Source organism: Eptesicus fuscus, chromosome 7 (genome assembly GCF_027574615.1).
Source record: "Eptesicus fuscus isolate TK198812 chromosome 7, DD_ASM_mEF_20220401, whole genome shotgun sequence".
NCBI lineage: Eukaryota > Metazoa > Chordata > Mammalia > Chiroptera > Vespertilionidae > Eptesicus > Eptesicus fuscus.
In genome coordinates this window covers 83,659,846-83,881,112 of record NC_072479.1, presented here as the reverse complement: position 1 = coordinate 83,881,112, position 221,267 = coordinate 83,659,846, and the positions used below count along the sequence as shown (strand labels likewise).

At 43.0% G+C, this 221,267-nt stretch overlaps 5 protein-coding genes and 1 long non-coding RNA gene across 10 annotated transcripts; 4 read left to right on the top strand and 2 right to left on the bottom strand.

Moving 5' to 3' along the window:
- Positions 1–4,840: 4,840 nt before the first annotated feature.
- On the bottom strand, positions 4,841–98,072 carry DUSP16 (dual specificity phosphatase 16). 2 transcript variants are annotated; one of them, XM_028143946.2, is made up of 8 exons: positions 97,832–98,072; positions 74,131–74,231; positions 39,498–40,090; positions 38,412–38,550; positions 21,304–21,467; positions 16,540–16,699; positions 11,539–11,662; positions 4,841–9,013 (listed from the first exon to the last, which is right to left on the bottom strand). In XM_028143946.2, the coding sequence occupies exons 3-8, from the start codon at positions 39,723–39,725 to the stop codon at positions 7,837–7,839; spliced, it is 1,992 nt and encodes a 663-aa protein (XP_027999747.1). In that variant the 5' UTR covers positions 39,726–40,090; positions 74,131–74,231; positions 97,832–98,072; the 3' UTR covers positions 4,841–7,836. The 2 variants fall into 2 exon arrangements, with proteins under 2 accessions (XP_027999747.1, XP_054575240.1); XM_054719265.1 differs by lacking the exon at positions 97,832–98,072 and adding an exon at positions 81,953–82,211.
- LOC103285096 (calcium and integrin-binding family member 2-like) lies at positions 40,701–41,238 on the top strand. 2 transcript variants are annotated; one of them, XM_054719267.1, is made up of 2 exons: positions 40,701–40,768; positions 40,868–41,238. In XM_054719267.1, the coding sequence occupies exons 1-2, from the start codon at positions 40,702–40,704 to the stop codon at positions 41,236–41,238; spliced, it is 438 nt and encodes a 145-aa protein (XP_054575242.1). In that variant the 5' UTR covers position 40,701. The 2 variants fall into 2 exon arrangements, with proteins under 2 accessions (XP_054575242.1, XP_054575241.1); XM_054719266.1 differs by having other exon boundaries at positions 40,701–41,238.
- A 16,892-nt stretch (positions 98,073–114,964) lies between the features above and the next one.
- CREBL2 (cAMP responsive element binding protein like 2) lies at positions 114,965–132,545 on the top strand. Its single transcript, XM_008140422.3, has 4 exons — positions 114,965–115,238; positions 124,486–124,683; positions 126,128–126,272; positions 129,252–132,545. The coding sequence occupies exons 1-4, from the start codon at positions 115,224–115,226 to the stop codon at positions 129,254–129,256; spliced, it is 363 nt and encodes a 120-aa protein (XP_008138644.1). The 5' UTR covers positions 114,965–115,223; the 3' UTR covers positions 129,257–132,545.
- Positions 132,546–137,513: 4,968 nt separating this feature from the next.
- GPR19 (G protein-coupled receptor 19) lies at positions 137,514–156,092 on the bottom strand. Of its 2 annotated transcripts, none has more exons than XM_054718506.1 (3): positions 156,053–156,092; positions 155,023–155,179; positions 137,514–138,810 (listed from the first exon to the last, which is right to left on the bottom strand). In XM_054718506.1, exon 3 carries the CDS (start codon positions 138,792–138,794, stop codon positions 137,541–137,543), a length of 1,254 nt encoding a protein of 417 aa, XP_054574481.1. In that variant the 5' UTR covers positions 138,795–138,810; positions 155,023–155,179; positions 156,053–156,092; the 3' UTR covers positions 137,514–137,540. The 2 variants fall into 2 exon arrangements, with proteins under 2 accessions (XP_054574481.1, XP_054574482.1); XM_054718507.1 differs by lacking the exon at positions 156,053–156,092 and adding an exon at positions 156,014–156,043.
- A 31,369-nt stretch (positions 156,093–187,461) lies between these two features.
- On the top strand, positions 187,462–192,700 carry CDKN1B (cyclin dependent kinase inhibitor 1B). Of its 2 annotated transcripts, none has more exons than XM_054719263.1 (3): positions 187,462–188,471; positions 189,039–189,156; positions 191,337–192,700. In XM_054719263.1, exons 1-3 carry the CDS (start codon positions 187,997–187,999, stop codon positions 191,398–191,400), a joined length of 657 nt encoding a protein of 218 aa, XP_054575238.1. In that variant the 5' UTR covers positions 187,462–187,996; the 3' UTR covers positions 191,401–192,700. The 2 variants fall into 2 exon arrangements, with proteins under 2 accessions (XP_054575238.1, XP_054575239.1); XM_054719264.1 differs by having other exon boundaries at positions 189,039–189,169; positions 191,337–191,402.
- Positions 192,701–196,185: 3,485 nt separating this feature from the next.
- LOC114231129 (uncharacterized) lies at positions 196,186–197,969 on the top strand. The gene is made up of 2 exons (XR_008556640.1): positions 196,186–196,285; positions 197,704–197,969. It is a non-coding gene; the product is annotated as an uncharacterized LOC114231129 (long non-coding RNA).
- Positions 197,970–221,267: the final 23,298 nt, after the last annotated feature.

The window sequence follows — 221,267 nt, the reverse complement described above, 5'->3', positions numbered from 1 at the left end:
CTTGGGCCGCACTGGTGAAAGAGGCTTGCCATCACAATGCCTCTGGGAGGTCAGGATCTTGAAGAAAGAATAACGTATCTTCCCTTCATTGATGGGCAGCTCTCCCTTCTTTCACGTGTTAAACTTATTCTACTCATCTCAAAGCTCCAGCATGTCCTTGTGCTTGGAGCTGGGTTCTGTAGTCAACAGGAACTAAGAAAAAAGACAATGCTGGTGATGGCTTTAAAATGCCACTTACTGTCAGCTGGTTAAGACTCGGCCTACCTGGCCTATTGGTCTTTCTCTGCGTACTCTTCCATGCTGTTTGTTTTTTATGTTAATACTAGTAGCCCCTTGCAGGAAGATTCCTGCAATAGGGCTTCCTGCTGTACTGTCCCGTGCCCTGCCTGCTTCCCTTCCTTCTCCACCACCCCACCTGCTTGCTTCTCTGCAGCTTCGCTCCCTTCTGCAGCGCTTGGCTTCTTCCTATGCTGTCTTGATATGCAAATTAACCGCCATCTTGGTTGGGTTAATTTGCATATTCACCCTGATTGGCTGGTGGGCGTGGCTTGGGTGTAGCGAAGGTGTGGTCAATTTGCATATTACTCTTTTATTAGGTAGGATTATAATTTCACAATACATTTTAATATGGCTGGAATAGGCCCCACCTACTCTCATTACTATTTTTTTTCTAACTTTTTTAAATCTCTAAACTGGCAGAAAAGTGGAAAAATATAATACAAGGAATACTCCTATTCCCTTCACCTGGACCGACAGTAAGTGGCATTTTAAAGCCATCACCGTCACTGTCCTTCTTTGAGTTCCTATTGAAGACAGAACCCAGCTCCAAACACCAGGACATGCTGTAGCTTCCAGAGAAGGAAGGGCTTGCTGTCTCCAGGGCTGGAAAAGAGCCCAGGTGCCCTCACCCTCACCACTTACTTCGTAGTAAAATGAATTAGACAAAACAATGGCGTTGACTTAGATTGCTGTCCTGGGTAGATACTTATTGGAGAGCAGCAGAGGAGAACAATGTATTTTTTAAAGAATACTAGTTAATTAGATGTTCATGGTGTGTGGTAGTTTCACAATATTGTGCACTTGGCTAACTTATACTGTGCTTCCCAGAATTCCCTTCCCTGTTTATTTCCGGCTAGGTCTGGCCACAGAAGTGTCTGGCCACTTGTTAGGCAAGTAACACCATGCCCAGGCTTAGTGCTGGCCGTTGCCGTGGGTTGGGCCATGTGGCATCTCATGCACATGCCATGGGTCTGGTGGACAGCCGCTGGGCCCAGAGCTTCTCCCGCTCCCCAGCTCCCCGGAACTCGGCCTGCTGCTCTGCCAAACCCCGGGCCGGTGTGACACTGGCTTCTTCAGGCCATCTGCAGCGGGAGGACGCAGGCTCAGAGGAGAGGCCAGCTGGTGAGATGGGTGTTGGGTCCACCGTGTTGCTTGCAGGCTTCAGTTGTCCTGGCTCTCCCCACTGCACATCCAGCTTCTTGCCCAGCCACCTGCCCGGTGACTTCAGGCCAAGGAAAAACAGCTGAACTGAGACTTGTACCAGCGGCTGGAACTAACTGCTTAAGGTCAGTTCCTTTAACAGCCCTCCCTATTCTGCATCATTCCTAGTGGTTCTTTGATAATTTGGTGTGACCTGTCCTTTCTCGACTCAATATTTTACTTTTTCCACTGGATTCCGGGAATCCGGGGGATTTGTTATTTCAAGTAACAGGTATGCTTGATGTCTGCTGGTTAATACGCGACGACCTACCTGGCCTTTGGGGGTTTCGGGAGTGAGGAGGCAGCGGAGTTGTGGAAGAGGCCTGGCTGGAAGTGTCTTGATCTCCAGTAAGTCACTGAAATCTCCCTGAGCCCCAGTTTCCACCTCCCTACCACATCAGCTGGTCTGGGCGGGCTCCCAAGCCCCTCCACCTCTAAGGTTTCCAAGTCTGCAACTCTGACACGTGACTCTTTAGCAACGATGAGGGCCATCTTGACCTGTCGTCTCTGAGCAGTGGCCTTGGGCCTTGGGGTAGTGACTTTACATTCTGAGTTCCCGAGGGAACAAAGCTTCTTTCCTTCTTTTTGTTAATTACAAATTAGGTGTCCAGTGGCTCCCTTCCCGTAAGAATGTTCTGCTTATCAGTTGATTCATCTGTGTTTATGATCACCATCAAACAGGCCCCTCACATGCAGTCCCCTTGTTTGACTAGTTGAAGCAGGTGGCCTTCACCCCTTGTGTCATGTGAATAAAAACTTACAACAATTGAGTTGTGGGGTTAAGATCAAGTGATAATGTAGGTTTCACGAGAGCCTTCATGTAGATCTCGTGTCTGTTTCCCTCAGTTTTCTCATTCTTAGTAACTAATTGTATTCTCTGCCAGGATAAATATTTGATGAAATGAGTTTTGAGGACTTCATACCTACCCTGAGATATAGTAGTGCACTCAGGAAATGAGGTTGGGGCGGCGGGGGGGGGAGGGGGGGGATTGTTTTTTGTTTTGTTTTGTTTTTGTAAAGTATTCTCTAGGTATTTGTTTTCCCTCTGACATATGAAAAAGGTACTAGTATATTATAGGTATTACAACCATGCCGTTTCCAAGGTTACATAAACCAGCGGCCCTGGGGGACTGACATATGCCACTGGTTCTGTGACTTGTGGAATTTATTTAGCTTTGGTACCTCCCTTAGTCCCAAAGCAAAACTGGAATCTTCAGAAATTGAGGGCTGTGAGGACACACTGTATTCTAGATAGGAAATACCCTCTTCCCAATTTGTTTACACCTCAGCTAAGCCGAGACAGACAGTGTTCAGTAGGAAACTATTTAAAATGTTGATACTAAAGATTGTGAAGTAAAAACTTCCTTCTTGTGGACTTTTTAGGTGTAAGGTTTTTTTAATCATGAGAAAAGTAACTTTACTTTTCTTTCCCCCACACTTTCATTACACAGTGCCCCGAAGGAGAGGTCATCGTTCACTCATTGATAACATTTAACGTCTCGCACACAGACAAGGATTCAAATGCCTTGGCTATGGAAGGGGCGGGGGTAACCAGATAAATGGTTCACATTTCAAATGGAAAAAAAAAGCAAAATGTAAAAGCAACCAAATCCAGCTGGCTGCTAGTATAACCAGTGTCTCCCTGGGATGCAGGTGTGTCTGCATCCATCGCTCTCAGGGATTTGTTCGGGGGCATCGTGCCACTGTAAGCCGTGATGGCACTTACTGATGACTCAGTTCTCTTCACCCGTTAAGGCATATTCCTACTGCTACCTTTTATTCCGTAGTGAGTCATGACTTATGCTGAGTGCTTTTGTGGACCAAGCACTTCTAATTCAGTCTTTGAAACGGTCACAATTCCCCTGACCGGAGAGGACCCAGACCACAGGGACACGAACCCTAAGCTGCCCTTTGCCAGTGACACTGCTCCTGCAAGGTTCCAGGCTGCATCTCCTGTGGGACAGCATTTAAAACCGACCCAGGTGTTTCAGCTAGAACCAGAGGAATGAAACCTCTGTTTTTACATAAACCCAACTTGATGTCTGTGCACAGAAGCTGCAACAACATGATTGACTTGTAAACATCTTCCAAGAAGGTGCTGTAATTTTCCAGTTGATGTCGCGACCCGCAGGTTGAGAACCGCTAGCAGGGTCGCCTAAGACCGTTGGGAAAACAAAGGTATTTACATTACAATCCGTAACAGTAGCAAAATTACAGTTATGAAGTAGCAACGAAAATAATTTTATGGTTGGGGGTCACCACAACATGAGGAACTGTATTAAAGGGTCGTGGCATTAGGAAGGTTGAGAACCACTGCTTTAAAGAGATAACCAGCATAATTATGCTGTACAGGATGAATGGGCCCCACAGAATGCGGGAAACAACTTACTTCCCTCTTCCATTTATAGACGCAAGAGAGTAATAGAGAAAAGCACCTAGACAAGTTTTGTTTACTAGACCTGAAACATTCCTCCTTAGTGTCGGAAAAACAACAGCGGACAACAATCACATGGCAGTGAAGGTTTTCAGGGTAAAAAGGTTGTCAACTAGTCCCACTATGCACACCCTACTCCACATCTACACCCGATTTCCCCTTAGGTTAAGGCCTGGTCACATTTTAGTTGTCAGACCCTAACTAGTCCTCCAGCACCAGCCTACTCAGCCCCCCAAACCTGTCTGCATTTAAACTAGTAACTGGCTGACCTTCTGGCCTTCCCAACATCTTTACCTTCTCATCCGAGCCTCTCCCTGAAACACCTGCTCCCCTGCCACCTTCCATCTTGAGGCAGATTTATTCCATACTCCCTTTATGCTTGTCACACACCCACCTCCATTTTTCTGCGAGGTCCTAGCCAGCACAGCTCTTCTAGTCTTCGCTGACCCAATCCAATCCTCCTTTCTTTTACATTTTCTTAAATCGAACTTTAACACAGAAAGCTTTCTCAACCAACTTAAGTGACATCACCTGTAATTCTTAGTCTCATCATTACTCCATCAGCTTGCACTGAAGGTAAATCCAGCGTCATTTACAGGCAGAGGACATTAAGATGTATGTAGCATGTGGCTGGTGTGGCTCAGTGGTTGAGCATCAACCTACGCACCAAGAGGTCTCTGGTTTAATACTCAGTCAGGGCACTTGCCCAGCTTGCGGGCTTGATCCCTCCGTCGATGTTGATGTTTCAGTCTCATTGATGTTTCTATCTCTCTCTCTCTCCCTTCCTCTCTCTAAAATCAAATTTAAATATATATATATATATATCTATATATATATATATATACACACACACACACACACATAGATAGATAGATATAGATATATAGATATAGATATAGATGTACATGGCAAGAATGGAGAACAGATCTTTAATAACTATTCCTCCTCGGTTTTTCCTACAAGTACAGCACCATGTATACACATTAACGTGTACCACAGATGTGTATCTGGCCTTTTTAATCTCTACCCTGGACTTGTTCTGGATGCGATCAGTCAGCAAATACTTACCACGTGCCTTAGGTTTCCATGCTGTAGTGTGCAGCTGGCATAAACGTGAAAGAAGGGAGGCTGGCTGAAAATGCTAATGATCCAGTGTTTCATGTGAATGATAGAGCACCTAATATGTCTGATGACCTCATCACTTTATGTTGAGCTAAATCCTCTTTGACATAAGAGCAGGATAGGTTCTACCACTGCTCCTTTCACAATTTTGACATTGCTGTTCCCACCAAATTTATAGCTGCAAAGAGAGGTCCTTTCTCATATTTATGTATAAACAGGTACCAGTTTTGATTTTATTTCATCGTATTAACACACATGACACATCAACATGAGAAATGCACAATTTAACCATTCAACAGCTTGCCTTACTCCAAAAGAACACTATATTCATATTAAACATTTATACAGTCTTTCCACCTCACTTTACAAATGTCCTGAACCATTTCCCAGCATTTCTCATACAAAGTCTAGTTTTGCTCTTTAAAATCACTGTTCTGTATCATCCTAGTAGATTCCAGGCTTCCCTAGGATCACATGCTGAGGAGAGCCAGCCACCACGTCTTCTGCAGACGCCCATGTAGCTCCAGGACCTGCCTCCCAGGCTGCCCCCTCAGCATGGTAGTCTTGATTCCAAGAACTGATGATTTGACATTAATGATCAAGGACTAAAGGTTGTAGTGTATGACTACATCACAGTCACAGGAAGGAAGGGGGACCATGGTCAAGAGAAATCTCAAATGACAGACAGCAAATTTCTGCCCAGATATCTAAACCAAGTGCCCCAACTCTCCTGAAACATACTTAACATTGGAACTATTGCTTTCATTTTTTAAAAAATGTTCAACAGATGTGACCAAACTCTGAAAGCAGTGAGCTGTTACACATTTGTATGTGTATACATAACACATAAAAAATTACTGTGTAAAACCTTGAGAATGTCTGATTACACCCAAAATGTAAAAGTATAAGAAAAACTAACTCAAGATGATTTAACAGAACTTTTTCAATATGGTAATGCACCCACTCCCTATGCAATTTACTTTCCTGCCTTCATTTTAAACCCATATCATAGCACATTATCTGTGCACAAACAGTCATGTTAATTGTTACGATCAAGTCAGTTTTAAATTGTCCTTCTATGCTGGTTTTAGCAGTCACCATAGGAAACATTAAGTCACATCCTAGTCAAAAGACTGTCCATTTCTCAAACACAGAAAAACCTGAGATATGAGTCAGCAACTAGCTACACTTACAGTAAAGAACAATGATAACACACACACCCTTCCCAAAAAAGCTGCTGACGTGAATTAAGGCTTCAAAGGAGGACCATATTGTAGTTGACAAAAACCTAAGCCAGGACGTTTAAAAGCAGGGATATACTATCACTCGTGTACTTGTCCTAAGCACCTCCTATTTTCAGCTGCCAGGATTGATTCCAGAGTGATTGTAGGTCAAGGACTGCGAAACCACCTTGGTCCCACCCCATTTCTATAGGTCCCTTCTACTAAAGAAATGTTGGGGATATTTTCTGAGAATAGCTTGACTGTGGCTTTCCACTCAGCTCACAAAATTCAACCCCTTCTCACCTCCCTATACGGTTTTATTCTGAACATTCCTTGCTTACTAAAGCCGCTCTCAGCCCGATTAGTAAATCTGAAAGTCTAAGGAAATTATAGAAATACCACCCTTCTCAGGCTGAGAGGGAAAATACCACTGAGAAGCAAGTTTCCTGCTTCTCAGCAACTGTACAAACGTCTTCAGTCTGTCTATAGTTTGTCTCCCTCTTGGCAGTTCCCCTTAAAAGGCCACACGTTCACAGAATGTACCTGTGAAATGGAACGAGTGGAAAACACCTGCTCTGGCTGAGAATCGGAAGGTGCCGCTGCTCTGCTACCAACCCAAGTAAATCCACATCTGGCTTTAGACCAAGTTACTCTTTCCTTCAAGGATTACCAACCCCATTCTGAACGATTCTTAGATTTATAAAGAGGGAGGTAGACTTGGTTAGCCTCCCAACTTAGCTTAAATCATTATGCTGCCAGGTTCCTGGCTGTTGCACTGAATCCTAGGTGGGTACCCTTCTCTTTCTTCATAAAGCTGAGAAGAAGGGAAGAAAATATTAACTACCTCCATCCAGGCCCAACTGGAAATCTGTGCAGTTTGAATTGGTCTGGAAAGTGTGACTAGCTACCTACCTATTCACAATGCCGAGAAGACGGGCTCCCAGACGCGGTAGTGGTGAAAGCCCCGACTTTCTGTCTGAGGTACTGGGTTTGCTCTAAAGGAGATCTTGGCAAGGCCCCTAATGGTCTGAACCGGAGAATGATGCGCGAGTCACTCGGCTGTGCGGTGAGCTTGGATCTGTGGATCAGCTTTGGATGTGATCATTTCTCTTGGATTTACCATTAGGGTCTGTCCCTAGGAGGGTCTACCCACCCGACCCACAAGCTGGCTCAGTCTCAGCGCTAAGGTGCACTACGGAAGGACGGGACAAGGACTAGAACTTGACATCTCTGTAGCACAACATGAAAACGGAAGGGGACTCTGTCCTCCCACACCAAATAGAACGTGACTCGGTAAGAACGAGAGGATGTGCAATTCACTGCATATAACTAACTGCTTTATCTGTCTACGGGGAACGCTAGCGTCTGCCCTTCCACTTTTGTGGAGAGAAATATTAGCTGGTCTCTCAGATGCAGATGTTGAGAACAATTGTGTTGACCCATCTTTTGCTTTTACACCATAGCTCCATTTTCCAAAAATATATATGTATGTACATATATATATTTCAGATTTACAGGGAATATTTTTGCGAACGAGAAAAAAAAAAACTGTCAACAGAGTCACGAGTGTCTTTCTTCTCAGGAGACCTCAATGATTTCCATGCTGCCTGAGAAGCTAGACTGGCTGCCCACTTTCCCCAGTTCCTCCCGCGACCTGTTCTCCGACATGATGCTCTCTCCGAATTCCATCTGGCAGCTTCTGCGCTTAAACTGCTTTTCAAAGGGACTCTCTTCGTGCCAGCTCCGCCGGGAGTCGGCTCTGTCACTCGGCTTCTGCCGCCTGCGCACGGAGCAGACCTGGTCACTGCAGGTGGGCAGCTGGCTGCAGCTGTAGGCAGAGTAACTGGCACTGCCTCCGTAGATGGCTGAGGCTGAGTAGAAGTGAGAGGACTCCGTGGCAAAATACCAGCTATTGGTCAAGGAAGGGGTGGAGGTCTGGGGAGCCAAGATATCGGAGTGCCAGCCCTTGAGGCCCAGCCCAGTGGCAGACTTTGCAAGGTGTTGCTGGCTGGTAGAAAGGCCAAAGAGGAAGTTGGTGTGGTAGTTGTCCTCCATGCTCCCACTTCGATGCAGTGGAGATAAGAAGGACCTTTGGGTGGCACCGCTGTTGCTGGTTCTTACTGAATGCAATCGCTTGCTCTGGCTGTCTGCAGGCCTGGCAGTCTGCGGCTTCTTGGGGATGTTGGCCTCCTCCTTATCTGGGCTGGCTTCTGGAGTCTGCTCCGATACTTCCTCAACTGGAGAGAACTGGCAGAGCTTGCTGGGCCCATCCAGAGTGGCGGAAGGTTTGTAGTAGTCCAGAGTATCTTCTGATGCAGGGAACCCATGCAAGGATGCTGCCACACTGGCTGAGTACGAAACTGACTTGATATCCAGAGAGAAGGAACGCTTGAGCTTATTGCTGTCTTCCAGCTTGTCCGAGGTCAGGTGGAGCCCATTGAGCGCCTGTACCAGGGGGCTGTCCTCCAACAGGGATGGCTGTACACTGGGCACACTGGCAGGAAGCACAGGCTTTTGTCCTGCTGCCTCTGAGGTAGCAGAGCCGGCACAGGGTGGACTGCGGGACGCCTCGCTCCTCTGTGCAGCCTCTGAGGCTACAGGGACAGGCTCACCTGGCTTCTCCCAGTGCAGCAGCTTGAGTTTGCTCTTTGGCCCTGATGCTCCAGTCTGGTTCTTAATCTTCTCCTCATAGTCCAGGAGTTGGCCCAGAAAATTGAAGTTTGGAGATATAGTAGGTCTTTTTTCTTTCACAAATCTATGAAGAGAGGAGAAGAAAAAACACCTTGAATTTTATAACTATACTTTATCTTAAAGAATAGTGAGTAAATGAGGTAGGGAATTATTACACTCACCCTCCCAAATATCTTTGGAAGATGACTGTTTTAATCAGGCAGACACCTCAAGTAGAGAACAGAAGGGCCTCTGCATTGGGGGAACTTTATTTTACAACATGTCCCTGGAGCATGCTAGAAAGGGGGTTTCCAGGTCCCCCAAAGCACTAGTGTTAGCCTCCTTATTTTCAAGGACCCAAGGCTTCCAATTGCAATTGATGAGATGGTTCTTTCCTCACCACTAGGACCCCACGCCCTTGGTGCCACCATCAGAAAGAAGTGCAGTGGAACAGCTACAGTCAAACCTCGGTTCTCAAATGTCTCCAATCTCGAACATTTCGGTTCTCGACCAAGTTGTTCACAGAGAAAATGTCCTGGTTGTCTTAACAAAACTTCAGTTCAGTTCTCAAACTGGCAACCCTTTCATGTTGATACCACCGCATAGCAAAAAGCATCTCAGGTCACAAAGGAGACAATGCCCAAAGATGCTAAACCTTGGATAACATCTAAGCAAATTGTGCTGTGAATATTTTCTTGCTTTGTTTTTGTTGTTTGCTTTCGTTGCTGGCAAATCATTGATTAGCACAATTTTAAAACCTAAAGAGGCCATCAAGAAGGCTGATGTTGCTAAGGGTATGCAAGTGGTCACAAAACAACAATCACAGGCAATTGAAGAGATAGAAAAATTTTGATTTGGATAAACAAAAAGCAGTTAGCTGGTGGGGACGAAGAGGCAATGATCTGTGAAAAAGCCAACATGCTGCATACTGACCTAAAAGACACCCCTGGAACGAGTGCTGAAAGTGATTCGTTTAAGGCCAGTAAGGGTACTTTGATAAACTTAAGAAAAGAAGTGTTTATTTATAGATTAAACAGTACATTAGACATGTACTGTAATAAGAAGGGTTTGTAGGTCTGGAATGGATTAATTCAATTTTTGAACAAATTGCCTTCCGGAACTAATTTAGTTTGAGAACCAAGTTTCCACTGTACTTTCCATCTTCCATTTCCCAATATCATGTCTTCTCAAAATCCCCAAAGTCACTTCCTCAAGACAGTTCACATTATAAATTAATGACCAAAAAACAAGGCATCAGATGGCCAGAGCACCAAAGCACACATTTCTGAGTTCCATTTCTTTGTTCTCGACATGACAGCTACAGTGAGCACTATGCTAATGCATTGAATCAAGTTAACCGAGCACTATCTCATTCGGTCCTCGAAACCATCCTATGTCAGGTGGGTATAATTATCCCCATCATATAGGTACCTAAAGTCCTTAGGTGACTTGCCTAAATTACAGAGCTATTAAGTAATGGCACTGGCATTCAAAACCAGGTCTAAGGTCACCACCATGTTAAAGAAGAGTCATCGAGGGATCAAAACTAGTAATAACTCTTATGTTTCATTGTGGAAATAAATACTCTTAAAAGACAGTAGATAAACTCTTTAGTGGCCCCTGGCCCTCATGGACATTCCTCAGAACACGCGGCAGTGAAATTACACTGAAATTTTATATTTGAATAAGGAAAGAGAAAAAACAAACTCCTTGGAAATCAAGTAACCTACACCAAATTAACAAAGCCAGAAATAACTGACTCAACTGTAACAAGTATAAATGTAGAGACGTCATAATAACACTTTGTACATGATGTAAGGGTGCCTTTTCTTCTGGCGTCTGCATGGCGCAGGAGGAACTGAGGGAGGAAAGCCTGAATGAAGGGTGAGGAGCTACTGCAGACAAATGGAGGACCCAGTTCCTCCATCTCCTTCCTCAAATGGAAGCTGTTCTCTCTTTTTTCCCAATTTGGGAAGAAAAAAAAAAAGGTCCCCAATAAGACATGTAGAGAACTCAGTCTCCAGTTACTGAAGAAAACCCCAGTCCTCAGTGTGCTAGGGTCACTGCCACCCTCCTTTTGAGAAAAGGGGGAGGGGAAGCCAGGTCAGAATCACACACTGCAAAACCTGGGCGGCTCTAGAATGTGGTGGTGTTACTCAGTGCATGGAGCTGGACAATTCTTAGTCTGACAGTACTGCAGGTATCAGGCTTTTTCCTCACAATGAAGGAGACACAAAGGTTGAAGCAGAGCAGAAATTCTATGAGTAGTCTCCTAGAGCTTCCCTCATATTTAAATGAGAATAAATGATACTTTCCCAATTAGGAAAAGATATAATAAAATTCACATAACAGGACAGAGATCTGTTTGAATTTGTTATAAACATAAAAAGTAGTTGAGGATACATTTGACATATGTTTGGGTAGAATTCATGCTATATTATAAAATTCGTTCTTCTCCAACCTTTGAAAAGATCATTTAAAAATCCAGTCACCAGTAAAGAGTGTAACTAAAATAATCATGATCGGCTTTAGTATGGTTACCCACCCTCAGACCTCTCCATGTTTCAGGGCATATGAAAAGTCAATCACACAGACATGGTCTGTCCTTACCTGTAAGCTTCATCTAAGGACATGTCCATCCTCTTCATGATGTAGGCAATAGCAATGGTGGCAGAGCGAGAGATGCCGGCCAAACAGTGCACCAGGACACAGCCATTAGAGGCTTTTGCTTTCTCTGTAGGAGTCAAATCCAAGAAGGGTTAGTGCTTGTCATCTGACAACTCAAAGTACATCTCATCTATTCATAGATATTTCCTTTCCATAGTCTTTTAAGGAGACAGGGGAAGATAATTTCCCCACCATTACAATGAAGGTCCAACCGTGTTGTTAAATAAGCAATTTGTCCCTAACTCAGGTTGACTGACTTACTCAGTACTTTTCACCATGTATTTTTTACATTTTTTTATTTTAATAACTTTCCAAAGTATAAATACTACATGATGGTTACCTGATTCTACTTGTTTACTGTAGAAAATTTCAGAAATACAGAAAAGCATAAAAAATAACATCCAAAATCTTAAGATTTAGCTAATATATTGTTTTCCTATCTTGTCTGTCACTTCAACCGTTTTTCCAGTTAAGAGATAATAAATTTTTTCCAGTTTTGAGATATAATAAGCATATAACATTATGTTACTTTTAGGTGTATAACATAATTGTTTTATATATGAGATACTAAATTTTTTAGAATAGCTTCATTTCAACCATGTACCATATGTTACTATTTATATAGCAGGGAGGCAGAGACAGACTTAATCATAACAGTATCACATCACAACATAAAAAGAAGCCAAATCAAGCTACTTTTAAAATGCTGACTCATGCCCTACCTGGTTTGGCTCAGTGGATAGAGCATAGGCCCATGGACTGAAGGGTCCGGGGTTCATTTCTGGTCCAGGGCATGTACCTTTGGTTGCAGGCTTAGCATGTGCAGGAGGCAACCAATCAATGTCTCTCTCTCACATCGATGTTTCTCTCTCTGTGTCTCTCCATCTCCCCTTCACTCTCTAAAAATCAATGGAAAAATTTCCTCGGGTGAGGATTAAAATGAATGAATGAATGAATGAATAAAATGCTGACTCGTGGAACCTATAGTATCCCTATTTTTTGTTAGGAGACTTTTCTATATGTCATGAAGTCACTCAACTTTATTTCCTGAATTTAAGAGGAAAGAAAATCAAAATATACTATAAATTAGGTTTGGTAAGTCACTTTAGTAAGGACCAAGATAACTGTTATCCCTTCCTTGATATTCAGGAGTTACTGTATGATTACATCATCTTAACTCCCCATGCCATGGTAGAAGGATGTAAGGGTGCCTTTTCTTCTGGAGTCTGCATGGCGCAGGAAGAACTTAGGGAGGAAAGCCTGAATGAAGGGTGAGGAGGACCAAGAACCAAGTCAATTCACCAAACAGTGCTGCCATCTCTCACTGTTGAGGAGATTTAACAGCTTTCTTGTGGGAGTGGATGAAGTAATTCCACACAGCCTGGAGGCAACTAATATTGTAACTAGTATGGTGACTGCCTCAATTCTTAACAATTACCTGTGTGTTACCATGAGCTGCTGCCATGCAGCTAAGTACTTCCCTTTTCATTTTTGTTTTAGTTGATACTACTACCAAACCTTATATTAAAATTCTTGTAATTAACAGATATCCAAGGAATCTGCTCTGGCAGCTGAATAATTAAAGGCTATTCCAATCTTATTACCTCTGTTATATTACAAATTTCTATTGTATAATTAATTATTCATTATGTACAAAACACCACAGGGCTTTTGAATAGTATATGAACAATCAAGCAGCTTCCCTTTAGATAGGGAAATCAAATATAATAAACTAACACAAAGCAACACTGCAACAAATACATACTATCTACAATAATAAAAGCATAATATGCTAATTAGACCGACGATCTTCCAGAAGAAGCTGGGGCTGTGAGGGAAGCCCGGGTCCCAGTGCCAGAGGAAAGTCGGTGCTGGCAGCCAGGGGAAGGAAGGCCTACTCTTGCACGAATTTCGTGCATTGGGCCTCTAGTGTAACATAATATTATACAAAACCAGGTACACAGAGTCCCATGCCTTACTGGACCAACACAGCTCTCCCTTCTCTCAGCTGTACAGTATTTAGCCTATACTGCTCTTAGTGCTTCCCCTTTGCCTTGGCTGCTAAGAAGCTCAAAGCTAAGGTTTTCACTTTATTTCAATAGGTAACTGTGATTCAGGTTTTATTGTGCCTTTCCTAGTTTCCCCTTTTGTCCCATTTTAATGTGTGTGAATATGTGTCTTTTGATCTCAAACTCTTACTGTAAGCTGCTTCAAATTCTTTTTAGAGTCCTGGCCAGTGTGGCTCAGGTGGTTGGAGCATCATCCCATACACCAAAAGGTGGCGGATTCAATTCCCAGTCAGGGCATATACCCAGGTTGAGGGTTCGATCCCCAGTTGGGGCGTGTGTGGGAGGCAACTGATGTTTCCTTCTCACATCGGTGTCTGTTTGTCTCTTTCCCTCCTCCCTTGCTCTAAAATCAATTTTTAAAAACTACTTTAAAAAATTCTTATAGGAAGTAGGCTAGGTTTAAATTTTTTATGTGGTCAGTATTCTCTAATTATTTTAAATAATTATCTCAAAACTACATTATAAGAACCTAGAAGAGTCTTGCTTCTCAAATTACCCTCAGAGGATTTAACACTGGTCACATGGTAAATACTGTCTGGCTGGCTGACTGATACATATTTAAAAAAGCAATCTTCAGAAAAAAATTGAACAAGGTTAGAAAAAAACAATCATGATAACAGATGTGTAAAAGAGGTTATAGGTTTCCTTTTCTCTGTATTACAAATATTCTGCATTTCCCTTACACTGTTTTTACAATTGTAACTTTTTTGATGATGTACTTTAAAAATCTAATTAAAAAGTGATTATACTGGAGTGGGGTTCATTAGAACATATTTTTTGGCAGAAGTGAGTCTTAAAGCAAAGGAAGTAACATGCACAGAGCTGGCAGAGAGAAGGGAAATGTATGTAAGAAAGCTCTGTGGGGGCAGACTGCTCAGAAGACAGTCTGTCGTGGCTGATGCTGGTGAGCGGTGCAGGAAGTAAGGGGGTTTCAGAGGTGGGGAGCAGGTGCTGGACGGTCTGGGGATATCTGGCTAAGGACTCGTGGGCAATTAAGGAGCCTCTGTGGTTTCCTGAATGAGGAACAAGTAGGCATGATGGTGCAAACTGGGAATTTAAAAAGTAGGTTACCACCACAGCACTTCAGGGGTAAAATCTAGGTTAAAAAGGGCGAGAAAGTAACAGCTGTAAAGGGTGAGGGGGAACCTGGGAGGACATCAAGTTCCAAAGGTTAACACGAAGGCAGTAATTACTGATTACAGAGTACAGATCTAAGGGGGGGGGGGGAACTCATAACTTTAAAAACAGCTAATTCCAGAACGGGGCTGGAGAGTTTGCCCTGAATGACTGGGTGCTACAAATAAATCACATTATGTGTGTGTGTATTTAACCAACTTGGAACATGCTGAAGTTCCTTTTATATGAATTAAAAGTGGCAGGATGACACCAATATCTCCCATGAAAGAAAATAAGTTGAGGACAAAGTTCTTCATATTCTCTTTTCCATTAACCCTCCTAAAGCTTAGACATTGTCACGATTTAACAGATTAAGGCTCTCTCACATAGGTTCTGAAATTTTATTTTTAGCTGAAATCAGAGCTAAACGTCTCTGGACCAGTGTGATAGGCAATGAGCACGTTAACCATAATTGTTATCTTTTAAAAAGGCAAAAATTACATGATATGCTGAATATTTCCTAGAAGTACAATAGGAGGGATTAATTTGGGAGTTTTGTGATTATTTTAAGGTGAAATAGCTAAGCCATTTATCTTAAGATGTTTCACAGATTTATCCTAACTAAAGATGAAAAACTCTTGGCAATCTAAAATCTTGAAAAAAAGAGGACTCTTTCAGAATTACCCAAAGTTCTTAAAATTTTCTCTTACAGAGAAAGCATATAGAGTGAGAGGCTTAATTTACATAATTTCACTTTTTAAAAGTTCTTTTTTTAAAAATTACAATAACCAATTCCGAGTATTTAATTGTGGATTAGAGTACTCAAATGTAAGGGGCCTTGAGTGGGGGGTGAGGGTGGGGGGACAACAGAAGTTCCTCATCGGGAACATCAAGAGTCAGCCCTGTCGTGCTGTTCAAGAGCTAGCAGCGCTTCTCCTCTGTTCGCCGCTCCTCGAGGACCACACTGCGGACAATCACCAGCAGACTTGATCCTGCAGCACAAAATGACACAACAGCACCTCAAGCTACAAGTCGGGTTGGGGGGAAGGGTGGCTCCAGGACTAACCATGTGGGACAGATGAGATCCTGTCACTGTTAACACCAAAGAAATGAGCAGCAGCAGTGTGTGCGTGTGTGTGTGTGTGCGTGTGTGTGTGTATGTGTGTGTGTGTGTGTGTGCGTGCGCGCGCGCGTGTGTGTGTGTGTGCGTGCGTGCGTGTGTGTGTGTGTGTGTGTGTGTGTGTGTGTGCTGGAATTTTATTAGATCCAATACTATTGAAATTATTGGCACACGGACTGAGGCATAGAAATCTTGTGACATAAAGACTTTAAATATAATGGATTTGTTTTCACAGGATTATACTTTTCTCCGGGAAAAATACAGCAGCAAGGCAAAACCAGTTTAAGGAAAGTCACCAGTTTCCAACAGTATTTTATAGTTTTGGAAAAAGTGGTAAGAAATGTAGCCCCGAAAGTTTAACTGATTTTAAAACTCTTGCATACACAATCACAGTCCTATCCAGCTAAACCGTGGTAGTGCTGTTAGCTAGAATGTCAGAAGGCCAGACCCTTGGGGAGAGATGGCACACACGTCACCTTGGCCACTGAATGAGACAAGCAGCGTCGTGTTGTTTTCAGACCTTTGAAATCTCTGAAATAGGCTTCTTTTCTCTAAAGGAACAAAGGGGGTAGGCGGAGGGGGTACACCTATACATGAGACGATAATCCAAAAGACTGTAATATGACTTGAGCTACTTACCAATGAAATCTACAGATCTGTCCAACCAGGGCAAAATTTTCTCACAAAAGCTATCATTCACAGGCACACGCAGGAAGTGAGAGTCGGGGATGAAGTCAGGCTTTGGGCAGGTATTGCTGGCGTTTAACACATAACTAATCCCATTCTGTTGCATCAGCTCCTACGGAGGGAAAGAGCAATTAAAACGACTAATAACATACTAACACACTCCTTTTGAAAGAGTAAAGTTTAACCAAGGATAAAAATTACTAGTTTCCTTGAAATAATCAAAGTTCATTCAATACTAGTTTCCTAGAAACTGGTCAGAGTTCATTCAATAGGTAAAATCCAAAAACCCGGTGACATTTATAAAAAAGACTTAAGTTAAAACCCGAATTTTTTTAAGGGCAAAAATGGCTGTTTAAAATAGTATGCTTGAAAGTCATACATCATTAACACAGTCAACTCTCAATTACTTTGTTACTAGAGAGACAACTAGAACAAAGAATATAAAACCACAAGTTTACTATGACTTTAGAATGCATGTACATACAAGAAGAGTATTTTCTTCCCAAACTGAACATGCTTGTTGTTCTAGATCTAGGACAGTTCTAGGCGGTCTTCTCACTCTAAATATTCATTTTAAAGGCTGAATCTATTTCCAAAAATTTAATTATCAACTCTACATCCTGATGATTCTTAAATTTCTCTTCAATTTCTAATCCATATTTCCAACTCTCTACTTGATATCTCTATTTGATATTCCTCAGGCCCTTCAAACTCAAAATGTCACAAGCTCAACACATTATCTTTCTCCCTTCTCTGCCAACCAGGCGGTCCCCTGCTGAGGGCATCAGGTGGAGATGTCAGTGCTTCTCTAAAGTCAGCTCAAGTTTTGCTGAAGTTTCACATAACTATTCACTAACCTGCTTGCTCCCCTGATCATTCTTATATGCATACTAGAGGCCTGGTGCATGAATCATGCACTGGAGTGGGGGGTCCCTCAGCCCAGCCTGCCCCCTCTCACAGTCCGGGAGCCCTCAGGGGTGGGAGGCAACCCAGTGATAAGGGGAAGGTGACGCCCCCATCACACCTCTGTTGCTGCCACTGCTGGCAGCGCAAGCCTCCGCCGGCCCAGGTTACCTGAGCCTGGGGGCTGAGAGCGGGTCCGGCCGGCCGCACCGTGTGCCTGCTGCCCCCTGGCTGGGCTGAAAGGACTGTGGGACTCCGGCGCCTGCCACACAGGTCTTATCTAACCAATTTTCACACTGTGGTGTTCTACACATAGTAGACACTGAATAAATGCTGTGTATTTACCGAAAATTTTAATGACCTTTGTCTTCCTAGGTCATACGGAAACCTGAAAGCAGCATCTGGCTATACTGTGTCTGGGGTATTGCCTAACCCAGTGGTCGGCAAACTGCGGCTCGCGAGCCACATGCGGCTCGCGAGCCGCGGTTTGCCCCTCTGTTGAATAATGAGTTTGCTGACCACTGGCCTAACCCTTATACTAGTAAGAGAACAAGAGAGAAAGCAGCAGGAGTCCTTGTGGCAGGCAGAACAGTAAGGTAGCATAGCAACCCCCGTTTTGCTTGGTGAAGGACTGAAAGCAGAAGCTGCACAAAGAATGCTGGCAGCACACTGCTTAGAACTCAAAATAGGCAATTCCGTCACACATTATGTAGTTAAGTGAGAAGCAAATTTCTCTATTTGAAATTTTCAGTGATAAGGGAGAGACGTGAACAAGAACTTCTGTCCTTTACATAGTAACTAGAGATTCTTGCTCAAATCCCACTCAGTTCTGAGTGGGCATCAGCAAACTACTTTCAATACAATAAGCTATTCCTGGTCCAACTCTAGTACAAAGACTAGAGGATAAAGAACATACTGTAAGAAACAAAAGTACAGTTGTGAGGGAAAAAGGAAAATAAAAGTATTCTTTTTGCTACCAATGACTTCTTATGGCCTTCTACACAAGAGCCATGTCTTTGAGACTTAAGTAAAAATTAATACACGCTGAGAGCACTGGCCTGCACAGGCCAGCAGGACAGCCACAAACCCCATGTTTGTGGCTCGTCCACACTGAGATGTGCAGTAACTAACTACAAAATACGCACTTGATTTTATAGACTTAGTACAAAATATATAAAGCATTTCAGTAACTCCTATATTGATTACATGTTAAAATAATATTCTAAATATGTTGTGATAAATAAAATGTTTAAAATTAACTTCACCTGCTTCCTTTTACTTTTTTAATAAAGCTATTGGAAATTCTTAAGTTATGTATGTGTCTTGCATCACACTTCTCTTGGGCAATGCTGGTATAAAATATATGGAAAACGCAGAGAAAGAGAATCTCAGTTGTGATTCAATAGACTGTTAAGATTTGTCAGTCCTTCGTAGCAGCCTATTATAGAAAGTTCCATTTTCCAGAAGATGGGTACTTCTGATGTTCTATAAACACAGGACTTAAAGCCAGAGTAGCTTGGGTTTGAATTTGATCTCTGCCACTGACCAGCTTTAAAGCCAATGACTCCCTAGCCACAAAATCTTGGGTACAAGGCCTACCTACCTCCTAATGCTATTAGGGGGATTAAGCACAATCATATAAAGAGCCTAGCATTTTAAATGGTAAATAACCCTCCCAACAAAATTTCTATGACATGGTTTTTTAAAAACCATGTCACTTTAAAAAAAAAAAAAAAAAGACTGATAAAATTAGTGGCCTTACGGGTGCTGATTTTAAAGACTTCGGTTTCTAAATTTTAATCAAAAGGAATGTACTATTAGTAAAGATTATAAAATCTTTATCTTTGAAGAACTTCAAGAAGCATATTATTTCTCCTGGAAAGTTTAAGTCAGAGAGTTGAGAAGGAAGATCAGAGGCCAATCTGGTTCTAAAACTCATCATAGGGAATTCATTTGACATTTGTGGAATATCAACTTCCTCATTTATCGAATGGAGGAGGATGACTAGATGATCTCTGAAATCCCCTTCAGCACCAAGACTCTTCTCAACAATGAACCTGGAAGTTAGATACAAACCTCTATGCACCACTTTCAAAGCGGGCCAGCCTACCAGTGCATTCTTCCTTCTCACCACTCCCTAGTCACGTGTTTTAATAAAGCAGCTTTCTGACGGTATTCCATGCTCCCTGCCCCAACTGTTTCACCCAGGAACTTCCTATGACCACTTCCTCTCAATGGATCTAAACACATGTAGAAGCCAGTGAAAATGAGGAAACTGTTGCCCTGTCCTCTACTACAGTTTAACTGTTCTCACGTTGGGGGCACTCACGTAGTTGTTAACTAACTCATTTGTTAAACCCAGAAAAGGTATGTAGAAAAACAATGTGACATTCAATCTAGGGTCAAAGATAACGAAAATTATCTGTAACACAATGATTTGTGAAATTACCTGCTAGTTGATTGGTTGCATTTCACCGGGGTAATTGTGGACAGGGTCCCTAACTAGAAATTTCATATTCATTTATTTTCTGATCTGAGACTTTAAATAAAGCATCTCCTATTTTGCCCTAGGGAGGCATGTGACTTTAGGAAATTAATTTTGCTTTCTGTGACATAGTTTGCTTATCTCTAAAAGAGAATTAATAAGCATCACATGCTCAAAGGCACTGTGACCTCACCAGAAAGGCTCAGTATAAGCATCAACTATCAAATTTCAAACAGGCAGATCTCACAGTCAGAGCTGACAGAGTAACAACAGTGTCGAGGTAAAATTTTAAAGAGGCAGGAGTTTTGAGAATAAGAAAAGGAAAAAACAAAAACGGAACGCCTCCTGGCTGCCCAATGACGGTACTTTTCCTCCTGGAAAGCCTGGCTTTCCCCTGGTTAATGTAAGCCAATGTGGACGCTGCTTTTACAGGCGGCCCGATTCTTTCAGTTCCTCAAGGAGGAAACGTTAAGGTTCCGCCTTCATATAGCAAAGCAGCACTTGAAAATCGCCAACAGCTGAATGAATATCTTTGCTTTTTCACCTAGAGGTGATGTAAATTAGAGGTTTTAGAGAAAAACCACTTTTCTGGGCACTCAGAGCAGTGTGTTCTACCACTGCCAGTTCAGAGGACATAAGCTGTGGGGCAGACCCATTTTCTACTACAGTTATGCTTGTAGCATTATATACAACAGCCTCAACAACGTGGTTCCTCGGTTGGGCACACCTTGTTCAGTACAGCCCACGTCCTTTCCAGCAAGAAACCATGCGGTTCCCTCTGCTTTCTCAACCAAACTGCTCCAATGAGCATCAGACAGTGCAGCCTGCAGTGCCCCCTTCTCCCTGTCCTTGCCATCGCTTTACCACATCCCCTGCCCCTCCAGCCAGGGATCACCATGATGTCCTTCCCTAACCCAAGCCCACCCCGAGTCCCTTTCTAGTGTGCTGCACAGTAAGTACACACATTTCTGAATGTGACTTTAGGAAGTACTAGCCTTCCTGAGTGTGTCCAATTGTTAAAAAAGAAAAATGAATACACTAAGAAAATAAGGCTAAACTTCTGAAAAATCCTGTCCTATTCCAGGTCTCTTTGACCTATGAGGAAGAAACAAATAAGACAACAGTTTGGGTTTGCTATGGCAATCGTTAACATCGAACAAAACAGCACTCCAAAAGATGATGTGAGCACTCGCCAGGCGTCACCCTGAGAAGGGTGTACTTCCTTCCTGGAAGCCAGGTGTGTCTGACACCGCAGCGAATGGGCAATCGCTGTTTCTCCAGCTGCTAACAATAAACTCTGCAATGAAGGGCATTTTCAAAGCACCCACCTTGTTGAGGACATCTCGCTGGCAGCCAAGATAAAGATTGGGAAGAATTCTGGTTGGCCCAATGTTGGCAACCGGTAAGCATGGCTGAGAAATGCAGGTAGGAACTAGAGTGGATTTTCCTTCACAGAGGCCAGGGAAACAACGGGAGAACTCAGCAAACCCACCTAAGGATAAACAGTATAAAATTATGCCATGCACAAAATCAAATGTGTACAAATGAAACTAATACAAAGTAATACTAAATGTAAACTGTAATTAAAAAATAAAAAAGGAGAAAATATTAGGAAAAATGTGTCTATTTTTATCTTGTCATTTCTGACTTCAAATCTTATGTTTTATAACTTTCATAATATGTAAGTAAAATAGTCAATGTATGTAATTTATAAACAAGTAAATTTTTAAAAAAGAAAGAAAAATTAAATCCCATCGATGCAAATGGAAACACTCGCACCTATTCCAGTCTGCATGCTGACTGCTGGGTCTGACACACAATCCAGCACCACGTCTCAGCTTGTGGGGCCACAGCAGGGATACGCAAGCCTCGAAGGCACTCAGGATGCCTCTTCTCTTCCTCACGCTCTCCACTTGCACATATCTGGCAACATTTGCTCCCTGCTCCCCATCCCCGTGCAAATGCTTTTTGTGCAATGTAAAGAGTATTTAAGGAAAGTAGCAAGTAACCAAGGCAAGACCATTATTCACAGAAACAAAAAGGGGATATAAAAAATGTGAACTGGGGCCATATGACATTTCTTCAAAATTTAACTAATCAAGTTAAAAATTCTTTCTGAAATTAAGTTTAAATCTTTCTACTGTACAGGTTTTTTATTGCAAAGGTATCAGAAACATACTCAGCTCTACCCTTACAAATACAGTCTATGTCAAGCCCTTGGGATTCCCTGCGTACTCAGTCAAGGTTCCCATGGTTACCACTGATTCCTGAGGGCTCCTGTTCATTTCGCTGAGCACGATAACGAAGTGCTGACAGACCCTAACTGGTTAGGGTACAGGGGGGTCTCGTGACAAGATTCCCGGACTCAAATGAATTCCTTTTTTCCCTAGTCCTGTTCTTATAATGATCTGCTCCATGACCTTCGTGAAGTCACAATCTTGCCACTTCTTAATGAAGAGAAATGTAGCCATAGGAGGCGCTCTCGCCTCCTCTGGGGAAAGAATGTACAAGGTCTTCACGTATTCTTTGCTATCCAAATCCGAATCCAGGAACCACGTAGATTCTGATAAATTTTCAGATAAGTTTCTTGCTATCCAAACTGTCACTATTAAGTTCAAACTCAGGAACTAAAGATATTTGGATCATAGAAAAGACTTGTATATTTTAACACTTTTTCATTAGAAAACAAATACCATGTTAAGTCTTATTAGGAGACAGGGAAGCCCCACTTTTACCTCTTTGATCAAGCCTTAAGACCTTAAAATCCCATTAAATATTTATGAGATGCATAAATCCATTTTCTTGAGTCACATTCTATTAGCATTTAGTCCACTTCCAAAAGGCATACAAAATATGCCCTCAAAAACTGCAGAAGTACAGGGAGAGGGAGAGAGTGCCATCCCTCATTATCCCCTGGAGTATGTGCAACTCAAGCATAATTGTGTCTATTGTCTGCGCTGGGTATATGTTCCACAAGGCAGCCAGCTAGGATGGCGGAAATCAGTGACAACTAGCCCCCCTGCAAAATGTAAGAGTGGGTGTGCATTCCTAGCCTCCCTCCCGACTGTCTGGACTATTTTACTCATAGCAGTTTGGTTACCAAAGTTGTTAAGGTAACCTGATGGAAAGAATAAGTGGCTCCACTACAGAAATCCCTAATTTCTTTGTGTGACAGATGAGGCCCTCGGGATCTGAACCTGTACAGTTTCATTTCTTACCATTTGCACCATGACCTCCAGCTACACGAAAGTCATTATTTCACACATTCATGCTCTTCTCTCATCCAGGAATACCACCACCACCGTGCCCCATGCACGCACACAGCATACAAACCACACATACAAGCCCACAATCGTGCAGCAGAAAAAGTAAGAACACAGGCTCTTGTACCCAAGTTCACATTCTAGCTTCACCCCTTTCTAGTTGCCTGATTTGGGCAAGTTATTTAAGCCCCCTGGCTATTAGTCTCCTCATCTGTAAGCAGGGATGATGATGTTACCTACCTTATAGAGTTGTTGAAAGCATTAACTTAGTTAATACATCTAAGTAGCTTTGTGCTTGGCACATAGTAAGCACTCCACAGGTATCAGTAATGGTTGTTTCTATACTAGAGGCCCGGTGCATGAAATTCATGCACGAAGGGGGGGGTCCCTCGGCCTGGCCTGCACCTTCTCCAATCCGGGATCCCTCTCGCAATCTGTAACCACTAGCTCCTAACCGCTCACCTACCTGCCTGCCTGATGCCCCTAACTGCTCCCCTGCCAGCCTGATGGCCCTAACTGCTCTCCCCTCCTGGCCTGATCCCCCTAACTGCTTTTCCCTCCTGGTCTGATGCCCCTAACTGCCTAGCTGCACTCCCCTCCTGGCCTGATCCACCTAACTGCTCTCCCCTCCTGGCCTGATCCACCTAACTGCTCTCCCCTCCTGGCCTGATCCACCTAACTGCCTAACTGCTCCCCACTGCCAGCCTGATCCCCCTAACTGCCTATCTGCTTTCCCTTCCTCTCCATGCCCTTTGGACCCCCGGCGCAGGCATGCTGAGAGCTCTCTGCAGCGGCCCCACCCCCGTCCTGATTGGTCGTTACGTGATGGTGTCCCGGTCAATTTGCATATTCCTCTATTGTTAGTATGGATAGTGATCATTCATTTAGGATCTAGCCTCGTATCCAGGAGGCCTTCCTCCAACCTTTGTCTACAGCTTATTGTTTAGCTTCATCTTGTTAGGATTCACCAGAGACGAAAGGTGAAAAAAGAAAGCAGTGCTTCTAAGGTTACATTTCCCAAAGTGTGCTCCAGAGCACTGGTGTCCTGCAGGAAGTTGACAGACGAGATACTGGTCCAAAAAGTAAGAGAAATACAGCATATCACATGTCCCTGGGAGTGTCACAGCACACATTAGCATATCAAAGGCTCCAAAAAGTAACTCCAAAGAAACTAGTTTAATTTCATTGAACTCAAATAGTTTCCCAAACTTTTTTGATCATGGAATTCCCCCACTCATTTCCCCTCCTAAAATATATAGAATATTAATGGAACTCACACTTAAGGAAACACTATACTGGGGCCACTGCAACTATGAAATAAAGTCAATTAGAATTCCTACACCTACAAGTACAACCTGCATACAATCTCAAAAATAGGGGCCAGCCAATGTTGGCATGTATATGAGTGTCACTGTTTAGGATTTATAATTTTGTTCCTTTTCAACGTAATTGCATAATACATGAGGTTCTCCACCCCAAAGTAGTTCTTATAACAAATATTAGAGTGTCATCATTCTTTACCTAGCTTACCCAGCAAAATAAGTGACACGCACTATCTATATATATAAAAGCCTAAGAGACTGAACAACTGGTCAACCAGTCGCTATCACGCACAATGACCACCAGGAGGCAGACACTCAATGCAGGAGCTGCCCCCTAGTGGTCAGTGTACTCTCACAGCCAACCTCCCACGGCCTCTCCCCCAGGCCAGCCGGCCCCCATCAGCCCCCATCGGGGCTAGCCAGCCAACCTCCCATGGTCCCTCCCCCCAGTGAGATGGTCCTGATCAGCCCGATCGCCGGCCAAGCCGAGTGACCCCCACCCATGCACGAATTCATGCACCAGGCCTCTAGTTTTGATTATAACTTAACTGTAGGAGTTTAAATTTTAACTTCTATTAACTTCTGTGGTTCTAGTGTTTCTCTAAAGAACAGTTTTCTTTCTTTTTTTTTTTTTCTATTCTGGATCCAAACAGTTCAGGGGATGATCTCTCATTTAAATCCAACAAGATAATATTCTAATAAATGGTCTCAGAGAAAAGAGAAAACAGACAATCTAAGGAAACTTGGCTTGAATTCCATTTTAAATGTGTAAGTAATCATACTTATAACTAATGTAAGTAACCAGAGAATTACCGGACATTTACTATGTGACAAGCATTGCTCTAAGCACTTTACAAGTATTTATTCAATCTTTACACCCTATGAGGTAGGTGCTATTATTATGCCCCTTTCACAGATTTTTAAAAAGGTTCAGAAAGACAGCAGATACTAGCTGGCAGAGCTAGGACACGAGCCCCAGCAGTCTGGCTCAAGACTGTACCCTTGATCACTATGCTATATCATTCTCTAAATACTATGGATCAGCCCTCTCTTGGGTGTGGGACAGTCTTGCTGACATCCACAGAGTCCTCCCCTCACACGCCGTGCCCTGTCAGGTCTCCATACCAGGCTAAAAATGGCCTGGGCCTCTCTCAAACAGATGGAAGAGCTTGTTTCCCCAAAGCTGTGTGGTTCAAAAGCTCCAATGACAGAGGAAAGGAGAAGGAGGTCTGACATGACCAGAAACACCAGAGACGCTTTCAGTGCACTTCACAAGAGAGAGCTGAAACATACACTGAGTCTCTGGTTGGTTTAAGAGCACGGTGTGAAGCTGTAGCTACATCTCGATGGCTTTGGGCCACCCTAAGGACAACTTTCAGAGGGGACACACTTCTGAAACATTCATGAACTGAGAGTCCAGGCCCAGCTCCACCATTGGTGAGTACAGTGACCCTAATCACTTTAACTTCACTGAACCTCAAAAGTGAGTGTGGCTTTAGAAAATTCTAAGAGAACAGAAATAAATGAGAGAAAGAAACCCGTAGTCGGACCCCAAACAAAACCCTAAAGGCAAACAAAACAGCAATAACACATTGTTAAACACACTATAAAACAAAAGGAATCCTCTTTTTTACAAATCTTTTCAACTAATCTCCAGCACAAATTGCAACAGCCTTAAAATATTTAACAGAGCATTCACTTAGTGTTCAGTCCGTCTTGAAATGTCCCAAACCACAGCTCCAAGTCACTTGCAGAAAACTCGACCTCAGCCAAAGGGCACATTTTCCCTGATCTTTATCTAGGACAAGGTTCCACTCTGCTGACATCCTCCTTCATTGACAGCTTTTTCCATTCACTGACCTTTCATTCATCGTTGTACTCTAGTGACCCCAGTTTCATTTCATTAATTAACAGCAGATGAGACACTGCCTGGTTTCCCCAAACCCTTGAAAAACTATCTGTGGCCTCATCAGCAACTCAGTTTAGAAATATGTCTAAAATGTCCCACTTCCTCTTACAAACTAAATCTAATAAGAAGAAAAGTCCAACTCGTTTATATAAACTTTTTGTTACAAATGGCTGACACAATAAGGAGTCACCTTATCCACCCCTGTCATAGCTCCAGGCTGTCCCACACACTCCACATGAGTTACATTACAGGAAGACATAACATCAGTTCATTATCCTTCTTTGTTTACTGTGAAAAGCAGTACTGAAACACTGATAAGCTTCTTGAACAAGTTTTAGAAGTTTTTAAAGTTATTTAAGGACTTGATTTGCCATCCAATCTTACCAAATTGTTCCTATCCCTAGATTTTACGATGTTTATCATCTGGGAATGTAGAAAATAAAAAGTCATATGACCCATACATGTGTCCTAAGATAGACCTGAACCTAGGAATGGCTGCAGCTGCTATTCTCCATTATTTTTCCCTGACCTGTGGAGAAACAGGGATGGGGCCTGACAGAGATGTGCACACATGTTCAACTCTACAGATCTGGATGAACAGGCAGACAAACTGCAATGTTTAAATCCATATTTCTTTAGTATAAATATGTGTGTGTGTGTGTGTGTGTGTGTGTGTGTGTGTGTGTGTGTGTGTGTGTGTGTGTACTAGAGGCCCGGTGCACGAAATTCGTGCACGGGGGGGGGGGGGGGGTTGTCCCTCAGCCCAGCCTGCACCATCTCCAATCTGGGACCCCTTGAGGGATGTCCAACTGCCTGTTTAGGCCCGATTCCAGTAGGATTGGTCCTAAACGGGCAGTCGGACATCCCTCTCACAATCCAGGACTGCTGGCTCCCAACTGCTCGCCTGCCTGCCTGCCTTCCTGATTGCCCCTAACCGCTTCTGCCTGCCAGCCTGATCACCCCCTAACCACTCCGCTGCCAGCCTGATTGATGTCTAACTGCTCCCCTGCCAGCCTATTTGCCCCCAACTTCCCTCCTCTGCCGGCCCGGTCACCCCTAACTGCCCACCCCTGCAGGGTTGATCGCCTCCAACTGCCCTCCCTTGCAGGCCAGGTGCCTCCCAACTGCCCTCCCCTGCTGGCCATCTTATGATGGCCATCTTGTGTCCACATGGGGGCAGGATCTTTGACCACATGGGGGAAGCCATATTGTGTGTTGGAGTGATGGTCAATCTGCATATTACTCTTTTATTAGATAGGATAGAGGCCTGGTGCAGGAGTGGGGGCCAGCTGGTTTGCCCTGAAGGGTGCCCCAGATCAGGGTGGGGGTTCCCTTGGGGCATGGGGCAGCCTGAGCAAGGGGCCTGTGGTGGTTTGCAGGCTGGCCATGCCCCCTGGCGACCCAAGCAGAGGCCCTGGTATCTGGAATTTATTTACCTTCTACAATTGAAACTTTGTAGCCTGTAGTGGAGCCAAGCCTCCTGCATGCTCCATGGCCGGCAGCCATTTCTGTTTGGGTTAATTCACCTTCTATAACTGAAACTTTGTAGTCTTAAGTGGAGGCCTGGGCCCGGCCAGGGTGTGCAGAAAGCTTTGCTTCCTCCGTTGCCGCTGGCAACCCTGGCCTGGTCTCTCCAGCTCCGTGGCTGCCGCCATTTCTGTTTGAATTTGTTTACTTTCTATAATTGAAACTTTGTAGCTTGAGTGGAGGCTTAGGCCTGGCAAGGGCATGTGGAAAGCTTGGCTTCCTCTGTTGCCTGGGAAACCTTGCTCTCTGTGGCTGTAACCATCTTGGTTGGGTTTATTTACATACTCGCCCTGATTGGCTGGTGGGCGTGGCTTGGGCTGGTGGGCGTGGCTTGGCGTAGCAAAGGTGCGGTCAATTTGCATATTACCCTTTTATTAGGTAGGACATATACCCTACCTAATAAAAGGGTAATATGCAAATTAACTGTCACTCTGTCACAAAGATGGCGATGCCCATAGCCACAAGATGGCGGCACCCAGTCCCCTCAGCCTTGCCAGAGTCCCCCAGTCCTGGGGGGGCTGCCACTGAGAGCAGGCAGCGTGAGCGGCCTGGCGGAATGCTTGTTTCGTTGCTACAGCAACGGAGGGCCTCTGGGCAGCGGGCAGGGAGCAGCCGGGGTGGGACGCTTGCTTTGTCACCACAGCAACACCCGGCCGCAGAAGGCCTCTGGGGGACAGGAGGGCCGGCCCGCAGCCTCCATGGCTGAGCACAGGCCCGGAGAGGAGACGGCGGGCCTGTCTCCCAAGGAAGCAGCGTGGGTCCCTCCCACCTCCCGCGGAACTGGCGCAGATCCCTCCTGGCTCCTGTGTGGCTTACTGCATGCGATATCGCGAGATGGGCTACTTGTGTGCGTGCGTGTGTGCGTGTGTGTGTATGTGTGTGTGTGTATGTGTGTGTATCCCCCCCCAGGGGAAGGGAGGTGGAGAGAGTGATAGAAACATCAATGATGTTGAATCATTGATTGGCTGCCTCCTGCATGCCCCCTACTGGGGATTGAGACTGCAACCTGGGCAAGTAACCTATGACCTCCTGGTTCATAGATGGACACTCAACCACTGACCCACCGTGGCTGGGCCCATATTTCTGTTTGTTAGTCTTCCACAAATCCAACCAATATCATGCAAGTTTATAAATAAAAACATGTATTACTTTGGACAGAGGAAGTATTTCATATAGTTTTAAGGCATTCATAATTTATCTATCACTCTAATTTAACAACAACAAAAAAAAACCTCCTTCCTTTAAGTGCACCACCTTCACAATTCCAATCATAAATACCATTTTTTTTTTTTGTAAAAGCCAATGTGAGCAACATTCAATTTTCAGAGGAAAAAAACCTGCCAAGTAAAATAAAATACATATCACAACTCTACTAAACAATTCCAATTAGTCATTATTTTCTCTTCCCTCTGACCCTTGCAATCAGCTATAAATCACAATGTTCTTCTTAAAATGAAAGAATATTTAGATAATAAACAAAAGTAGTACTTTACTACAACTTAGTGATGGACCTCTATCCTTTATAGATAAAAGTTAATTCCATTGCTTTAGAGTTGGTTCCCTGCAGGGAGAAACAACTTCTCCACTTAAGCAAATAGGTATCAGAGCTGCCCAAAGTGGGAAGGAAGAATAAAGGCAACTCCCTCCCATTTTGTGAATGGATTCCATGGCTCTATACAAAAATAGTATTTACAACAAAGCTCTACATTATGAAAAACATTTATCTAAAAAGTCACATGCAAATTTATCTCTGTATATTAAATAATGTTCACATAATTTATATAGTTTCATAATTTTTAAATACAGCTCTCCAGTCATTTAACCCTTTAAAAAACAAAGACCCCCTTTTTGTGACATAAATATAACCCACTTATTTACTGATTCTAGAATGTATGGAGGAATTAAGTGGAGTATACACTGCACCTGTAGAGAAAAATATAGTTCTCTCCATACCGAAAATAAAAATCTGCTACTTTGCTACTGTACAAAGGAGACAACCCCAATATTAAAAAATGAAATGCTGAAATGCATATTTCACAATAAAGTGTTGTAATTGTTATTAAGAGTAATTATTTTCTGCTTTAGTTTGAAGTGAATGATTCAGGCAACTTTGTCCTCTAGCTACTTAAAAACAGACTAAAGTATGATTATAATTCTTCCAGGGCCCACAGACTGTATACATGGAGAGTTGAAACTAGTTAAATAAATTGAAAACAAAAATAAAGGCAACATAATTTTATACCCCCAAAGAAATCAAACAAAAATATCTAACTGTAATATTTCAATGCATATAGACTGGTCTGAGTAAGCCAGGCAACATGGGTTTGAGCAACAATTTCAAAAAGGGTAGAGAGATGGCTTGCTTTTCTCAATAACATCAGCAGCACTCCATCTGTGTTCTATCTACTCAACTCTCCACTGAGCAGCCCTGAAGCAATAAACAGCTCTGAAGAGAAAAATCCCAAATGATATAAACCATTAGTCTTAAACTCATCCCAACCATTCTATCTACTCGAGAGGAAAGTGAACAGATATGCATTTCTGTAAAGACCCTCCAGAAAGTCTAATAAGTAGCCTCTACCTCCTAAAATGTGTCCCATAAATAATTATACAACTCTCCCCTGGGGAATGAGAAATTCTATCTAATCTAATTTTGAATTAACACAATTATCACATATAATAAAAAGTAAAAAAATAAAAATATCTTCCCTGACCAGTGAGTGTATCTAGATATGGCCTTGCCAACTTAGAACTTGTATAAAATGAATAACAATCATCTGGCAATGAGTATTACTACTGACCTAGTCTTTTGAATTATCTACGTGTGTGTCCTATGACCTCTTATTTCTCCAGCTATAATACATTGTGAATTTCATGGGGATAAGAATTACATCTCACACTCCTTTGTTTGTAATCACCTCAGCATTTAAGCACAGTGCTTGGCACATAATTAGAATTCAATAAGTGTTTATTGAATCCTTCCTTGTTACAATGAATAGCTGTTGATGGATATAAGTCTTGTATATTTTTGGTGTTCAAAAGGATTTCCTGATTCCATTCAAAGCCGAAAGCTATGTGGGTAAGGGTGGGGGCCCAGAAACTGCTTCCTATTCCTAGACCACAATGCCCTAGGAGACTCTCAGAGTGAGAGGCAGCACAGGGCAAGAAAAACATTTTCCGCACACACCCTTAATGTGCTTCTGCCTCACTCAGGGAACTGTACATGAGAGGTGGAGAGAGAAGGTTTTTCTTTGATGCCCCTAAGTCTAGAGAGTCCAGTAACACCTCCATGGTCACCCCAGATGAGGATGAAGTGGCTGCTGGGTATGTCCACAGTGACCAGCTCAGGGCACAACCCAATGAGACTGTCAATCAGGAGATAATGCTATGAGTCAAGAGGAAAAAGAAATATGAGTCTGGTCTCTGGAGAATGACTCTTAAGAATCAAATTGACTAACTAGTAAACTGTCCCTGAATCACCATACAACTCACTTCTCAGGCCTTCTATGTGAAACTCAAAGCTTTCTAATCCCCAAAGCCGGCTATCCCATAAGACCACTTCTATCAGCAGTCCTCTTTGTCCAGCTGCACACTTCCCTGGTGACTTCAGAGAGCAGTAAGGAAGTTGACTGTACCTGTCCATAGGGTTCACACTAAGTTTAAAAAACATTTAATGAGCACCTACTATGAGCTGTACATAGTGCTGGGTGAAGGGGACAGTGGTAACCAAGACAGAAGCCCTCTCTGGAATTGTCAGTTTAGTAGGATACACATTAACCAAATAATTAGATGAATAATTAACTAATTATGGTAGGTAGCCAAAGGAGTGTATGTAACAGTGGAAACCAACTTTGCCTGGTAGCTAGGGAAGGCTTGACAACCTCAATGAATCCAGCAGGACACACAGAGGTGGGTGGGGGAGAGGCCCAGGGAGATTGATGCTGCAGGCTTGGAGCACTGAGATAGGCCTGCAGAGCTACAATAAACAAACAAAAAACAAACTGAGGGCTTAAAGTAACATGAGATGAAGTTAGGCAGGAGCCAGTCACTGTAGGGCCTTGTGAGTCAGTTAAGGATTTCAGAATTTATCCTAAGAGCACTGATGTTTATTAAACTAGAGAGTGATATAATCAGAATTAAATTAAAAATATAAAATAATCCCTGGCCTGTGTGGCTCAGTTGGATGGGCATCATCCCATGCATTGAGAGGTCACATGCACTGAGAGATCAGGGCCTATGCCTGGGTTTGGGGGCTGGATCCCCAGTGGGGGGCATGCAATCAATGTTTCTCACTCCCTCCCCTTTCAGCTCTCTCTAAAATCAACTAAAACTTATTTATACATATATAAAATAAAAATAAAATTTTGGCTACAGTATGAGTAATGGATTGAAAGATGGCAAGACAGAAGATGTGAGAAGACCAGTGAAGAGGCTCCTGAATCAATTTGAGGGAGGGATGATATTGGCTTGACTTAGTTGGTAGCAGAAGAGCAGAGGTCAGAAGAAAGATGTGGCGACTGAGTCGTGACAGGAGTTGCAGCCCAATCCCCAAAGGCTCACAATGCCCACCAAAAAAGGTACAAATCTGTCCTTCTGCTTTGAAAGGCTTGCGTAATTTGATTTCATTTCCTCTCAATTCCTATTTCTCCCCTTCACAAAAAATTCCACTCTAGTTCTTGCTGCCCCATAAAATCTATGTTCATTCCTGACTTTTTTAATCGTGTTTCTCCCCTCAGCTAAAATGTCAAGGACCTTGCCCACCCAAATCTCACTCATCTTTCAAGGTTCGATTAAAATTTCACTGCCATAACCAAATCTTCCCCAACTTGCACGGACTACGCGGAGTCATCCCTTATCAATACATCATACAGTTTAGCACATGATCACATGCTTCTCTGTTTCATCCACTTAGGTGTGTTTCCCCAAATTAACCGCTAGGTGCCCAAAACAGAGGCAAGCCTTTTGCTTTTCTGGTATCCCACCCCCCAGAGCCCAGCCCAACCACAAGAGTGTCCATCAAGCACTGAGAGGCTGAATGAAAAAGTCTGGACCTGGCGTGGCTCCAGAGCACACAGATGACACTAACACGACCGGGGCGAGGGAAGACTGATGTCACCGCTGTCATCGAGGGTGCTTTTGTTTGCCTTGTGCAAAATAGCAGGATGAGGAACTGAGGAACTATCTTTAGTCTGGTCTGCAGTCCATTTTTTAAAAAGACACAGCCTCAGGCATTATGTCAGCCACTGGTAGCTGGGAAATGACATAAACTGGCTTACCACACACTGGCAGGTAGCAATTGGGAGAAAAGATGATCCAATTTGGATAACCTCATGCAAACGGAAGCTCAGAGCAGAGCCAGCAAATACGCGGCAACCAGTAGGCAAAACAGCACCTGTTTTTAGTCCGTTTACAGTGGGTCTCAGTCACTGTGGCTTTTTAAACACGAGAACTGCCAATTCCTGAATAACTGCAGTACTTTTACTGAACTCCATTAATATCACTCTCTTTTATCACCAGGATTTGAAATGGGCTGACTGAGGATTTCCCTTCCGTAGACGAAGGGACAGAAGAAATGCCACACCAGACCACAGAGCCGATGGTAACAATAGCAAATACTGCAAAATCTATAACCAGAACCATCGGGCTCTACACTATTTCCATCAGGAAGAATAGTAATTGATTCCATTAAAGCAAAGCTACAACTGCTGACTGACTCCAGATCCCTGTTAAATAGAAAATTTAGAGCTAGGAGTAAATACATTTTTATTCACTCCTAGCTCACATTTAATAAAAATGTATTCACTCCTAGCCCTAACTTCCCTAGCAAATCTAACTCAAAACAAATAAATGTGTATTTGGCCTTTAACCACAGCAAACATTAATCTAAGACTGTAGCTGTGTTCAGAGACGGAATGTTTATAAAAGCCCTTAGCGTTGTACCTAACACTGTACCTAATAGTAAGTGCTTAATAAATGGCATCTTCTGTCATGGTTCAGAGCTATACTTCAGCATAGAACAGAGTACGCAGACTTTCATTTGGTGATCCCCTCTGGCTAAAATAACTTAATGCTTTAAAAATTTCGGTATACAGGATATTTTTATATATTGCTCATTACATAAAATGTGAAGAATATGACTCGGAAATCCACAGAGGCTGAGAGAGAGCCACCACAAAAAGAGCCTTTCAGGATAAGCCTGGTCTGAAATGGGCACACTGGGTCCCCAGTCGGCTCCTGGTGCATTCCAGAAGACCCTGGAATTACTGCGGATATGGGCCTTGGGCTCACAGTGAGGACAGGGAGGGCTGGGGAGAGTCACCCAAGGGCTGTTATTTTCCTCATTTGTAAATGAAAGGGCTGAAGTCTGTGATTCATTTATGGTTTTTTGCTGTAGGGTTATCGTGTGCCTTGTCACAGGATAGAAATAAGTGCTGTAGAATTTTTAAAAACTGTTGTGGGTCCCTTCTGCTTTTACTCAGAGTTATAACAGTAAGAAAAGAGAAAGAAATAATAGAATAGTATTTTTCATCTATAGGTTGATCTTTATTTTTACTAAAATAACCCATTCATTATTCTTTTCTCTGTTAGCAAATTCAGTCATTTTTTCCTTCTATTTTTACTTTCAACTTGGTACCCTTAGAAATAGAACAAAGGCAAGTAGAATAAAGTGATATATGATAAATAAGTAAAGGACAGGAACTAAAATTATTTTTTAAATGGAACTAGTTTTCTGAAGGTTAACAAGACCAAAATAGTTATCAATAAGTCAATGTTGGCAGCTATTTTGTTTTCTAACTCATAATAGGTTTTTTTTTTAAAAAAAGACTATTGATACAGAGATTTCACATGCATTATCTAATATGATCCTCACAATAGGATCCTTAGTTCTAAAGTCATTTTTGTAAAACAAATATTATGTCATACCCATTCTGTCATTTTATTGATTCGAATTCTTAAGTCTTATTTTTAAAGATGGTTGTGAGAGGATGTACATCTTTAACAGTGCTTATTTAATAACTGACTTTGAAATTTTTAAGTGGAAAAGTGGGAGACTTATGGCTAAACAGAAAAATCACTTAGACCATTCTCAATTCAGTGGATTCAAGAACTTGTATTTTCCTATGAGTAGCGAGGTTTCAGAGCTGTTAGCTCTCACCAAAGTTCAGTATTTAAGGATCACCTAAATTAGCACTGTTTAATTGCAAGAATATTTTTATTAAATCTTAAAATCATGTTTAAATCTACTTACACAAATGGAAACATTTTCATATCAGATACTTTTCCCATAGCAGCAATATGCTTGCTCTATCTGAATAAATACACTTTGGAAATTATTTCAATACATTCTCAAGTTTTGCTCCACTTTTAGTTTCATTACTATGTAATATAATCATTTATATTCTAAACTAATAAAATGAATCATATGAAATATAAATGGTATAAACCTATATGCAAGCTGATCCTATATAATAAAAGCTTAATGTGCTAAGTGTCCGGTCGACTGGTTGGCCATTCAACCAATCAAAGCATAATATGCTAATGATATGCTAAGGCCGCCCAACCACTCGCTATGCCATGCACTGACCGACCACCAGGGGGCAGAGAGTCCACCAGTCAACCAGTCGCTATGATGTGCACTGACCACCAGGGGGCAAATGCTCCAACTGGTAGCTTAGCTTGCTGCTGGGGTTTGGCCAATTGGGACTGAGTGAGACAGGCCGGACACATCCTGGAGCCCTCCCATGGTCCCTCCCTGGCTGGGCAACCTCCCACGTCCCTCCCTGGCCCCAATTGTGCACTGGTAGGGTCCCTCGGCCTGGCCTGCACTCTCTCACAATCCAGGACCCCTCAGGGGATGTCAGAGAGCCAGTTTGGGCCCAATCCCACAGGCCAGGCCAAGGAACCCCACTGGTACACGAATTCTTGCACCAGGCCTCTAGTTTATATATCAAATATTTATTAAAAGTTTAAGAAGTGCCCTGACCAGGAAGCTCAGTTGGTTAGAGCGTCATCCCAATGCACCAAAGTTGCAGGTCCGATCCCCAGTCAGGGCACATACAAGAATTAACCAATGAATGCATAAACAAGTAGAGTAACAAATCAATGTTTCTTTCTATTTCTCTCAAATCAATTTTAAAAAATTTTAAAACTTAAGTAGTGCCAGAGCCCTAGCTGGTTTGACTTAGTGGATAGAGTGTCAGCCTACAGACTAAAGAGTCCCTGGTTAGATTCCGATCAAGGGCACATGCTGGGTTGCAGGCTTGATTCCCAGTAGTGGGAGTGCAGAAGGCAGCCTCTCATCATTGATGTTTCTATCTCTCTCTCCCTCTCCCTTTCTCTCTGAAGTCAATCAATCAATATATATACATATATATAAAATAAATACTCAAAACTCTTTTTTTTAAAAGTGCTAGAACTTGTGGGGAGCTCAAGATGAACAAGACATTGTCCTCAACTGAAAGAGAATCCAGTGGGGAGTTAAGCTAACAAATGAAAAAGATACATCTCTCTATATAAAAGCCTAAGCGATCGTTATGACCAGATGACCGATGACAGGCCAGTAGCTATCACATACACTGACCACTAGGGGGCAGTTGCTCAATGCAGGAGCTGCCCCTGGTGGTCAGTGCACTCCCATAGCCAACTTCCTACAGCTGGCCAACCTCCTGCAGTCCCTCCCCCCGGCCAGCCAGCCCCAGTAGGGATTGGGCGAGATGGCCCCGATCGCACCCAATCTCTGGCCAGGTCGAGGGACCCCACCCGTGATGAATTCGTGCACTGGGCCTCTAGTAACAATATAAAGTTAAATAAGATTTAAAGATAAAAATTAAAGATTTATGCAGGATAGTATAATATGACTATCAAATTAATCATTTTGTTTAGCATACTGACTGGGCTCAGAAAAAGGGAGTTGTTCAGGCAGGGGTTAAGGTCCTGGCTGAGGAAAGCCGCAGGTGTGGCCAATACAGGCAGAGTTCATTGCAGAACCGAGTTCTAAGTCTTAGGCTTAGGCTTGGGAATCCAGTCTCACTGGTCCAATTCACAGGATTCCAATGCACAGTCCCTCACAGTGGCCACAAGAACATGAAATGAGTTCCCAGACTCACCAACCTAGTTTGGTGGAACTCTACTAACAGTTGTCATATTTACTCCCAATAAAAGAATGTGCCTATCAACCAGAGCCAAAACCTAATACTATAATTCTCAGTTACAAAATTCTGAAAACTACATTCTAAGAAAAACTGGCTTCACTTAAGAATACTAACTGAGAGATCAGACAGAATCATAGCATAAACAAAAAGTGTGGCAATAGCTGATCTGAAAGAGACAAGAAACTGCCCTGTTCTTTGAGAACTGAAGCAAAGGCCAATAGAGAACTGGAGACACAGAAATCTTATCTAAACCTGCACAGAGTTTAACAGTGTTCACACACCAAAAACTGATTAATCTTACTCTCTTAAAACTGAAATGTTTATACTTCTAACAACAAATTGCCAATAACATCAAGTTCACTTCACCCTCCTTTCAACAAAAGACTAAAGGTGTGAAAAGGATAGTATCAATACCTTGTGTTTTTAGATCACATTTTTAAAAGCACTCCTGCCTATCACTGTGGTAGAATCTGCCAGACACAACAGCTTTGAGTTAAAGGTTACTGTGCATTGTCAAACTGTATTCCCAGCTCTGTGATCCAGTGTGTGAAAGGGCTTTATCAGGGGAAGCAAAGGATGAACATTCTGCTTTGGAATTCAACAAGACAGAACTCCCACACCACCTTCCTTTGGGGCAGATATGAAATATTTAGTCTTCCCATGTACTTTGTAAAAATCATCTGGTTGCCTACCATTTGCAAGACTTCCTTTCAGTTGTAAAAACAAAACAAGTAAATATGTTTTAAAATATTTCCCTTAATTATCAGAAGAAATAGTCTACATATATCCTCTCCCTTCCTCATTGTTCACAATGTCCAAGAATTGTGATCTGATCGCTGGACTCTACTTCAACTATAAATGTTTAATAAGAGTTTGACACTAGAATACTGATCTGGTTCTTGCCACAGGGGGTGGCAACTAACACCAGAGCAGGAGCTGAGATGTAGAGCACCTGGTGTTCCTAGATCATGGGAAGCAGCTGGTGTTGAGCGATCTATGTGCCACACAGAGCTATCTATGTGGCACTTCTAGTTAATAAATACCAAGTGAAGGGGCATTTGAACTAAGTCAAAAATTCACTGGCCACTGTGTAAGGATGACAGTATTTGAGCAATAGAATAGTTACAGCAATTAAACAAATCATTGGCCACCACAACCTCTAAGTGGTGATGAGCCACTGTACTTTGAGCTCACTGTGAAAAACTGCTTACTCACAGAGCTCAACGAGATTCTGAGTCCTTTCATTTCTACCTCAGGCCTTACCTGCAAGCAGGTGGACGGAGCTGAAGCACTTCTCCAGTTTACCCAGAAGTACAGTGAGAAAACAGTCTGAAGATAGAGATGCAACATCCTGGGAGCTCTGATCGTAAACTACAACCTTCTGACTGCAATCAATGTCGACCTAAAATGCAAATGTGAGACTGTTAGGAAGGACATGGAGAAAAACAATCCCAAAAACTGCTGGTGGTGAAGCAAATGAGTACTTCCTGTTTTCAATTAAAAATCTGAGGGGGGGAAATAAAACACGAGATACAGTCAACTTACTGGATAAACCTAGCATACACCAGGTAAATGGTTTAAATGCTTGTAAAAATCAACTTTTACAGGCAACTTGATGCTATTTCTGTGTAGATGTGCTAAAAACTACTTGGCTTTAAATCCTTAACACTCTAAAAGGGTAAAGCATAAAAACAAAATAAACCTAACAGTCCTTGAAATAAAAAAACATTTAAAAATGGTTTCTATATAACAAAGAAATCAGTTGAATAAAATTAAAACATGAACTCACTTTGATTCCTGAAGAAAAGAAATAGCCTTATCTATCACAAAGATGATATTCTGGATACTAGGAATAACTCCTTGAGGATAATATGCTTACGTCCTGACCAATGTTACCTTAGTTTCCCATAAATCAAAAGCACTTTCTAATATAATTTTTCTGTCTTTCCAAGGCAATTGAAAAGAATGATTTCCTTTCAGAAAATTTGTAGGTAATACCCAATAATGGATTAATGCCTTGTCAATACATATACTATTACATGTTAATACATAATTACCAATAAATTATTAATAATAGAATTATTAACTATAACTTTGTATTAGTGTTTAATTTAAAAAAAACAATTTTAACAAGTCATTAATGAAAAAGCAGTCCCTGACCAAATTAAAACAAGTTAACCTCTCTGTTCAGTTTAGAAGTATTCTTAAATGTGACAGTTTGGTTAATAAATTTATTGAGGCATCAAACTTCCTCAAATTATTTTCTCCCCTTAAAATGAGGCTTTGTTTAAAGTTATTCCCCATTCAGTGTGTCCATTTATTCTAAAAAGAAAAAAAGAAAGCATTTACCTTATGTTTTGCTGAATGCTGGATGAGTTCTGTAATTAACACTTTGTCCTGTTGCAACCTTCGCTTCATAAGCTTGGAACAGTTGATATTAATGGCTTCCAAAATGTGGGATGTATTGTATTCCACAAATGGCCGGCTATCAATTAGCAGCACTTTTTCCGTTCCACTTTCCAGCAGAGCCACCAAGCTCTCAGTAACAATTTGAGTCCCAATCATCTCATGGGCCATGGCAACAGTAAGTCCTCTTTCCCCACCTCCTCCCTTAATCTGCCACGATGATGTAATGGTGGTGTGCTCAAAGGCTCAGCCACTCCATTGTACTAACATGTCTGAGGTCAGGCTGGTGGTAACTGGCAAAAGGAGAGTTAAACCCATTTTCAGCAAGAGCCCTCCAAGTGAATGTCTCTTTCTCTTTCCCGTTGATGTGCTCTTGCAAAGGATTCCGTCCACAAAGCAGCCCCTCACATTTGATTCATAAAGAGATGACTGGAATAACCATCCCACAACAAAAGATGCTTTGGGGCAGCCGGTGCATTACGTCATTCTTTACCTTTGCTCCCTCGTTCCAGCAGCTTGGCACTGGGCTGAAAAGCCTACATGAAGGGAGACAGACAGAAAACAAAACAGGGGGTCAAAAAAAGAAAGAGCATCGGATTAGAGAGAGTATATGATTCACAATATTTACTCCATTAATCTAATTCCATACTTGATGCACTGTTTCATTTGAACAAACAAACAAAAAGGACAATTGGGTATGGCTCAGAAAAGCATTCTAATGATAATTCAGTTTCACCTCAAAATATGAAAACACAGAGAAGACAAAACAAGACACATTCTTGAATTATAATCACCAGGGGCCTGGAACGAAATGAGTTATAGCATGAAATTAAGAGCTATATAAAGCTGCTTGAAGTTTTATTATTCCAAATGGTTATCCTCCCTTTTCTTTGCTTATTTCTTAAAAAATAGCACAAAAGAACAATAGCCTAGAACAAGGGTAGCAATCCCCTATTTTTCAGAACAACAACAAAAATATTTTCTAACTCTCTATCCCTCTCTCTTCCTCTCTGTAAAAAATCAATAAAATATATTTTAAAAAAAAAAATATTTTCTGGTAGCCATGCCCCTCCAGGGGACTGCGCGGCGGGATGCGCCAGGAGCGGGGCGGCAGCAGTGGGAGGCGGCGCCCGGGTGGCCGCGCACCATGGGGAACAAGCAGACCATCGTCACGGAGGAGCAGCTGGACAACTACCAGGACTGCACCTTCTTCAGTAAGAAAGACGTCCTCAAGCTGCACGCGCGGTTCTACGAGCTGGCCCCCAACCTGGCCCCCATGGACTGCAGGAAGAGCCCCATCGTCCAGATGCCAGAGCTCCGGGAGAACCCATTCAAGGAGCGGATCACGGAGTCTTTCTCGGAGGACGGTGAGGGCAACCTCACCTTCGACGACTTCGTTGACATGTTGTCTGTGCTCTGCGAGTCGGCGCCCCGCAACCTCAAGGCCAACTACGCCTTCAAGATCTACGACTTCAACACGGACAACTTCATCTGCAAGGAGGGCCTGGAGATGACACTGGCCCTGCTGACCAAGTCGGAGCTGGAGGACGAGATGGTGCTGGTGTGCGACAAGGTCATCGAGGAGGCCGACCTGGACGGAGACGGCAAGCTGGGCTACTCCGACTTCGAGGACATGATCGCCAAGGCACCCAAGTTCCTCAGCACCTTCCAAGTCCGGATCTGAGGACGGCTGAGGTCCCGGGCCGGACGCCCACCATCCGTCCACCTCTGCTGTCTGCACAGTTTTGACCTCCCAGATCCCAATGGGAGCTGCAGCCTCCGGGGCTGACACCCATCTACATTTCCTTGGCCCTTTCAGCAAAAAATCCTTCACCGGGAAAGGAGGGCTTGCCAGGCTCCTGGGGTCCAGCCCAGGCACCACGGCCCCTCACAGGCCCTCCCTCTGCCCCCCAACCACTCCTGTGCCTGCTCCTCTCCTCTCAGAAATGCCCTCCCCCCAAGGGGAAGGCCGGCCACCTGAGGGGAAAAGGGGGGAACCGACCTGTCCATGTGCTAGAAACACAATCGGGCCACCCAGGGCAAAGGGAGGAAAAGACAACGAAATGTTTTTTTAAAATATATTTTTATTGAATTCAGAGAGAAAGGGAGAGGGAGACAAAGAGAGATACATCAATGATGAGAGAGAATTGTTGATTGGCTTCCTCCTGCATGCCCCACACTGGGGATGGAGCTCGAAACCCGGGCATGTGCCCTGACCAGGAATCGAACCGTGATCTCCTGGTTCATAGGTCATTGTTCAACCACTGAGCCACGCCAGCTGGCTGGGCGAGGATGAGATTTTCATGAACTATGCAATATTTTTGTTTTGTTTTGTTTATTTTTGTTTTTTAAATTCTTTATTGTTTAAAGTATTACATGAGTCTTCTTTTCCCCCCATTGACCTCTCCCCCGCCACCCCTTCCCCCAAGCACAAGCCCTCACCCCCCCTACTGTCTATGTCCATTGGTTTTGCTCATATGCATGTATACAGTACAAGTCCTTTGATTGATCTCTTACCCCCACACCCTCTGCCTTCCCTCATAGGTTGGACAGTCTGCTCCATGCTTCTATATCTCTGGTTCTATTTTTGCTCATCAGTTTATGTTATTCATTCCACAAATGAGTGAGATCATGTGATATTTATCTTTCTCTTACTGGCTTATTTCGCTTAGCATAATGCTCTCTAGTTCCATCCATGCTGTTGCAAATGGTAAGAATTCCTTCTTTTTTACAGCAGCGTAGAATTCCATTGTGCAGATGTACCACAGTTTGCTGATGATTCACAGACTTGTGGACAGTGCACACCCAGGAGGATGCCTCGTGGTTGGGAAGGGCGGACACTGGGACAGGGCCCACGGTTCACATAGCTTCACACTGGGAAGGGCAGGGAGGCGGGGCGGGGGGGCGGGGAGATGAGATGGGGGCAGGTGGGGCAGGCAGCAGCCCAACTGTGGGGTTGGAGAAAGATTGCACAGCCTATGCAATCTTTCTATGCAATCTTTCTCCAACCCCATGGCTGGGCTGCCGCCTGCCCCACCTGCCCCCATCTCATCTCCCCGCCTCCCCGCCCTTCCCAGTGTGAAGCTATGTGAGCTGAGGGCCCCAGGGCCCTGTCCCAGTGTCTGCCCTTCCCAACCACAAGGCATCCTCATGGGTGTGCACTGTCACAAGTCTGTGAAATGAGAGTAAAAGGCTTTCCTGTCCCAAAAAAAATTTTTTCTGATGGTTTGAGAATTACTGTAATGGTAATTATAGTACACATACACACACACACTCACACACATATGCACGCACACCAAGGAGCAAATAGCACACACCCCCTTAAATTGCCCTCAGGAAAGAGAGGAGAGGCAGGGAAATGGGAGGTTCTATAAATTCCAGTTGCCTTTTAAGAAAGATTAAAATGGCTGATATCCTTGCCATACCAACCTCTGAGCTAATTGATGGGGACTGTGATATACCCAAGACAGTCTCAGCTATAACCCTGGCCAGTCCCCCAAACTCCCCTGGAGTTCCCTGACCCTTTATAGCCTTGTGTCTCATTCTTAAGAGAATCACTGACTCCCACCTTAGAAAATCTCACACCCTAAACCTGGGACTCAAGGACAGCAACCTACACATAACAAAGCCCTTCACACTAGACCCAGTGCTTCCCTGTCTTGCCAAACTCCTATAATCAACCATTTCCTAATGGACACTAGTTGGAGTTTTGTGTCCACAGCTTGGACCTCACTCTGGCCTTCAATATTCTCAGATTCCTATCTCCCCTGGTCCATCTGTTTATATGAAATTCTCTACTCCATAAAACTAGATGTCTATGGGCATTCAACTTCTAGAGGATAAGCTACTTGATGGCAGAGGTTTTGTATTACATTTCTTACCTCCACAGTGCTTTGTGCTTAAGATAATTTGCAGTATTATAAGTATAATCCTCCTTTTTCCAAAAACAGTGTAAGATACTGAGTAAATATCTGATTAACTGATTTCAGATCAGGATGGTAGGGCCCTCAAACATCACCGGGTCCCACTTCCTAATTTTAGACTTACAAATTAGAAACTGAGGCACAGGGAAGAGGTAGGAGAACACAAAGAGAAGTGGCCTGGCCATGTACATGTTACATAACTTTGGACAAATCATGTCATCTCTCTGAACGACAATTTCCTCATCTAGAACATGTGGATGTAATATTGGCCTTGTCTCCTCACAGTTTGTTTTTAGGACAAAATTATCTAGGTTCTCTAAATCAAGTAAGTGAAAAAGCAACTACACATCATTATACAGGGAAAGGAAGGGAAATGGTGAACAGAGCAGCCCTGCATCTGGAATCTAAAAGACACCACTCAGCAGCTAAAAACAGAAGCGACTCCATCCTGCCACAGTCCAGCTTCAACCAAGCTGTGTCCTTCATATGGAGCCAGACACACAGTGAGAAGGCACCTGAGAAATCATCTCATCACCCCCACATTTTACAAATCAGCTCCACAGACTACATTATTTATCCATTTCTTGTCTTCATTATATTAAGGCATTTATTTTTAGTACAGCTTAATGGCAAGAGGCACAGAAGTCATCTCCATCTTCAAATGAAGAAGCCAGGGCAGAGAATTTGTCCTAGCCAATCAACTAATGCACTTACAAAGCACCTGCCAAGGATACAGCGCTGAACCAAATCAAGTCCTGACTGCTCAGTGACACAGTTCACAGCCATGTAAGGTCCTGTACGCAGATTGTCTGATTCCCAAAGCAGGGCTCCTACTACTGGGTTACCCTGTTTTCCCTAAGTGCCCGTCCCATAATGACACTGAACTGAGAAAGAATGACGCGACTTGTCCGTGAGGGTGCCCGGGTGGCACAGAAAGTGGAAATATGAGAACAGGAGCAAGTGGACTCCAACAATGGCCCCGAGTCTCCGAGTCTGATTGGCTCCTCACAATGATAAAATCCGGAGGGGACAAAGCAGTTATCTGGGTTAGCAGATCAATGGACAAAGGGAGGGAGATGACAGCAAACATGCAAAAGCTGACTTAGAAAGTTCTCATCTTTGCTTCCCTTCAGCCGAATCTCATAAGCCCAAATCACTGAAACCAACAACAGGTTTCGGCAAACCATTTTACCAAGCAGAAAACGGTCATTCTTACCCAGAGAACTGGAGCCAGGAGTTCCACATACAAAAAAAGACACTTTCCTGACCAAGCAAAGGTCTGGTCAAAGTGACCCTAAGAGGAGAATGTGATCGAAGCAAAGGATGGAAGTGACATGAGGACCCCTGTCCTGAGGCCAGCTGGAGCCGTCCTATTATGCCTTTATGCCCAATGTCAGATTTCCCCCAAATCGACTATGGCAGAGGCACGTGTGTGTCGTCTCCCTTCAGAAGACAACTAAGTAACACTTTTCTATACATACAATAAAGCTTCCTGTTTCTCTAAAATAAAAACTAACATTTATCATACTAAAGACCAGTAACCTTAATCAAGGCCACGAAATAAACATTTGCAAACTATTTCACTTTCAGAAGTAAAATTTTTTTAAACTGTATTTACAAAGGTTTAGAGATAAGTAGGGGCTTAATCACAAGGAACAACAACAGCCTGTAATTATTGGAATCGAGAGTCTAGGTCAGTGGTCGGCAAACTCATTAGTCAACAGAGCGGCAAACCGCGGCTCGCGAGCCGCAGTTTGCCGACCACTGGGCTAAGGCAACATTTTAGTATAACAAAATGACTATACAAATCAGGGAATAAAATGGGCAAATTCCCTTAAAAATGCCAATTTGGGTAGAGCTTACATTCCAGCAAACCATTTGTTTTATATTTAGAACATTTAATATTAACATGAGTTGTAGAAGAGCCTTTCCCCTTTAATACACAATTTTTACAGTTTTTCTGTCATTTATGTTTTAGACTCCATTTGGTTACATACATAAATGTATCTTTGATTTTATAATGAAAATCAAGAGTTTTATCTATTGAAATTCACTCTGCATCCAACTTTGCAAGAATATCAATGAAATAAAGTATAGTACTGCCCTGGCCAGTGTGGCTCAGTTGGTTGGTTGTTGTCCTTTGCACCAGAAGGTTGCTGGTTCCATTCCCACTCAGAGCACATGCCTAGGTTGTGGGCTTGATCCCCGGGGAGGGGGAAGGAGAGGGGTGTGCAGGAGGCAAGCCGATTGATGTTCTGCTCTCAGATAGATGTTTCTCTCTCTCTCTCCCTTTCCCTTCCTCTCTCTCTAAAACCAATATAAAAATCTTTTAAAAATAAAAATATTTTAAAATATTTTTTAAAGTATACTACTAAATTAGTTGTGGTCAGAGAACCATAAGTCAAGACTATTTTAATGATAAGGTAAAGTTGTGGAAGGAATAATATAAAGCCCAACTGTTTAAAAAAATTTGCCATTAATTAGCTACAAGGAAAAATGTTTTGTTTTTATTTTCTTCAGTACTTGTAGCCTTTAAAGCTAGTACCCAACAAGAAAATTTTAAAAATATTAAAGTCCTTCTTAAATTGTTCTATTAAGCAGCTCTCTCCTCTTCTGAGATGAGGCACCAGTCTTTTCAACTTACAGATGCAATCCTGGCTTCTAGGTCAGGCATACCGACACTAGGTATATATTTTACACACACACACACACACACACACACACACACACACACACACACACACGGTGAGAACCCTTCTCAGGCACGGTTGCCACATCTACCCATGGGTTATTTTCTGTCAACAGCCAACAGTCCTCTGCTGCCCTAGCATACCCACCCCCACCAAGAGCCACACAAGGCCCACAGCACGAGGGCCCTGAACACCCCACTGGTCTGAAAAGTGGGATCCATGAGAAGGCAGGGTTACCCTCCGAGAGGCATGTTTCCATTTTAAACACTTCTTTTACACAAGTCCTCAGGAGGAGGAAAAGGATCCTATGGCTATGCGGTGCTTACAGGGCCTGTTCAGTGAGGAGAGTGACGGAGCCTTATTTTTTGAGCTTGAGCTCAAAGTTCAAATTCTCAGAGGATTTATGGGAAGGATATAATCAGGTGAGAAGTTTACTTTTATTAAACTACAGGCTAGTCTTAAATTTTTTTCCCTTCAATAAAACTGAAGAAATAGGCAACAAGATACACCAAACAGCTTTCCAGTAGAGCCTTAAGCATAGACTTTCAGTAACAGAAAATATGAACAAATCACAAGGGAAAAAAGCAAGCTACGACGTCTGGAAGCAAGAACACACTGCACACTGACCATCTTCACTCTACACCGACTAAAGCAACTTTGCCTCATATGCTGTGGGTTAACCCTGGCAGGAACTCTGAGGTCTGATATCTGATAAAATATATTCAATTAAAAGCACACACACACCATATTAACCAAAGCCAAGAAGGCTATATGAGCTTCATATGCTTTTTAGTTGCTTATTAGTGTCTTCACTATATTTTCTTACCCCAAAATAGAGGACACATATTCTGACACGTGGTGGCAATATGGAATAGACTGCTTGAAGCACAACTGTCTAGATAGTAACTAGACAAGCCGACAATACTTGTTAGCACCATAAAATCCAGTCACCTCGCACCAACTTAACAGCATTGTTGGAAGAGCCCACTCCTACCAGAGGCTCCGGTGTTCACATATGTCTCAGGGATCCACAGATAAAGGCTGGAAGAGCTGCCATCCTCCACAGACTAAACGTAATGCCTTTGCTGCAGATACAGGCCAGCCCGGACGGAGTCCAGATCTGGGAGAAGTCCTCACCGTTTCCGCTAAGGGAGAGCCCTGCACTCTTGGAACTGGCTCAGGTGGCCCCGTCTTTCTTTCTTAGCACTGCCTCCTGGTAATGTCCACCTGTTTCACCAGCTCCCCCTTCCCTGATCCATCTAAGCTCTCCTCTTCCTTCCACCAAGCCATGTATCTATCCTAGACACAGCCCTCGCCCTCCAAGGCTCCCTCACGTACCCCTCTCCATTTAATGCTTCCTCCTGGCACCCTGTCTGAGAATTGACTTGCCCCTTAGAAGAGGGGCCAGGAGATGAGGTGGCGGGAGTGGGAATGGAGTTGCTGGGCAAGAGAAAATGTGGCCGGGGCCTGGTTCAATCTAGGAGTTGAGGAGAAAATGTTTTGGAAGGATATTCACAATAAAGATGGGCATGAGGTCCAGGAGGAGAGATTCAGAACAAACCGAATGGAGGTCAGATGGTGCATCTTGGTTTTCTTAACTCGTTCAGCCAACTAACAAGTAGTTACTCGGCGGCCTCACAAGGACCACGCACTGCTGTGGGAAATGCAGCAAAACTGAACTGGGCAAAAATTCCTGTCCTCCCAGAGTCCCTCATTTAGTGATGGGAAACACATCATAACCAGCAACAACAAAAGCAGAGCATGTTACATGACAGATGGTGTAAGTGCTATGGATAAAAAATAAAGCCGGGAAGGAAGGAGGAGAGTGGGGTGCGTGGTTAAAATGTTAAACAGAGCAGTCAGAAAAAGCCTTACTCTAATGGTTAAGTCAAGATCGTGAAGGAGGTGGGAGTGTATGTGGATACCTGGGGGACTGCAGCTCTCTGTCTGTGTCAAAGGCTTGAGGCCGGTGAGTATACTGGCCAAGGTAATGCCAAACTGGGCAAATGCTAATAAAAAATGTGGCAGGTGTTCAGTTTTTCTTCAGAACTATGATTACATCTACAAAGCATCTCCAGATCCTTGAACTTTTAAAATACATACACATGAAAATTTAGCACAATTTCTTCCATAAAGCTACACAGGGAGAAACTGTGGTTACTATATTAATGCATTATTTGCCAAAGAAATACTGTAATAAGAAAGATTAAGTTAATGATAACTTAATACAATTCTTCCAACTCCACGAACACTTTGTACCTAATAAAAGAATCTTGGTTTTATAACATAGACTATAGTAAAATATCAAAGACACGTTAAACAAGATGTATACTTGAATAGGTCTATATAACAAGGAAGTAGTTAATTTAAAGAAGCATTCCAGGCAGCCGATGTGGCTCAGTGATTGAGCGTCAGCTCTGCACCAAGAGTTTGCTGGTTCTATTCCTGGTCAGGGCACATGCCGGGTTGTGAGCTCAATCCCCAGCAGGGGAAGTGCAAGCGGCAGCCAATCAATGTTTCTATCTCCCCCGCCCCCCTCTCTAAAAATCAATAAAAGTATTTTTTTTAAAGAAGCATTCCATTAAAATAAAGAAAAATGCTTTCTAGGAGCTCTCCCTGTCAGAAGGTGTATCAAATACCACAAGGATTTTGTAAGCTAGATTACTCAATTCAAGGGGCTGTAAACTAATGTAAGTTTACAATCTTTATCAATGCCCCATCTTTAGCCCGCCCCACCCCCCAAACAACAAAATCCCACTGGATGAAAGATAAAGTGTACTTTCCTGACAAAGAGCTAACTTACTAAAGATACTGCAACCAGGGTCAACACCTAGACATTTTAGTAACATTTAGTAATATTTAATTTTCCAAAGAAGATCAGAAGGCTCTGGGAACAAGCAAGAAAAACAATAAAAAATCATTGACTCTGCCCTAGCCGGTTTGGTTCAGTGGATAGAGCATCAGCCCTTGGACTGAAGGGTTGTGGGTTCGATTACGGTCAAGGGCATGTGCCTCGGTTGCCGGCTGGATCCCCGGCCCTGGTAGGGATGCATGCAGGAGGCAACCAATCAATGCGTCCCTCTCACCTGAGGATTTTTCTCTCTCCGTCTCTCCTCCTCCCTTCCACTCTCACTCTAAAAAAATCAATGGAAAAATATCCTCAGGTGAGGATTAACAACAACAAAAATCATCACCACCAAACCTCCCACCACCTCCCTTGAGCCCAACTTTATAACAATAATACTCCAGAACTAAAATGCCAAACTACATTCTCCTGAAGATAATGTCAAAATAGCTTACAAGAGTATTTTCAAGGTGCCTTACAAGAAGCTGCCTCACCTTTCAGGTAACACACACGTGAAAAACATTAGGAAAGGCCCACAGGGGCAACAGAGGGGATTGGCTGAGTAACTTACAAATTATGAAAAGCCCTGCAGCACAGCATCATGCAACATTCTAAAAGGGTGGTATAAAAGTATAGTGTTTGACATTCAAAGATGGTCATGACATAGGAAGAGAATAAAATCAAGTTACAGAACAGTAGGTAAAACAGGACATCAAATACCCACATAGATACAAATCGTTCTTCTTGGGTAAAGAAAGGTAATATATTATTTTCCATAATCTTGGAAAGTGAAAAAAAATATTAGAAAAAGGGCACGAGGGACTGACATACCCCTAGAGCCAGGTAGTAGTGTCTGCAGCAGTCCTGCCTGCACTCCCCCTCCTCAGTGCTGTTCAGTGTGGGTTCAGGCGAGGTAAGAAGATGCACTAATACAATATAGGATAATTTATGTTTACCCTCAAGGTAAAAGCTGAATTTCTGCTTCACAACCAGACTTAAAAATAATTACTTTCAATAACAATAATGTTTGAAAGGGGAGGCAAACAAGAAAAATTAAATTTTAAATCACACACTCGTAACTATACAGCTGGGCTTTTAAAACAGGTCAGCTGGAGGATGACTCATAATACAAAAGTTTTTTTCTGTATACAAAGAATTTATAGCTAGTTTTCTTTTTAAATCAATATATTCCCTAACACTCTTTTTTTAAAATACATTTTTATTGATTTTTATTGATTTCAGAGAGGAAGGGAGAAGGAAAGACAGAAGATAGAAACATCAATGATGAGAGAGAATCACTGATCGCTGCCTCCTGCACACCCCCTACTGAGGAGCAAGCCCGCAACCCAGGCATGTGCCCTGACCGGGAATCAAACTGTGACCTCCTGGTTCATAGGGCAACCCTCAACCACTGAGCCACACCAGCTGGGCCCCCAACACTCTTAAAATGTATTTTATTTGATAAAGTTTCAAAAACAAACCTGTTTAAAGCACTGCAAGTAAAACATAGTATGACTTTCATTCGTCTCACTGCAAAAGCACAAAATCTTTTGACAAAGTACATGGTGAGCAAAAGGAGGTTTATAGTTGTGAGTATGGGAAACACCAAGTTTATTCTTGTATTATTGTTTATTAATTATTGTATTGTTTTCCATATGAACAACTGTCAACCTACTTTTGCCCAACCCTGCATATAGAGCAGCCTGGTCCCTATTCTCAGCTCCCAGAGAGACATACACAACAAGCCTTGAACACATTCCAGGCATGGCCTTCAAGCCTGGACCACACCTGCTTCCAAGGCCCTGAGGCTAAAAATAACTCTGGGGCCTCAAAAATGGGACAGCAGCCAGGCCCAAGGGTAGCTGCAGAGCCCTGGCTCAGCTCCATTAACAGTAAACGCAGGGGCTACAAAATTCTAGTCACAAAAACTCTACCACTGGCTTATCGCTTTGTACCTCCATCCTGGGCCTACTCAGTTTCTTTGCCCCTTGACACCAAAACTAATCCCAGGAACTTAGATTAGAAACAGTGAGGTTTTATGGTGTATTGTTTTAAAAAAACAAAAAACTGGATCAGGACTCAGGCAACCTAGTTCCTAATTTCAGCTCCTCTACAAAGAGCTAAAATGCCTATCGAGTCACTTGACATCCCTAAGCCTGTTTTTCCCTTACCTGTAGAAGGAGGAATCCTGCAATCACTTAACATCTAAGGATGGCTTCACCAAGAATGTGATATCTGTCAGTGCATTTAGGAAGGGTGCCTAACAGGGTCAGAGTAGCAGGGCAGATCTGATTATGAAGCAGTCAGTTGAGGAGTTAAGAGTTTATACCCTACAACACACAAATTAAAATGGGTGACTCTTGGCACTGGCTCCACAACAGCATGGCACCTGTTTCAGGTCATTTCCTTTGTGGAGCATTCCCAAGGTTTGCCCTGAGCCCACGACTCCCACTTCTCCGCAGGAGCCTCCTCTGGAACTTGCTATTCTGTCAGGTGAGGAAGAAAGCAAGGGAGGGAGGCCAGGGGGCGAAAGCCTCATTGTTCACTCTAGGCTCCTAGGCTGTGCTAATTTAAGTCACCGCATCTGTCCCCCTTCTGGGCCCTGGGGTTAATGATATCCGGAAGCTGCACCACAGGGCAAAGCAGGTGACAGGGCCAGGACCTGGGCAGAAGTCACAGCATCACAGGACAGCAAGGAGACCAAAGTCTGCAGAGCAGCCCACCACGGGCAGTCAGCATGCTGCCGGTCCTCACCCCATACTTTCCCACTTAGTCCTTTTCACCTTCTGTCTTTTCCCTCTAATTTGGCTCCATCACATCTTCTAACTGCAGTTTCTGTGCCCTTATTTGTCCTTAGAGGCTCTGCTGTTTCCCTCTCACCCTCCCCTCTTCATGTTCATCTTCATTTCTCTCTTCATGATTATAACGAAGCCTCTCCACTTTCTGGTGTGTGTGTGTGTGTGTGTGTGTGTGTGTGTGTGTGTGTGTGTGTGTGTGTGTGTTTGGGGAGGGGGGAGCTGGGGCCCTGGATGTGTCACTATTATAATGAGCAATTCTAACTGCTCCAGACTGATCTGAGACAGTCATCCACAGATTCAGGTGTCTTATCAACCTTTAAAATCCTTTACTTGTTAGTATAAAATAAAAATTCTTATTTTGGAAGAGAGAGGTAAACTTTGGTATTTCATCCTTGTTTATACTGAGTAGAGATGATTAATTCAGTACCTTACATTTGCATTAGTCCCCAAATGCCCTGATGACCCAGACACTAGAGTTCAACCCCTATCTAAACTCTCAGAAGAAGACACAAATCCTCCATGTTTTCACACTGGATACTAAGAAAATTAATAAGATCTAGCCGAGACCGGTTTGGCTCAGTGGATAGAGCGTCGGCCTGCGGACTCAAGGGTCCCGGGTTCGATTCCGGTCAAGGGCATGTACCTTGGTTGCGGGCACATCCCCAGTAGGGGGTGTGCAAGAGGCAGCTGATCGATGTTTCTCTCTCATCGATGTTTCTAACTCTCTATCCCTCTCTCTTCCTCTCTGTAAAAAATCAATAAAATATATTAAAAAAATAATAATAAAAAAAAATAAGAAAATTAATAAGATCTAAATTATTGTATAAACTACTGCTCAAGTTCTTAGAACAGAAAGTAACCTCTGCACATACGAGCAAAACTGTCTGTCTACAGTCTGACACCACACCAGCAGCGGCCCAGCCTGCCCGCTCTTCTCCCCCCACCACCAACTGTGGGTCAGCCATCAGTTCTCTTCTCGTTTGAGCACAAACCCCATCCAGAGGACCTTCCATGAGAAATAAGAAAAGGCGGAGTGGAACACTCAATAATCACAGGCCCTTTATCTCAGCTCCCTCCCAGTAACTCTACTGGCTAGTTTTTAAAAAGGATTTCCCACACAATTTGAATAGCAAAATAAATAGTAATGGCTTATAACCCACAGAAGAAAACAAATACTATGAGTCAAAAAAAAAAAAAAAAACCCACAAAAAATTTCCCACAAAACACTTGCTCTGCAATGAAAGTTTATAAGAATGGTGTTTCTATTTGTTATTTGGTGTGTATTTTTTTTCTTTTTAAAGAGGTTATTCTGTCACTTTGGATGGTATTACACTTTGCTCCCTCTATAAAATCTGGTGTGATGTCAGTCAGGTAAGGGCAAGTCACACGCAGTAGTGAGCACCTTCCAACCCAGTCTCAGTTTCCCACCCTGAAAAATACCCATGTTTGTAGTGGTTTCAGTTAAATTAACAAAGGTTCTAAACCAATATAGGGCCCTGTGGGAAAAAGAGAATAGATGCCAGGTCCCTGATATTAATTAGTTGAGTAAAAAATTACATTTGGAAAAATATAAAAAGATGTGCTAGCAGATGTATCCTATACACATCGATAGATAGATAGATAGATAGATAGATAGATAGATAGATAGATTGCTTTCTGGTTTAATAGAAGGCAATGTTCCTTTTCCAAATGTAAACGTCAGTATCAAAAGACCAAATATTCCAAATTAAAAATCAAAGCAAAATCATTAAAAATACAGTAAGTTTGCTACAAGTAAAATTCAGTACAAAGGAGGCCACGGCCTTGTCTATTAAGAAATTCAGTGACTTATATATCAAAATACCCAACTTCACCATCTCATCTAAAATGTAGTCCATGGCACAGAGCCTAAGAATAATGTTCACAAAGCTGTACTGTTTTATCCCACTGCATAGTCTCAAACAGGTTCAAAAGAAACCTATTCACATTTGCTATCAACACACTGAAGCATCACAGCACTAAGTATCAGAAACTACAAGGCCCTCTAGTACAATGCAGTAAATGTTCAGTTTTTTTCTCCTGCAAATAGTGTTTGTTCTTCTGCATTCTAGGGTTGTGAACCTTAATGTGTAAAACCCCAGAAGGGAAAATTAAATGGGTTGGTGAAATAGACGTGTTCATTAATTGAGAACCTACTATATTCAATTTCCTATGAGCAACTTCCCACTTCTGTCTAATCACAAGAATCACTCAGGAACTTGATAAACAAATGTGATAAAATGGAATACTATTCAGCCATAAGAAAAGATGAAATACTGCCATTTGCATGGATCTTGAGTATCATGCCAAGTGAAAGAAATCAGACAGAAAAAGACAAAAACCATATGATTTCACTCATATAAGGGATATATAACAGAAAGCAATAAATGAACAAACAAAACAAACTCATAGACACAGATAACAGTATGGAGGTAAAGGGGATGGGGGGCTGAAGAGGGTAAAGAGTATCAAATATATGGTGACAGGAGACTAGATTTTAGGTGATGAGTACACAATGCAATATACAAATGATATAGAACTGTACACTTGAAACTTATATAATGTAATTAACCAATGTTACCCCAAAATAAATTTTAAAATTTGTCCCATTCTCTATTTTTTTTACCTAGAACTTGACAAGGCATTTAATGTCCCACTTTTATTTTATATCTTAGTATTTTCATTAAACACCTTCTCATTTTAAAAGATTCAAATGAAAGGAACATGTAAAGAATAAAGATAAGGCAGCAGTAGACAGATATATGAAGGAGAGAGGGATTTATAATTTTAAATAGGATAACCAGTGAAAGCCCCATCAAGAAGTGACATTTGAGTAACAAACTCCAACTGGTTAGGCAATAAGGCACTTACTCAAGTCTGGGTTATTTCTGACACAGGGTAACACTCAATGCAAACTTCCTTCTTTTGAAAAAAAAAATTTTAATTAAAAAAATTTTTAAGTGATAAAAATGATCATCTAGGCCCCACCCCTGGAGACTGCTTCTTGGATTCTGGAGTATAGACTGAATCTGCATTTTTAAAACAAATGTCCCAGGAGGGTCTTAGGATCAGGCAAGTCTGAAAAACACATCTTTTCTCTCAGTGTTTACAATCAATCAGTCCTCAAGAGCTACTGATTTGTCATTCTCTCTCACCTGATGGAGAAAAGGTGCAAAAGCTTTATGTCTGAACTGAAAATAATGACAATGGTTATTGCCAATAATGGGGAGAACGGGAGGTCAGCCCAAGAACAATTCAACTCTCATCGCTGAAGCAGGACTTCTAGTGCATGCCTTCTGGTAGGCTAATAATATCCCTTTTACAAAATGTTAGGGATTTGCCCAAAGTTACACAACTCGTCAATGGCAGAACAGAAACTAGAGCTTCTATACTATAGAATAGTGCTTTCCACAACCCTATAGGGCTTAGCAAACATTCTGCAAATGTTAATAGGCTTGTGAAAGGCACAGAAAGCAACAGATATCAAAAAGTGAGAAAAAATGCACTCTTGTAAGCATGTGCTGTGAGTGGCTGTGAAGAGAGGTGGCCTCACCTAAACGCCAGGCTGCCATGAAGTTACAGAGGACAAAATGCTGAGAAAACAAGCCCTCACGGAACACTCATGAGAATAAGGAACCCGGGAAGCAGAGCTTGTTTGCTTCACTGGGTCACGGTGAGAATAGTGTGCAGAAGAATAGTACTTTGTAAACTGTAACACTCACTAAAAAGAAAATAGCTCGAGCCCTGATCGGTATGGCTCAGTTGGCTGGGCATTGTCCCATGCACGGAAAGGTTGCCGGTTCAATTCCCGGGTCCGGGCACATGCCCAGGATTGCAGACTCCATCCCCGTTGGGGGGCATGCAGGAGGTAGCTATCAATGTTTTGCCTTCACATCAATATTTCTCCCTTTCCCTCTTCCTTCCTCTCTAAAAATCAATTTTTTAAAAAAAGAAAGAAAATAATTCCATACAGGATTAATGGAGGAGTATGTTGGCTAATGCAGTGGTTCTGAACCTTGACTGCAAATTAAAATCACCTGGGGAACTCTTACTATCCTGATGTACTTCAGATCAATAAATTGGAATCTCTGGGGAGTGGGGCTCAGGCATCAGCATTTTTTTACAAACAGGTAGAGATGGATTCTTTTTTAAAATATATATATTTTATTGATTTTTTACAGAGAGGAAGGGAGAGGGATAGAGAGTTAGAAACATCGATGAGAGAGAAGCATCGATCAGCTGCCTCCTGCACACCCCCTACTGGGGATGTGCCTGCAACCAAGGTACATGCCCTTGACTGGAATTGAACCTGGGACCCTTCAGTCCCCAGGCTGATGCTCTATCCACTGAGTCAAACCGGCTAGGGCTAAAGATGGATTCTTTACCACCTCCCAAGGAAGGGTCACAAAGGACAGGCCACTTGGAAGGCAAAGTTTAAGTGGAAGGAAAGGAAAAATTTGGCAACACACAATACTGTAATTCACCTGACCTGTATTTTGAGTTGTGTATTTTATAAAAATCTGCTGGAAGTCTGGGGTTCTGAGTACATGGTCAAGTAATAGACAAAATTCTCAGTGTCACAGTTTCTTTAATTCCGATAATAATGAAGGCCCACAACAATCTGCTTATGACACCCAACAAAAGACCACAAGGGTATGTTGGGGGCACAGAACCTCATTCCAGCCCAATAAGGCAGTTTATGGTTGAAGGAATCCAGTTTCTAATCTTCACTATTTTTAAGATGTAAGTATATCCAGAAAAGACCTTTAAAGGTTGGCAGAAGACAAGATGGAGCTCAGTGCTCACCTGAGTATGAGTGCAAGTTAAACATCTCTACCCAGGAATTTCCATTACTAAGGGCAAATCACCAGCACAAGGGCAGACGATCTTTTGTGATCCCTCCTTCTAATCTAATCCTGTAAAAGTTCATTTAATAAACTGCTGATGGAAACCAAGATTTGGGCTCCAGGCCAAACATTCTATATTACATTCAATAAAGGACACCCTCACCCTTCTCAAGGTTGTACCTGCAATTACTTTTTTTTTTTTAAGATGGCACTCAACCAGAGCCAAATTTTATTCGTAGTATACCTTATTAACACACAACAAAAGAAACAATAGACTAGAAAAGGCTCATCTGGAGGTCTCCCCTGAACTGTGGGTCTAACTTGTGACTTATTCACTTATACAACAGTTCTTGAACATCTATTCTGTTGTGCAAGCCTTTTTGCTCAGACACCTTTGGAAATGACATCTGTACCCAAATATCTGCAAGGCTCAGTATCTAACTGCTACAAGAGTGGGAAGAATTTCTAGTGGTGATGTCTGGAAGTCAACAAGGAAGAAGTGAGAAATCTCACCAGCATATATTTACTCTGAATGCTCTGCTACCCTAAATCCTTAGGGTGCAGCTACACAATCTCTTTGTATTCACAAGTAACCTCTGGCAAAGGGACGTTTGGAAGGAGTGGGGACTTCACTAGCCAGCAAGCTCTTCTACAGGTTCTGAAAGCAACTTTGCAGCCGGTCCCTGGAAGCCGGCTGCTTCCTGCAGGAAACAGTACAGATTCATCTTCAGGAGGCAGGTAGGTTGCTGATTCTCTTTGTGGCCCTGATTTCACAGAGGAAAGCACAGACGGGAAAGACAGTTCCTCTTCCTTGAGACCCCATGTACATCCAGTCTCCTCCCCCAAAACAAACACAAACCGAAGGAAGAGAATAAAAGGGAGGCATGCATGGGCTTTACAACTCTGGCAGTTATCTGACAAGACTACACTGACATTATTTCTGCCCAATAGTATGGCCCACAGCGTAAACAGGAAAAATAAAGAGAGGAACCTTTATTAAAATTGTTCCCTTTCATTGCAAGGCCCAGTAAGGTAGGCAAAACATAGGAGCTCTCAGGAGTTAGACAATCTATAATAGTTGTAAACAGAAGTTAGGCGTCTAGACCCATGATCCTCAAGATTTTTAGTCTACAGACCACTTAGAGTGACAAAACTGCCTGGTCCCTATCTTCCTAACAATTGCTTCTTTGACTACTAATGATCCACTACAAATCCAAGAGGAAGCAATGGCCAAGAAAGTTCTGCAGAGTGCTGCAGTGAGATATAGTGAGATCGAATTTAGATACAAGAGTATTGAAATCATGGACACACAAAAACTTGAATAGGAATTTTGTAGCAGCATTATTTATAATGGCCCAAAAGTCCATCAACTGATGAATGGTTATGAAAAATGTGGTATAGATCCATAAAATGGAATACTATTCAGCCATTAAAAGAAATGAATATTGATAATTGCTACAACATCCCTAAACTTTGAAAACTAAGTAAAGAAAGCCATACACAAAAGGCCACATAGTGTGTGAATGAATTCATATATATATGAAATACCCAAAAAAGGCAAATCTATAGAGACAGAAAGTAGATTAGTGGTTGCCAGAGGCTGAGGAGGAGGTGGGGGATGGTTGGGGAGTGACTGCTAATGTTTACAAGGTTTACTTTGGAAATGATAAGAATGTTCTAGAGTTAGTGGGGATAACTGCACAGCTCTATGAATACACTAAAAATCACTTATTAGTATACTTTAAAATAGCTGTGAATTGTATCTCAATTTCTTTAAAAGGGTAAATTTTATGGTATGTGAATTATATCCCATAAAGTTGTCATTAAAAAATACAAAGAGAAAAGCCAATAAAAACAAACAAATAAAAACCTCATAGACACAGACAACAGTATGGTGATTACCAGAGGGAGAAGGGGATGGGGGAGTTAGAAGAGGGTATATGGAGGATAAATGGTGAAGGAAGAAGACTTGACTTAGGATGGTGAACACATAATATAATATACAGATGACATATGATAGAATTGTACACCTGAATCCTATATAATTTTATTAACCAGTGTCATCCCAATAAATTCAATTTTAAAAAAACAACAAAGTACCAATTTTCAATTCCACCATCTACATCCTTGCTAACACTTGATATTTTCAAGGTGTTGTTGTTTTTTTATTGTATTTGTTTGATTTAAAATACTAGTTTTTCTGGTCCATGTGTAGTGGTAATCCTATATAATAAAAGCCTAATATGCAAATTGTCCCCTCGGGTGGTCGTTTGACCGCTCACTATGGCGTGCGCTGACCACCAGGGGGTGGCACGGAACATGGTGGGCATCGGCGACGCGGCACTGGCAGCAGGCAGCAGTGGAGGTGCTGCCGGCCCCGATAGGCCCTGACAAGAGTGGGACCCAGGTGGGATGGTGGAGCAGGTCAGCAGGTGGCACCAGGCCAAGGCAGGTGCAAGCAGGGGCCCAACTGCCCTGCCGATCACCTCACAGATGGCAACCAGTGGTGGCAGCGGGGGGGGGGGCCACCACCCAGCTCCCAGGTGCTAAAGGAGCGGGGTGGGAGGCCCAGCCCCAATCAATCGCCCTGCAGGCAGATGGTGGAGCAGGTGAGGATGTGGCGCCAGGCCATTCAAGGCTGTGGGGCTGTGGGGCTGCGGGGCTGTGAGGCTGGAGGCGCAAGCTGGGGCCCGATCTCCGCAGGCCACCCCGAGGGACTCCACCCGTGCACGAATTTGTGCACTGGGCCGCTAGTTCACTATGATTTTATTTGATGACTAATACATGGGCACCTCTAGAAGCCTTTTTAAACCTTCCACATTTAGATGTGCAATTCACCTGGAATTTTTTATTCACTGAATTTAGAGAGAGGAAGGGGGAAGGAGGTAGGGAGGAAGGTCGGGAAGGATGGAGGGAAGAGAGTGAGAGGTGAGAGAGAAGCACTGGTCGGTTGCCTTCCACACGCACCCCAACTAGTAATCAAATGGAGGACACCTGGGTATGTGGTATGCCCTGACTGGGAATCAAACCTGCCACCCTTTGGTGCATGGGACGACACTCCAACCGATCCACACCAGCCACTGCTCCCCTGGAATTTTTTGTGTGTATGATGTGAGTGAGGTAAGGCCAAAATTAGGGTGTTTTTTAAAATATAGATAGGCAATTGATTTAGGATCATTTATTAAAGATTTTTCTTTCCCCATTGCTGTATAAAGCCATCTTGTGTATGTATGTATTTATATGTTCACATAAATATACATACATTTATTTATTTATTTATTTATTTATTTACTTATATATTTATGTGTCTGTTTCTGGCCTCTATTCTATTCCATTGATCTATTTATTCTACACTGCATATCCAAAAGTGTAAGTCCTGCAATTTTGTTTTTTGTCAATATTATTACCTTGGATATTCTTGTCATTAGTATTTCCATATAAATTTTGGAATCAGTTCCTATCATGGTTTTGGACACCTTTCATTAGATTTAATCGTAGGTGTTAATATTATAGATTTCATTTTCTGCTAATTACTGTTATACAGAAATATAGATTTCTTAAATATTTACCTGGTATCTAGAAATATTACTACACTTACTTTTTAAAAAGTATCATTTTTAATTTACATAAAGTAACATTCATGGTTTTTTAATGTAAAGTGCTCCACCACGCCAAAAAATTCCCTCATGCCACTCCTTTGTAATCAAGACTTCTCCCCACCCTCACACCCTGGCAAGCACTGACCTGTTCTCCATACCCATAGTCTGCCTTTCTAGAAACTGACTTAAATTGAATCATTTAGTGCACAACCTTTTGAGAGTGGCTTTTTTTCACTCAACATAATGCCTTTAGGATTTATCCATGTTGCTGTATGCATCAATAGTTTGTGGAGATGTACCAGAGTTTGCATATTTACCATTGTAGGACATTTGGGTTCTTTCAGGTTTTTGGTGATTATGTATACCGCTGCATAAACATTTGAGTACAGGTTTCTGCGTGAACAAAGGTTTCCACTTTTTTAAGTAAGTACCTAGGAGAAGTAGGACTGATGAGTCACGTGTGAGTGTACATTTATCTTTATGAGAAATTGCCAAACTGTTTTCCAAAGTAATTGTACCATTTTGCACTCCCACCAGCAACATATGAAAGTTCCATCTGCTCTGCATCCTCACCAGATATTGGTATCATATTTGGGAAGTCCCTAGTTTTATTCATTAGGAGCTATTAATCATAAACAGATATTAGATTTTAACAAATACTTAATCTGAATCCACTTTGATAGTCATATGGTTTTTCTACTTTTTTACAATGAATTATATTAAATGTTTTTTTAATATTAGCAAAACATTTTATACATGTATGCTCTATTTAATCAGGAAAACTTATTTACTTATTATTACACAAATTATAATCAAATCTTAAGTTACTCTAATCTATATATATAAAACCCTAACATGCAAATAGACCAAACGGCAGAACAACCAAACAACCGGTCACTATGATGTGCGCTGACCACCAGTGGGCATGCGTGGAACATGGCTGGCGTCGGCTGAGGTGGGATGGTGGAGCAGATGAGTGGGAGCACCAGACCAAGGCATGGTGCCGGTCACTGTCATCGGAGCAAGCCTCTGGTGATTACTGAAAATTCTTTGCTCCCGCACGCCACAGTCCCACCCGGCGCTTGCACCTGCTGCCAGCGCCGGCCCTGCTCTGGCACCCACTGCTGGCACTGGAGCTGCCGCTCACACCCGCTGCTGGCACCCGGCACCGGCCCCAATCACTCAGCACCATCAGCAGGTGCGAGCACCAGCCCCGATAGCTGGCCCCGATCGCCCCCAGGGCTTCTCCACCTCCCCCTGCTCCTGAGGGGTGATTGGAGCCGGCAGCCGCCTCTCGCACCCACTGCTGGCGATGGCCCCAATCTCTCTGTGCAGTCAGCGGGTGCGAGCAGCAGAGGCAGGAGCGGGGCACCTGGCAGACTGGGGACCGGGGCCATGGCGGGAGGGGGTGGGAGGGGGCACAGAGGATGGGCCGAGACCCACCCCTGTGCCCACCGCAGCCTCGCAGCCCACAGTTCCTTTCAAGGTGCACAAATTCGTGCACTGGGTCCCTAGTAATAGATAAGAAGGTACACGGATAAATGAAGCCTAATGACATTCTAAAAGCTACCATCTAGCCAGAATTCTATGACCAGTGCAGTCACATTTCCTAACAGATATTTCTCTACCAAATACAAAGCAGATCAGAGAAATAGTGACCAAATTACAGTCCTAGAGCCATATGTACCATTCTAATGCTTAATATGCGGATTCTGAAACATCCACAAGGAGAAAGAACTTCTATTACAAATGATATTGATGTTGTAATCACAGTAACATTATATATCTTTAGAAACCACAAATGAAATGAGAGGATTGAAATAAGTTATATTTCCCATGCAACATAAATAAATGGATAAATAATGAAAACATGATTTCTTTATATACCATAAATTTCTGAAATGCTACCATTTGAAAGGGAATCTTTATACCTTTTGATAATGATGACATAAATGAATTCTGGTCTGTAGTTATCAACCACATGTAATTTATCTTTCCACTTTACCACGCTCTGGTGGCTGTGTTTTTCCCACAATTAAATTACAAACTACAGGGATGGTGATGAGGAGCCCTCTCAGGGCCTGGATAATCTTTGCATTGAGATCATCATATATCACCAAATGCATTTCAATCCTTGATTTGACTGTAAAATCTAGGTTAAGAATGACCGAGGGTGGCTCTAAACATCATGGCAACATCCCACAATGTAGCTCCCTGAGGTAGCCTTAGTCCCCTGTGTTACCTCCCCTGTTCACACACACAGCTGAATTTAGTATTTTGGCAAAAGTATTTAGTATTTGGTAATGTTCCCTTAAGACCTGGCAACAGACCTGAAAGCAATGCAGATGTCACAGACAGCCAAGCACAAAGACAATACTAGACTAGACATATTGGGTTCTGTTACAAGAACTACCAATAACTCATTTTCTGAGTCACCATGCATATTCCTCACCCACTCCTATTTGGTTTACTGATTTTGCTTTGTTTACCTTATTACCTCATAGAGTTAGCATTAGAGCGTTTTAAGTTACAACACCATGTGATGATAACATAAAACTACATATAAACTAGGACAAGCTCCCTAAAGATTTGTTACCTGTCAAACAGGACCTATAAGATGCAAAAAAATTAAAATATCAAATACATGAAACCTAAAATAATACTAAGCATTATCATAGCAGAGTCCACAGTATCCTTCAACCTCAACCACCATAAGCACATTACTTCTTTCCTTTAATTACTACAATACATATCACTATGAAAACCATGGACAAAGAATAAACAGATTGATTGGGTAGTATTTCTTTTCTTTCATATCAGTTACAATTATTGCTAATTATTATTATTATTTTTAATCCTCATCTGAGGATATCTTATTCTACTGACTTAAGAGAGAGAGAAAGGGAGACAGAGAGAAAAATATAGATGTGAGAGAGAAACATCCACCTGTAGCCTCCCATAAGTGCCCTGATTGTGAACTGAATCCACAAACTGGGTATGTGCCCTGACCAGGAATCAAACTCACCACCTTTTGGTGTACAGGATCACGCTCCTACCAACTGAGCCACCTGGCCAGGGTGACATTCAATATTATTTTAAATTAATGTCAAATATATAGCATAGTGATTAGACATTTATATAAAGTGATTCCCCCCTCTCCCATAAATCTAGTATCCATCTGTCACCACACATACTTATTACAATATTATTTACTATATTCCCTATATTGTGCTTTATATTCTTGGAACTATTTTGTAACTACCAATTTGTATTTCTCAATCCCTTCACCTATTTTACCCAGCCCCCCATCCCACCTCCCTCCTATCTGGCAACCATCAGTTTGTTCTCTGTATCTATGAGTCTGTTTCAGGGTAATATTTATTTAAAGCTGGCATTTAACACAAAAATATAGCTGGTTTTACAGAAATAAAAGTACACTGAATTTGAACTGGTGTTCTATTTGCCCTATGTATTTAAAACAACAAATACACTACCCAATGAACTTTGACTTTTATTCCTCATGACTGTAAGTAGGTTAAAAAAAAAAACTACTATATATCTCCAGGGCAAAGTACAAACTCTATTATTCCAAGACAAACCAGTGAAGGACTTGTGTATAGCATCAGTTAAAGAATTAACCTTTCAGCCCAGGATTTGAAGGTGATACCAAGAAAAAAATGAGTAAGATTAAAAGGTCCATCAGAGCTTTGGTGGAGTGCTTCTTAATAGCCATAAGAAGATTTCTCAGTCTACAGGCCAGATATCACCAAAGTTCTAAAGAAATTTTAGATATTAAAGGTTAGTTGGTGAAAGGTAATACTCTCAAAACTCAACATTTTGAGCTGCAAGATACCTCAGTTATCATCTTGTCCACCCCCAAGTTTTGTAGGTAATGAGGAGGAGGAAAGGAAGAGGACAGTGAATATGAGGCTTCAAATTCTCTTTGGAGTACAAAACCCTCAACTAAGCAAGTTGAACTGGTAAGGATGAGAAGCAAGAGGTTACTCTCTAGTCAGCAGATCCATTTACTCCATTTTTTATCCCTGCACTATATCACACCTGATCCGTGACTACTTCTAAGTTGCTATCCTATCCTATCTAATAAAAGAGTGATATGCAAATTGACCATACCTCCGCTACACTCACAAGCCAAGCCCACCAGCTAATCAGGAGCAAGTATGCAAATTAACCCAACCAAGATGGCTGCGGCCACAGAGAGAGCAGGAGACTTGGGTTTCCCCAGCAATGGAGGAAGCCAAGCTTTCCGCCTGCCCTGGCTGGCCCAGGCCTCCACTCAAGGCTACAAAGTTTCAATTATAGAAGATAAATAAATCCCAACAAAAATGGCGGCAGCCACGGAGCTGGAGAGAGCAGGAGGCTTGAGGTGCCCCCTGCGATGGAGGAAGCCAAGCTCCCTGGCCTGCCTTGGCCTCCGCTCAAGGCTACAAAGTTTCAATTATAGAAGATAAATAAATCCCAGATACCAGGGCCTCTGCTTGGGTCACTGGGGGACGTGGCCGGCCTGCAAACCACCACAGGCCCCTCACCCAGGCCACCCCACGCCCCAAGGGAACCCTCACCCTGATCCAGGACACCCTTCAGGGCAAACTAGCCGGCCCCCACCCGTGCACCAGGCCTCTATCCTATCTAATCCTATTTAATAAAAGAGTAATATGCAAACTGACTGTCACTCAAACACACAAGATGGCTGCCCCCATGTGGTCAAAGATGGATGCCCCCATGTGGACACAAGATGGCCTACCACAAGATGGCCAGCAGGGGAGGGCAGTTAGAAAGGACCAGGCCTGCAAGGGAGGGCAGTTGGGGGCAATCAAGCCTGCAGGGGAGGGCAGTTAGGGGTGACTAGGCCAGCAGAGGAGGGAAGTTGGGGGCAATGGGGCCTGCAGGGAAGGACAGTTGGGGGGAACACAGGCCTGCAGGGGAGAGCCGTTGGGGGGGACCAGGCCTGTAGGGGAGGGCAGTTAGGGCTGACCAGGCCTGCAGGGGAGGGCAGTTAGGAGTGACCAGGCCTGCAGGGGAGGGCAGTTAGGGGCAAACAGGCTGGCAGGGGAGCAGTTAGGCATCAATCAGGCTGTCAGGGGAGTGGTTAGGGGGTGATCAGGCTGGCAGGCAGAAGCGGTTAGGGGCAATCAGGAAGGCAGACAGGCGAGCAGTTGGGAGCCAGCAGTCCTGGATTGTGAGAAGGATGTCCGACGGCCCGTTTAGGACCAATTCTACTGGGATCGGGCCTAAACGGGCAGTCAGACATCCCTCAAGGGGTCCCAGATTGGAGAGGGTGCAGGCTGGGCTGAGGGACACACCACCCCATGCACGAATTTCGTGTACCGGGCCTCTAGTTCATATTATAAAAAGAAAATGGCATCTTACAACTCAATAACAAAAAATCAAATAACCCAATTGAAAAATGGGAAAGGGGCTTAAATAATCACTTCTCCAAAGATGATATACAAATGGACAACAAGTAGTATATGAAAAGATGCTTATCATCACTAATCATCAGAAAAATGCAAATCAAAACCACAATGAGGTATCACCTCATACCTGTTAGAATGGCTATTATTAAAAACACACAAACATCCCTAGCCAGGTGGCTCAATTGGTTGGAGTGTCATCCCATACACCAAAAGGTTGTGGGTTCCATTGCTGGTTAGGGCACATACCTAAGTTGTGGGTTTGATCCCTAGTCAGTGCACGTACGGGAGGCATCCGATAGATGTTTCTCTCTCCCCCCTTTTTTTTTTTTTCTCTCTCTCTCCCCTTCTTCTCTAAAATCAATAAGAGCATATACTTGGGCAAGGATTAAAAAAAAAACAAACAAAACACAGCCTAAAAACTAGCAAATGTTGGCAAGGATGTGGGGAAATTGGAACTTTTGTACACTGTTGGTGAGAATATAAAATGGTACAACTACTATACAAAACAGTACTGCAGTTCATAAAAAAAACTAAAAATAGGACTACCATATGATCCAGCTATTCCACTTCTGGATGTATACCCAAGAGAATTGAAAGCAGGGTCTCCAAGAGGTATCTGTACACCTATGTTCATATATTCACAATAGTCAAATGTCCATCAATAGATGAATAAACAAAATGTGATTATATATACAAAAATACAATATTATTCAGCTCGAAAAGGAAAGAATTCCTGTCACACAAAGCAACATGGATGAACACTGAGGACATTAGAATAAGTAAAATAGATCACAAAAAGACACTTGCAGAATTCCACTTATATAAGGTATCTAAAACAGTCAAATTCATAGAAACAGAATGTAGAATGATGGTTAATGGGCTGGGGGAGGGAGAAAAGGGGATTTGTTGTTTAACGCATACAGAGCTTCAGATATGCAAGAGGAAAAAGTTCAAAAAATCTGTTTAACAACAATGTGAGTACAGTTAACACTAATGAACTGTACACATAAAAATGATTAAAATGGTAAGTTTTACATTATTTGTTTTTACCACAGGACAATTTTTTTTATTAAAGAAAGAAAACGGCAATAGGTCTCTTACTTTTCCTTCCTGTGTCCCTCCTAACCTTTCATACTCTTTAAAGAGCCGAGTGCTCCAGGCCACTGTCTTCCTGCTCCCAAACTACCCTGCAGAAGCAGCCAGCTAGCACACTGCTCTTAGAGTAAGCAACAAAGGCCCGTAATCACAGGAGAGAAGGTGAAATGGCCAGGAGAGGACTTGATCCCTCAACCCAGGAGAGTGGAGACTGGTGCGCTAGACACACAGTTGAAGAACCTCAAGGGTAAAGAAAGAATAAGGAGTCTTTTATGGCAATTTGTTTAAACCAGTAAAGAGATGTTGGCAGCAATAAACTCCTGATGACGAAGGTGGCATGCTTTACTTCTTTACATCCCTTCTAATACCTCACTCTTAGAGAAGTCCCTCAGTAAATACTTGCTCATGCCGATTACAATGACGTGCTGATGACCACCTGCAAAAAGAAGGAATTTTTGGTCCAGGAAAAAAGCTTACTAGACACAGAACCAAAGTGCTTATTTTAGTGACTGAATCAAGGTCATTTCTATAATAAAAATCTCTACTGATTTCACATAACTTATATTTAAAACTTGTGTAAAACTATTTTTTCCTGGCAAATGGATACTATCCTGCCTAACACTTGGTACTTGGAAATCTTCCCCCTTCCCCCCCAAAATACTGTATCTCTTTAAACTCATATTACATTCATTACATTCTATAATGAGACAGCCACTGGCAGCACCTAAGATCCTGCCACACAGGTCATTCATTTGCCAGAAAAAAACACTTGTCTTTTAGTTGGGGCTATAGACAAGAGAAGAAGGGGTTTTCCGCTCTACGTAATTTTTGTTGGTTATAAAACCAAAAGCTATAAAATCAAGCTTCCTGAATATTTACATTAACAAGGCTCTTAGTCATTCACATAATGAAAAATGAAAACAATTGTTTTAGTTACATACTTAAAAGGGTTATAGTAGAAGGGAAGTTTTTAACTGATATTTGGATATTCTTTGGTAATGAAATTAGATACTGCCCTAAGCTGTTTAAAACAGCTGTTAAATCCATATACATACATGCATTTTATTCTTTAAAATGCACCCCAAATTGGGGGCAGATACATTCTGGCCCTTTAAGAAGTGCCACAGTTAGTAATGTTTATCTCCAGGATCTCCCAATACTGTAAACCACAAATAAAATGCAGTGGGATCCTTCCATAAGATTTTTGTTGAATAGAAGGTTAACACTGTTTAGGTTAATGTTTTAACAACCTTCTTTAAAAGCAGTGTAATTGCTTTGTAATTTGTTAAAGTGGGAATATGATTTTCAACTCACTGTATATCTAAATTCGTGTAATCTTGACACAATTCTATATGAGGAACCAGATCATTGTTTTTGTAGCACAAGGAGAATCCCATTTTAAGGTTCTGCCTCATTCAAGTAAAGTTTAGTTGCTACAGTGCATGAAAGGAATCATTTTCCTTTAGTTGTCCTTTAATTTTATCTAGGGCAAATATGCACTGTGAACACTATTAACAAATAAGAGCCAATGCCAAAAGGGGATGTTCTGCCAGGTTTTTAACAATAGTGCTTAAAATGCCTCCTCTGTTGGGACAGGGAGCATTTTCTCAGAACACTGTACTAAGGGTATTTTAATTATACACACATATGTACATGGTCCCCTATCAAAATAAAAATAAAAATAAAAATGCAATTTGTTTTCCACTTCCAGTGAAAATTTGGGCCAGAATATGAATAACTGCCAAAAAGCCAAAACCTAATTCTATTTTAAACCTTCTATACCATCAAGATCTTTATTAAAGACACTACTCAGCTATCAGATGACCAATAAACAAGTCCTTAGTTCACCCTGGCTTGATGCCTGTGTTGGTGGCCAGAGCCATTTCATGCCTGGGGCACTAAAATAAATTAATTAAAAAATTAAAAATAGCTCAGCTGGCGTGGCTCAGTTGCTGAGCATCGACCTATGAACCAGGAGTCTCGATTCCAGGTCAGGGCACATGCCCAGGTTGCAAGCTCGATCCCCAGTGGGGTGTGTGGGAGACAGCCAATCAATGATTCACTCTCATCATTGATGTTTCTTCTCTCTCTCTCCCATTTCCTCTCTGAAATCAATAAAAATATTTTTAAATTAAAAATAAATAAAAAGATAAAAATATGAATGAAAAACACCATACATTTTCATATCCTCTCTCTAATCCTGTCCACTTTTTTAATTTTAAAAAAAGATATAACATAAAATGGACAAAAGACAGGAAAAAAAAAAGAAGAGACAAGAGTTTTAGAACTGGAAGTTACCTCAGAGATGATCTAATACAATATTCTTATTTCACAGTTGAGAAAACTGAGACCTAACTGCCTCTAAATTAGCTCTGCAACTAATTGGGATACAGGTCTGTATAATCTCCTACTGAAATAAGAAAGAAAATGGATATGGCCTTGTTTATGGGGAACACTTAAAACAGTCTCCAGGCTAAAGAAAAGTTACTTAACAGCCTTTGTGCTTCCCTTTCTGCATATTTGTGACACACACTCAGCCAGCACCCATCTAACTTCCTTTCTAACTCCCTAACAGAATCCCAGATTCTCCTGGGCTACAGCGATGTAAGCCCAGGAAATGATCCATGACGCGCGTTACACCAACCAGAATCACCCAGTCCCCTGTAGCCATACACTCACTTCCCTGGTCTTTCCTGTGGGTGGGGGCAGTCTTGTGAAACAGTTCAAGCAAGTGACACTAACGAGAAAATTGAATGGACGCTTCTGAGAAAGATCTTGTTCTCTGTTAGGGAAGCACAGGAGGAAGGATTGCTTGATCTCTCTGTCCCCTTCCTCCTTCTTGCCATGAAAAGGGATGTGATATCTAAGGCTGAGGCAGCCAGTTTGTGAGCTGGTGGCAGTAAGTGGACACACAAAGGATAGCAGAATCAAAGCCTGCAGAGACCGTGGGGACACTGCTGAGCGGCCGGACCAACCATGAGACAACCGACCCCTCAACTTCTCTGAACTGCGTAAACAACTCATGGTTTAAGCCTCTGCTGGTGGCTGTCTGCTAATTACAATTGAAAACAGTCCTGAGTTAAATAAATAAATAAATAAATAAATAAATAAATAAATAAATAAATAAATAAATAAATTCTGTGGCCTGCTATGACTGTCTCCAGTCCTGTTCTGTCCAATCTCATTCCCACTACACACACACAGTTTATACTTACATGCAACTAAAGAGTGACAGGACTGTATTCTCCTGCACAGTTAACAGACCAGTTTAAATAATTAATAGTGAGTACCTCAACTGTATAACCCTAGTAACATAAATGTCATCAGTAGAGAAAACATTAGGGAAAAACATCATTTAGAATCATGTTTGTTTTTGACTACTGGCTTTGATCATTCTTTCCGGCATCTCAAATCCTTTATGGAATTAAGTACCACATAAATAACAAAACTGATAAATATCTTTTTAAACTAAACTCTTTAATCATAACTGTCTGTTAGTAAAAAAATAAGTGTTAAAATTTCATTCTTGAATTTACAGCCACAAACCTGGCCCAGTCAATATTGTCACATATTGATGCTTATAACCAAAGCTTAGAGATTGACCTGCACTACACCAAACTCATGGCACTGCTGTCTTCTCCCTTTGGTTACAATAACAACTTGAATACTGGCAAGACATTAAAAGTCAGGCTATCCAGTACCATTTTTTAATTTATTTTTAATTTAATTTTTTCCATTACCATTTTCCAGTACCATTATTTAAATAGTTATTTGAACCATATTTTGATGGAAATCTTTCAAATAATGTTCATCTCCATGACTCCTGTTACACCCATCTTTGAACTTCCCCAGACCCCGATCTTCCGGTGTCCAGCACATGGGAGAGCCCAGTTCACCCATCTTCCTCTCTGCCCTCAAAGCTTATCTCCACTCTGTCCACAGCCCCGTTCTGCCCATAGCTGTTCCCATGAAGACTGACTGACGTCTACTCCATTTCCCCCTTTCACAATTTCTTCTTTCTAACCTCATGTGTCTTGTCATCCCTCAGCTTCCTCAGAGAAAAAAGGTCAACAGCTTCCCCAGTTGGAACAAACAACTGCCATGAGCATCCATGCTCCTCTCAAGTATGTTAGCATCACTCCCCTGCTGTCACTCAAAGCAAAAATGGCTGTGTAATCCTGATATAAATGAGTATTTTGTACATATATGTGGGCTCAGTGCTTTTATCGTTTAAAAACACAGGGAGAGGAAACACTCATTTTCTGTTAAGTTGTAGTAAAGTGCTTTTACCAACTCTTCCCCTGTATATCCTTTATCCCACCACTCACTCATGCTGTACGACCTTCCACCCAATATGGTCTCTGGGTCACCCACACACTAGCATATTCCCGTCTTCCTTGATAATTAACCAGTTAAAATTGAAACATTACTTTATTGGTATAGATGTCTATATTAGACTGCTCTAAAAATATATTAGGACACTGCAATATTTATATCATCATTTTCAAAGTGTGATCGAGAGACACCTGGTATCTTACCAGGTCCCTGAGGCCATTTCAGGGAAATCCATAAAGTCAAAATTAGTTTTAGTAATACGATGTTACTTGTCTTTTTCATTCTCAGTATCTCATGAGGGTACAACAATAAATCCAGAGGATACATGATGATAATATGTCACTCTGGCAGCTAATGAAACATGCCTGTATATATTCTTGTGTTTCTTAGAATTTTCTAAGGTAGCAAATTTAAGGTATAAATACGCATTTTTAAAAGAAATTAACTCAATGTGTTCTCAGTACTTCTATTTCCTAGGCATAGCAATCTTTGACAATATCTACTATATATAACTTCATTACTCATTATCATCAAATGAATCCATTGAGTTTAAAGAAAAAGAAAAGGATGCAGGTTCAATTCCTGGTGAGGGTGCATAACTAGGATGCGGGTTTGGTCTCCCCCACCCCCCCACCCCCCCGCCCAGGGCACATAAAGGAAGGCAACAGATCAATGTTTCTCTCTCTAAAATCAATAAGCATGTCCTCAGGTGAGGATTTAAAAGAAAATAAAGAAACGAAACTGAATGTTTTAATAATTGACATGATGAGCTCTTTAAAAGCAAAAGACTGTTTTCAAATTAGAAATGAAAAAGCCCCTGAAGCATCATACAAGGTAAATTATCCGACTGCACTGGTGGGAGCCACACAATAGCTGAGAAACTAATAGGCTTTGTATGACTCACATTGCTGAATGTCTGCTGGATGAAAAGTCAGTAAAAGAAATCATGGCAATACCACTTATCAATGATGCAGTATCTCATCAAATTAAATACTTTACTGCTAAGTGCCTTAAGGATAGTACTTTTGCTTTATAAGTGGACAAAGCCATAGATGTGGGTGGACTTACTGTTTTGTTTTTATTATGCCAGTATCCAAGCCAACTAACCATCAAAGAAGGTCTTCCTTTATGTGAATGCTTGGCAACAAGTACCAGTACTGCTGAATTACTCAAAGTATTAAATAACTTTCTGAATCTCATGATTTATCCTGAAACAACATGTTGATATCTGCTCTAATGGTACAAAAGCAATAGTGGACAAAATGCAGGCACTTTCATGAATCAAAGCAGGGATAACAAAACTGTACCAGTAATAATTATATTTCCCACTGTCTATCAACCATTTTTTTAAAAACCAGTTCATCTGAACAATGTTTTTGATAAAGTAAAAATTATAAATTTAATTAAGTCTTAATCTTGAGAACTTGGTCTTTTTAACATCCTGTGTGATGAAATGGGAGGTACACACAAAAATCACTTCTGCTATGTACCTAATACAATAGCTGTCTTAAGGAAAAGCATGTATGCAAACTGAGTTGGGAACTAAACTACACATTTTTTTTCATAGAATGCTATTTTTGCTTAAGAGAGTGATTGGAAGACACATTACAGTTTATTCAGACTCAGGTATTTGGCAAACGTTTTTCTCTAAAATGAATAAAGTGAGCCTGACACTTCAAAGAAAAACTGACAATATCTGTTGCCAATGATAGAATTTGAGCTTTTGAGAAAAAGAATGGAATTTTGGAAAACTTGAACTCAACACAAAACTCTTTGACTGCTTCCCAATTCTTAAAAACTTTGACTAAATTAATGATAATATTAATGAATGTTATTTGTTAAATATTGTATTAGCAAATAAGTCAGCATTTGAAAGATCTGCACAACTCAGTAAACCATTATTTTTTCAAATGACCAATGTCTAATGTTATAGAGCCGCATACACATCAAAGATTCAATACATTTTTAATGTTACAGAGCACAACAATTTCACTGATATAGTTTCAAAGTTAACATTGCAACTAATCTTTATGAATCTATCACAATTACATGAAAAGACACTGAAATACTCCATGCACCCTTTTTCAACTATGTATCTGTGTATAGCTGGGGTTTTCTTTATATACTTCAAACAAACAACATATACAATAGACTGAATATAAAAGCAGTACTGAAAATCCATGTCTCCTATTAAGCAGTGCATTAAAGCTAGTGGCAAAATGTAAAGCAATGTCACACTTCTCATGGTATTTTTTGTTTTGAAATACCTTCTTCATAAAAGTATGTTATTTATGTTAACCTTTAATGAATGTGTTATTTTTAAACTGAACACTTTAAACATTTCTCAGTGTGTTATATATTGATAGACATAGTCCACATAAACAAACATCTTTGGGGTCCTCAATAATTTTTAAAAGCACCAAAATGTTTGAAAACTGCTGGTTAAAGAAGAGCATTTATAAATATCCTATCTAATAAAGAGGGAATACACTAATTGACCCTCACGCCATCGCAAAGATGGCAGGGCCCACAGCCAATAAGGCGGGAATATGCTAATTGACTGTCCCACCTCAAAGACAATGGTGCCCACAGCCAATAAGGAGGGAATATGCTAACTGACTGTCACGCCCTCAAAAATGGCGATGCCCACAGCCACAAGATGGTGGCGCCCAGTCCCCTCAGCCCCGCCAGGGCGGCAGGTGTGCAACAGAGCCAGGCCCGCCTGCCTCCGGAGTCCCCAAGTTCCCTCAGCCCCCCAGCCGCCTAGGGCCACCCAAGGCTCAGGTAACCAGAGCCGGCCGAGGCTTGTGCTGCCAGCAGTGGCAGCAGCAGAGGTGTGATGGGGCGTCACCTTCCCCTAATCACCGGGTTTCCTCCTGCCCTTGAGGGCTCCTGGACTGTGAGAGGGGGCAGGCCGGGCTGAGGGACCCTCCTCCAGTGCATGAATTTTCATGCACCAAGCCTCTAGTGTATATATAAGAAAGCAGGTACCTGAAATGAATCAGACGACCTCGGCTCCAGTTCGAGCAGTTCTTACTTGCTTTGAGATTTGAATAAATCACTTAGTCTCTCTAAGATCTTAGTTTCCTCATCTGTAAATGGATAAAAGACAAAATATGAAAAAGCAATTAATAAGCTACAGGTATATATTACAAGGTCACAAAGTTAAAAGTTTTAAACAGTTTTTCTGACTATAATTTTACAAAATTCTCCCTTAAAAATTATTACTAAAAGCATAACATAGAAAATGCAAAGTGGAGATTTTTGATTAGCCAATAAGCTCAAATGTCCAACTACATAATTTTATTGTATTAAAGTTCTTCCCCTAGTTATAATTGGTAATGTATAGTTTAACTATATAGTTAAACTAATTATAATTATTTCCTAATATACACAAACTACAGAAAATACAACAAACCCCAAGGTACCCATTACGCAGTAATAAAAAAATTTGTCAATATTGTTTTATTTCCCATTTCTGTGTTTGTGCCCATCCTAACGTTTTTTAATACAAACATTAGTCATGATTTCACTTTACCTATAAATACTTCCACATGTATCTTTAAAATATGAGACTTTCTCAATATCACTATAATACCATTAATATGGATAAAACTTTGTCCCCTCAGCCCAGCCTGTACCCTCTCCAATCCGGGACCCCTTGGGGGATGTCCAACTGCCAGTTTTGGCCCGATCCCAGATATTGGGCCAAAACGGGCAGTCGGACATCCCTCTCACAATCCGGGACCGCTGGCTCCTAACTGCTCACCTGCCTGCCTGCCTGCCTGATTGCCCCTAACTGCCCCCCACCCCTGCCAGCCTGATCACCTCTAAACACCTCTGCCTGCCAGCCTGATTGCCCCTAACTGCCCCTCCCCAGCCTGGTCGCCACTTAGTGACCCCCCTGCCGGCCTGGTCACCCCCAACTGCCCCCCTCTGCTGGCCTGGTCATCCCTCACTGCCCCCCCCTGCTGGCCTGGTCGCCCCATACAGCCTGCTGGTCTGTCGTTTGGTCATCCCTCGCTAACCCCCCTGCCAGCCTTGTCGCCCCACACAGCCTGCTGTTCAGTTGTTACTGTGAGGGCGTTGTGACCAATTTGCTATTACCCTTTTATTAGTATAGATTCTTAAATACCACCTAATACACACTCCATGTTATAATTTCCTGATTGTCTCCAAAACAAAAATCTTTGTTAGTTTTTACTTGGTTTGTATCATTAAAATATGATTCTTACCAGTTCATTTTTTAGAAACACAAAATTTTTAGTAAATGCTAAGAAGAAAGAGAAAATAATACCATGATTAATATGCCATGTGCAGTTTACAAAACAAAGTCAAGAACTGTCTTCCTGAAGAATGTGCTTCTCCCTCAACTAAACAACAGACAAAAATAAAAGAAACCCACTACAAAATAGGCCATACTGGTGACACCTCAGTGTTCTGAGAAGTAACAAGAAGAGGACACAGATCAGCTGCTCAGGAAGAGACCGAGTTGATAGGAAACAACCACCTGCATTTTGGAAAAGATGAGGTCAGGTCAGTCACAGGATCAGGCAAGCTGGAGGTCAGGGTCCAGGTTCCAGAATGAGCATATTGCTCCAACAAGTCAGGTAGGTGCCCAGGGCTGTAAGGCAACCAACCCCCTTCAGGTGTCAACTCAAAACTCAAAAACCAGTGCTTTAAGCTAGAGTTGTAACGGAACCAGGATCAAAAGTAACAGTTGTGAGAATTAGTTCAACGTATTTAGCAAACATTCATCAAAAGCCGACCCTACCAGGTTATCCTAGAATGAGTTGTTTTTTTGTTTTTTAATCCTCACCCAAGAATTATTTATTGATTTTAAAGAGAGAGGAAGGGAAATAGAAAAACATCGATGAAAGGTAAACATTGATCCCGTATGCGCCCAGATGGGGGATCGAACCCACAACCTAGGAATATGCCCTGACCAGGAATTGAACCCACAACCTCATGGTGCACGGGATGGCACTCCAACCGAGTCACCAGGCCAGGGCTGGTATTTTTAAATGTATACAGCAAACAATAAATAGCATATACCTCTCTACATATGGCTTTACACATTAATCTTAAGGGGAAGAATGAAGATATTTAATATAAATTACCTTGCTATTTACCATTACAATTTATAGTGCAGCTTTTTTCTAAAAATCACAGTTTGTCCCACTTCTCACCCAGACACTGAAACAAATCTGAATTTTACTGTTCTTCCCAAATATTCCTGAAGAGAACCTGTCATGTTAGCTTTTATCACACACATCATGGACCCCCAGCATTTATATCTACAATCCTTTTCTAAATGGAGTATTTAGTTTAGAAGAAAATCAAGGGAATGCTAAAGAATTTCCTACCTCCTTTGAAAGTTTTCTTTTTCATAGCCTTACCCAAGTGCATCAGAATATACTGGAAATGAAAATTGGTTACGTGCATATAGAAAACTTTTTTGAAAGATTTGGTTCTATAGATACACACAATATAAATTCTTTTTTGAATCCCTTACCTCAATTTCACCTATATAATTTTTTTATGTTTAAAAGTCCAGAAAGAGTGAAGGGGAGAGAACATATTTCTCTAAGAATGCTCGAGAAGCACTTCATGAATGTGTCCAAAAGCAAGAAATAGTTAAGAAATTTTTAATTGACACTGTAAAGGGCATCTTCTAAACAACAAAACCCAGCAGTCAGATCCTGCAGTAAGAACCCAGACTTCCCCATTTCAGAACTGACACTTTGCTTCAGGTTACTACTATTTGTAGAGAGTAAAAATCCCAAGTTTAAGACAGTATTTCCAATGAGACCATTAACTTCCCTACAAATCTTTAAGGAGATATAATTAAGCACATGAAACACAACACAGTCCAAATTTACTTTTCAATTCCTATACCATGTGGACAAGACCCAGAGAGGACTCACCCTTTAACCTATTTTTCCCATCTGGTAATAAAGCTGAATAGCTTACTTATGCTCTCTGTACAACTTTTTGTTTCCTGTGCTGTCATACAAGGTACCATCAAAACAAACTCTCCTTGGAATTTGGCTTCACATTATAACACTACTAGAGGCCCGGTGCACGACCTTTGTGCACTTGGGACGGAGGGGGATGTCCCTCAGCCCGGCCTGCGCCCTCTCACAGTCTGGGACCCCTCAGGGGATGTCCGACTGCTGGCTTAGGCCTGCTCCCCGCGGGGTCCTTAGCGCTGCCATGGAGGTGGGAGAGGCTCCCGCCACACCACTGCACTCGCCAGCCTGGCTTCTGGCTGAGCGGCGCTCCCATTGTGGGAGCGCACTGACCACCACGGGGCAGCTCCTGTGTTGAGCATCTGCCCAAGGTGGTCAATGTGCGTCATAGGGACCAGTCATTCCACAGTTCGGTCGATTTGCATATTAGGGTTTTATTATATAGGATTGTGACACTGATCCTTAATGGAGAATCTAACCTAAATATACAGCCCAGTACATCACAATCCTAAGTAAATTATAAACAATGATATTAACCTCATGCAAAAACTTGAGACTTCTAGCAAATGGCAGCAAAAAAAAAATGTACATAAATTGTTTATGAGGAATTAAAAACTCAGAGCTTATGTGCTTCAATCTAAAAAAAATTATGTAGGTTTCATTTTTAAAAATTGGTTAAAGATGAAGTTAATGTGTAGACTTTTATTCAAATTGGTTTGGATGGCAATAAATATTAAGTTATATCGCTAACATTATTTATCAGGATATGATGGGCAAATAGATTATTCACAGAGTAAGTGGGACTGCAACTAGCCCTCTATAATTTCCTGACCCTGATTATCTTCACAAAACATCACCACTTGACATTAGATTTTCCATGTAATGCTTACTTGTTTGCTGTCCTCCCATCTTCTCCCACTAGAAAGTAAGTTCCATAAGGGCAAAAAAAATTGTCCTTTTTCCACTCTCTGCCCAGTTCCTAGAACAGTGGCTGGCACATAATAGATAAATCTGCTCAATGAAGAAATGAATGAATGGCCTCCTTCTTTGACCTCCCCACTTCCTTTCCTCCATACACATGTTAACGATCCTTTAAAACTGGGGTCAAATTCTATTATCTCTATGAAGATTACCTCCCCTAATCCTCCCATCTCCTCCTTTATACCAAGAATTTGGCACTTCCCTGCTGTCTGATAATTGTTTTATCTTTGCATATTTACATACCTCCATTAAAATTCTTATAATCCTCTCCTTATTAAAGGTATGGACCCATTCCTCCAACTTTTGGTGTCCACCTCAGTACATGTAAATAGTAAACCACTTATAAGTGTTTGCTTGATTGATTTATATCTGTAGTTAATTTAGAAATACTAGTAAATTAATAGTTTCAACTTTTTATAACCTATCCCTCCCTTAACGCAATTAAAACTGCAATGGGTCCCCCTGTATTTTAAATTTGTCTTTGGCAATTTCAAGTTTTACATGCTCATATAATTATAACTTATGCTCATAATTTATTTTTTTCCATCCTTCCTCCCCCCAAATTAAAATGTTTATGAAACAAAAAATCTTGTGACTTTTTGGTGATATCTAACCCCAATCAAGAAAGAGATGAAGTTTCATTACTCTCTTCTTGTTGCTGAGGTACAGGAGGGTATTTTTCCCTTTATGCCTTTTTCCTTTCGTGCCAAGGTATATTCTATTTCCTTCTTTACTGACCATACCCCTTGGAAACCTTTTATATATTTTTTTTACCTGTCTTTGGTAATCTCCTTAGATACTTCTTTTTGAGCCACTCCTGCTCCCTCCAATCATTTATTTGATTAAATTTCAAAGTCCCTCCTAGTCTGCATGATAATGGCCTTTTCTTAAAGCCTGAGCCTGCTTCTTTAAATTCGGCAACCTTTTATGAACCTCATCCCTTCACATGGCCAACCTTTGATTACCAGGGCTAATGAAATGTACAAAAATATCAGATTACCTACAACACACACACACACACACACACACTCACAATCAAGAAAAAAATGACATCTGGCTTTGGAATATGTCATATGTGCCTTTGGGCAAGATTTAATTTATTAATTATGTTTTTACTTAAGCCAACATTATTAACATTTTCTTTTATGATGGTGGATATCTGCTTTGGTTTTAAATCTTGATGTAGTTAATTAAAAAAAAAAAACATCAAGTATCAACTGTGATTTTTTCCTATGAAGCCCTTTCAACTAGTTTTTTCAATCTGTTAAAATCTGTCATAAAATCTGGTTTCTGTTTTCCCTGATTTATCTTCTCCCCTTTCTTGGGATTCTGATCCAAATCAGCTTTCCTATGTTAATTTACTTCTTCAATTTAAAGTGTTATTTGCTTGCAAATGAATGCAAAGCATTTTTAAAATATTAAATGTCCAGGGAAATTTTTAGTCCAAATAACACATGATAGAAAACAACACTTTTTTTTTTTTTTAGATATTCCAGGAAAAGTTGGGTTTCTAAGATAAATTGCACTGGTAATTCCAGCAAATTATATTTAGTAGGATATTATGATTGGTTGAAAAATGAATATTGGACAGCTATGTAAGTCAACTTCATCAATACTTAATCCCATAGACTATGGAATTAAATTCCCAATATAGACATTTGTAGAAAATAACATCAAAACAAACTCACACATCAACCCTGGCCCTCTGTCCCCAGCCTAAACTCTGAACCCACCTCAGACCTCATCTCTGCTTCACTTCTACACATAAGTTTTAAATGTGTAAGAAACAGAACTGAGTTGACAGGATCTTCTCTTTGTGGCCCCTTTTCAGTTACTGACATTAAGCTTTTGGCCAGAGACCCCTCATCCTCAAGTTTACATGACTGTTTTCACTTTACAGGTACTCCTCTAAATGTAGGTTTTATAGTGATAGTGCTTGAACTGACTTTTTCATACACTAGCCACCATATTACCAGCAGAATTAAGAGTAAATTCATTTTTAATTTTCTCCCATGTGGAACTTGGATAAGTACAAATTATTTTACCTAAAAGCCAACTTTTGGGCTGGTGGAATTTAGCCCAAATTCTTACATAAGATGTTAAATATTACCATCACCCCAAATTTTTTAACAGGAATCTCCCACAGTCCTCAAACGCAGTAAATTCTATAACTTTTTTAAAAAATTCTTTTCACAGTGCCTAGTCACATGTTGACTAAAATACCTACATAGACCTGTAAGTTCTCAGTTTTTCAACTTACTTCTCCAGGTTGCTGCCTTCACCAAACACAGAACTCCACAAAAAGTCTCAAAATTATGGTCTCCCAAGCTGGGTGTCCACCAAATACACATGATTCTCAAGGGAAAGTAAATTAAAAGGTAACTCAACTGGTAAGAATTCTTTTCTTCTTTTAAAAATTGACCTTAACTTTTAAAAATCTCTTTTCTTGATGGAGTTCAAAATAGTATCAATCCTTTGAACAAACAGTTGTCACCTATGGGCACTTCCAATCAGCCCCATAAAGAGGCATTTTTCTGACAGCCCAAGTACCCCAAACAGTAGTCATCAGGTCTTCCGTGGGTGGTAAATTTCACGCACACACAGAGAGAGAGAGAGAGAGAGAGAGAGAGAGAGAGAGAGAGAGAGAGAGAGAAACATACCTGGTCATTTCCTAAACAGGTTTGATAGGTTTGGTTCACTTGTAAGAGCAGAGTGTTTACTTACAGTCTTTTAAAGCACAAGTGGCAGCCAGAACACTGGGTAAATAAAAACTTGAGTTTTTAAAACCCTGCATCTCAACTCACTTCCCCTTGGTTCCAGGGGGCCGGCACGCAGCACAGCCCACGGCGGATGAGATTATGCAACAGGTTTTCCCTCTCCACTGGATTCATCCCCGGCTGGTCTGGTCGGAGGTGTGCTTTCTCCCAACAATGTGACACCGTGACTTGGGGGCCTTTGCAGCTCACGTTTCATCATCTGTGAGAGCACTCTGCACTCCCCATGCACCTTTAAGATCTACCCGTGTTTCCTCCAGTTAGCTACGTGTGTGTGTGTGTGTGTGTGTGTGTGTGTGTGTGTGTGTGTGTGTTTTAGAAAATAAACCCCCGTGTTGCCTAAATATTTTCCTCCCTGGTGTTTTATTACATGAAACCACACATGATAAACAGATCTTCGGTTGTCTCCCCGGGTTTTTGTGGGTGTTTTTTTTTTTTTCCTTTTCTCGTGTTTTAGCACTAGTGTGAATAAAGAAGTCACTGGCCCACGGGGTCCCCCAACGTCATGACTCGGGCCCTCGTAGGAGAAACGGGGTTGTTGGCGGGTCGGTTCGGCTGAAGAAAGCAACGCCGTCACCACCCAGGTGGCCTCGCTGCTCACCCCGAAGGCGAACCGGGGATAATGGGAACAGGCCGGCCGGGCCCCCCCACCCGGGCCCCCCCACCCCCACCCCCCGGGCAGGCGTGTTGTGCAACAGGCGCGCCTGGAAGTGAGCAGCTTCGCCCGCGAAAAGTCCCGCGTCCCGCGCGGGCGGCTCCTCGCGGCCGGACCCGGCGGCCCGGCCCGCACCGCACCGAGCGAGACCCCGCGCCGGCCGGCCGCCCGCCCCCTTCCCGCTCGGGCCGGCCCCCAGCCGGGCCTACACCCCCTCACCCACCCTCCACCCCCCACCCCCGCTTCCAACGCTCGGGTGGCTCGGGCCGCGGTCGCCCCCACCCTGCCTTCCGAAAAGGTGGCGCGAACGCCGGGCAGGCAGAGCCGGCGGGGCGAGCGGCGGAGGTCCACGCTGGCCCGCGCGGCGGGCGCCCCGAGCCCGAACCCCTCCCCGCCCGCACAGCCCGCGCGGCCGGCCCGAGGCCACTTACTTTTGGGGCCGCCGACCTCCCGACTCCCTCCGGGGGGAAACGAAAGTTGTCACGGCGTCTCCCCCTCGGTCCCCCCTCGCCGCCCGGACCTGCGAGGCGCCGCCGCGGAGCCCGGCGGGCGGCAGCGCTCCCGCTCGCGTCCGTCCGTCCCGTCGCGCTGTCCTCGTCTTCTGTTCACTATATTATCTTCTCCTTCTCTGAGGGGTGGGCGGGGGCGGGAGGCTTAGGCAGAAAAGAGACGTTTGCAAGTTTTCTTCACACACACACCCCCCCCCCAAGTCAGCCTTGAAAAAAACAAGGTTGAAAGGGGTGAAGAAGTTGGGGAGGTGAAGGTGGGGGCCGCGTGGGGGACGTGGAGGCAGGGGGGAGGGAGAGGTGATGATAATCGTTTAAAAACTGTCTAAAAGGCCCCCCCCCAAAAAAAAAAAAAAAAAACAGTGATACACAGAAAGAGGGGGGAAAAGGCGGGGTGGGGGGGCGGGGAGGGGGGCTGGGGGAAAAGAGAAAGAGTCGCTGGTCAGGAAACTTCAAGCGCGGATGAGGTCATTGGTTTAAAAATAAAGAGATGGCGTCACTTGAAACCAATCCCAGTGAATGAACTCAGCGGAGCCCGGGGGAAAGGAGGAGACAGGCGAGGGCAGGGCGGTGGGCGCCGGGCGGGGCCGCGCGCCGCCCCCCCCGCCCGCCCGCCCGCCCATCCCGCGGCCGCCCGAGCCCCCGCGCGCGCGGGGAGGGTCGGGTCACGTTCCGCCGCCGAGTTCGGCGACTCCGAAGCAGGTTCCGCTGGCGCCGCTGGGCGGAGCCGGGCGGCCCCGAGGAGGCGGCCGCGCGCCCTTCCCCCTGACGCGCCCGCGCGCCCGCCGCCCCCCGAGCTCCCCGGAGCCGCGACCCCCCGGGTCCGCGCCCTGGCCGCGCGCACTCAGCGCTGCGCCCCAACAGGTATTTTTCGAGGGTTTCCTCCCCCCCACCCCCCCTGCCGCCCCAGGACCCAGCGCTTTTCCTCCTGCTTGGGCTCTTTCCAGCGGCCTCACCAGCGTGAAGAAACGCAAACAATGATTTGGGAGGATTACAGTCACTCTTTTAAAAAAGTCTGGCGAATCCAAACTGCAGGGCACTTGCCCTGGGTTAGGGACGAGGAGTTGCAGGTACTTGGAAGAAAAATCAGCGCTAGTGTTGTCAGGCGGTCAGCTCTCTGTTATGTTTGTCGTTGAATGCACCCTCCTCCCCCCCCCCCCCCCCCACTCCCCATGAATGTTCCCAACATTATTTTACTTGGCTTATATTTTCTTATACTTATTTATATTTACAACTTGAAAGAGCCTGGGCAGCCCAAAAAATATCTCCTTAAAAATGTTTTCTCCATGGGACCGTGCAGAATCGTCTTTAAATCAGACCAGAAGTTCACTGCCTCTTGAGGTGCCAGACCCTGTGGTTTAGCTCCTCTGCCCTTTGTGCATTTTCTTATTTGGATTAATTACAATAGCTTTGTTTTGAGACACATTGCACACTTTGAAAAAACTGGAGACCTGAGGTGGTGACAAACCAGGACGTGGAATCACTGAATAGGACAATCAGAGCTTTATTCTAGCTGTTCTTGGAGCATTTGAGCATGAAGCTGCTTCTACTGAGAAGTACTCACGTGGATATCACATAACAAAGATGTGATTAATGACGGAAAAGCACACTGAGAACGGGCGGCTCGAGCCAGAATTTGTGTGTAGGAATAATCTAGCTCCTAAAATATTCCATTTGCAATGCACTACATTTGGGACGTTGGTCCCTAAAGGCATCTTTCATGTGGAATGTCCATGTGGACACTGCCTAAGGGACTTTTTTTTTTTTTTTTAATTGGCTCAAGAACAGAGAACCAGGTTTGGGGTGGTTTAGGAAGATAAAACAGGTCTCCATCCGTCTTTTCTGCCTTTAAGTCCTGCAACTCACACGCACTGGCTCTGATTGGTAATCATTGAAGGTTAGTATTGGGGTGAGCCTCTGGGAACTTCCAGCCCAACTTCTAGAGGAGAAAAAGGATCCCATCTGGAAATGGGAGACCACGGAGCACTTCACCTAGTAAAAAAGCCTGAGGGCCATGCATGGAGAGCCCGCATTCTACTGCCTTTGACCTCTAAGACTCCGGCTAAGGGGAAGCAATCTCTCCCGCGGCTCCCTGTCCTCTGGTGGCCAGCGGGTGTTACTGCAGCTTCCATGGGCTTATCTGAGCTCAAGTAAACCTCTAAAAATCTAACCATAGACCTGCTGGTTTTAGAACAGTTTTGAAGGGGTAGTTGGAAAGGATCTGCATCTCAAGTCTGCTTAGTTGGAGGAGCTGGGATTTGGGGAAAGGGAGGAAAAGAGAGAGAATCCTTGTCCTAGAGGCAGAGAGCATTGATCTCGCCTGGTTGGAAGGCTCCGTGAGAATTTATGGAGTACCCTTTCAGGGGTCCTCAAACTTTTTAAACAGGGGGCCAGTTCACTGTCCCTCAGACCGTTGGAGGGCTGGACTATAGTTTAAAAACAAAACTATGAACAAATTCCTATGCACACTGCTAAGTCGGCTGCTAAGCAGGACAGGCAGTGGCGGCAAAAACACCCGGCGGGCCGGATAAATGTCCTCGCGGGCCGTAGTTTGAGGACCCCTGCATGCTGCAGCCTCAGTAGCCTTACTCTACTGACACATCTTAAAACCTCTCTCCCCTTTCTACATCTATACAACAATTAAATTGGAGTGCCTTCCTTGTGTTGTGATGCTATGATAACTATTACAGGAGCCTTCCTGGAGTATATCACCTAATTAAGAAAACAAGATATAGACTAAAACTAGCCTGGCCGACGTGGCTCAGTGATTGAGCGTCGACCTATGAACCAGAAGGTCATAGTTCGATTCCCGGTCAGGGCACATCCCCAGTGTGGGTGGGGGTGGGGTGGGGGCTTCCCCGATCCCCCGTGTGGGGTATGCAGGAGGCAGCTGATCAATGATCTCTCTCATCATTGATGTTTTTATCTCTCTCCTCCCTTCCTCGCTGAAATCAATAAAAATATTTTTTAAAAATAGACTACAACTAATATAAGACTAAGTGAGTGAATGGTGTACAATATTGGTTAAAAGAATCCAACGAAGAAAGGAAGTAATATGGGGCTTGTCAGGGAATGCATTTGCTGAAGAACGCTTTGACCTCTTCCTTGAAGTGTAGTTAAGAGTTAACTTGGGGTGAAAGGGCTCAGTGGAGGGACTATTCTGGAGGGAAAATGGCAGAGCAAAGGCATGAGGTGGCATGAATAAGGTGGATTCAGATGAGGGACGAGTAGATCCTTCTAATAGCAGTGGAGATTTGTGTGTGGCAATGGAGAATTTGGGTTAAATTTAAGAGATTTACTAGTAGAAGCACATTATGGAGGTCCTTGAATATTAGGATAAATAGATTGTTCCTAATCCCAGGTTAACAATGAACAAGTTTAATTCACTAAAGAGTACATTTCTCCTTGTTCTACTAAAGGAGCTTCTGTATATGCTAACAACAAATATATGGGAACAGAAATTAAAAGCGCAATACTATTTACAATTGCCCCAAAGAATATGATATACTTGAATATAAATCTAACAGGCCATATACAAGATCTATATGCTGAAAATTATAAAATACTAGAGGTCCAGTGCACAAATTCGTGCACCTTGAAAGGAACTGTGGGCCGTGAGGCTGTGGTGGGCACAGGGGTGGGTCTCAGCCCATTCTCCACGCCCCTGCCCAGCCCCTCCCGCCCAGGTCCCCTGTCTGCTGGCAGCCCCACTCCCGCCGGCCCCGCTCGCACCCACTGATGGCGCAGAGCGATTGGGGCCAGCGCTGTCAGCAAGTGTGAGTGGCAGCGGCTGCTGCCCCAATCACCCATCAGGAGCAGGGGGAGGTGAAGAAGCCCTCAGGGACGATCGGGAACGGTGCCAGGCACCAGCAGTGGGTGCAAGCAGTGGCTTTGGCTCAAGCTGCGGGTGCGAGCGGGGCCGTCGCTGGGAGTGGGTGCAAGAGGCAGCTGCCAGCCCCGATCGCCCCTCAGGAGCAGGGGTAGGTGGAGAAGCCCTGAGGGGCAATCGGGGCCGGCAGCCACCACTTGCACTCGCTGATGGCACCGAGCAATCGGGGTCAGCACTAGGCGCCGGCAGCAGGTGCGAATGGTGGCTCAGGTGTGAGGTCCAGGCAGGACCGTGGTGCGTGGGAGCAAAGAATTTTCAGTAACCACCAGAGGCTCTCCCCAATGACAGCGACCGGTGCCCCGCCTTGGTCTGGCGCCCCTGCTCACCTGCTCCACCATCCCGCTGCAGCCGACACCCACCATGTTTTGTGCTCTGCCGCCTGCTGCCCACACCCGCTATGTTCCGCGTGCCCCCTGGTGGTCAGTGCATGTCATAGCGACTGGTTATTTGGTTGTTCTGCCATTTGGTCTATTTGCATATTAGGGTTTTATATACTAGTATACAGATAGCGCAGCCGGCATGGCTCAGTGGTTGAGCATGGACCTATGAACCAGGAGGTCATGGTTTGATTCCCATCAGGGCATATGCCCAGGTTTTAGGCTAAAACCCCAGTGTGGGTTGTGCAGGAGGCAGCCAATGATTCTCTCTCATCATGGATGTTTCTATCTCTCTCTCCCTCTCCTTCCTCTCTGAAATCAATAAAAATATTTTTTAAAAAGAAACTTATAAAATACAGATGAAAGAAATTAAAGAAGACCCAAATAACTGAAGCAATATATTATATTCATGGATTGGAAGAAGCAATATAGTAATAATGTCAATTCTTCCAAAATTGATCTATAGGTGAACACAATTTTCTATCAAAATCCCAGCAAGGTTTTTCCTAGGCATAGACAAGCTTGTTTAACCTAAATGTTTAAAGGGACAAGTGAGTGCTAAACTCTCCAAAGGCAGACATTGTTCTTATCCTTAGGCACCAGCAGAGCAAGGGCTCCAAGGTCTTAAATCAGATAATTAAATCTACAAAGGAGATGTTTTCTATCTCTCCCTCTCCTTCCTCTCTGAAATCAATAAAAATATATTTTAAGAAAAGAGAGAGTTTTAATAATATTCTATAAATATGTACTTAAGTTAGCAGCTCCCTTTTCCAATAGGAAGGAATCATTTTTGATCATTTAGTTTATCCTAGGGATCACTTTAATGTCCCCAAATCAAATGTTCTTAGCCTAGGATTCAGGTATCCCTAGAGAATACATAATTGGCTTCAGAGGGTCTAGGGACTCCTTAAAAAGTTGTGCATATATGCTTATGTGTATTTTCCTGTAGGTCCCTAGCTTTCAACAGATTTTCAAAGGGTTTTGTTACACGCAAAATAATTATGACCTACTTTACATTTAAGTTTTGGCTGTGGTTTTTTGGATGGTAGTTGCTGCTATTGTCCTAGGGCTCATGGCACCATACAAATGAATCCAAAGTTCTGGAAAGAGGCAAGTTCTACCTCAAAGAGGTGACACTGTTGGAGGAGAGCAGTCCATATTTGCAACAGAGTAGGAGGTAATGTTCTAATAGTTTGCCTCCAAAGGAACTTCATGGAAGAAAAATTTTACCTACGTAACGTGAGAACTAGACAATACCTAAGACATTACCTGGTACCATCCCACTCATTTTATATATAGGAAAGTGAAGGTCCAGAGAGGTTAAATGGCTTGCCCAAGGATGCACAGCTAGTTAGGGACTAAACTGGGATTAGAAATGGGTCCTCCAACTCTCATCTGCACTCCCCATCTAAAGTTTTACAAAGAAACTGAACTAAATATAGTCCTTAAACTCTAATAGGAAGTGTGTTTAATGCATTCATTTAAATAAAGACATACTCATTCTTAAGGAAATGGAAGAGGTAAAGGGGTTCAAAGACATGAAATCCAAGCTCAGAAAAAGATGAGAAACCTCAATGTCAACTTAAGACGTACAACCAAGAGAGAGTAAATATCAATAACACTCTGTTATCAACGTATAGCTGATCTTTCTGTGGCAACTATGTAAATTGACACAATAAGTTATAAACACTAGGTGATTTTTCACTTACCAATTTAGCAAAGATTGTTAAAATAGTTAATCCCAGGATTGGGTCAAGAGTGAAGAAACGGGCCTTCTTATTACCACAGGTCAGAGTATGAATTGGTATATGTGTTCTGCAGGGCAATCTGGCAGTATGTTTTAAAAATAGACACCCAGCAATTCCACTTTGAGAATTTATCTTAAGGAAATAATAGTACTATTTTTCAAAGACATATAAAGAAGGATATTAATCATAATTTAAACGAGTAGCTAACATTTATTGAAAATTAATCACTTAATCCTCACAACTGTTATTCCCTCCATTTTACAGTTAACATGCTCAAGGTTGCACAGTAAATGGAAGGGCTGGGATCTGAATAGCCTGTACTACACACCTAAGTGGAATCAAGGTCATAGAGGCCTTCTAAGCTATGCCAAAGGAGTCAGGCTTTAAAGACTTAAGGTAAGGGATGGGGGAGCCACTGAATGATTTTAAGTAGGAGAAATGACAGGATCAGATCTGCATTTTGCTATATAAAGAATGGTTTGGTGGGGAGGACATAAAGCAAGATAAGAGACACTTGTATAAGTTAGAGAATTAAATATAAATAAAGGCAGATTCAAAAGATATTAAAAAACTAGAGTCAAAAGGCTCTGGTGACCAGTTAGATCTGAGCTGTTAAGGGGGAAGGTAGTATCAAGATTGGCTGACTCCTAGGTTTCTATCTTGAGCTAATGGGTGAATAATGGTGCTGGTTGGTATGGCAATTGGAGAGGTGGGAAGTTGAATTTTTTAAAAAATATATTTTTATTGATTTCAGAGAGGAAGGGAGAGGGAGAGATAGAAACATCAATGATGAGAGAGAATCATTGATTGGTTGCCTCCTGCACACCCCCTACTGGGGATCGAGCCCGCAACCCAGGCATGTGCTCTTGACCAAAGTTGAACCCAGGACCCTTCAGTCCGCAGGCCCACGCTCTATCCATTGAGCAAAACCAGCTAGGGCAGGAAGTTGAATTTTAAGCATGTTGACTTCAAGGTGCCTGCGGAATCTCTCAGGCAAGCATGTCAAACTCGCAACCAGCGGGCGAGGCATGCGGTCTGGCGGCTGCGAGTTTGACATGCTTGTGAGGAATAGACCATTGCATCTATGTATCTGAAGCTCACGGACCGTGTTTAGCCAGGAGATGAAGATTTGGGATCCCTTTGGCATATTTAGTTGTAGTTATGGCCAGGGGATGAGATCATGCATCTTTTTACTCAAAAGAAAGGTGTTGGGAATCAAGGGAATACTGATATTTCAGGAAGAGAAGCCTACAGGGAGGCTGAGAAGGAGAAACCAGAAAAGCAGTGGACATTGCTGTTACAGAAAGCCAAGAAAAGAGAGTTGCAAGCAAGAAAGAGCATATTTCCAGTGAGTTAATGCTCAGAGAAGCCCCATTAGATAGATTAAAAAGACTTTCTTTGATTTAGCAATAGTGACTGTGGAGAGAATGGTTTAATTGACAACAATCTTGCTTCAGTGAGTTGAAAAGGGTAATAAGAAGGAAGAAAATGGAAACAGTAGAATAAAAACTACTCTTTCAAAAAGCTTGACTGTTAAGAGGAGGGAAAATAAGGATAATACCTAGCTACAGACAGATGTAGGACATTTAAACCCTACAGAGATCCTAATGTCCTGATAACCAGACTGTTTGTTTTGATTTAATCAAACAATTAATAACAAACAGGTAATAGAGAAGTACCCTGAGAAATGAGAATTTCTCAGTCGCAATCTCAGGAAAGTAGCAGATGGACTTTTGCTATCTACAACCCAAACTTTATTTTCAGTATTATGTAGGACGTACATTTTGGGTTTAAGTCGAGGTTGTTTTGACAAGTCTTTTAATAACTGTGAAGTAAAATATTAAGGATAAAAGAACTATCATTCTAACATGAAGTGCATTCATCTTTCAAAAGGCTGAAAAATTATTATATAACCAGAAAAGAATGATGGTGGTAGTAGGAGGGAAAGTAAACAAATGAAAGGCTAAAAATATTTGTGAATTTTGCTTCTTTTCATGTGATCCTAAAGGAAAATAATTGGAATGAACACAGTGATTCCTTTTTTGCTCTGATAAAAGGATATAAGAATAAATGTCTGTTTTTGAAGATCAGGGATTTTTAAGTAATTTTTCCATTTTCCAAGTAAATATAGGTTTCAAGTTCTCAGTGGCTTTCGGGACTAACAATGACAACATTCAATAACAACATTCATGTTTATAAATGTAAATAAACATTTACCTTTAGGAACAAACAGTCTTTAACAAGTAACTTAACCTCTGTTTAGTGTTGGTTAAATAGCAAAATAGGATATTCTGACCAAGTCGCAAAAAAGTACTTTTTAACTTTGTGTAAAATCTGTTTTTTAATGTATGGAAGATAAAGATCTAGTCTTCTTTAGGTCACTGAGTTTTAGAAATATCTTAAACTACTACTATTAAAAAAAAACAACTAGAAATTAAATGGAATTTGAAAATAAACTACTATTGCCATCCTATATAATAAAGAGGTAATATGCAAATTGACCCTCATGCCCTCACACAAGATGGCCACCCCCATATGGTCAAAGATGGCCGCCACAAGATGGCCGGCAGGAGAGGGTAGTTGTGGGCAATCAGGCCAGCCGGGGAGGGCAGTTAGGGGCAACCAGGCCAGCAGGGGAGGGCAGTTGGGGGCAACCAGCCCTGCAGGGGAGGGCAGTTGGGGGCGACCAGGCCTACAGGGGAGGGCAGTTGGGGGCAATCAGGCCGACAGGGGAGCAGTTAGGCATCGATTAGGCTGGCAGGAGAGTGATTAGGGGGTGATCAGGCTGGCAGGCAGGCGAGCAGTTGGGAACCAGCAGTCCCGGATTGTGAGATGGATGTCCGACTGCCAGTTTAGGCCTGATCCCTGTGGGTCCCAGATTGGAGAGGGTGCAGGCTAGGCTGAGGGACAACCCCTCCCCACCCCAGTGCACAAATTTTGTGCACCTGGCCTCTAGTGTTAAATAAAATACACAACAATCACCTCTTTTGTACAAGGTATATACTGGATTTTTAACTCTTGTAATAACCCTAAGAATTAGGTATTATTATTATCTTCCTAATTTACAATGGAGGGAGTTGAGGCTAAGAAAGGTGTTAAAGATTTAGCCCAAAGACATATAGCTAGGAAATAACAAGTTAGAACCCACAGGAGGTTTTGTTAAGATAAACAAAATTACAAAATATATGGCATTCAAAATAACAAAAATACAAAATAGAAGGCACTCAAAATAACATTATAAGAAATCTTAGAATGCACTTCTGTGATTATTGGTCCAGTTTACCCCAGATATGTGCTACAAAAGCTGGTGGAAAATGAGAGCTCACTGAGCTGAGACAGGATAGCCGGCTACAAATTCCAGCTACTGGCTGTGTGATTTGAGGGACACTTCGTTTCCTCATCTGTAAAATGAAGGTAATTCATACAAACCATCCGGAGCTGTTGTGAGGTTCAAATGAATACTAAGTAAAGCACCAACTTAATACATAGCCCACATGGTAAACAATCGCTACATACTGATTCCTCCCTTTTTAGGAAGACTATGTAGAGCTGACTTAGATCTTGAACAATAGAGTCAATTGGGATATTAAAAGAATGGGGAAACTCACAGGAAGAGAAAACATACAGTTAGAGACCCAGCAGGGAAAGAGTATTTAAAATGCTTTAACTGAAGCAGAACATTTGTATTGAATTGTATATAATAAGCCTGGAAAGCAGTTTGGGGCCAGAGTACATAGGGCCTAAGTCAAATAATTTAGCTTTTATAAATAGCAGGGAATGGTGGAAAATTTGGTTCCTTTTTAAATTATTCTTTACTAGAGGCCTGATGCATGAAAATTCATGCACTGGAGGAGGGCTCCCTCAGTCTGGCCTGCCCCCTCTCACAGTCCTGGAGCCCTCAGGGGCAGGAGGCGACCTGGCTATCAGGGGAAGGCAATGCCCCCATCACACCTCTGCTGCTGCCACTGCCAGCAGCACAAGCCTCGGCCGGCCCTGGTTACCTGAGCTTCGAGTGGCCCTGGGCAGCTGGGCAGCCACCATCTGAGGCTTGCCTGCACCTCGGGCCAGCCCTGGGTGGCTGGGGGGCTGAGGGGACTGGGGGACTCTGGAGGCAGGCGCGCGGAGCGGCCAGGCCCGCCTGGGGCTGAGGGGACTTGGTGCTGCCATTTTGTGGCTGTGGGCATTGAGGGCAGTCAATTAGCATATTCCCTCTTTATTGGCTGTGAGCACCGCCATCTTTGAGGGTGGGGCAGTCAATTAGCATATTCCCTCTTTATTGGCTGTGGATGCCGCCATCTTTGAGGGTGGGGCAGACAATTAGCATATTCCCTCCTTATTGGCTGTGGGAGCCACCATCTTTGTGATGGTGTGAGGGTCAATTAGCATATTCCCTCTTTATTAGATAGGATTGGCTTTAATTTCTATTATAAAGCTACTAGAGGCCCAGTGCACAAAATTTGTGCACTGGGGCAGGGGGGTGTCCCTCAGCCCACCCTGCACCCTCTCCAATCTGGGACCCCTCGGAGGATGTCAACTGCTGGTTTAGGCTCGATCCAGCAGTCGGACATTCTTCTCACAATCCGGAACGGCTGGCTCCTAACCACTCTCCTGCCTGGCTGCCTGATTGCCCCTAACCACTCTGCCTGATAGCCCCCTAACCGCTCCCCTGCCGGCCTGATTGACACCTAACTGCTCCCCTGCCAGTCTGATCACCCCCAACTGCCCTCCCCTGCCGGCCATCTTGTGACCATGTGGGGTGGCCATCTTGTGATGATGTGGGGGCGGCCATCTTGTGATGATGTGGGGCAGCCATCTTGTGACGATGTGGGGGTGGCCATCTTGTGATGACATGGGGGCAGCCATCTTGTGATGACGTGGGGGTAGCCATCTTGTGACAATGTGGGTGCAGCCATCTTGTGACATGAGGGCGTGAGGGTCAATTTGCATATTACCTCTTTCTTATCCTATCTAATAAAGAGGGAATATGCTAATTAGACCAAACAGCAGAACGACCATCCAGACAACCTTATGGAGGACCGTCCGGACAACCTTGTGGACGAAGCTGGGCTGCGAGGGCCGGCTGAGGCAGCTGGGGCTGCAAGGACTAGGCCCTTGCACGAATTTTGATGATTCCCGTAAATCTTCTCCAGCACGAGGAAGAAAGGTTTATCATCAAGCATTAATTTTTATAAATGATATGAATGTCCATTTCATTTCTGAGACTAAACCACCCCACAAGTCCACAATGATCATTACCGATACAGATTTCGGATTTCTTTAACAGAACCTCAACAGCAGTGTTTAGCTCCAATTGATGATTAATGGGCAGAAGAGTATGTCTTAAGAAAAACAGGTGAAAAATATCAGGTTGAAAGGCAAAGCATGTAAATATATCAGAGACTGGATTTTTTATTTTAAAGGGTAAAAGGCCATCAGTACTATTTTAGGAGTCCCAGGAGTTCAAACACTGTAGTCGGAAATGGGTAAAACCTCAATACGTCTGAATTTCACTTTGACATTCAGTATTTCTGTCTTCTCATTTCTATTATCTCTGAGGCATATAAATGTGCTCAAAATAAATTGGTCCAAATCCCCAGTGAAGGTAATTTTTAAAAATGTTAATGATTCACCCTAATTTTCTAGTGGATAGAAGACTAGCTTTAGTATGTGATTGAAAGACTATCCGGCTTAAAAAACAAGAGAGGCTAGCACTTAATTTTTTTATAACTTTGGGCAGCATACTCAAGAGAAGGAAAGGAGAAAGAGCCAACAAGTATTGAGCATCTCTCATTGCCAAGCACTGTGTTTACATACCATTATCTCACTTAGTTCTCACTACAACCCCAGTAAGTAGGCATTGTTACCCACCCCCTTTAAAGATAAGAAAATTGAGGCTCCAAGATGTGAAGAGAAACTCCCAAATCCCACAGCTAAAAAGTGGCAGCACTGGGATGAGAGTCCAATTCTACCTGACTCCAAAGCCCACAAATCCTCCCTCCACCATCCTCAACTGCTCTTTCCTGAACCCCAAGTTTCCTCATCTACAAAATAAAGGGGTTGAGTCAGAGGATCTGATGCTCCTCTCAGCTCTTACTGTATGGCCTTCATGGTTGGGGGGAGAAAGGGAAATCGGGAAGGGATCTCAGACACTAGGGCAAACATTGCTTTCTCCTAAGTGGGAAAGCAATGGGACCCTGTGTCCTAACTGTACTGTCCTGACTCCCTGACTGACGAAAGGAGGCTGGTGCTGCTGACAGCACCGTAAATGATGATAGGACTGCTTATGCCCGCCACTTTTTAAAAAATATATTTTTATTGATTTCAGAGAGGAAGGGAGAGGGAGAGAGAAATAGAAACATCAATGATGAGAGAATCATTGATTGCTGCTCCTGCACACCCCCTACTGGGGATGGAGCCTGCAACCCAGGCATGTGCCCTTGGCTGGTATCGAACCTGGGACCCTTCAGTCTGCAGGCCAACGCTCTATCCACTGAGTCAAACTAGCTAGAGCTGCCCACTACTTTAACAAAGAGACAGGTCTTCTATTTCTCCTTGGTGGAGCCACTTTTCATGAATTCACATTTCCAAAAACATATCATCAACACTTACTGTTGAGAATCGTATTGTGCCCAACACTGAAGTGTATGGAGGAGCTCCACAGGAGGTAGCAAAAGAGTATGAAAGATAGTCTGTCTTCTCAGGAACTTGCAACTAGGTAGGGGAACACAACTAACACGGAGAGAATTTTTAGAAGACACTGTATAATGCAGGACTGAACTGTGTAGTCTAGATAATATGTACTACAGGAGTTCAGAGACGGGAGATCAACGTAGGCTGCAGAGAAGGCTTTGTGAGAACTGGGGTAAAGACAACGCTCTTTACCTTGCATCTGGACTAGTCTTTCCTGGCCTTCACTGTGATTGTGAAATCCTGGTATGAACCTTTCACATAGTTATGGCATTTTCAGTTTGGAGGCTGCAGTGATGTCCTTCATATCACGTCATCTGAATGCCACTTCATCTTTATTGGTACATTTGGGAGGGGTAAAACCCCAATGGTATGCAAACACCGTCATGGATACTTGCTTCAAGCCATGGGAAGTTTCATGCAAAACCAGTTTCTCAATAGGGCAAATGTTGTGTAAAGGTGTGTAAGAACTTGAGAAACTAGTTAAAGGCAAAGCCTGTCACAGCAAGAACCAAATTTGAATGGGGACACTTTCCTGTCTGTGTCAGCTATGGTCTGCCTCCAGCCCCTCAACTGCTGAACCCCCATCCTTAAGCATTTCTCCAACACGTTGGCCCAGAGGCCAAGGACCTTGTCCCATGTAGCAGGAACTCCTTATCCCTCACCCCCTCATCTGCCCACCTTCAGATGCCACTCTACTGATAAGAGACTCTAGTTCTGAAAAATTGTTTCAGAATTCTGGACCCTTTCTCACCCTCACACAACTAAGTGTGTTTCCCTTTTTTCAAAGTCTACCCTAAATACATAATCAGGGAACGTGATCCCAAGAGATAGTCTGAGTTGATAAGATAGTCTAGTACAGTGGTCGGCAAACTCATTAGTCAACAGAGCCAAATATCAACAGTACAACGATTGAAATTTCTTTTGAGAGCCAAACTTTTTAAACTTAAACTTCTAACGCCACTTCTTCAAAATAGACTCGCCCAGGCTGTGGTATTTTGTGGAAGAGCCACACTCAAGGGGCCAAAGAGCTGCATGTGGCTCGGGAGCCACAGTTTGCTAACCACCGGTCTAGTAGATTAAATATTCACTGTGTTTACTATGCATTCTGAAACAATGCTAGACTGGTGAACATCTTCCAAACTAGTTGAAGACATAAAATGAGTACAAAGGAAACTATCTGAGTGTACCATATGCTGAATCAGGGGTAAATGGTTTAGAAAAGTGAGAAATCAGTACGTACAGAAGAGAGTTTCATGGAGGCAGGGTTTAGGACAGACTTTAAAGAATGGGAAGAATTTGGATAGGCAGGGAAGAGAAATTATGCCATTCTAGAAAAGAGAAGTACCATTACCAAAGGCAAGGAAAGTGGAAGATGTTTTCATGAAAGTCAAGGTGGTCAGCCTGTCTGGAGGAAGGGTGGCACAGGAATGTGCATAGCAACAATTAGTGGGAAATGAGATCATATGGATAAGATGAATTCATCAACAAACTTAGCAAACATTTATTAAGTGCTGATTAGGTCTCTTGCACATAATAATAGTAATAGCTTACGCCTATTACAGCTTACAATGTGCCAGGCATGTATTAAGCACTTTACATACATTATCTCATGTGATTGTCACTATAGACCTAGGAGGTATGCACTGTTATATCTCTTTTTTCAGACGAAAAATACGAAGCCCAGAGAGATGAAGGAACTTGTTCCAGGTCACATGGTTATGGAGTAGAAAAGCCTGGATTTGAACCAAGGGAGTCTGTTCAAATGTGGGTTCTGAGCACATTGCTAACCTGCCTCCACATGTATTTATCTCATTGAATCCTCATAAAATTCCCTATGATCATCTCCATTTTTCAAATGGGGATCCAAGAGCGGGTGACTAGCCCAAGTGGTTCTGATGAGTATAAAGCTAGGATCTGAAAGCAGGTCCACTAATTCCAAGTCCATTTAACTTTCTATTACAATATAGCTGCATAGCAGAAGGATTTTCTAGAATGGGATCAAATTGGGGGAACTGAACAGTCTGATAAGGTTAAGAAGCCTACATGGTAGGAATAGGGAAGAACTTCAGGTTTTCAACAGATATGACTTGATTAATAAAGATAGCTCGAGGTCTGGCACAGGAACTCCAATCAGGGGAAGAGTGGACCCAGCCCTAGATGATATTAGAGGTGGTAAGGATCTAGAAATGGGCATGGTGTGGGGAGGAGGGAAGGATGGATACAAGGTATCCATCAGATTTTTTAAGGAAAATCTGATTGTTCTTAGGGAATGAATGGCATTGAAAGGAGATTAAATCAAAGAAGACTTTGCTTCTTGTCTAAATGACTCAATGAACTATTGACAGGAGCTTAAAGGTTATAAGAGCTCCTGGTTTGTAGCAAAAAAAAAAAAAAAAAGAAGGTTGTTTTTGGACATGTTGAGATATGCTTGGCAGAACCATGACTGGCACATTCTAGAGGAAATGACCAGTACGCAGTCAGGGATGTGGGATTGAAGCTCAAGTAGAGAGAAGAAGCTGTCAATCATATCTGACAAATGAGGTATGCAGGATCAGTGAAGGGGAAGACAAGGCTGATCCCAGGAAAAATAGGTATTTCATTGTCAGAATAAGCCAGAAATCAGAGAACAAAAATGCAGTATAATAAAAGAAAGCAGGCCCAAGGGCAAACCACAGGTCTGGACAAGTGGTTAGGGCCGAGGCAGAGATAAAAATTAAAGGGACACAGCAGCAAGTATGATCTCACCCTGTATCAAGGAGAAACGACCACTGAATAATTTCCTGTCCTGTTTCTGGCATTTTGGGGTGTTCCTCTATTGCAGAAGCCAAACCCAGCTTAACTGATGGGACCCTGCAGTCTCACCCTGCAAACTAATCAAGAACTTCGCTAGCAGGAAGCACACAATCTACATTAGTATAGGGAGATAACTGAATAATCAGAAAAGGCCCCTCCACTGAATTGTATATTTAAAAATGGTTACAGTGGTAAAATTCATGTTATGTATATTATATCACAATAAAAAATAAAAGCAAGTCCTCTCGCCTATGGATCCCATTAAAATCTCCAAAAGCCCATCTAATTTAGCATCTCCTGGACTTACCCCTTTTGGTTCAAGATCTTGATTTCCTTGCCCAAGTTGGTGACTGTGCTGCTGAGGTGATGCAGGTAGTTAAGAAGCCAGGGATGCCCAAGCTTACCTGGCTCCTGTGTCCCTTCCAATGTGGAAAGAGAATGGGATAGTCAATTGAGGCTAATGTGCAGTGGAAACTCCTCTTCTGGCCTTTCTGCTACCTCTGTTCTCTTTCCAGAACATTGAGAATGGTATCCTCAATGTTCATAGCCCCACCCACTGTGACCTCTTCTACCCGACGAGTTAAGAAAGTGAGACACAGAGCAACTCAGTCAGTACCTGGGAGGGACTTACCTGGGGCAGGAACCTGGGAGTCCTGTGATTTCAGTTGTTGCTTATTGTCCTTCCTCTTAAGATTCTAGGATCCTCCTTCTCACTGGCTTCACAGAGATCACCTCCAAGTCTAGGGGTCCTCCATAAACAAGGGCAGCCTAAAGGTACCCCAACACTCTTGGAAGTAGCTAAGTGGGGTTCCTCATTTTACAAGTGAGGAAATGGGGCCCCGGGTTGTTGCGTGGCTTGCCCAAGGGCATACACCTGGTTAATTTCAGGACAAGAAGGAATTACAGACTCTCTGATCCACTCTCTAAATCTCTTAGCTAGACAAAGAAATTCCAGTTGAAATATTTGGAATTCTATTTTTATTAAAGCTTTGCTTTCCCCATGATTGGTCTCTCTTGCTGCATTTTTCTCAAAAGATGTTTAAAATGTCTGAAAATGCCAGCTTAGCGGTCCAGAAGAGAATGGTAGCAGCAATGGAGGGAGGAAGCTCACTGGTTACCCACAAAACCATCACAGACTGCCTATTACGCTGTGGCTAGAACTTGGATCCATGCCCTCCCTCAGCAGAGCCTCGTAAGGGGGCCCTGTGTGCTAGGGCTTTCTAGTCCTTTCTGTCATTGCCTCATGTTGACCTTGATTTCTGCTTCTCAAATCCTTGATTACCAACGTCAATAGGCAGCTAGTTTGCTTGGGAGGGGCCCTCCATGGCTATGGCAAGACAGAGGAATGACAGTACAGCTCACCATAAACATATGTATCAGGCAAACTTCAAGAAAAACTGGTTGCTCAAGCTTGCCACCTCAAGAAAAATCATTTTGAGTAAAGCTGGACATGGTGGGAAATAAATGTTCTCAAGCTTGTCTCATTGCCACACGTGTCTTGGGGAGGTATTTGTAGGTCACTTCGGCACATAGAAAGATCCCCTCACGCCCCAAGATCAGTCAAGCTATAAAGTCAATGAGATTAAAATGGATTATCTGTTTTCATCAAGCCTATATGACTTTTCTATGGTCATTTCCTGAAAATGTAGCAATTCAGGTTTAGAACTTTAAAGTCATAGAGACATGCACTTAAAAAATCATAGAGCTGTATGGGACTTGGAAATCATCTAATCCAGCCCCCAATCTTGCAGATGAGGAAACTGAAGTTTCCCATTACTAGGATTTTATACTTCTACTAGGCAGCCAAAGATTACACTCATTTCTTTACAAGTCAAAATGGTACTGTTGGCTTCATGGAGCTGGCGGTTAACCTAAAACCCATGGTATTTTTCATATAAACCACTGCTCAGCTAGATTTCCCCCCCACCCCACACCAGATTTATACCATTAATTTCCTAAAATTTTGTTTAGGAGTTTATATTTTCCCTTTCCATTTCATTTTGCTAGTTTTAACTCCATATTCCAGTCTATAATTTAAATTTTATTCTGTGGTAAGCTTTTTAGTATGTTTGGGAAAGGGGAAGATCATTTGGTAATATGCACTTTGCAGTGTGCTTGCTATCTCATTTAGTAGCTACATTGTTCTAAAGAAAACTCTACAGAAAGTGTTTAACTTGGAATTCCAACCACCTAGTTTTTCAGATCCTCAAGGAAGGGGGATAGCTTTTCTCCCTTGTTACATGAAGGAGTTCTAGAATGGGCTTCTCCTCCAAAGGGCAAAAGAATATTCTCACAGCTCATCTCCTACTGGGAACTCGTGTACCTAGGGTAATGCAGTGAAAAAAAAAAAGACTACAGCTCATCTCCTACTGGGAACTCATGTACCTAAGGTAATGCAGTGAAAAAAAAAGACTACCCTCTAAACTCCAGAGTCCAGCAGTCTTTTTTATGTTCATTTTTATGTAGCACTTAATAGTTCATCTTTATCCAAAGAAAAAGAAAACACTAATTTGAAAAGATTTATGTACCCCTATGTTCATTGTAGCATTATTTATAATAACAAAGATATGGAAGCAACCAAGGTGTCCATCAATAGATGAATGGATAAAGACAATGTGATATACTAGCATATATATATACTAGAGGCCCGGTGCATGAAATTCATGCATGGGGGTGTGGGGGGCGGGGTGTCCCTCAGCCCTGTCTTGGCCTGCAAAGACGCCAGCATCCCTCACCCCGGCCTCTAGCCAGAGGTTCCTCCCCTCCTTCTGCACAGCCTCTGGGAAGATGCTTGTCCTGGGGCCTCCTCAGGGCCCTGGCCCACAATGCCCTGCAGTCCGGGTACTCAGGGGCTTGGGCTTTCAGGTCTGGCTTCCTCACCTGGCATGGTGAGCATCAGCTGCCATGGGAGCCTTGCCTTAGGAGTCACCCCCTTGGACCATACTACTTGCGAGTGTGTGTGTGGGGGGGGGGCCTCAGTGGCTGTGATTTGATGTCTGTAGCATGCCCGCTGACACCCACCACCGTGGCGCCACACTGGTCCCATCTGGACTGCTGGCAGGGGGCTTCCAGTCTGCGACTGGGGCTGATAGGCTGCGACTGGGGGCTGCAGGTGGAGGACCCCAGCACCCATAGGGCTGTCAGCATCAGGAACTGGAAAGATCCATTTTTCTGGTTCCTCCCCTGCCGCGCGAATGCTGAGCTCCGGGCTCCACAGGCCCTTTCACTCCCGCTGCATGCCCGGCCGGGGCGGCCTGCTGGGCCTCAGCATAGCCATGGCGCAGATGCTGAGCTCCACCCCTCCCAGTAGAATCAGGCCTAAACGGGCAGTTGGACATCCTTCTCACAATCCAGGACTGCTGGCTCCCAACTGCTCGCCTGCCTGCCTTCCTGATTGCCCCTAACTGTTTCTGCCTGCCAGCCTGATCACCCCCTAACCACTCCCTGCCAGCCTGATTGATGCCTAACTGTTCCCCTGCCAGCCTGATTGCCCCTTCAATCGACACTAGTGAAGTTCTAAGAAAGTTCACAATGCTGATTAAACATCTAGGTACTAGCCCAGCGGGCATGGCTCAGTGGTTGAGCATCGATCTATGAACCAGGAGGTCATGGTTTGATTCCTGGTCAAGGCACATGCTGGGGTTGCAGGCTTGATCCTCAGTGAGGGGCACGCAGGAGGCAGTTGATCAATGATTCTCTCTCATCCTTGATGCTTCTGTCTCTCTCTTCCTTACCCTGTCTGAAATCAATAAAAATATATTTTTAAAAACCTTAGAACTAAATTTGCCCATCCAAGAAATCCCACATTTCCAGGGATGGGCCTGCCTTAGTATCCTTTCCACACTAGTCATGAAGCAGCCTGCAGGGAGCATGACCTTAGCAAGAAGCAGTGATGGATTAGCAGTCAGTTGTGATCCTTTCTGAGAGGTCCATTGTCAATACTGCCACATTATGCCACACTCTCTCTTCAAACAAATCTGCCGATTTTTTTCTTCAACAGATGTATTTACTGCCCTAGTTCAAACCTCTGCCATTGCTCACCTAGACAATTCTAATAATGCTTTAACTTATTTCCCTTCTTCCAGTCTCAATATGCTTAAAACTATTTCCTGCAACACTACCAGGACAATCTTTCCAATACATAAATCCAGCTATGAATATATCTGAAGAAGCCTGAAACACTAATATGAAAGAAAATGCACCCTATGTTCATTGCAGCATTATTTACAACAGCCAAGATCTGGAAGCAGCCCAAGTGCCCATCTCAGTAGATCAGTGGACAAAAACCCTATGGTACATTTACACAATGGACTACTACTCAGCTGTAAAAAATAAGGAAATCTTACCTTTTGCAACAGCATGGATGGACCTGAAGAGTATTGTGCTAAGTGAAATAAGCCTGTCAGATAAAGACAAATACCATGATTTCACATATTATATGTGGAATCTAATGAACAAAATAAACAAACAAAATAGAAACAGACTCATAGAAACAGCTATCAGAGGGGAGGGTGTTGGGGACTGGGTGAAAAAGGTAAAGAGATTAAGGGGGGGAAAACAAAACTCATTGACAAACAACAGTATGGTGATTACCAGAGGAAAAAGGGCATGGGGGGAGGTAGGAGAGGATAAAGGAGGGATAAATAGTGATGGAAGGAGACTTGACTTGGGGTGATGAACATACAATATACAGATGATGTATTATAGAACTGTACACCTGAAACCCATATAATTTTATTAACCAATGTTACCCCAATAAATTCAATATAAATAAATAAATAAATAAATAGATAAATAAATAAATAAATAAATCCAGCCATGTCCTAACCCCGTGTAAGAAGCTAGGTGGAGACTTCATTTTGTCAATCTTACAAAAGGTATAATGATCCTCTAGCATACAAAGGACAACAATCTCACCAGCTTTCATTAATTAGGTTAATTTCAAAATTGCCTTATATTCTTTTTGGTGAGGTCATCATTATGATATGTATATATGGGGCTATTTCAGTGACTATATGTCATTCATCTGCTTAAAAATCTTTCAAACATTTGTAAGATAAAACCAAAGCTTTTAATCATGGTATATCAGGATCCCCAAGGACCCAGCTACTCCCTACTTCTCCAACATCATTCCTACTATTCCTTACCTGACATTTAATACTCCCAAAACACAGCACTGAGTTATTCGTAGCTCTTGCTATGCTGTATCACATCTCCATGTCTTTGTTTATACTCTTCCCTCTACTTAGAATGCTATTTTCTCTTCTCCTCCTCTCCCTTTTGTCTATTTGAATCCCATTCAAGATTGGCTTGGCTGCTGCCTCCTTGGGGGGGTAAGCTTTCCGTGACTCATACACACCCCAATTCAAAGATCATTTCATCCAAGTTCTAGCCCAATTCAGGAAGTCTATCTAAGGCACCCAACGCAGAAAGTCATCAAAGGAAGAGCTCATGACTTCATGAGGCAACTGGCTTTGGTCTGTGTTCAGGGTCACATACACCAGTCAAAGCTACTTCTTATTTTGAGTCTATCAGTTCCTGTTTCCTTAGCTTTTCTGTGGATGGTGGTTAAAACAGTACCTATATGAAGCTTCAAGATGAATGGAGAGTTAGTAGTTGGGAGCCTCATTGAGGAATTCCCTTGGCAGGTCCTAGGGAGGTGATGTCTAGCTTTGAACTTTCAGATCTTGGGGAGGGGAGGGACAGTGGTAGAAACGTTGATGAGGAAGGACAGAGCTTACCAACAAACCATTGGCCATTTCCTTCTGGTTGTAATTTCTGAACTTTCTAACTTTTCATTTCTGAACCCCCTACCTGTGACTCACAGATGTTTCAAGAGACCTTCTGAATGCCTGTGAGCTTCAACAAGGGGAAGGCTTGAGTGGAGGGATGATGTAGCCTGTGGTAAACCACACAAGGGTTAGAATTTGGCCACAGTGACTGCAGTTACTAAGATTCCAAAGGTTTCCTTAGTGCTTTTTGGTAAATTTCTCTTTTTCCAAGGCTGAAAAGTTGCATCTCTAATTAAATATATAGGTGGACGATATCTGGTATGGAGAAAAAGATAGTGTGTTCTGATTCTGGGACCCTACATTTATTGCCATTACTGGATGAGTAACATGGTGAACATGAGTGTTCTTTCTCAGCAGGCCTAGTATTTCCAATTTTCAATAGGCTCTGCCTGTTTTGTGCATTTCAGAAGGCTCAGCATGGTGACTAAGTAAACACCTGGACATTGTCAAGTCAGACATTTACATGAAACATAGATATGAATCAATGTTGTTTATATCACAATATTAGAAATGAAAACAAAAATCATACTGGCTATTAAGAATCATTAAGCTATCTTACAGCCATTGTTACTCTGTACAAACAGAACATACAATTACTTTTTTATTGTCACTTGAGTATAGATCACTTGGAAATATAAACATGAGAACAGAGTGAAGCAAGAAAATTAGTTCCATTGAATTTTTTAAATTTAAATTTTATTTTTTAAGACTTTATTTTTCTAAAGTGGTTTTAGATTGATAATAAAGTTGATAGGGAGGTACAAAGATTGTCCATATATTCTCACCCCTACATGTGCATAGCCTTCCCATTATCAATATCACTAGGTACATTTTTTACCAAGGATGAACCTACATTGACACATCTGATCACCCAATGTCCATACTTTACCTTAGGGTCCACTCTTGGTGGTATATGTTCTGTGAGTTTGGGCAAAGGTACAATGACATGTACCCACCATTGAAATATCATTAGGAATATTTTCATGGTATGATAAAAATCCAAAGCCATTATATTTTTAAATATATTCCAAAACGACACTAATGAAAACAGTTGGAATAGTACTGAAATAGATAGGCAGATGAATGGAGAAAGGTAGACAGTCCAGATATGGGCCCAGGTGCAAACAAAGTAAGTTTAGATAAAAGGAGCATTCCAAATCAGTAGGGAAAACATTCAGTAAATGGTGTTGGGATAAGTAGTTATGAAATCATAAAGTACTAGAATAAACCAATAAATTTTGTATAATCTTGTCATGGAGAAGGCTTTTTCTAAGTGTGACATAAAAACCAGAAGTCATAGAGAAAAGAATTATAAATAGAATTATAGTTGACCCTTGAACAATGTGAAGGTTAGGGGCACAGTAAAAAATCTCTGTATAACCTTTGACTCCCCAAAAACTTAGTTGTCCTTTGGTTTCCCCCTGGGGGGATGATTGGTTCCAGGACCCCCATGGACACCAAAATGCATGGATGCTCACGTCCCCTATATAAAATGGCACAGAGCACTACATATAGTTGCTCCTCCACATACGTGGATTTCCAACCGAGGATTGAAAACAGTACAGGTATTTATTCATTCTAGGTTGTCACTCACCTTGCAAAGCAGACATAGTTCAGCAAAAGTGAAAATAAAAGGCTTCTTTAGCTTGAATTCCATGTCTTACTACCATTTGAAAAACTTAATTTTTTTTTTTTTACCAGAGATATTACAATGGAGTGAATGAAAATTCTGGGCAATGAAGGGGTTAAAATAATTTTTGAAAGATATATTGGGCATTGTAGCTGCATTGCATACCTATGAAGACATCTCAACAAGCTCCTTTGTCACTAGTTGCTAGTGTGTGACAGGAAGAGCCTGGAGAAGAAGAAAGTCATGAGGCTTGGCCTATGGTCCTGTCATTACCACCAATATCTGACCAAGGGTAAGAGACTTATATCAGAGTCTTCATTCAGTCATCAGATTTGCGAAGCTTAATATGTGCCAGGCCCTTATACAATAATATTAAATTCTGTATACCATACCATCATATAACATATATTGTGAGTATGACATAATATATTACAAAATAAAATAAGGTATTGAGGAGCTGCCAACTACCTGTGAAAGAGATAAGCTGTCCCCAGATTTAATGTCACCCATTAAGTCTCCACTCCTAACTTTGACATTCAATGTGCTGCATCATCTGTCTCCTGTCTGCTTCTTTGGCCCTAGCTCTTGACACTGCTCTTCCCATCTCCTGAGGTGCCTATGTTATACCCAAACCAAATGATTTGCAGTTCCCCATCGTGATTTCATGCCAGTCTGGCTTTGCAAAAGGCTTTTTTTCTCGCCTGCTTATAAAACTTGTACTTATCCTTTGCGACCTGGTTCAAAAGTTGGCTCTTCAGGAAAGACTTCCCCTAGAGCCTCTCTGTATTTTATATAGACCTTTGTCATCCCACCTAACACACTATCCTGCAGTTAAGTACTTAGAGAAGTATGCAAATGAGTCCCCCATCAGTGTGTAAGCAGAGACCCTGCCTCATTAATCTTTGTGTGCCTAGTGTATAGCACATTCCTGGAGAGAAGGAGCACTCAATCCATTTTATAAATGAGTGGATGCATAAAAAATGAATCAACCATACTACAGCAGCAGGTTTTCTTTGTAGTATGACATTTCTTAATAGAGTGACAAATCTGGTAAAATTTGCATCTCTCTTGGATTCCATCTTATCTCTACCTCAGTCCCCACACAATGGACACTACTAAAGCATTACAGTGAGGTTCTTATAACAGTTACTTGAGTGTTACTTACTGTGCAGTTGGTGCAGCCTTGCACAGGGGAAGGTTAACTTGAAAACACACCAAGTCACCGAGTACATATCATTTTAATCTTGACAGTGTACTTTTAAGCAGATGGCCGAGTTTTTCTTCCTTCACATAGCTAGCATCTCTCCAAACAAGCTTAGATAGCGAACTGTTTTCTTTGGCAAATTGATTAATGAGGACATTACTCATTTGCCTGGCTGTATGACATGTCCAATAACATTGTCATTTTGTTTCTGGGGTGTTGGGTAAAAATATCCAGGAATTTACTACCAATGGAGTGACCACCTGTTTGCTGGAAACGTTAAAGAGAGAAATCTGGGGAGACAGCTCCCTGGAAGAATGCTGAAGGGGGTCTGATTCCACCTCCCCACAACAAACTGTCCTCTCCAAACTTAGCAATAGCACCTGTGGAAACAAGGGAACAGCTGTGCTGGGTACCTTACTGATTGGATGGCTGGGGACTGAGCTGCCCTGCAGGCACCTGGAGAAACTGCAGAAGTAGTTCTTCCCAAGCCTAAAGGAGGGCAGAGCCCAGGGAGCTATCAAGCCATGCATCAGTGGCACGGAGAGAAGTAGATCTTGATTTAGGGGTAGAATCAAGGGAGAAAACAAGCATGAATGAGATCAGGGATGGGAAGTAAGGAGGAAGTACAATTGGAGAGCAGGAAACTGAGCAAGTATAGCTGGTACTACTTACCTCAGGGATCCTACAGTGTGTGTGTATGTGTGTGTGTGTGTGTGTGGGGGGTGGTAATCAGAAGGATGAGGGTTACCATGAAGAGGAGGTACAATCTTCTTCTCTGGAAGCTATAACTGGGCGGGAAGCTATAACTTGTTTGGGCCTCACCTGCAGCAGCCAGAACACAACAGATCAACAGACAAGTTCCGTGCTGAGCGGGAAAGGCGGCTCTCTAAGGGAATCACCAGAAGGCCTGAAGCTTTCCAAGAGAAAACAAACTGGACAAAATCTTAAAGGATTAGGGAAAGAATAACCGCTCCCCCCGCCCCCCAGCCAGGACCTGCTGTCTGAAAACACAAAACAGCAAAAAACACAGGGCACAACGTAAGAACCCCATGGGAAGAGGGAAAGGGTGAAGTGTGGAGGAGCAGGTAAAGGCTGATGACCAAGGTGCCGAACACTCCAGCAGAAGATCCACATTTCTTGCACAATCCCTAACTGCGTGTGCATCAGCCAGCACGAGGCCATCTTGAATTGGCACAAACACAACTCAAGCAGCTTATCTGAGCAAGGCAGCATCACTTAAGCTAAAATGATTTTCTCTTCTACTTTAGAGAAATATCTAGAAGCCAGAGTTTAAAATGTAAAGTCTGTCTATGAAATGTTCAATGTGAAATATGTACTCCTGATAAAAGTGGAAGGAGGGTGTTGCTACTTTTGTGTCTTGAATCTCATCATCCTGAGGCCAGCAGGAGAGTTGGGAGAGGCTGGAGCAACAAACTCTTAAAACTTTCGCATTCCTACGATCATTATAAAATGAGTCCTGTAACAGACTAGCTAGTTGCATAAACTGTTAGTTCTGATAATACCATCCTTTGGGGGAAACAAGGTGGCTGATCTAATTTAAAGAAGAAAAATGAAAGGAACAAAGAGCTTAGTATTTTGTGTGGAAAATATGTATACGCCTATACCAAGTTCCTGTGGATCACGGTGGTTGCATGCCCCATAAGTTCTAGTAGAAGGTCCCAGAAAATGTCCGGCAGCACCAAGTCCAGGACAGAAATGGAAACAGAATAATTTTTCCACTTCGATTAAAACACAAACAAGCAGAAGTGTGATTCTTCATCCACACACAATGGGAGGTGTTACTGAGGCAGTTCTGGGGACTGTCCCTGGAAAGAGAGGTGTCAGTGTCAGAAACTGCTCGGCAAAGGCCACTCAGGACTTCACAGGTGTGGGGGAAGACTTGTTAAAACAGTACGTTTCATCTTGGGTAGGGAAAGGCTGAGAAATAGCATGGTGTGAATCTATAAAAAACATAAACAGTGAGGGCAGAATCAACCTAGGCTTGCTTACAAAACAGGAATAAAGGGGTGTCCTTTAAAACCCATTTGAGATACACTTAGAATTCACATAGCAAGCAATGATTTGGACACCTTTATAAATTACAGAGACAGATATGCAAATAATTATTTCTGTTTCCATATCTAACTTTTAACGATAATGTTAGCTAGAACAACCATGCTGTTCTACCAGAGACTGCTTGTTCGTAATACAGGGTGAGGGAAAAGTAGGTTTACAGTTGTGAGTACGCAAAACACAGAGTTTATTCTTGTATTATTATTCATTAATTATTGTATTATTTTCCATATGAACAACTTTTGCCCCACCCTATACTGTTAGCAGAATTGGTCAGCTTCCATGTAGCAATACCTTCATTCCTATGAGCTAATATTCATGCAAACATTTTTTAGAAACTGTCAAGCCGTATTACTACTACTAATATTATATTTTATCACACAGAATATCAGGTACTGTACCTTTCCGGTAACATGGTATTAACCAAAGAAGACTGACATTAACCACCTTCAGACTTAAATGTTTCTGGAAACAATTCTATGCATAACCAAAAAGATTTAAAGATATATCCTGAAATAAAAGTCTTCTTATGTAGTTGTGGGAAGCCTTTAAAGTCAAAGGCCTTGAAAATATGCTTTAAAATAATTCTTTTTTTTTATTATTGATTTCAGAGAGGATGGGGAGAGAGAGATAGAAACATCAATGATGAGAGAGAATCATTGATCAGCTGCCTCCTGCACTCCCCCCACTGGGGATCAAGCCCAAAACCTGGGCATGTGCCCTAACTGGGAATTGAACCATGACCTCCTGGTTCATAGGTTGGCACTCAACCACTGAGCCACATCGGCTGGGCAAGAATTCTTAACCTAACTATGTAAATAAATAAATGGAGATATGTGTTACCAAATAGAAAAATCAGAATATCCATAATATTAAAAAGTAATGCCAGAAAAAAAGAGTTGAAGGTATTTTCATCTAGCAATAGCACCTAATAAGAGGCAGGAAATACTAACACTTAAATTCTCAAAAACATTGTGGTTTTTTAAAAATATCTTTAGGATCATAAGTACATCTGATAAGGTCCCAATAGTAAATTTTAGGGTTTGTGTTTTTTTCCCCCCTTAGAAACAGGGAAGATTGAAGCAAAATTTGAAGCAGTTAAGATCCACAATCGAAGAAATGGTTCCCCTGCTGCTTTCCTGAAGTCTGCAGGTACCAAAACCACACATCCTCCTGGATAACCTAGGATTCCAGGCTTTTGCTTCTTAAAAAGGCAAGCTCTGGAAGAGGAGCCCTGTCAGATTTTCATTCAGCAAACAGTTCTGGTTTACCAGATCTTACATGGAAACAACCTCAAAAGTGAACTTTGATGAAAGAAAGCTGCTTTTATAAAAAGTTTTCTGTGCAATAAATGCAGGCTGTTGTGTGTGTGTGTGTGTGTGTGTGTGTGTGTGTGTGTGTGTGTGTGTGTGTTTTACTTACTCTATGACATGTACCATGGTAAGTTTAAACTTCTTTAGGTCTGAGTCAGTAGAATAAGATGTGCTTGTTTAATGTGTCTCTATTGAGTAAATCCTCAGGAGAATTGTGAAAGAAGGTACCTGGTCACTTGTTTCTTCATCTCCCTCCTATCTCCCCTGACTCCAACCCTACAGGTATCCAGTGTTGACTTGCTTCTCTTTAAATGCTCAAAGTCCCACTACAGCAAACATATCTACCCAAATCTATCCCCTTTTTATAACACCTATCCTTTAAAGTCATAGAATTTTCTTCTTCTACACCTAAACCCCCTATTAAACTAATTATTAGGTAACAAATGAAAGGGGGGGAGCACATTCATACTAAAGTGTAAATGACTGATAGTGGTGCTTAGTAAGCCATCTCTTACAAAAGGGTAGTTCAATTTTAAGCAGTTGCTTACAGACCAAATAAGTAAATGTCCTATTAGTTCCTCAAATAAGGGCACACTTTATTCTTTCCTACTGGGTGAAGTAAAATACATGGCTTGGGAATAACAGCAGTATTTTAACTGGGGATGGTAGTTGGGACAATATTAAGAAAAGTTGTTGAGTTTAAGAAGGTTTCGGTATATTGGTGAAGGGGAAGAGGTAAGGCAAACTCTGAACCTGGAAGGTTTTGTGGTTTCTGGAGCTCCATTTTCTCTTCCTTATTTTTATGCTGATTGTGTCTCTTTTTCCTTCCTTCTCAACAGACTGTTTCAGTCCCTCTTGGAATTATTTATTTATTTTGCTCCTGCTGACAAGCTGGAGGCTGAATTATGTGCTCAGTCTGAAAATGTTCCTTTAGGCTCTTGCCTCTGAACTTTCTGGCCAATGCAGAGTAAATAGGTACTGTGCTGTATGCAAATGCAGGCATATTTGTCTGAGTAGGCCAAAGGAGGGGAGGCATTTTGCAAAATGCCTTTAGAACAGAAACGAACTTTTGAGATGAAATATTTTAAAGCCTCATGAAAAGAAACTAAACTCTTCGGGAACAGAAAGTACAGAGGAATACTTATCTATACAATAAATTGGAGAAAAACCACACACGAAGCAAGACGTGACTAATACTTCAGCAGTGAGCTCACCTCAAGCATTTCATGAATTTCACATGACCCACCCACTTTTCCTCAGTACCTCTCAAGATTACCATATCAGCAGCAATAATACTCTGTTGTTCTGAGTGCCAGATTTACATATCAACGTAGCCATGGCATTCCTGAATGTAGAATATTGTTCTGTTCCCCTTGTTTGTGGTTTCCGTAAGGTTAATTTTTGTTCCCTTTACCCTCCTCACTTAATCTCATGCCACCCCCTACCTCTCTTCAATCAGCGGTTTGTTTTTTTCTATGAATAGTTTTCCTCTTTTCTTTTCTCATTTTCTGTGTCAAAATTTGAACTATCCACAAATTCCCTGTACAACCATGCTGATTTTTAAATTTTTATTACTCAGCTATAGATGATCGACTCTTTGAAAAGAGGGGACACAAAGTAACAGCTGGTCACTTCTAGGATGGCTCTGGGATACCTTCTTTCTCAAATATATGGAAAGTTAAGGTGGGTCAGAAGTTACCATGGTAGAGTTCATGGCCACCTTTGTTTCTTTCTTGGCAGGCTTTGTTCTTAATTATTTCTATTTCTAAATTGGAGATGGGGAAAAAAATCTCCACGCCAGAACTGAGTCAAGCAACTTTCATTTCCAATGAAAGTTTGGAAAGGGCTAGATAATTTTTAAATTCATAGACTCTCATGTGTCAAATTTAATGGAAAACCAGCTGGAGCCTAAGAAACTATTTTAATGAGCTTCCTTTTTCTCTGATGTTTCCCCAGAGGCATGTGCCAAGCGGGCCCATGTGGCCTAGGGAGTAACATGATCATCTTGGCTCTGTTTAGACACCTGTGCTCTTTTAGCCTAGTGGTAAGACGAACAAGAGAGAGAGAGGGATGAGGGCATGGAAGGCATGCAGAGCTAGTGGGCGTGGGTGTGTGCCATGCTGCTTAGGAATTCACTACAAGAAACTCCACAGCAGCAGCAGCAGCAGCAGCCTGATGCATCCTAGGCCAACAGTGCCTCTGTGTGGGGTTTCTGAGAGTGCATGAAATGTGTCTGTGTGTATGCTGGGGAGGGAAAAGTGGGGGGAGGAGAAAATATGCATTTTTAAAAGGGATTGCATGCCTTGGAGGCTCTTTTTGAGAAGGCGATATAGGGGGAAAAGATTAAAAACCATGAATATAAAGTATGCCTGGGCGTCGGAGAGCATATTTTTCTTCCAAACTTCTTCCCACTCCTTAAAGAAAATTCATTTGCTGTGTTCACTTTTCCTTTTCTAGCGATCAGTCTGATGCTTGGCTCTCCCTACCCACTTAACACAGAGATATTAAACTTGATCTGTATTACTTTTCATCAGGTGCCTTGTTTAGTGATTATTCACAGTCTCCTGTGTGTGTGAATTTCTCCTTCCTGGATTGTAAAGTTCTTGAGGGTTTATACTTATGGAAGTTAATATTCATTCTTGTTCTTCCTCACCAATTTGTTACCAATCCTGGGAATTTCTCTGCAAATGTTGAACATATGACTACACAATACTTTTTCATAAGATTTTCTTCCACTTACAATGTCTTCTTTTATGATGTGATTAAGTTTATTTTTATAAATTAATATTTTTAAAAATAAAGTATTTCCACACTTTCTAAAGTGTTTATATTTTTAAATTTTAATTGTGTAATATTTCATATGTACAGAAATACAAAGAGGATAACACAACATACATCCCAACTAACAGATTTAACATATTTGCTTCATCTCTTTAAAAGTTAAACATATAGCCAACCACCCAGGACCCTTCGAATCTCAGTCCCCCTCTCACCCTAGAGAAAACCACTCTCCTGAAGCTGGTATACATGCTGCCCCTGCAAGTTTATAGATTCCCACTACGTGGTTCAAACAATCTTAGTCCTCCTTCCCGAGGGGCTGGCAATTGGGTCTGTGAGCTGCTCACACCCAGCCAAGCATGGGTAGGTAAGTTCCATTACAAAGGGCTGGGTGCATTTTTCTTTTTTATTGAATTTCTTGGGGTGACATTGGTTAATCAAATGTTATAGGTTTCAGGGGTACAATTCTATAATGCATCATCTGTATATTGTATTGTGTGTTCACCACACCAAGTCCAATCTTCTTCCATCACCATTTATTCCCCCAATGCCCTCTTCTACCTCTCCTCAACCCCCTTTGCCTCTGTTAATCACCATACTGTTGTCTGTGTCTATTGAGGGTTATTTGTGTGTGTGTGTGTGTGTGTGTTTTGTTTTGGTTTAATCCCTTCCTTTTTCACCACCATCCCCCCAACAGCTGTCAGTCTGTTCTCTATGAGTCTGTTTCTATTTTATTGGTTAGTTTATTTTTGTTCATTAGATTCCACGTATGAGTGAAATCATATGGTACTGTACTTGTCTTTCTGACTTACTTCACTGAGCATAATGCTCTCCAGGTCCATCCATGTGGGTGCATTTTTGTCATGGGAAGAAAGAGTGGCAGAGAACTAACCCAATTCCACCTTGAAGAACAGGGCTTAACAGCAGCAAAGGCATACCGAGGAGGCAAACTGAGGGCAGGCTGGGCACAGGATGAGGAGGCTCGGGGGTGGAAAGGGACTCTTGGAGGTGTTGAACACAAGGGGTATTAGGTGAGGAAGAGGAAGAGAGCCTGCACTAACACAGAGTTTTGCCCCCTTGATCCTCAGAAAGGATGTAGCTAGGCAACTCTCAGACCGCCAGGTCTGGGCCCAACAGTCACTACCCTAGCATGCCAGACCCATTACCAACCTCATGACCTGCCCAGGCTGCATTTACTTGGAAGAGGTTACCTTCTTCTTAGAACCTTTGAAGGGCTGTACAGGTCAGACAGAGATGACTCAACTTGCCTATTAGTACTCTTACTCAATTTGGAGTTGCCAAATAAAACAGAAGACGCCCAGTTAATTTTCATTTTCAGACGAAGAACAAATACTTTTTTTTTTTTCGTAAGAATGTGTCTCAAATATTGCATGGGACATACTTATACTACAAAAGGTATTTACCTGAAAATCCAACTGTAAGTGACTGTCCTGTATACTTACTGCTGAATCTGGGAACTCTATCTCCATTGAATCTTGGAAGAGTGTGGAAGGAATCAAAGGGCTCTCCAGAACAACATTAATGCACACACAACCTTTCTCAAGTCCTCAATGGCCTGATATAGGCTAATACAACAACGAGCTCACGGACTTTATTAAACCAGGAGGGCACAATGACACTCATTTTTTTTAAATGGCTTTATTGAGATATAATGCACACACCATGAAATTTACTCATTTTAAAATATATATAAGTGGGTTTCAATATATTCACAGGGCTGTGCAGCCGTCACCAAATCAATCTGAGGACATTTCATCACCTCAAAAAGAAACCCAGTGTCCATTAACCATCACTCCCCCATCCCAGCTCCCCTCCCTCCCTGTTGTTCCCCAACGCTTGCCCCCGCCAACCACTCAACTTCCTGTTTCTTTAAACTTACCTATTCTGGACATTTCTTTATAAATGAAATCTACACCATGTGGCTCTCTTGTCTGGCTTCTTTCATGTTGCATGTTTTCCAGGCTTCTCCACCTTGTAGCGCGTATCAGCACTTCATCCCTCTTTATGGTCTGGTAATATTCCTAACAACACACTGCAATTGGCCATGTTCATTCACCCACTGAAGGATCCTTGGTTTGCTTCCACTTTCTGACTATTATGAATAAAGTTTCTAGGACAGAACAGTCGTGTGCAAGTTTTCCTGCGGACACGTGTTCCCCTTTCTCGGGGAATTGCCGGCCATATGGCGACTCTGTCTAATATCGGAAGGAACCGCCAAATTGTTTCCCGAAGCAGCTGCGCCTTTTCCATAAGAAACCTTCCGGGGGTCCTGGGGGTCCCCACCTCGGGGCTGCCTCCGCGGGGCCCCAGACTCCTTCCTCCAGGCGCCCAAGCCGCTGGGAGCCCCAGGCCCAAACCTCCCAAGGAGCGACTGTGGGAAACGCAGTTAGGGCCTCCCGCCTGGCCCCGCCCCCGCAACGCTCGCAGCCGGAGGAAAACAGACGCTTGGCGGAGGCCCTGTGGACATTGTAGTTTCCTTCCTAGTCTGCCGCGTACAGACTGGGGTAAGGGAGACTACAATCCCCAGAACACCGCGGGGCTACGGCGGCCGGAGGGGCCATTCCGCGTGCCTCTCTCCCGCCCACCCTAGTGTCCCGGCAGCTCTCCAGGGCGTCTGTAAACACACCCAGACTGTCATGGAGGGGGCGGAGGGGGCGGTGGCGGCGAAGGGAGGCGTTTTGGGCCGCCTCCAGGGTCCGCTCTGCCATTCCTGAACTGGTCCCTCATCCCCGTGACTGTGGCATCAGGGAAGCGAACTGTTAGGCGAGAGGAGGCAGTCAGAACCATATCCCCTTCTTCCCCCGGGGCGGGGGCCGGGCCGGGCCCGGCCGGCGGAGCTGGGAGGGCAGGGGGAGGGAGCGCCTGGCCAGGCTGGCCTGCCTGCCGAGATGGATGACAGTAAGGTAAGTCCGGTGGTTTGCACGCGCAGCTGCCGCCGCCGCCGCCGCCGCCTGCTTGTCGCTAAGTGCGGGTCCCGCCGCTGAGCCTTAGCTCTGTAGCCCATGCCAACACCCAAGAAACACCTGCCTTAGGTATCCCCGCGCCTTCAGTTAGTACCCCCGGGTACCCGCCCAGGAATTCAGGGAACTGCGGGCCGCGTTGTTCCCAAAAGGGCCCTCTCCTCTGGGACATGTTCACTCTCAGGGCAAGCCTGTTTGTCAGCTTTTCCAGGTAGTGCCAACCCTAGTCCTTGACTTGCCTACCGAGATAAGTGAAGGAATTACTTTGCTTTCCCTTTCTGCCTTCCCTTGCCCCCGCCCAGCCTTTCTCTAGTTTGGAGATCTTAACTAGGACACCCTGAACCAGCCCTATTTCCCTTGACTGTTCCCCTTTCTTCTCTCCTGCGCCCTGACTCAATGCCCCATTCATATAATCAGTTCACTCCCCCTCCGAGCTATTTTCCTGTGGTTGGTTGGAACACTTTGCTAAGCTCCTGTTGCTATTCGTCCAGAGTCTGGAAGCTAACCTCCTCTGGAAAGCCTTCTCGAAGAAACGTAGTGAATTCTTTCTTGTTAAATCTATCTTAATAACCCATCGTACCCCCCTTTCTCTCTCCAAATCCATTATCCTTATGATTATAAGAGCAGTGTTCATGGTTGGTCACTCATGTGTATAACCTTTTTGTCTTTATGTCTATCCCACATTAGTGTTGATCAGTTTTATTTCATGGAGATAGGGATGGTCAGCTTATTGATCATCTGACTTCCAGAATTTGCCAGTTTTTGAAGTGGGACTTGCTCCTTCCCTCTGCTATCCAGAGGTCTTACTTTCTACACTCTTCAGCATGATGCTGGAGGTGGCCTTTTTCTTTGTTTGGGTGCCCTTTTCCCCTCCCAGGTAACCAGTAACATTTTGCTGCTGTCCAGTTTTGGTTTCACCTATCAGTCAGAGAGATTGAAAAGATTTCCAGCTTCTCTGTACTGCTTGTGTTGTTCTACATTATCTCCTCTTCCTGTTCCTGCAGAAGGCTCTGAGAAAAGTGATAGAAGGGAAAGCCCAACACAGGACTCTGGAATTGGGACTCACCTAGAGAAACGGTCTGCTTGTGAAGTAGTAAGCCCCACCTAATAGGAAGTGGTATTTCCCAGACAGAAAGGGGGAGTTCTAAACGTTCCAGAAAAATCAGAAAATAACTTTTCCAAAATGCTTTTGCTAGCTTGCTCTTCACTATTAATTTTGAAATTAAATCCATATACTGTATCCATTATCTTTCCCAGAAAAATCATGTTATGGCTGTTTAAGAATGCCAAAATAACATATTGTTCTTTAATTTTTTTTTTAAATTTGAGACTCTCACAGAATAGTCTACATAATTTTCAGTTGTTTCCTTTTCATACCTTTGAAACATTTAATAACTTTCTCAAAGTCTTCAATAATCTCAAAGAAGTCCAAGAAAAATGCTTAAGATTTTGAGTTATTTTACTTACCTATAAAGTCACCTAGGAGTTATTTCTAAAACAAGCAAACTATTAGGGGGTATAAAATTTTATTGTTTTGCCCAGGAGAGTGAAATTAAATTTCGGGGGTAGACTATTCATAACTTACTTCCTACAGGGTTCCAGGTACACAAAATAAATTGGGTTTTCATTCTTTACCAATTCATTGTTTTTATGAAAGAATTTAGAAACCAGCAGTTTCTTAAATCTTTAATGAGTGTGGAGAACAAATTCCATTTCAGATGTCAATGGATGAATAGTGTCTCTGTGAATACACTACTTTCACTTTGACTACATGTCATAGGTCTGGGTGAGTAATATTTAAGTGTCATGTACAGAAAGACTGGGCTGCTTTCCGCAGTCAGACAGTGTGAAACAACCCTTAAATAACAAGGCTTTGGCAGCTCCCAGTCCTGCCTTTCTCTGTTGCAGTCCTGCAAAATTGTGTTATCTTCCTAGTACATACAAACATCCATACACACATAACACACTTCTTCCTCACATTATGTATGGGTGATGGAGTCTCAGGTTCCATTGTTCCCTGAAGGGAAGGTGAGGATTGGGGCTTGGAAGTGTGGGAGCTGTGCTGGTGAGAGCACAAAGGATGACAACACTGACAGCTAGGCCAGGGCAACAGGAAGAGGATGAATGAGCAGGAGCAGCAATGATAGAAAGGCAGTATTTGAATGAGCAGGTCAAGAAACAGTTGATGATAATGGGAGGTCCTCCCTTTATAAAGATTCTGTATCCTGAGTTGTTTTCACCAGTGGTGATAAATGAGTTTGCCAAGAGCTCTCCACATTCTGCCTCCTGGAGTAAGAGCAGGACAAATCTGAATGTGGGTGCAGCTTTGCCTCCCAAGTGTCTAGGATTGTGCCTAATACGGCATAGAGTACTGGTTGTCAATAGTGATTGAATTGAATTGGAACAGAGTGGCATTACAGAGAATGCCCTAATGTACCTGGGCTTTATTAATGTGTTTCATTGAGCCAACCAGCCAGAGTATGCAGATGATAACAAATAGGAAAAATAAAGCAAGAGCTATATTGGATATCTAAAACTGAGGGCTTGGGAAAGTGCTAAGTAGCAGAGTTCAAATACTGAGTAGATCTCTACTAGGTTAGTTGGGAAGGAATAAATCTTGGCTAAGTTATTTTAATTTTTCTGAACTTACATTCCACCCGTTAAGTGGTCAATACCTTCTTCACAGGCTTTGTTGAGGATTAGAAATAATGCCTCGAGTACAGAGTCTATAACACATAGTAGGCACTCAAAAAATGTTACCATTATTGTATTACCTCGCAGTGACTTCCTTGGTCCTCAGCATAGTGTAGTAGGCACCTAACATGCTCCTTTTACTAATTATTTTTTTAAATATATTTTTATTGATTTCAGAGCGGGAGAGAGAGATAGAAACATCAACAATAGAATCATTGATCTGCTGCCTTGTACACACCCACTATTGGGGATCGAGCCCGCAACCCTTGACCAAAATTGAACCCGGGACCCTTCAGTCCCCAGGTCCACGCTCTATCCACTGAGCCAAACCAGCGAGGGCACATTTTACTAATTCTTAAGTGCATACTGTTGTGTAACTTTTGCGGCTCTGTTTACTCCTGCACTTTGCTCCTAACTATGCCCCCAAATGGGATAGGGGCAATGGGATGGGACATGAAATGAACTTAAACTGTGCCCTAAACCAGCGGTCACTAACCGGTGGTCCTCAGACCACCGGTGGTCCGTGAGGTCTGAAAGGTTGGCAACCGCTGGTTTAAGGAAATCTTTGGAGCAGCGGTTGCCAACCAGTGGTCTGTGAGGTCTGAAAGGTTGGCGACTGCTGCCCTAAACTGTTAGATTATGTGAGAAAGGTAGTCTCCTGAGCCCACCTGCATGTCCACCTCTACAAAGAAGTGCTTGTTTTTATGAAAGCCTTTTCTCCCTGACCTGCTCCATTCAGTTACAAAGAAAATTGAAATGTGATCTTTTCAGAGGCTTTGATCATAGACAGAAGGTTCTTGTTTTATATTTGACTTTTATGTTTATTGAATGAATGAATGAATGAATGAGTAAATTGAAATATCCTAGACCAGATATGTTCTTGCTGCAGACTATCTACCTAATAAAAGAGTAACATGCTAATTGACCATACCTTTGTGACATCCACCAGCCAATCAGGAGTGAGTATGCAAATTAACTCAACAAAGATGGTGGGTTAATTTGCATACACAGGTGCCAAGTGGCCGGGGGTGGGGCAGGACGCAGGTGTTTCACACCACCCCAGCAGCTCGGGGCCTCTGGGCAGCGTGGGAAGGCAGGGAGGCAGAAAGGCGGCTCCAGGCCGGAGCGGAAGGGTGGTGCCAGCAGCCAGGGGAAGGAAGGCCCATTCTTGCACGAATCTTCGTGCATCGGGCCTCTAGTAAATTGATAAAAGACCACCATACTTTATTGCCCAGCCTGACAATGTAGGGCATCAAGTTCCAGTCGAGGTACTGCTGAGAGGGTGGCCAGCTGCTGCTCACAATATGTTTCTGTGGGCTACTGTTCTCCTCCATACTTCCTTTCCACCTGCCGGACCCGCAGTTACCTGAAAGTGAGGTTTCTTACACCTTCCTTAGGTTAGAAGACAGGTTCTTTCGTTCCATTCAGTTGTTGTGAGTAGTGCTGTTTCTTGCAAAAATTTTTAAGTTGGTCAAAAAAATCTCTTTGACATTCCCAGACCTGAGCTTTGGCCCCTGAAGTCCCCCACCATTGGCCCCTTAGCCTTCCTTTACAGTTGGAGCTACCCTCGTTGGGCAGCACCACATGCTCAGACATTTTCTGCCTTTTCTGTTTTTCTACTCCATCAATACTTTCCACAAGACTAAGACAGAAGAGCCAGCTCATCTACTAAATAAATACCTGACAGTAGATATTAATATTTTAATGTGCCTGCCTTTTCGATCTAGGTTACATGCACATTTTAACCAGGTTGCCTCTACAGATAGTTTAACCCTAAGGGGTAATTTTAATACTACACAAACCAAAGTTTAAATAATGTTTTGCTCTTTCTTCTCAGAAAAGTTTATTTATTTGTTAATTATCAGACATTTGTTGGACACTGAATATGTACAGGCCGCTATGCTAGACAGTAGAGATACAAAGGTCAATAAGAGTTCATAACTATTCTTAGGAGCTTACATTTCAGTGGGCAAGGCAGACACATAGGAAAATAATTACAATATAGTGAAGTAAGAAATGAGGGCAGTAGAGGCAAAGTGGTTTTGGGGGGCACTAGAAGGGATGCCTAATTGTTTGGGTATGTCAGCCATGGTTCACACAGTAGGAATGAATCTGTAAGGAAGAATAGGAGTCCTGCATAAAATCGGGAAAAGGGAATATCCTGTTCTAAAGCTTGTTGCACTGGCAAATAAGTATTTTGTCACAAGCTAGAGCAGGAATTGGCAAATTTTCTGTAAAGGGACATTAAAGTTGTTTTAAGCCACCAAGTTTGTGGTAATGGTTACAGCAGCCACAGGAAACTCATATACTGGATGTGGTGACCTAGTAAGCGGTGCTGAGCCAAAGGTCTTCTCTTGAGCTTGAGAGTGACATGGCCAAAGGGCCATTAAAGTTCATCCTCCCTGTAATGATCAGGTGTTATTCTTTTACAATGAAGAAAAACACACCAAAATACACTAAATTAAAAATATGATCATAATAAGCTGAAAAGAAGTTTGGCAGCTCTTTGCAAGATGGATTAACTAGGGAAGGGGGAAGGAAAAGGAGGATAAGAGGGAGACCCATTGGGAACCTATTGTAATAATCCCTGAGGGCCCTGCCTAATGTAGGTGGTAGGAATAAAGAGGAGGAGATTTTATAAAGTAATAAATTGGCATGACTTCAGTGGGTGGGTGTGGAGAGTCACAACAAAAATTTCAAGGAAGCATAAAATGAACAGGTTTGTTAACCTCACCACTGCCTTCCCAAGTGCCTAATGCCACAGTGAGCTGGATTAAATGAATGACTACATAGCATTAATTTAGCAGTGTGTATTTAACACCTGTCAGTTTTAGGTAGAGCCTTTTTGGGGAATTATATGTTCAAGTTAAAGAGTATTACCTAGGAACCTAGGGAGAATAGTCATGCTTGATGACAGTGAGTTATCTTATGACAAGTTGCTATAATGCAAATCAGAGGACTTGGGTCTAGCCCCTTCTCTGACATTGAAAATCTCTGAGCTAAAATTTTGTCATCATAAAAAAAAATTTGTCATCTATGAAATAAAGAGATCGCTATGCATATGTGTGTGTGTGTCCACTACCAGCATTCCTGTAGATAAAATTAATATCCTGCCCTTTATAATGTTATATTTTTCTGTCTGCTGTGTTTCACGAGTCTAAATACATTAAAAGTAAGAACCCTATCTTATATTAATATTCCTAGAGTTTTACAGTGTTTGGGGGCATAGTGGGTGTTCAATAAATGGTTGTTGAATAAATGAGTTAATTGTTCCTCTTTCCCTGAAAAAGATGAGGATCGTAGGGTTTACCTCACCTGAAGTGGTGTGAAGTAATATGAGAGAACATGTAGAGTGCCTAAGTCAAGGCCTTGTCCACTGTGAGTGCTCCCTCTCTGCACACCCCGATTTAGCCCTCAATTTATGTTGTTCTTGTGCCTAAAGTGATTCAAGCCCATTTGAAACAGGATTTAATCTGGACCCTGGAGACTCCTCTTTTCATAAGCCTCTAAAGAGCATGCAGCTACAGTCATGCCCCCTCTTTCTGCGGAAGTTAAACCTGTTGACTGGGAAGCCTGTGCCCTCTACGCTCAGGCCTTTGCAAACGATTCTCTTTTTCTATAATGGTTAAATTTAGAATTATGAGGAACTCTCTCTTGGCTGAATCCAGTCATTTTTTCTTAATTCCCAGGCTTTTTGAACACATAAATTAGAAACATTCAAAAATCATAAAAAATACAGATGAGGAAAAAAGCTTCCTCACAGAAGAAATAGGAGAGAGCAAGGGGACAATGTGGTTATCACTGAGTTTGTGAAAATTTTATAAAACATAGGTAAGAATGATTTTTGGCCCAGGGATATTTAAGGAATTTGTGAGGTTGATTTCAGTTTTAGTTTCTGGTTCCTAGTTTCTAATTAACTTCCCCTATTCGTCCTGCCATCTTTATGGCTTATGAAATATATAAAGTTTCGTTAACTACTGTAGTTGGCAACTAGTATAGTAACCTACCTTTGTATAATAACCTTTCCTTTACAAAGTGCTGTCGCACATTATTATACTTAAAATTTACAATAATTCTGTGATATACTTGACTCTTGAAAACTGTACACTGATGAGATTTTAGCTTGCACCATAAGCCAAAAATTTGATTTGTTCCTGAGGAAAGTTAAGCTAGAGAGGTGGTGTTATGTGACTTAAAATGTAATTTTACAGGAGGTGATATAAAATACAGGAACCCTGGGTTAATTTACTCTGCCTTTCTAATAAAAAAGGGAATAAAATAGTTCCAATTTAAATATTTTGCTACCATGAAAACTAAACAAAGGGTTATAACTTTTGTTTGATTTTTATGACTGTGCTAGGTGTGTTTCAAAAATCAATGAAATCTGTGAAGTACTCTGTGTTCTCTTGTTGGCTTCTCAAAGCAGCCACTCCTGCATTAATTAAAATCAGCAATATAGATAGTGTTGTGTGATGACTCATTTTACAACATAAAGAATAGATGTGATTACCATTTATTTCTCTATAGACAAGAGTTTCTGCTGTAAATATATTGCTTTTTAAAAGCTGTAGCAAAGCAAGTACACTTTGTTTTAATGTAAGGCGATTTCAAAATACTTTATTAAAATTGTGCAGTTGATAAGCATAATTTAGCCCAGGGTAATATTTGGATCAACTAGTCATCCTGGAATTGCTAATCAAATATTTGGCCCTGAGGGAAAATTTCCTGAGACATATATTATTATATTGGAACAAAGACATGATAATGCAGAATAGAATAGCTTTAAAAGACCAGTTTTTGAAAAGTTGAAACTAATTTGGGAGTAGTACTGAAGTAGCTAGCTTTCAAGATGGTGGTGGAAATGAAAGACTTTCCCCCCCCTTCAATTTCATTTCAGAGCCATCCTATAAAATGCTAGATGCAGTGGCTAACCATAATGTTATGATACAGGGTCTGGTAAATGTGGCTGATCCATATTTAAAGTGTGGTTTTCTTGATCCAACCATTATACTTAGTAATGATCTGATTTTTATAGGGCATTGTTAGTATATGATATTAATAGTGATTTCAAACAAATCCTTTTGAGTTTTGTTACCTGGGAAGGTTTCTACAGGTATTCTAATGATCTGCCAGTGTTTGATTTGCATCTTCTCTTAGAATGTCCTTTAAAGCTTCCACAATATTCCTTTCAGTGTACTTTTTATTCTCTGAGGGTAACTTTCAGAAAGAACCGGACATCATTCAGAACCTCGTCAGATAAACAAAGTAGATAATCCAGTTGTTTGGGAATTTAAAGAAAAATCTATTGCTCTAAAATAACATAGCCTCTAAAGGCATATTGCATTGTGGCTTGTCAGAAATTGGCTCCTGAAGCACTTTCCAAACAAGCTTATTCATTGGAATAAAGGTATCCTCCTCCCCCCACCCCCACCCTGCTTCAAAGGACTTCTTTAAAAAAAAAAGTTATTTGATGTGTAAGTTCAGGCTCATGTATGTAAAACGTCATCATCCTCATGATTACATCTTGTATAAGAACGTGGGGAGGTTCCAAAGCTAAATAATGAAAGAGATTAAGTTACTTTGCTAGTCACCAAAAAATTGTGCCTATGCAGGTAAATGAATATCAGGTAGAAATCTCCTGAGACAATTTAGGAGATTTTACTATAATTATAGGCTTCTAAAGGCAGGAGAGACGCCTTGTATGCATATGTGCATAATAATCCATGGACACAGACAGTAGGGTGCTGAAGGCCTGGGGGGAGGGGGCAGGCCGGAGAGGGTCCAGGGGGGAAAAAGGGGACATATGTAATACTTAAAACAATAAATAATTATTTTAAAAAATAATAATAAATAAAGGCAGAAGAGAAGTATCCTGAGGATTTCAGGGACTGCCTGTGTGTTCCTTTGAGCTCAACACATTTGAAGAGGGAATTTATTGTCAAATTGCTTAGGATACCTATTTGTTTTTATATATGCATAATTTTACATACACATTTTGTTTTTCTAATTGTAAACATTTAAAAATCAATAATACAGGTGAGAAAAAGCTGTTTACAATCATAACCATCAGAGAAATGTTCGTTGACCTTTTGTTAATAACATCCTTTCTTCTTTGAGGTCATACTGAACTTACAATTTTGAATATTGATTTTTTTAACTTATTATTTTATCAAGTCAATAAAAATTTGGCAATCTTTTAGTTTTTATTATCCAGTTACACATGGCTTATAAAGTTTATTGTTAAGCTATTTGAAGTTTATTATTGAAGAAATAATGAAAACTTATATTATTTCTTCTCTCAAATTCATGGTATCAAAGGTACCAGGAAAACAAATTATGAAGCAAAGCCTCATAAATCATTTGATGGGATTATGCTTTTTGAGTTCCATTCTTCATTTATTATTTATAAATATTTTCCATGCTAGTATACAGCCATAGTCACTTTCCTAGACACAGAACTAAGACAAAAAAAAATTACTTCTCTCTCTTGCTGAAGGTGATTGGAGGCAAAGTAAAGAAGCCTGGCAAACGTGGTCGGAAGCCAGCCAAAATTGACTTGAAGGCAAAACTTGAGAGGAGCCGGCAGAGTGCAAGAGAATGCCGGGCCAGAAAGAAACTGAGGTATCAGTATTTGGAAGAATTGGTATCCAGTCGGGAAAGAGCCATATGTGCCCTCAGAGAGGAACTGGAAATGGTAAGAAAGTCTGTCAATAAATGCATGGAAAAAATCAACCTAAGCTTCACAGTCAAAACATTAAAACATGAAGAAACCAGTTTTCACCTATCGATCCATTTGACAGACATGGGAAAGCATATTTATTGGTCATTCAGGATGTGGGCAAATAAGCATTTTCATACACTACTAGTAGGAGTGGAATGTACATGACTATTTCATTGAGGGATTGTTTATGATAGAAAAATAATGGAAAATAACCCAAATGTACAATAATAAGGGGTTGGTTAAGTAAATGATAGTACATTCATATATTGGACTACTTTGCATCCAGTAAAAATCATAGTACACCTATATGTTTATTGATATAGAAAAACATTTACAATATATTGCTAAGTAGAAAAAGCAATATAACAATATGCTACAATATGAATAGTAGGATACCATTTGTTTAAACATTTATTTATTTGGCATGTTTCATTCTTTCATTTATTCATTCAGATTTTGGGTGGTGGTTGTAGAAATGTAAAAGAGAATAGAAACCCCATTACTGTGAGCTCAAGGGAGGAGGTGACAGGTTGGAGAAGAGAGAGAGAATAGTACCATGGTCATTACAAAACTATGACAGGCTACCTCCACTTTTTAGAAGGTATGAAAATAAGGTTGGGGCATAAAGAGAGTTCAGATATACACTATTCAGTAATTTCTTTTTCAGTATATTGAATTTGACTTATGCTATAATTATTTCTCACCTTCTGTAATGTAAGCCACTTGAAGGCATAGTCTTTGGAGTATTTAATCTTTGTATACCCTAATTCCTAGTACACACTCCGGCACTCTGGTAGAAAGTAGATGCCCTAGCTGGTTTGGCTCAGTGGATAGAGCGTCGGCCTGTGGACTGAAGGATCCCGGGTTCAATACTGGTCAAGGGCACATGCCTGGATTGTGGGCTCCGTCCCCAGTTGGGGGCGTGCACGAGGCAGCCAATCAATGATTCTCTCTCATTATTGATGTTTCTCTCTCTCTCTCTCCCTCTCCCTCTCTGAAATCAATAAAAATATATTATAAAAAAGAAAGTAGATGTTTAGTGAATGTTTATGAAAGAGAGAAAGGAATTACAAAAGTATTTATTTTAGGAGTAGAAGAAATAATGTGATCATTAGCCAAAAGAAGTGAATTCTAATTGGTAGCGCACTGTGAGGAGACAGTCTTTTAACCAGAGGGGCCTTTTTAATCTAAGCAATACTCCAGTATGTCATCAGAAGATTCAGCAGCAGTTTTTCACCCTCTTGTGAAAGATGGTAGGCCTCATCCATGTCCTAGGTTGGAAATAGGAAGTACAATGAAGGATGGAATTCCCAGCAGCCAATTTGACTTGTTGACATGGGAGTTCTTAGCATTTCTACCAGTGGTTCCTGAACTCTGACCGGTAAAATTTTACTTAAATATATTTCACATATTTCAGTACAAGCAGTGGTGCATGGCAATGGACCAAGGAAAAATCCCTTCTGAAATAAAGGCCCTACTGACTGGAGAAGAGCAGAGCAAATCTCAGCAGAACTCAAGCAGGCACATGAAGGCTGGGAAAACAGACGCTAACACCAATTCCTGTGAGTACAATACCTGGAGAGTTTCTATGTAAGTAAAGGAGGGTCTTAAGGTAGGATTTCTATTGACCACTTGCCTCTGTATGACTTTTTTCCCTCTGTATTTATCTTTAAATAAATAAAATGTTGATGTTTATAATCTATACTAATAAAAGGGTAATATGCAAATTGGTCAGGACACCCTCACAGTAACAACCGAACAGCAGACTGCGTGGGGCGACAAGCCGGCAGGGGTTTAGTGAGGGATGACCAAACAACTGAACAGCAGGCTGTGTGGGGCAACCAGGCCGGCAAGGGTGGGCAGTGAGGGGCGACCAAACGACTGAACAGCTGACTGCGTGGGGCAACCAGGCCAGCAGGGGGAGCAGTGAGGGGCAACCAGGCCAGCAGCGGGGGACAGTAAGGGGCAACCAGGCCAGTGGGAGGGAGGCAGTGAGGGGCAACCAGGCCAGTGGCGGGGAGGCAGTAAGGGGCAACCAGGCCGGCGAGTGGGGGGCAGTTGGGGGCAACCAGGCCGGCAGGGCGAGCAGTTAGGGGCGATCAGGATGGCAGGCAGAGGCAGTTAGAGGCAATCAGGCAGGCAGGCAGGTGAGCAGTTAGGAGCCAGCATTCCCAGATTGTGAGAGGGATGTCCCAACTGCCGGTTTAGGTCCGATCCCTGGGATCGGGCCTAAACCGGCAGTTGGACATCCCTCAAGGGATCCCAGATTGGAGAGGGTGAAGATTGGGCTGAGGGGACCCCCCCCCTCCACCCCCGTGCATGAATTTCGTGCACCAGACCTCTATTATACTAATAAGCAATTAAAATGATTAGATTATAAATACTGAAATGCATTTTACATGGGTCTATAAAGTGCAACTGATAAATTTATGGAAATATTTTTTTATTAAGTTGACCTACTCCATAAATGGGAGTATACCATTCTAGCTATTGTTAATAATAATACATTTATTTGTATTTTGCATTACAATTTATAAAGTATTTTCACTTAAATTAAGCATCTTAAGTATTTCCTCCAATAATTATGTGAAGGTGTTACACTTTTTATTTTATAGGTGAAGAGATAGTAGAGGTGTATGTGCCAGGTCCTCACCTAGTCCAGGCTGAGTCTTGTATAGTGGCCCATCACGATAAAGAATTTTTTTATTAAGGCAAAAGTCACATAACATAAAATTAACATTTTAAAAGTAACAATTCAGAGGCATTTATTACATTTAAAATGTTGTGCAACCACCACCTCTATCTAGTTACAAAACATTTCATCACTCCAAAAGAAAACCCTAAACTCATTACAGCAGTTACTATTACCCTCTCCCTGCAGCCCCTGGCAGCTATGAATTTGCTTTGTGTCTCTATGGATTTACCTAATCTGGACATTTCATATAAATGGGTCCTACAGCATGTGACTTTTTGTGTCTGGCTTCTTTTACTTAGCATAATGTTTTCAAGGTTATCCACATTGTAGCATATACCGGTACTTCATTCCATTTTATGGCTGTATAATACCCCTTTGTATATGGATACCACAACTTGTTTATCCATTCATTCATTTATGGATTTTTATTTCTACCTCTTGGCTATTGTGAACAGTGCTACTATGAACATGTATGTACAAGTGTGTAAGTAACTGTTTTCAATTCTTTTGGGTATAAACCTAGAAGTGGAATTGCTAGGACATATGGCAATTCTATATTTAACTTTTCCAGGAATCACACAGTTTTCCACAGTGACTGAAATATTTTACACTCCCACCAGAAATATATGGAGCTTCCCATTTCTCTACATCTTTTCAACACTTTATTTTCCATTTTTAAAAACTATAGCCTTCCTAGTGGGTGTGAAGTGGTGCCTGATTGTGGTTTGGATTTGCATTACCCTAAAGACTAATTATGTTGAGCATCTCTTCATGTGCTTGTTGGCCATGTGTATATCTCCTTTGAAGAAATGTCTCTTTAAGTCCCTTGCCCATCTTTTAATTGAGTTCTTTTTCATTTTGTTGTTCAGTTGTAAGAGTTCTTTATGTATTCTGGATTCTCTTACCAAATATATGATTTTCAGATATTGCTCCCATTCTGTAGGTTTTCTTTTTCTTGATAGTGTTCCTTGGTGCACAAAAGATTTTAATTTGGAGGAAGTCCACTTTATCTATTTTTCTTTTATTGTTCGTGCCTTGTATGTCATATCTAACAATCCATTGCCAAATCCAAGATCATGAAGATTGACCCTCATGTTTTTTTCTAAGAGTTTTTTAGTTTTAGCTTTTACATTTAGGTCATTGATCCATTTTGAGTTAATTTTTCTATATGGTATGAGGTAGGGGTCCAAATTAATTATTTTGCATGTGAATATCCAGTTGTCCCAGCACCATTTGTTAAGGAGACTGTACAGATTTTAGAATGAAGATGTCATGTCATTGATTTCTTCATCATTGTGATTGCTTTTGGAGTACCTGAAATAGTATTAGGAAATATCATAAACATTTTATTTTTTTTAAAATTTTATAAAATTGAAGTATTGGCATGTTGTTAACTTTTATTAGATGAGGTAACGTTTGCTTAATCTAAATTGAATTAAGGAAATAAAAAGGCAAGTCAGTTCTGTTTTCCTTCAGTCTGTATTTTAAAATAGCCTTCCTGTAGATAGCAAACTTTAAATTTTTTAATTGATTTTTTTGGAGAGGGGGCAAGGGAAATATATAGAGAGAAACATCGATGTGAGAGAGACACATGGATCAGTTGCCTCCCCTATGCTCCACACTCCCCAACCAGGGATCAAACTTGCAACCCAAGCATATGGCCTGATCAGGAGCTGCACCCACGACCTTCCAATGCATGAGACGACACTCCAACCAACTGAGCCACACTGACCAGGGCTAGATACCAAACTTTAAAAAGTTTTTTTTATGCATTTTAAAACAGATTAACTAAATTTCATTGACTTTAAAACCATTCTTACATTGGTAACTTTGATTTGTTTTTCAGGGTGAGCATCATATAAAATGTTGAGTCAGTGATTGAAGTCAATATCCTGATTCCTATGAAGGATGAATAGACAAGATTGTATTTCTTGGCTTCATTTACTACCTACTGCTCCACAGTCATCTCTGTAAATCTGCAGTTTCTACCAAATGTGTGATCCTGGATCTCAAAGGATTTTGCTTCAACTTTTAACACTTAGAAAAATTTACAAACGTTCTGGTTGGTATTGCCACCCATGGCATTTAATATGTTGCAATGCTTGAAAACACAGGAGTAGAGAAAAATGGGTAAAGATTGTATTTTTGCACCTTAACTCCACATTGCTTTATTGGTTAATTTATATTCTTTCCATGTAATTGTATGTGTATGTGTGTTTAGGTGTCACCTCCTTTCATGTTTTTTATTGCCCTGCAAAGAGAAACCAAATGGGCTGATGACTAAGTTCTTAGCCTTAAGGACCTAATTTTATTTCTTTATATGTACTTGAGTAACGTCTATTTTCTGCATGAACCAAGATTTCTCCTGTGAGCCATTCCAGCATAAGCTGTGAATCTGTATTAACCAATATATACATTTCTATTTTTATAATCCATAATGATATGCCTGTTCTAAATAATGTACATGTTAACAGCATCCATCAGGAACGCCCTCAAGACAGCCTCTGTTTAAAACTGTTGTTGCTGTCTTCTCAAACTGTATTTATAACAGTTTGCTAGGGCCTAGTCCATACGGGGAGAATAATGATTCAAATTTTATTTTTAAACCAGAAATAACCTTTTAGGCATTTCAGCAGCATACATCATCTTGACAATCCAGGGTGTATACATATGTATGTGTTTCTATTGTATGTCTCTATGTGTATGTGGGGAGGGCAGGAATGAATGTTCACACACATTTCCTTGTGGAGTCAACTAACTTGGAAATTTTTCCTCAAGAGAATAGACTAAAATTAGCTGCTGAGATTGAGTTTCTGCCTCAAGAGATCTGGAACAAAATGAGGGACAAACTGCTGATAGACCTAATGGCTGTAGCCATAACCAGAACACTTACTTTGTTCCTTGACATGAGTTTCCTTATGAATGTGTTCTGAGCCAGAACGAAACACACTGTAGGTGTGCATCTGGTTCAGGCCCGGCTATGCCTCCACGCTGGAGTGAAACACTGGAGCTAGAGTTATGCACAGCACCACACTAGGAGGTGCACAAGGGCAGAGTAGTCCTTTCCAGTTCCCATCAAAGTGACATTCACTTCTCCCTGACCATCAAATGGAGGGATGGTAAGGAATCCAGCTCATACTATGATACACTCAAATAGACCTAGAAATCTTTTTTCTAAAAAATATATTTCATTGATTTTTTACAGAGAGGAAGGGAGAGGGATAGAGAGTTAGAAATATCAATGAGAGAGAAGCATCGATCAGCTGCCTCCTGCACACCCCCTACTGGGGATGAGCCCACAATCAAGGTACATGACCTTGACCGGAATAGAACCTGGGACCCTTCAGTCTGCAGGCCAATGCTCTATCCACTGAGCCAAACCGGTTTGGGCTAGGAATCTTTTGATTTCCCCATTGAGAGTCTCTCTCTTTTCTTTCCCATAGTTAAATCAAGAGTTGTGTGCCCTATTGCTGCTAAATTATAATTGTCCTTGGCTCTAATGAAGCAAATATTTGGCTTCCAAACAAAATATGTTTTGTTATGAAATGTTCTATGAGAAGGAACATGAGCTAGACCACATAGTTTCAGATAACAAGGTACTTCCCCCACCCCCTTTCTCTTAGGCTATGCATTTGAATAAAGTGCCTCCCCTTAGTTGAGTTCCTAAAGATCTCTTGTGCGTAGGTTGCAAACTCAGATCTCTAATCCAGTCCTGTGCGACTACTGATATACCACTAGCCCAGACTGTTGGGTCTTTCTATGTTTTGGTGGACAGGGGGGTTTAAGAGTATTTAATGTCTTTTTAGGATCACAAATATAGATAAAGGATTGTTAATATTCAGGCTTTCAGAATTTAAGTGTTTTAAATATAGTGTTCAGGTTGTAATGGGTCTGTTTTGCCATCTGGTCTACTCAAATGTATATTTTTTATTTTGCAAAACAACCCAAGCAGGATGTACTTATTCTGAGTTACTTTGTTTAGTACCTTTCGAATTACCCAGAAGAGTTGTTTTCAAAGCAAACATTCCAAAATGAATGTGGCTCTTCAATGGAATGTCTCCATTGTGCTTGAAGTATTTCTTCTCTGGTTGCAATTTTAAATTACAGGGTCATTTATCTGAGCTATCCCCCCTTCCCCCTAGCCCCAGTACCTTTACAAGAGCAGTGACTCTGTCCTCAGGTCAGGTAGAAGATGTATAATTTGGGGTTGAAAGTAAATTACAGTTTATTTGAGTTTATTCCTAAACCTATCGATTGGGTATTTTGGAGTAGATCAAAACCAAGAGAAAGTTCCTGGCTTTAAAAAGGAGTATTTTGATTGCTTTGGGAATTGTGCTCGCTGCACGCTTTGGCCACTTGAAGCATGTCAATAAATGTCACTGATTAAAACAGCTGGAGCATTTCTTCCCCCATTTCAGTTAGGGAGCAGCACACTGCCACCTAGCACCTCTCACGTACCTGTAATGACAGGCCGAGAGGGCACAGCGGAGGGTGAGGATCAGTGAGCTCTGTCCCTCTGGGTCAGTGCGGTTCTCCTCGCTCTCCGAGTCAGAGGGATGTTCTCTTTTTCTTTTTTACCCACAGAAAGGAAGGTAAGGGGGGAAATATGTTTGTATATTTAGACCAGTCATAAACTGTCATTAATTTAGCATAGACCTGCCATATAATATGGTGACTGAATATAATACAGAATAAGTCTGACCAGGTCAAGTTTTAGGATATGGTTGAAGTTCTTAAATTTTTTTCCTGTTTTATCTAAAATATTTCTGTTGTATTTAAATCAGAATCTATCTTATTGCAGCAAATTCATATCACAATTTACCAGCTAATTGGCAGTATTTATCAGCTTCACCATTTAGCATTTTCTTTTCTCATCTTTGAGTTATGATAGACTTGATTTGGCTTATTACAAAAAAGTGTAGGTTTAAACTGGACTTGCCTTTAGTTAAAATAAAGGGAAACATAAATGCTATATTTCACAATAAATCAGTTGCTTATTGTTAATTACATATTTAGTTTTATGGGAGAGGAAGATTACTGTTAAACCACATGGTATTTGGGGGCATTGAAGGGATTATTTCTTTCTCTGAAGAGCATTGTACAATTATATTTTTATGAAAAATAAAATATCTTCACCAGAGATATCTCAAATTGTCTGTTTCACTATACTGAACTATGACTATATAAGAATAAAATAGTAAAAAGAGTGAGATTTAGGCAGAAAACTGGTCTTGGATCTATTATCTGATTTATTTAATTTTTCAGCCTGTTTCCTCATTTATTAGCAAAAGAGGGAGGATGCCCTTGCCGGTGTGGCTCAGTTGGTTGGAGCATCATCCCGTACACCAAAAGGTTGCGGGTTCGATTCCTGGTCAGGGCACCTAGGGGAGGCAGTTGATCAATGTTTCTCACCTCTTCTCTCCCTCTCTCTCCCTCTCCCTCTCTCTCTCTCTCCCTCTCTCTCTCTCTCTCTTCTCTCTCTCTCTCTCTCTCTCTCTCTCTCTCTCTCCTTCTGCCTCTGTCTCTCTCTGCCTCTGTCTCTCTCCTCTCTCTGGAATCAACTAAAAAAAAAAATGAAGGGGTAACTTTCCTAGAATAAGTAATTGGTAAGCTAAATACAAGTTATGAGAAACTGCTTCCTATGTAGTAAAGGATTACATTAAATTTAAAATATTCACTTATGCCTGGGTTTGACTATTATTAGACTTTAAACAACTGAAAATAAACGTTTATTTAATGAGCTAGAATCTAAATATGTAGTGTTGTAGGTATCATATTTCAGAACTCTTTGCAGTTATTTCATGCCTGCCCCTATAATGGTATATAGTTGGAGGCTTTCTTTAGCAATACAGTAGTCCCCCCTCAGCCGTGTTTTTCACTTTTCGAGGTTTCAGTTACCCTTTGTCAACCACAGTCTGAAAATACTGAATGGAGAATTGCAGAAATAAACAATTCATACGTTTTCAATTGCCCGCCAGTCTGAGAAGCTTGATGATATCCACGCCATCCTGCTCCATCCCGTGAGTCACTTAGTCAATTGTCCCTTTTCCAGCTTCTCCACCTGTATACGCTCCCCACCTGTTAGTTACTTTGGTAGCCATCTAAGTTACACACGGCTCAGCACTTGTGGGGGTCATTTTCCTGCAGATCCCAGCACTTGTGGGGGTCATTTTCCTCCAGAACTAAAAATCATACATTCTACAAATTATATAGGGTTGACAGGGTTTTTAAAGCAACACATACTTTTAAAAACACTCCTTTTGAGAAAGAATACAGAGCTTTTGACTAGAAGTTTTCAGTTGAGCACAAAGTTTTAAATGGCCCAAATTGGGGGGGCTCAAAAAATTCAAGAGGGTCTGAGGAAATGAAATGGACCTAAAATTAATTTAACTGCCTACTTACCAGGAGCATACGAACATTTACTTTTAGGAAAAGTCTAGATTACACTGCTTTGAAAAGGTCCATGAATTCTCAGAGTCAGATGATAAAAGGAGCAGGAAAGAGAGAAGCCTGGTAAGTGTAGGTGAAATAGCTGCCAGTTTCATGGTCCGATGGTTGATGTTTATTTAATGATACCATTTGTAAAGTGGGTTTAAAATAATATTTTGACTAGTGACTTCACGTCTATAAAAGGTATTAATTATTTTGGAATTTTTCCAATGTTTAGATGCTTTGTGTTTTGAACACACTGATTGATTGGTTAATCTACAGCTGCCTCTGGGTGCTCAGCAATTTTCCGTCTTGTTGCTATGAGACGAGGACTTCTCTGGAACAGCCAGTGTGACTGACAGGCATCTGAAGAGGTGGTGGGCTCTGCCTGCCGGCCACAGTGCCATCAAGCGGCCATTCTGTAGAACAGTTTGACAAAGTCGGTTTGCATTTCCACTAATGACAGCACCTTAAAGTCAGCTCTGTTCCAGGCAAATGAGCAGGGGAACGGAACAGCGGGGAATTGTTTCTACTCCTCATATTCTTCTGCACACAGGGAGGATTTTATCTCCAATACATGAATCATGCCATGGCAAGCAGGATGGCGAAAGGATATTGGACTGGTAGTAGAAGGCATTTTAGTTTTCTCCTACTTTGACATCTGTTGGTCTTAATTTCCTCTTCTAAACAACGAGAGGCTTGTGCTAGGGTCTCTCAACATCCCTTCTCCCCTAAAAATCTCTAATTCTTTGCTTCTTTTACATGTGGTTCTTACAGAGGGATGCACCCTCAAAGCTGATGCTGGTCAAGTAACTCCAGCAGGTCTTGGTTGTGTGGCTTTGAAACTGAATTGGGGCAGGTAGCAGCAAGGCTGGAGAGGTGAAGGGAGGGACTGTGCCCACCAAGAGAGGTAAAACTGCCAACCTTATCTGGCGAGTGACTGCTCCCAATGCCTGGTGGGTAAAATTGTTCTTCCTGAGCAAGAACTCTGGCCCAGGGAACCGGCTCCAGGCATCCTGGGTAAACCTGAGGCAGGAGGTCCACAGGGAAGCACATCTGAGCAGGATGTGCAGGTTGGTTACACGAATGCTTTCACTGAAGAGGGGAGAAGAAAGGGAGAAATTCAAAGTCTACCTCAAAGAAGGATGCATCCCTCTCTCCCTTCCTCCGAGTCTATGGGAACCTGGAGCCAGGGAGGAGAATTGCCTCTACTATATGAACCCCACCACACACCCCCATTCTCACTTTCTTGAATTCCTGTTTGGAGACTACGTGAATCAGATTCGTGGTGTGCATCATCGTGTACCTGGTAAGGAGACTGGAGTAATTCTCTCATTCTCTCCAAAAGCCTGCCTACCTGCGACTTAACTCTAGTTCTTGACAGGCAAACGTAAGGTTCTTGTGTCGCTGAGATTTATGCAAATATTCATCAATCTGGGCATTATATCTGATTTTCTCCAGTTTCAGGATTAAGTGAGACAATAGGAATACTATATATTAAACTAAACTAAGATATAGTGAATTATCAACATGCTGAGAGATTATAGCTGCATTTTCAGAGGTCATGAGATTTTGGTGCTCTCTCGATTATAATTTAACACTTTAATTTGTCATTATTTGGGGGCATTTAAAAACTAGTACTTTCTATAACAAGAGTTTTTATGAGATGGTCTCACTGAATTTCTACTTACTGGGTAAACTCATAGAACATTAGAGACAGGATAGAGCTTAGCAATTTTCTGGTCTCTTTTAGTTTAAACTGAGACCTATAATATACATAAGAATAAATTAAAATGAACTAAGATTAACTATTTACAATCTAACTTTAAAAAATAATATTCCATTTAAAAGGGCAGAAAATAAAATCACTTCTATTTTTTTAAATAAGTTGATAAAATTCAAGGGCCAAGTGCGATAAACATTGGCCTCATTTTGTCATTTTTAGAGTGCCATTTGCTCATGGAATAAGTAAGAATATAAGGAGAAAGAAAAGGGAGGAAAATATAGCTATTATTTTTAACTTTTGAATGTATTGAAGGAAGCACCACCACTTATAAACATCAGCTCTATAAATATTTTGCAGATTAAATGCTTTATTGTTGTTCTTTGACTCAAATATCAAAGCCAATCTCGTCTAGTTTCCCTGTGTCTGGTGAGGTGGGAAGGTACAGGGTTCTCTATGTGTCTCGGAAATTCAGCACTACAAGTCCAAGAACCTATCCACGGACAAGGAAAAGGTGAGGGCCAGCTCATTAAATTTCATCTAGACTCTCCTTTTAAGAATGGCCAGCTTCTCTTAGACCTTAGACTTCCACCAAAGCAGTAGCCAGAAAGCCTATGGAGGCCTGGATGGGTTTGGCTGCTCGTGTGTTCTCTAGAGACACTGCTGTAATGTCAAGGAAAGAGCAACCGACCTGCAGTCTAAGGACCTGAGCGTGAGCACCAGCTCTGTCACACTCCGACTTGAATATGCCACATAACTTTGAGTCCTAATACCCTCATTGATAAAACAGAGGGGATAATAAGTACATCACAGAATTCTTGAGAGGATCAAATGAGATAGTGCAAAATCACAGAACATCTGGAATTATTATTTGCAGCTCTTGGTAACTAGGGTGTGAAAATGCATGTTAGTCTTGTCTGTAAGCCCTTTATTGTTTTAATAAGAACACTTTAAAACTGTACTGGTCCTAGATTTGAAATAACGGGGACCTACAAGCCAGAGAAGAAAATCTCAAGTTATGACAGGCAAAGAAGAGTTGGTTTTGGGAGGGTACGATGATGTGTCCCGGAGAGAGACGTGGGGAGCAGGCACTGGCTGGAGAAAAGACCTCATGTCTGAGTCTCTAGGGGAAAGAAGAGGGTGCTCCTTGCCCTTGCTGTCCTAGGGAATAGGGTTAGGGCCAGGCAGCCAAAGGGCCATCTGTCATTCTTCCCTTTGGCATTTTCTGGGGCTGCCTAGCAAGGGCACCCGCCCATTTGCTTGAGTTTAACTCAAAGAAGGAAATTAAATGCCCTAGACACAACCTTGATAGGACATGGGTGTGAGAAAAACATCCCATTGACTTCAAATTTTTCAAGGTATCACCCGCTGCTTAAGTTAAAGGGAAATGAAAATGAGAGAGAAAGAGGATTAAACAACTCTATAAACTTTCCCTACAAACCCTGATTAAAATTCAGTCACAGAAGACTGTCCAGCATATCTCCAATACTGTACATGGAGTGCTTTCTGGACAGTGATTATTTAGAAAAAGGTAATGTAAAAACATATACAATATTAACACTTCCTAAATGGTCCTTAATAAAAAAAAAAAAAATACAAGCCTCTGAAATGTGTGACAGAGAGGATTCCATTTAAAACAGAAGCCCATAGTTGCAGCATTTCAGTAGGAAGGACAAAAAGGAAACAATAAAACTTTGATTCATTAATCAAAGACTGTGTGTATGGTTTAAGCTTTTCGAATATAATGGTAAATTAAAAGTAGAAACACATTCTCTTTTTTGTGTATATCACTAGTATAATAAAAGGAGCTCAAGGTGAAACAGTAACTAAAATTAAAACTATAATCGATAAACGAATACACTTTACAAAAGAAAACATTTCCCTCAGAAAAGTTGATTGAAAAAATATATAACTAGCTTCCATTTGTATAGTTAAAGTTTTTAATCTGTGGCGCATAACAACAATCGAAAGAATTGTGAGATTTTAGACAAAAGTGTTTGGTGGATTTGAGTTAATGGGCCAAGCAAGTTTCTTTTCCTTGGCTTCTCTGTCAAAGGAATCATAGATTGAGTCTTTGGTTATCGTTTTGGCCATGGGAGGGATTTCTGAAATTCCCACATAGTTCTTTTTGGCCATCCTCGAACTGGTTGTGATAGTGTAGGCATTGCTTCGGTAACATTTCATCGAGGACATGCAAAAGGTCTCTTTCATTCCTCTCCTGAAACTAGCATTATAAATGGAATACAGAGTAGGCTTAGAGGCTGAAGAACTAAAGGATATGCACGTGATTGCTGCGAACACAAGGGAACTTTTCTTATAGTCTCGTTCCTCGGGGTGCCACAGCTGGACCACATGAAAAGGCAGCCAGGAGAGCAGAAACAATAGGTTCAAAATGAGGAACATCTTGACCGTCTTCACTTTTGTCCTTGGGACAATGTTCATTGTCCTCCTCACAGTTCGGCCATCAGTGCCTATTCTCCAAATATACTTTACGACCTTCTGGTAAAATAGGATTATGAGGACAGATGGGATCACAAAGCCCACCAAGAAATGGATGACAGTATAGGCAGTTCCCTCCCACGAGGAAGGGAGGAAATAATTACAATGATGGTCCCAGCTGGAGCCGTAGAAAAAAAACGCGGGGGTCACAAAGGCTGCGTTGAAGATCCATGACGCTGCAATCATTTTCTTGGCTTTTTCCCTGGACACCTTGAAGCTCAGGGGATAGACAATGGTATAGAACCGGTCTATGCAGATGGAGAGGAGGACATAGATCTGGACGCCCGGGGTGAGATGCTGAAAATATCGCACCATCTTGCACGTGGCGCTGCCAAGTGTCCACTTTCCCGTGGTGAACTGCAGCAGGACGAAAGGCGAGCTGGCGATGCTGATGAGAAGATCGGCACACGCCATGGAGACCACGAAGTAGTTGGTGGTGGACTGAGTCCTTCGACTCCTATGGATGACCAAACAGACCAGGGAATTGCCAAAGACAGAAAACAACCACAGGGTCCCAAACAGAATGCTGGCTGTGGCCACTTCCCCGGGTTTCAGTCCATACTGCAGGTCTGTTCTGTTGCTCATCCAGCTGTGCTCCTCATATAATTCCGCCAGGTCATGGCGTGGCGCAGGGGTGGCTGTTTCAGGGCAGCTGTGGTTTTGGAGGGGCACCAGAAGTGTCGGAATAACCACAGGCGGCTTGCTGTTCTCCATCCTGTGAGCAAAAACCATATTCATTTTTTCCCTCTTAGTTCTGGATAAGAAAAAAAGAATGAAGCCTCCTGTTAAAATGGTGCCATCGAGCTTGATTCCTAAGGCTAACTATCTTATTTGGACACTTAGGTTGGTTGTCATTTGCCAACGAGTAGGACTCGTGCATTGGCAGGAAAACATGACTGCTATCCAGAACAAACTCTGGCCCATTTCGCTTTCATTTTAGGCGCTGTTTTAGCAGAGCCCAGCGCAGGCTCTCTTTGGCCTCACTCTTGATCCTTAGTCAAATGTGGTAAAACTCATACCAAGCCCCACTCCTCATTATATCCTTGTCCCTTCCACTCACTGGGGATAACAGAGGGTTAGAGAGTCACAGTAAGGGTGTTCCCCTCAAGTGAGGAGCTGCTGGAATTCCGGGCAAGTGAGAAGCTCCTGAATGTTGTAACACTAAAGCAACGAGGCTGCAGGAGCGGAAAACTCAGGCTGATGGAAACACTCAGATGTCAGCTATGGAGACAGCTAACAGGAATCTATGAGCACAGACGGGCCAGCTACTGAGAAGGATCCCGTCCTTATTGCAGAATTTCCATTACAGAAGCATTAAGGAAGCCCATGGAGCCACCATGACACTTCTGCATGAGCCCGAAGAGCTCCTCATCTAATGACATCTGAAAATAGCCCGCTTTTTCCAAAGGTGACGTGGCTCATGTCCTAATAGCTTGCCACCTATCGATTTGTTGGTGCTATTCTCTAGTTATTGTCTCATAAAACGTCACATTGACTGAAGAAAGAACATACAAGATGTCTTCTAAAGAAGTAACCAGGCTACTAGGAACCTTAAGGCCTTCAGATGGTTAAAAACAACCAAATATAACTGTCGCTCGGCAACTTTTTAAAAGCTTATAATCCTTAGATCTTAAAAAATATTATAAAGTTTAACCCTAGTTTTTGTACTATTCAGTGAGAAAAAGAAGTTACACTTTTTATTAGGTAAAAAAAGATTGTGTAATTGTGGGCCATTCTATTAAAATTGAGGTGACTGGTGGCAGTGGGATCATGGATGTTTAATTTGGCCGCCTCTATTAACCGGAAAGAGAAAGCTTAGCAGTTGAATCCGTAATAACCAGAGCAACACCATTGGGCCTGCGGCACAGGGCCGGGCAGGGCGCTCCGGAAATAGGCCCAGTGCCCCTCCTGGTGGGCTCCTGTGATGACACCTCACAGAGAGAGTTTCTGAAGTTCTAGAGGTGGAATGAATAAACAGTTCTTAATGATCCATTTCTCTGTGAAGGATTTTTGCACAAATTTGTGCGGGGAAGACGGTGATTCATATACATCGTCCTCACCACGAAACCACAAGCAACAAAAGTCTGGAGCTCAGGACAATGTGCTAAGTGCCAGCTCCATGTTACCTTCAGGCTTTTTTGGAGGAGTGTGTGGGGTGGAGGGGCGGGGGGGGAGTGGTCCATGAGGCAGCCCTACTTAATTTCTCAAGGAGAAATATAAGGTAATTAGACATCTTGACTGCTAAAAGATCTTTAAACACAGCTGGCCAGATGATAGTTGTAAGAATAGCAACCATGCCCTGGCCAGTTTGGCTCAGTGGATAGAGCATTGGCTTGCGGACTGAAGGGTCCCGGGTTCGGTTCTGGTCAAGGGCACATGCCCAGGTTGTGGACTGGATCCCCAGTGGGGGACATGCAGGAGGCAGCAGATCCATGATTCTCTCTCATCATTGATGTTTCTATCTCTCCCTCTCCCTTCCTCTCTGAAATCAATAAAAACATTAAAGAAAAACACTAGCAATCATACTTTCCATTAAAAAAAAATCAGGATACACAGTCTAAAAACAGAACATACGATCTAAAATTAGCACTGTCCTAGAAAATATAGAATGCATGACCCTCCTACTTATACAATGGAAATAATCGTTTTACCTATATATTACTATGTGTAAAACCTGTAAGATGCCCCCCCCCCAAAAAAAAGCGAATTAAAAAAAATATTTCAAGTTTAAAAATTAAAACAGACGAGCACTTTTTCAGAAAGAAAGGGCTGCTCCAGACCGTCTGGGGATGCCTGTGGCCTAAATAAAACGGGAGTACGTGGCACAGGCGCTTCATACTCAACACACTCAACTGGAAACTCGTCAACTTCCTCTTGTTTCTCTCAAAGCAAAACTCTGCTAAGAGAGGTGAAACTAGCTCACCCCTAGCAACCACAGCCCTGCCAGGCCGTCTCCCATGTTCCCTCCAGCTGCCTTACGCCAGTGCGTCTGCTGGTTTGGGCAGCCCCACCCCTTGGATGCTCCGACGTGGGACAAGGGGGCCTGGGGAGTTCCTGAGGCGAGGTCTCCCCTGATGATGGCATGACTTTCTGACTTGACCTAAAGTTGCCACAGCTCTGTTTATTCAGTCAAAGAAAAACAAGAAACGGTGCTGGGTACTAAGGAAACAAAGATAAGCGAGACCCATAAAAGGGTAGATGTATAAATAAACTGTTGGCGATATTATAACTGAATTCTATAATAATTATAATTAACTGCTAAAAACAGATAGGGAGCTAAATGCCAGAGAAAAACAGGGTCCCAGTGTTGCTTGGGATAGGAGGAAGAAATGCAACGGCTTCACCAAGGATGTGGGCTTTGGGCATGAATAAGACCTTCTTCAGAAAGACAAGGGAGTTAAAAAAAAAAAAAAAATCCCCCTCTCCCCGCAAGGGTGAGAGAGAGAAAGAGCCTGTGGAATGAATTGGAGGGTCATCTTTCTGGGTTGATCTTTGTTGGGCGCCTTTCCCCTTAGAGACATAATTTCCTGCAGACCTTACCTCCCCGAGTATACAGTTTCTAAATGCCCTACAATCAAACTGACCTACATTTTCCCCAGGGTTATGAGAGGCGATCTTTTCCCCATTTGTGGCCAGACAGTGGACAGGAGTATTAGCGTATCCAGAATGGATGTGGTATCCTTATCCATACAGCACTTGGTTAGCCCTTTACTACAGTATCTCCCATTTCTTTTGCTTTATTCGACCAATGGTTCTCTAGCTTAGCAACACTGGACTTTCCCAGGGAGCTTTAAAAAAAATATTGACGCTGGGGGTCCTACCCAGGGACTCTAATTAAACTGGTCTGGAGTGCAGCCTGGGCATGGGGATGTTTCAAAGTTCCCCAGGTGATCCTGACGGGCGGCCAGGATTAAGAATCACAGCTTTAGAATTATTTCCGAGTTTCTGTCCTTCCCCACTCAACTATGGCTCCTGGAAGGAGAGTATTATTCTTTTTCCAAGCTCTACAGCCTCCATTGAAGTTCGCTACATTAATAATTGCTTATTAAATATTTACTTAGTCGAACCCCTAAGGACAGAGAACTGAAATACATGACTCCTACTCTAGGTGGCTCTGCGAGGAGAATTACAAGCAGAGAGAGAAAATCGTTGTGTATTCTTGGGGAGCTGGCACATTGGTGACCATGGAGATAGGGGAAAACATAAGAGCAGGGCCAGCGAAATTGAGTCACCCAGGTCCACTGCTATGTGAAATAGAACTCTGATTTGAGGGAGAGAGAAGGTAGTTGAGGAGTCCTCAGGCAGACTCCTGCACCCCTCTCCTGGAAAAAATAGTCTGCCATGTTATAACTAAATTCTAGGGCCCCAAAGTCAAATTTCAGAAAGCTTTCCCCGCTCCATTAATTTGGAAATAAATACATTTTCAACGGATGCTTTGGAAACACAAGGGCTGCTTAATTGGTAATTATGTCCAACTCATCCATATGTAGTAATTTTAGGAGCAACAGGAAAGACTTCTTCACCTCTTTCCTGCTCAACCTTTCTCTTCCCAACCAGTTCTGAGCCCGCCATGTGACACACACCACTAGGTTAAAATGTGTCTCTGTAGTCCTGGCTGGGGTGGCTTAGTTGGTTGAGCATTGTCCCATGCACCAAAAAGTCACCGGTTCTATTTCCAGTCAGGGCACATGCCCAGGTTTCAAGCTTGATCCCCAGTCAGGCTATGTGTGTGAGGCAGCTGATCGATGTTTCTCACTCACATCAATATTTCTCTCTCTCTCTCTCCCTCTCTCTCTCTCTCTCTCTCTCCCTCTCCCTCCTCCCTTCCCCTCTCTCTAAAAATCAACAATCCATTAAAAATCTAAGAGAGGAATCATTCGTCTATCAGGCTCTAAGAGATGCATTTCTTAAAAATATTTTTTTATTGATTTCAGAGAAGAAGGGAAAGAGAGATAGAAACATCAATATGAGAGAGAATCATTGATCAGCTGCCTCGTACACACCCCCAACTGGGGACTGAGCCCACAGTCTGGGCAGGTGCCCTGACAGGGAACCAAACCATGACCTCTTAGTTCATAGGTCGACACTCAACCACTGAGCCACATCGGCTAGACTAAGAGATGCGTTTCAATATGTAAGTGGGGAAATGGTGGGTAGGTTAACATGGTGCAGAATTGGGGATTGGGTAGACTTCTGTAATGATGGGATCCTAGGAAACCTGCGAGGGGAATATGTCTATCACTTTATATTATTTTTATTTTGAATATTTGTCTCCCCATTAGGTTATATTCCTTAAGGACAGAGACTGTGTCTTTATCTGCATATATCTGGAGCATATAGATATTAATAAAGGTTTATTGAACAAGTAAATGGACAGACATGTTAATAAAAATGACATAGTGTCTGAAAATAAGTAAACAAGAGGATAGCAAATTATTTTAAAGTCACAGCCAGGACATTTTTAGATGGGCTTCTCCAAGGATTAATTCTCTGGGACAAAGTGTCTGTGTTTGATTTTGCTATTTACACAATGTGACTAGAGTCCAGATATTGTGAAGTTGCATGAGAATATGCAGACTTCTGTCCAGCAGGAGAAAGGTTATAGGTTTATTGCCCTGTAGGACATTAACCAGTTTTGTGACTATAATGCAATCTTATGCTGACATTGTTTAAAAGAAAACAAAGCACAAAGCCCTGTAAATACCCATTCCTTCAAATGCTCTTGGGATCAGCCTTATTGGTTCTTTTGGTAATAAGTTAATAAACCTTTCACATGTTCATTCTATATTTGTATGAGAGTCATGATTTTAACTTTGGAAAATCATATTTGATGGGTGGATGAATGGATGAATGACTGTACACTAATGAGAGGACCACAGTGAGAAACAGAGGGGCCCAGAAGACAAACGTGGTTCACTTTGCAGTTCTGCCAGGGGCTATTCCTGGCTCAGCTCACTGACTGCTGCTTTGGTTTCTTTCGGATTCAAAAAATCCCAATGATTTTTCCCCCTCCTGAAGTTTTAAGGATTCACAGACATTCTCACAATGTAGGAAGACCATTTTCATTTCTGAGATTTGCTTAAACATTTAATGTCAAACTAGAATTTGTATGATATTGAATTTTTACATGATTTGGTTGGGGGGAACAAACATTTTCTGTAGAATGGGAAGTATCTGCTAGACCTAAATAGACCTAAATACAGAAGGCTGTTTATTAATGAGCAGTAAGATGAATTACAATGATGACAGTAGTTATAACATCACTACTTCCAAGAGTTGATACTTACTTTGTGCTTACTATGTCTCAGATATTTTATATGGGTAGCCCTTGGAGGTAGCTCTATTTTACAAATGAAAAAACTGAAGCTCTTCCCCAAGCACATACAGTTGGAAAGTGGTCACCCTTGGACTGCCTCACTCCACAGCCTGTACACTGAACCTCCACTGGGGCTTCGTGCCCAGGGAGGCCACAAAGGGCTGGATCTGAATTCAGAAGGTCGAACTGGCTGTACATGGATAGGTCTTTCTTGACTCCTCAATCAAACGTAGGAATAGAAAGTGATCCCCCACAGCCTCCTAACCACCCACAGATACATCTGTTCAATATGCCAGCTCAGAAATATGTGAAAATCCCTGCCCCCATATACTGGATGGCGGCTTAGCATCCCAAGTTCAGTGGATACGTTGATCTGGAAACACAGCCTTTCTTCAGAATAAAAAACATGAGAGTTTTAGAAATTCATTATGAACGATGATTAACTGCTGCCTTTAAAACACATAATGAAAGCAGACTCTATACCTCGTTCTGAATTGAAGTACAGAAAAAGTTTTATCAATTGCTATTACCCCAAGTAGGAAATTATTTTTATTTTTTAATAGTTTTACTATAAGAAAATACCACAGTGGTAAGACATTTTCTCTTAAGCTTTTCATTGTTAGGTAGGTGTGATTTGCCTGTATATGACAATGAGGACCGCCTGGAATAGGCGTGAGCTGGGGCTGGCTTGCATGGGCTCCCCAGAGCCAGCTGTGCACATTTCTTTCCAGCTCCAAGTTCAATGACATCGCGTTGGTATCGTGAACCAGCCACAGTAGGACGAGTCACACCACAGAAATGGACAAACACTATATAAATCACGTTTTTCTTCCTGCAGAGGCAGTTAGAAGTAACCTTCACCAGCCCACTAACTCTAGCAGTGTAGGGTTTACGGTGCAATCTATCTCAAAGCTCTGAACCTACACACATCCCTGGATTTATGCTAAGTGGCTAAAGAGGCCTTAGAGGCCCTTTGAAAGTTTCCTGAGTGGCTATCTTACTTTCTGGCCCTAAGCTGTGGACGCTGAGCTGAGTGCTTTACGGAACGACATAAGGCCCAGGCAGCCACCAGCATGACTGCGGTGGGGGAACGGGGAAGCCAGAGAGGATAAGACATGTTCTCACAATAGGCCACCCACATAGGGTCACCAGATGGAATACAGGATGCTCAGCTCCATGTGAATTTCAGATAAATAACAATTTTTAGCATATGTCCAATGCAATATCCCATACATGGTGTCCTGTGTTTCTATGGTAGGTAAATAATAACTCAATAAAGCTATTTTCTAAAGGAAGTTCTGGGACCTTTGCCTCCCTTTCTCACTGTGCTTCAGGTAAGTGACAGGTGGTAAAACAGGAGTGCAGCGCGGAAGGTGGAACCAAGGCACAGGGTTCCCCAGCTGGGAAGAGTGCACAGCCCCAGGGGTGGTCCCAAAGCAGCAGATCCACCAGCCTGCAAGGAGCCACACCAGGTCAGGCCATAATTCCATTTCTGCTATCATCCGAGGGGATCCAAGGCTACAGGGACCATCACACAAATTTGCTCTGTATAGGAACCCCAGGACCCAGGAAGAGGAAGAGAGAAAGAGTCCCAGTAATGTTTGTCACGGACTCTCCCATTAGCCTGGTAGGATGAAGACTTGCCTTTTTTTTTTTTTATTTTTTTTTGGGGGGGGGGGGGGCAGCTTGTCTTTGTTTTTAATTTATTTTTCAATTACAGTTGACATACAATATTATATTCATTTTATGTGTACAACATAATTAGACATTTATATACCTTACGAAGTGATCCCCCTGATAAGGATAGCACCATACACAGTTATTACAGTATTATTGACTATATGCAGGCTTGCCATTATTTAAAGGAAATAATGTGTGTAATAGGCAGAATGGCCCCCCAAAGATGTCCACACCCTAATCCCTGGAACCTGTTAATACGTTATGTTATATTTAAAAAAGGGACTCTGCCTATATAATTAAGGTTATGGAATTTAAAATGGGAAAATTATCTTAGATTATCCAGGTGGGCCCAAACTAATAAACCCCTTTCTCTGGTTGGTAGCAGAGAGATGTAGCAGAGGAAGAGACAGATTCCACGCATAAGCGGGAATTGACAAGCTGTTGCTGGCTCTGAGATGCAAGGGTCCACCTGCAAGAACCAGGAAGGCCCGGCAGGCATGGCTCAGTGGTTGAGTGTTGACCTATGAACCAAGAGGTCACAGTTCAATTCCCCAGTCAGGGCACATGCCTGGGTTGTGGGCTTGATCCCCAGTAGGGGGGGGGGGGGGGGGGTGCAGGAGGCAGCCAATCAATGACTCTCATCATTGATGTTTCTATCTCCCTCTCCCTCTCCCTCTCCCTTCCTCTCTGAAATAAATAAAAATATATTTTAAAAAAGAAGAAGAAAGAACCAGGGAGAGGCCTCTAGGAGTGATGCCCTTAGTCCTACGGTTATGCCCAAGGAAATGTGCCCTTAGTCCTGCAACCACAAGGTGCTGTATTCTGCTAACCATCACAATGAGCTTGGGAGGGGAATCATCCCTGGAGCCTCTACAAAAGAATACAGACCTGACAACTCCTCGATTTCAGCCTCTGAGACCAAGCAGAGAAACTAGCCAAGCACACCCAGTCTTCGGACCCGTGACATAAGGAACTGTCTCTTAAGCCACTAAATTTGTGATAATTTGTTATAGTGGCAATAGAAACTAATTCCATATAGCATTTCTTATATAACTGAGTGTGAAGACTAAAATTTATACCAACCATCCTATCACTTTCCACTACCCTACCAGCATCTACTAGAATATTAGAAATCCTGAAAGGCTTAAAGAATATAGTGCTTTCTACTTCACCTTAAACATTGGACTAGGGACCAAGAAACCTGGGTTCTGACTCCAATTATAAGCACTGAACAGCAAGTCAAGGGACCCAGGTCTTTTTTTTTTTTTTTCTTCCTCTTCTTTCAGTGTAAGGACCTTAATTAAGTAAATCGATCTCTCCGAATCCCTGTTTCTATGTCCACATGTGAATGGGTTGGTCTGGATGATTTCTAAAGTCATTTTAACTCTAGGAACTAAAACTGATAGGTAGACACTGTAATGAGCAACACACGTCCATTTAACTTATAATCTACCACCCTCACTAGCAGAGAGCTCACACTGAGAGTGCATTTTGCCAGAAAGAGAGGGAAGTTGGTTGGAGCTGCTGGGGCCCAGCACTGTGAGCCTTTGACATTACAATAAACATTCTTTGAATACCTACTGCATGCTCACTGAGTTAAAGAAGAGGCAAACAGTTGTCTTGGAGCTAAATGTTCAGTTTCATTTCCAAGCTCTGGTTCAGTTCACATCTCTAGTAGTGTAACTTGAATAGGAAAGAGTTGGGGAAGCAAAGACCAGACTCGTTACACTCACAGGAAAGAACTGTACAAGAAATGCGATTTACAGATGTTTGAAAAGAAGGTGAATGATTCATTATGAACCGAGTATAAGCACTGACCGGGGAGTTATCTGCACCACTGTCGGCCACCCAGTTTTTCCAAGAAAGCAACCTTCAAGTTCATGGAGCAAAAGTTAGATTTGAATTTGCATTAACGTATATTTTTCATGGACAAATTATGCACCTATATATATCACTGAAGATATTGTTGAATGCATACTTGCATGTTTCACATGGTTAATATTAATTTTAGTGCCATATATTTTTAGACATTTCATAGGTTAAATGCTACTGCTGACATTTCTCAATGCTTATTTTCATCCTCTCTGCATATCATCTAATCACCTATACCAATAATTTTCAACTTTTTTTCTTCAGAGAAAGACATGACAAATATGTTCATATGTGTGACATTCCCCAATAGATATATCCAGAATTATCTGCAACTCTAGAAGCTCAACCAATAACTCCAATACTTAATCTTCAACCTAAGAAATCATGTTGAAAAGAAAATAATTATATAGACATCCTTAAATTTATAATTAAAATTTAAAAATAAATCACTGGCAAACTTTGGTAGTTTGTTTATTAGGAAGCAATTACTTTTGTCTGGGACACAGCAATCTGTTTTGATACTTTGGTAGATAAGCACTGCCCTGCTATACCATAAGTGACACCTGAAATCGAAATTCTTGAAGGCTGAAGGGTGCCTAGCACAGAGAACCAGGAAAAAAGTAATAAGAGAGAGAAACATAGTTATTTTCCTCACTTGTCAATGGTGTGATTCGGTAAGCTTGTTATAAATGTCCACCTATGAACATTTCTCTGTAAGTAACTAAACTCCTACCTATGATCTATAAAGCCTTTGACATTCCAGGATGGTTTCATAGCCTGCACCCAAATTTGAAGGTGCATTTCTTTCTTTAGATGTGGGAGAAAATAACTCTATGCACATTTTAAATATAAAGAGGCTGTACAGTGTAGTGGTTGAGAGCATGGGCTCTAGAGCAGTGGCTCAGAGGTCATTTTACCTCTCAGAGGACATTGGGCAAAGGCTGGACACATTCTTGGTTGTCACAACTGGGGGAGGAAGGTGTTACTGACATCTGGTAGGCAGAGGCCAGAGATGCTGCTAAACATCCTATATAATAAAGATAATAAAGACGTAATATGCAAATGGTCGTTACGCTGTGAAGCGTAATGACCGACTGCGTAACGACCGGATCATGGATCAGCAGGAGGGTGGGGCAGCGAGCTACAAGCGGGCAGCAGTGAGCTACAGGAGGGGGCAGGGCAGCAAGCTATGAGGGGGGGCAGGGGATAGGGGACGAGGGAAGCTACAGGAGGGTGGGGCAGCGGGCAGAGAGCTACTGGAGGGCGGCAGCAAGCTACTGGCGAGCTACTGGCGCACGGATTCATGCACAGGGCTACTAGCTCTATAATAAAGAGGACACCCCACGCCCAACAAAGAATTATCTAGTCCAAATGCCAGAAGTGTTGAGGTTGAGAAACCCTGCCCTAGAGCCAGCCTACCGGGGTTTCAAATCACATACTACCTATGCAGCCACCGCAAGTGACTTAGCACCTTTGTACTCATGAGCATCTTCACCAATAAAATTAGGATAATACCAGGACCCACCTTATTGATCTGTTGTGAGAATAAAATATGATACAAGAAAGGAGCTAAGACCAACATCTGGAACAGAGCAAGTGCTAAGAAAACATTTACTTTTGTTATTGTTATACTAGAGGCCCAGTGCACCGGTGGGATCCCTCGTTGTGGCCTGCGTCAATTAGGTGGAAACCGCCTCTCCAACATCCCCCGAGGGTTCCCAGATTGCGAGAGGGTGGTTCTCAGGTGACGCACCTGGAATTGGGTTCCCTCCTCTCTGGTTCCAGGTGCATCATCCAAGAAGCACAGCTGCCAAGTCACCACAGCTCGGTAGCTCCTGCATTGAGCATCTACCCCTGGTGGTCAGTGCGCGTCATAGCTACCCATCAGAACATCTGCCCCCTGGTGGTTAGTGCACATCATAGCTACTGGTCAGAGCATCTGTTCCCTGGTGGTCACTGCGCATCATAGCTACCGGTTGGACAGTCGAACAGTCGGGCAGTCACTTAGGCTTTTATATATATAAATAGATGCTTTGGGGGAAAAACAGAAGAAATACACCAAAATTTTTAACAGTGGTTATTTATAGGTGGTGAGGTCATAACTGATTTTTATTTTCATTATACTTCTCTATATTTTCCAAATTTTCTTGAACTGTATTTGTATTAATCTAATATCCAAAACATATACATATACATATATATATATATATATATATATATATGTATATATATATATATATATACATATACATATATATTGTTAATCCTCACACAAGGATATTTTTCCATTGATTTTTTCAGAGAGAGTGGAAACGAGGGGGAAAGACAGGGAGAGAGAAACATTGATGTGAAAGAGACTTATCGACTAGGCTGGGACTGAGCCTGCAACCGAGGTACATGCCCTTGACTGGAATCAAACCAGCGACCCTTCAGTCTGCAGGCTGATGCTATAACCACTGTGCAAAACTGGCCAGGGCCCAAAAACATACATTTTTAAAAAGAATGTAGACTTCACTTGTGATATAGTGGAAAGAGCACAGAATTAGAAAGACACACTGAGGAATCTGAGGAAAGGTTGGGTGGAGGAGAGGCTGGGGAGAGATTAACCAGGGAACTCATATGCATCATATACATATATGCATAGCCCAAGGACATAGACAATAATGTGGTGAAGGCCTGGGAGGGGGGGGATGGGGTGGAGGGAATCAATGTGAAAAAAAACAAAAAAACAAAGGGGACATCTGTAATACTTTGAACAATAAAGATAAATTTAAAAAAAAGAAAGACCTAGATTCAGATCCTGGCTTTCTTTGCTGTGTGTGACTTTGAGCAGATGAGTTCATCTCTCTGAGCTTCAGTTTCCTGATCGGAATTTGGGGCTAATCATGCATATCACAGCGCCTCCATCAGGATGAACCAAGAGACATCCAGTGGGTAGGAAGGTCTGCCGAGTGAAAGGCTCCAGGAGATGAATGCTTTACAAGTCTAGCCAAGGGGAAGTGACTACACACAGGGAAAGAGATTCATGATGGTAACTCCCCTTTTGCTTTTAAAGCCATCCTCTCGGAGAGGGTACCTCTCATCCCATCCCATTTTGTGCTCTGGTTCATAGAGAAGAAACTGCATCCACTCGGGTCTTTCCTCCTCCCCATGTAGACACCCTAGGAAAGGATTTGATAATCCTGCTGGCAAGGCGTGACTCATTTGGCATTGTCTACTAGTGGTGGGGCAGGTTACTGTGACCAAAAGGCAGGACGGAGGCATCCCTTTCTAGTGTCCTTCACCCGTGCTCGCTGTCCCTCTTCTTCTTTCCTCTTTCATGCCTAGCTTCCAAGTTCAAAGCCTCTCCTCCAGGGGAAGGCTCCACTTTCTCTCTCTTCTGTCTTCTCCTGTTCAGCTGACTGAGGAGACTGCACCTTTTAGATTCGAGAGGGATGAGTAGGAAGCCCAGGTAGGCTTCCGAGTAGAAGCCTCTTGTGTGCACTAGCCTACCTGCGTATCTGAGAAGGCCTGCATGATGTGGCGTTCCGGTAGCTCGCCATGATCATATAGTGGTTAGTACTCTGCGATGTGAGAAGGCCTGCATGAGTGCGAAGGGGGCGGCGGGGAGAGGGTAACATACAACACTTGCTTCCAGCAGCAGGGCTGTTTCTTTTGCACAGTCCCCTCAGCAGACAGCAAACACTGGAGGGAAGGAGGGTGAGTGAATAGGATTCAGGGATACGTACGTCATTCACAAACCCCTTACTCTTCCTCTCCTTAATGAATTAATTAGACGGAAAAAATAATAGGAAAGGTTATATTTGTGACTATTTTAACCCTAATTCGTCTATTAACTCGAATTCAAATACTAAGCAGCCTTTCAAATACTTAGAGACGATCTTTTGTAGTCCGTTTGGGAAAGGCTGTCTGGCTCTGACCTACTCTGACACTGAAGATCCCAGGGTTCTCTTGGGAGGAATCCTGTAGCTCTGTGGGCTCTTGGGCGGCGTTTTGGGTACTGGGATTCACAGTTGATTAAGACAGGGCTGCCCGGGGAAGGAACTGACCTTCTCAAGACATTAACTCTCAACCCAAAGGGAACTATTTCAATGTTGGGAAATAGTGCCAGGCAAAACATCAGGGATGTTAGCGGTGCCTCCATCTAGATGTAAATAAAAATATCAGAAGACACAGACAACTGTACGGTGGTTACCAGAGGGAAGGGGGTAGGGGATAAAGGGTAAAAGGGGCCAAATATATGGTGACAAAAGATGATTTGACTTTGGGTGGTGGGCACACAATGCAATATAAAGATGATGTATCATAGAAATGTATACTTGAAACCTACATAATCTTATTAACATATGTCAACCCAAAAAAGTTAATGAAATAAAATATCAGAAGAACTTCATTCTAAATATACATAATTCTAGAGGCCTGGTGCACAAAAATTTGTGCACACGGGTTGGGGGGGGGGTCCCTCAGCCCGGCCTGAACCCTCTCGCAGTCCGGGACCCCTCGGGGGATGTCCATCTGCCGGGTTAGGCCCACTCCCCAGGGGATCGGTCCTAAGCTGGCAGGTGGACATCCCTCTGGTAGCCCAGGAGCCCTTGGGGAATGTCCAACTGATGGCTTAGGCCTAAGCCGCAGTCAGAGACTCCCACCACCGCCACTGTGCTCACAGCCATCAGCCCTGCTTGTGGCTGAGCGGAGCTCCCCCTTATGAAGCGCACTGACCACCAGGGGACAGCTCCTGCGTTGAGCATCTGCCCCCTGGTGGTCAGTGTGCATCATAGTAACCAGTCTTTCCTAGTCGGTCCACCATTAGGGTCAATTTGCATATTACCCTTTTATTATATAGGATGCCAGGGGAATTGGTAGTCTCTAAGAAAGGATTTATAGGTATGTCTTGAACTCTAATGTGCCATTGTCCAGGGTCAATCTAACTATAGCATACATAAATTTCAGGCATAATTTTTTCCTACTGCACATTTATCTCTTCATGATCCTCCCTATAAACACATGCAAAACAAAATAGGCATGGGCCCCAAAATGGCTCCTACCAGGCCCCAAACTGGCAGAATGTTATCAGTCTTGAGTCTTCCCATTCTTCATCTGCAAATATATATGGAAAGCTTACCATAAACCAGGCCTGGTGCTAAGTGCTAGCAATCCAAAGATGGAAGGACACAAGAAGCTCTCTTCAGTTGACCAGATTAGTGTGAATGTGTTACTTATCCCAGGGAAATGTAGATTTCAGTAGGGATGAAAGGCTTAATCTAAAGGACTAACTAAAGTTCAGTACTATAGGGCACATAATTACTCTTCAAAGTTTCTTCAATGAAACCCTGAAGGGAAACACCTCATTTAGTGAAGAATTTTACAAATTTTAGATTCCTTTCCCTTATCTTCCTCTTAGTATCTTTGACCTAGCAAATTCTCTTAGTTTTCCCACAGCATATAAGAACGAGATCAGTCATCTTTTATTTCATAAGGGCCAGAAGGGAAACTACACAGACCAAAGGAAGAAAATCCTTGTATCTCGGAAATTTCCAGAAGTTAAAAAAACACACAAAAACTTCCTCATTGTTCCTTAAAAACCTAAAATAATTTACAAAGAGAGAGATCGATTCCCTTGTTTTAAAATATATTATTTTAAAGCAACATACCTAATCAGTTTGATATCATAGTTTATGTTCATAATTTTATAGGCGTTGAATCTGTTATATTGGAACCTGGGTAAGTGCTTTTAAAGAGAACATGCTTAGGCTGGATGGAAGAATGTTTCTAGGTTTGATTTTTTAAAAATCAACCATGATGTAATTCCAGATTTCTTTTTTTCCTTTAGACATCATTTGGTCACCATAGTAACAGTGTTTTACTACCAGATATCTATACAGCACAAGGGGAAAAGAACAGGCTATTACTTACTGGGTTATTTGGGGGTACAAAATGTGACTATTGGGATAATTCAAGATTAAATATAGATTTCACTGGGGATCTGTTTTAGCCAGGCAAGCTGATTCAATCTTCTAGTAGCATCAACTGAACAAAATTTGTAACCAAATCCATTACTGACATCATCTGAAATAACACAAGCAGAGAAGCAGCATGGTTCAATGGTTAAGATCATGAACTCTGGGGTCAAGTTTCTTGCGTATCCAAATCCTGTTCCTACTATTAACTAGCTGTGCAACCTTGGGAGAGTCCCCTAACCTCGCTGTGCCTTAGTTTCTTCATCACCAAAATGTGGGTACTAGTAACACCTCCTCTAGAGGGTTATCATGTGGATTACATGATTGATTTTTGCGTGCTTAGACTGATGCCTTACATATAGTAAGAACTTTGTAAGTATTTGTAAAATATAGACAAAGTAAAATTTAAACTTGTTAGCTTCCTTCTCTATGCTGGGTAGAAATGGTCAAGATACCAAGATTTGAATACATGACAGATTATTTTAGCCTGTAACTTTGGGAGATTCCTTTGAGAACTTCACGGGGGCCCTCTTGGTAGCTGTTTTGTAAGGCTTGAAATTCGGTGGCAGTCTGCTGTCCTGAACCAGAGCTGGAAACTGTCACAAGCCCTCCTGAAACATTATTACAGCCATATATCTGGGGGTCCAGTTTCCCTGGGTCAGGAACATCAGGAGGAAGTGGATTGCACAGCACAAAGAAACAGCACGCCTGCCCCCTCATCTCCAGAAGCCACTGCCAACAACCTCTGGGAGCATGAGCACAGAATAAACAGCTGGAGAGGGATGAAATAGGATTTTATTTCAGTGACAATGAAATCTAGTTGGTTTCAGTAACATTTTTTCCCCCCTTCCCGGATTCAAAGAAAAAGATCGTTTTCATCAATGACTGCTTTGTTTTATGAATTACCACTATACAGAATTTCCATCTGTTTCTTCAACAGGCACTTACTCTGGTGAATTATTCATTTTGCAGAACTACCTAAGCATCTTTGCTGGACCCATAACAAAACTAAAGCCCCTAACCAGCCAATTAGCCAAGACAAGATCCCCAAATTGCCTGGAAAAAAAAAAAAAGAAGAAGAAGGTTTTATGTTCTCTAAGCCGAATTTCAGCCACAATACCGCGGGATCTCTGGCACATACCTCCATCCGGACTTGATCTTAGAGCCAGTCTCCTTGGGTCTTCTTGGTCAGCAATAGCCCTTGCATGGGAGTTTGGAGAATGCCATAAGCCACCAGGAAAGCTTGGGAACACATTCATATCTGTCCTCTGCCTTTCCCTTGGCTCACAGCCCGCTTCCTGGTAGGGAGACAAGATGACGCGGTGCAGGGTTGACTGTTAAACCATCTTCCCGCCCCCAGCCCCACTCTCTGGGTGCCCCTCCCTGCTCTTTTCCAAGGCTCTGGAATGTGTCACATGGGAAATGGATCATGTGGCTCCAGGGGAGAATGTGGCCATCTTCTCTCTCCCTCCCCCCAGTTTTCCTTTCGGGAGCAAAGCAGCAGAAATCTCCAACCTGATTGGCTCAGGCTGAAAATCTCCATATGAAAAGGGAAGATTCAACTATCCAAACCTTCAGCATTCTCCACTTAATTTTTTGTTTTCTTTCTCATCTGGACGTTTTATTCTGGGCATTCAGAGGTGCTAGGTAGGGTTGGAAATGATGCTTTCTCCCCAGCCCCTGTATTTCCTATCATCAGTCCCCTAACATGACAAGGGGTTCCCTAACCAGCCTCCGGAGCCCCCTTGGCACATCTGGGACAATGGAGTATTCAGCACCACGGACAGCATTACAACCCCTTCCGTGTTCACTAAAGCCATTTTTAATTCATTTAATTCTCAAGTAAATAAAAATAGTTTTAAAATATTTCCCTGAGGTCTTTTGCCTAAAGACATCAGGCAAGCCATATATCTGGGGGTCCAGTTTCCCTGTCTATCTATTTACGGTTACTTTGTAATTACAAATATAATTTTTATATAACATTAAACCCAAAGGGCATTCCATATCTACCTCCTTGTTCTCCCACAATCTATCCCCACCCTTTAAATATGCTCGATGTTTTGGAGGGATTCTCATAACACAATTTACTATACGCCCATATGTCTATGCTCACGGAAAAATCACAGAAATACATAGGATTTCTTGAGTGAGGATGTCTGCACGTCTTTAACCTCATCCCTAGGCCTCAGACAGGGCTGAATTAGAGTAGCAGGGAGGAAGCCTGGTAGGAGCTGTTTTGTTCCGTGGTCTATCCTGCTTTGCTGACGTCTCCGTTGCCATGGTGCTAGGTAACTGCTGAAGGGGATGATTTCTTTCAGAAACGGTCACCATGGGACCCAGCTGGCTACAGAAAAGCAGAAGGAAAGGGGCTGAATTGCTGAGGAGGATTTTCAATTAGCATTTTCAGAGCCAAACTTACTTAATGGGCCCTTACCTTACTGAATTGTTGCTGACCCCTAAATCTTGAAAGGATTCTAGGAATTTGTGTGGACACTGCGATGGTAACTCCCTCCATCCCCTACAGCTTCTTTCCTTAAAAATCTGTGTAGGTGTGCCTTGGCTGGTGTAGCTAAGTTGGTTGGGCACTGTCTAGTGCACTGAAGCGTTGCTGGTTCGATTCAGGTTCTAGGCACATGCCTGGGTTTGAGGCTTGTTCCCCTGTAGGGAGGCCATTCTCACACCAATGTTTCTCTCACTCTCCCTCTTTCTCTAAAAATCAATTTAAAAAAAAAAAAAACTGTTTAGTTGCAACTGAATGAAAATGCCAGCTTCATAGAATGACTGTGGAGTGCCATCACCAAGTGGTGGAAAGAACATGAGAAACGTATTTCTCTTCAGGCTGGGACTTCTGACTTTTGTGGAGCCATTCATCAAAGACCTACAGCCTTCACTAGGAGATGCTTGAGGTCCACACCTGATGTTTGACACTAGGAACAATTTTTAAATGCGTTACAATTTTACAGGAGCAAAGATAAATATATTTTCATGTGAGCTGCTAAACTATTTTTAATAAAAATAAATTTGATTAATAAGGTTAATTCCTTGGATAACGTTTGGGCTACCCAAATCAGAAATGTAAACCAGTTATATATTTGTCTCCTAAGGCTGGCATATAACTGATTATTTTAAACTCAGAATCCTAACTATGGCCATTCTGAATGTTTATGTTTGGGGAGAAGTTCTGACTTACAATGTGCTGAAATGCGAACTGTGAGAAAGGAGGTAGCTCAGGGGAGCTGGAGTATGATTTCAAGAAACTGAAGTTCCGCTTTTTGGCTAAGATCAAGTGAAGAAATTGAAATTCCTTACTGACTCAATATCCACAGCTTAAGACATATTTACTCCTTTTATTTTAGAAGAGTCAGGTTAATTCTAGTTTTTCTCTTATAGACTCATAGAGAAATTCAACTGCCACTTTCAGAAAATTCACTTATCAGGAAAGCTGATACATGTTTGAAGAAACTGTTAGAAAACCAGCAGACTGGTGACTTGACTATTATCTCTCCTATTAGTCAATAACAACAACAAAAACAATAAAAATAGCTCACATTTATCGTGTGTCAGGTATTCAGGACATAACGTCATTGAATCCTATCAAACTATGAGACAGATGAGTAAACCAAGGCTTAGAGAAGGTAAGTAATGTGCCCCAAACTGCACAGCTAGTTAGTGTGGGAACTAGGATTTGAAACTAACCTTGACTCCAGGTCAGGCACATTATATTATACTAGTCTGTATCATGAGTCTTAGGCTAGTCCAAAATAACTTGTCAAATTAATGTTACAGGATTCATTACTATGGCCCTTTGACAAAAGAAATAAAAAAGATTGCTTTAAATTATTCGAGACAAAAAAAAAGAGGCTAAATTATTAATTCCTTTTAGGGTGATTGTATGTGTACATCATGGCTTAATGATAAAATAATTTTTAAAAAGGAAAAAATAATAATTAAAGTAATTTTAAAAGGAATCAGAATATTATTAATAATTACTAGAAAGCATGTTGAGTAAATACTAATTCTGTTAAAAAATATTAACTTTGTAATCACCAAACATATTCCTAGCCATTTGGAAGAAGATAAAGAGACAGTTGTCTTTCATCCAAACCCATAAAATCCTACAATACTTGTGTGGTGGAGTGTTATTTTGAAAATAATTTGCATGATTTTTATTCCTCTCCCTACAGAATCAATCTGCCCTAGGAATAGGAAGTACGGCACCATTTAGAACTTATAAAAGGAATGGAAAGAAGGAATATTCACCTTCTGAAATTCAAACTAGGAATGTGCATCAAGACAACAAGCTTCGAATCCAGGCTACTGTTTTGGAAGCCATTCTTGAAGTTCCTTTATTTCTGCCTTCCCTTGTCATCAACCAGAGGTTACTCAGAGTGTTCAGTCCGGTAGAATAGGTCTTCAGACTGGGCCAAGTAAAAACTTCCAAGGGGTCCTAGAGCATGCAGACAGTTTTATGGGAGCTAATTTCTTGATCCTCAACTTCCACAAGCAACTTACCTTCAAATACTTGAACAACAAATACACACACACACACACACACACACACACACACGGAAAGGAAATAGGACAACACATTAACAAATAGTGAATCTAGGTGAAGAGCATATGAGTTTATTGTACTTTAATGTCTAAATGAAGATGAAAAAGTAAAAAATACTGCTCTCTGATGGAGCAGGACATGGAAAGTGTGTCTGTCCTCTGGCTTTCAGGTTTAGTGACAAAGAGAGAGAGAGATAAAGGAGAACCCAGACAGTCAGTCACTGGGCCTGACTCTCTCTAGGCCAAAGTTGGATATGAGTGTATTCATTTTCCATTGTGGCTGGAACAAATTACCGCAAGTGCAGTGGCTTAAAACAACATAAATGTACTACCTCACAGTTCTGCAGGTTTGAACTGTGTGTTACTGGGCTAAAATGATGGTGACGGTAGGGCTGTGTTCATTTCTAGAGGCTATCAAGAGAAAATCTATTTCCTTGCCTTTCCAGCCACCACTTTCCTTGGCTCATAGCCCCCTTACTCGATCCTCACGACCAACTTTGTATCTCTCTAACCATTATTCCATAGTCACATCTCCCTTTGACTTGGACCGAAGAAAGCTTCTTTTAAGAACCCGTGTCATTAGATTAGACCCACCCAGATAATCCAGGTTACTCTCCCTTCTCAAGGCCCTTAATTTAATCATATCTACAAAATCCCTTTTGCCCCGTAAGGTAACACATTCACAAGTTCCAGAGACTAGGACTGGGTCGTTAGGGGGCTTACATACCATACTGAATTGCCCCCATGTTGAGAGGAGCACTCGGGGCAAGGGATCTCTGCCTCTGCTTTCCTTCTGAGACCACTGTCCAGGCCCCTCACCTCATTCCTTGCACTTGCCATGGCTGTTCTGGCCAGTGGTAAGTCCCCAACAGCACAGTCAGGCAGATATAGAGCAGTCAAGTATCCCAAGCCTTCCCTGTTCCCTTAAGCACTGCTGAACTAACAGCCAGGGGGCCTGCCATGGCCAGGCAAGGTGACTCCATAGCAAGGGCCAAGGGGAAGTTGAGTCTGCAAGGGGAGCTGACCAATACTCCCTAGGAGACTGAAGACAAAAATGGGCCATGACTTCACCAGCTTCAGGCTTTAGCATCACAGGCTAACAGGCTCGCCAGAGATCAGCTGACAAGGGATATCATGCCGGAAACCTGCCAGGTCCTGAACGAAGTCAGGAGATGCCCTTTCTCTCACCCATGCCACAAGGATGTGCACATTAGCCCTCCTATCCCCCATACAAATGGATGTTATCTTCAGAGACGACAGGACCTCCCTGGGAGGCATTACGAAAGATAAAACATTTTTATCTAAAGGAACCATTTAAATAATGAAATTAAATTGAACTATGTGTATTTAAAATGGGATTGGGTGCTTTCCCCCCAACCCCCTGTAACCTAACAGTTGTGGTGGTTTCAAAATATGTCCACAAAGTATTTGATATGTGTCCCTTTAAATGGTGACACTTAATAGTCCTCCCCTTGAATATGGGCCAGACTTAGTAACCTGTTTCTGATAAAAAGAACGGGGCAGAAGTGGGTCTCTGTAACTTCTTTTTTTTTTCCCCTAAAAAAATATTTTTATTGATTTCAGAGAGGAAGGGAGAGGGAGAGAGAGACAGAAACACCAATGATGAGAGAGAATCATTTATCGGCTGCTTCCTGCATGCCCCACACTGGGGGTCAAGCCCGCAACCGGGCCTGTGCCCTGACTGGGAATGGAACTGTGATCTCCAGGTTCACAGGTCGATGCTCAACCACTGAGCCACGCCAGCTGGGCTCTGTAACTTCTGACGCTAGATCCTAACAAGGATTGTTTCCTCCTGTTGGATTACTCATTCTGGGAGGAGCCGGCCGCCACGTCATAAGGACACTCAAGCCACCCTGGGAAGGGGCCCACGTGCGGAAAACTAAAGCCTCTCGCCAACCAGTACCAACTGGCCACCAAGGTGAGTGAGCCGTCCTGGCAGCAGATCCTCCAGCCCTAGGCTACTGACTGGCTACCATCCCAGAACTGCCCGGCTAAGCTGCTCCCAAATTCTTGACCCACAGAAATTATGAGATAATGTTTATTATTGTTTTAAGTGACTAAGTTTTGGGGCATTTTATTATGCAGTAATAGAAAACTAATACACAGGTTAAAGTCTAGAAAAAAATAAGAAACCTCCTTTTTCTGGGCTTATTTGAGCTGTAGTGTATTAAATAAGTGTCTCTGGTATATATGTGTGTGTTCCAGATGTGGAAGGTGTGTGATTTTATTAGGCTGAGAATAGGAGGAAGGGGAGAAAAGAATTAAGCACGTTGATGGTTAACAGGAGCTTGGGGGGAAATGGGGAGATACTGGTTAAAGAATACAAACTTTCAGTTATAAGTTGAATAAGGTCTGGAGACCTAATGTACAACATGGTGACTAACTATATATATAAAAGCCTAAGTGACCAATATGGTGGTTACCAGGGGCTTGGGGGGAAATGGGGAGATACTGGTTAAAGAATACAAACTTTCAGTTATAAGTTGAATAAGGTCTGGAGACCTAATGTACAACATGGTGACTATCTATATATATAAAAGCCTCAGCGACCAATATGAGGAAAAAAGGGAAAGGAAGAAAGGAAACCACTTAGGTCGAGGGGGGTTTATTATAAAAACTCAGAAGAACTGCAGGGAACTCAAGAACATGAAGTGGTAAGTGGACTGAAATAAGGAATCAGAAAGCTGTCAGCACCGAGACAGCCACTGACTCCCTCTCTTTCTCTCTGGCCTTCAAGGTCTATTGTCTCCTGTTCTCTCTGCTTCTCTTAGACATCAGCTCATTCTGCTTTACACTGCATTGCTGCCCCCAAATGGAAGCCCCAAATGGCAACTTTGGCTCTGAAATTTACGTGACCTTATAAGTTCAACGCTTTTATCTAAATGAGTTAGTCTCAATTAAAAATAGAACTACCATATGATCCAGCAACCCCCTCTGGGTCTACATCCAAAGGAACTGAAATCTATCTCAAAGAGACATCTCACTCCCATGTTCATTGCAGCATCATTCACAGTAGCTAGGATATGGAAACAACCTAAGTTTCTGTCGATGGACAGATAGATAAAGAAAATGTGACACACACACACACACACTGGAATATTATTCAGCTTTAACAAAGAAGGAAATCCTGCCATTTGTGACAACATGGATGAACCTGTAGGGCAGTGGTTCTCAACCTTTCTAATGCCGCGACCCTTTAATACAGTTCCTCATGTTGTGGTGACCCCCAACCATTAATTATTTTCGTTGCTACTTCATAACTGCAATTTTGCTACTGTTAATGAATCGTAATGTAAATATCTGTGTTTTCCGATATCTGTCGCGACCCACAGGTTGAGAACTGCTAGCAGGGTCGCCTAAGACCATCGGAAAACACAGATATTTACACAACATGAGGAACTGTATTAAAGGGTCGCGGCATTAGAAAGGTTGAGAACCACTGCTGTAGGGGATTATACTAAGTGAAATAAACCAGACACAGGAAGATAATTATCTCACCTACAAGTGGAATCTAAAAAAAATCAAATTCATAGTAACATAGAATGGTTATGATTACCAGGGGCTTAGGGGAAAATGGGGAGAAACTGGTTAAAGAATACAAACTTTCAGTTATAAGTTGAATAAGGTCTGGAGACCTAACGTACAACATGGTGACTATCTATATATATAAAAGCCTAAGCAACCAAACAACCGAATGACCAGAACAACCGGAAAGACCAGAATGACCGGACTATGATGCACACTGACCACCAGGGAGAAGACACTCAACGCAGGAGCTGCCCCCTGGTGGTCAGTGCGCTCCCACAGCGGGAGCGCTGCTCAGCGGACCAACCCGTCCTGGTGGGGCCACCCCAGCTGCAGCCACTCACTCCCTCAGTAGTCTTACAGGTCCAATCTCCAGAGAACGGGCCAGACACCAACAGACCAGCGCCGCCAGCCTCCTGGAAGTCGGCCTCAGGCACCACAGCCGCTTCCCCTCCCTAGACGCTCTGCAAGGAAGAAACAATATAAAAGCAGCTGCCAGGTGGGTCCCGACAACCTGCGAGAATGTCAGCAGGATGGATCCGAATCCCGGGCTGGCAAGGACATCCCACCACCTGCACAGAGGGCCAATCGCGTCCCGGCCGCCCCCCACCACCACCACCCTGGGGACCCCACCCATGCACGAATTTGTGCACCAGGCCTCTAGTAGTTAATAATAATGTATTGTGTTCTTGAATTTGCTAAGAGAGTAGATTTTAAGTGTTGTCCCCACAACACACAAGAAAATGGTAACTATGTGATACGGCTATGTTAGTTAGTTGATTATTGTAATCATTTCACAATGTATAGGTCTATCCAAACATAACATTGTACACCTTAAATATATATAATTTTTATTTTTTAATCATACTTCAATAAAGATGGGGGGGGGGGCGGAATAAGACCTAGTCTCTCAATGTTCTGATCTAAATTCTTAGGAGGCAGATTGACTCAGCTTAAGTCAGAATAGAGCCAGATCCAATAAGCTGTGGGCGCTAATTTATTTTTTTTATTTTTTATTTTTTAAATATATTTTATTGATTTTTTACAGAGAGGAAGAGAGAGGGATAGAGAGCTAGAAACATCGATGATAGAGAAACATCGATCAGCTGCCTCTTGCACAACCCCTACTGGGGATGTGCCCGCAACCAAGGTACATGCCCTTGACCGGAATCGAACCTGGGACCTTTCAGTCCGCAGGCCGACGCTCTATCCACTGAGCCAAACCGGTTTTGGCTGTGGGCGCTAATTTAGAAGAGTTCATGTACTACCCTCTTAGCACTCCCTAACAAATTAGCAAATTTTATAAAAGGGAAGGGCAAGGAGTGGAAGGAAATGACTGATGGAGGAAATGACTGGTATTTGTGTGTGTGTGTGTGTGTGTGTGTGTGTGTGTGTGTGTGTGTCTGTGTGTGTGTTTAAAATTCCATTCCATTAACTTGGCCTGGCCGGTGTTGCTCAGTGGTTGGGCATCAGCCTAAGAACCAGGAGGTCATGGTTGGTTCCCGGTCAGGCCATATGCTCTGGTTGTAGGCTTGATTCCCAGTGTGGGGTGTGCAGGAGGCAGCCAATCAATGATTCTCTCTAATCTTGTTTCTATCTCTCCCTCCCTCTCAGAAAGCAATATAAATGTTTTTAAAAATATAAAATAAAATCCCATTAACTTTCCACTGGTGTGACTGCCAACAGCCCCACTGGAAACCGCCACAATACCTAGGGCCTCCATTTTAATGACCCACCTGGATATGCAGGCCCTTTCCACTGAAGGTTACCCACATGTACACCATGCTGTTTCATGCTTCCACAGCTTAGGTTTGACACATGGTTTCCTCTGCCTTGTCCTCCTTGGGAACATCTATTCCTCTCTTAAAGCCAGGTGGGTTTCATCTTTTCTGTGGTTCTATGTCCCTCTTCACCCTACCCCCTCCAAAATAAGTTACACCTTTTTTTACTATAGAACTTCTTTAATTTTCACACATATTACTTCTGTAATCGCATATATCATATTGCATTGTGTTCATAGATTCTTGTAGGGAGGAATGTCACCCAATTTATCTTTATACCTTTAAGATATGAAAAACAAAGCGGGTGATCAACAATAGCGTTCCAGCACCTTGAACAAGCATGACTTCAGACTAACTTAAAACAACTTAATTTTTATTTTCCACTGTGAGTACCCTTTCTAGGGGGGTTTTCTTCTCCCAAGCCTGAATGAAAATTTGGGCAGTCCCGCCCTAACTGGTTTGGCTCAGTGGATAGAGCATCAGCCTGAGGACTGAAAGGTCCCAGGTTCGATTCTGGTCAAGGGCATGTACCTTGGTTGCGGGCACATCCCCAATAGGGGATGCTCTATCCACTGATCCAAACCAGCCAGGGCAGCACTCCCATTTTAACATACTTTTATAACAGCTTAACTAAAGTGTCACCACTTGGGATTTTTCTATTTCTAACTTTCAATTGCTTCCCTCCTCATCCCGAGTCTCCTATCCTTCTACCTGACTCCATTCCTCATTTCTGCATGATCTAATATTCACCTACTTCATAAGTTCTAATTATTGACCCCCGCACAGTCTCTGTATCCCTTGCCTCCTTACCAAGGAGACAATGTTTCGCCATTTAACCAATTCTCTTAATCAGGGGTCCTCAAACTTTTTAAACAGGGGGCCAGTTCACTGTCCCTCAGACCTCTGAAGGGCTGGACTATAGATTAAAAAAAACAACTATGAACAAATCCCTATGCACACTGCACATATCTTATTTTGAAGTAAAAAAAACAAAACGGCAAAAACACCCACATGTGGCCCGCGGGCCGTAGTTTGAGGACGCCTGCATAAACAAACTAATGTGCTTCTCAAGAAGAGGGGTCCAAGTAAAGAAAGGTTACCCTATGCAGCAGATTTCCTGGCCATTACTGCCCCATATGGGTCTTGATATCCAATGACTGAAGGAGTAGGTGGTTTCAACTACTGAATCACTTATATTCCTAGAAACCAGAGTTGTTCTTCCAGAAAGTACCTTGTCCTTACAAGCTCAAATTCCATGCCATCCCTCTTATTCCAAATGATTCCCAATTCATTAAAAGGCTACAAAAACAGACTTGAACCTCACCTTTCTCATGTTAGTACCAACACCACTACTTGGGTGGTTAGGGCAGCTACACCAACCTGATAGGCTATGAGAAGGGGCTTCATCATCAATGGCCTGCTGCGCATGCTTTCCCACAGGCACGGACCCACTGGAGAAGAGCATCCACATGCGTACACTTCAGCGATGCCTTGATGCTCCTCCCCAAACAACGGAGCAGAGCGGGCTGTAAAAGTTCACTCCACCCCTCCACTGCCTTTAGGCCTGCTGATAGCCCAAGATTCACCAAGTGGCAGAGCAATAAAGACATCATTATCTGTGTTGCCTGTGCTAGGTCAAAGGACCAGCTTAGGAGGCTCAAATTCCCCAATTTTACAACAAATCCTATATATTCCTGGGACCAGTATTAATGACTTCACCACTGACCTTTCCAAAATTAGGATGCTCACCACATTCTTACCATAGTGGTCTGTTTTCTGAACATACTAGTAGCTTACTATGCCCTATTCGTCTGCCCATCTCAAACTCTAGCCTTTATTTCTCCAGACTTTTTCAAATACATAGCTATCCAGATCAGGTGGTCTTACACCACAGGTCTAATTTCTTTCCTCCTTCTTCTAGAGGGAACTCTTAAAGCAGTGGTTTCTTAGTAGCAAAATGAAGAGCTTTAAGACATACTGATCAAAAACTAACCAAACAACAACCAAACAAAAACCCATACTGATCTCTGGAATCCACACCCAGAAATTCTTTTTTAATTGGTTTAGGGTGAAGCCTGGGCATTAGGGTTTTTAAAAGCTCTCCAGGTGATACTAATATGCTGGCAAGGTCTAGGATTTACCTTAACCCTTTGCACTCGCTTGCTTTTTTCTCGATTCCTTTATTCTACTCGGGATTTAATGCTAACCGTGTCGAGTCACACTCGACATCCGAGTGCAAAAGGTTAAGGCTCTCTAAATACAGGTGGACTCAAACCCCAGGTCTGATTCCCAAATCCACACACTTACTGTGACACCATACTGAGATGCCATGCCTCTTATAGCTGGATAATCCCACTCCCTAGAACAAGAAACCGAAGTTAGCTTCAACCCCGAAATCCTATCCTATTGTATCCATGGATTTTTCCTGCAACATTTTCCCATGAACTCCACACAGACAGAACAGCTGCTAAGCTATACCGCAGGCTGCCAAAGTGAAATGAAGTGCTCCAAGGAGAACGTATTGATAAGGGACTACCATGTCTGGGTCTTTACTGATGGATGTCCATGCTATACCTGCTACCTTAAGTCCTGAGGATATAATGCTTACCTACAAGTCATTTCTTTGCTGGTCTAGTAAAATGATATACTCCATCAGCATCCTCTGCCTTGTTCTCCAGGCGGTACACAAAGAATCAAAATATACTGGCTAAACTGCCTAAGACTGCTGCCAATATCAACATGGGACTAATAGCTAGTGACCTGGGAAGCTAGAGGCTAGAAGTACATACTTTTGTAATGTGCCAGTAGTACATCTAAGTAACTTCGTAGCCAAATTCCAACAATTTAACTCCCTATAATGCACATTTCATTCTGGCTGAGGTATGGGGTTTGTGGAAGGTGGTAGGGCCCAAGAGCCTCAGTGAGAGAGAACGCTCCAGGTGTTGGGTTGTACCTTTACGATGCTGCAGGACAAAATCCAGTGCTTGTGCAGGTGTCGCATGTTCCTGGGAGAGAAAGAGGTCAGATTAGTCAGTTCTCTCAAAACAGTTCCCAAGTTCCTGACTCCTGTTACCCTAACTCTTCTTCCTAATCTCAACCACAGAGCTTGCCCAGGACTATGGCTTCTAGAATCCTCCTTGCTTCACTCACTTAGGATTTCTCAATTTTCATTTTACCCATCATGGACTAAATGTGTGATAGATTTACACTGTTTTAAGAAAACCTCCTCTATGGCCAACAGTTTTATCTTTCTAGTCTCACCTCTTCGTTGTGCTGTATAGTTACTGCCTTAATTTACCTCTGAATTTTTCGCATCTCCTTCCCCCTGCATTACATTAGTTCACACTGACATCCTTTCTTGTTCTCCAGAAAGAAAATAAAATTATATATATATATATAAATATACATATATATATATATATATATATATATGTTGGTCCCTCAAATGTATTCCTTTGTCGCTTCCAGGTATCTTTCCAAGCACTCATACAACTCATCCCCCTTATTTTACAACCCTCTGATCGGCTCTGCCACTCCCACTCCTTCCCTGCCGGATCGGCTGTAACTTCCCGCTCTCCCACCGCGTTCACGGCCACACAAAAACGCGGGAAGCAGGGACGACCCTACAGGCACGTAGGGTTGTGGCTGCAAAATCTCGGGAGAATGTCGTGTGGTGTGCTTGCAGCCATCGGAGCTACGTGACCCACCTTTCTCGAGGGCCAAATTTGGTTGGCCATAACCCAGCAGAAAGTTTTGAATTTTTTTGGCGCCAAAGTGATTAGCCCAGCGCAGGCGCAAACGTACACTTAGGTGGGGGGGGGGGGGGGGGGGAACGCGCTGTTCGCGCTGGCAGATCTCGCGTGGTTTGGGAAGCCGGAGAGTAGAAATGTTTTTGGGTGGCGTTGTGAGGCTCTTTTTTTTTTTTTTTTTTTTAATGGAGCGGGGATGGATTAGTGCTGCAGTCAAGTAAAAAAAAAAAAAAAAAGACCTAGAGTCGGCGGCGAGAACAAATGAGGTTGTGTAACTAGCGGCAGTTCTCTGGGGCCGAGGACTTTTCTCCGAGGCCCCCCGGGCTGCACAAGTTCTTCAGAGACAAAAGCTAGGAGTATGAAAAAAAAAAAAAAAAAAAAAAAGAAGCCAACCAGGCTACCACCTCAGGGCGCAGTGTTTTGTTTCTGCACTTTTCGCTAGACGAAAAGTCCCGTTGGCTACCGACCAACCCGTTTAACCTGCTGCTGCCGTTGCGCCTGCGCAGGAGTTTGTTTACGAAGCCGGCCTCCGGCTCGGTCCCGCTCTCCGGGCTTCGGGCGTTCACCGTTTTGATGGGTAACTCGTGATGAAAATTACGTTTTCAGCCGGGAACACGGCTTGGAGGTTAGGAACAGGGCAATTTCTGTGTAAAACCTGAAGCCAATGAAAATACGAACGGTAACGAAAGCTCGGAGCTCTCAGAAAGCGTTGCCCCGTCAGACCTGTCGTGCAAGATGTTTATCATGAATTTAACGGAGAGGATAGCACCGCCCTCCCCGTCACGCAGAAGTGATAAGCGGCAAAGTAAACCCAGAAGCCGAGGCAGTAGGCAGGGGCCTTCTTAAAACTTAGACTCTGTGATGGAAAAGATGCAAATACGCCTCAACCTGAGGCCAACCTCGAGCAATATCTGCCTGATTTAAAGACTGACTCTTGAAGGCAGGTCAAAAAGGCAGCCATGCAAATTTTGAAACTAAAAAGAAGCAATCGCCAGAAAAAGCACAAACCAAGAAGCAAATTTTGAAAAATGGTTTTAAGTTCCCTTCAAAGACAGTTTCAGGTGGCTTAGAAGGCTGGGATACAAAACAAGAAGATAGGATGAAACTACCAGTATGTGTTACACATATGACCGGATGCACTAATAAGAAAGGCAGGCAAGCTGGTTTTTAAAAAATATATTCATGGAAAAGTTTCTAATGGTGCATTTTAATGTTCTCAAAAAGAACCTTAAGTAGGTTCAGCTAAACCTGGATCTTTATCTTAGAGTTAGGTGAAAGTATAGGTGTTCACAGTTTGGCAATTTTATCGGATTCTATTTGTCAGGTTTTAAATGATGCATTTGAAGACTTGCATTTGCAACAGAAGGTGAGATGTTTAGGGAGCATGACGTTAAGTAGAGAAAATGTATAGTCCTGTGAGGTGGGGCCAAATTTCTTAGGCTTTGCACGCTTTCAGCATCATTCACAGTGAGCTTTCATCTAAAAATAATACAGCCTCTGGATTTTTCGTACCATATTCAATAAGATAGTAAAATTTAGTAAATCTAGCAATTTGGATACTTACCTTTTAAGGCAAATTTGTACCAAAGTCAGAAGTGACTTTACTTGCTTCATTTTCTGGAGGTACATTCATTTGGTTGAGGTAAGGTGGTAACCAATTTTCTAAGCCAAGGTTGAATTGACATTTTCGTCATGACTAGCCTTCTGGTCCATACATATTAAGCAAAATTAAGGTGAGTTGACTCCTTATTCACACTGATGATTAAGACTCTTAAAAAATGGCTCACTTTGTCAAGGTAATCAACAACTGACTACTTTTTTAACCTTCACCAGAGGACATACTGATTTTAGAAAGGGGAAGGGAAGGGAGGGTGTGGAGAGAGAAACATCAGCATCCTGATGGGATTGAAGGGAAACCTAAGTGTGTGACCTGAGCAGGAACCGAACCCACAACCTTTCAGTGTATGGGAGGACTGGGCAATGCCACAACCAACTGAGCCACACTGGCCAGAGCAACAGCTGAGTACTTTTAATGCATATGATGAGATGGCTCAATAAAAAATTAAGTAGGGGGATTGAATGATGAGTTGATAAAGAATTGTGACTCCCTTGAGAGGATTGTGATGAAAATGATAATGTAAGACTGGTAAGTAGTTAAATAAAACTTCATCTCTGTTCACTGAAAAAAAAAAAAGCAATTGTTTGATGAGTAAAAGAAACACTACTGGGTTGGTTTCCCATTGTTTGTCATATCACTCAGGAAATAATAGTTAGAAAAATGTCCACAATCAGTAGCTGAGAAAACTATCCACACCATTTCTTTAGCAGTGTCTGGGCATGCTCTCTCATGATTACCCTGACATTGTAAAGCAATGAAAAACTGCTGCCATTTGTATCAACATATTTGTGTCAGTCTGGGTTCTTGAATTATTCTGACCCCAAGACAAATAACAATCTGATATGTATTACCAACTACCTAAAAGTGGTTGAATCAACACAATATAATATTACTAAGTAAATAATAGAAACCTTTTTTTCATGACAGATAACTTTATTTCTAATAGATAATAGATCATTTTAATTTTAAAAAGTGTTAAACACATATATTAAGGCCAAATTGCTGCTTCTAGCTCTGCACTCTTTTAAGTGTTGGAAGTAACTCCAGCACTCTTGTTATGCCTTAAGAAGGAATGTTTCAATCAGATAGAAGGGAATCCTCAACAAGGGGGTGGGGTGAGGGTAAGAGAAAAAAAAGCGTAAACTCTGGTTGTGAATGTTAAGCAATACCCACTGAGGGCATCTCTGCTGAAGCACTTTTCCTTGTGCTAATTCTGCCCCATCCCCACCCCTTCTCCCTCCCATCCCCACCTTTGTGTGGCTGGCTTTTCATTACAATTATATCTCTGACTAGAGGCCCGGTGCACAAAATTCGTGCCTAGGGGGTGTAGGAGCGGGTGGCGGGGGAAGGTTCCCCTCAGCCCAGCCTGCATCCTCTCCAATCCGGGACCCCACAAGGGATGTCCAACTGCCAGTTTAGGGGATCGGGCCTAAACCGGCTGTCGGACATTCCTCTCACAATCCTGGACCACTGGCTCCTAATGGCTCACCTGCCTGCCGGCCAGGTCACCCCCAACTGCCCCCTCCCTGCCGGCCTGGTCACCCCTTATTGCCCCCCATGCCGGCCTTGTCACTCCCAACTGCCCCCCACCGGCCTGGTTGTCCCCAAATGTTCCCCCCCCCCCACGCCAGTCTGCTCACCTCTTACTGCCCCTCCTGCCAACCTGGTCACCCCCAACTGCCCCCCTCTGCTGACCTGGCCGCCCCCAATTGCCCCCCCCCCGCCAGCCTGGTCGCCCCTCACGCTCCCCCCCCCCCACCGCCACCGGCCTGGTCACCCCACGCAGCCTGCTTGTTCAGTTGTTTGGTCATCTCTCACTAACCCCCCTGCCGGCCTGGTTGTAGGCAGCCATTTAGTGAGAGTGTGAGGGTTAATTTGCATATTACCTCTTTATTATATAGGATAAGGAAAGGTGCCTTTTTTCTCTGCCATCCTCAGTGTATTGACGAGTCTTCTGTCATAGTCACAGGATGGCTGCCAAAGCTCCAAACATTATGTTCTCATACGAAATGTTCCAAACAAAAAGGAAGAAGAGCTATAGGTGAAGAAAAAGAAAGCTTTTTCTTTGTGGCCTCTCTTTATCATTCCATATGATATAACAGACTTCCCTTTACATCTCATTGTTCAACACTATGTTGCTTGGCTACCCACAACTTTGAGGAAGGCTAGAAAAGTATGTATAGGGAAAACAGATACATTCTTTAATATGGTGCACTAAGAATAGCAGGGATATGGGAAATACTGTATAGGGTTAGGAGCAGATAATTTGAAACCTATGCAACTTTGTTACTTGAGGACCATAAAAGTTACTATGCTAATTAAAAAAAAAAAAAACACTACATAGTTAAATCTCCAAAGTCATTTTTACTCAACAACATCCTTTAGAGAGCCATACTGTCTAATATGTTAGCCACTAGCTGTGTGTGGCTATTAAGCATTTACATGTGCTAATCCAAATAGAGCTGTGCTGTAAGTATAAAACATACACTGGATTTCAAAGAGTTAGTGTGACGCTGGCTGGGTGGCTCAGTTGGTTGGAGTGTTATTTTGTACACCAAAAAGATTGCGGGTTCAATTCCTGTCAGGGCACATACCTCGGTTAAGGGGATTGTGGCGCATAGGGAGGCAACTGATCGATGGTTCTCTCTCTCCCTTCCTCGCTCTCTAAAAGTCAATTTAAAAACTAAAAGTCAATTTAAAAACAACATACCCTCCAGTGAGGATTAAAAAGAAAAGACTTAGTATGAAAAAGTAATGTAAAATATATATCATTAATAGTTTTTGTATTAATTACATCATCTCACCTGTTTCTTTTTTATTTTTTTAATGTGGCTACTAAAACACTTTAATTGGATATGGGTTTTATTTAATCCTGGAGTATGTGCTTCCTCCTTGGACATATAGATCCTTGATAGCTTCTAATTAAAAGCAGTTTCATCAAAATTGAAAATCTGGCCCAGAATTTAGCCTTCTTTATCAGTTTCCTCCACCACACACAGGAAAATTATTTCACACCTTCATTTACATTGCAGCTTTACCATATAAGAAAAACTGAAAGGTTCTTGAAGCCACTAAACAAGACTTTATTTGCATTAAAGGAAAGCACTCCTAAAGAATTTGTTTTTTCCCTCAAGGTCTTTATGTGCTAAACTAGAGGCCCGGTGCATGAAATTCGTGCACGGGGGGGTGTGTGTCCCTCAGCCCAGCCTGCATCCTCTCCAATCTGGGACCCCTCGAGGGATATCCGATTGCCCGTTTAGGCCCGATCCTAGGATTGGGCCTAAACGGGCAGTCAGACATCCCTCTCACAATCCAGGACTGCTGGCTCCCAACTGCTTGCCTGCCTGCCTTCCTGATTGCCCCTAACCACTTCTGCCTGCCAGCCTGATCACCCCCTAACCACTCCACTGCCAGCCTGATTGATGCCTAACTGCTCCCCTGCCAGCCTGGTCACCCCTAACTGCCCTCCCCTGCAAGCCTTGTCCCCCCCAACTGCCCTTCCCTGCAGGCCTGGTCCCCCCACCCCCCGCAACTGCTCTCCCCTGCAGGCCTGGGTCCCCCCCAACTGCCCTTCCCTGCAGGCCCGGTTGCCCCCAACTTCCCTCCTCTGCAGGCCTGGTCCCCCCCAACTGCCCTCCCCTGCAGGCTTGATTGCCCCCAACTGCCCTCCCTTGCAGGCCTGGTCCCTCCCAACTGCCCTCCCCTGCTGGCCATCTTGTGGCAGCCATCTAGTGACCACATGGGGGCAGGATCTTTGGCCATATAGGGGCAGCCATCTTGTGTGTTGGAGTGATGGTCAATTTGCATATTACTCTTTTATTAGGATGGAGGCATGGTGCAGGAGTGGGGGCCAGCTGGTTTGCCCTGAAGGGTGTCCTGGATCAGGGTGGGGGTTCCCTTGGGGCATGGGGCAGCCTGGGCGAGGGGCCTGTGGTGGTTTGCAGGCCGGCCACGCCCCCTGGCAACCCAACCAGAGGCCCTGGAATCTGGGATTTATTTATCTTCTATAATTGAAACTTTTTAGCCTTGAGCAGAGCCAAGCCTTCTTCTTGCTCCGTGGTCGCAGTCATTTTTGTTGGGATTTATTTATCTTCTATAATTGAAACTTTGTAGCCTTGAGTGGAGGCCTGGGCTGGCCAGAGTGTGTGGAAAGTGTGGCTTCCTCCATCGCCGGGGGGCAACCCAAGCCTCCTGTTCGCAGCCATCTTGGGTTAATTTGCATACTCGCTCCTTATTGGCTGGTGGGCATGGTTTGTGAGTGTGGTGAGTGATGGTTAATTTGCATATTACTCTTTTATTAGATAGGATTTTTCTATTTAATTGTGAGAAGGTTTGCCCCTGATTGCTCAAAATGTAAGTGTGCTGGGAAAAATAATGAGCAAATGTAATTTCTTAATTATTTTGACATATTTCTCCATTTCCCAATTACATATGAACTAATAATGACATTATCTGGCATACAAAGCTTTTTATTGTGAGAGATAGGACTGCCAGTAGGCAAAAGGGAGAGAGAATTCCAATCCTATATTTTTAAAGGGTTTGCATATGATTTATGGGCTATGTTGGACACAGTCAGTGAATAATAACAGGGAAAAAGATGCTTCTTCTAGTCACCACATTAACATTTAGTAATGTCTCATTGGATTAACTCAATCCCAGTTAAAATCTATTGAGCTCTTAAGACTACAGCTGCCTCTGGAACCTGCATAGTACTTTGCAGTCAAAAGCACTCTCTGTAGTCATGCCTTCTCTGATCTCTTAGAACCTGCATAGCACTTTGATTATATTATCTTTTTATAGCACATATATTTGGCCTTGTATTAAAGTTATTGTCTCTGTTTAATTTGTATAAGTAGAATAAAGGTCCCTGCCCCATTGAAGACAGTGAGTACATTTTATTCATTTTTCAAAATTCTTCTGGTGACTGGCCTTATTTTTCATACAAATTTGGCACACTTAAGTATTTGCCATATTTAATTGTGCTGAATCTATCCTAAAATGACTTAAGGTAAAAGTTGGTATTTGATTCAAATCTCTAGTGTAGGAGTGGGGAACCTTTTTCTGCCTAGGGTGATTTGAACCTTTTTCTCCAGCCATACAAAATTATCAACTTAAAAATTCCCCTGCCATATTTGGTCAGACATTTTTTTAAACATACTTTATTGATTTTTTACAGAGAGGAAGGGAGAGGGATAGAGAGTCAGAAACATTAATGAGAGAGAAACATCGATCAGCTGCCTCCTGCAGGCTCCCTACTGGGGATGTGCCCGCAACCAAGGTACTGGAATTGAACCTGGGAACCCTCAGTCCGCAGGCCGACATTGTATCCACTGAGCCAAACCGGTTAGGGTTGGTCAGACATTTAATTAAGTCACCCCTAATGCCTTGGCAGGACCAGACCAAATGATTTCAAGGGCCTTATGGTCCGTGGGCTGGACGTTCCCCACCCCTGCTGTAGTGCTTATAAAATGTATAACAGAACCCTCTGTGCAGAATAGTATTAGAAAATCTGTCTAAGCATGTTAGAGTGTGTACTGGTGGGGTTTTTTATTATTATTTTAAGTGACTATGACTAAATCCACAGTAAATACAGACCTATAATAAATCTGGATCCATATAATGATGACTCATGTTTTAAAAGACTCGTTTTCTGTGTCTCCCTCTTCTCCCTCCTTGCTCAGAGCCTTTCCCCTTTCCTCCTATGTTTTAAACGTCTTATGTTTTCTTTACTTCCCTGTTTTGATAATTGCTGAAAAGAAGAGATCAGTAAGGGATGCCTAACTTTTAAAACATCATAATCACATTTAAAATCCTGGGAAGCCAGCATTCATGTTTAGTAATGTCGTGATGAGCTTAGTAATTATTAACCCTGTCTATTTAATTATATCATTCTTTGTCCCAATAATCAAGGCACTCAAGAATGATAATTTAATTCTGTTCTGTTTTTTTTCTCTTGGGTGTATAGTATACTGACACAAATCTCATGTTGACTGATAAACTGGACTTTGATGGAAGAACTCTGTTAGTATGGTAGAAGCAAAAGAGAATCTACAATTTAGGCAATCAGTATACAGTTTTCCTAAATTTTCTATTATTTATTTCCATTCTGATATCATGTTTCTGTGCTTTTCTCACTGAATTTGGAGACAGAGGCCCTCAAATACTTGTTTGTATGTATTTGACTCCAGCACCAACACAATGCCTGACACATTGTAGGGCATCAACAGATGCACGAGGGAGTGAAAGGCAGATTTGATCGAACAATTACACATTGCATGTGATCTTGGTCGGGGTTAAATATGTGCTTATATTGGTTATAAAGAGTATCTGTTACCTAATTTGAACCATTTTCTGATTGAGTGGTGGTTGAGGAAGATCTTTGGTTGTAAGAAACAGTCTCGTTAGTTACCTTAAGTAAGGTGTGAAATGTGTGCATGTTTGTGTTCAGATGTGTGACAGGAATCTTAGCCATACTGTCAAGTCCTCAGAACATGGGAAACCAAACTACTGGGCCTTGAAAGGGTCTCATGTAAATAGGAATCACAAGTTCATTTGGCATGTTGGGAGTTCTAGACACCTTTGCCATGGAAGTCCATGGCCCATCATTCCAGCACATAGTGACTCTGCTGGTCCCTACATGTCCTTTCTCGGCATCTGTCTATTCTCTTTTCACTATGACCCTCTGGTTCTTACTATACTTCCTAGTTTTAATTCTTTTTTTTTTAAACACCTAAAACTAATTTTTTTTATTGTTGAAAGTATTACATATAGTAGTACATATGTCTCCTTTTTCCCCCCATTGACCTTCCCCCAGCCTCCCCTACCCCCTGTCACATGCCCTCATCCTCCCCACCCCCTCCCCCAGTGTCTTGTGTCCATTGGTTAGGCTTATATGCATGCATACAAGTCCTTTGGTTGATCTCTTTCTCCCCACTCCCCAACACTCCCCAGCCTTCCCCCTGTAATTTGACAGTCTGTTCGGTGCTTTACTGCCTCTGTATCTATCTTTTTGTTCATCGGGTTATAATGTTCTTTATTTTCCATAAATGAGTGAGATCATGTGGTATTTTTCTTTCATTGCCTGGCTTTATTTCACTTACCATAATGCTCTCCAGGTCCATCTATGCTGCTGCAAATGGTAAAACTTCCTTCTTTTTTATAGCAGTGTAGTATTCCATTGTGTAGATGTACCTTAGTTTTCTAATCCACTCATCTGCTGATGGGCATTTAGGCTATTTCTAAATCTTAGCTATGGTGAATTGTGCTGCTATGAACATAGGGGTGCATATATTCTTTCTGATTGGTGTTTCTAGTTTCTTGAGATATATTCCTAGAAGTGGGACCAGTTTTAATTCTTGAGTGAGAATATAAGATTGAATTAGCTAATACCCATCTTCCTGCTTTTGGGCAGAGCTATCTGTACCAGGCCCCTCAGAAATCACAGCTCTTGGTCAAGAGCACATGCCATACATGGTATAGGGGTGGGCACTTTCTCTTGAAAGGGTCTATAGATTTAGTGGTCCCATGACTGTCATATCTAGGACCCCTGATAGAAAGCAGTGGCGGCTGTCTCATTGATCTTCACTGGAACGTGTGTATTTGCCAATATCTATTGGTCTCTACCTACTTTGCATTAATTTTGTTTAGAGGATTAATTTGGCCTCATTGGATGGTACAAAAAAGGTAGATTATTATCTGACGTGAAGGTGAATATGTCAAGAGGCAATATATGTATTTGTGTGTGGAAGGGTATCTTTCTGAAAGAGCTAGGTTTGGCAGAAAAGGATCATCAGGTTTAGGTTGTTATCTTGACTTTGCACCTACTTGTGAATGACCATAGATAAGTCACCTTTTATCTCTATTTCTACTTCCTCACTTGTTAAGGGTTCTAACACTTTCCTTGACTACACAGACAATTGTTAAAACACTCTGCTGTGAATAATACATGTTAAATTCAGATAATTATGTGAGTAATGTATGAAAATAATCTGAAATGTTTAATAGGTAGAATTGACGCAAATTTAGAGTTTAATTACATTTGGTGGGGATTATAACGCCTGTGTATGCTTTTAGAAACGTAGTTTATAAATATGGTTGCAGTTTGGAGTGTTTGCAGGATTAGGGCTGACAGTGCAGGCCTTGTGCTGCCCTCCTGTGCTGTTTACACAGCGCAGCAGGACAATTACATTCCTGCGGGGGAAATTCCATCTTCTGTCCTCAGGTGGCCACAGAGGGCCTAATTATTCTGAAATGTTTCTGTGTTTCTTTAGTAAAGGAAGAGAAGGAAAACTGCTCTGGAACATTCTAGGTCAGAAGTATAAATCCAAATTAAGGGAAAAGGCAACAAATTGCAAATTGTATTTGACACTGGAGATAATATAATTGGTCCACTGATATCTGAAGATCCTAAGCAGATTAATGAGGTTTGGAGAAGATACCATTATGATAGCATCAGGAAAGGCTGTGTGTCAAAAATACATAGAAATTTAACTGATTGCCCTTTTAATATGCAAGGATTTATAATGCAGTTTTACACTGTTTATTTGGTAAATAAGACAGTCTGTTATGGTGGGAACAGAAGATGCTGTTCTACAATGATTTTCGAAGCAGAACATTAGCCAGTTGAAATATGAGACTCACGAGCAAAGCTAATTTTGTGCTAATTCTCAGCTCATTCTCCAAGTGATTCCTTTCAAAGAGGTTTGAGGTAAATTTGTTGACATGACAATTTTTAGAAATTTATTTTTGAAATGAGTTTAATAGTTTAAATTTATTATGTATTTTGCAATTATTAAATTGTATAAATTTATGTTTAATCCAAGTAGGAATTAAGTAAATTGTTTAGAAAAGATACTGAAGGAAGCAGCATGAAACCACACAATAAAACAAGAAGAGAAGGTAGTCACCTTTGTAGTGTGCTTACTCCTCCATCAGCGAACGCCCAGACCGCACCCTTGGCCTGCTTCCAGACCAAGGTTTCCTGATATTAGGACCTAGATACTATCTTCTTAGATTGGTTGTTATGTGTGCACATTATATTCTGTGGGTATACAGCATGCATATGCATGACTCTCTCTTTTAGTCCATTCCAATCAAGCTTTCATATCCTCCACTCTACCAAAACTATTCTTATCAAGATCACCAATGATCTCCATGACCAAATCCAATGATTAGTTCACAGTCTTCATCTTACTTAACTCTATCAGCAGCATTTGAACCATGTGATCTCTCTCTCCTCCTTGAAACAAGTTATTTTACTTGGTTTTTGAGTCACCTCTGTCTTGGCTCTTCACTCCATTCGTGGCTCCTTTCCAGTCTCCTTTGCCTGAATACTTTCCATCCTCTTGATGGGAAGCAGTAGTACCCCAAGGCTTACTGCTCAGGGCTCTTCATTTCTCTGTCTCACTCCCTCAGAGATCTTATCCAGTCCTATCCTATATAATAAAAGCCTAATAGGCTAAGTGTCTGGTCGACCGGTCAGCCATTCAACCAATCAAAGTGTAAAATGGTAATGATATGCTAAGGCTGCTCAACCGCTTGCTATGACATGCACTGACCACCAGGGGGCAGATGCTCCAACCAGAAGGCTAGCTTGCTGCTGCGGTCTGGCTGACCGGGAGTGAGTGAGACAGGCCAGACATGCCCTGGAGCCCTCCCGTGGTCGCTCCCCGGTTGGCCAACCTCTGTGTCCCTCCCTGGCCCTGATCATGCACCAGTGGGGTCCCTTGGCCTGGTCTGTGCCCTCTCACAATCCGAGACCCCTCAGGGTATATCAGAGAGCCGGTTTTGGCTTGATCCCATAGGCCAGGCCGAGGGACCCCACTGGTGCATGAATTCGTGCACTGGACCTCTAGCCCATATAATAAAAGTCTAAGCAACGATTACAGTGGAATGACCAGAATGACTGGTCGCTATGATGCACACTGACCATCAGGGGGCAGATGCTCAATGCAGGTGCTGCCCGTTGGTGGTCAGTGCGCCACTCAGCCAGAAGCCAGGCTCACAGCTGGTGAGCGAGGCTGGCATGGCAGGAGCCTCTCCTGACTCCGGGATGAGCACAAGCAGTACCCGGCCCCGATTCGGGCTCCTCCCTGGCCACCTGCTGCTTGGCACACTGCTACATTCCCCGAGGGGTCCTGGACTGCGAGAGGGCGCAGGCTGGGCTGAGAGACACCCCTCCCCCAGTGCATGAATTTCATGCACCGGACCTCTGGTGTCTTTAATATCATCTAACTGCTGAAAATTTCCAAATTTGTATGTCCAACACAAACCTCTCTCTCCTGAATTCCAGACTCATCTGTACAACTGTTACTCAACATCTCCATTTCTGTGTCCATGAATATCTCAAACTTAACACATTCAAAGCAAAATTTGTTCATCCCTCAGTCATCCCTATTTTAGTTAACAAGCCATACCTTTCTTCAGTTGCTTAGGCCAAAAAGCCTTGGAGTCATTATAGACTCCTCTCTCTCATACACACACTCCATTTCCAATCCTTCAGCCAACCCTGTTGGCTGTATCTTTAAGAACACATCTATTAACTCTACCCTTCTTTCCACCTAAACTGCTACCACCCTGGTCTGAGCCAGCATGGCCTCTTTTTGGATTACTTCAATGGTGTACTAACTGGTCTCCCTACTTCTTTCTTGCCTCTTTGAATTACTTTCCATTCAGCAGTCAAAGTGATTAAAGTTAGCAAAAGTCAGATAAAAACTCTGCTCAAAGATGACTTACCTTACCCAGCCGGTGTGCCTCAGTGGTTGAGTGTTGACATATGAACCAGGAGGTCAAGGTTTGATTCCCAGTCAGGGCACATGCCCAGATTGCAGGCTTGATCCCCAGTAGGGGGCATGCAGGAGGCAGCTGATCTATCTTTCTCTCCCTCTCCCTTCCTGTCTGAAATCAATAAAAATATATAACTTAAAAAGGACTTGCCTTGATCAGAATAAAATTCAAAGTCTGTACTATGGCTTATAACATTTACATCATTTGGGCCCCTACTTCTTCTCTGATTTCATCTCCTAACTCTTCGTCCCTATTTATTCTATTTTTGGAACACAGAAAATTACATGGTCCATACCCTAATTTCATTCAGGTCTCTACTCAAATGTCCTTTATTAGAGAGTCTTTTCCTCTTAATATAGCATCTGCCTTCGTTACTCTCTGTACACTCAACTAGTTTATTTTTCTTTTTGGCACTTATAACAACATGACATACCACGGTTATTTATGTGTATTGTGTGCCTTCCACACTTGAATGTAAGCTCTATTCCACAAAAGCAGGGACTTTGGCTATCTTTGTTTCTACTGTGTCCCCAAAGAGTTTGGCATCTGGTAAGGGCTCATTAAAAATTTAATGAATGAAAGAATTAACAAATATTCATGTGAACAATTATTCAGAGAGTGGTCAGGAGCAGAAAATGGGGGCAGTTTCCTGTTGTTATTCTTTTAGGGGTAAGTTTGCATAAACTGAAGGCTGAGATCAGAATCAATGGAGGTTTTCTCCTTCATGTTTTTTTCCAATGTAGAGAATAGAATGTAGTTTAAAATGGTGACTTGGTGGTGAATATGTTTATTGTTCCAAATTCCATATCCTAGTCACAGAAGTTGTCCACTTATGTTTCAGTCATGGACATTAAATCATGTGTATGGGCATGAATCCAGGTTTTGCCACTTATTTCCTATGAAACCAGTAATGCTGGTAAACCTGCACATGCTTACTACATTTTACTTGAAAGTGAAGACTTTTCTCTAAGTGAAAAATGCCTGAAGCATTTTTTTTCCTTCTTTAAGCTCTGACCCCAGTAGATCCATTGTAAACTGTTCTTGAATCCAGTTTCTTTCAAAGATGCTATTTTTCTTTCCAGGATGTTGAATCCCATTTTCCCCAGAGCATTCTTTTTATGAATAGTAGGTAAATTATACCCGTGAGGCCTCCAAATAATTTCCATCCCACCAAGTCATTGCATCTTCTACAAGAATCACCACAATGCACTCTGGACTCGGCTTCCGAAGAGCAGGCGCACGAGTCCTAGTGCCTTTTCTAGTCTCTTTCGTGGCTTTGGAACACTCGGCCTCCTCTCTCCCAGGGCTTCCTATGCATGAGAGGGTTAACAGCATTTGTCTCACAACTGAGGTCTTATGGGGATTAAATGTGATGGCACCAGAAACGGTGCTTTCAAATATATAAAGTATTGTGTTCACCAGGGATGTCTTGGATTCAACTCACAGAAACAGAAACTCCATGGCTTGGAGCAAAAGAGGGTGGAGATTGTTTTATATGCACAGGGCTGTTCCATAGAACTTAAGTGCAGGGAATGAAACCTCCTGAGCGGCAAGATCCAGAAACTGGGGAGTCTTTGGTGGCTAAGAGTTATCTGTCTTTCTAAAACCCATGGTTTCTCTTCTCTGCCCCTCCTCGCATATTCTTTCCTTTCTTCTGACTCTCTGCAGAGTCTTTATCCGCAATGCCAGCACATGACGGAAGATAGCTTTCTTAAAATGGCTCTTTCAATCTCAAATCTGCTGTACCTCATTCATCTCAAATTTACAGTTTACTAATTCAAGATTCTGAGACCTGGTTCCAAAATTTCAGTAGAGAGAATTTGGTTGGCCCAGTGTAGGTCTGACAAACACCTCTCTCCTCATCTTGTCCACTTCAGGAAGGGAATGGAAAGAGTGGCAGATAGTCTGCTGTCCCTGGCAGAAGAGGCGAAGGAAGCAGACTCTGAGAAGGGAGTATGGGACAGTGAAGACCTCAAGTATGACATAAAAGCACTGAGAACACCACATGCATTCTTATTCCCTTCCTTTTGTAATCTTCAATCTACTCAGCATCTGACCTGGCCATATGATAAATGGCACACTGTAGGTATGGATGGGACCCAGAAGGCCACACCAACCACGGCATCACTTCACGTTATGTGTCACATGCATGTCTCCAACATAGTCTGTGTTGTCCTCTTAAGGAACATAACCTCTTATTCATTCTTTTCTTGGGGACCCAATTAATTTCATTGCACATACTGGCTTAATGAAGCCAATTTCTTTAACTTTTCCTATTTCCTATCTCCCAAACTTCCCTCTGTCTTAGTTAAGATGGACTGTAAAATGCTATAACAAATAGACGGAAAGTGTAATGGTTCAACAAAATAGTTTATTTATTTTTTCTCAAATCAGTTCAGGGACCCCGGTTGAGGGTGGCTCTAATATCTTCAACACGTGGCTTCTGAGGTTGCGCTAGCATTCCCCTTTACAGTCCACGGGAAGGGGAAGAGAGGCAGAAGTGACGGGGTCCTGTGACAGGTTTTGTGCACGAGGCCTGGAAGACACAGACCTTATTACATTCTGTTGGAAAATAATTATAAGGTCACATCTATCTGCAAAGGAAGCTGGAAAATGTAGTGTAGCTAGGCATCTGTATGCCCAGTTATAATTCTGATACTGGTCAAGAAGGCGAGAATGGGTTTGGGTGGACAGCTAGCAGTCTCTTACTTCTTCCCTCTGTGGTACTTCTCTAATTAATGGCATTATTCTGTAAAATACTCAGGCTTGAGTCCTTACAATCATCCTCCAACCCTCCATCTCTCTCCTTATCTGTTATAACTACCTAAGCAATCCCATATTCATTCCTTGCTTTCTACTGCCTCCTCCACAGCACTGCTCAAGGCTGTTGTATCTCTTGGTTGAGCAACTGTGATCAACCTCCAAAATTACCTCCCTGGGTCCGCCCTTAGAGGCTCATCACACTCATCTTTTACTCTGCTGTCAAGTGCCACTTCTTAACACAAAGATCCAACTGTCCAAGGCAGTTTGAGCACCTTAACGGTTACATCTCTGCTCACCATCAAGCCTGTGAGCACCACATACAGAGCACCTGCAGCTAGGCCTTTGTTGCTCAGGGGATCATTCCAGACTGCCTCCTACTCTCTGTTCCAAACCATCTCATCCCGGTCTCATGGCCCATTGCTTCTACCTTTTTGCCTCACACCAGGACTCTGCCCAACTTTATCTTCCTTTGGATTAACACCATAATGGGACTGTCCACCCAGCTTTCCATTCAGCTATGTCCCAGAGATGGTCTCTCAGGACCCAAGCTTGCTCTTTGTTCAGCAGACAAGTTTAGACAGAGGTCATGTTATTCTCTTCACCAAAAGCAGCATGAGTTCCTATTGCTTATGAATAAAACAGATTTTTTTAAAAGCATGCCATCTACGGCCTGCCTCCATCTGATCCCATTCCACAATGACCACCCTTACCAATACATCCTTATAATCTTCTTGACATTTTTCTCATTCTTTAGCATCTGACTCATGTATCACCTCTTCCAGAACCCTTCCTCTTCCTCTCTCTTTTGTACTCCATCTTTGTACCATGTTCTTCTATGTATTGCTTTCTACCTCTGTAGCTTTTGTGTACACAATGACCTCCCCATCTAGAGTGTATACACCCTATAGACAGGGATTGTGACTTAGTCATCCTTTCAGTCCTCATGCTGCAGAGAATAAAGCCTCGGGGAATATTTTAGCTCATGTTATTCCACTGCTTAAGATCTCCTAATGCTCCAGTGGCTTCCTCTATCACTCAGTCAATGACAGAATCCCTACATAGGACTACAGGGTCGTATAGTATGGAATGTTCCTGTTACCACTCTCCCCTTGCTCCTTGCTGTTCCTCGAACACATCAGACAAGATCCCGCCTCAGAGCCTTTGCATTTGCTGTTCCTTTTATTGAGACACTCTTTCCCCAGATATCTGCATGGCTTGCTTTCTCAATTTCTCAGGGCTTCTCTCCAAGGCCACTTTCTCAATGAGGCCTTCCCCAATCACTGTATTCACATTGGGACTCTTGCAACACTCTCTTTCCCTCTCCCCTGATTATTGTTTCTCCACAGCAGACATCACCTCCTTACATAATACATACTTGCCTCGTTTATTGTGTTTCTCTCTCCCCTTGCTAGAATGTAAGCTGCACCCTAGTTTAAATCTGTTTGTTTACTTCTGCATCCCCAGAACCTAGGATAATGCCTGGCATATGGAAGACACTCCATAGACATTTGCTGAAAGAAAGTAAGAATAATTACACTAATAGAAAGTGTTCAATAAATATTTGTTAAATTGCATGAAAAGTGTCAGGAACAGATGACTGAACTTTCCAAATCCTAAAAATATGTTGGCTTAGGAGAACTGTGAAATTGAGTGAAAGCTGCCTCATTACAAACATCCTTGAGAAAGAACAAATCGCGTCTTTGTGGTGGGAGGGGCAACCGAGCAAGGCAATGCAGACCTTGCGGACACATTAGGGTCTGCGCGGCCGGCCGGCCGGGCTAACCCCACAGCCTGCCTGACTTCCCCATTTGGACACGGTCTACCACGCAGGTGTTTCTCTGAAGTTGTCTCCTCAGCTTGTGAAGCACCCAGAAATCTTGAGTGGCTTCCGTGACACTTCTCAGGTGTAACTAGGAAACTACCAGGAGTAAAAATGACAAAAAACAACAACAACACAAAACATCACCCACGACTAGATTTGGGGTCTTGGGGAAGCAGAGCCCTTGGCAGAACAGTGCAGAGGGAAACTTTCCGTCTCCTCCCACGGCTCCGCCTTGACGCTGTTGATCTGAAATCCTTGTCCGCCCCACTTTTGCAGCCTGCCTACTTTTCGCAGGAGGATGGCGCTCCTGATCCCCGCCTTCCCTCTTCTCTCCTGGACCCATAGTATTTTTTTTTTTTTCTTTTTTCTCACGCTTTGTTGCTGCTAGATGCCGGGCCTTCTCTTTATTTGCTGTTCCGATCTCCGGTGCCTTGACTGTAAACAAAACACATTAGCTCGTAGGAAGGTCGATGTAGGCACAGTTTTTCTGCTGCCAGCCAGACGTCTTGAGGTCGTGTGACTGTGGCTCGTTTACTCCTCGAGATGAACAAAACCACAACATGGTGCTCCTACATATTAACTGAAGAAAGGTTCATTAAGTACAGAGGATAGAAGTATTACTTTTCTACTTTTATGTAGGATATTGAGTCCAAAAATAAAATGAAGCTCTGTGGCAAGGGGTAATCCTCTGGAGTATCTCCATTTACATATTTGTGGTAGTTTGTGTAGTAATGCATGTGAATGCATGCTAATATAGCATGTAGAATTCCCGTATAGTCTAGCAATTATTTTAAAATTTCGACCACAATGATCTAATTTCAGGGATGGGGTATAAATTACGGCACTGAGGCCTACCCGAACTGGGCTGTCCCTCTCTTCCAATTCTCCAGTCTAATAAAACTGGGGCCATGAATTGTAGACAAATGAAGATGAGCCCACCTACTTTGATCCCAGGTGAAATATTTTCTGCCAGGAAAGAAGTCCTGACTTGAAGCAAGTATTGGGCACTGCCTCCCTCACTGCTCCCTGAGCAGGGTATCACCCCTCTCCTTTGGGAATCTGCATTTTAGTTGAACTCGTGGATAGTGATACCAAAGGCCAGTGACAGCGACATTTAAATAGCAGCGACCACAGGCCACCTCAAGGAAACATCTGCAAGGCATCCCCTGGCATGTGAAGGAGCCACTTTGAATTATTTGTAAGAGAGAAGGACCTGCAGGTGACAGCACAGGCAAGCGCAGACAAAAAAACTGAACCAGCTGGGGCCATCAGGTAGGAAAGAAACAAAATAGAACCAGCTTGAGAGAGGAGACCTCTGTCTGATCCTGTCTCTGCTGCCCACTGGACACGTGTCCCTGGACGGGAATCCTCTGAGTGTCAATTTCCTCAGTGGTAAAAAGAGGGGGGGGGGTGAACCATCGGGCTGCGAAGGTCTCTCTGAGCTCTGACACTATGGTGTGTATGAGGTGAAGCAGGCACGGAGGGAACAAACAATAATGTGGCTAAGAAAAGTTAAAAACCAAACTCACCTGTAGCATAGATGCATAAGAAAACACCGCTGCTGTGGACTATTAGAATGGAAGGAGATTAGTTTCCAGTAAAATATGTTAATTTGGGCTCAAACCAAGATTATATGTATGGGGAAGGGGGGTGGCAGTGGAAGACCCAATGAGATCTGAGCTGTCCCAGCCGTGCCCTCGCTGTTTTACCTCCTCCCACCCTGCTCAAGACCACACTGATAGGGACATTTCAGGTTGCCAAGGGGAGCGGAGAAATGCCTGAACAATATCAGTTCTAAAGTCATGGCTGTGGTGGTTTCAGAAATCACTGCATCATCTGGACTTCCAGATTGTGACAGGTCCAAAAGCATTCACTTGGCACCTGCCTGTTGTTCTGGGTGGGAGAAGGGCATCTGGAGAGAAAGGAGGGAGAAGGAAGGAGCTGTTGTAGTTGGCGGCGGGACTCGGGTAGAGGAAACTACTACAACCGGGGAAAGAACTGAAAAATACACACCAAGAGACGAGTTCCTACACGCAGCCCACGTCCATGGCTTTAACCCGTGTTCGCGAGGCAAGAACCTGGGCCAGGGGTGTAGGTAACCTCGCTTTTGAACACTAACGGTGTTTTGAGACAGCTACAACGTTTACTAGGGACTCCGGAGGCCAGTTTGAGTTTTAGATCCTGAAATCTTATTTTTATTGAGAGCTTGGGTTCAGAATACACACTATATCATCAATGTCACGCCTACTCCAGGCTCACCTGTAGAAAGACGTTCGCCGTGGCTTCTTCCCTAAGCCCCCTGTCTCCCCCTAGAATAGCTGAGCCTTCTAGGTTACGGGTGAGCTAACCACTTGCTCGCCCGCAGCTAAGGCTCCCAGACCCTCAAGCCCAGTATTTCCCCGCCTCTCCCCGCAGCGCTAGAAGTTGGGGCGGCAGGTAAGAGCCCGGCTGCGGGCAGAGCCCCCAACGTCTGCCTCCCCCCGCTAGGTGCCCGCAGTGCGGGGGAAACAAGACCGCCCCCGAGGCGCACAAAGAGCAGCCAGCAGCCTCTGAGATCATCGGGTCCAGCCCTTCGCTTCCCCGCGGAGGAGCGGGAGACCCGGGCTCCGGGCGGGACGGCTGCGCGCCCGTCGGCGCAGCGCAAGGCCCCGCCGCCCCGGCCCCTCCCCACCTTCCCAGCCGTTTGGCTAGTTTGTTTGTCTCTCTCTCTCTCTTTTTTTTTTTTTTCATTTCTCCGAGGCCAGCCGGAGCAGGTTTGCTGGCAGCAGTACACCTCCAGCAATCACGGGACCAGCCAATCTCCGGGCGGCGCTTTCGGAGTCGGCGCGCTCGGGGAGGCGGGGAGGCGGCCGGATCGCTCCGGGGCCACCTTAAGGCCGCGCTCGCCAGCCTCGGCGGGGCGGCTCCCGGCGCCGCAACCAATGGATCTCCTCCTCTGTTTAAATAGACTTGCGGTGTCAATCATTTTCTTCTTCGTCAGCCTCCCTTCCACCGCCATATTGGGCGACTAAGAAAAGGGGGCTCGCCTTTTCGGGGTGTTCTTCTCCCCGTCCCCTCTTTCTCATCCCCCCCTCTGCGACCCTGACGCCGGCCAGGTTTGGAGAGCCGCTCGGTTCGCGGGGACCCGCGGGCTTGCACCGGCCTGGACCCGGACGGGCTCGGCCGCCCCCCGCCTCTCGCCTCTCCCCTCCCCTCCCCGCCCTCCCGCTCGCCGGGACACTTGATCGGCGGAGACTCGGGGCTGCCTGGCCGGGGCTTCCCCCTCACCCCTCCCTCGACCCAGCGCGCTCCTGACGTTCGCCAGTTACTCGTTGGGGTTTGTTTCTCTTGGCTCCCAGGGCAGTCGCAGGGCTTATAAGAGCAGCAGTTCGGGGCTGGGTCGGGGCGTTTTGTTTTGTTCGGTTTTGTTTTCCGAGCGAGAGAGAGAGAGAGAGAGAGAGAGAGAGAGCGAGAGCGAGAGAGCGAGAGAGAGGCGGTCGTCCAGACCTGGGAGGAAGATGTCAACCGTGCGAGTGTCTAACGGGAGCCCGAGCCTGGAGCGGATGGACGCCCGACAGGCCGAGTACCCCAAGCCCTCCGCCTGCAGAAACCTCTTCGGCCCCGTGGACCACGAAGAGTTGACCCGGGACTTGGAGAGGCACTGCCGAGACATGGAAGAGGCGAGCCAGCGCAAGTGGAATTTTGATTTCAAGAATCACAAGCCCCTGGAGGGCAGATACGAGTGGCAGGAGGTGGAGAAGGGCAGCTTGCCCGAGTTCTACTACCGAGCCCCGCGGCCGCCCAAAGGCGCCGGTAAGGTGCCCGCGCCGGAGAGCCAGGATGTCAGCGGGAGCCGCCCGGCGGCGCCTCTCGTCGGGGCCCCGGCGACCTCCGAGGACGCGCACTTGGGGGAGCCAAAGACTGATGCGTCGGACGGCCAGCCGGGCTTAGCGGAGCCGTGCGCCGGGATGCGGAAGCGACCTGCCGCCGACGGTAAGGACCCTCCCCAAGCCATAAAACGTCTGTCTGTCTGCCTGTCTGTCTGGGGCACCGCCTCGCCTGCTCGCGGGGCTTAACCCATCCCCTTTCTGTTCAGCCTACTCTGGGGTAGCTCCTTAGGAGGGAACTTTCGTAATCTGAGGTTGCGCGTGCTGTCTGCCTGCCTCTCTGTGTTTATGATTTGTGAGTCAGGAGCCCGAGATTGTGTTATCTGATAATTTTTACTAACCGAAAGCATCGCCGATGCTCCCTCCCCGTCTGGCCGGCGGTGGGTAGGTGACCACGTTGGGGGGGGGGGGGGTTCTCAGCGGCCTCCCTCTACACTTGGGAGAGGGCGTTTTGGGGCGTAGCCAGCACTGTCTGTTCTGTAAAAAACAACCTCAGAGTGTGTGTGCCCTGCCCGAAAGGCCCCTGGGTCTGACGGGCCCAGGCATGGTGGGTGGAGGTGGTGGGTTTTTCATTCCGCGACTCTTGAGCCAACTTCTGCCAGCCATTGTTTTTTTCTAATAAAGATGGTGTGTGTTCTTTTTTTTTTTTCTTTTAATCCCCTCTTGTCCCTAGATGCCTCTTCTCAAAACAAAAGAACCAACAGAACAGATGAAAATGTGTCAGACGGTTCCCCGAACGCGGGCTCCGTGGAGCAGACGCCCAAGAAGCCGGGCCTCCGAAAACGTCAAACGTAAATTGCTCGGGTGGGTTGATGACCAGGAGCAAATAACCCGACGCCCAGATCGGCCTGCGGGAACTCTCTCTGAGCTCTCAAACCCCGAGATAACCTGATCTCGGGGGTTGCCGGCAGATTAGAGCTTGTGGGTTTTTCCTTTTGTTTATATTTTGTTAAGTCAAAAAAAAAGCAGGAATGGCGAAGGCTGTGGGGCATCCCTGTGGGGATACTGTATTTCTGCTCAGTTTCCATGTCCTCGGGTCATTTTCCCTTGGAACACCAAAGGACTGGAGCAAGCGTCCCAGAGAAGTCCTTGTAATCAGGGCCCTGTGGGTAGCAACTGTAAGTTCCCTGTGAGTCCCACCAAAACATGCTGGGAACAATAGATAGGTTCTTTCCTCATCTGACCAAGACCAAGGGGGTGTATGCCTCAGACCCACTTCAGGAGAATTCATTTCCTAGAGGTTCATGTTCTGTGAATAACAGATTCTGGGCCATACATGGAAAAATGCCCCCCCCCAAAAAATAAAAAAAAAGATTAAATTTAAATTTTGAGGGATATGTTTAGGCACAAATGGCACGTATTTGGTTGAGCAAATCGAAATGCAAAAAGAGAGGTGTGTTGTGTTCTTTTATCTATCATTTCTATAAACTGTCACTTTCCCTGTTTTCTGATAAGTTTGAGGTCAGAGAAGGAAGCTGCATATTTTTAAAAAACCAAAATAGAAAGCTCAAACAACAGCAACAACGAAGGTTCCTACAGACGTTCTGGTAACCCTGAAGTTGCAGAGCAGAAGTTAAATTAACTCTGCCAGAGTAAGCAGTCCAGGAACACGTCAGCATGTGTATGCTAATCACGCTATAACAGGGCGATCTGGATATTTGTATGGTAAATGGATAGTAGATATCAGGGTTGTCGAGGGTGGGTCTACCCCCAAACAAGGGAAGTGGAGATTTTTCCATCTACTAAAATCAGTCAACATAAATAATTTGAATAACTCGCCTCCCCCAACTTTACATGGATTAGCTATTCATAATGATCAAAATATAGATATTAATAGTTTGTATACTTCTTACAGACAAGACTGGTGACCTCTTCTCCCCCTCCCCACCCCCCATACATGCTTATAGCCTACCATATAAAGAGATCCTAATAGAGGTTGGTACTAACTTTTAAAATCCTCATTTATAAAAATTTAAAAAATAAGTTAAAGAACCATAGGGATTAAGGTGGGATTCAAGTGTGTTGTGTTTTTAAATCATAATGTCATATATATGACTTCTTCAAATACATCTGATATTTTTCAGAGCTTATACAAAATGGCACTATAGACCCTCTATATTACAGCTGTATATGAAGGGGGAAAATTGGATGAAAACCTGTTCTGACACATCCTCATCACCTGCAGCTATTGTTGGTTTGTGACTTGTGGCCTAGCTCATTAGATGAGCCACAGTAAAGCAGACCTACTGGATTTTGACCTGGTTCCATTCTGACATAGAGAGGCATTTGTTAGTAAATACTGCCCTTTCAGAGAATACTAGAAATAATAGTAAGGCCCTATTCAGGAGCATTCATAGGTATATCCTGTATATGACTAAGGCACTAGGACATTTTGAAAAAAATGTTCATAGAATTTTCTTAGTAGACTAGAAGTTGTATTTTCCACCGTTTCTCAAATTTAGAAACTTTTGCAACTCTTGAGTGTTACAGTTTCTTAATTTTCCTCTCTCTGTTCTTTCTCACCATCTTTGACCCCGATTCTCTAGACCAGGGTTTCTCAACCTCTGCACTGTTGACATTTTGGGCCAAGTAAGCCTTTGTTGTGGGAGGCTGTCCTGTGCATGGTAGAATGTTTGGCAGCATCCCTGGTCTCTCCCACTAGATAGATGCCAGTAGCACCCCCCTTGTGACAACCAAAAATGTCTCCAAACATTGCCAAATGTCTCCTGGGGGACAGAATTGCCCACTGTGGAGAACCAGTGCTGCAGACAAAAGTACACAACACAGAGGAGAGCAAAAATTCAGTGAAGGGAAGAAACATTGGGTAGAGATGACTACAGCCATCAACTTTGAGTACATACTTTCTTTTCCATCAGGTATTCCCCAACTAAGACAGGGACAACTCCTGTACTTTATTGGTAATGTTATCCTAGTGCTTTTCTCCTAATTCTTTCCTCTGTTTCTCTTGCAGAATTGAGAGTATGTTTCCTTGTTTATCAGACATCTCACTGCTTGGCGAAGCAAGGAAGATATGAATTAAACATTTTAAATACATATCGCTGACTCCATGGAATGGATGTCCTGTATAAGCACTGAAAAGGAACAACACAATAACACTAAAATTTTAGGCACTCTTAAGTGATCTGCCTCTAAAAGCATTGGATGTAGCATCGTGCAATTAGGTTTTTCCTTATTTGCTTCATTGTACTACCTGTGTATATAGTTTTTAGCTTTTATGTAGCATATAAACTTTGGGGAAGGGAGGGGAGGGTGGGGAGGGTGGAGCTGAGGAATTGGCTTTGGTAGGTATGAAGAGCTTGCTTCGATTTAGAGCAAGGAGAAAATTATTTGACTTAACATGAAGAGAAGCAGTTTAAGGAAGGGGTTTGAATTGTTTTCTTTAAAGATGTAATGTCCCTTTCAGTGAAAACTGATAACTTCGTTTTAAAAATCATCCAAATTTGAACACTGGCTACAAATAATTGCTATTTATTTTTTACATGAAGCTATTTTTTCATTTGGGAGCTCTGATGATTCCGTTATGTAGCAGTAAATGGCTTTTTTTTTTTTTTAAACAACAAAAAACTGTCCTTCTCAGTACTCCCCTTAAAATTGGAATTTACCAGTTAATTATTTAGCAGCTAGGTAATCACTCCAGGTAATTATAGGCAAAAAAATAAAAATAAAAATAAATGGAGGGGGGAGTCTGAATGCTCAGAATCAACCATCTAATTTTTACCAGATTTGTTGAGAAAATTTCTGAATTTTCTTTTCACTTTGGGATATGTAGACACAGTCAAAATAATTCTAAATCCTTGGATATTTTTTAAAAGATCTGTAAGTAATTTCACATGAAAAATAATGAAATAATTTTAAATTTAAAGTTTCTTATTCTCTTTGCTAATTTGCCCAAAGGAAAGTAGTGTTTTAAGAGGTAAGTGTGTATACAAAAAGCCCGTCTATAAGTGAAATGGATACTACATCTTTAAACAGTATTTTTCATTTCCTGTGTATGTGTATGAAACAAAACCATTTCAAGTGTACCTGTGTACATAACTCTGTAAAGACACTGAAAAATTATACTAACTTATTTATGTTAAAAAAGATTTTTTTTTTTAATCTAGACAATATACAAGCCAAAGTGGCATGTTTTGTGCATTTGTAAATGCTGTATTGGGTAGAATAGATTTTTCCCCCTTCTTCTGTTAAATAATATGGCTGTGCTTAAAAGGTTGCATACTGAGCCAAGTATAATTTTTTGTAATGTGTGAAAAGATCCAATTATTGTTACATATCAAACAATCAATAAAGAAAGCTTCCATAGCTATTCATTGAGTTGAACTGTGAATATTGTGTTTTACTAAGCTTGAGGTATTCAACCTGGCGTTTTAGTCATATTTACACAAATAGAGTAGGAAGTGGAAAATATCTAGACAATTCAGGCCCACAACTCATATGTTTATGTGGGTCCGAATGTAGTAGTAGCTATTTTCCACTTAGTTCTATAAGGGTGGACAAAACTGTACAAGTAAAAAATGGAAAAGCCATATTTTCATATAAATAAGATGGTTAAATTCTCCATTAGTTCAAATATTTATGTCTTCTAGGATATGAATGTGTCAGAACTAAAAATTCTTACATAAGTGTACACTGATGACACATTTGCAGGATTGAAAATGAAAGTAACATTGGTGGCTTCTCTAAATTCTCTATTTACAACATGCAAAGTGTTGTGGGGAATTAGAGCAATTGTTTAGACCGTCTAATCAACACCCCTTGTGCAAAATATTCAAATGTATAGGCCCTTTAGAAATTAGTGTGCATTACACACTAATTTAGATAAAACCAGCATTCTTCAAATTTAACTGGTCATCATACACAAGTTCCTAAACTTATAAATTTCCTGGTAATCTACACAACCCAAAATTGGTTAAACACAAAAATCAGAGGGTTTTAGGTTCTCATATTCACAGCAGAGATAATTTTTACTTAAGTAAGAAAAAAAATTAAGATTTTAAAGTCAGATTTACTAAAATAATTCCTGTAATTTTACATTCTCTTCAAAATGTAAAAGTAAATTATTTTTTTCTAGGAAACTGCAAATGGTTAAATTGCAAAAATCTGAATTTGAGTTAAATTGTTTCCCTCAAGTAGTTACATTTACATTGTTGCGCCCCAAAAGGGGGCTCTAAACAAGATAGTTTCAGCTTATTTTGACCCGAAGTTGGTGTGTGTGTGTGTGTGTGTGTGTGTGTGTGTTTTAAAAATAGGGTTGACTCTCTACAGCTGCGGGAAGGGAAAAGTAGGTCCTTTGCTGGCTGGGCTACATTTTTCCAAGTAGGTATTATTTTAATTAAAGACTGAAAGGTGTTTTTTGTGATTCTATTCAGAACACGTATGGGTGTTTTTCAGGAAGACACTAAGAAAGCAAGAAAAACAATTCAAAAGGGGGAGGAAGGAGTGGAGGGAGAATCAGGAAATAATGAAATAAAAGTTTCTCTGAACCACAAAGGGTACTTTAAAAATAAAAAGTGTTCCTAACAAGAAAAAAATTCCTCTTAATTGTTGCCTGTACCCCATTTTCCCTTCCTAAAGAGGCCCCTTTAATGTGAATTTTTAGAGACTGCGTTGCAGGAGTGCTGGGCCAGGAAGCGGTGGATGCTCGCCGCGCTAGGCACGTTCACGGGCACGCAGCCCCCGGTCGTCGTGTCGATCCCTTACACCTCTGAGTCACGTCTCCAGACGCGTCCCCCGCGACTCGGAGCGTCCTCTTCCCCAGGCCAGCACTGCGTCGCCCGCCGCGAGCGTCCCTCGGAGGGGACCGGGCCACCAGCACCGGCCACCTTCCTGCCCGGCTACCCTGGCCCCCGCGCCGTCGTCTCCCCGAACTGGCCCGCAGTTCGGCGTTCGCCCGCCGCGGTAGTTGCGGGGTCGGGCTGGCTGACGCTTCGGGACAAGAAGACCCCTTCGAGCTCTGGGTCTTCAACTTGCAGCTCCCGCACCGCCGGGGTTCCTGAGCGCAGGACCCGCGCCCCGGGCGCCCGCAGGCCGCGAAGGGCGGCTGCGTCTCCGCCTGCGCAGCGGTGCTGAGCGGTTTCTCAGAAACTTGCCTCCCTCATCATCTCTCCTCTGGGCGAAGAGAGAAGCGGGAGCCCCCCCCCCCCCCCCCCGCCAATTCCTCTCGGCAAACAGACCCTCCCCATCATACTCTGCTACCTCCAGAGCGGTGGGGGGACCTGAGCGAAAGGGAGAACTTTCCCGAGTTCGTGTACCCTCCAGGGCAGTAGCACGCTCCCCCACCCCCACCCCCCACCCCGGGCTCCAATGACCCGCAGCCCCGCGCTTTTCGAAAGGCTTCCCGGCTCGCCGGCAGCCAGGAGGGCCGCCGTGGCGCACCGGAGGGTCGCTTCCTCCCTTCCCTCCGCTTGGCGAAGTCCTCGGTCGCATCCCCAGCTGCCTAGCAAGAGAGCCGGGGCAGGGAAGCACTAGCAGAGGTTACGATTGGGGGGCGGAAGGGACCGAGGACATAAAAAAAGGGAGCGGGGCCGATGGCCGTTCTGGCCACGGTGCGCCCACCGCCCTGGCCGCGCGCAGCGACCTTTCCTGGCAAGTCTTGGAACACTGCCTTCGCCATTTCATCTTCATCATCATCATCAGCGTCGATACTTGCTCTTCATAAGCTTTTTTTAGATAGAAAAGGATGTTTTAGAAGCTCGTCTAGGCTCTCCGATCCGTTTCTCAGAGTACTAACTTTTTAAAAGTTGCCATCTCTTCCACCTGAGCCACACCCTACGCTCAGTCCCCCTTCCCTCCCGGGCAAATGGAAGGTAAAAATACGGCAAGCGAGCCGGGGGTGGGGGAGAAGAGTGCCCACGATCATGCTAGAACCACCACCCGGGGCGGGGGCAGAACTCGGGGACCTGGTCAACAACCGGGCTCTCGTGGGGGTGGGGTGGGTGGGGTCAGCCTCAGAGCCCGCAGAACCGAAAGTGTATATTTACACGTAAACTCGTCTGTGTGTGTCCCCCACCCGCGTACCAGCTCCGTCTCGCGTGGGGGGGTGGTGGTGGGGGGGACACAGAGTAGGGAGGAATCGGAAAGTGAAAGACACAAAAAGAACTCTGCGTGCTGGGCGCGAAACGTCGAGGCGCCTCGAAAGGAACGTGAAGGAAAAGCCGGGAGAAGGCGCGCAGCCGAGCCCGGTCCGGGGGATTGCATCACTGCAGCTCCCCCGCAAGAAAATGGGCTCCAAACCGCGGCCACCATCATGGCGCTCGGGCCGGGCCGCGCTTCCCGCGCGCATTCCCCGAGCGCTCGGGCCACGGGCACCGAGCCTCCAGCCAGCATTTTGCAAACATTTCCTCTCCCGCGCGCTCGCGCGCGCGCGCGCCTGTACCCCCACCCCCTCCTTCCTTTTGTGTGCGTGTGTGTGCGTGTGTGTGTGTGTGTGTGTGTGTGTGCGTCGGTGTGACTGTGTGTGGACTGGAGAACTTGCAGATTGTTTTTTTCCTCTCTTTTTTTTCCCCTCCCGTGCTGGTGGTTGTAAACTTGATTGGCATTGGCTGCGCCCACTGACCCCAGCGCGGAGTCCACTGAAGATTTAAGGTGGATCCGAGAGGCTGCCGCTACAGGCGGAGTCTCGCGCTCGAGCTGGTTTTGGAGGAAAAAAAAACCACATACACACACACACACACAAAAAAAAACAACCCCAAACCGGGCGCCCGCCGTGTTTTTACGCCTCCCCTGCGGTACCAGCCCCCGCGCGCCCCGCCCGCCTCGCGCTTCCTCCGCCCACCGCCCGCTTCGTCCCCATTGGCCGCTGAGTGCAGTTTGAATTTTTTTTTTTTTCTGGGATGCTTGTTTTCTTGTGAAAAATACAGGTCTCCAGATCGTGTGCCAAAACCGCTTCTGCGGCCCCAGGTGAGGTGTTTGGCTGGTTTTGTGGAGGCGGGAAGGAAGCGGATAGGTGGAGCTTCTGTTCCAAAAATTTCCCCCAAAGTGCGGTTGACAGTGTACAGGCGGGTGGGGTGCGTGGGGCCGCGGTCAGCAACCGGGAGACGCTTCGGCGGGGCCGGAGATGTAGTATAAACGTTAATGGATGTCCAGGCTGCGCCGTTCCGCCGGCCGCGGGCCAGAGGGACCAGGGAGGCGCCGGCAGGAGCTCTGGCGAGGATGCACCTTCCCCTGCCCTGGAAAGGTAGAATCAGGGAAGGCGGGAGGGCGAAGGTGGCCCGGAAAAGACCACCTCACTACCAAGGGGAAAAAGAAAGAAAAGAAAAATAGAAGAAATGCAAATGCAGGGGGGAAAGTATTATTATTTCAGGAGCCACCAAGTCAGGGATCACATAAGTCCGGCAGTCGGTGTCATTTTTTACTGACTTTTTAAAAGAAAGTTGTCTGTCTCCCATTTCCAGAGTATTTTTATGGAAGGAGAAGGCTAAAACCCAGAGAAGGGATGATTTTGAAAGTGCTTTGACTACTGGATCTGAAAGTTAATTCTTTAGGATAATGTTAGTTGTAAAACAGGTCTACTACATATGATATCCTTCGTTAATTATAAACCAACCATGTTTTACCTTATGGTGAAAAGTTTTAAAGTTTATCACAATTTAAATTATTCTCCAAATCAGTTTATCTCCAGATTAGTGAAGTTGGCATATAAGCATATGGGTGTTTTGTGAGTTTTTTTGGGGGGGAGGGGAAGGGGGAGTTTTATCTGTTACTCTAGTTACAATGTAGTTGACAATTTGAACCAGAATTTCAGCCCAGCCCTAGTCTAACAGTTCCTGTTCAAACCACTCCATCTATTTTGTAGTTCTTAATCCCCCCAATACTTCCTAGCCCAATTACCCAACCCCTTAAGGTAAGCCCAACCCAGCTAAGCTGCTCAGACCACCATATGCCAACCTGCCTGTGCCCTTGGCAAGGAATTTTTGAGCTAAGATTGCCCCCAAATAGACTGGCTGGCCTCAGTGAATTCATCATTCCTGGACGTGTGAGTCAAGCACTAGTCTGAGTGACCCCTCGATTAGGGACATTGTAGAAAAGATTCGACTATCAAATGAATGTTAAGATTTGTGATTTTTAAAGTCTATTCCAGACCCTTGAGATACTATATTTCTACTAAATTAAGCCATTTTCCTTGCTCATGACCATTTTCTAGAGTCGAGTTGTCCAATATGGTAGCCAGAAGCCATATGTGGCTATTGAGCACTTGAATGTAGTTAGTCCAAACTGAGATGTGCTGTAAGTGTGAAATATACACCAGGTTTCCAGAATTAGTATGAAAAAATATGTTAAATATCTCAGTAATAAATTTTTTAAAATATTGATTTCAGAGAGGAAGGGAGAGGGAGAGAGAGAAACATCAATTGTGAGAAGGAATCATTGATCAGCTGCGGCCTACATGCCCCCACCCTGGGGGTCAAGCCCGAAACCCACGCATGTGCCCAGACCGGAAATCGAACCTTGTCCTCCTAGTTCATAGGTGGATGCTCAACCATAGCGCCACACCAGCCGGACAATAATTTTTATATTGATTATATGTTGAAATGATAAAACTTTTGAATTATCAGGTTAAATAAAAATATTAAATTTAAGTTCATCTGTTTCTTTTTACTATTTTTTAGGGTGGTTACTAGACAATTTTAATTTACAGATGTGACTAGCGTTATATTTGTTGGACATTGCTGTGCTAGACCAACATGAAGCCCCCATCACTGAGTTTGGTGGCTGGTAATACCAAGTAGGTGGTAACTTCCAGCTGCCATCCTAACTTCCCAAGTTAAATCAAGGCTTAAACTCAGCCATTGGAACCTTTAAAAAGAATGTTACCAACACCTAACACCTACCATTTAATCGTTAACACAGTATTGGGTTTGAGCCCAGACCATGGAAATACGGTATAGATATGTCTAATTAAGTCAGATTTGATCACAGCTTTCCACATTTTGTAAAGAGAGAAACTGGGAAGTCCAATGTGTTAGGAATGACTCTGGAAAAAATGTGGACCCCAAACAAAACTTCCACAAGTAATTTTTCACTACCACTGTTCAGCAGACAGGACGGCAGTAAGAGAAGACTTGAAGAAATGAAAAGGTGAGTCATATTTTTGGATAGGAATACTCAACATGATAAAGATGGCAGTTAATTAATACCTTTTCAATTAAATTTATACCTTTACACTTAAATTCTGATAAGATCTAGTCATCCTATGTTGTTCCGTTGTTCTCTCAGTTTCAGCACTCAGAGCCAAATTGTTTTGATTACTGTAAACTTAGAATATGTTTTAATTTCTGGTAGCACTAATCCTCCACACCCCAACTAGACCCTGCAAATATACCGTAATCCCTATTGGCATTAAAAAATAAAGTGAGATTTTTATCTCACACTTTATACCAGGATAAATTTCTGAAGGATTTAAGTGAAGTGTAAAAAAATTAAAATTAAGCCCTAGCTCGTTTTGCTCAGTGGATAGAGCATCACCCTGTAGACTAAAGAGTCCCAGGTATGATTCTGGTCAAGGGCATGAACTTCGGAACTTCGGTTGCAGGCTCCTCCCTGGTCGGGGCCCTGGTCAGGGCTTGTGCAGGAGGCAAACAATTGATGTGTTTCTCTCACATCAATGTTTCTCTCTGTCTCTCCCTCTCACTTCCTCTCTCCCTAAAAATCAATGGAAAAAATATCCTCGAGTGAGGATTAACAACAATAACAAAAAAATTTAAAATTAAAAAAAATGAATCCATGGACATACCAGAAGAAACCTCAGAGGATTAAAAAAACATATAAGCCGAAACCGGTTTGGCTCAGTGGGTAGAGTGTCAGCCTGCGGACTCAAGGGTCCCCGGGTTCGATTCCGGTCAAGGGCATGTACATTGGTTGCGGGCACATCCCCGGTGGGGGGTGTGCAGGAGGCAGCTGGTCAATGTTTCTCTCTCATCGATGTTTCTAGCTCTCTATCCCTCTCCCTTCCTCTCTGTAAAAAATCAATAAAAATATATTTTTTTAAAAAAAGAAGAAACATAATCTCAGAGTGGGGAAGGTCTAAGTATGACACAGAACATAAAATTCATAAAATGTAATATTGATAACTTGATGATATAAAAATAAAAATGTTTTGCATGACAAAACCTGCCATAGTAGAGTGAAAAAAATGAGATGGGGTTTGTGTGAGTATACTTAGTGCCACTGAGCTGTATAGTTAAAAATATATATTTTTTCAAATGTATTTTATTGATTTTTTTACAGAGAGAAGGGAGAGGAATAGAGAGTTAGAAACATCTATCAGCTGCCTCCTGCACACCGCTCCCTGGGGATGTGCTGGCAACCAAAGTACATGCCCTTGACCGGACTCAAACCTGGGACCCTTCAGTCCGCAGGCCGACGCTCTATCCACTGAGCCAAACCAGTTAGGGCTAAAAATATTTGAAATGGTAAATTTTATGTTGTTAGGTGTAATTAACTACAGTAGTAAGTAAGTAAATAAAACCGCTAAAATATTTTAAAGGTCATCCATGTTCTAGCTAAGTGAATTTTACACAGTGTTCCGGTCCCATCCTCTGGGAGACAGACACTGCTGCAGTGTTTGACTTCAGGCTCTGGGAGCGTCTGCTTGGGTTTGAGTCCCAGTTACCTGACATACTGCCTGTGAAACTTGTTACAGGTTACTCCACCTTTTAAAGTTTCTGTTTCTGTGGCTATGTAATGAGGCTGTTTACAGTTCTCTCATTGGGTTATTAAACTATTCAGTAAGATGATGTATGTGCAGTACTTAGCGTAGTACCTGGTATACATTTAATAAATAGCCATTATATGTTCATAAACAATATAATTAATAGATGTCCTGTTCTTATTTTGGATTCTCAGGTAACCACAACCAGCACTATATTAACCTTGTAAATATGTTTTCTCACTTTTAAATATGTTCTTATTACTCTTAAAAAGAACAAATGATTTTTTGGTGGCATTTAATGAACAGAATTAATGTATTGCAAAAAATGGTCAAAATGGTACATTTTATGTCATATTTCACCACAATATTTTGAAAAGCTTAAAAAAAAAAAAAGGCATGTGTTGAGTTTAGGGTCATCTCTAATTATCTTAGAAAGAACCTGGTATGGATTTGTGTGTGGTACTAATCAGTAACACACCCATACACAGACAATGGAAAATGTTTGCAATCCATACATCAAAAGGCTAATTTCCCTGATAAACAGTGTCTATAAATAAATGAGAAAAAGCAAACAAACCAATAGAAAAAATAAGCAAAGGCTATGAACATGGTTTTCAGAAAAGGAAATACAAAAGGTTTCTAGAATGTGAAAACATTTATAGTTTGAGACTGTTGGGACATAAATTATATGGAGAATACATAACCTTAAAGAGTTACAATGAGTGCCACTCAGATGCAAAGGTGACTTTTATCCTTCCTCCCCCCCCCCCTTCTGTCCAAGGCCGAGTTTCCCCAGCTTCATTGACCAGAGAAGCAGGAGTTTGTGTGTGTGGAAGCCATGGCCACCTTTCAAGTTCAGGGTAAAATCTCTCTCATTCAAACCGTGTAATCTCTGGCTTACTGGCATCACCTTACTTTCCCTTAGAAATCCCCCGAATCAGCCTCTGAAAGCAGGTACAGTGACCTTTCTCGACACATTCGTCCATTCCTGTTTTTAATGCCTGTACATTAGCCAGTAATCTGAATCTCTGAAATCATCACTTGATTCTGGTTTTTCCTTCAAGTTCTCTATTCTCTTAAAGCTTCAAGCAGAAGAATTTATTATATGATTAATATGAAACGTCAGAGTATATGATGGAGTAAATGGTGTTAGGTTAGAACCACACATACATAATGCCTTTTATATTATGTACTGTGGGTTTACACTTTGATTCAATAGTTCCTTTCTACAGATTTACTTTTGGGAAATGGTCAGATTTGTGACTAAAGATATATTTACCAGCATGATCATTGTGAAGTTACATATTAGACTTTAAAAAGAAACAAAAAACCAAACGACATCCCCTCAGATATAGGATTAAAGGATTGATTATGTGGTTGCAACCATTAAACGTCCAGGTAGCTTTATTTATATTAATATGAAAAGTTGTCCATAATATTAAACCAGGTGTAGAACAATATTTATGGTATGACCCCATTTTTTGTAAAAAAAAAATTTTAAATTTAAAATTCACGTGTGTATGCTTCGATTCCTGAGAGTAGAATTATGAAGAGACTTTCATTTTGTTTATTTACATATTGGTTGTATATTTTAATAATGGATTTTAACAGGAAAAAGCCATAAAGATATTTCAAATTTAAAAATAGTTATTCTTAAAATTCTTGAATGGAGACCAAGTTTCTCTTTGTAGTCTCTCTCCTCAGATATTAGCACAGAGCAAGGCATTTCCATAATTAATTTTCCTTCCTGAACTAAATTTTTTCTGTCTATTTAATTTCAGATATCATTAAATCCCTACATGAATTATGAGGAGTGTTGTGTGTTTGGGTATATGGTTTTGCTTCCAGGGCACATAAATTAAGGCATAAATATCATCCTATTAACTCGGGGCTATCTTAACAAACCATGGAAAATTGAGCCTATTCCATCTTTTTGCCACATGGGATCCTGGTGGTAACATTATCCCAAACCTCACATTCCTTGATCTTTGGCATTTGGCACACCAGGATTCTGCCTGGAATTCAACGGCTCAACTCCCTGCCCGTAGTTTAGTTACTTAGGGCATCGTGCTGGGGAGATCGTTTTAAATTTCAAGTTAGCAGGCCAGTCTGGAACTGTCACTCTCCGTGGGCCGGGCCTGGGCAAACCTTAGGATCTCAGAATACGGAGGATGGGAGATCACTGCATCCACTTTCATTTTGCAAATGAGAAAATTCTAATCCTCGATTTCCTGTAAAGTGAGGAAGTTAAGCAAGATGATTTATAGGTTCCTTTTGGCTTCCAATCCTGTGATTTGTTTCCTAGCCCAGTTCACGCAGTCCATCTCTATGGATCAGGGTTTTTTCCCAGGGAAGCTAGATTACTGATTTTTGGCCGCAAATTACGTACTCACAGGAGTCGGAGGAAGATGACAGTGCAATAGTGTCGGCTGAAGAGTGAACTTTTATGATCTTCCTAGGAAAAAAAGCATGTGCAAGTATAACTTCATGGTTGCTGAGTGGGACTCAGCCCTGCTTCACTGCTGCATGAAGACTCACGGAGTCCCTGCTACGGGCCAGGCTCTCTGTCTTCAACATGACAAACAGAGGAGCTCTGCCCTCGCGGAGCTCCCGGCTGTTGGAGGAGATGGACAGGGGATCTATCACAGCCATAGTTATTTAGTGGGGTTTAGGTGAGGGTTCTGAAGGGTAAGTGCTGTGAAGGGACCTCAGAGCTTCTGCTCTGTGCTCCTACAAAGGTGTCCAGCGGAGGGCGCCAGCACCGGCTGGAATCCAAACTCTCCCCAGGCCAGCCATGTTGATCCAAAAGAAACAAGTCTTTAAAAATCCACCCCCCACGCAGTGCCTTCTGCAGTTTTCTGAAAGTCCCCTGTGTGGTAGTGGTTGCCCCGTAGTGGCTGCTGTAAGAGTTTGGAACAGGGGGCCTCATCTAGTGGTGGGGGCTAGCAAGTCCCTCCTAAGGCAGTGACCTTTGAGCTGAGACATGGAGGCTGAGCAGGAGTTAACCAGTTGAAGGCAGGAGGGGAAGAAGAGGGATCCAAGCAGAGCACCCTCCAAGGTCCCAAGTCAGGGAAGGACTTTGAGGAAGTGAAAGGAGGGGCTGATGGCTGGGATGCCATGAACCAAGGGCCGCAGGCACGGGTGATAGGAGGAATGGAGTGTTGGGAAAGTCCGGATGGTGATGGGCTCTTTAAGCCATGGTAGGAATTTTGGACTTGACTTCAAGAGCAGTGGGAAGCCGTCGGATAACTGAAGAGAGTTACTTGAGCAGCTTCGATTAAACGTGCTTATTTCCTCATTGCATCTTATTCTAGTCAAAACCCTTAGTACTGGTTTACACCTTTATTCTTCCAAACATACACAATATAAAAATGTTTTAAAGTTCTGGGTATATGGTTTTTCAGTGAGGGGGTGTCCCAATTTCTCCTTCAGGGACGTAAGCAATTATTCTTATCACTATTACTATAACAGGGGGACGTGAAGTCCTTGGACCATCAGAACAGATATACTGGTCACAACTGATATATTTCAAGTATTGAGGGGGGGGCCACGCAAGCACCATGGCTGGGTGTCAGTCCGCTGAAGTGGTGGGCTGAACAAGCCGTTTTCACCCCTCCTGCTCCACCCTGCCCTTGTGTAGCTTGCATTCTGTTTTCATTGCTATAATGAGGCCATTGCTTGTCATTTAGGAGCTCGCCCGTGTATTTTTGTCTTTTGCCAGTACAGTTGGTGTGCATCTTCTAAGCATGTGAACAGCTTAGGGGTGAATACTGAATCCTTTTCTTCAAAAATAGCTCAGCATTGTAATCTTCATTTTACTGAGCAACTGGATTCAGTGTTTGCTAATACTTCGGCCAAAGGATTAACTATTTACTTGGTTTTGGAAAGAGTCGTCAGAAAGAGATAATAAAAATGAACCCACAGGGACTTTAAAAAAAATTATTTATTTATTTATTTTTAAATATTTTTTTTATTGAGTTCAGAGAGGAAGGGAGGGAGAGAGAGATAGAAACACCCGGGATGGAGTTTCAGGCAGATGCCCTGACAGAATCAAACCGTGACCTCCTGGTTCATAGGTCAACACTCAACCACTGAGCCATGCTGGCTGGGCTTGTTTTGTTTTGTGGTTTTTTTTAAATTGAGGATTAGTAAAAGAGAGACCTCTGCTGGCTAAACAGAGACCTAGTATAAGGACCTAGAGTTGGACATGTGATTCCAAGCCCCAATCACAGTTGTTTCTGTCTTTAGGAAAAGTCTTAGTTTTTTATATTTCTAAAAAATTGTAGCGTTATTATTTTTTAATATATTTTTTATTTCAGAGAGGAAGGGAGAGGGAGAGAGAGATAGAAACATCAAGGATGGGAGAAAATCATTGACAAGGCTGCCTCCTGCACACCCCCCACTGGGGATAGAGCCTGGAACCCATGCCCTGACAGGGAATTGAACTGTGACCTCCTGGTTTATAGGTTGACACTCAACCCCTGAGCCATGCCAGCTGGACTAAAAAATTATAGCTTTAAATATCAGCCCTGAGACAAACCCAGACCTGAATAACTCCTGAATTTTATCTTCTTTGTTTCCTTTCTCTCTTCTGCCCTTCATTCACCTCCCTTCCTCCCCTCCACTAGTAAAACAAAATAAATCTTCACTCAAAAGAGAGTACTGCTAAAACTGTGGTACATCTACACAATGGCATACTATGCTGCTGTAAAAAGGAAGGAACTCTGACCATTTGCAATAGCATGGATGGACCTGGAGAGCATTATGCTAAGCGAAGTAAGTCGGTCAGAGAAAGATAAATATCACATGATCTCACTCATTTGTGGAATATAATGAACAACATAAACTGATGAACAAAAACAGATCCAAAGACAGAGAAGCATCGATCAGACTGTCAAACCTCAGAGGGAAGGCAGGGGCGGGTGGGGGTAAGGGAGAGAGATCGACCAAAGGACTTGTATGCATGCATATAAGCATAACCAATGGATGCAGACACTAGGGGGGTGAGGGTATGAGCAGGGGTTTGGGGGGGGGATAATGGGGGGATAAGGATACATATGTAATACCTTAATCAGTAAATAATTAAAGAGAGAATACTGTTGATGGAAGGTGAGAAGGGGGAAACTTACCTGCTTATCTCTAACATATCCTCATCTGAATACCCAGGCTCAGGGCCCAGGGCTGGGGTTAGATAGCTGAGGAGAGCTGTCAGTCCCATTAATGTCTTCTGCTGGAAGTGTTCAGCCATGGGAATGAGGAGGCACAAAGTGAAGGAGATTGGGTGAATGGGAGACCCCGCAGTGAGAATGTGAAGGTGGCTATGTAGTGGGAGGAAGGGAAGGTCTCCTTGAGACCTTTCATTTGACGATGGTGGTGAGTGCCTACTATGGGCCAGGCTGTGGGCCAAGCACTTTATGTACCTTTATTCTGTTTCTTGCTTTTCCTCTCGCTTCATAATCTTAAGAACATCTTTCTCTGGAAAGTGTTTAATAAGTGTAAAAATAATATGTGTGTGTTCACTATTTTATGTTTTTACTCTGGAATATGCTGCAACTCCTACTCATGCGAAGAGGCCTTCCGCAGGCTCCTCAGAGTAAGTCCTAGATGTGCTTCTAAAATAACACCTGCTGCGCTCTGCGGCGGAGCAGCCGAGAGGCCGCTTTGGCTGGGCAGGTTGTTTCCACACAGTGGCTCCCACGCCCTGTCTTCCCAAGTCTCACACCTCTTACACCTTAAATACCCATTCTCCTCCCCTCCACAGCCTCTTCTGGACGGGCTAACGCATGAGCTCTTAGTGTTGAGGGGTGATCATTTTCATGCTGGTAAGGGACCATCAACCTCTCCTTTAAGGAAGAGGAGGCCCAGGGAGGTCAGTTGCCCAAGGCTGCCCATCTCGTGGGCAGCTCCCCGATTCTTGATGTGACACTTCCTGTATGACATCCACGCTGTCCTTGGTCTGCATTGTGCAACAGGTGGTTTTCCTTATACTTTCTGCTCCTCTTCTCCAGTTGCCTGCCACTCCTTTTCTAAGCCTCCCACCCCCGTCTGCGGCACACAGGCAACCGGGGCCCAGGAGGGCGCCCCCAGGAGCTTCTGTGACCAGTCCAGGCAGCTTTTCCTCCCTCTCCTAAACTTACTGATTCTGTTTGGGCCTTGTTGGGGCACTAACAAATCACTTGACTCACACATTTACCGAAAGATGTCCATAGACTTCAATGCTCTGAACTGCCTATTAATGTCGACATTTCTATACTGCTGATTGTGTTATTTTTCGTGTACGCCTTACATTTGTATATGTTAGAAGTTGCCTTATACGTATTGAACTCTCACTGCTCCCCCAGCATAATACAGTGCCTTTTACTGAAAATACAGTACCTCTCACTTTCTTAATCCCAAAGAATAAATCTTTAACTCTGGGGATTTTAAGCACTGTGGCAGGCGGATTATATAGATACTAGAGGCCTAGTGCACAAAATTCGTGCACTGGGTTGGGGGGGGGTCCCTCAGCCTGGCCTGCACCCTCTCACAGTCTGGGACCCATCAGGGGATGTCCGCCTGCCGGCTTAGGCCCGATCACCCATGGGGATTGGGCCTAAGCCGGCAGTCAGACATCCCTATTGCAGTCTGGAGCTCTTGCAGTCTGGGACCCCCTCGCTCCTTACCGCCCACCTGCAGTGGAGGCGGGAGAGGCTCCTGCCACCGCCGCTGCACTCATCAGCCATGAGCCTGGCTTTTGGCTGAGCGGCACTCTCCCCCCTGACCAACCCCCCCGCCCTACTCTGAACACCAGGGGGCAGCTCCTGTGTTGAGCGTCTGCCCCCCTGGTGGTCAGTGTGCATCATAGCAACCAATCGTTCTGCCAGTCGTTCCCCCGTTAGGTTGGTTTGCATATTAGGGTTTTATTATATAGGATTCTAAAACAGGGTGTTCTTTTAAGAGTTTCCAGTTAGCCCTAACTGGTTTGGCTCAGAGGATGGAGCGTCGGCCTGCGGACTGAAAGGCCCCAGGTTCGATTCCGGTCAAGGGCATGTACCTTGGTTGTGGGCACATCCCCAGTAGGAGGTGTGCAGGAGGCAGCTGATGGATGTTTCTCTCATCAATGTTTCTAACTATCCCTCTCCCTTCCTCTCTGTAAAAAATCAATAAAATATATATTTTTTAAAAAGAGTTTCCAATTATACTCTAGTTTCTAATGTGATGCCCTGAGTATACTGTTAAGATTTACTAAAGTTTCGTAAAAGATAAACTGCCCTGCTTCAGAATTAATTCATTCGTGGATCTGGCCATTATTAAGGAGTGCTCATGAAGTATGCTGGCCCATGTTAGGCCCTGAAGGCATTTGCTAACAAGTTTGACATCTGCCTATCTGTCCCCTTCTGGCTGCCTAGAAGGTGGATAAAATGGATGCAACTTGAGGAGGCATCCTTTGTTCCGAGGATAGAAGGTGCATTGTGGAGCAGAACGATACAGGAACTATAAGGCGATGCCACACCAGCTCTGCCTCGCTTATCTCCCGAGTTCCTTTACAGAAAAGAAAAATAAACTTTTATCTTGTTCAAGCCACTATTATTTCTGGGCTCTGTTACTAGCTGCCAAATGCAAATCTTAACTGATAGAGAAGTCCTTGCGGGGTTTTTGAGCAAGGCACCGATTCTGATTGGTAGCTCTGCAAGGGACAGATTCCGGGAGTGGGTGTTCCGGGGCAGACAAAGAGAGGGAAGTTGGCTTGGCAGGTGGGGAGAGATAGGCCTGGGAGACTCTGAATGAGGAGAATACACATCTTGCACAGGGTCATTGAGGTGGTTTTTTTTTTCCCCAGGACACCCTGCTAGCCTCCTGTTATACAGTGGTTATTTAAATATGTCGTTATTGAGTAATTTGCATTCTGCTGTTGTCAAGTGGCCTGAAAGCTAGGGAGATTGAGGAGATGGATACTCTTTGTGTCTTAAAAAAAGAAGCAGGCAAAAGCTGGAATACGGAGAGAGTATCAGCGTTACAGTAAAGTGGTTATTACGTGTTCTGAACTCCTGCAGGCCTTTTTCAAGGAAAGGAACTTTTGTTACGCGGATCGTCTAATCAAGATACATTTGAAATGTATACCTTTACTGGATAACAACTGTAAATAATATTTTAAAAATGTATCTTGGGGGGCAGAACGGGTGGGGAGTGCATTTGGCCTCGGCGCAAGAGGATTGTGTGCCCAGGGCTGCCAGGAAATTCCCTCCGACTTCGGGGGCTGCCCTTCTTTACCTCGGGCTGGCAGAGGGAGAAACTGAGGCGCACGGCAGACCCGAGTGTTCCCCGGAGGCGGGAGCAGCGGAATCCCAGGCCCCCGCAGGGGAGAAGCAGGACCCCTGAGCTGAATGTCGTTGCGTGGGGCGGGAGCTGGTCGTTCACTTGCGCCTTAATTTATTTTCATTGATTCATTCATTCAACATCGGTGGAACACCGACCTTGTGCTCCGTGTGCGGGTTGCCTGGGGAACCGCTGGCCAGGAGACAAGTCCCCCGCCACCCTCACGGGGGCTCAGTCCGCTGAGGCTGCGGGAATGTGCAGCCCCTTGGCTGTTTCCAATCGTGGTAATTTAATGTCATTACCCCGATTAGGCCCCTACCGAGTGCCACACCCTATGCTAACCGCTTTATCCAGGCGACTCGAAAGGCAGAGCTGTCCCATTTTACAGATGAGAAACCGAGGCTCCGCAGGGCGGAGGTACCGCGGCTGGCTTGTGCTGGAGGCAGGATCGAGGCCAGGCCTGGGAACATCCAGGCGCCAGTTAGTGCAGTGATTTCCATTTGTCCACCTGAGAAGGGAGTCCAGTGAGAGGACCCCTGCATGTGACTAGGTGGGGCCCCCAAGAGGTTGGGGGTGGGTCTTTTTCAGGACCTCTGTGGCCCATGTCCCCTGGGCCACTGCCTCTGGCTTGGAAGGCAGGAGGGGGCAGGTGAAGCCCCTCATTCTGGGACCTGGGGGGCTTGTTGGCCGGAACTGTCTTGTCTCTCCCAGCCTCAAGCAGACCCTCTGGGAGGATGGAGGACCCAGCTCACAGGCCAGGGTGGCCAGGCTCTCCTTACTCCCTCCAGGGCAGCCTGGCTGCTGGGTCTCTTCCCTGCTTCAGATGCACTGCGCTGTTTCCCATCTCGGGAACTTGGTCCCTACTGTGCCCTCCAGCTAATCACTCTTCCACTTCCTCTTTCAGGTCTCAGCTTACCTGTCCTTCCTCAGGAGGGCCCTCCCTGATCTCCACCCAAGTGTGGTTCCCTTTGTTATCGACAACCCCCCCGCCCCCTTCCCCCGTGCACTGTGAAATTGTACATTTTGGTCTGTCTCTTCCCCAGGAGTAGGTCCGTTGCATTCATTGCCATGTCTGCAGAACAGTGCCTGGCACACAGGTGCTGAATACATGTACGCTGAATGAATGAATGAATGAATGAATGATTAGCCTGCAGAGCTCCAGGCCTGGCCCAGCTGCCTCCTTGACCAGAGGCCAGGCCCAGGAGGTGAACTGACAATTGAGCAGCAGTCAGGGACAGAGAGGCAGAGCAGAGCCCGGCTGTAGGCCAGCTGCCCTGGAGGCCAGAGCCAAGCTCTCAAATGGCTCCTGCTCCACAGCCTGTCCAGCACTGCCCTCTAAGACTCCTGCCCCGTCAGCCATGCCTGGGAGCCCAGAGCAGAAGGAAGGAGGCAGGTTCTTCCCACAGACCCAGTTCCAGTGGCCTCTGTGGTCCCACCTGAAGTTGGCGAAGACCTCATTCGTGGTGAGGATGTGGGAGGGGCAGGCTGGGAGCCCCAGACCCAGCCAGGGCTGGCCAAGTGATGATGGAGGAGGTGGGGATACTTGTGGGGAAAAGATTCTGGGAGAAAAAAATGGTGAGGTGGAATGTAAAATAGCATAGAAGTTGAGAAAGAAAAAAAATGTATATATATATATACATACATACACACACACACACACACACACATACTCCAACATATATAACTTGCAGGGTAAAGATAATATATGCTAAACATTTCTAAAAGGGGAAAAATCTATTTTATTTATGCTAAGCTTCATGTGATCACATTGAGTAATAGCTGTCTCTTCGTAGTAAATTTTTCATCTTAACGTTGGGCAGGTAATTTCACCCCCCTTAAATTAGAAGATGTTTAATTATTGTTTACGTGGATTATAAAAATATAACATAGCTTTCCTCTGAACTAGATGTGCTAACTCAATATCCAACTGTCTGTTTCAAAAAAAAAAAATGGGTTGGCAATCCCAAAGTTCCTTCCAAATCTGGCTCAAACAGGTAATTAGAAGCTTTAACACAACTACGAATTTCAAGGTCCCTTAAGGCAGTGGCCTTCAGCCATTCTCCCCTGCACGGGGAAGGGCAGATGTGCGCAGCGTGACCTGAAAATTCTTGCTTGTTAACTATGTCTCTCCCACTTCCCCTCATTTGGGAAAAAATACACTAGAATGCAAGTGACTGAATATTAGGTTATAATCTGGACTGTGTTGCAAATTTCCATACCATTTCTATCAACTCCATTTTAATAGTCACCTATGACAGTCCCTATAATGGGAAGAAATACTAAAATGATTCAAAATATTAGGTTTTTGATTTATACCTCCCTGAAGTGCCTTTTGCATTTTGCTATAGTCTGCACACAGGAAACACACACACACACACACACACACACACACACACACACGTCTGGTAAGCAGATGTTCCTCCATTTAAATAAATAATAACAATATCCAATATTCGTGGAGCATTCAGTGTGTGTTAAGCCACTTATCTATGTTATTTCTTTTAATCCTGATGAAAATGTTGTATCGATGAGGAAACTGAGCCTTGGAACTATTGCTCAAGATCACATTAAACAGCTGAACCTAGGCTCAAATTTAGGCCTTGCTGACTATCAGCCTGGGTTTAGAGGCTGTCCTGTTATTCTTGTAAATACTCTCAGTGAGAACAAGGCCAACTGGCTCAGTTTGACACTTGATCCAAAATCATTCTCTTTCACTTTCTGCCAGATTGGAAGGCAGTATAGTGATTAAATATTTCTGGCCGGCAATATCTTGCCATTTATGGAAAAATGATACCCTCAAATCTTTAATAATTGTTTCATTAAGAACAAAAACAAAGCCCCTGCTAGACTTTGGAATGAGAACAGGAAAATCTACTTCTCTGCCACCTCACTCTCCTCAGGCAAGATGCAAAGAATAGGATCACTTTCGAAGTAGCTTTGGGAAGAAGACAAACAGTGGATGCTGCTTAGTTATAATTAGTAGACATTATGTGTGTGTATGTGTGTCAGACTACAAATAACACTTTAAGGTTAGAGAACCCCTTCTTTATGGTAAGAGAAACTTGTAAGGCCCAAGGAAGGAGTTTATAAAAATATGAGCTTACCTCTGAACCTCCTTTTGCTTTTAGCTCCATGCAGATTAAGGAGTTTCTCAAAGGCTGCCTTCTTGCAAGGTAGGTGAGAAGGTCTGCTCAAACGTTTTGTATTTGCTAAATTTGTGTTGGTTTCCTATTTCCTCCATTATTTGCCTGGGAGGGGTGACCCAGCTTACTTAGGGGAAGGTTGTAGGTAGACAGGAGCCAAGTGATGTTTGCTGATGTGTTTGTGTAGTGAGGGGCTTTCATTAAAAAGGTCAACTCCTTTGTGCAGTTAAAGAACTCCCAGGGGAGTCTTCTCATTTATCTATTTTGATGTTTTGGAGGTAATTCTGTAAGGAACAGTTGAGCCCTAGGTCTTCTTTTCAGGCCCTGGAAAGTATTGTTGCTCTTTGGGTGGGCACCACAGCTGGGATGGGAGTGGGGTGGGTGGGAGGAAGGTGGATCTGACTAGTTGAAATCAAAGGCCATCTTCCCCAATGGGACATTGCGGATGTCTCCATTAGCTGAGCCAGAACAAGCGTGAAGGTTGGGTCATTATTACGGTGTAGGATGCCTGGCTTAACCTCTCTAAGTTCCTGCTCTCAAGGAGCTCAGAGGTGTGTGTGAGTGTGTGTGTGTGTGTGTGAGAGAGAGACAGAGAGAGACAGAGAGAAAGAGAGTGATAACTTCCTTCAGGTAGTTGTTATGATCAGCTGCTTTATAAATATACTAGAGGCCTGATGTATGAAATTCATGCATGGGTATGGTCCCTAGGCCTGGCCAGCGATAAGGGCCAATCAGGGCCTTCCAGCTGCTGGCCAGGGCCTCCCTTCCCTGGCTGCCCCCTGCTGGCGGGGTCCTCCCTTCCCCAGCTGTTAGCTGCTGGCTGGGGCCTTCCTTCATTCTGCACTACCCCCTGGTGGTCATCGCACATCATAGCAAGCGATCCGTCTCCTGGTTGAACTCCCGTGGGGATAATTTGCATATTAGGCTTTTATATATATAGATTATTGTAATGTATGAAATGGTGGCTAATGGGAGTGCTACAAAATGTTAGCTATTATTGATAGGAGTACAAGTTCAATATTATGCTTAACTGGAGGAAGCTGATTTATACACATGTGGAAACGTTTCAAAATATGCCCTTTCCCTCCCTGTTCACTGATATTTCTCAGCATCCATTCCCATCACTCCCAGTTCTCTCTCAATTTGCATAGTGTATTCATATAAACACATTTCTCCCATTCAGCTTTAGCACATGGAACATTGTATTTGTTTTCCTTGGTGGTTCTGTTCTGTGTGGAGTGCACACTGACTACACATGAGTCTTTACTTTGAGAACACTGAGAACAATTCAAAGCCCCGGGCATGTTGTAACACTCTTTAATAATCTGATGTAACACGGCCCATGGTGGGAATAATAGGTATGTTTTCTTCAGGGCTGGTGTGTTAGACCTGTTTCTGAGGGCAGTGCCTCATTCCGGAGCACGGTACATCTTAATTAATCGAATGAGAACCAGTCCATGTTGGGAATGGTGCAACTGCATTAGTGCTTGGCACAATCTGTGGCATAATTCTGTGGCCATCCGGCCGAGTCATTAAGATAGCTAAAGTAACTGTGAGAACAATGGCTCTCACACCTGGTGTGAGAAAGAATTGCCTAATGTAACTTTGAGGATGCACGTTTGCACAAAGTTCAGGCAGATATCTACCCGGGGAGGAGTTCTGTATCAGCCATTTTTCCTTTTTTCCTTTCCTCCTTCCTTCCAATAAAAATGTATTGAGTGCCTGCTGTGTGCCAAGTATTAGGTATGAAAACATTATACCTGCCCTCAAGGAGCTCAGTGGTGTGTGTGTGTGTGTGTGTGTGTGTGTGTGAGAGAGAGAGAGACAGAGACAGAGAGAGACAGAGACAGAGAGAAAGAGAGAGAGATCAGTACAATGAGTGACGAACAATAAAATAGGTTTGAACAACCTTCTGTGAGAGTATACATGGGAAAGGACAATTCTGGGGAGGCTCTGCTGAGGAGAAGTGATTTTAAGCATTGAAAGATAAATAGGAATTTGCCCGGCCCCCAACCAACCAACCAACCAACCAACCAACAAAAAAGTAGAAGGGCCGTCCACGTGGTTGAACAGCCCCAGAAGGCGCTGGTTGAGGTCTGGAGGCACATGATTGAGAAATGTGTTGTATGGTTCATTGTTATCAATGCCTGGATGCATGTTCCAAAGAACTGGACATTTTGTGGATATGCTCCTGAGTTTTCTCAGTGGCTACGGTAACCATCTGCTGACATCTGCCTTTTGTAGGCCAAAGTTATTTTTGGTCTACTTGATAGTGTAGAATTTTGGAGGCTCAGTAGAGCTCTTATGAGTCAATTCTCTGTTCGTGAGTGAAATTCTGAACCCTTGAATCCACTACCCATTGCCTACTGCCACTAAATGGTAAATATGCAGAGAGTATACCCCAGGCAGAATCACTTTGTATCATTTGGGTTTCTTGTTCTGGTAACTAATGCGGGGTTTTAAGTGACACCAACTCCTTTAGCCTAGAGTCCCAGTGGTCGGCAAACCCATTAATCAACAGAGCGGCAAACCGAGGCTCGCGAGCCGCATGTGGCTCTTTGGCCCCTTGAGTGTGGCTCTTCCACAGAATTAGGAGTACCCTAATTAAGTTAATAATAATGTACCTACCTATATAGTTTAAGTTTAAAAAATTTGGCTCTCAAAAGAAATTTCACTCGTTGTACTATTGATATTTGGCTCTGTTGACTAATGAGTTTGCCGACCACTGGTCTAGGAGATACTAAATGTCTCCCCCATGTCGCTTTTCTCCGAAGTGCTTTAGGCTATTTCCTATTGCCTGCCTACCACAGAGCCCCCCAGACAATGAAAGCAGCCCGGGCACCATCTTCTTACGGGTTTGAAAGGATGCACAGAAAGTCAGTGCAGGAAGTAAGAGGTCTAAGTTAGGAAAAGCCAAGTTGGAGTGAGTCATGCGGAAAGAGCAGCCAAAGGATTCTCATGGCTCCCGGGTATCCTCTTACCTTAGTACCACCATTGCACCCAGCCATTGGTCAGGAGCAGCCTAGGGAAGCGTGGCTTCAACCCAAACTGGGTGATGGATTACCGGTGACTTTGGTTTGAGGCGTCCCCAGTGGCCTTGCTGAGTTTTCTTTAGAACCGCACTGCAGTCTAAGACAGTTTCCCTCCCTCTCCCTCCCTTCCCATTCTCTTCCACTCAGGATCAGACCTGCATGGTGGTCTGACAGTTCTCCCAACCTCTCCTCATTTCCTCTACATTTTCCCGAATAACTTTTCCCTAATAAATTTCTTACATATCTAATTTCATCTTGGTGGCTGTTTCTTGGAGGACCCGGAATACTATTGGATGGATACCATATGATTTCACTCGTATGTGGAATCTAATGAACAAAATGAACTAACAAACAAAATAGAAACAGACTCCTATAAAGAACAGGTTGACAGCTGTCAGAGGGGAGGGGGGTTGCAGGGCTGGGTGATAAAGGTGCAGGGATGAAGCAAAAACAAGAAACAACTCATAGACACAGATAATACTGTGGTGATTACCAGACGGAAAGGGGGTGGGGGGAGGTAGAAGAGGGTATAGGGGGGATAAATGGTGGTGAAAGGAGACTTTGGGTGGTGAACACACAAAACAATATACAGATGATGTATTACAGAATTGTACACCTGAAGCGTATATAATTTTATTGACCAATGTTACTCCAATAAATTCAATAAAACGTGTTGAATGAAAGGGCAAATAAATGTGTGGTTTTTTGTTGTTGTTGTTGTTCTAAACCTTTTTTTTTTTTTTTTCTGGGCCACAGCTGCCACTAAATGTTATCCGTTATGTGTTTTTTTTTTAAATTTCTTTATTGATTAAGGTGTCGCATATTTGTCCTCATCCCCCCATTCCCATCCCACACCCCTCCCCACGGATGCCCCAACCCCCTGTTGATCTTAACCATTGGTTAGGCTCGTATGCATGTACACAAGTCCTTTGGTTGATCTCTCCCCCCTCTCCCCACCCTCCCCTACCCTCCCTCTGAAGCCCGATAGTCCGATCGATGCCTCCTTGTTTCTGGTTCTGTTCTTGTTCATCAGTCTATGTTGTTCATCATTTCCCCTAGATGAGCGAGATCATGTGTCCCTAGAGATATACTTATAAGAACTGAATGTGAGATGAGCAATAATAGTTATGCTGACAGGCAGATGAATCAGTCTGTAGTGAGTTTCTTTCTGGACCAACAGTTCTTTTGAGACCCAATTTCAATGTCCACCAGTTCCTTATGTGTACATGTCGGCACTGACTTTTCAGCTCTGGATGGTGGACAAATGGTGGTAATGCAGGTCCAACTCTCTCTGGTTTGGTCTCGGCCGGACCCAGAGGCACGGCTTCACCCGGACTCAGGGGCGCGTGGCCTCACCCGGACCCAGGGGCGCGTGGCCTGTTCTAAACCTTTTAATACATACTGAGATTCAAAGGTAAGAAAATGTAGTACTTGGGTCAAAAGAACAATTAAAAAAAGAAGAGAAAGGGAACAAAAAATGTACCAAGCAAATACATCATGAGAAAGCCTTCGAACAATACTAAAGTTAGATAAAACAGGGATAACAGGGAATGAAGTACAAGAGGGTAACAATTTTAAATACATGTTTGAAGAAATATGAGGGGGGGGGGGCGTGAAATAATAAAAATGCAATTTTATGTGGTGTCACACCACCCCCTGAGGTCTATTCAGTGGGAGTAGCCTCACTTGTCAACCTGGTTGAATCTCCGTCTTGGGCTACTCCTCTAGCTTACTAACTCACTCTTAAATGACAAAAATCCTTTCTCCCAGTGTCAATTCGATAATTAACACTCTCCAGTTCAGTGTTTACCCAAAACTCCCATCTTCGTTTAAGAGAAAAGCTTCTCCTTACCCACCAGCTGGGACAAGAACCATCCTGTGGCCTTTGCTTTATTCTTTTTGTCAAAGCAAGTTGCATGACCGACTCCAAAGTTAACATTCAAGGAAGTATACTTATTCCTGAGCGAGGAACACTGCAAAGGTACATGATGAAGGGTGTAGATAGAGGGAGGAGCAAAAGGCAGGGTCAGTAGTTCACTCTTCCAAAGGAAAAGTCTAATTAGCTATGCTTGGTCATGTGTTCATCCCCTGACCATTCCTTGTGGGCAGGGTGGGGACATGGCAGTATGACTGGCAGCTATAATAGGACCAGGTGCTTGAAAAGGGTCAGAATTGCTGCTCCCCCAAAGAAAGAGATGCTGATCCTGGAAGAAAGGAGGCATGCTGGACAAACGAAACAAGCACTGTTCATACCACTCCCTCCAGCCTCTCTCCCCAGTCTCTGTAATCATTCTTTCACATAGGTACTACTAATACCCTCTTTTTACAGTTGAGAAAATTGAGGTTATGTAACTTGTTCAAGATAACATATCTTGAGTGATGGAGATTTTTGGATTAAAAAATATAGGGGCAAGATGTTTGCCAATAGTGTGGGTCAACTGCCTCCTCTCCTGCACTCCCCCCACCCCAGAGGTGGATAGCAAAGATCTGCCTGAGAAAGGTGACCTCCCCAGCGTGAGGGAATGACTCAGCACAGGAAACCGGGGTATCTGCCTTTTGAGCTCTAACCCGAGAGCCCCTAACCCTGGCTCTGCTCACATAGCTCCAGTCCCCTCTGCCCTCTCTCTAGAGCCCAAGGTGAGTGGCTGCACACGAAGTTTTGTGCATTGGTCCTTTAAGAGGGTGCCTGCATTTCCAGCCATCTTTCCCTGGCAGACAGCAACCCCATGGCTTTTCACAGCCAGATGTTATGTGGGCACCTTTCTCAGTTCTGATGATCTCTGCTGGGAGGTGGGGAGGAGGGCAGCTTAGGGATTAGACCCCAGAGTTCTCAGTGGCAAACCCCCACAGCTGAGATATCTCTCCAGAATTTCATCTGCTGTCTGTGGGAGCCCGGCCAGCCCTTTTGTGCCTCCGCCCTTCCTACCAATCTCTACACCAGTGGTTCCCAACATGGGGCACACACCCCACAAGGGGGCAATTTGATTTTTAAATATATATATATATACATTATTGATTTTTTACAGAGAGGAAGGGAGACGAATAGAGCCAGAAACATCGATGAGAGAGAAATATCAATCAGCTGCCTCCTGCATGCCCCCCACCGGGGATGTGCCCGCAACCAAGGTACATGCCCTTGACTGGAATCGAACCCTGGGACCCTTCAGTCCACAGGCCAATGCTCTATCCACTGAGCCAAACTGGCTAGGGCGGCAATTTGATTTTTAAGGGGGGCAATTTGAGAATGAGTTATTACCAGTGAATTTTTTGCATTTCTTATGGTTCTAGGGGCCTCTTATACAGTATCTATATATATGAAAGGCTAAGTGACTGGCCAATGGGCCGGTAGGTATGACGCACACTGACCACCATGGGGCAGATGCTCAACGCAGGAGCTGCCGAGCTGCAGTGACTTGGCAGTGGTGGTTCTCGGGTGACGCACCCCAGAACCCGAGAGGAGGGAGCCCCATTCCTCCTGGGGTCACGAGATTGCACCTTCAGCCATGGGTTATGTTGTTCCTGGGGCACTGTTGGCCTGGAATTTGGTTTACTGCACACTTGTGTTCGTGTTCCACACCCTGTATGACAGCAACTTTGCAGAGTGCCCTCTTGCACTCCGGGACCCCTGGGGGGATGTTGGAGAGCCAGTTTTGGCCCAATCCCCTCAGGCCAGGCCAAGGGACCCCACCTGCCGGAGGGACCCCGCTCACTTTGAACCTCCCCAGGTGGCCGGCTGTGGAGGAACCGCAGGAGGTTGGCTCCAGGGCATGTCCGGTCCTTCTCGCCCAGTCCCACCCTGCCAACCACCTTCTAATTAATTTCCTTTCAATGTTCATGAATCTGTGCACCGGGTCACTAGTGTAAATATATATTGTGACATATTTATGCATTTCAGTTCTCTATTATATGTTTTGGAACTTTATTTGCTATTTTTTCATATATCTTCATATTGTTATTTTTTAAACAATTTGTTAGTGATTTCTTCCTCAGTATTTCAACTGTCCTTTTGTTCTTTTATTTTTCTCTTTCATGGATGACATGTTCTTTGGAAACTTGTTTAAACCAAGGTAATGGCTTTTTAGGCTTCCTCCATGTAAATAGGAGTTCACTTTTTGAATAATAAGAATTATATGTCACAAGGCAGCGGGGGGGGGGGGAGGGGGACATCAGGATTTTAGAGATACTTAGGTGGGGCATGGCCAACAAAAGGTTGGGAACCACTGCTCTACACAGTCTCCACTTTCCGTCCTTGGTTATCAGGGTTCTCTCCAGCTAGTCTTCGGTTGATTATTCAGGATTTTTTATTTATTTATTTATTTATTTATTTATTTATTTTTTATTTATTTTTTTTTGTATTTTAGTTGTAATTCTAGTTTGGTCCTGGGCTCAACATCTGTGTAGCATCCACTTACTCTGCTGACATTTCTAATCACCCCTCTTGTGGGCATTCTGAGAATAGCACCCTAGTAAGGGATTAGTTGCAATAGTGCCCTCTTTAAAATATATGTAGATTTATCAATTAACCAAAACTACTGTAATCAAGAGAGTTGTATTTATTGAAAGGATAGGCACAAAGATCAATGGAACAGAATACAGAGTCCAGAAGTAGATCCACTCATATATTGTCAATCAAGTTTTGACAAAAGTGCAAAACCAATTCAATGTAGGAAGGATAGTCCTTTCAATAAGTGGTGCTGGGCCCTAGCTGATTTGGCTCAGTGGATAGAGCATCAGCCTGCAGACTGAAGGGTCCCAGGTTCAATTCCAGCCAAGGGCACATGCCTGGGTTTCGGGCTCGATCCCTAGTAGGGGGCGTGCAGGAGGCAGCCAATCAACGATTCTCTCTCATCATTGATGTTTCTATCTCTCCCTCTCCCTTCCTCTTTAAAATCAATAAAAATATTTTAAAAAAATAAGTGGTGCTGGAACCAAAAAAAAAAAAAGGAAAGAAAAATAACCTTAGCCTATACCTTTCATCTTATGCAAAAATCACCTCAAAATGGATCAGAGAACTAAGTGCAAAGTGTAAAACTAGAAGCTTCTAGGAAAAATTCTTTGTGACTTTGAATGAGGGAATTTTTAGATGTGACACTGAAAGCATTATCCATGAAAGAAAACAAGCATAAATTGTACTTCATCGAAATTTAAAACTTTTTCTGTTAAGACAATGAAAAGACATGCCACAGAGTAAGAGAAATATTTTCGAATCACATAACTGATAGAGGACTTATATGCAAAATTTATAAGAGCTTTCAAAACTTATTAGTAAGAAAACAAACAACCCAGTTAAAAATGGGCAAAAGATTTTGAACAGATACTTCATGAAAGAAGATATATGAATGACACACATGCCCATAAAAATATGTTTAACATCATTAGTAATTAGGGAATTGCAAATTCAAACAACAGTGAGAAAATACCACACACCTATTAGAACGGCTAAAAACCCAACCCAAGTCAAACTAAAACAAAACATAAAACTGACATTAAATGCTGACAAGGATGTAGAGCAACTGAAACTCTCATACATTGCTGGTAGGAATGCAAAATGGTACAGCCATTTTGGAAAAGAGTTTAGCAGTTTCTCATAAAGATAAACATGCACTTATCATATGATGCAATAATCCTATATGTTTACCCAAAAGAAATGTCAACTTAAATTCACACACAAAGAACTGTACACGAGTGTTTATTGCAGCTTTATTCGTAATCACTGAGACCTGGAAACATAAATATCCATCAACAATTGAATGGATAAACTGTGGTATATCCATACAATGAAGTACTACTCGGCAATAAAAAGGGAAAAACTATCGATACACCCAACAGTTGGGTGAATCTCAAGTGCATTTTGATCAATCAAAGAAACCAAACCCCGAAGACTACAAATCATATGATTCCATTTATATGTCATTCTTAGAAAGGCTGAAGTAAGGGGATGGAGACCAGATCAGTGGTTGCCAGGGGTTTGGGATGAGGAGATGTGCTAATTGCACAGCAGGCAACGCCAGGGAATTATTTAAGCTGATGTAACTCTTTTGTATCGTGATGGTGCTGGTGGCATCTTACTGCTGCTTCACTTCCTAGTCAAGAAAAGAGAGAAGATGCACACTTTTTTTTTTCCAGTCTAGGGAGCTAATAGTGAAATACCGTAACTTCTGCTTTCCTAAATTGAAATAATCACATCTACAAGTTGGTTTCTCTATAAGGGCTTTTGACAGGGCACCCGTTGGAAATTTCGGAGTCATTGACAAGCTTAGATGCCTAAAAAAGTTCCATCATAGATAAAATGTGGCATGCAGAATAATGTCTACATCCTAATTACTGGTACCTGTGTTGCCTTAAGTGGCTTTTTACATATGTGATTTTATGAACCTTGAGGTGGGGAGAGTATTTTGAATTATGCAGGTGGGCTCAATCTAATCAAACGAATCCTTAAAAGCAAAAACAGAGAACCTTTCCTGCTGTGGTCAGGGGGAGACACGAGTATGGAAGGATGGTCCCTTCCTCTCCCCAACCCCTGTTTTGTCTTTCTCCATAGTATTTGTATCACCATCTCGCAGGCAGAATGCTGGCTCCTCAAAGATGTAAACATCCTCATCCCCCGAATCTGTGAAGATGTTATGCTACATGGCAAAGGGGAGTTCAGGTTGCAGGTGGAATTAAGTTTGCTCACCTTCAAATAGGAAGGTTATGTTTTGGATTATCCCACTGGATTCAAGGTAATCACAAGGAACTGAAGAGTGGAAGAAAGCAGAAGA

What these genes read in the sequence shown, in the direction of transcription:
- DUSP16 (XM_028143946.2), bottom strand. Translation starts at nt 39,725, where the DNA reads ATGGCCCATGAGATGATTGGGACTCAAATTGTTACTGAGAGCTTGGTG. An exon ending in CAGATCTGTAGATTTCATTG is followed by an intron (nt 11,663 to 16,539) that starts GTAAGTAGCTCA and finishes TGACTCCTACAG; the next exon opens with AGAAAGCAAAAGCCTCTAAT. An exon ending in TCCTTAGATGAAGCTTACAG is followed by an intron (nt 9,014 to 11,538) that starts GTAAGGACAGAC and finishes CTCTCTTCATAG; the next exon opens with ATTTGTGAAAGAAAAAAGAC.
- LOC103285096 (XM_054719266.1), top strand. Translation starts at nt 40,702, where the DNA reads ATGGGGAACAAGCAGACCATCGTCACGGAGGAGCAGCTGGACAACTAC.
- CREBL2 (XM_008140422.3), top strand. An exon ending in TCAGAGAGGAACTGGAAATG is followed by an intron (nt 124,684 to 126,127) that starts GTAAGAAAGTCT and finishes CACATATTTCAG; the next exon opens with TACAAGCAGTGGTGCATGGC.
- GPR19 (XM_054718506.1), bottom strand. Translation starts at nt 138,794, where the DNA reads ATGAATATGGTTTTTGCTCACAGGATGGAGAACAGCAAGCCGCCTGTG.
- CDKN1B (XM_054719263.1), top strand. Translation starts at nt 187,997, where the DNA reads ATGTCAACCGTGCGAGTGTCTAACGGGAGCCCGAGCCTGGAGCGGATG. An exon ending in GAAGCGACCTGCCGCCGACG is followed by an intron (nt 188,472 to 189,038) that starts GTAAGGACCCTC and finishes TCTTGTCCCTAG; the next exon opens with ATGCCTCTTCTCAAAACAAA. An exon ending in GGCCTCCGAAAACGTCAAAC is followed by an intron (nt 189,157 to 191,336) that starts GTAAATTGCTCG and finishes TTTCTCTTGCAG; the next exon opens with AATTGAGAGTATGTTTCCTT.